At 46.3% G+C, this 282412-nt stretch overlaps 12 protein-coding genes across 34 annotated transcripts in view; 8 read left to right on the top strand and 4 right to left on the bottom strand.

Annotated features, from left to right (window-relative positions):
- Positions 1 to 59389, bottom strand: part of KATNIP (katanin interacting protein) — a 62536-nt gene extending 3147 nt beyond the window's left edge. Inside the window, exons 1-26 of one of the 5 annotated variants that reach the window (XM_086622168.1) lie at positions 59359 to 59389; positions 58679 to 58755; positions 56887 to 57056; positions 55608 to 55610; positions 52826 to 52908; positions 49659 to 49793; positions 47325 to 47586; positions 45749 to 45898; positions 43540 to 43703; positions 41327 to 41439; positions 40756 to 40870; positions 40159 to 40365; positions 35939 to 36079; positions 29710 to 30607; positions 24461 to 25195; positions 23682 to 23890; positions 20207 to 20257; positions 20011 to 20074; positions 16194 to 16371; positions 13667 to 13832; positions 9267 to 9424; positions 8866 to 8930; positions 7568 to 7678; positions 5599 to 5738; positions 2924 to 3025; positions 2112 to 2272 (exon numbers count right to left, since the gene is read on the bottom strand). In XM_086622168.1, coding sequence (XP_086478294.1) covers positions 2112 to 2272; positions 2924 to 3025; positions 5599 to 5738; positions 7568 to 7678; positions 8866 to 8930; positions 9267 to 9424; positions 13667 to 13832; positions 16194 to 16371; positions 20011 to 20074; positions 20207 to 20257; positions 23682 to 23890; positions 24461 to 25195; positions 29710 to 30607; positions 35939 to 36079; positions 40159 to 40365; positions 40756 to 40870; positions 41327 to 41439; positions 43540 to 43703; positions 45749 to 45898; positions 47325 to 47586; positions 49659 to 49793; positions 52826 to 52908; positions 55608 to 55610; positions 56887 to 57056; positions 58679 to 58740 — 4643 coding nt within the window. In that variant the 5' untranslated portion in view covers positions 58741 to 58755; positions 59359 to 59389. The remainder of the gene's footprint in view (positions 1 to 2111; positions 2273 to 2923; positions 3026 to 5598; positions 5739 to 7567; positions 7679 to 8865; positions 8931 to 9266; positions 9425 to 13666; positions 13833 to 16193; positions 16372 to 20010; positions 20075 to 20206; positions 20258 to 23681; positions 23891 to 24460; positions 25196 to 29709; positions 30608 to 35938; positions 36080 to 40158; positions 40366 to 40755; positions 40871 to 41326; positions 41440 to 43539; positions 43704 to 45748; positions 45899 to 47324; positions 47587 to 49658; positions 49794 to 52825; positions 52909 to 55607; positions 55611 to 56886; positions 57057 to 58678; positions 58756 to 59358) is intronic. The other 4 variants (XM_086622164.1, XM_086622167.1, XM_086622166.1 and 1 more) reach the window with 4 other exon arrangements.
- Positions 59390 to 59642: 253 nt separating this feature from the next.
- On the top strand, positions 59643 to 103402 carry GTF3C1 (general transcription factor IIIC subunit 1). 4 transcript variants are annotated; one of them, XR_015222622.1, is made up of 37 exons: positions 59643 to 59863; positions 60548 to 60757; positions 60933 to 61109; positions 62261 to 62404; positions 62966 to 63062; positions 63529 to 63652; positions 67568 to 67726; positions 68390 to 68505; positions 70072 to 70396; positions 72149 to 72360; positions 73110 to 73249; positions 75041 to 75194; positions 76197 to 76300; positions 76539 to 76723; positions 77085 to 77360; positions 77601 to 77746; positions 78620 to 78717; positions 80306 to 80402; positions 81171 to 81348; positions 82682 to 82817; positions 84596 to 84731; positions 86504 to 86585; positions 87270 to 87455; positions 88019 to 88176; positions 88304 to 88446; positions 88644 to 88725; positions 89906 to 90018; positions 90958 to 91020; positions 91559 to 91652; positions 92621 to 92793; positions 93447 to 93731; positions 95769 to 96022; positions 97452 to 97738; positions 98255 to 98915; positions 100462 to 100501; positions 100780 to 101018; positions 101281 to 101317. XR_015222622.1 is itself a non-coding variant. In XM_086621908.1 (37 exons), exons 1-37 carry the CDS (start codon positions 59643 to 59645, stop codon positions 103245 to 103247), a joined length of 6468 nt encoding a protein of 2155 aa, XP_086478034.1. In that variant the 3' UTR covers positions 103248 to 103402. The 4 variants fall into 4 exon arrangements, 3 of the variants coding, with proteins under 3 accessions (XP_086478034.1, XP_086478033.1, XP_086478036.1); XM_086621908.1 differs by lacking the exon at positions 100780 to 101018 and adding an exon at positions 103026 to 103402 and having other exon boundaries at positions 73113 to 73249; positions 101281 to 101473; XM_086621907.1 differs by lacking the exon at positions 100780 to 101018 and adding an exon at positions 103026 to 103402 and having other exon boundaries at positions 101281 to 101473.
- A 551-nt stretch (positions 103403 to 103953) lies between these two features.
- On the bottom strand, positions 103954 to 104455 carry POLR3K (RNA polymerase III subunit K). Its single transcript, XM_086622400.1, has 3 exons — positions 104345 to 104455; positions 104167 to 104254; positions 103954 to 104084 (listed from the first exon to the last, which is right to left on the bottom strand). Exons 1-3 carry the CDS (start codon positions 104453 to 104455, stop codon positions 103957 to 103959), a joined length of 327 nt encoding a protein of 108 aa, XP_086478526.1. The 3' UTR covers positions 103954 to 103956.
- Positions 104456 to 104495: 40 nt separating this feature from the next.
- On the top strand, positions 104496 to 108037 carry SNRNP25 (small nuclear ribonucleoprotein U11/U12 subunit 25). Its single transcript, XM_086622281.1, has 6 exons — positions 104496 to 104612; positions 104717 to 104807; positions 104889 to 104994; positions 105077 to 105151; positions 106383 to 106445; positions 107844 to 108037. The coding sequence occupies exons 1-5, from the start codon at positions 104496 to 104498 to the stop codon at positions 106435 to 106437; spliced, it is 444 nt and encodes a 147-aa protein (XP_086478407.1). The 3' UTR covers positions 106438 to 106445; positions 107844 to 108037.
- Positions 108038 to 108482: 445 nt separating this feature from the next.
- RHBDF1 (rhomboid 5 homolog 1) lies at positions 108483 to 129901 on the bottom strand. Of its 2 annotated transcripts, XM_086622067.1 has the most exons (18): positions 129782 to 129901; positions 127458 to 127588; positions 124555 to 124659; positions 121462 to 121675; positions 119490 to 119696; positions 118646 to 118768; positions 118323 to 118483; positions 115812 to 116063; positions 115074 to 115185; positions 114094 to 114168; positions 113333 to 113494; positions 113125 to 113225; positions 112320 to 112383; positions 111752 to 111846; positions 110721 to 110796; positions 110116 to 110216; positions 109686 to 109839; positions 108483 to 108932 (listed from the first exon to the last, which is right to left on the bottom strand). In XM_086622067.1, the coding sequence occupies exons 1-18, from the start codon at positions 129899 to 129901 to the stop codon at positions 108513 to 108515; spliced, it is 2673 nt and encodes an 890-aa protein (XP_086478193.1). In that variant the 3' UTR covers positions 108483 to 108512. The 2 variants fall into 2 exon arrangements, with proteins under 2 accessions (XP_086478193.1, XP_009979210.2); XM_009980908.2 differs by lacking the exon at positions 124555 to 124659.
- Positions 129902 to 170179: 40278 nt separating this feature from the next.
- Positions 170180 to 185859, top strand: MPG (N-methylpurine DNA glycosylase). The gene is made up of 6 exons (XM_086622548.1): positions 170180 to 170208; positions 170440 to 170525; positions 174229 to 174358; positions 174788 to 175013; positions 178405 to 178609; positions 185328 to 185859. The coding sequence occupies exons 4-6, from the start codon at positions 174792 to 174794 to the stop codon at positions 185720 to 185722; spliced, it is 822 nt and encodes a 273-aa protein (XP_086478674.1). The 5' UTR covers positions 170180 to 170208; positions 170440 to 170525; positions 174229 to 174358; positions 174788 to 174791; the 3' UTR covers positions 185723 to 185859.
- Positions 177803 to 231736, bottom strand: NPRL3 (NPR3 like, GATOR1 complex subunit). 13 transcript variants are annotated; one of them, XR_015222661.1, is made up of 15 exons: positions 231586 to 231736; positions 229957 to 230026; positions 225156 to 225194; positions 221390 to 221519; positions 218051 to 218125; positions 215003 to 215156; positions 214093 to 214174; positions 206784 to 206921; positions 205891 to 206047; positions 203590 to 203696; positions 202220 to 202349; positions 194038 to 194227; positions 192686 to 192878; positions 188902 to 189085; positions 188489 to 188526 (listed from the first exon to the last, which is right to left on the bottom strand). XR_015222661.1 is itself a non-coding variant. In XM_086622538.1 (14 exons), exons 1-14 carry the CDS (start codon positions 231701 to 231703, stop codon positions 188361 to 188363), a joined length of 1749 nt encoding a protein of 582 aa, XP_086478664.1. In that variant the 5' UTR covers positions 231704 to 231736; the 3' UTR covers positions 187736 to 188360. The 13 variants fall into 13 exon arrangements, 10 of the variants coding, with proteins under 10 accessions (XP_086478664.1, XP_086478672.1, XP_086478665.1 ...); XM_086622538.1 differs by lacking the exon at positions 188902 to 189085 and having other exon boundaries at positions 187736 to 188526; XM_086622546.1 differs by lacking the exon at positions 188902 to 189085 and having other exon boundaries at positions 187736 to 188526; positions 231668 to 231686.
- A 577-nt stretch (positions 231737 to 232313) lies between these two features.
- LOC104378728 (hemoglobin subunit pi) lies at positions 232314 to 238368 on the top strand. 3 transcript variants are annotated; one of them, XM_086622070.1, is made up of 5 exons: positions 232314 to 232447; positions 232590 to 232661; positions 236100 to 236269; positions 237308 to 237512; positions 238091 to 238368. In XM_086622070.1, exons 3-5 carry the CDS (start codon positions 236175 to 236177, stop codon positions 238217 to 238219), a joined length of 429 nt encoding a protein of 142 aa, XP_086478196.1. In that variant the 5' UTR covers positions 232314 to 232447; positions 232590 to 232661; positions 236100 to 236174; the 3' UTR covers positions 238220 to 238368. The 3 variants fall into 3 exon arrangements, with proteins under 3 accessions (XP_086478196.1, XP_009984108.1, XP_086478195.1); XM_009985806.2 differs by lacking the exon at positions 232590 to 232661; XM_086622069.1 differs by lacking the exons at positions 232314 to 232447; positions 232590 to 232661 and adding an exon at positions 233763 to 233999.
- A 2182-nt stretch (positions 238369 to 240550) lies between these two features.
- On the top strand, positions 240551 to 241291 carry LOC147527619 (hemoglobin subunit alpha-D). The gene is made up of 3 exons (XM_086622061.1): positions 240551 to 240695; positions 240809 to 241013; positions 241116 to 241291. Exons 1-3 carry the CDS (start codon positions 240604 to 240606, stop codon positions 241242 to 241244), a joined length of 426 nt encoding a protein of 141 aa, XP_086478187.1. The 5' UTR covers positions 240551 to 240603; the 3' UTR covers positions 241245 to 241291.
- Positions 241292 to 243751: 2460 nt separating this feature from the next.
- LOC104371073 (hemoglobin subunit alpha-A) lies at positions 243752 to 244591 on the top strand. Its single transcript, XM_009988369.2, has 3 exons — positions 243752 to 243898; positions 244060 to 244264; positions 244367 to 244591. Exons 1-3 carry the CDS (start codon positions 243804 to 243806, stop codon positions 244493 to 244495), a joined length of 429 nt encoding a protein of 142 aa, XP_009986671.1. The 5' UTR covers positions 243752 to 243803; the 3' UTR covers positions 244496 to 244591.
- Positions 244592 to 253313: 8722 nt separating this feature from the next.
- PGAP6 (post-GPI attachment to proteins 6) lies at positions 253314 to 270429 on the top strand. Its single transcript, XM_086622536.1, has 13 exons — positions 253314 to 253410; positions 257471 to 257648; positions 258881 to 259088; positions 259174 to 259307; positions 260015 to 260280; positions 261481 to 261809; positions 262507 to 262600; positions 263147 to 263270; positions 263919 to 264055; positions 266105 to 266283; positions 267143 to 267289; positions 267697 to 267813; positions 268318 to 270429. The coding sequence occupies exons 1-13, from the start codon at positions 253314 to 253316 to the stop codon at positions 268612 to 268614; spliced, it is 2307 nt and encodes a 768-aa protein (XP_086478662.1). The 3' UTR covers positions 268615 to 270429.
- A 438-nt stretch (positions 270430 to 270867) lies between these two features.
- Positions 270868 to 274084, top strand: MRPL28 (mitochondrial ribosomal protein L28). Its single transcript, XM_086622262.1, has 5 exons — positions 270868 to 271155; positions 271366 to 271518; positions 271862 to 271996; positions 272647 to 272733; positions 273668 to 274084. Exons 1-5 carry the CDS (start codon positions 270868 to 270870, stop codon positions 273746 to 273748), a joined length of 744 nt encoding a protein of 247 aa, XP_086478388.1. The 3' UTR covers positions 273749 to 274084.
- Positions 274085 to 282412: the final 8328 nt, after the last annotated feature.

Raw genomic sequence — 282412 nt, 5'->3', positions numbered from 1 at the left:
AGGATTTCTTGCCAGTTTTAATTAGTGGCACTCATTCAGGCACACATTCAAATATAAATATCGTATTCACTCTACAATTTTCTTGCCTCCCTACACAGCTTGAGCCACATTAACCAAAGTGAGATTTTAAATCAGTAATGAGCAAAGAGGGTATAAAAATCCTTATATAGAACTTAACACTGTTTTGTAATGTTGACACAGAATTATTCGAAAATTTCCTGAACTAAACAAAATTCATTTACTGTGACATTAAAGAAAATATCACTAATAACATCTCCCTTTCACACAGACAAAACCAAAACATCCAGGCCTTTGGAAAAAAAAAAAAAGTGTATTTTTCTTTTCTCTACAAATACTGCACAAAACAGGTTTCTATTTTTGAAGGAAAATGTAACGTGTCTCAAACTGCCAGAGTGAAACAGGGGAACCGATCCTGAGGTAAATCAGAACTTAGGATATTGACAATAACATCAGACTCAAGTTCAGGGTTCATAAAATACTGAACGGTGACATGTGAAAGAATAGGCCAGAATCACCAGTAACAATATATAAAAGCTCAAGAGTGTTTTTTAAATGAAGGGATATTATCCAGCATGCAGCAAGGGATTTGTCTTCTATTGCTGAAGCACCCTGTATTTTAGTTGGGTAGTAGGTGGAAAAAGGGAACAGAAGATTGCAAAACAGGCTAAGAAGAAAGATCAAGAAAGCTCCAGCACAAGAAGTCTCGAAGAGAAGAAACTCAGCATGTTCTTGGCTGGAAAACAGATCATGCAGTTTGCATGACCCAAAAAGTACACCCCTCTTGAAACTAAATCAAACAATATATGTCTTATGAACATGTGCAAAGCGAGTTACATGAAAAAGATCTATGATTACAGCTGGTGTTTCTCTGCTTCCAATAAAATAACTTTACTCATAGAAAGGCGTTAACCTGAATAAAGTATAGCTTCATTTCTCCTCCTCCTTTCTATATCCCACTAAAAATTTTCTCAAAACTTGCATTTCCTCCAGACATTTTCATTTCAGTAACTTTTTCACTTGAAAAATTGTTTACCTTCAAATTTTACCGTGACAACACAGTCACTTGTACAAGAACACGAGTCTAACACAACACCCCCAAACAAGAATAACTTATTTCAGCATCTGACGGTACCAGTGGCCAACAGCCGATGCTTTAGAGAACCACAGGAAAACAAACCCAGTGGGCAAATGAGAACTTCTATTCTTAATCAGGAAAACTTACGTTCCTTGCACTTATTTCTAAATATTTGAATATTCTTCTGAACGAGTCGTGTCATTTCTGAATGCAAAACTGTCGTCTTTTTTCCTAGTGATATATGTGGAAGACATTCTATTTGTTAGTGAGCAATGTATAAGAAAGTGCTTATTTCTATAAGCTTTCGATTTTTTCACTTTTCAATCCCATTTAAAATAAATTATTCTTTCAATCTTTATTTTGCTTGCTAGGGACTGCTTTTTAGACCCTATCAATCCTGACCTTCTAAATATAAGTGCATTTTTCATCTTTTCTGTGAGATTGCCAACTTAGTGGTTTCAAAGTGTCATTCCTCTGAATGCAATTCATTTCTCATTTGAGAAGTTTGTTATTTTAGAATGTTTATAAAACAGTAGAATTTCAGTTTCTTAATTAGCATTTGTGCCAAATAAGAGGACTTTCTTTTCTTTACTTTTGATGTTTGGTCTTTTCGTTAACTTTTTATTTATTTTATTCTCCATGTAATATCATTAGGATTTATAACTTCTTCTCTAAGGAAGCCTAACTTCTTTCTTTTGTGTTTATTCCTATAGGCTTTCATGAAAATGTATGTAAATAGGAATCATGAACTCCAGTAAGAGCTAAAAAATGCTAAGAAATAAAGCCAGTAATTCGGTCCTAGTATCTAAAAACCTATTGGTTATTTCCCATTAAGTTATTACTATTACTGGTTATTATTATTGTAAGTTATTATTATTATTGGTTATTTCCCATGAAGTTGAGTATGCTTTGGAGGGGAATTTTCTATAGCAATATACATATTGCTGATATTAGTCACATAAAAACATTTTTTGAAAACAAGGTTCTTCCTTCCAGTCAAGATCTACTCACATACCTAATAACAGTTCTCTTCTCCTGATGGCAAATCTTCTCATCATCTGTAAAGAGAATGGTATGATACCGGACCACTGGATCACAGGTTGGTAGGATGCCTGATACTACATGGTTCACCATATCCAGAATCCCATTGTACACAAGCAAGTCATCCACCAGAAGCTACAGATATTTAAGAAACAAACAAACAAAACGGAGAAATCAGGAATTGCTTTCAGCAATTGTCTCTAGCAATTAACTAGAAATCATTTTGCCTATTTGTTTCACAACTCTGGTCATTAGTTGAGCTTTTGTTCCTTAAAACTTCCATTTCTCTCTATTCACTGCTGGGTTTTGACATTTTTTTTCCAAGTTTTTGTCTTCTCACTGATGTTTCTAATGCAGCTTTCAAGTAGATAATTAAAAATGTATTTCATGTTTTACATAATTGCCATTCTATTAACTGGAGTGAATCACTCTTAAATCTAGGAATTAATGAATCTCACTTCACTTCAGCTATCTAAAACTTGGGCTTGTAGTTTAAACTAGTCTTCCAGGCCTGCTCTATAGTCAGTGGAAAAAGGGAAGCATTATCTTATCTCAGGACAATTATCTGAGAAAAAAATCAGATAAAGTATTCTTTCCCAGACAAGAAAGGGAGGACAGATGACTGGCACAGATTAGTCATTTTAATAGTAAATGCAGAGTTAAATGAGATGAATCCCATCCTTTGAGATTATATGGAATCACACTTCAGTAAACTGTGAAAATAAGTACAGAAATCAAGCAAGCTGACTCACCAGAACATATAAAATGCATACAAAAATTACTTACACCAAATTCTTTCACACCTCTCTGAGGCGTTTTGGCATAATTCCATAACTTGATCATTGACACAGTAGTAGGTACATCAAAAATGACATATACCCTATTCACCTGTAAAAAAGCATTAATTTATATTCAACAGCACAAATTCCCCAGAGAAATGAAATTCTCATGCATATTCCATAAAAAAAGGTCTGTATTTAAAGAGATATAGCAAAGGCCAGATAACTGATGCTAAAGATTTCAGTTCAGCTATCACCTCTATTGATAATTCACAGATGTTGTCTCTACCCCAGAGCTGCAATCTCAAATGCAGTGTAACTCATCAGAAGATACCATCTACACCTGAGCTTGTCATCCTGGACTGGTAGTCAACTGGAGGAGGAGTAAAGAAACACTTTTAATGAGTGTTTCATCAACCAAATACAGACACGTGCTTCAGGATAAGACAAGCTGGTGTCCATTCCATTCCATTCCATTCCACCAAATATGAATGGAATCCACCTTACTACTTGCAAGACCAGATTTTCTCCTATATTCCCTGACTTTGTAAGGTCTTGCAGAAATTTTGCAATTTTTGTGTGAGGTACACTAATAGCAATGTAGAGACAGTTCTCCAGATGCTTGCTAAACAATTATTGCTTGAGGTATTGTTCATTTTACTTTCAGTGCCATTAATGTCAAGATGTTAAGAACAAAGATTAGGCTGCAGGAAACCAATCTTGCCTGTTACAGTTAATTCTATGCTATTCTTTTCACAAGCTATTATATCAGCTTTGGGCCAACATATTTTAAGCTTCATCTCTAGCATCCTGTGAATTTTTAATCCTTTGCTGCACTGGAGAAGATATCATTAGTTGTATTAAATCATTATGCATTTTTTTTTACTGAAGAAAGAAAGGCAAATGTGATCAATAGAAATGTTCATATCTGTGATTTTCCAGAAGACAATTTGGGCATAGTCTCCAATAGCAATTGTTAATCTCACAGCAAATGATAAACTTGATGGAAAATACATTCAAACAAATAAACAAAATGAGAATCAGTAACAGGGGAACAATGAATTCAAATTGTACTTACATTAGTAATAAATTCGCAAAAGGCAAAACCACTTTTAGAATGAGAAAGGAAAAGAAAGGCTATTATATAAAATTTCCTTAAAGCTTTCGAACCTTCCAACATAGCAAGGAGTTAATTCAGCTTTCTAGGCAACTGGCATGTTTCAAAGCAGCCTAGCGATGAGGATGTAAGTACACACAAGCTTTGGTTCAGCATCCCAGCTACAGGGGATGCTCAAGACTAGGCTGATGGCTTAATCCATTTGCACTTCCTGGCTGCACAACCATACCATGGAAGATGGAGGAGAGAAGTACTGTGTGGGTCTTGAAAAGGTGTAATTTGCTGCAGTTAAGGACAGAAAGCGCCATTAAATTGCTTACTCTTCCCTCCTGCACATCACACTTTATCAATTTACCCTTTTAATACTGATATCTTATGTTATTCTATAAAACAACATAATATCAGACATAACAACACAAAATCTGTATGCACCTGTGCTAGAACTCCAAGTACTGTTATTTTCCTTTTGCCAAAATCATAGAATCATAGAATGGTTAGGGCTGGAAGGGACCTTCAAAGGTCATCTAGTCCAACCTCCCTGCAAGGAATAGCAGCAATGAAATAGCCTCTCCAAGCATGTCTTTTATAAGGACATGAGCAAACTCAGATGGTTGTCAAATCAATCATTTACAATGTTATAATGGATATCTGAGCATCCCATCAAATTAATTACTAGGATTCAAGATGTAGGATCTACACAGTAGGAGCCTCAAGCATTACACAGGCCAGTATTCCCAAGTATACTTAAAAGCTTTACTTTAATTATACCCACTGCATTACAACATATAAGGATATATGAAGTATTCTCAAAATTGACTTATTTGTTTTTAATCTTCTAATTAATAACTGTAACATATGGAGTAAGGATTTTTCCAACAAAGTAAGCTACAACATATCACACGTCAGGTTTACATTTTGTTACTTTTGAAATCCATCCTCTTCTAAGAAATAAATACTTCTTGATGATGTCCATAACAGGCCCATAAAAAATGTTCTCTCCCAAAACAAAGTCAGAACTCACCTAAGTTTATCTATTTTTCCTATTTAGATAGTTGATGCCACAAATTTGAACATGGGGCTTCTAGAAGGGCTGAATCACTTGGGGCCTTAGGACATGAAATACTGCCGTCTCTCATTTATGAATTTGAATTCAACACAGATAACGAGATCAAAAAAATTCTCACTGCTGGAACATTCACTGCTTTTTGTAAAAACAAATTTAAGATCCCAGTCCGCTCCCATTTGAAAGCTGTTTTTTGCCCAAAACACGCGTATTAAACTCTTTTGTCATATCTTCATCACAGTAACTGAAAAAACGTCTGTGCTGGCCTTGGAAATTCTTCTGCTGTTGCACCATGGAGACAGAAGGAAATTAGAAACCTGGGAAATCTATACTGCAGCTATCTGTGCAGTGAAGAGAAACTGGAATAGAAAGAACTTCTTCTAAAAGGCAGTGATTTAGCATCATTTACTAATATCAAATTTACCTAAAAATTATGTGTGCTTCCCCTTTCCTTTATGCTTCTAGCTACATCACTAAAATGGAACGAAAAAGGAAAATGTACCAAACCAGGAAGAACTGGTGCAAGCCACATGTGTCTGCCATCAGTTGTGTCGTTTACTCTGTCAATTAGTTTGTCTGGAGTTCGGATGTCTCCAGATACATCTTCTAAAATGTTGACGCTGTCTGGAAAAGCAGCAATATCTGAAAAAAACTTTAAGCATAAATAACCAAAAAGTATATTTCAGTAACACCATATTCAAAAGTTCATGCTTGCTCTTCCAGATTCCATGAGCAAGTATTTGCCACTACAGCAGTAAAACTTAAAAATACTCCGAGTACTTCACATAGGTAGGCTGAGGAACTTGAGGGCACATTTTTAAAAGCAGGACAACCCTTATAGATTCTGGAATTCAAAATTATTTTTAAAGTAGGAATAAAATAACTAGCTGCATTTAATTTATTTTCAAATATGTATTTAGGACTTCATTGACAAAGTTCCCTTATGAAGAATAGGCACTTCCCAGCTTTTTTGTGACAAAGTCCCATTTTTTTAGTATGAACTTAAGAAAACGCCTCATATGAAACATATCTTAAGAAAAGTGTCCTTGCAGGAGGTAGCCATCAGTCAGACAGGGTTTTGCTTGAGTTCCTCAAGGTTTGTGATAAAAATCAGTAACTGTCTAATAAGACCTTCTTTCAGTTCTTTGAGAGGGAAAGATTAAAACTTGAACAGGCTTTCTAGGTAACCAGATCTTCTCTGCAAAAGAACATTTATGTTAAAAACATCTGCATGTTAAAGACATGCAAAGAAATGTGGATGGATGGCACTGTCCTCAGAATTATAAATCCCTAGCAATCCAGTTTGAGGGACATTAATTTCCCCTTGTCCTGCTTTCTAAAATGCCTGAGTCTTAGTATTTATAGAAAATTTAAGGAATAACACAGCAATGCCTCAACTGTTCAAGAAAAGCTTGCTCCAGACTCAGGACAGAATTATCACATTTAGTACTGCACTAAGACAAATAGGCTCTTTCTGGGATCCTAATATATCCAAGCAACCCCACTGCACAGGCGGAAACGGGCGATGATTCAAAGCGAGCCGAGGTCTCTTTACCTGGCATTGTATTGCACTGTAAAGACATATGGATTAAAAACAATTTGGCACCACTTTTCAATTTCAAAATGCTTCTTCCCCATCACAGATGTTTCAAGTTCATCATGTATCATACAAGATACAAATGAAAAAAGCACTCAGGAAAAAGCCCTTATTACCTTTTTCATTGTATCCTCTATTTATTAGGCAATGAGGATCCTTAGAGACATACAATTCATGCAGCATCCATGCTTTTTATCCTTTCTAGTTGGCTAAGAAATTGTTTCTTCCATGTGACTGAACTACATGAATTATATGTTGGGGTATGAAGCTTTCAGCTCTTGAGAGACTTTAGCTGATACAGAGCATTAAAGTGTAACCTTGATGTCTATGAATCTTTCCAACATGTCCTTCATTCCCTCTGTTGGTTACCCAGGGAACACTGAATCAAATTCAAAGTCTCAGCCCTTATCTTCACAACTGGATCAAGTGTCTAGAATGGCCTAAAGCTCCAGAACAAGAGTTATAAAAAATTTCTTTCTTGTGGCACAATGAAAGATTCCACAACAAAGAACTGTGCTTAACCTTTTCTTACAAATTTATAGCTCATCAAACTTTCAGGTCCTTCCATACCACAGAAAAAATAAACATTGATAGCAAAAAATACCATATCCTTCTTAAGCCTTCCCTTCTCTAACCTTGTCCTGCTTTGCTGGTGCATCCTATTCAGAGAAGAAATGTTCTGAAAGTATATAGAGTACATTAAACCATATGGAAGCAAGTATCATCATGCAAATATAGAGAAATGCAAGCAGAGTAATCACATGAGATAAACTGGCAATTTGGAAGAAGCAGCAAGTGATGCCATATGATAATTTGCCAGGGAGCAAACTGTGTATGTGAAAGGAATAGAGGTGCTTGATCTGTAGAAGGATACTGTTTTCAGTTAGTAAGATTTGCTCTCCATGTTCATTGAACAACTCAAGTCCATTCAAACCAATGTAGTATGGATCACCCCAGCTTGTCAGAAGCTGAAACTGGAAAATAACTAAAAAGCAAAAAGCTATTAAGGAAAATTTTGATACTGGTACTTTGTCCTAAGAGACTATTTAATCTGCAGTTTCAAAATTTATTGTGCAGCCCACATCTCAATGTCAGACACTCTTATTTGCAGTTTAGAAGAGTGAAAAAACATCTGGTTTTCACTTCTGACTTCACTGTGTCTTAAACCTGCCTGAGTAAGCTATTTTCTTTTAAGACAAGAAGTCTACTTTTTCTATCACTGATAATACACACACAAATGAACATCTGCAGGTGGCACAACTAGGCAGAAGTCGATACGTGTTTACACATATACATGTTCACATATATGTATGTTCACATATGTTCTTCCATCGGATGAAGAACTACTGAATTCTTTTAGTCCGTGTCTTTCCTTCATGCACATGGCAACTTATCAATGCCACAGCTCCTCTTTGGAGCCTTTACTGCCTTCCTATATTTCCTGAATGTGCCTTTGCCTGGTTTTGAACTATGTGGGTGATAACTGGCCAGCAAATATACCCCTAAACTGAATGGCAGAAAATGTAACGACGGAGTCTGCGCGGTCTGTTTCTCTAATCGAGCACTCATTTGTTCTCTTTGCTCTACCCGGACACTGATTTTCATGACACCAGCAGTAACGTAGTACTGCTGAGACCTCGTTGCCTCCTAACTTGGTTAGAATTGCCAAATGGATTTAAAAGGGCCGTCAAACAGCTGGATAGCATGACAGTAAGTATTATCACAAAAGGCTGTGCTCATCCAGGAAATCTTAAGCTTAAAAAGCCACAAACATTAAGAAAAATGGCAAAAATATTACACAGTTCTGGCCAACCTTAATAAAGATATGAGACAAATATTCAAAGATATGCAAAAATACAAAGACTACTTCTAGCTTTGATAGGCTGTCTGGATACTGTGCTAATGGACCTCTAGCTCCAGCTTGGATGGACTATAAAAGGCAGGAGAAAAAGATACCAGAGTATCTGAAAACAGGTCACACATTCATATATTACTTTCCAATTATTTATTCTTAATTCATACTTAATGGAAGCCTTTCTCATATTCTTGGTATCTTGTTAATTTCTTAAAGCACCAGAAATTGTTGGATTCAAAAAGGTCAGGACTCACAACCGTAGCATATAGTTCTAAAACATTCTATATGACAAGTAAGAGAACGACAGAGAAGGATACAACCACATGGCATTAACGGTGCTTCATAGTCCATACTAGCTTGTTCCATTCTCTTTGAACCAGTCCTGCCAAAAAACACAAGATAAAATAGTTTCTTTATGTAACCTGGGCTCATCCAGAAAAGAAGAGAACAAACCCAAACCCAAAGAACTAAGCCTTCACAAACACTACCTGCACACACCCACTCCTGCCCCGCCTGTGATTATGGACTAGATTGTCCTCTGATCTCCATAAAATCTGATTAACAGTATCTAGTTAAAACCCAATGAAACATTTTGCTCTAAGTGCTTCATATTTTCATCCAGGTGCCTCATACAATCGGTTTCAACAGAGAATATGAAAGAATACTAAACAACTAAGAGAAATTGTATGATTCAGATAGCAAAAACATCCTACTTTACCTCCTTTGTACTTTATTAATCAGCTGGGGCTGCAGATAGTCAAGAAAGAGAATTTCTTGGGCAAAGTCAAAATGGCAGTTGCCTGGTCCCTTTCGGATCAGAAAGCCGTTTGGTGGGGAGATGCTGCGACCATCTAGCAACACGTGGACTACCTTAGCCTTGTTTAAAATAACGTAAATAACAAGACATGACATATTATGACATTACACAAAACAGATCCAAAACAATTGCATTCACTTCAGAGGCTGAAATAATGTCAATAATTTTGTTATATTTATTTCATTCCTCTACAGTAGGAATCCTTTGCGAAAAGAAAGCATACACCAGCAGATACCAGTTGCAAACCATTTTGTGTAATTCAGAGCATCATAGTTGACATTGAGGGGGATGAGACAGGTGAGGATTTGGGGTAAAAAAGAAAAAAAGTATTGAAGAGATCCTGTAATTACTACATCTTGCTATATCTCAGCAAACTGAAGCTTCCTCTCTTCACTGAAAGGGTCGCCCAGCGCTGGAACAGGCTGCACAGCAAAGTGGTGGAGTCACCGTCCCTGGAGGTAGATGTAGTGCTTAGGGACATGGCTTAGTGGTGGACTTAGCAGTGATAGCTTAATGGTTGGGCTCTGTGACCTTAAAGGTCTTTTCCAACCTAAATGATTCTGAGATTCCTGAGCCTGTAGCAGTACATATACACATCAACAGAATGGAGAGACGGCTTCCAAGTCAGCACATGCCACAAAGGCGATTTGAGGAGACAGTTAGAGTCATCATGCACCTGAAGGCACTGCTGGATCGGGCTGATTGCTCAGCTCTGGCTGAAGCTAGCATTTAAGGAATCACACAGCCTGGCACTCTCTCTCAAGCAGACTTTTTGTCTCTGTTGTGTTTATAGACAGCTGTATTTCATCTTTGTGGCAGGTGGCACCTGGACTTTTTCAGGATCATGCAAACTCGTCTACCAAGCACTGCTGTATGTCACCTAAAGGCATATGAATAAAGAAGAGATGCCCTTACGAGGCAGAAAGAACTGAGCCTTGTCCACATCACAGATGCCTGCACGTTTTACACAATCTCTGAAGATTAAACTAAATAATTCAGGCATACTTATTCAGACGATGCAGGAGTCCTGGCCCCTTCACCCTGCCCTGTTTAGCACCAGCTGGTGTTGCATGCATGATCCCAGTCACAGAAAATTCAATCATGCAGCAAGAATTATTACAGCATCTTGCCTTGTAATGTGTTAAATACAACTTAAGGTTAGTTGCAAGCACTGAATCTTTCACCAACTGCCGGTTAAGGAAGGAATAATACCGGTAAAATCTAACAAGATGGCCTTATAACTGGCACTATGATTAAAGCTTGCTGATTAATGGACTGAACTAAAATAGATTCATTTAGTTAACAAAAGACTTAATTTAGTCTAAAGGTAATGGCAGTCAGTTTTCTAATCTTTGGATTTTATACTGACTGATGTATATACGATAATTTGAGGTGAACTTAGTGTTGTGTGCAAATATTTTATTTTATTATTAGGCTTTCTATTAGAAATATATATGCAATATTTACAGTTAAAATTCCTATTTCAGGTGTCTATCTGAGAAGAACTTAAAAACATTCAGAGTTTTCTGTAAAGCCCATATATTATCAGTGACTTGATTTTCGTAACAGTTTTAACATTTTTTCCATTTCTAAACAATTTTTTATTCAATTACCATTTTAGTAAGTTACACATGCAGTATCCCAAAAGCAAATAATTTTCAGGACAATTTTTTTCTTTTTTTGCACAAACATTTCTTGATTTGAAAACCTTGGGTATTGTACTAGACTAGAGGAGGTGTTCAGTTCATTTCCAAATAGTACAAAGATTAATTAGGAGGGAATGTTTGTACGAGTACCAAGTATGGAGAAATAACTATTTCTGGTTTCATCTTTAATACGCTTGGGAGCAAAGAAAGGAAATATCCTTTTCATATCAGAAGCTCTTCTGCTTCCAGCTGAATTAGTCTGCCAGGCTAAGGAAAGGAAGTGAAAAATCCACTGAAATACATTCTAGTTTAGGAAACACGAATTGAATGGGAAGTCTAGAGACTTAGAGATTAAATCTTACCTATTATACCGCAGCTGCTTATATTTATGTGCCCTTTACAGCCCTCATTTCTAAGTAATTTTCATCATCTGAGAAGGCACTCAACCATCACACATAGCATTTTACAAATCGCATAACAAAGCTTTCACAAGGTAATTTTTCATAGAGCTGGAAATAGCACACAAGCCTTCATTTTGACAGTTCACTGCCATTACCCTCTCATACTAAAGCTGTGAATAGAATCCACCAGTCCACAGCTGCCTAGCAAATCATTATATCTCACACCCAGGGACTGTTTCTTAGAAGGAACAGCAATACTTCAAGAGACAGATGTCATGATGCCCTGGGTTTACAGTCTGAAGCCTCTTTCCTGTGGCCCAGCAGATATCTTGCATCTTCAGTCTTCCAAATAATTTATTTCACCCTTTTACAGGCCTGCAGGTATGAACTCCTCCTTTAAATTGTACTCACTAACTGCCATGGGACTCACATGCCACCTGCATGCATACTTTATCAGACTCACCTTTTTTCTATCTAGCAAAGTAAACTGTGCAAATATATTTATTTCTTGGTTTGGCCTCCAAGACCAAACTCCATGTTAGATTTTAGGGATTTGGCTATTTCTTTCCATCCTTTAATAATTAGGACACATATACAGGGAGTTGCTTTGGTATGAAAATTCACGTTCAAACTTTTCTTCCCCACTCTGCCTTGGAGAAGCTTGGGTTTACAACAGTAGTGAAAAACATTCTGCATCACCACTTAAGGACAGCTCTCCATACTGCATTTTGCACACAGAATCACAGAAAGATTTAGGTTGGACGAGACTTCTGCATGTCTCCAGTCACAGCTCCTGCTAAGAGCAGAGAAGCCTTTAAAGCTAAATCAGGCTGCTGTGGGCCTTGTCAAATTTAGTTTTGAAAGTCTCCCATCATTGCATACTGTCCCAGAGTGGTACCACTCTCCTAGGGAAAAGTTCTTTCTTTGAGCTGAATTGTATCAATTAAGTGACATATTTTACTAAAAAATCCTAGTTGTTATACAGGGGTGTGTTTAGATGGTAAGGTCAACATGCTCCTGAACCTTCCCATGTGTCAAATATGTTGGGTTAATGCAATGTATTACAAAATCACAAGCCAGACGTTAAAATCTCTAACAGAGTCATAAATTGTGCCTTGAATGAAAGATCTTGCGCTCTGGCCCTCTGGGAGTCTTTGGCATTCAACACCACCACACGCTGATATTAAAAGACATCAGAGCTCTGTTGTGGAGAGGGAACATTTCCTGTTTATGTAGTGTTCATATTAAAACAATTCCTGGAAGGTAAATTTACACAAAGAAGCAGTTCTGCAACTGTTGTCACTATCTTGCCCAACCCTATGAAGGATCCATGCCTCCAACTTCAGTTCTAGATTTTTTTTCCCTGAAGTTTGCTGATTCTTTTTGTCTTGTCTCTCTCTAGTTTAATACACACCAACATTTTTCTTCTTATCTATTGGATGTCAAGAACGCAACAGTTATACCTGAAGGGGAAGATCTGGAAACAAATGGATTCATAAACTTCCTGTGCAGTGAACAGAACTATTTCTTCATTATCATTGCAAGTGCATGCATAGCTTCTGAGAAAAACCAGGGAAATGAGGGACAGCCAAGCTCAGAGTGCAGGCAAGATGTAACACGATCTCCAACAGGTGTCAATTGCCAGTCAGTTCCAAGAATTCAATATGAAAAAACATATAAAACAAGCAATTTGGAAAAAGAAGAGGGGAAGTATGTTACACAATTTTAGCTAAACTACTTTAGTCAAACTGAAGATGTCAACTTTCCCTAATAAACTTTCCCTAAATTAGAGTTCTAGAGACTCTTCTTGCTTCTTGGAAAAGGAAAAAAAATTGATTTGACTGGTCTTCTGTAACCTACCTAAACAGAATTTCTGTTGGAGAAGTGTCCGCTGTTCTACCATTCTCTGTGTTCCGGGAAATAAAGAACCTTAGGATCAGATGGTAGGCCTAAATACCAGATACTGAGAGGACACCACTTCAGAATCATAGATCTTCAAAATAGTATGTGCTATTGTATGTGTCTCTTAGAAAAATCAGCTGTGAAGATTTCTTTAAACTACCTCTGGCTTTTTTTCAATATTTGCTGTTTGTGAAGACAGAAATGCATTATACCTGCCACAAAATTCAGACTCAGACAATCTAGAAAGATTTATAGTGTTCCATTAAGGCAGCTATATTCATTCATCACAGTACCAATTTTCCAATGCACTGCTGTATATTTTTGCTGGCAGTGCTCCTTTTCTTTTACTTACCCCTCTATAGGTATCCTCTGGAGATTTATTATAGTTCCAAAAGCGAAGCCCTGCAATACTTTCATTTTTATCAAAATGGATTGTGAGCAGATGATCTTCTCCAAAAGAGAAGGGAACGAGCCACATATGGTCATCCTCTACTGTGATATTAGTCCCATCTATTAACCTACAAAGAGTAAAATCCATTAGCTGTAAAAAAGGAAAAGCTTGCTTTTCTCATGAAAATCAGGTACTTTACCAGGGTGTTAATTTTTTTCTAGATGCCACTTCCAGGGCTTATTGTGCCTCTGTGTACGCAATTAAAAAGCACAGTAAACATCAAAAATAAAATGCAATTGTTGAATTCAAGACAGTGGGGGGAGAAAAAACAGTATTTCCTTCAGATGGGTCTGTTTGAGGAAAACTAGCAAAATCCTTAGATTTTCCCCGTGTGAACGGGGGCAGGCAGAGGAAAGCTCAACTACCGTTGTACCAAAATGGCCAAAGGCAAACTCTAAGGCTCAGACACAATATAACTTATTAATATAGTTCCATGCCTAAACTAGTGTGTCTGGCACTCTGCAGTGTGTCACTGTGCCAATGCAACCATACTGAATCCAACAAGGAGCTGGATGGCAGCTGGATAACCGAGAGAAGCAGCAGTTTGTTCACATCCTTCTCCACGCACAGTTAGGCACGTTCTTACATTTTAAAAACCTTTCTACCAGCATGACAATGTCTTTTCGTAAGAGCACAGACCTCAGGCTGACTAGATAAAGTTAATTCCATTATTTCCTCATTCTGGGATCCTGACTTTGTATTCTTCTACAAAATCTGGCATACAAAGATGGAGTAAGGGAGAATATGAATTGATTGCCCACTGTAATTACTTTTGTACACTGCCCTACGTACTTACTATTTATTTGAAAGTTTAATGCACGAATGAGTGCCAGACTTGGCAGTTCCTTAAAGAAAAAGATTTGAATAATGAGTCTTTCACAGAGGAACTGATTAGGGAGCCCATGAGAGAAGATACAACCCTTGACTTGGTCCTCAGTAATACACTGGACCTATTCCAAATGCTGCAGTTGAAGAGCACTGTAGTGTACTCAAATTCAACATGTGTGTGGAAATACCAAAACCCAAAAAAGGCCCTATTTCTTGTGCCCAAAAAGGTTCTTAAGCAAAAGTGAAGCATCACATTAAAAAAAAAAAAAAATAGTAGCAACAAAATAAAATAAAATCATCACACACAGCAAAGAGAATATTACAGGATATCATTCTGGAAGCACAGAACAAATACATTCCACCTACTAAGAAAGACATTAGAAACAGGAAAGACTTGGAAAATCAAAGGCAGCCTGGCTCAGTGGCAGAAAGTTATTACAAGCCATCTTTCAACAAAATTCATGATCAAAACCCCCTAAATTGATAGGATCATAAACTCTGGAAGGCTAAATGCGTATGCACAGGCCAAAAAAGAGCATGAAGGCTGGCAAGTAAAAGGTACTATAAATAAAATTCCTCAAATACATCAGGAGCAGAAAGACTGCCAGAAATTCTGTAGGATCAACAAATGACTAGGCTGTAAAAGGAGCATTCAGAGAAGATAAGACACCAAGAGAAAAGCTAAATGACTTCTTTGCATCTGAGTCCATCATGGTGGAGTCTGGAGAGACTCCACAACCAGAACCTCTTCATCACAGGGATCTCCTGGGAAGATTTCTTAGATCTTGATGTCTACAGAAGAGATTTTCATACAAATAGGCAGAAGAACCGAGGAATTAGATACAAGTAAGCTTGACATCTGTATTAGTCGGATTAGCAGAAATTACAAAGAACAGTCAGGGTACAAGCACATAAACAGAAGAAAGAGAAGTCCTAATTCATAAACTTACTCACAAGACCATAAACATGCCAGAGGACAGGATTACAACTGAAAATACCCTTTAAAAACGAGATATGACTCAGAAATAACAGGATGCAGCTTCAATAACAACAAATACCAAGTCCTCTCCGTACCTACAGCCTGTGATTTCTATACTGCTACCCTTTAGGAAGTACAAGTTGATTTGAGGAAGTATGCTTATCAATGAATAAAACTTTGATGAAATTGCAAGAAAAAAAATAAGCTGCAGAATTGCAAAAGAACGGCACCTATTTGTGCAATAGCGTTCCTCACACTTTGCTAACTTGAAAATTTTCCTTGAAATTACCCAGAAATCCTGCATAAATATCACTGCATATGCATAGACAGATGCTACAGAACACCCACGTTTCTGCCTGGAAAGTCCTTCGCAGAGGTATCAACCATGCACTCTATCATCTCTTAACTCAAACCCTCTTTTGGAAACATCTCATTCATGTTTCTACAAGAAGCTGTTCTTTGGTAGCTTGTGAAATCCAAGAATGAGCTGTGATGGTACGAAAATCATGTTCACATTAACATGCGTTAACATAATAAAAGTTTTCTATAAAAGTTTGATGTAAAATGCATCTAAAATTGATAAACTCCAAAACTGTACAATCCAACTCTTTTGCTACTTACTTTTCTAATGTTCTGGAATCTCGTGTATACTCTGGAAGATCATTTAAGTCTTGGGGTGAAGCAGAAATCTGTTCTGTACTTATTTTTAATGCGTGACCATTCTTTCCTATCACTTCAAGTCCCGTCAGTCCAAGGTAATGAGAGTCTCCCCAGGTCATGGTGAAATTCAGTTGCAGGCCTATATAAAAGAAAATACATATAATATATCTATATACATACTTTCTAGCTTGAAGTAAGGAGCCAATACAAGTATGTGTGCAAGCCCCAACAATTTGCAGTGCGTGTATTTTATTTAGATTAAATAACTTTATACGCTGTATTTGAGTACTTCCTGGCCTGCGTGCCTACCTCCATGGAATAGCATAGTATCTTCTGTAAATCTGTGTCAGACCCCTTTAGAGGGCTACCAGTATCTTCCTCACTCATCCAACCCCTGATCAAGCATGTTATCAAGTGGCTCACTACCTAGATTGCAGACTGACAGTAATTTAAGGATACATTTAAGCAGTTACATGACAGATTTTGTGATTATGGAGAGACAGAGAAGACCTATTAGTCTGAAATGTATCGCTCATCTTTTGCCAGCTAAATGACTATCGAGACTCATATAAATCCAGTCTATCATAAATCCATAAATTGTTAGAGAACACCAACTCGTAGTTAAACCAAAAACCAAATTTGGTTTACTAAGGTGTTTAAGTTACTATCTTCACATCAGAACTGGACACATCGAAGTATTTTAATGGGACAGCATTAGTGAAAAGCAGCAATGTTGATTAGCCTGCATCTCCATAAAACAAATGGGAAAGAAAAACTGCACAGACAAAAGACTGTATGTTTATCTTCAGATCCACCTGCTTCATGTCTTACTGAAAAGATATAAATAGCATATATGGATATAACAAGTAATATTCCAATCTGATCAGGTTCCATAAAAACCCATCACTGTAAATTAAAAATATCTTTCATTTCACACATTACAGAAGCCCAGAAATAATCCGGTAGGATAACGCCTGAAGAAGCACCAGTAGTCACGATGCCCTGTAAAACAAACAAGCATTAAAGCTATTAAGCCATCCAGCCCAATTACCTCTAAATAGCTGTAGCAATTTGCACAAGACTAAGTCTTGATGTACACATAAATTCACTTGGGCATAAGATGTCTTCAGCATTTGCAAGGACACTAAGAAATAAAGAGTTCTATTAGCTGTCAAGTCGGGAGCCATGGCTACACTGATATCAGATGCTGCTCCCAAGGCCATTGCTAAGGCTAAACTTGCTCGGTGTACAAGCCTGCAAGAGTTCTCAGGCAAAATCAGAGTATGTTCTCAAACAAAAGGGGAAAGATAAGGTGAAGCAGCTATCCACGCAAGGCTTAATATTCACATCACCATGCTAATGCTTTCATAGAATCATAGAATCATCTGGCTGGAAGAGACCCTCAAGATCATCGAGTCCAACCATTCACCCTGCACTGTCAGCGTCCCTAAATAGAATCTCAGAATGATGCAGGGTGGAAGGGACCTCTGGAAGTCTCTAGTCTGACTCCAAGCTCAGGGCATATCCATTAGATCAAGTCTATCAGGAGCTTGTCCAGTGGAAGGCTGGCAGATTTCAAAACCTCTCTCAACCTCTGTTCCAGTGGTTGACTGTCCTCAGGGTGAAAAAGATTTCCTAAAATCCAGTTGGAAATTCTTGTCTTCTGCCTTGTTGTTTCTGCTGCCTCTCAACCAAACCCTGTGTACATCCCTGAGACAGCCTCGATCTGTCCTCTCTGTGCTCTCCCGATATCTATAGACAGCAAGAAGGTCTCCCCTTCACCTTTTCTTCTCCAGGATGAACAAACCAATCCAGCTCTCTCATGCTTTTCTCACATCAGGTACACCAGCTGCCTGACCATCCTGGTCACCCTCCTCCACTGGACTCACACAGGGATATCTATTTTCTCCTCGTCCTAGTGAACTCCTTACTTAACACCGTACTCCAAATATAGTCTCACAAGTGTCAAATACAGGGAAAGAATCCCATTCCCTGCCCTGCTGGCTGCACTCTTACTTTCACATCCCAGGAGGCAGCTGGCCACCTTTACTGCAAGGCCACACTGCTGACTCTTCTTCAACTTGTGGTCTTACAAGGACTTCAGGCTCTGCAATGCAAAGCAACTTTCTTAGCCAGGTGGTCCCCAGCCTGTCCCGTGGCATCGATTACATCCCACACACAAGCCTTTGCATTTGCCCTGAACTACATGAGGTTACATGAGGTAACATCATGAGATTATGATTTCTTCATCCTGTTGAGGTCCCTCTGAGGAACAGCCTTGCCCTCCAGCATATCAACCACTCTGTCTGGTATCATCCACAATCTTGCTGAGATTGCACTTTATCCTATCATCCAATTTCTTTAAAAAATATATATTGATCAGTGTAGACTATTGTATCGATCCCTGAGGGACACTTCAAGTAACTAGCCACTGGCTGGTCTTTGTACCAGTGATAATCACACTTTGAGGCACTATTTCTCCTTGACATCACAGCAGGATGAAAGTGATGAAAGCTACCTACAGCAGGTCAAGGATACAAATCCTCAGTGACTTCATGCACAATTCATTACCAGGAGTCCCAGATGAAAGAGGCAGTATTGATCCTAAGTTTTGTACAATTCTCAGTAATTTCCCAAAACAGCAAAAGGACTCTCACTCCACGTCTAAGGGACCACCTCACAGCATAAGGAGAACAAGGAACAATATACACAGGCAGAACAGGGTATGTAGAAATCATTGGCAAAAGTCAGATTGTGGCTTCTAGTTGCTTTTTCACTTTTGCCCAAGGTCACTTACAAAGATAGTCCCCTGTAGGAATTAATGGCAATTTTGTCCTGTGTAAGACACTAAATTGGAGCTTCTTTTGCATTTCGTAAGACGTGGAAAGCCTCCCTTAAATGCAACTAGCTTTCTCCAGCTTTTTCCCTGCAAGAAGTCACAGGAATCAGGACCTCTTTGTCTGGTAGAGCCACGTTAGCCCATCAGTTGATTAACAATATCTTGTCAGTATGAGAGACTGCGTCTGCTGAGCGCTGAACCACACCCTCAGGATCTTTTTCCCCCACCTTGAGAAATGGGAGGAGGGAAAGGCTTCTTAAGTTCACAGGTATGAACTGATCATGGACATGCTCATAGATAAAGCCCTCAGATGTAGATGTAGTTCCTAGGTCACAGATCACAGATCACAGCTGAAGAAGCCACAGCATTGTGTGCACTTTCAGAGAGCACCGCACAGGTTGCTGAAGACTTTATGCCAGGCCCAAGAAACCAATTTCTCTTGTGCTGGCCAAAGGACCAGGAGCTGATACTGAAATTTCTGGGCCATTCAGAAGCTCTCTGGAAAATAATTTAAGGCTCACAGAGAGTTGTTTTTTTCAGGATAAAGGAATCAGGTACTTCAAGTATGGATGTAACATTCTGGTCTAGCTTCACGGCAGGATTTCTATTGTCAATCTGATCTCAGAAATTCAGTCAGTCTCCATAAATACATAGGATTGGGAGCGAATTACTGGGTAATGGACACAGCTATTACAAATCCCATTCAGGGACTAGGCAAATAGCTAGTGTTATTTTTCTGAGATTAAAAGCCAACTGTTACTATATAATGTTCTAAATGTCATAGTAAACAAAGCTTCTGCCTTAAATATTCAATTACTCGTCTTTATTCTAGACCTGACATCTGTCACAAAGTTCTGTACAGCTCTGACAAATCAGATCCTCCTTGATAACATGTTAGGGGGGAGGGTGGTTAAGCAAGAAGTAAATGTAAGAACTTACATTTTCCAGTAAATATTCCTGATTCCTTGGGTATACATTCAGAGAGAGGGTCTGGCTCTTGAACCTAAAAAGTTAACCAACAGGTGCAATGAACATGTGTATCATTTATACATACAGATACTTTGTTCATAAAGTGGTGGGGTTTTGGTGGAGTTTTTTGCCTATTTCCTTTTTTTTTTGTTTTTGTTTTTCTTACATCCAGCCTTTTGTTTATCAGTCTCCCCTTTGCCTCACCACACAGGCTGTCCTGCAAATAACAGAAAACATGCCCCAAAATGTAGATGATCATGATCATATGGGTCCTCAGAAAGTCAAGACTATTAGGGTTTTTTTTTTTTGTTAGTGCATGTAGGAGTGTTAAATGGGAGACTCTCTAGGCTGAAATTCTTAAGTTACTCTTATTTACCTGCAGACTGCTATTAGCTAATGATTATATGCTGTATTTGCAACGTATGGCAAATATGTTGCAGGACAAACAGACTGGAAGGAAGTTAAGACCTGAGAGAGCACCACCACAACTGATGATAAAATGACGGCTAATTATATTCGCTGTAGGTAAACGTAAAAATGCTACACATGAGGAAAACAATCCTAACTTTACACATACAGTATTGGGCTCCAAACAAAATAATAGCAGATTAGAGTGAAATTGTGGCATTACTATAAGTAGTTCTACAAAAACATCAGCTCAAACCTCACTAGTAGTCAAAAGCCAAACAGGAAATTAGAAGTGCAGACTCATTCTCTATAGTTTCATTCATCATTAGAAATAGACTTTCTGTCATCCAGAATACACCAAATGGACTTATATTGCACCTAAAAAAAATAAAAGGCTTGTCGACACTTTTCTCCAGCTGTTACATTAGATCTCTGCAGTATAGTCACTGATATCCTGGATCTTACATGTGTCTGTTCCCAAACTGCAATACACTCCATGTAGTAGCAAATGTCCTTGTGGTAATTAAGTAGGTGAAACGGAACAAGAACTGTGCACTGAAGTAAACACAGAGATAACCTACAGAAGATGGAAAAAACCCCTCTGGTTCTGGATACCTTTCTCACAAAACAGTGATTCTGTCTTTGATGTCTGATGCCTTATTCTCAGAACAACTTTAAAAGACCAGCCTGGGAATTAAAATTTGCAACTCTACTGAATATCAAAACCCATGGACGCCATAAAACTACTGGTTTTATAGAATGCAGAATAATGCCCTCCCTTGCAGGCTATAAACCATCTGTGCTGAGTCACCTTATCACCTCTTTCCTCCCTCTTCCTCCTTTCTTGGCTACTCAGATCCCTTCATTCCACTGGTGCCCACTATCCTTTTTTTTCAGATATGGTCTAATTTTCCACTAGTCTAGTTTCAACTAATTCTGCTCGTGAACATCGTCCTACCTGTGTTCTTAGATCCTTACAGCTAGAACAAAATACCACCATAGTACAGGAGTTATTGGAAAAGTAATAAAACGTGGAAAGTATTACCATGCTCCCGCACCTGGCCATGCTGTACAGCACCTTCCATGTGAGGAATAACTAAAGCAGTACTAACCATTCTGGAAAAGAGAGATTTAGAAGAGATTGTAACAGAGGGGCATAAATCCCTTGAGTGGCTTGAAGAAGGGAATAGGGAATAACTGTTTAGTTTATTCCAACATAAAACCGGGGACATTAAATGAACACAGAGACAAAGAGAAATAGGTTCTTTGTGCTATGTGAGTTAAGCTGGAACCTCACCACAGAGCACTGCGAGTTGGAAAAGTGCATATGGGTTCAAAAAGCTAGTGAATGAATTAACGCAATAAAAATCCATGGCAGGATACTAAACACAAAGGTTAAGTCAAAAAGTCCCTGCCAGACAAATTTCTAAGGGCTGGATGAGTGTTTCAGAGAAACACCTTTGCCTGTTTACTCTTACATGTTCCCTGGCACCCACTACTGGTCACAGTCAGAGTTGGGTCAAGTGCACTAGTTACGGGTCTGACCTGCTATGAAAGTTGACATCAAATTCACGGGGAAGACAGACGACCATGGATAATACTGACAAGAAAGTAAGACACTTCTACAAGAGCTTTTCAAAAGTTCAGTAAAACAGTTTCATCCATTGAACAGGCTACAGGAAAAAAGGGTGAATGATCAACAGGTAGAGACTGTTCAAACCCAATACTAGTCTAAATGACTATGCTGGGGAAGACAAATCATCTAGTAGATCTGTATCATTCTGATAGCTTAAGCATCCATCTACAAAATCTTGATGGTACCAAGATGACAGAATGACAAATACAGAATGACAGTGAGATCAATGGCTCAGTCACAATAGCTTTTATTGTTCCATTGCTGATACAGCATGTTTCAGAGTTAGAAAAGGAGTATGAAGAGTATCACAGATGAAGAACAAAATAAAAGACAGAGACTCTGAGTAAGGACCAGACGGTCCAGGCCTAGGCTTCTGCAACGGAAGAGGTCCTGGTGAATGCTCATAACAAACAAGTGATCAAGAAAAGAAAGGTGAACTTCAATTTATGTTCACGAAATCTTGCACTGCATAAGGTGTCTCAACAGTTTAAGATATTGCAGGCAAAAATGGGACCAAAATTACTGCTGCCAGTGTTAACTAGCACTGGAGAAGTCAAAGGGTTATAGTCACTGACTCATGATCTTAACAGCCAGATCAAACTCTAATGTCATGACATTTCCCTTTGTCTTCTAAACCACCAGGAGAAGAGGACAAGACAGAACAGTAAGGCTTGACAACAGCGCAAGGCTCATTAGGAACCGTATATGACCGGGGGCAGTTTAGCAGAACTAGCTGGAATTTTGATTGATTCAGTTTTGGATCTCCTCACAGACTTACAAGAGCGTGTCCCCTAGAAAAGATATCCTCATTCAAGCAACAGTAGGTGCTCATAAAGATTCTAAGAAGGTAGAAGATTTGATGGGAATCAAGTCAAAGACTGTCCCACACCATCTCGAGCAGAAAATTTTGCAGGATCTTTGCTAGGACACTGGACTGTTGGGCTGGAGTGGTATGAGGCAAGATTCCAGTGCTTGAAAATACAGCCTTCCTCCAAGAAGTAAAATACCTCCTGTATGGAATAGTAAAGGGGCACTTTTATGCTGCAAAATGCACACAGACCTATGGAGATGCTAGTCAAAAAATGAAAGAGGAAAAAAATAAGGGGAGGGTTGAGAGGGGGAGATCCTTCTCACATAAGGTACTTAATTTGTGGAGGAAGAAACAAGTAAGAGTATGAAAAAGTTCCTCTGTGTGGAAAATACGGAAAAAGCTTTGGTTTGGAGTGACAGGGAGCACAGGTACTCATTACATGAATAACTGCATGGTAATAATCACTGACAGTGGCCTAAACCTTCAGGAGTACCTAAATCAAAAAGACCTCCCTCTAATCTCTGCCTAAGCAAATAAAGAAAAAAAAAAATACAATCCAGTATAGCCTTCCTTGTAGTCTTATTAGGAAACCAAAATTTGGAGGACCTTTTAGGCTTTAAAAAATCGCATAAATTATTGAGTGCGTGGAAAAAAAAATAATCTTCAAAATAGACAGATAGCTGTATTAGTTCTTCTGCACAGTTTCACTCCACCATGGAAACCAGTGTCTCCTACTCCCATGTCACGTTTCAGAAACACATTTATAGAGAGTTCTGAAGCCCCTACCTGTTGATCCACTGTTCTTAACCCTGCTTGTGTAAAAGGTCTTTCATCTCCCTCCCTATCAGCAGTTGTTGGCCTCTTTAGCTCTTCCTCGTATCTCAAGGAGCTGGAATTTTCCATTTCTCCATGATATGTCTCATCACAGTGGTATATAGCTTCCAGAATATCATCATCAGTAGTGAACAATATGGTATCCCCAAAGTGCTCTGGAGCTGAAGGCAACATACAGAATTAAATAGAGAAATCATACAAAAGAATACACAGAGCGATAAAAACTATTTTTGGTCCTTCTTTACATTTAATTTGCTTTAGTGTTTAAAGATACATGGTAAATTGATACTGACTACTGATATAATTAGTATGTTCATTCTCAAACTTGTACAGCACAGCAGAAAAACCTAGAGAGCCCAGTCAAATTTCAAATGCACATAAAAGAAAATGGGAAAAAAGCTTCTCCATCACCTTTTCCAAAAGACCATATCTGTGAAAACAAGTAAAAATCTGCAACTTTTAAATGTCTAGTGACTATCTGATGTTATTGAAATATGGTCTTGTTACTAAGATGTCGTTAAGAATAGAGATTAGCTCTTTATGCTACTAAAATTGACAACATCATTGAAGAATGTATTGGTGGGTTCTGCATTACATTTTGAAATCAAAAGGACTAAATATTATACAAAGTGCCGGCTTGCTCTGAAGTGGAAAGTGATAACGAACAAGTTGATTGTATTTGTTTGTATTGTACTCCTGTTTCCCAAAGAAAATAAGAAATGATAGCATACCTCCGGACAAGGTTCCTGAAGCTTTTGCAATTTCTCCTTTAAAGATGCATTGTTCATCTAACACCATTATAATGTCTTTCACGCCTCTGAAAGAGTGTATGCGAGATTTATTGTAATTCCAAATCCTAATCATGGCTACTTGACAGGGATTCACGAAGTCAATAAAGATGAAGTGAGGTTTTCCAGGGGTAAACGGTGCTAGCCAGAGATGCATATCGTCCTGCGTCCGATTTACTCCATCAAGTACATTGGTTATTATTCTGGGATCGTTGCCATAAGCTGGTAAAATATTTATATCAGGTGGTTCAGCTGTTATTTTTGAAATCTGAACAGGCTCTCCTTTAGAACTGAAGACTTCAATTCCATTAAGACCAACATAATGTCTGTCTCCCCATGTTGTCTGAATGTCTATCACTAAGTGCTGCCCATAAGGTAAAACAGGGATTTTGAAATCATTTCCATCATATGCTTCCACAGAATTTTCTTCTTCTTGCCTTTTTGGTAGTGTTTGTAGTCCGTCTTTTCTCATTTGGTGATGTTCTCCAGGCCGGTTGATTTTCTGTTGATGGAGAAACTCATCAAAGATATCTCCTTGAAAATCCATGTTAGAGATTCGGCCACGATGGGAATAATTAAACTTTACCAAGGAGTTCCAGGACTCCTGCAGAGTGTGTTCTTGTTCATTGTGCCACTTTGCTCTAGAGGTTGCCATGTCCTTGATAGAAAAGTCTTCATCTGAAAACAACATTACATAGGCATTTAATGCATCAACAGGATTTAAAGCAAACCACTACAACACAGACCTTCCAGAACTATGCTGGTCATATTGGTGTTCCTTTACTGTGAAATACTGCTACAGTAGCACTTTTATATTACCTCCCTGTTATGAAGGCTACATGTCCCAATTTCCCTTCCCCATTTAGACATAACAAAATCACTTTTAAATACTGAAGAGCAGAGCACGTGCCAAGATACAAAAGCACAACTAAGTTTGAGATTGCGAATTCTTGACTCGACACTTACAGAAATTGGGATTTTGCCCGGTGATACTTATCGTGTGGCTGTCACAATAGTTTAAATCATCTGTCTGCATTTCTGCAGAAGATCTTATACAGTTGGAAATGGCTGAACTGGTTAAGTTTCTAAAGGAGTACAGAGAAAAGCTAGTGCTTCCCATCAAAATCAGACACATGTATATACAGAAAAGTGATGAGAAAAGAAGTAGGTTCAGCATATAAGGAAGATGAGGTGAGTGTTGCATCCTATGCAGGTAATGTCCAAATATTTTTCTAATTTTTTAGGCAGTCTGAGGTGTAGAAGGGGATAATGACAAAATATCTAACAGGAATGCAGTGGGGGTAACACATTAGAGAGGCACAGCGGGAGCAAAGCACGTTCTCCTTGTGACTGCACTGGGGAGCTGCTTAATTTCCATCTCAAAACAATTAAGAGCAGATAATAACAAAGATTTTCAATAATGCAGTCCTTATGTATTTTCTTCAAATAAATGAAGAAAAGCAAGTGGAGTACTAAACAATTACAGGCCCATGGGCTACATCTTACCTCTGTACAATGTCCTTGAGTGGATACTAAAACAAATGGCTATCAAGAATAAATGCCAATTGCAGTAAAATGAAAATAATGTTTTCCCAAAAGACTGCTCAAGACTAACTTTTAACTTTGTTTTTGGAAACACTGGGAAAAAGGCAATGTTTCTAATTTACCTATGGCCAATAATCATTTACATTGGGGATAACTGAGATAAAAATAAGAATTTTAAAGCAGATGGGAAACTACCTGAAAGAGAGTTGTCTTCCAGAATGAAAGGCTGGAGACCAACCTGGCCATTCCTTCTTACCCCACAAGAGGAACACAGATAGTAAGCAAAGGTACATATTTCAGAGAACATCAGTCATTTACAAGTCACTTTGCTGTACAAATCATTGTCATATGGATACTCATAGGATGGGTGATCCCAAGCAGTATTCCCCAGAGCCTCACAATTTATGTGGAGAAGATATTGTATTTATATTTACCACTTTAAAATGTCAAAGCTTGAAAATTTCAGGATTAGCATGTACAGAAGAGCATCTGACATTCATTAACATTCCTTGTGTTGGAGATTTTTCCCTGTTCTTTTTCCTCTTTACCTTTTTTTCTTTAATGTTAAATACCCCAAGCAGTACAGAGATTACAACTCCAAAGCACTTTCACAGCAGGTCAATAGGAGTGATTTTCAATGGGAGATTAACAGGTTTGTTAGCTACATTAAGGAGTGACAACAGGAGAAGTGGAGCTCTGAAAGGAGAGCTGAGAATAGCCCAAAAGCAGAGGTCAACGGCTGAAGGCTCACAGAGTCTGGCATTTCTTTTAGAATCTAAAACTTATTATTTTTAGTGGAGCCATGTGAACAATAAACTCTGCATGTAGATAAAGAAGATCCCATTTGCAGAAGTTACAGGTGCATTCCCAGTCTTCTGCATGCCTGAGAGGATTGTATGACGGATGCTACCGCAGAGTCCAGAAGCAACGACACCTCAAACATGCATCTCCCCTGTCGGTTTAGGAGGGGTGTCTTGAATCATCAAGTCCCTTGTCCTGCTTCTGATGGCAACACACATCATATAATTCCTCTCAAAACTTTAGTAAACTGTATTTTGGGGCAACACCAGCTTGAAAAAACCACCTTTCTTCCCCTCTATTGTGTTAATTTTTACTCCCCGCAGTTATAAATAGCAATCATATTTCCGTGCTGCAATCACATGCTTCATTTCCCAAATCATCCTGAAAGCTCTCTTCTGTATCTGTTCCACTTTGTAATCAGCTTTCCTGAAAACGATCAGAACTGCAGTTTTCCAACTGACGTCTCACGAGTACCTCTGTTGAGACATTAACATTTCCCCAACAGAAATGCCTCTGCTGATCTGTCCTTGGAGCACATTGCTGTAATCACGCCTGCCTCACACACACCAGCATTTCAGAGTCAATCTGTCATCTGAACCAACATCCTTCTCTTCCGCGATCATTTGCAATTGATGGTTCCTCAGCTTACAACTTAATTTTTTGTTATTAGTCCCCAAATGACCTTGCCAGCAGTACTATTGAATTGCATTCTGTTGCTATTACTCCAGTACTCAAGTTCATCTTTTTGTGCAGTTCTTCAATCTTCTTAACTCATAATACCCCAAATTATACGCTATTTGCAAATTTTATCAGTGTACTTCCATCGTTTCCTTTGCACATTAAACCAGTTATCAAAGAAAAATTCCATGTTTTTATAGCAGCATTAACTCGAGCCAAGTATGCATGCACACGCTACTTCCAATTTCTGTTATTCTTGTTATTCTTCACTTAACGACCAACGATGTGCTGTGACATGGCATAGGAGGCTGTGCAGCCTCCCCTTTGTCACATACTGCTATTGGGAAACCGCAGTTCCCCCAGCCCCATACCAATTAAAATCCAGCACTCTTGGGGAAACACTTAAAACTGTTTCCCTGTTGTTAATGCTCACTCAGCTCCACTTCGTCGGCAGCTTTACCCTGCACAGTACAGTACAGAGAGAACAAAAGCTGGTGGATGACATGCCATTTTCCCAGGGACAAACACATATTGGGAGTTTTAAGTATCAGATGACAAAACTTGCTCTGAGCAAAGTTAGAGGACGTTATAATTAGAATCATAATAACCCTCATCTTACAGTTTACATTAAAACTTCTAAATTGTTACCATTTTTACAATTGAATATAAATTACTAGGGTGGGATTTATTTACAGTTTCCATAACGTTGACAAGTCTTTAATCTAGCAGAGAGACTGTAAAACGTGTGAAGCAAATGGGCTGTGGTGAGTGGGTGGGTGAAGGGAAGGTGGCAGTGATTCCAGTTACTTCCTTACTTTTTTCTTCTTTGAGGTATAATTTCCGATATACTTACAAAATTGCTGTTTTCTCCACAGAGGGGCAGAGAAGGAAAAATTCAGACATTCTAAGTTTAGAAAGAACCATTTTCCTCACCTTTGTCTGAAAAATCCATACAGTACCTGCTGTAGAATTTGAACTGGCATTCCTGCATTTAGGCATACTTCCTGTCCTTTACAACCATAAATTTAATGTAAACACCCAAATATAACATATAGCAAGCCACACTTCCACGCATATTGTTCTGATGGTTAGTTATACTAAATCACCCCAGAAATTTCAATTTGTATTTTTGTAACCTCTTCTTCCAGTTCTCAGGGTCATCTTGTCCTTGTTCTGCCAGACTCTGCATTTGAGACAAGTTAGTGAATGCTGAAGAATTACAGAATGCCAAATAAAGGGTATGGAGGGTCCAAAAAAAGAGTCAGAGTGACACATGGCTTGAAATCAAAAAGGGGGGATTAAATACATCTCATGTTATTTAGACTTGTTAAGTACAAAAATATTAACCCCACACTCAGAAAATGTCTTAGCCATAAATTGCTGGAGGTTGGGAGAGAGCAGGAACTTCAGAACTTGCCTAACTCTCCCACTCTTTCCTGGGGACACACTGTTAGTGACTGCCAGAGGCAGAACACAACTACTCAAATCTGCATTCCCCACCTCCAACAGGATCCAGGTGAACTAAAAAAAGTTTGGAGAAGGATGACAAGGATAATCAAAAGTATGGACCAGGTAACAACTAAATTTACTAGAAAGCTCTTCATAAATGAGCAGAGACGTCTGAGGGAGAGGTTTCAAAGAAGTATGTAACGTCAGAAGCAGAGAAGGGAAAATAAGGGCAGTTTTCCATTCACTCTGAATAAATATATTCAGCGTATATTCTCCCTGAGAAAGACACAAACCTACTACACAAATAAACTCTGCAAATTTACTCACTACCTTCAGGCCACCCGCTTCTTTATCTTTTTGCAGATTTTCATTGATATTAGCAAACATTTGCTGTCTGCAGGACTTCTCCATTTTCAGAATACAATTTACTAAAATTTAGTCTTCAATCTTCTCCAAATAAATTTAAACCCACTAACTCAGAATGTAAATTTTTCAGAAAAGGAGCATTTCACGTCAGGTGTAGGAAAAGGAGAGAGACTCTGAGCATTGTCCTAGTATCAATGAGAAAAAATTAATACTGCAAACAGCACAAACAAAATCCTGCTGTTTATACCTCCAGGAATTTCAGGAGGTCCCCTTCCAACCTAAATGATTCTGTGTTTCTGCAAAATGGGGAACATGTCAGCACTTGCACTAAGGTTGCTATTGTGAGTTCTTACCTTTAAAAGCGGAGTCACCTTCTCCAAGACTTATAGTGTTTAATCCCTCCTTTTTTACACATCTGACACTTCTCCTTCCACATGTAGGGTACGGTAAGCTGCAGCAATTTTTGCTGGAAAGTTGCTCCAAAATGTCCAAGCCTGCACCATCATCCTTTCTGGTTAACATCTGTGATCTCTCATCTTCATTTGCATTTCTACTGCTGGATCTTCGCAGCTCGTTTCTCTGACATTTGACATTCTCATTAGTCAGATCTGAAAAGTTTTTCATTATTCCATCTGACTGTGTTTGTAATCTCAAGCCTAAACAATGTTCTGTAGCAAGCCAGGGAGGCTTCTGCTTACTGGAAGTAACTTGATTATTCTCTGTGACTTGGGAAGATGACTGTAACCAAGAAGGAATTGCACTTGTAGAATCAGACAATTTTCTTCCTGTTAACTTTTCCATTTGCTCGCTCAAAGTAAGTTCATCGTCAGACTGAACATGCTCTGTAACTGCTTGTACTGTTGCATTCTCTTTGGCATCTTTTATACAAACTTGCGATGCTGACACTTTCAGATCATCCTCTAACTCAGACAAATTTTTCTTTGTAAAGCTGATTGAGTCCATCTTATGCTCAAGAAGATGTTCTTCTGGCAGAGATTTCCAGTTTAGTGAAGTATTGTCTGACTGTAAGCATTTTAAATGTAGGTCTGCTTTCTTCTGTGTGACTGCAGATGCACTTATTTCTTTCGTTTCATTTGAGGAACACACAGAGATATCTTGCTTGTGATCTGTAAGGTCAATTGTAGTGCTATGGTCAGTGAGAAGCTCTCCGGAGGCTCTCTCCAGTTCACCATTGAATACAAGATTCTCATCAAGGTATAATTTCACCTTCTTTGCTCCAACATCAAGGTCCTACAAAAATAAAAGTATGAAGATTTTTATCAAGCTGTTCGAGCATTAGATATCACTGTTCTGGAACTCTGACATTTGAACATTTAATCGATAATCAGATGAAAACAATTAAAATCCAGTATCAGTAACATGCTTCTGATTACTTTTTGATCAAAAGCTCAAACAACTGAAAAATACTGTGGAATATTTAAGATCTTATTTAAAGAGACTAAAAAACCCTGCCAGACACTACTATGAACCATTTTGGCTGACAAGGCTTAAATGTTTAGAAAAGCTTGAGCGAGGAAGTCTAGATTAAGTATAATTATATTTGATCAGGATATAAATTCCAGAGGCACATTTGCTTCAGCATCTTTAAGATTCACTAGTTTCATGACATGTTCCACAGCAAACGACCATCCAGATCAAAGCCACTAGAGCTAAAAAGAGTCATAAAGCGTTACAGAAATACAAGGCTGCAAAGGACACTAAAAAAAAAAATTATCTGGTCCATCTCTTTCCACAGAAGAAAGCAAAATAACCTATACCATTGTGAAGAAAGCTGTTTTTAACAGTTTTCACATAATCTGCCTTGATAGCCTATTCCAACACTTAACTAGTCTTTTAAATAGAAGGCCTTTATTTCATGCACAACTCTGCCACTCACAACTTTATCTCTATGTTCTCCTTTTCTGTGGCTCTCACTAAAACTAGATTTTTTCATTCCATTGAAGTTGGAACTAATGTTCTTTCTATTCTCTTTATCATTTCCATCTAACCATTTCGCCCTCTCGACAAAAATACCAGTATCTTCAAAGAAAATATAGAAGATGAGACAAAATCTATCTCCTTTCTGCCCTCTAAATTTCGGCAATGTGTCCATCACATGGAGTCTTTGAAGACTCTCTGTTCTTTCATTACTTTCATGGAAACAATGAAGATTTTCATTAAAGTAAGAAGTTTCAGTTTCATCCTTCTTGCTCATCTCCTGAATGTCGGTTCTCCTTGAATACTGATTTAAATTTTTCTCTGCTTCCAGCCTAAACCAGTTACTCCCTCACCTTCAAGCACAAGCGTCTCCAGTTTTTCACTCCTGCATGCACTCTTTACAGCTTACAGGTCTTTATAGCTTCCGTGCTACTGCTTTCCAAACGGTAACATTTATGAGGTGAAAAATGTAATATGGACCCACACAGGGGGGAAAACAGAAGATTAGGTGTAACAAGGGAGCTACAGTTAAGGAAGGGGAGTAGGTGTAGGAATGTGAGATGTATTCCTGATAGAAAAAGATAACCTTCACTAACTGTCGTGGTTTAGCCCCAGCTGGCAGCTAAGCCCCACGCAGCCACTCGCTCACTGCCCCCAGGTGGGATAGGGGAGAGAACCGGAAGGGTAAAAGTGAGAAAACTCGTGGGTTGGGATAAAGACAGTTTAACAGGGAAAGCAAAAGCCGCGCACACAAGCAAAGCAAAACAAGGAATCCATTCACTGCTTCCCATGGGCAGGCAGGTGTTCAGCCATCCCCAGGAAAGCAGGGCTGCATCACGCATAACGGTGACTTGGGAAGACAAATGTCATCACTCCGAACATCCTCGCCTTCCTTCTTCTTCCCCCAGCTTTATATGCTGAGCATGACGTCATATGGTCTGGAATATCCCTTTGGCCAGTCGGGGTCAACTGTCCCAGCTGTGTCCCCTCCCAGCTCCTTGTGCCCCCCAGCCTACTCGCTGGAGGGGTGGGGTGAGGAGCAGCAGTCACTAAAACATCCCTGTGTTATCAACACTGTTTTCAGCACAAATCCAGAACAGCCCCATACCAGCTACTGTGAAGAAAATCAACTCTATCCCAGCCCAAACCAGCACACTAACTTCTCAGAGAACAGCTGTAAACCCAGATTAATTGGCCATTATGTCATGGCTGCCTGTGTTACTCCTAGAGTATCATAAAGCACTATATGTCTGTACTGACGCATTTGGCTATAAAACATGACTTTTTTTCCCTTGAACAAGGACACTGCTAGATTAACTGGGGATCAAAACACTCTAATAATTATATATATTAAAAGCTAACAGCATGGCTTTGCCTGAAATTATGATGGGAAAAATCAAGACCATCAGGATGCCCCAGTAATGTTATTTTTGGATCTTTGTATGTCTGGACTGTTAATGTCTCTCTTAAATGCTAGGGAGATTGGATATTCACAGTTGAATTTGGGATAACCACAACATTTCTACATAATGGCCTTTACTGCTGTTACTCAAACCTTACTCAAACCTTAGTTCTGCGGTTTTACCTGGGAACACATATAAACTGCATGGAAGCACAGAAATACACACACGTATATTTTGAAAAGTATTTGTCAATTTCATCTTTTGAAATTAAAATCAGCCACCTCTTAAGAACAAAATGTTTTTAAATGAATCTCATTCCACCCACCAGATCTGGAGGAAGACAGGTAGACAGAGAAAACATTACCCAATGAGATAGTGGAGCTTATTCTCCCTGAAAGAGGGACAGTCAAGCACAGAAAACGGCCAGTCACTTCAAAATTACTCTTTCAGTCAGTGGGAAATCTCTTTCTCTGAAGTTTTGGAGTGTCTGGGATAGATATCCTAGGAAGCTTCCCCAAAAGAGGTATCCAGACTGTATCAAGATGAACCAGCCAAAGCTACAGATATTTCTAAGACAATAGAGACAGACTGAACAGGAGCAGGCATTAGTAACAGCTGATAGATCAGAAACATCATTTATTCATGAAGTACTAGTAAAAGAGCTAATGAATGTCCCTTGCACCAAAATTCCAAGCAGACTGAGGCTCAGGCAGGAAAAGTATGAACAGATCTTAGGGACTTCATGAGCAAATGTGCAGACACACAAGGCTAAGAACTGCTCTTTTTCATTCCCTCCCTTCCCTTCTTGCTTAATGATCAGATGTGGTGGGAAAGAGTGACAGAACGGTTAGCTTCTCCTGCTACCACTGCTTAACTCCACTCAGGCACAAGGAGGCTGGAGAAATCCCCTCCTCATGAGTAATTCCATCAAGAAGCCATCCTGTAAACGAACAGTCAAAACTTCATCCAAGGTGGGTTTTTTTTTTTCTTCCTAGATGAGTAATTAGAAGGGCACAATGTCTATAAACAAGCAGGTAGGTATGATCAATGTCAGAGGAAAAGAAAATAAAAGATTTTGTGAAAATAGTTTCTCTTGATATTCCTTCGCAGCTTGCACCTTCAGTCCTCCCAGAGTGGCTCCTGGGATAGTGCTTTCCAATGAAGCAACAGGAATGATATTTCTGGCCATTTCAGTGATATTTGTGCACAAAGGACAAAGCTTAAAACCACAAGCACTTTTCTGCAAATTACACCTGGACAGAGGACTTGAAGTTGCCTTTAGCTGACTTCTCATCAAAAAGCAAAAGAGAAGTAGCAAGAGAAAATAAGTCAAGAATTAATAGAATATGTTTCTATAAACTTAATTCTGCTGGAAAAGAGCTGTTGCATCCTTGCAGACAATGCATCCCGGTGGTAGTCCAGCACTGAAAAAACTCTCCAACTCAAGAGAACGGACATGAACATACACACAGGAGGAGCACACATATGGGCAATCACTTGAAGGAGAAAATGATCCAACTGGAGAGCAACTAAGACCTTCATGCATTTAAGTATTAATTCCATTTGTGAAGACTTACAACAGACATTATATTGCATCTTATGAAAAGAGTTTTAATAGCATCAAGTAACTATGCAGCTTCAAGGCTGCAGCAAGCATTTGCAAACTGCTGAAGTATTTCAGACAAACTTGAAAAGAACTTACACTTGATCTGTTCCTACAGACTAAAAACAACCTCCTCTTTCACAGACCTCATCTGAAGCAAATAAAGGCAAGATGAAGCATTCTCTGAGACCTTCCTTGTAATACACTGAATCAAGGAATCTATGACAATGATGTAATCTGACTTTTACAGCTTCCTTCAAACATATTTTTTCTACTTCCAGACTCAAGTGCTGAAACTCAAACATTTTCAACAATCCAAAAGTACTCGCCTGAATTAATTTTTTGTCTGTTTTTTTAAGTAGTACTTGGACACCTCTCACTTATGCGGTTTTTGAGGGAAGAAGGAGGTTAGAATGATTGCCAAAAACGACACAGAAATCTGGCTCTGGATTTCCATTACCAGGAAGATAATTGCTAGTTAATTATATTTTTGAGTTTTATACTTCTCAGACAAAATTTGCTCACGACAAATTATAGAATTAGGCAGAACAGCTTTGTATTATTCTTTCATCTTAAGGATAATGAGACATTTCTTTAGTCAGTGTAGACTGCTGCACTGTCACCAAAATCCATGGGATTATACTCCTAATGGATTTTACAGTTTGCCTCATAGAGGTTTTTTTAAAAAATAGTGCCTCAAAACACAGAAATACATGTATGTATATTTCCTGCATTATATTCAGTAGGTTTGGTAACAAATCAGACTATTACCTCCCAAAACAGCAGTCCCTTTCACACTCTCTAATGATGATGGAACATTCTGTAGCCCACATTTTAATAGAAAAAGCTATTAAAATTCCAGAAAATAAATATAAATCACGTTATAGTAAATTTGTTTAAGCTGTCCCTTCCATGGCCATTTCCATATGTATAAATTACCATATGTGCTTATATAAGAACATGGATGAGAGAAAAACCAGAGTGATAAAGCCTCTTATTTATAATCCAGGACAGTAAATCCTCTTTGATCCAGTACCTGGGATTTTTTTCTTAACATTGCAGCTTACAAACAAGAATAATTTCCATGGTGACATTCAAACACACAAACAAGAGACCATCTGCCATGAGATGTCTCTCTTGTAACACTAGATTACTTGTTTTATTATGAACACACAGTTAGCTTACTTTTTAATTAAAGCGACAAAACCAAAATCAAGCAACAGTCAGCCTTTTTATACTTATATAAAGGAGAAAACATAAATTTAAACACATATTTATTTATAAACAACTGAAAGTCCTGAATATTAAGATGCACTTACCTTTGTATCTTTATTTCTCAGAACAGCAATGGATTAACTGACAGAACATGCAAGCCTTTTATTAGGTCTTTAGAGACCTTTAACAGCTTTGAAAGAAAATGGTAATTGTGCCTATGAAAACATTTAACACTTATATTGCTACCACTCACAATTAAGACAAAAGCAAATTTCACAGTAGACATGGACCCTTCCTAGCTCCCTATTTTGTTAGAGAAAACAGTATCTACTTTTATTTCACACTTTTGAAAAGAAGATCAAACTGACTTTCCCTAGGCAAGGTAGTGCATACATACAGAGGAGTTGAGAAAATACTACTTACACAGGGAGCTGTTGTGTTGTAATTCCAAATCTTGATCTTGGATATACCAAAGTCACGTGACCGGGTGGGATTGCGGATAACAAAGTAAAGTTGGATGGGCGGATGGAAAGGGCACATCCAAAGGAAGCTTTCCTTCGTGGTCTAAAAAACACGCACAAGTAGACTGTCACTAATACTCTTTCTCCTAAAGCAGCCTGTTTTAATTAAGTCACCACTCCAAAGAAAAACATCCATCGATTAGAAAAGTAACCATTTAATAAAATCTGCTAAGTTAAGAGCAAAACCCTAACCTCATTTCCAAACAGTAAATCCGACTCTCCTGCCTGTAAGACAGCTCACAACAACCTGACAATCAGATAAAGGTCAGCAGCTTGCTGTCCCAGTAAGACATCTGCACGCTCACGAACGACAGGCAGCCTGCCACGCTTTGTAACTGCAGGGTCAAAGCAAGACCAGTTTATTTTAATCAAATTAATCAGCTTTGCAGGCACTAGAGGGGATCACTGAGCACAATGGACACTATGTAATCATTTTATGATTTCTTAAAGTGCTTACACTTCTGTTTTGCCCTCTAAAGAGGGGAATCTTACAGAATTTTATTTCACTGCCTTTATTTTAATCAGGCTTTGCAGACAACTGATTTCACTTACAGATCTATTCCTTAGAGCTATATATAGGACTCTACATTTGAGATTTTCTAAGATATCACAGAAACTCCCAAGGTGAATTTTACAGACAAATGACAATCGAGACATTTTAAAGTATCAAAGAATGCCTAATTCTGGACATTGTTCAGAACTGCTACCTCTACATGTTCAGAAATGGAGGATAAAGATGTGTGGCAGCTCAGAAAGAAGCAAGGAGTAAGAGTTTTAAAATCAAAGTGCTAAATACTAATGTACTTGATGTCAAATGTTACCCCAAAACAGAGATGAACAAGGGCACAAGGGAAACATACGACGTTTCAGTGATCTGAGATTAGCAGACAAATTAGCTCCTTTCTGTTTTCAAGGATACACAGTACATACGGTCAGTACACAGTCAGTACTTTTCCACATTCTTTCATTTTGAAGTGAGTCTTTCAGTTTTTCCTAAAGGCAGTAACTACAAAACTTTCCTGTGAGTACTTTAGATGTGTGCCTAACGATGGTGAGGACAGAGCTCTGCCAGTCTGTTCAAAGGTATCATGAATAGATCCACTTCTCATAGTGGTCATCTACATATTCCAGGCTCTGATGGTTAAAAATGTCTCTGCCCCAGAGGGCTCTGAAAAAGATTTGGGAGTCTGTCGTTGCTTTGAATGTCAGTTTTGGGCACAAACAGCCATCAGAGTGCCAGACAGGTTTAATCCTTTCTATACAGAAAAAGAAAGAAGCCTCTTAATATCAAAGAAGTGAAGGATAGCCCTCAAATCAGCATGAACCCAATTCCAGGATCAACTTCAAAGCTAGATCAAGTTACCCAAGCCACACTATGGACAAGAATGATTAAAAATATCATTTTCTAACAGCAAACAACATCTGATGAGCAATCCATCTCCAGATCTCTCAAGTCAGGACCTGATGCCCTAGAAATCAGTAAGTTCTGGTGCGTACTGAGATAGTGCAAGAGCTGCCTTCACAGTAGGGCATGAGATTTGGCATGAAAATGGACTCTGGAGAGACCTGTTTACGCCTCGCACTGGTTACTCTGTAAAGTTGCACATGATCTTCCAAACAATAGAAGGCATATCAGAGCCAGGCCCAAGTATTGTCTTGAGTGAGAGGCAGCTGTAGAGATAATTTTGTTTATCAGTGGAATTAACTGCTTAGGACTGAGGATACACAAACTCACAGGTGTTAGAGTCTCTGTCTGCATGTTAAAGATCTGACACCAGAACTTGAAGGCACCTTGATGAATCCATGGCAAAACTCATGAGACTGTGGAGGACTCTCGTGTTTTATCACTAAGAGTGATGGTGATGTCTTTCCCTTCACACGATATACTGGAGTCTGGAGTTACTTACTGTCTTTGCAACTACCACTGAAAAATCTATCAGGGTGAACCTGGTATGTCAGGAGTAGGAATTACTTTTGAACTGAATCAAGGGAAAAAAGTAAGAGTGCGAACCTTTGGTCTTAGATTTTGTGAGAGATTAGCCCCGAGACACTCCTTTGTGTTGATACTGGAGGTACACCTGATGGAAGGCTCGAGCACTGTGAAGAGGAATGACGTGAGTGTAAGGGTTCACCATTGTGAAGAAATACTTTTGTTAGATATTTCTAGAATTACAGTTCTCTGTCCTCATTATTCTGAGGTTTAAAAGACATATATACGCATATAGGAAATAAAAAGGTTTATGGAAAAGGACTTCAATGAAATGCCTAATCTATGTCTTATTAAGCATTATATTCCATCAGGCACTATTTCCCTAGTTGAGAGCACCTGATGTTCTGCCAGGCATCATCTTCTTTTACAGCACATCACGAAGTACAAGGGAGGAGGTAATTTAAGTGTTCTTAAAAGTCTGCAAGGGTAATAAATAAATAAATGCAACTCCTGAACTTCAATAAGAGTATGTCTCTTCTCAAAGACAAACAGACACCCAAATGATCAAAGATGGAAGTGTTTTAACCGTGGTAGAGTGAGTTTTCCACAAAGTAAGTTTCATGTTAGTGTTCATTCTGTTGAAAATGTTAGTTGCTTGGAGAATCATCAATTTGTTTTTTCTAACACACCCAAAAGCTTTCCTGTATGATCTGAAATGTACACAAACTGGAAATGCTGCTTTGACTTCTGAAGGAGGCTGCAGTTCAGTTGTCACATGCCCACACTCTAAGGCCATGTTCCCTGTCCAGATTGCATCTTCTCTGATGCAATACCTTTCCAGCTTCAGGAGAGGAGATTACAGTGTCACAAATCAAAGGAATATATTAATCAATGTCATATAAAACCTCATTACTTAAGAATAATGGGATATATAAATATATGAGAAATGCTGAGAATAACAGGTTTATAATGGATTAATGAGTATATTACTACACAATTTATAATTATTTAGAAAGTCTGAGAGTCGCTCCTCCTACCACTGAGTGTCATTCATCAGAGAGCACAGTCCATAAAAGAGGATAGGCATTTACGACACCTAAACCATAATTTTCAGGAGACAGTAAGAAAGATGTTTCAAGTAAAAATATTTGTTTGGAAATAATACTGCATACTGAGTTTCAACTAAATTTCAAAATACTGCATACTTGCCTTCTTTCTATTCTCACTCACCCTGCCAGCAGAAAAGTATCACTAGCATGAAATGAGTTAGAATTTACATTTTTTAACAGACTAAGTCATTTAGTATCCTCATCCACTAAAATCATACTCATTTTTACTAGAATCCTAGCTCTGAAGGCCCATGGAGACAAAGGACATGCAGCAAATGTGCAGCACAAATGAAATCATGGCAGTATGAAGGGCTATGGACACTTGCTAATTTCTTTAGTAGCATCAGGATTTCATCCCAGTTATTGTCTTTTGTCCGTTGTCTTTAGTATGTAAGTATCTCATGTCTCCTCATCTTACTATCTCACAGAAAAGCCATGAAATTATCTTCTTTTATCACACCACAGATTTTTCTTAATTCCTTCTTCAAAGCTACCTACCTACACATTCTTATTCTTTCTGATCCTTCCCTAGGTTAAAGGATAACAAGGGGACAGGAGAAAATAAGCATGTTTCCTTCTTAAGTTTACTTAAATTCATATTAAACATCTGGAAGAAGTTAGCAGTGAGGCGTCCATACCTTCAGATCACAAGAATTCCTCAAGTTTAACAGCAGACTTACTGTAAAAATGTGAAATTCCGTCCTTAAAAGTTTTGTGATCTCATTCTACAGATACTATGATTATACCCCAATACTTTAAAAACTGAATGTGTTCTTTCATCCAAGATAATACCACAGAGTTAATATGACAGGAGGCAGAGTTAAAGCTGCCTCCCTCAGTTAATTGTCATGCAAATTAATCAAATTCTGTCCTAAACCAAAATTATAACCAAATACCAACATCTTGAATGGGAAAGACGGATTTGTTAATAATAAATAATATTTGTATTTTTTGAATTATCAGATAGTTGTTATGCAAGTCCGATTCAAAATGCAATCATGTTTCTAAACAAAAACCTAGTGATGGAATATTAAAGAAATAGCATAATGAGAAATTTTCACATACAGGACTAAGCTGTCTTACATTTAAGTTCTTATTGACCAAGCAGCACAAATCCCCTCGGTTGTCAGCATTTCGAATGTCCACATCATGAGGAGACACAAATATCTTCTCGTTGCACAAATCAAAGAATTCCACCTCGCTCAGGCCCACGTGTACTGGATCTCCCCAGTTAGAAAGAAGTTCCATAGTCACATAAATGGCATCACGTACTTCCATACTTGTTGTCATCTGGACCCAAATGAAATATGGTAGAAATGTAAGTGACAAAACAATAAAATGTGCAGCTAAATAAAGACTGTTAAGACGACAATACTGGTGCAAAAAGCTTGCAAACTCAAGGCTATCCGGATGACATTCAACCATCATGGGTTCCACCAATTCCACCCCACACCAACTCATAAATCTATGGCAGGGTAAGAGAAGAGAACTTATCAACCTCTTAGATTCCAGTCCACTCCAAAGTCTAAGGAGAAAACAGCTCTCTGTTCTTTGTCTCATTCCTCTGTCATTCTGACGATTAGTTGACATGGGGCAGAATCAGAGGAATACAGAACATTCAATGCATTTTTATTTCAGTAATACTGGGAAGCATCAGTTATGGTGCATATATACACAAACCTTCTCTCTCAACACAGAATCTACTTCAGATTTGTTGTCAGGTAGGAATGTGTCATTATTGCAGGCAGAATGGCTCTCAGCCTCCTGAAGGACTTTCAGAAGTTTCTTCTGTTGTCTGAAACGTAACATGTTCTTTTATGTGTTATCTCATCATAATTCTTGTATTTTTAAGAAGCAGTTTTGTTGGTGTGAAGGTGAAGAGATGATAGGACGAACCCATACACCCCACAGAAGAATCCCATGTACCGTCACACCCACACTGAATAACAACCTTTGCAGTATCCCACCTTAGATACATGGAGTTTGGTTAAAAGACTGAGCTCCAGTTCTCTGCTGGTTCTGAGGCAGTCTGAGAAAGTAATACATAGGTAGTATAAAGACAAACAGTGGGAGATACGGGCAGTTCCCTGATTCACAGAGACTGGAACCTTCTCCCTGATTTGCTACTACTTGCGTGATGTCTCAGGTATCTACAGATTATCAGGTGTACTGGTACTACTCTACACCTGGTAGTGTATTGAAAAGTATCCCTCCAAAAAAAGGAAGCTAACCTTAAAGGAAGTATATATACCTGCTGCCAAAAGGACAAATTCTCTCAACAGCTTTTGTGACTGCAGTCGTTGTCTGGCTTTTTTCTGGAGGTTCAGGCGTTGCAGAAACAACAGATGAAACAACAAATTTCTTCTATGTGAAAAAAGATGAACGTGTTTCATTCACATTGTTCTCTACATACCAATGAGTATCAGTCTGCATCTCTGGAATAAATAAGAGTTTGGGTCTAGCTCTGGTCTCAGCTAACCTGAGCCAATCTGTAACTCTATATTGAGTTAAAACACATTTCACAGAACTAGTCTTGATGTGCAATGAAATAGCTGAGCTTGGAGCTTGATCTCCTATGTGCAAGAAAAGTAACGTAAAAGCATTCTCCGATGACTATTAAAGATACCTATACATATATGTCTCAAATCTCATTTTGTACATTTGGTAGGATTCAGTGTTGGCCAAAGGTTTGGCACAGGTCTGCCTAGACTTTCTCTTTCTCCAAAAAAGGATCATAAAGACTTTTAAACCCAAAAAAAGCTCGGTTTTATTGGAATAAAATATTGATTTATTTTTTAAAATAAAGAATTATCAGTAGTGACCGTCTAAGAGAAAAGAGAGGAAAAGCCCTGCAGTTCATACAATGCTTTGGGCTCTTTCTCTGCCTGTACCCCACTTTGTAAGTACACTCTGCTCCCTTTGTTATTTTTTGTAAAAATTTGTTGCTAGCTTCCGTCAGAGACAGAATACTCAGCACAGTGAACAACTAGTCAGATGAGGAACGGCAGTGCTTCTGTTCTTAGGTGAATTCTATTTCTATAACTTTTGAAGAGAAAGAGAACTCTAAAATGCTTAGAAGTTAATTACTTTTTTAGTATTAAAAAATCCGCACAGTTACACATTGAAATATCACAGGCCAAGTCCCACAATCCCATAATTGTGTAAGCAAAATTAAATTACTTCTGGAAGATCATTTAGGTCAGCTTTAAGACTAAGAACTCATAGTGGGTTTTTGAAACTCCTTCTCAAGTGTCAGGGTAAAATTACATCCATTTAAAGTACTATTTCATTATTTTTCATTTAAGCACAATAGTATTAAAATTAGTCCTAATGTTAGCAGGCAGATACATTATGTGAGAACATTCAATGGAATTTGTTCTCTCAATCATAAAGCTATAAATATCTCAAAAAACAAGGGAATAGGATTGAAAAGTTGACCTAGATGGTGAAATCATATGTAAAATACTTACCTACAGTAAAAGAACATTTTAATCTTCGCTCCTAACCAAAACTCCCCAGAAACCTAATGTTGGCTCAGCAATGACAGTGGATACGTATTCATCATGGCATAAACTCACAACTTCAGGGAGCATCAGCTCAGGTTAAAGTAGTCAGCTGTCTCAGAAACCCTCAGAATTCAAACAAGGAACTCCAAGAATGTCTGGGCATATTTCTTTTCCTTCCTACAAAAATGAATCTCCTAAACACCAAACTGGAAGCAGACTTTGAATCCATGAACACTGTCCATAACAGACAGTTTTGTCAATTTCAGTCAATGCCCAAATTTCTGAAGGTATTTTGTTTCTGTTAGGAGAACTGAATTACTGGTTATTCTCAAAGTTTAGCTAAGATCATCAACACAAACTTCCTTATTCTTTAACTTAACAAGGAACAATTGTCTGACCTGAATCAGAAAGGGATGGATTTTTGTTGATTTCCTTGTTTTTGAGTTTCTAAATCACTTTTAAACATGGTTTTTGGAGATAAGAGATGTACACACATTGGTGCAGAAAACCCATACTAGCTCCTCCTCACTAAGAGCCCGCAGCGTACATGATGGCTCCGCTCCAAAAGCAGAGCGTGCATTAACAGGGAACAGTGCCCGTATTAATGAGTGTAGTAGGAAGGTAGGATTTATTGGTATGGAAATCACTCATTATCTCTTTTAAGAAGCTTCCAGAATGGAAATGGCTCAACTGGTCCTGCAGCTGTGCATTTGACTGTACAGGCATATCACGCGACCGGTCTATCAGTTGCTCAGTGATCCCTGAAACCAAGAGAGAGCTGTGGGATGCTATCCTGAGGAAGCAGATTAAAGAAAATCACTCTGTGGAGGAATAATACAATTCAATTATACTTCAGAGGCATCACCATTCATTCCTACGTAATCTTAACGTGTAAGAGATTTAATTCATGGGGGTTTTGCTACTTGATCAAATAGCCCTTTTCTCTATTTTGCCATACCTTTTGAGGGCTTGTGGAAACTGTCTGCCTTTGCAGATCTCTCTGCAAGACTTCATTTTCAATTTGCATTGCTTTAACCACAGCTGAAACTGAGAGATCAGGATCCTTCTCACATTCACTCTTTCGGGCTGCTGAAAGTGGTCTTTCTGGTCGACTTAATGGTCCTGCCACCAAAAGAAGCAAGGAATATTAATTTGTCCAGGCATATAAGTATGGAACATTACAACAGTGTATATTTGAAACATCCAATTCAGTTACTGACACAGGGCTTGCTAGCAGTCTTTAACCATCCCAAGAGAGGCTGAATTGCTCCAATTTGGTTTTATATGAAGATTCCAGGTGACATCTACTTTAGACAACAGCTGAAACAGTATCATAAGAGGAGGAAAATTGACAAATGAGAAACATAATTTTTATGCTTTAAGATTTTTTGTACTTGCTTTGTTCAGGTATTTGATGGAAATGCCTCGTAACAGTTCACTGAAAAAAGTATGTATAATTTCAGCATACCAGAATTTTTCAATGTAACTGGGGTGTTCAGCTATTTTTGAGGAATCCCCAGAGTCTTCCAGCAAAACAAACGGAGTCAGGAGATGCTATTTGCAAGGCAAAATAAATGACCTTACCACTTAAGTAGTCATAAAAATGCCCATACACATCCCAATCTTCCCAAACATCATGGAGAAATAGAAATGTCACAGGCTATAAACAGGTTTAAAAGAAAGGAAATAAAATTTAACAATAGAAGGTCTGAGATTGGACTAAAAGAGAAGCACAGTGGTTATATTCAAGGACTTTGAAAGTCAAGGAAAGAAACAAGAACAAAGTTGTACAGACATTAAGATCAGGTGAAAATATTGAATAACAGGCTGATACACAAGCGTGCTCATAATGCTGCAGTGAGGTTTACTAAGCAGGAATGTAAAATGGCAGTGGATGTTAGGAACACGGAGTCTACCTTGAAAAGACAGGATGTTAAAACTGAATTGAGATTTGCATGTGTTCACACTCTAAACCCTATGCCATCTTCACTCAAAAAAAACTTTCAACAAGCATTAGTCGTCTTTGCAATACAGGGAGAGAATAAAGTTCTTTTTATTTTTCTATACTATACCATCCCTGTGAAATGAAATTAATTTAAGGATTTAATGTGATAGTTGGACAGAAACACTTCTAACAAGCACTATTATAACCTGAGAAAATGCTATACACATCTTTGGAAAATGGTCAAAGCAAGCATCTGCTCAGACAGATGGTGGGTGAGGGCCTCAGAAGCTACAACGAAGATCTATTCTGAAGCCAGAAAGAATTAGCTTCTTTTCCTCAGTTTGGTTTTCTGCCAATTAAGAAACTAATATTTTGATTTTTCAAAACTGTTAGCTTTATTGCTTTCTTGGAACACACAAGGACTTTGCTTTTTTGAAAAGAGTGTCTTAAACATAGAGTATGGTAAGTCTGAAAACTTTATCTCAGACCTTTCAAAACTTGAGTTCATCAGACTTGTCCAACTAAGGACTGTGCTGAAATAACAACTGCAGCTATGATTTCAGCCCCTGGATTTGGGGTTTGTTTGTTGGGGGTATTTTAGCCCAGGTGAAGACTACACCTTAGCAGCAGGTTTCTGGAATAAGCAGCAGTGCCTTCAAAATGGTGTTCTCCAGCCCAGGAGAAACATTTTCTGGTATGGTACTAGATACCAGCATATCTCCCCAGCACTGGAGACCGATTTGCAGTGTTTGAGCTGTAATTCAAGCACAGTCTCTTGCAGCAACACAGCTAGTTTTGCTGTGCTATGGAAAACTATGCCTTTATTGCTATAAATGCATTGTGTTAAAAGCTTCCACCAAAGTGTCAACTGCTGCTGTTAATACCGTAGGGAACAGATCTCCAGGAGGAAAATGGAAACACAGAGCAAGCACAAGGATTGAAAGGGAGAGGAAAGAGTCTTATGCTGTGGAAGCAAAAAGAGAAGGAAGGTAGTAAAGTCGTAGCAGAAGACTAAAGTATAAAAAGTACACAGGCTCTGGACTTTCTCACAATTTTACTTAAAACACTCAAGGTGGTAAAAACACCCCACAAAAAAAAAGGAGACAACAGCTAAGAAAAAAATTGCATAATGACAGATGTGTGGTGAAATTATATCTGAGCCAGAGGTGAGAAAAAAGCATGAAAACTCTCCTTATTGACATTACATATTTTTATTTCTTACTAGAACAAATTCCTTCATGTCTTTCCCGCTCCAAGAACTCAGCGGAGAGTGGCCGAGAGATTTTATTTTTTACCACGATTGGTCTAACAGGAATGTACATTTCAGCATTATCTTTTCTTTTTGCCGAGAGAACTCGTAGTGGCTTCACTTCTGCAAGATAGCAAGGGAACAGAAATAATTTCAGAGGTATTTAGGAGCAGCCAGCCAGGGAAAACTTACTGGATCTTAACTGCTAAAATTTTGCCACTTTAATTATGCTGGCGTAATTACAGTGAGAACCTCCCTCCTCCCTGCCTTTCACTGATCCTGTTCTGTTGATGTAGAAGTACATATGCATGGCTTGCACTGACTTTGTGAAATGAAATAAAATATATCACAATAAGGTACCAATACATCTCATGTGTAGCAGATATTTACCTGCATTACTGTCAAGAAAAGCAAAAATAAATAAGAAGTCCTGAGTCACTTATTAACATAGTTATACCAAAGTAAATTCTTAAAATACAGACTAAAATGTCTTATTTAGAAGTTTCAAAGGGGGATAGGGTTGCCTAGTGTAGTTCATAAGAGTACTTCTTCACTTTTTTATTTGAGAATTATTAATGCCTCCATTGTTTGCATTACAGCTTTGAAACTTCTCTCTGGAAAAAAAAAAAAGTCATGTACTCTCCTAAAGATCTTGTTCTCACTGCTGCTCCACCCCTTCTTCCACCTCTCCCCACTGACACTACACTCACCTCTATGATAACGAGAGGAACACTCCTTTACCTAATTTGTTCAAAGACTGTTCCTCTTAAGTTAGGGAATTAACTATGGGTAAGGAAAAGGTAAAAAAAAAAGAAACAAAACAAAACAAAAACAAACAAACAAAATCACAAAAAAAAAAAAAAAAAAAAAAAAAAAAAAAAACCCACCAGAACCAATGAATGTACCTGAAATGAGTGGGGAGGGAATTTTGAGAAATATTGAATGTAGGTCAAGGTCTGTTTTCTGCCTAAACTTTCTGCCTTTAACAACATCTAAACATCTTTGAGATCTAGTGACTGGTTTTGGGGTTGGACATTGAGGTCTGCAAAGGAGACCTGACAAAAAGAAGTGGCTCCTAGTCAGATAGATTTGTTTTCTCAAATTAATGCATCTTTCATCAGGGATGAACAGCACATGCTGTAACAACAGATGTCCAGTACACAGGATGTGAAATAGAGGAAGTTGAGACTGGGAAGATTTGGCTGTCTGGATTACAGCAAAACCAGTCCAAATTATATTTTAAAAAATAATAATTTCTTGAGAAATCTCATAGACAGTCTGAGACAATCTTAGTTCAAGTGTCTAGGCCTGGTGATGCAAGTGAGTTAACCAGGGCTGTATCTTTGTGCAAAAAATTTCTTAACATAGTAGTAAGAGGAAGCAAGCCTCCCAGATCAGGAGATTAAAACAACAGGTTTGCTGAAGAGCATGAAAACTCAGGAGGGTACAGAGTAACCATTCATGATTAACCAGCAGCGATTCCCTTAGAAGGAATGCTCTCGAAGAATTATTACCCTACTGCGGTACTAAATAATACACAGAGACTTACTACTTTGATCCTGGTTGAACTCCATCACAGTAAGGGCACCAGAATCAAGGCCAGAGCATCTCCCAGCATCCTGATCTTCAGAAGCTTCTTTCTGCAGCGATCTACTGCTATGCAACTGAAGGCCTCCAAAGCTGGCAATTGTTTCCTCGGTGGGAGATGGTTCTGAAAACAAATCCTCTTCAACAGATTCATAATCATCACTAAGAGAGTGTTCTTCCATCCTTTTCTCTTCTAAACTGAGTTCCAAACTTCTTCTCGATTTCTGGTACAATTGAAACAGATTTGTCAGAAAAACTCAAACATGTATTTTAAAATAAATCAATGTGGCTGCCTCTTCCTCATCTACAGAAAGAAAAATCTTCTCATGAAATCAGAGCCATGATTCAGCTAAAAATATTCACATTCCTATGTTTGTCTTCACTCCTCTAATGAGGACTTGTAAAGAAGAATCATCCTACAATTCCTTTGTTCCTTCTCATCGGAATCCTTGCAGGAAAATTCTGTAGGCCAAGGAATTTTTATGTGCAAAATCAATTTTTAGGAATAAGTTACAAACAGGAGGTAAATAACGGAGAGGGCAAGAGTAACTATTTTTCCAGTCTCACACAGTTAGATTACCATATCTTTCAGATGGCTTTCTGAAGGCTAGCTGCAATCCAAATTTTCCAAATGCCTTCCCAAGACTGCAAAGCTAATGTAATAGCAACTTCTCAATAAGCAAGTGGATAGGTGACAATAGTCCTGTCTTGTACACTTCTGTACTTCAGAAATAGTAGAGAAGACTTGTTGCTTAATGGACTAAGCTTCCAGTTCGCACCAATTTTTTTAATTGGACACACTGTAACAGGATTTTATGAAAAAAATTGATCTATTTTGAAATATACTGTGTAAAAAAACTGCCCTGCCTCTCTCAGTATATGCCACAAACAGCACAGATGATGCTGGAGAGCCTTTTGTTTTGAAGAATGTAAAAGGAAAAGACCTTGCATATCTTAAATGAATTTTCTTTCCTGTTTATCTCAAAACTCTAATACCAACGAAGTACAGGTGCACAAACTGTATGAGTAAAACAAAAACCTGACACTATATCAGGTACAAACAAACTGTGACAGTGTATGTTCAGTTCGCAGTGAAAGCTTCGAGCTGCCCTTCTGTTACAGATTACACTTGTTAGGAAATCCATGTTGACAGAAACATATTACAAAGAGCAGGCAAACAGGTTCAAAAAAGGGTCTATAAGCAACCTGAGGTGTGATATTGAGCATATCTTTATGACAGTCAAGACCAATATTTCTAGCTATTTGACAGGGAATTGTACAAGCTTTCTTTTAGTTTGAAGCCTCATGACGTCTGCATTGTAACAAACCACTCAAGAAAATACACTACAGCTCCAGGAAAACCAAAAGTATTTCCATCTGGAACACAATGAAAAGTGGGGTTTTGGTTTAAAATTATTAGCTTACTCCTTACACATAAATGATTATAAATATCCATCAATGATGATAAATATCCATCACTGTAAACAAATTACTTGTTTGTAGAGCAAAAAAAAAATAAATCATAAGCTCAAAAGCAATATAGGAAAGGTAGAAAGATGCAAGCTAGAATACATGCTTGGGAAGCTTGTCTGATGTCAGCAGTAAGATCTATAGACAATTTCATATATAGATGCTACTCCACTACCCAGAAATCCTTTACTGATGTTTTTAATTAATTAGGCAGAAAAAGATTCATAAATTTTTGTTTGTTTACTCTTTTTTTTTTCAAGGAGTGGACATTCGTGAAGTGTGCTAGAATCAACTGCAATCAGTAACCAAATGGAAGGCTGAACTGTCAAACAGCAGAGTTGTTGCAGTAACAACCCTTGATGGAAAGTAACTCTATTGATCATAGTATTTTTAAAACTTTACTCTGATTTCTGTTAGATAAAACAATGACACGCAACAATTTCAGCATGATTATTCAAAAACTGTCTTAAACCCAGAGAAAGTTATTTAAGTTTTCTCTAACCTGGTAGCCAAGAGCAACGTTCATGTCGACAACCACTAAGTGAACTGGAAGAGTCTCCCTGCATGAAATACCTTGCTTCTGTCCAACAGAGACAATATTCTACTTCTTCAAATTAGGACTTAACATGTCATAACTTTTCAAAGTAGTTTTACTTTTTCCTATTCGTTTTTTCTTTCTTTATGTCACATCTCATCACTGCAAAATCATCTAGTGAAAGAAACACTACACACTGGGTTTGCATGCTCTAGTCAAGACCCATATCTGGGCCTGCTCACATTTCAGTTGACACTACCATGAACAATAGAAGGCAACTGGCAATTGTACCTGGGAGTAACAGAGAGGATCATCACCGCTTGTCTCCACACTCAAGCTTTCATAAGGTTCAAAATCCTCAGAGTACTCAAGAGGAGGTTTAATGCAGAGCTTGGCCCCCCTTTCTGTTTTAATCTCCACAGCTTTCTGTTAAAAGAAGCATTGAAAGAAATTAGACATCTTTTGTGCCATCAGCAGTACAAAAAGAATAATCATCACATTTTACATAACAAAATCCAGATCAAGGAACCTTTTTCCCTGTTCCATGGAAGGTTTCTGTCCTCCCTGAGCTCACCTTTGGGCCCCTGCATTATGGTTTAACTGCCCCAGTCAAACTCCTCACCTGCTGCTACTATCCCCAGAACGGGTCAGGCCCAGCACACATCCTGTGTCTGGCACCAAAGTGAGTGCCCATCAGGATTCACACCCCTCACCTCACCAGTAAGTGAAGAAACCATAGGAGCAGGGACATAGCAACAAAATAGCTGAAGTGGAATCCCCCCAAGTGCAAGCATATAAAGAAGTGCTGGTGGAACAGCCTTATGGCGAAAGCTCTCGTGCCCCTTCTGGGGAATTGGCACGCTTGGGTGACTCTCTGAAATGCATCTACAGCACTGGAGAACACATGGGGAACAAACAGGAGGAGTTATAAGCTTATATCTGTTTACAACCTCATTGGGATCACAGAGATAGGGTGGGATAGCTCACAAGACTGGAATACTGCAATGGATGGATACAGGCTTTTTAAGAAAGATAGGCTGGTACGATGAGGAGGAGCTGTCATCCTTTATGTGAGAGAGAGCTGGAATGCATGGAGCTCTGTGAAGGAACAGGTCAGAAGCCAGTGGAGAGCTGCTGAGTCAAAACTAGCAGGCAAATCAGCATGAGCACTGTTGAAGTCAGTATCTGCCATAGACCTGCTCATCAGGAAGAAGTAGATGGGGCCCTCCTCAAACAACAGGAAGAATCCACAAGTTCAAAGACCCTGGTCATTATAGGCTACTTTAACAAACCTGGTATCTGCTGGAAAGACAAAACAGCAGGACTCAAGCAATGTAGGAGATTTCTAGAGTGCACGCATGATTGACGAGCCAACAAGCAAAGGTGCTCTGCTGGAGATGCTGAGAAAGCTGGGACTCTTCAGCCTGGGGAAGAGAAGGCTCACGGAGATCTCATCAATTTGGATAAATATCTGACAGGTATCTGCTCGCTGACAGGACACGAGGTAATAAACCCAAATTAAAAAAAATACATTAAATTCCACCTGAACAGAAGAAAAAAATTTACGGTGAGGGTGATCAAATACCAGAACAGGTTTCCTGGAGAGGTTGTGGAATCTCCATCTGTAGAGATACTCAAAACCTGACTGGACATGGTCCTGGGCAACTTGCTTGAACTGGCTCTGCTTGAGCACAAGGATTGAACTAGATGATCTCAAGAGTTCCCTTTCAACCACAATAATTCTGTGATTTTGTCTGTGTACAAATTTGACTATTTGAAATAACTGCAATTTTTTGAAGATGTATTACTTTTCCATATAATATAACAAGAGGGAAATGTTATGCCATAAGCATTCAAGCACAAAGATTTCTTTGCCTTTGTAAATGTCAGATACAGCTGCAGAAGTGGTTCAAATTAATTTGTTTTAATTCATAATTAGGATGCAATCAAAGTATGCACACTGTCAGTTACTCAAGCATGACTAAAGAGGGGTAGAAGATTTGAGAAACTCATTTTCCCATACCACAGAATTTTAGTACTCCCAAAGATGACAAAAGAGAAAGAAGAAAGTGCTTATACCTCTCTTAAGGAACAAAATTATCTGTAAGTAGCTTTTTTTTCCCCGCTTTGGAACTCCTGTGCAGACATATTCCATAGGGGCAAGTCTCATAAGTGAACGATGGCAAGAGGACTGTTTCATTAAAGGTAATATGTGATCCAGAAGTCAGTGTAATGATATTAAACTTAGTTATCTGGTGTTAATACACTCCTCTACCATTTTGTGAGTGGAGCAGAGATGTCCCAGAGAGAAGATCCTAAGACAACCTGGCTTTTAATAGAACGCATTCTTTCAGTAAGTCTGTCTTCCCACCTCATAGCATACCTTAGCATAGCCTAAGTTTGACAGTTTGGAACATGAATTGCTAGGTCTTCTAGCTATCCAAAAAACCCTCAGGGAAAATTACTAGGAAAGTAAACAGCTGCCTGGGACAACCTGCATCTTACTCAGTGGTGGCACATTTCCTTAGTTAAATAATTCCAATTGTGAATTTGAGTTGTGAAAATGAGTTCAACTAAGCAGTAAATAAAGTAAATAAAGTAAATAAAGTAATGCAGCCTTAATACTTGAATGTGCAACATTTGCTGAAAGAAAAGAAAACCTGCATGACATGAACACTTGACCTGCAATGACACAGACTCCTGATCCCCAGTCACTCAAGCACGGACTGGACATCCAGCCAGGGTAACTGCTAATCAAGTAGGGTAATTATTTGGGCGACATGTCTCAGTTATTCAGAATTCACAGTTGTTCTGGCAATTAAGTCACATTCCTTGAGAGGTTAAGCCAGACCCTTCTTTAGACCAAAAGAAAAAAAGACCATTGAGGTTTCTCCAGTGACCCAACAAATACGTAGCTAATGACCCCAAATTTCTTATAGGTAGGGTATTTTTACTATCTATACGCATTTTCCTCTCTTCTGATTTTTGAGAATCCATCACAAATTACAACTCAAGCTATGCAAATTACACCTCTGTGTCCCTTAATACTATTGCAGGGTGAAGAATAGCAGTGACAGGCAGGGATGCATCTCCAAAATGACATTCTTCATCCTCTGCACGAGATAAGCCCTCTAGGCTTGCCATCGGAGATGTCAAGCACCAGCTACTCCGCTGGAGGACAGATTGAGCCAATCATGTCAAGGCTACAAAAGTCTCTGTGATGGATGTCACTGAAACCAGACCCTTTTAATGAGATTTGCCTCTCTAGACTTCAAAGTAGACACAAAAGTGGTCAGAGTATCATTTCACATTGTCACTCAGTATCCAGAGCAAACCAAGACTCAGATTCTAGGAGAGTCTCAGCTGCCCACTATCTACTAGTTGCAACCCCTTTCCCCTAAAATTATTTCTGATCTGAGAATAAGATCAAAGATGCATTCTTTCAAACCGTTTCTTACCTGAAGCCAACCTCTGCGTTGTATTTTGCTTGGTGCAGTCTGTGTGCCAGGTTCTTGCAACTCACTCTCTTCTAGCCGCGTTGCTTTTTCAGAACATAGAGACAAAAATTAGAAGACAGAAAATAGAAACACAGTCTTTGACAACATACACCTTAGTTTGCGTTCTTTATTTTTTTTTCCTCAGATAAGGACAGAAGAGTAAGTGTTTGACACGTGAACAATATCAACAATTGAAAAGGAATTCCACTTCATATACTAGCTAGTTGTGTATTAGTAGCAGGAGTTTTGAATCTCTTCAGAGACAGTCATCATCATAAATTGTTTAAAGATAGATACCTTAAGAGCATGTTAAGCTCCACATTCATTGATAGGAAAGTACAGAAATACGTGCTAGAATAGAGGCACATATCCTTCTAACTCCCAGCTGGGTAGACAGTAAGCTGTCTTAGGAAGCCAACTAGAGCACAGAACCCATATTACTGAAGGCAGACTCTGATAGACAGGGTCCTGGTGAACAACACGTGATATGCTGGGTTTATAAAGGGATTGTGTGTATTTACTCTCAAACCACAGAAACATAAGGTACTGTCAGATTAAAAAGACTATATTAGGTATTTAACATACGGTGCAGAGAAGGATTCTTTATGTACAAGTCATAAATGAAGAACAAACAACCATTTTCCTTCATTTCTAAGGCAAGGAAGAGTTGATTCCAGAACTTCTGCAAAAATTCTGTGTATGGTCAAGCAGAACTAGGGGCCCCTGGGCTGGAACCAGTTCCAACTTAGAGTGCAACAATGGATTTTTGAGAAGATGCCTTGATTGAGACAAACATCTTCCAGGTCACATCAGCATCCTCAATGGAGCAAGGACATCACCAACCTTCTCAACAGCATCCTAAATAAAGGCATCTCATTTCCTATGTCCAAGACAGATTTACAGCTTCCATTTCTTCTCAGTGAAGAAAAACAGCTGATGCAAAACCTTTCTTCTTTAAGCCATAATTTAATGGTCACCCTAAGCCAGCAGAAACTGGCACTACCAATAAAAGAAGCAGTCGTCCTACAAAGGTCATAGAATCACAGAAAGATTTAGTTTGGAAGGAACCTCTGGAGGTGACCTAGTCCAACTTTCCATTTAAAGCAGGGCTTACTTCAAAATTAGATCAGGTTGCTCATTATAATACATTTTCTTTTTTAGGTTGGACAATGCTACACACACTTGCACAGTGAACTGTTCAGAGAATTGATAAGGGCAAGATTCAACTGCGGAAAAACATCAAAGAAGGATTACTTTTAATTGCAGTCACTCGTGCAATTTTGTTCACCATGAGATCACACAAATGCTGGTACAAGCAGGTAGGAGAGAACAGGCACAGGGTAGGACCATTCCTGGGGGAACAGCATACGCTTTTATCAATTTAGAGGGATCATAAAATTACAGAGCAGTAAGAACAAGAGGTTGTTCTACTGCTTCAGCACAAAGTATCTGTCTCTTAGGCCTGAAACAGGACTAAGAACAGAGAGGACTGATCCAAGGAAGAAACAAGATATCTACTAACTTGTTTGGCGAAACAGTTGGTGCAGCTGAGCTGCTCCTCTGTGCTACAAACATTACTTTAGAACAAAAACATCCTCCTCATGCGACGGATGAGGTGTGAATACCAATCAATACCTGTTTCAGCACACAAAACAGGTCCTCTGGTGTCATTCCCTTGGAGACTTGAGCTGACAGTGCCCATTCCAGTAGCAAAGAACTGAGTAGTAGATCATCAAAATCATAATCAAAAGAGACTCTGTGCTACCCTTAAGCCACGTCTTTGTGACCACACCAACATTCACTGGAAGTACATACCTGGTTGTGAAACTCTGGGTTATACACCCAAAGAAACGACAGCGTACCGAGACATCGGTTTCACAACCTTGTAAGCTCATCATTTACTTTAATTCATTTACCAAGCCTAAGCATAAGAAGTTTATCAATCACTACACTCATGAACTAGTCCTAGGGAACACAGGCAAAGAAAGCAGTCCAGACAAATAGATTTATGATGATGCTTTCAGGAACCACAAAGAGGAAATTGTGCCCATTCTGTATTATTAAGTATCACACACTCCTAATTTTTCAGTGAAGACTAATCCTATAGAAGGACGCTTCAGAAGTCATAAATGATGCAATAATTCTCATGAGAGATGGATAGGGAAGAAAATTCAGTGCTGTATCTCAGCTAGAAATCACTTCTGTAAGTAAAATCATATTCAATCATTGAGAAGAAATGCCTAGAAATGAAACAGACCACAAAATTGCTCAGGTACTACCTGCAGGCAAGAAGTTCATACAGATCACCAATGACTCTCACTCTGGACTCTAGTGGTAAAATCAAATGGAAGAAGAAAAATGACAGGATGATGATTTAGTTGCTATCTTTCACTGCAGCTACATGTTTAAAATAACAACACTGAATAGCTAAGAAACAGCAAAACACTGAGTTGCCTTCGGCAGAGATAATGCTACTGTCTCTAAGCTGATGGAGTTGAGGAAGGGAACAAAAATTGCCACTGAAGTCTTTAAAGGTCCCAAAGACAAGCCAAGTATCCCACCTGAACTGAATCACACGGCATTAAGTGACCATAAAAACAATCAGCTTCGGTTAAGCTTAGAGATGGCAGCTGCACAACAGAACTTTAAGAGGAAATTCCTCTTGGCAGAGTTCTACTACAGCTGCTGCCACAATATCCCTGCATAATTTTTGGACTAAAAAGTCAAATACGTTGTTTTACACCCTCTTTAGCTACCTAAAGGCATATCATCCCACTGTGACAGAGCACACCATTTCCTTCTTTTTCCAATATCCAGGAACATGAACATTTTTGCATCATTACACACAAGTTTTTACTTTCATATGGAGCAGTGAAACGAGGTGACTAGCTGATTCCCCATCACCATCCCGCATAACCTGCCAGAAATCATGCAGCAGACAGCTAAGCCTGAACACGCTTACACTTGGAAACAAACAGTAGGTACCCAGTGCAGAAGGAAAACAAAGAAAAAAAAGAGATCAAGGTTAGAGGCATGGTTACTGAAAGAAAAGTCAGTTTCTGGTATTGTTGAGATTAATAAACTTTCAATCATAATAAACTACCATATTAAGTAACTTTTTTAACTCTTTGTCTTCATTTTTAAGTGAAAATAAAGCTTAAGCAGACACTACCTACACAGCGACAAATTAAAAAGATACACTCTAAGAGACAGGTAGTAGCAAGAGTGAGGGTAACAGACTAAGGCTGGTAAACTGCTTTACACAGGGATTTAGTGAAATCAACTTTATTTTCATTATGCTAAACAGATTAGAAAGCCAGTAAGCTCACACTTTCTACCTTCATGCACACAAAATTATTCCTGTCACTGCTCTCTATGACTGCAGACAAATTAGAAACCAAATACGCATTTTTAAATAAAGCCAGCTAATCACTGGCAGCAAACAGTAGATTTTCTTTACTTCAAGCATTTAAATAAAGATTAGCTGTCTTTTTAAGATTACTATTATAGCTTAAACATAATGTATGAGCTTAATGTAGCTATTACTGTATGTAATTTGATTACAGTCTATGTCATCAAATGCCATTTGTCTACAAGACACCAGACTTAGATAACCAGATCAGATAACACTGTAGTCCATCAGATCTTGAAGTCTACAAATGGTGTTATATATCAGACAAAGGCATTCAACTATTTTACACTGGCAATTTATATGCATTTATCATTTTCTAGCTTTAGTTATAACTGTTTAACGAACGCAGAGGCAAGGGAATCAAACTTTGGGATTAGTTAGGGATCAACTAAGAAATTGATAGGCTGTTGCAGAGACTGTTTCTTACATACAGTCAGCTTAAGTATCCTGATGAAAGAGTCCCATGGAATTTCATTCCATCAAGCTCAAATGCTAATGTCTCTTTATCACAGCCTGACCAGTAACCTCACCGACTAAATTACAGCTCTGATGGGTAAATGTTTCAAACACTTCTGGACTGCAACCTCTGTAAAACTCTCATGTAACTCACCATTTGTCCTGGTGGTCTTTGTCTCATTTTTTAAGTAGCCATGTGAGCTGATTTTTCTGCGGTAATTTCTCAGCTCTGAATTAGCTCCATTCAGATACAGAGAAAATCCTTGTTCTAACTGCTCCAGTTTGATTTGTATAGGATCCTTTCTTTTTAAACGTCTCAGTAGCCTGAAGTAGAAAGGATAATCATAGAATCATAGAATGGTTAGGGTTGGAATTTATCCTTACACAGTTCATATACAGATGGTCAGATTAGCAATAAATACAAAAACACACGTCACAAAGCTAAAAAATATGTTCAGAGTTCAAGTAACAATTTCAGAATACAGCTTCCAGGACCTGCTCCTGTTCTGTAATGCTTATATGAGTATCCACACGCTGTGACATGTGAAGTTTGACCAAGCCTCTCCCTTCCGAGATTTTTTCCTATGTTGTTTCTCATTTCACATAATTTTTTCCATTTGGTATTTAGTAAATTTAACCTTTTAACAATTATTGAGAATTTTAAGAGTTTTACTTAGAATTTCAAAAAGCTTAAAAATGGTTGAGCTCTTTTCAAGAAAAAAATGAGAAAGAAAAAGATTATTTGTGTTTTGAAACTTGAGAAGGAAAGCTCCCAAACAATAGTGCAGTTAGAGGTACCAGAAACTTGCAGTCTGGTTAAAATATTCTAAAAATGCCCTTCTCCAGGCTGAACTTCAGTGAAACACCCACCCTCTCTCTTCCAAGTCTTATCTTCCCTCCTTGCACCATAGGTTATACTCGTTCCATCCTAATTCCTTTGGTGAGGTGACATGCAGGCCAGGAGTGTGGGGCCATGTGGGTGACAACTTCTGCCTGCCCTGCACGCTGCTTCCTGGTTTCCCTCTGACTCCAGGGTGAGTCAATCCACAGGCCAAAGTTCCCCAGGGGTGTACCTGTTCTGACAGGAGTGGCATTTGTTTCCACCAAAATTCATATTAGAGGTCATATAATAAGGATGGAAGTTGTTTCAATCATTAAATAATTCATTTTTATCCTTTCCTAAAACTGCTTCAGGACATTATATACAAAAGAAAACCGCATTTACAAAAATTGGCTGTTATTCTAACACAACTTTGGCTTTCGCAATTTTTTTGTCTTTTCACCAAACAATTCAGTTTGTTATAGAATTCGAGTAAAAACCTTATGGCTGTGGTAAAGGAGAGAATCCAGCAAGTTCTGTAGACCCTTCTAAATTAACCTATGAAATTAATCTGTCTAGGGTACAATGACAGGAATGTTCATATGAACAAAGATTAAAAGAAATGTTTTAAACTTGTCTGAAAGACACTGAAGTTTGCAAAAGCAAACCTAGATGTCCTTATCTCCCACCTTAGCAGGACCTGACTTGGCACATTTAACTTTACCAACTTTTGCAGGCAATTTTCTTTATTTCTGACAAAACAAAAACCTTGCCTCGTAACAATATCCTCACACAGTGTGAGCTGCCAATTACTTCTGAATCTAGAACCTTTCACTCTGTAAACAAAAATTTCCCTGCAAGCCACGGAAACAGTAACTATTTTATTAATAAATTTATCTCTGTTTTAAAATATGCTGAAGAAATACTGCGTTCTCCTCTAGAAGTAAGAACTCTGAAGTACTTAGCAAAGAAAGGGAAGAACAGAGAATCACCCGAATGCCTTAAGACACAACAAGTCAGACTTTGTATCACAGCTCACATTCACAACTGCTGATATTAGATATTATGTTGGGTAGTACACAACAGATATTACATACTCGATGGTGGTTACAATTCTGCCTCTTACCGGTTTCTCTGCTGAAGGGATATTAAGTATTCGTCATGTTTTTCATCAAAGTCAGTCACCATGTCTTCAATATAAAGCTGAAACAAGAATATAATTGTCACACTGAAGTATAGAAACGCTTCGTTATAGAGTATTACTGGTTTTGCACCCTTGGTAGACAAGAACGCTATAAACTGCAAAAAGTTCCTTCTTTAATAAAGCTTAAAACTGTCACTGCAGTAAATAAAGCTCCTGAAGAACAAAGGAAACATTACTTGTTTTACTTGTGTTTCAGAACTCTTCACAATCTACTGCAGAGCCTAAAAACGCTAAAAAAGGCAGGCATATGCCATAAGGGGTTTACAATCCAAGACCTGGCAAGCACAAACTGAAAGGGCGAAGCCCAAAGCCCAACTCTAGGATGATTTCCCTGAACTGTTACTGCTCGTGCAGCCCGTTAATTCCAGAACTTGTTCACTGCAGAGGCTGTACGCGTTTATCAAAGATTTAACTGAAGATTTTACCTTACTTGCCTTTCAGAAAACAGCAACTTTTCCAGCAACTCCCCCCCCACACCCCAGAGTTGTCGCTGCGAGCTGTGGCAGCGCGCCCTCTCACAGGCTCAGAAGTTTAAACTTGCCACCAAAACGCTTCCTTTAGTTCTGTGCCAAAAGAAGGAGGCTCCGTGTTTCGTCCCTTACCGATCGCACAGCGTCTCTGCCCCTTCCCGCGCCCCCGCCGAGGGAACGCGCGGTGGGGCGAACCGGCCGCTCCCCCGAGCAGAGCGCGGGGCCTCGGGCCCGCCCGGCAGGCAGCGGGCTCGGGAGAGGCCCAGGGCAGAGCCCCGCCGCACGCAGCCCCCAACCACCGCTCGGCAGGCCCCGCGGCGAGACGCGGCCCTGTTTGTGCGTTTCCGTGGTTACCGTCGGCGGGAGATGACCTCACTTCCGGCGCGCCGGCCCAAGCCCGGAAGCGGCGGCGGGGGATGGAGGCGCTATGGGCGCTGCTGGACGAGGTGGCCCTGGAGGGGCTGGACGGCATCACGCAGAGCGCGCTGTGGCAGCGCCTGGGCGCCCGCACGCCGCCCTTCCCGCTGCCGCTGGAGCCCGCCACGCAGCAGCTGCTCTGGGCCGCGCTCAGCGCCCAGCCCGACATCGCCTTCTACCTGCTGCCGCGGGCGCGCCCGCCGCTCCGTCTGCACGACCGGTGAGGGCAGCCCCGGCGGGGCCGGGCCAGCCCCCTCGCAGGCCGCCGCGCTTCCCCCTCCCCGCCCGGCGGGGCACCCCGCAGGACGCCCGGCGAGGCCTCGCCTCTGCCGAGGGTAACTCGGGCCTGGCGCTCCCGCCGCGCCGGTGGCCGCCCCGCCGCCTGCGATCGTTCTCTGGCTCCGGTTTTGCTGAAAGAACGCTTACGTGGCTGGTTGCCAGCAGGCGAGATGCAGCGCGGTTCTGAAGCCTGTTTAGGGCGCCTGTGCCCGAGTAGATGTCTGCTCTGATGGCCCTTTACCACTTAGGTGCAAGCAGAATTGGTGTGTCCCAGTTCACCGGAGCAGACATGCCTGTTGTCTTCCTTTTCTGTAAACTAGTATTTATATACGTTTCTTTTATTCCTTGAATTTTTGAAGATCAGATAATGTATTCCTTCAATATCCTTGAATTTTTGAAGATCAGATTATGTATTCCCCTCCTGCCTCATACACTCTGCCTGCCGATAAGGTTTGGTTGTACTCGAGGAGTGCAACTCTCTTTGTGTTTCTCCAGGTTTGAGGTTTCAAAAGTTTCATTTTCCAAGGTATTTCATCGAGGTATCAGCATCGTCTGTGGCAATTTCATATTTCAGTTCCAAGTTCCCCTGGCTTGGTTAAATGTTGGCTCTCTGCTTTTATTTCAGATATGAAGAAATAGACCTCGAAACAGGAATACTGGAAACCAAAAGAGATCCTGTTCCTTCAGATGATATTTATCCTGTCCACATGGTTTTGGATAATAAAGATGGCATACAAGGTTCCTGCCAGTATTTTAAAGAGAGAGTAGATATCACTGATCAAATCAGGAGGAAGGATTTGCAGCCATGTTATACTTACACAGAAGCTATTGAAAAGTGAGTGAAATCCGTACACTTGGCTCTGGAAGACTTCTAACTTAATTTTTGTAATGTAGTCCTTTCACTTCATTTATGCAGGTTACATCAAGAATGGGTTTGGGGGGGGGAAGTGATGGATCTCACTGTTTTTATGGCTCTAATATACTTTTTTGTTTTCCCTTCTGTTTCACAGATGGGGAGAGAAACTGGTCATTGTTGCTTCCCAAGACCAGCGTTACAGAGCTTTAATAGGCTGGGAGGGGGACCCGGACTTAAAACTCCCTGACTTCTCCTACTGTATTTTGGAGCGTTTAGGTCGTGCTAGGTGGCAAGGAGAGCTTCAGAGGGACCTTCACAGTGGGGCTTTCAAGTGAGTTTGCATCTTGCTGTATGAATTAAATCAAAGCTGATAAGTTTCCCCTGGTTACTTACAAAGTTCTGTCCACTTAAGTGTTCCTGTGTATGGATTTAAACTGATGTCTGCGTTAGTAGAGACTCATCCTTACTACCAGGAGCACTTGGTTCTTGGAGCCTGTATCACTAGAAGCGTACTGGTCTCTTCCTTGAGCTCATTATACTTCCTGATCTTTTCTCGTGGAACCAGAGATTGTCTGTTGGGTCAATACGCAGGTTTCTAATTTGCAGGAGTTCTTACTTTCTCTAAGTGACTTTTTCTTCAACTTTAGGATGGAATGGTAATTTTCATTTCTGTTTCTAAGTTTCTGAGTAAGCGTGTTATCCTGCCTGAGTTCTGAAGAGATTCCTGGATGCCTACCTTTTGTCCCCAGCATTTGCTCTGTGTGGCATCTTTTTCTACGTGACCTGAACGGGAGCCTGAGTTACCAGCTCCCAGACTAGACCATGTATTTTGGTGATGGAGGAGCATCACACAGCCTCTGAGAGAACACTAGTCTTGCATTGCAGCGCTGGAGGAAATTAGCATTGCTGTTAAGGATTCACTGTTTCTGAGAGATGAAGCATATGTGGCTTGCAAATCACACTGGCATTTGTTTTTTGCCACCCAGGAAGCTCTTCTAAGCAACTAAGAAGATGGGAGTGGGAGGGAAATGTTTTGTGGATACTTTTCTGTGAGTTCAGTGGCCTGAGTCAGCTCACCAAGGAGTGAGATAAATACCAGAGCTATCACAAGGAGGGCAGTGGTTGTAGTGTAGCCAAGAGTGAGAAAGAGAGGAGGGAGAAAGAGGGCATGGGGATACAATGTTGGTTCATCAAACCATGCCGTGACACTGTGATTGTGCATAGCTACTGTAGGTTAAGACCAGAGGTATTTCTCCCTGTTAATTGGATTAACTATGAAAATCGATTTCATGTTGTCTTTATTTTGGCACTGCCTAATTTTGGCACTTTGAAAATAAATATAACATATATCACTAAGACCACAAGTAATTTAGATAAAGGGTGTTGGGATACTGGCTAATTAGGATACTGGATAATTAGAATTTATTTACAGAAGTTCCTATACCTATAGATATCTTGCCATTTTTTTTTTTTTTTTTTTAGAGTGGATGCTGGAAAAATTCATTATCACCGAAGAGTATTGGACAGAAATGGTCTCATAACAATGCAGTCTCATGTCATAAGACTACCAAGTGGAGCACAGCAACACTCAATTCTTCTACTTCTGACTCGCTTTCATGTTGATAGGTATGTGCCACTCAGATGTTTTAAAGATCTCCTGGGTAGAGTGTGACCTTTTTACTATGATGAAAGCTTGCTCTGTTGTCACAGAACCATCAAAGTCTCCTTGACTCTTCTCAATTTCTTTATTACCTCTTTTTCTGCATGCTGGACAGTTTAAAACTTACTTGTCTCGGAGCTGTAACCAATAGTGCCTGACATCTGCCTACATAAGCCTAACTCTTCTTATTGTAGCACTAATCAATCTGTTAATTTTGAGTGTTCTCACTTCGAATACATTTCTAGTAGACTTTTTGTCTTCCTATCTTGTTTATGATTAGAACTTGTGCCTCTGGACTGTCAATGAAGTAACAGCCTGGGCTTAGTCACTGTTCCCTCAGTTGGGGTCTCTTCTGAGTGACAAATTCTCTATGTGCTAGCCACAGAAGGAAAAGAAAACTATAATTCCTAAAACAATCTGAGAACACTTCAGCATACTTCAGTAACTGTCGTTTCGTAAAGGTACAACTCATTTTTATGAAGTTACATCCATGCTTACATGTAAAATAATTTTCTTTTCTTGGTTAGGAGGAGCAAATATGATATTCTGATGGAGAAGCTCTCAAGTATGCTAAGTGCTCGTTCAAACCAGGTGGAAACATTGGGAAACCTGAGGGAAGAATTGGTGAGATTCATTACTCTCTTAAATTCTCACTCACATAGAATCTAGATGATTAGCATCAAAGAAAGTTGTTCATACTGCCTGGTTTTCAAAGTTTTACAAAATTTTGGGGTAGGATATCTTAAAAACCTATGACATCAAGTTACTGTTTGTCATGAGGAAGGAGTTCTGTTCGATCCATAGTTTCAGAAAAGTTTTGTCAATGGATATTATGCAATTCTTACTTGCACAGTGCAGCTGCTGGTTGCTGCTGCTTGTTTGGACGATATGATTGGAGGGATAGAACACAACCAGAAGCATCTCACGCCCTGCCTGGCTGTCTGCACTAGCAGGCTTTTGAGATCCTCCTTTGATATCCTACCCCAAAATACTGTGTTTTAAGAACAGACAGTATGAATGTCTTTGATACAATCACCAATAGGTGAGACTTTTGGGCTACAATGACTTTTGCCATTTCCCTTTGCATTAGGGTCTTTGTGAGAGAACTTTCAAACGTCTCTATCAATATATGATGAATGCTGGCCTAGCCAAGGTGATATCCATCCCACTACAAGATATACAACCCAATGGAGGACCCTACAAGACAAAGAAAGGTAACTAGAACCATGTCTTTGCTTTCTTTTTCTGTAATCATATTGATGCCCTTCTATCTATAAGCTTCAAATCTTAAATTAAAAGACATGTAAGTGAAAATCTGTTTATGTAATTATGCGGAAAAATGTGTGAATAAAGCTAGAACATTGCAGCCCACTTGAACTAAGTATTTATTCCAGGTTTTTAAGCAGGCAAGTTTGTTGTATATCAGTGTAAGCTGTTTCAGAGGATTGTGACTCCTAATAAGACTGCTCAAGCCAATACAGAGACTACAGACAAAGAGCAGTCTGCTGACCTTTCAGGTCACAAAACTTCACAAATATATATAAAAGTTATTTCATAATGGTCTTTTTTGTTTATATAAGCTAAAGAAACAGACCATCTTAGCTACAGCTTTTGCTGAAATTATGACTTGCTGAAAGTGAGGATGGAAAGTTTCCTATCAAATTACGAAAGTAAGCTTCTGCACCACTGCCTCGGAATTCTCTAAGTAAGCAAGATAGCCAACAACTACTGTTCAAAAAAGCCATAGTCTACTGAGGGATAGTTGAATGCATAACCAGCTTTGAATGCAAAGTTAATAGGTTTGCAAGAACTGCTGATGACTTCCAAACATGTAGTGGAAAGACAAAGAAGAGCAGAACTGCATGAAGAAAGGGAACAAAAGAAAGCAACTGCTCTCAGAAAAAGATGCAGATAAAATTTGCATGGGGGGAAAAAACCTACAAGAAGTAATAATAGTGTGAGGAAGGACAGTATCACCAGTGGAATTAATACAATTGCTTAAAGAAATCTAAACCAAATCTCTACTCACAGAAAATCCTAAGAGACACATTTGCAAGGGTTAAAAAGAAAAAGTTTTTTACAGATGAACAGTGTGTTTTTCAGAGAGGTAGTGAACTGCTTGTGAAAAAAAACCCCAAACTGATATGAATTAAACATTGCAAATTATATAGTCTTTGCGAATAGGAGTGATCACAAAGGAAGAAGTGAAAGAGCCAATAAAAACATGAGAACTTCAAGAAGACAAAAGTGAATGCCAGTTACATCGAGTTGGATTAAGGCTCTTGATAAGGCAATAAAATTCCTTCAAACCTTTTAAGGCTAGGGGAAGGAAATCTCTCTGTAAGGAATTGTATTGTGAACAAAGAGAAGCAACGACCAAAAGCAGGTAGAGCATCTAGCACAGTTTGGAGAGAAATCTCCCACATTGCACTAAAAAAGGGAGAGATCGAAGGAGTTCACTTGTCATGAAACATAGAGGTCCACTTCCTTCCCTAAGAATATCAGAGGGAGTTTCACACAGGAGAAGTCATTTAAGTTCATAGTTTCAGGAAGGCAGTGGAGATCCTCAAAAAATATTCTAGGATAGATTGGTACACAATAAAATATATGGGAAAAATTATCATCAAATTTTTACAAACTATGTATTGTACATAATGTATTTCTGGTTTGAGCAAGTGTCTCAACATAGAGTGGCTTGTACGACAAGGGTACCTTTAGTCACACTGTTTAGCATTGTCATTGACAAAACCCTAGATTCTCTCTTAAACTGGCTTTGAGTAGTACTGCACCAGTTTGTATTTGTTTGTACTTCCTCATGCTGACTTAGGTTTTGGAGATGTTCTGATGAGCTGAAGACATTTGCAAATAAAACCCAAAAGACTAGATAGCATTCCTAAAAGAGTTTATAATCAGTAGTAAAACCATCTAACTTTCAGTTAAAGTATTTACTTAGAAGACAAGAAAATACGAGTCTTGTTTATAAACTCGGTGGCAGCCCACAAGGCAGTAGATGTTTCATGTTTTGTCAGAGATTAGCACAATGGCAGCTGCATTTACTACTTGTAATGAAAAATGTCACCTGATGAATCTTTCACTTGAATGATAATTCCATCTTACAGACGTAAAAGCCGAAAATCCCCAAAAATGCCTTAAACACTAGGTATTAAACTAGGATGAATCAATAATAGCTGATTTTCATCAGAGATCAAGACAGTCTAATCTCTGGAGTTATACAGGAAAGCAGATAGAAATATGTGGGACGCACTGAGGATGAAGCCAGAGCATCTGCTATGGGAAGCACATTACTGGGCAGCAGGAGCTAAAGTGGAAGGACTTAGGTCAGTTTGGTTTTGTGGTTTTGGTTTTGTTGTGGGGTTTTTGTTTTTGTTTTTTTTTCCAGTACTGCTTCAAGGGAAAATTAATGGACTGTAGAAATACAGAGGGTATGATAACAGTGCCTGCAGCCCTACCAAAATGTCAGCACTTAATTCCCATCCTAAGCAGTATTGTAGGATACTGGCAGGGAAAGGATTCAGACTGAGGAAGAATAATGGAATCATCTGGCCTGCAGCTCAGTCACATGATGAAGTTACTGAGGATTAACCTAATGGCAGCTGGGCTTTAGTAACTGATCTTATATATACATCAGAGCTGAAACCTTAATGATTTCAACTAAAGCTTTCACCTGGCATTTTTCACAGCAGGGCTGTACCGGAGTAGTAGAGATGCCTGTAGACATTCCCAGCCCCTGCTGCAGGATGAATTGGCTACTTGTGCAGTAGCTGCTGAATCACTGCCACTAGATCAGCTGGCAAAGCACAGTAACCTAGTTCTAGCTTACCACTGCTCTCTTAAATTGTTCAGCAGGAACTAGATGACAGTGGTGACAGTAGGTCATCGTCATAGCAGGGAGCAGGATCACTACAGCTCTCCTGAAGTCATCTATCCCCACTCTTCTATGAGATCCTAGAAGGATGAAGTAGGTGGAGAGTTACTACAGCACAGTCAGTGCACAGTAACATGGTAAGATGTGGAATTCCATCCTGTATGAGATTCTGTGGCTGGTGGGCAGCAGTGTGTTCTGTCCTTGTATACAATAACCTTAGATTTTGTGCCTCTGTTTTCATTGCATATCGTTAACAAACCTAGCAGTTCCCTAGGTGCAGAGAATAGATGAGAACTTTGGACAAGAAATTTAGACGCTCTGCTGCTCATACATGGTTGCATATAAAGCTTTCATAATATAACTGATACCATGTGTTGTGGAATCAGCAGACAAAGACTGGGAAGAACCTTTTCTCAAAGTGATGCTGGACCTGTGCAACCTAACTCTACGTTTTAGTTATGCTGTAAGAGGTCGCTGGATGGGATAGGACTCTTCCACTTGATCCTTTTCTTCAGTATGCTACTTGCTTGGTGTATGCTTCCTCCAACACGCATGCATACAAATATAGAAGAAGGTGCTAGAATGTATGATAAACTGATAGTTCTTTTAGGTCCTGGGATTTTTAAATATTGGGAACTTGCAGCAGCACTTGATAGGGCCCACCAGCTGGTATCCACTTTGATTACTTGCTGAGGAAAGGCAATCCTGTGCTAAGGAACAGTTTTGCAACCATGTAGCTTATTGTACGAGTTCTGTATCTTCAAATGTATGGTTTTCTTTTGTTATGTGACTTGCATTTACAGAAAGTGAAAAATGCTTTGAGTCTGTGGAAAACAAGGAGTGGTTTTATACCCAGTGAGTGATCTCACAGTCAGATATGTGTTCTGTGCAGTACTGTGGATCAGCACTTAATCCTTTCATCGACTTATTTGTGCTGTTGAAATTTCTCCTGTTATTGCAGTGTTTTCCATTCTGCTCATAAATCCCTGTATTGGGCAGTCCAAATGTGACACAGACATGGAGGTTTGGAGCACCTCAGAAATTCAGTTACTCAGTATTTTGACAGATTCGTATATAGGGAAAAGCTGTTGCAAACCTTTCCTAGAAATAAACAGTTGTCTTTGGTTGGTTGTTCCCCATTGCACTAACACTTCTTCGTGCTGCTGAAAGAAATAAAATGCTTTAAACATGGGCACACACCCAGTGTTTTATTAAGAGTTGTTACTAACATTCATGTTCACAGGGACTGATGTCATGGTCCGTTGCCTTAAATTACTAAAGGAATTTCGGAAGAAAATGGAAGATTATCATGATGATGATGATGAAGAGGTCATCACAAAAGCTGTTCAGCCTGTGGATATTGTTTGCGAAAGGGATATGCTCACCCAGGCTTATGAGCTAAGTAGGTGATGTAGTAAGATTACTAAAGATTTTTCCCATTGCCTTCTTACTCCTTGTATGTGTAAAAGAAAGGTATGATAGTGAGGTTTGGTGTTTTTTTTTTTTTTTTAAAGTTCTGATTTCTTTTTATGTATCAGAAAGGGTCAGTTTTTCATGGAAAAGATGAGCTTTGTGTTCAGATGAGACTGGAGATACAGGTGCTGCCACCTGTTAGCCCTCCCTGGAAGCTTATCAGCTATTCAGTACCACCCAAATAAAACAGCATGGTAGAAACAGGATGTTGTGGTGGGATGAGAAAGGGTGATGAAGAAAACAGTGTTCCTCCTTCTTCTGTCTCTTTTCCTTTCATAATAGAGAAATTAATATCTAACTGCAGAAAGCTGTCAGGGGAAAAATTCACCCCTGCTTTTAATCTGAAGCAATGGCCTTCAAACCTCCTGCTGGGGCACTGCTTCGTGTAAAATTGTGGTTTATGACAGTATTTGACTGTGTATTGTATATGTCTGTGAAAATGTCTTCAGTTGTAAGTGGGGAAAGTTAAATTTTTTTATTCTGGCATATACAGTTATTCAGAGCAGATAGGAATATATATACAAATAGATGTGTATATAATTTGTTCAGATTACTTCCCTAAGTTATCTTCTGGTTTTCCTTTCTGAAACAGTTGAAAGTAGGGGGACCAAAGGCATTTCTCAGGCAGAAATTCGCTTGGCTATGAATGTGGGGAAGCTAGAAGCAAGGATGCTCTGTCGTCTTCTGGAGAGGTACAAAGTTGTCAAGGTAAGGTTAAAATAAAATAGTTTAGATACTTACTGAAACTGGAGATAGAATTCTGGTTACTGTGGTAATATGTTATAACATCGTTAACCTCAAATAATAGAAACAGCAGTGATTTGAGAATTGACTGTGAGAGAGTCTCGTTAAGATTGAAAAGAGTATTACTTCAGTTTGGGAAAGGGTATATACGACAAGTGTTCTAAAAGATTTTAACCTACTGTAATCTGAGGACTAGCCCTAGTAGTTAGAATGTAACACATCTGCTCTTCTAGCACACCTTTTCTTTATTGTTCCCTGGTTAGCTGCCTCGACATTTAACAGTTCCCTGACCCAGATGTACAAGTATTTTACATTTGTTCGTGACTGGGTGCTTAATTAACAGAAGTCGTGGGGAACAATGCAAGTGGCCCCAGGTTTTCTCTCTGTATCAAGTGCACATTTTGGTGATCACACCAGCTGGTGGGATTCTCTCGGATGCTGCTTCACAGCATTCCAGAGAAGCACTGTTCCCAGAGCTAAGACACAGGTCTGCCCTCCAAAATGAGATGGGGCAGGGAAACTGGCCTCAGCCTTGCTTCACCTGTCCTCAACAACTTACCTAAGTCATTCACTGTCATCAGTAGTTACCCAGGTGACCTGGGTGCTGGGACTTTATGGAGATGAACATAAACGTCTCTCAACTCAAAATAGTTGCTTTGCTTAATTTTTGACTGTAAGACTACTTCTATTTTGCAAGACCCTCTACTGAAGGATCTTGTCCTTCTTGTCACTGAAGGATCTGCTGTACATTTAAAATCATTAATCTACTTGCCTTTTGAAAATACCAGTATATTCTGGGGGAAAAAAAAAGTTAGTTTTGTAGATGTGATATTAAACTCCTTATTTCCAGATATTTCAGTATTTTTTTCATTTCAACAAGATGAACAAATTCAGCTGTCATTTCTTGCATGCACCCACCTGCCCCTTTTCACGAAGGCAGGATAATTGCCATCTTCCCTCAGAGATATATTTTTTTTTTACTAAGTCCTTGTCATTTAGTAAAAAGTTCTGTTGAATTAAAAACAAACAAACTATATAAACCATTGGAAACATACTTTTTCCTAACTGAAATCTTCCCTTATTGATAGGCTGAGTGTTTGAGTTTCTAGATACTTGAAAGCACCTGTTGTAGTAGACAGGGCAACAGCAGCTCCACTTAAATCTGATTCACTCTGGTAAATTCTGCATTGCAGTTATTCCACAGAAATTTTTTCTGAAAAAAATTGAGTTCCAGTCTGAATACATATAGTTTGTTCTTCCGTAGACTTTTCTACATCCTACATACTGCAGGTGTTTCCTTCTAGTATGCGGGTAATGCAGATTTATTTTCCAAACATAGTATTTCTTTTGACTTCTGTATGTTAAGGTTGGTCAACATTTTTATTCCTTAGGAAAAAAAAGGATAATAATGTGGTATCTTTTGATGTGAGGGGAGAACAGTTAGAAAACTTTCCTACTGTTAGTGCTGGAGAACAGGCTGCAAGAATGGAAAAGTAAGGTGGTAAAATAACATTCCAACTATTTCCTTAGGGTTTTATGGAGGATGAAGGTCGGCAGAGGACAACAAAGTATATTTCATACATTTTTGCAGAGGAGAGTGATTTAAACCGTCAGTTTGAGAGAGAGAAAGCTAGGAGTGAGCAATTAGCTACAGTTACTCTGGCTCTAGTGCCAGAAGATTCTCCAGCTGTGGAAGATGGGTCTCCTGGAGAAGATGATACTTTGGTCTCAGAGTCTGACAACGAAGAAGAAGGGAAAGATGGCAAGAAGAGAGGAAAAGGTCAGAAGGCCAACCCTGGTTCTCTGTTGAAATTAAGTTTCCAAGATGATACTCAACCATCAACACCAGCTAAAGGTAGATCATGATTTTGAAATTTGGAAAGAACCTTGCACAATACGGATTGTGTTACTAAAGAAAAAACTCATAAGCTCTTAGCTTCCATTAAGGCTTTTGATCATTATTTTTACACTTATTTGATTATTTCCATGCTTTTTTGATGTTCTTTTTCCACCAAAAGTGGTTATGTTTTGGAATACAGTAGGTGTGATAATCTCTGGAGATTCTTAGGGCTGAAGTGTGCTTTGATGTTTGTGTGTGCCAAAGGACAGTTCTGCCTATCACCAAATCACTGGGAAAGTCTGCTTCTGCTTACCCCTATGTCACTTCTCCCCTTTTCCCCCTGCAATTGAAATGGGCTCACACACCTTGCTCCTTGGATATTCAGTTATTTTTCTGCAGAGCTGAAATGATTCTGCAGAGGGTCAGACAAATTCCCAGACTGTTGCAAGGAAGGAGACAGGACTGTGTGGCTAAAAATGAGCATGGTGGGGAGACTGTGGTAGCAAGCAGTCAGGTTGGCTTCAACTACTTAGAGAAACAGCATCCTTGAGTAAATTTTAATATTTGCTGTGTATTTCTACGATGAACTGACAAGGTACCTGTCGTGGATTCTTGTTTTTTCAAAATATCTTAAAGCTCCGGCTGTGCCCATCAGAGAGCACTATCTTGGTAGAGCTCTCTCCAAGTCCTTGAAGGTTTCAGAAGGGATTCGAACACACTTTGTATTTCTCAAAATATTTTATTTCTTCCTCACTAAGGGAAAAAGTAGGCTGTGCCTCTTATTAGAATGCATAATTTAATTTCATTGGATATGTAAATGTCATCTTGGTGTGCAAAGTAGCACAGGAACTGACAGACCAGCCAGTTAACTTTTTTTTTCTTATTCTAGTTGTAACACATAAAAATTCTTCCCCTTTTAGCAGTGCTTTTTTTCAGTTAGAAATGTCTGATATTGAGCCTCATCATGTACTGATGCAAACCTTCGAGCAGGGTGGGTTTACATAAAGTAATACCGACTCCTTGTCTGAGACCAGCTAAGATGGTAACTAACTACTTTTAAACAGCAGTTGGCTTGGGATGACTTGACCCACAGTCTTTCTCACCTGAGCATATTATAACAAAAATGGCTTATCTCCTGAAGTTAATTGCTTCATCTTTTTTTTTTGTTATTTGGAACATCTTAATGTGAAAGCTAATGGCCTTTTGGGGATATATTTTAAAGAGCATATGATGGTTTATTTTTTTATATTATTTATTTTAACCATTTGAATATTCCTACAACTTCTCTGATAAACTACAAGGAGAGAGAGGAGAACAGATCTCCATTCCTTACATAGATTATCTGTGGAGTAATACTAAATCCTTGTTCTTTTTCTGCTTTGAGTCAGAAGAGTCATGTTTCTGGCAGAACTTGAGAATCTTTATGAGAGAAAGTCTCCTTTCTTCAGACAGCAGTTTCTGGATAAGCTAATCTGGCCCTTCATGATCTTCTAAGCCTGCCTCTGAGGAGGCTTCTGCAGGGAGAGAATTATTTGATGACTGGGAGTTCACTTTTTTTAAACTTTACTTTTGGAGGCTGAATGCAGTCATTTGTGATGAAACCACTGCTTCCAGCAGCGCAGAAGAATATGTGAAAAATGTAGCAGAATGCTTTTAAGTACAGCTACCTGGGTGGATGAGGGAAGGCCTTTCATAGAGAGAAAAGCTGAACATTTACAGGGAACTGTGAGAGCAGAGCAATTACAAGGCCGTTTGCTCTTAAACCAGGCCCAAAGCCAACAGCTGTGAAGTCTCAAGGGAAGAAGCTGCCTTCCCCTCAAATTCTTGAAGAGCCCGATGAGCTCCCAGACAACCTTTCAGGGGAAAGTTCTACTTTGGAAACACTAAAGCAGGAGTCCAATCTTTCCACCTGTGCTCAATCCACTGATGAAGATGGGGATGTGGCTGTGGTGGAGGAGGTCAGGCTTGAAGACCCTAAGGTAAGAGCACGTGTCTTAATATGTTCTTGTTGGTACAGCTGTCTGAACTGTCATGTACTTTTACAGCAAGACTTCAAGCTATAGTTTTTGTATTAATTTATGGGATTGTTTTGGTTTTTAAAAAATATAATTTCAAAGTACATTCATATTTTGGCTGCATTGTAGTATAAGTGAAAATTATTGCAGGAGATAGGAAGGTACATGTCCAAAATACAGTCCTGGGTTAGTTCCCTGGTGTTCCCCAAATTCCCTGTGTAGACTTAATGCATGTCATCCCTTCATATGTCTGTCTGCATACACAAATGCTGCGTGTCATCTGGTCTGTCTGCTCTAGACCAGGAGGAACAAATGGGTTTCAACATGAAAGTTGTGTAGCCTCACTGCTGCGGGACTGAGCGTGGGACAAGAAGCCTTTCTGAGAGACAAGATATGTTGGCTTGAACTCTGCACGATGTTAAGGCAGTTACAACTTTGTAGGCCAAAATTCTCAGTCCAAATGGCTCAGAATGTGGGATGGGCAGAGGAAGTGAATAAGTCTCTGCATCTAACTGCATGGAAATCTTAGTTTCTGCCTTGTTTCCCTGCCTGTGAAGAAGATATAAAAGATAGTCCCCATCTAACTAGTTTGTTGCAAATAAATACATCAAAACTCTGAATTCCTCAGCTGCAACTGTGTGAGGGACCAGCGTTAGGCTGAAGTCATTGAATAGCTCGTGTAACGTTTTTATTTTGTCCACACTGTGCACTAGAAGACTTGTGGCCAAAAAAAGGAAAAGCGTTCCAAAGCTACAGCAGTGGAGAGATCTCACGAAACGTACAGGCTGCTGAAGCGCCGCAATCTCATTGTGGAAGCTGTTCGAAACCTCCGGCTGATTGAGAGCTTGTTCACGTGAGTCTGGCTGAAAGCAGCGCGCTGGGGCCTCATGCATTTTGGTAGCCCGAGCACTGCTTTAGCAATGCCGTGTGCTTGTGCCGTTGGTGGCTCTTCCTGTCCCTGCTGGCACTAGGTGCTGTAGTGTGGGCACATGGAAAGGGGTGGGGCTGCAGTGCAATTATACTGGATCTTAAAAATTAATCAGCTGTTTGGAAGTAATAATAGTTCTGTACAGATAATTATACAAGTGGATTTTTATACGGTATGTGTCCCGTAAATAGAGATCAGAGAACTCTTTTTTTCTTCCTTTCACAATGTGCCAGTAAGATAAAGCAGTTTCCTGCTTGAGGATTCTTTCATCTGTGTATGTTTTATTTTTGTATGGTTTCAAAAGTAGTTCCTGAGTTATTCTGTCCTTCATTGTAGAGACTCGTATCTTCGTGTCAGTCACTAGGATTTCAGTGGTGTGCTGAAAGTTCACTTTTCTTTGCAACTCTCTGTGGGATGGTTTTATGTCATCTCGTGACTTGCCTTGTCGGCACTAAAAATACTTCCCTGAACGGAATGACATCTTTCAGCCTTTTAAGATTCACCTTCATAGAGAAATGGAAATTCTGGTGCTCTCCTGGAGTCCTAGCTTCCAAATTAGCAGGGCTCTTTTGTGGCAAATATGATTGCACTATCCATCTTCAATGTTAGCACATAAGATCCTGGCATGTAAATACACAGAGGGCCACTTGATATAGGAATTTTGTAAGAAATCATCACCTTATTCTGCTCTGGTTTGAGAATTTTGAAACCTTCTGTCACCTAGTTCAATTGCAGAGTATTGTGAAACTAGAGCCCTTTTTCTGGCACGAGCTTCATCACTGATTGATCTAGTCACATCCAAGTGTGGTCTCAGAGGATATTTCGATTGTCAGCTCTCCCCTTCAGTAGCTCACAGGATCGCCCAGCACTGGTGAAAGTTCTGCTCCTCCCCAGCCTCTGCCAAGGAAATTTGCTGGTGTTGTCACTCCAGTTACATTAGTTACCAGGATGTGGTATTCTCTTGAAAAAGTGGAAGTCCATGTGTGCATTCTGTTAGTGCCTCATTCCCTTAATACCCTCCCATATCTTTTTCAGATTGAAAGAGTCAATCCTTTTCCAGGATTGAAAGAGTCAGAAAAGGGCCTGGGGCATTTGTGGAAAAAATGAAAACAGGCATTAGGAGAGTAGGGTGTGAGCATGCTCCTGTAGCTACAAGGGAAGAAGTGAGCTGGCTTCAAGTGATGAGATACGTTATATTTGTATTGTGAACACGTGTAGTTTCTGAGCTCTGAACACCACTAAGTAAACTCTTTCTGCCCCAAGCTGAACTGAGCTCGCAAATGGAAATATAAACTGCATACATTTAATCTCTGCCCATGGCAGGGGGGTTGGAACTAGATGATCTTTAAGGTCCCTTCCAACCCTAACCATTCTATGATTCTATGAATCACCACTTAAAAAAAGCTATAGGTTTTCCTGACCTTAGAGGAGGCTGGATTCGTAATTGTACTATAGCCATACATGGAGAAATCTGACATTGAGAATTTGCTGTCATCAGAACAGCAGTCCTCATGTAAAAAGGATAAGCTTGATTACAAAGAAAATAAAGCTGAAATTTAAAGCTAAGTTACCAGTTACCTATAGCAAAAGGGAAAAGTGAGCAGTAATTGCTAGATGTAGGGTAATACCGATTCACTCCATATCCTCTAACAAACTGCTTAGGCAGTTTGGAGCGTGGCTGGGCTTAAAATGCAAGGTATTTTTTGCATCTTTTAGGCTTCAGAAAATGGTCATGGATCAAGAGAAGCAAGAAGGTGTCTCCACAAAATGCTGCAAGAAGTCTATCATCCGACTGGTACAGAAGCTTGCACAAGAAGGACTCCTCAGACTCTATCGTACTACAGTCATTCAAGATGGCATTAGTAAAAAGGTGACTGCACAAACCCTGGTAGCGGAAATGGCTTTTCTCACAACCTTCTGATGTGTCAAAATGTTTTAGGCCTTTTTACTGAAATGCATGGATGACTTTACTTTTTGTAGCAGAACCCACAGTTGAGCTGCCCAGAAGCTACATGTCCCAAACTAAGCTACTGTGAAAACCAGATTAGTGCTTTCAGTTATTGTGCTGCAGATAATTGTGAGACCAAGGAATAGTCCAGAGATCAGAGTCTCTGAATTTCCCTTCTGAGAGCTTCTGCTGCTTATCAGGTATGCAATTCATGGCTCTCTCCCTGCACTGTCAGGCTGCAACACAATTCTGTTTAATCCCCTTTTGAAAGCCAAGAGTATATAAAAAATCTTGAGTTAGCTTCTGAGTTGAAATTTACAGAATGTGATCTTTTTTTTTAAAAAACAAAAATCCACTGTTATTGAGGTTTCTGGAAGTAAAATGTCTGTAGTTGTGAAGCTGAGAGTTGTCATTGTAATCCCAGTGCGAAATGTTCATAACCAGGGAGAGAATCTGTTGAAAATTACCTGCTGCACAATTACTGTAGAGCACATACGAAGTCTTCCTAATCTGAATTATGTGTGTGCTTTCAGCAACAATATGTGTTAGTCTGGTCTTATGAGGAATGGCTTTTCTTTTATCCCTTTCAGCCTAATTTGCAAGTTGAAGTGTTTTTTCCCCAAATATTTTGATTTAAAAAAAAAAAAACCCACACAAAAAAAAACCCACTGAGGTTTGTAGAAATGACATTAACTGTTTATTGGTACAGAAACCATACAGTCTGGCCTCTTGCTTAATACAAACTAGCAACAGGAGTTTTGATCCAAAAGTATTCGTATTCTGTGAGTTACTAAACCTTCCTAGGATTCATCCATTGTGGCTCCTGTTAATTAACTGTCTGTTAATTTCTGATAATTTACACAGCTGATTAAGAGCCAATATCTCCATAAACACCTTTTGTTTATTTTCTGCTGTTCTGAACAGGTAGAGTTTGTTGTGCATCCTTCAGTGAGTCCTACTGATCCCCTTGTAAGAAGTGCCATCGAGCAGGTGCGTTTCCGAATCTCCAATTCCAGCACAGCAAACAGGCAAGTTGCAATCCTGGTTTGGGTGGCTTGTGGGGAACTTGGCTTATCTAGTACATGCAAGAATATGTAGAGGAAATAAACACGAAATAAGCAAAAGGAAAGAAAAGTCTCTTCTTTAGCAACAGAAAAGTGGAAGCACAAAGATGAAGCAAGATGCTGAATGTCTCCTGAAGTCAGGAAAGAAGAGGAATTGAACTCTGCTTAATTTTTACCAAAGTGCTGTGTGGTTTTAATACAGGATTAAAGTTCCCCAGACACCAACATCCCAGGACCATGCTGAGGAAGAAAACCTGGGGCAAGAGGGAGTTCCTGATTCAGGAGAAACGCAAGAAAACTCATGTAAAGCTGATAATAATAGTCGGTCAAGAAAAACTGATGCAAAAATGGGCATAACACAGCTAAAAAACTATCACCCCGTTACAGGTACAGCCAACTTTTGGGTTTTCTGTCTTCTTTCACTTTCCCATTTATTATTAATTATCACTTTCAGATGTTGGGCTTTCCTAAGATAGAAGTGGGTTTTTTTTCTTCTTTTATAGAAGAAAAATTGAGGTTACATTAAAGCAGTCTCACTATCCATTGTTTTCTTAGCTGCTTATTTTTTTTACAATTGCAAACTTCTACTAGTGCTTCTTTACTACTTGTAACTTAATATTTGTAATGTATTTACTTTCAACTGCCCATCTTTCCTCCCATTTTCCTCACATCAGTTTTGCAGAGGTAGCTATTTCTCTTGTTCTAATCCTCTTTTTATTTCTGTTTGTTACTTAATCTTCCTTCCCAGTTCCAGGACTTGGGCGTTCTCTTGGGTTTCTTCCCAAAATGCCCCGTTTAAGAATGGTCCACATGTTCCTCTGGTACTTAATTTATGGACATCCTTTAAATGGAACGCAGCAAAAAGGAGGTAGTGATGGTGAGAAAAAAGGCAGCAAACAAGGGCTGGATGTGCATGCAACTGTACTTGAAGCACAACCGGATGGGACCTTAGAAATTCTAACAACTGCCGTGAATCCTGAAGTCTCTGCACAGGAGACTGAAGTAGAGCTGTCTAATCAAACAGGTAAGAAGTGGCACATCCTACAGGCTTTTTCGTGGTTCAACACTGGGAAAAAAAGGTAAGAGTCTACTTCAAAAGAGATTGAAAATCAATGGTTTAGATTCTTTTCAGGTCATCTTAGATTTTCAGATTTCCAGACTATGAACTGCCAAATGTGTTCTGCTTGAACACTCACAGTAGAACTATCAGTATAACTATTAGGTTTGTCCTGTCTGAATCTAAGGCCAGTCTTCTTGTTCCTAGTGTATGTAGATGATGTGTCATGGATGCGCTATGTCCCTCCTCTCCCGGTTCACAGAGAGTTTGGATTTGGATGGGCTCTTGTTAGTGACATTCTTCTCTGCTTGCCCCTCTCGCTCTTTGTTCAGATAGTACAAGTCAGCTACAAGGTATAGTGCTTTTTTTGTTTCACATTTGTTTCACTTTCAAGTCTGATGATATCAACTGTACCTACAAGCAGTAACAAATATCCTCTGACTCTGTTTTATCAAAACTAGCCATCAGAGAATAGACAGTCTAGCTCTTGATAGTCAGAGGAGGCCATTAAGATGAGGCGAGGGCTGGAGCACCTCTCCAATGAAGACAGGCTGAGAGAGTTGGGGTTGTTCAGCCTGGAGAAGAGAAGGCTCCAGGGAGACCTTCCAGCAGCCTTCCAATGCCTAAAGGGGATACAAGAAAGCTGGAGAGGGGCTTTTTGCAACAGTGTGTAGCGATAGGACACGGGGCAATGGCTTTAATCTGAAAGGAGATACCCTCAGATTAGATCTAAGGAAGAAATTCTTCACAATGAGGGTGGTGAGGCACTGGACCAGGTTGCCCAGAGCAGCTGCGGATGCCCCATCCCTGGAAGTGTTCAAGGCCAGGCTGGATGAGGCTTTGAGCAACCTGGTGTAGTGGAAGGTGTCCCTGCCCATGGAAGGGGGTTGGAACTAGATGATATTTAAGGTCCCTTCCAACCCAAACAAACCGTTCTATGATTTTACAGAAAAGTTAGTTACTTTTATAGCCACACTGAAAAAAAAAACCCCACCTATAATAGCCTTGTAATACTGCAAATTCTTAAGCTAATATTTTGCAAAGAGCTTTTTATAATCTTACTGAATCTTCTGCCTTGTTAATTACCAAGAATAATGCTTAAGCATTTTACAAAAGCAGTAACATTTGCTTAGAAAATATTTCCGTAGACAGTTCTGGTAGCAAAGCTCGATACTTTAGAGGATAGTTATATTTTGCGTTTTGATTAACTTCTAAAATAATCCTAGGTGGATGGTCTGGAAGATTTCTTAAATGATCCACTAAAAAAGCACACTCTGATCAGATTTCTTCCAAGGTCAGTCCGACAGCAGCTTCTCTACAAAAGGTAAGCAGATGAGTCAAAATAAATGGCTCTAGGGAGGAAACAACAGTGGTTGACCGTTTTCTCAGTTATTCCCTGTTTGTGTCAAAGAGAACTTTGTTACTTAAGACAAGGATCATCGATCTTCTAAGGATAGCGTGCCAAATTGTATTTTTCTCTCGCAAATAGAAGGTAATAAGAAACTAATAAACAATATTCATGCATGCTGTCAGGCAGTGTTTGAGAGCTGGGAGGTTCTGTCCTTCATAACTCATCAGCAGGATGTTACTTCTGTATAAAACACGCTCCTGACTGCTGCTAAATTCAGAATTTAATAGAGTCTAAATGTTGCTGTCCTTCATAAATCTTTCAGAAGATGCCACGTTCCCCAGTTCCTGCTTCTCATACATACCATTCAGTTTCTGCTCATGCTTTCAGTGGCATGTCTGCTGTTGTTTGCCATTCCTCATCCAGGAGATTTAAAAATTGAGATTGGACTGAAGCTAGGAAGGCAGAGGAACATTAAAGGAGAATGATTTGAATACGTGGAACCAACAGCACCATGTTAGTTTCCCCAGAAAGTCATGGCATGGATTTGGATGGTTGGAGGCTTATGCAATATTTTGCAAACCTGCAGACATGTCATTGGTGAGCGAATAGTGTTAGACAATATCAGCTGTTAAGACTTGTGGTCAGCTCAGGTTTGCAATTCCTAACCTGTTACTTGCTAAACCTTAGTAACAAGGAAATTGGATTTACAGTATTTTCTGAAATCTGCAGGCTCCATCTGATAGATTTACAGGAAACAGTATGACATAACCATGTTTTCTCTATGCCCCCCATTCATTAAAGCTTCCAAATCAGCCAAATTTGCTTCAATGTTTCTGAGCTTACCAAATGATCTTTCAGACCCCTAGAGAAAACTCCTGCCAAATACAATTCCCATTTAACTACACAGAAAAACTTAGATCTCAGTGAAGTTAAATGTTGGCAAAGCTAAATTTTGACGAACTCAGAAAGTAGATCTTGCAGAAGTTTCCTGCAACTTCCAGAATTTTGCCATATAAGTAGATATACAGCATGGAAAATGTTGCACTTTTTGCTCTGCCAAAGCTATAAGCAACTGAAAGCAGTTTCTTGGCGCAGTAATTCTAAACAACCTTAGCTACAAGGATCGTTGCCCAGTTCTTTATGTGTGCACATGTGAAGGCTTATCGGCCCATATTTAGCAGTCATGCTTTCTTACTCATGTCTTCTTTTTATAACATGAAGTTGTCTGCAGACCTGCTGGTGTTCTGACCTTGTTTAAGTCATTTTTACATATGGTATTTCTGGCTAATTTTGTTCTTTGCTAGCAAAATTTTAGTTAGTATTTGGCTGAAATATTGTGTTTGATTTCAGGAAAGGAAATTTGGAGCTTTGAGATATTAAATATTTTCCATAGGCTGACAATTCAAACAAAAATACTGCTTACAAAATTCTAAAACTCAGTATTTCAAAAAAACAGTGGTTTCCTGAAACTTCAGGTTGCTGCATGAAAATGGCATGTTTTCTAGTATCTTGTTTACTGTTTTCATGAGTGCTAATTGTGATACTGCTAATGTTGCTGCAGGAGGTACATCTTTTCAGTGGTAGAAAATCTTCAAAGATTATGTTATATGGGACTGATACAGTTTGGCCCAACAGAGAAGTTTCAAGACAAAGACCAGGTACTTTTTTAAAAAAAAAATGTAGCCATTATTATTCATGGGTTTTGTCCAGTGAAATAAATGCAGGATTTGGGGTTTGTAATTACCATAAATAGTTAAGTAAAATACTGATCTTTCAGATGTATACGCAAACCTCCAGATCCAAGTGACATGTTGCAAGTTGTGCAGATATTTTTTTACCTTTTTCTCTGGAAAGACACTACTCAAATGCATAATGCTGAACGTTGCACACAATAATGATCTGGGAGGTTCCAGACTGGCAACATGTCATGAAAAATGAGCATGCCACGTTCTTTTCCATCAAGATATTAGGCATTGGATGTCTGACACAGGATAAAGTCACTGATCAGAGTAAAATAATGAAATTTGTATGCATCTTTTTATAAAACGAGAGCACGTGCAAAGGAGCAAGCAATCCCAACGTATACTTTATGAGGATAAGGTAACTAGGTCTCAAAACACATCTATTCAAATCCTGAATGAGACCTCGTAGGAAATAGTTGCTTTCTGTGGAAACTTGGAATATCCTGTGCACAAGGGGGAAACGAATCTGTTCTAACTCTAGAACTGAAATTCCTGGATCCCTGGCAAGGGAAGTTTGGGAATACAATGCAATAGGGTGGGGATGGGTGTGTCTTCTGTCAGTACTGGCTCAAAACAGCAAAGACTGAGAAAATGCTAAGTAATCCTAAACTAGATCAAGTTGTGTGTCCTGTAAATTAGGCAATTTCAGTGATTTTTATGCCTGAAATATACTGTATTTGACAGGTCTTTGTGTATATGAAGAGAAATGCTGTGATTGTCGATACCACCATCTGTGACCCCCACTACAACCTGGCTCAAAGCAGCCGCCCGTTTGAGAGACGCTTATACGTTCTGAATACCATGCAGGACGTGGAAAACTTCTGGTTTGATCTGCAGTGTGTCTGCCTTAACACGCCACTGGGTATGGTATAACTGCACAGTCTTATACCCCAACTCCTTCTCCTTTCCTAAAACTTGAGACAGGCTCTGTTTTGTCACTTCCAATGTTTTGTTATCTTGTCTCGTCACCTTGGGCATCAAAAAAAGCTAGAATTTCTGTCCATATAATTCTATGAAGTTGAGATCCACTTGAAATTTTCAGAGCAGTGTTAAAGGAAGAACATTGCTGTCCTGTTAGAAGTATGATATTTGATAACAGCCTTGTAAGATTTTAATCCAGCTATGAAAACGCCTTTTCGAAAATAGTTACTAGAATATTTTGCCATAGCTCTCTACCAGTTTAAACAGAGATCCCTTCTCCTTACAAAAATGTTGCTAAACCTTCTGAAAGATAGCTTGAGTTAGTTGAGAAATGGAAGTTAAGGGAGTTTATGCACCCTAGGTTTTTTTGAGTTTATTTTTGGTTTTGGTCCTTTTACTTTTTTAAATGGATATACAGCTACAACAAGTATATGTTATCAAAAAAAAAAAGAAATTGGAGGCAAGACGTTTCTCCTGAAACCTTAGACAACACTGTTCTGTATTTCTGTAATTTCGTGAGCCAAGTAAAAGGATCTGGTTTTAATTTTGTCTTACTTTTTGCATTGAAGCAGTTGTGTAAAATGGTAGTGTGTTTGTGATTGTTGCAGCTTTTGCAGGCTAGTTGGACCATGATTGCTCTTAGCCCCCAAAATACAGGCATGATACTGTTTCATCAATTTGCATATTTATGGAAGCTTTGTTGTGTTCCAGTTAAGTATTCTCCATGTTGAGCCTTGAGGGGAAGATTGCTCTGTGCTGGATTTAAATTTACATTGAGCCTCTAGATCAGATACCTGCCTGAGATCTAGTCTTGCCCTATTGTCCTTGTAGCATGGGCAGCCAAAAAGCAGTAGTAAGCCAGAAATTAGGGTGTTTTTCTACCTTCGAGTTCTGCTACTATAAAACCATCACATAGGTTTAGGATATAGCAGAAGAGGCCTCTCCAACTGTGAAGGTGTCAGACACGCAAAGCATTCACGCTGTGTTTCAGCAGTCACAGCCTGCTCCATCGTTGTCTGAAAGGCTGTGCCTAGATATCAGTGAACTGCTGGATTTTTTTCCTTATAAAGGGTACCAGCCTCCTGTTGCTTCTGCTTACTTCTTCCCGTTACTTCTAGTTAGCTAGAACACCATGAGTCTCTGTGAGAAGGTATCGAGAAGTGGCACAAATGTTAGTAGTGTCTGGGAGCAGTAGTTTGCTGTGGCAGGGTGGACTGAAGAGGGGTTGAAGTCTCACTTCTCATGTTGATAGTCAAAACTATTTGTATCTCTAGGAGTTGTCCGCTGTCCTCGTTCAAAGAGAAGTAATCTTCAAGGGGAAGAGACTGCCTTAGATGTAGAAATGGAACAAGAGTCAGCAGTGGATAAACACAATCTGGAACGAAAGTGTGCGATGCTGGAATATACCACGTAGGTCATCTTCATCCTTGCTTTGTTGCTTGAATAGAGCAGGCAAAAAGAACTGTTCTGGTTTTACAGATGTTACTTCATAGCAAAAGCAGTTAAGACTCTAGCATTTCAGTTGGCTGTTGCGGGCTTTTTCTGTGTAATTCGGAGGCTATCTGATGTAACATGTAGTTATTATCATGTTTACAAGTAATCATTGTCTACCAAGCAGGTTTTTATGCTAGAGGAATGGGAAAAACAGATTCAGATTTCCTTCCTAAGTAATACAGGTATGTGTTGCATGAGTCTTGGGGACAGCAAAGTTGAGAGAGAACTAAGTGCAGTTAATGCAAGGGGAAAACTTAAAGATTCTCTGTTCCTGTGCTTTATATCATGGTATCTCAAGTACCCTGCAGCTTCAGTAGCTCCCCAGTGTCACGTTCTGAATTCTGTCCTTCTGTGTGGCACTTTACTGCACATTGTTTACAGATTAATTTCTAATGTGGTATTAGTGTGCACTGGTGAAATGTGGAAGTGATCTCTGGAGCGCTGCATCTTCTGCCTAATCACAACCAGAATACTTGAGGGGATTGTGTACTTACAGCCCGTGACAGCCATGCAGAACGCCAGTTATACCTTTTATATTGTGTTGTGCACTGTGATTTAGTTTTGTCAATATTCTGTTCTGTTTTAATAACCAGTCTGTTTAAAAGCTTTTTCAGTTAGTTCAGTGTTACAAGTAGATATATCAAGCTATCTGAAAAAAATTAATGGAGTTGAGGGAACCTAATTCCACTGATCCTTGCTGACAAAAAAAAATTCTGTTCGATCCACTTGTCAGCTTTTGCATATGGTCTCTGTTGTATGGTAAGAAATCTTTTAAATTGGACATCTGGTGTTTACTTGCAGTTAGGCTGGAGATGACTGCAACGTCTTTAAGGTCAAGAAACAGTTTTTTGATTTAATTAATGGTGTAATGTTATAATGAAAGAGCTGCCTATTGAAAGCCTGACTGAAATAATTTTTCCATGGTAGCTTTCAAAAACTCCTTCATAAGGTGAAACAGGATTTCAAAAACACTCTTTGGTGTTACTGGATTGTCAGAGCTGTCATACCTATTGCATATGCAAAGCTCATTTATAGTTTGCTGATTTTTTTTTTTTCTAAGAAAGTAAGTTTGTCTCCGAGTATCTTTTTCATCCATTACACGCTATTCATTACCAGTTCATCCATTACACGCTCTTCATTGTTAGCTCCATTCTCTTTCCAGGGAGAGAATTGCAATGCATTGTTTTTCCAGCTTGTATGTGTATTTAAACAAGCTTGAATGTATTTGTTAGAAAACTGGAGAGACCAATGCTTGACAGTCCGTGTGAAAAAGGGTTATGATTTCTTTTAGTTCCTGTGGAAGACTTTCCCCACACTTGTCCTGAGAAGAGTTTTTCATCCGAGCAGGTATTTCCCCTAGCTCTGTGGCAGGGATAGTGCTGAGAACAGAGCTTAACATGGCCACTGGAACTTAGTTAACAAAAACAAACTTGCTCTGGGTGTCATCTTTAAACTGAAAGCTCAAGTCGTAAAATATGAAGGATTAAAACTTAATGGAAAAGCATTGTTTCGTGCTACACTGGAACAGGGTTAAGGGAAGGAGCATCTCTCCTTCTCCTCCTCCTCTTTCTCAGCCCTATCTAAATCAGGAGGGCAAGGGGGAAGTTCTGCACATTGCACACACATCACTTAGCAGCTGAGAAGGCACTCTCTACGAAATAATTACTGTGTATTTTGTTAATTCTGTCTCTTAGAGGCAGCCGAGAGGTGGTTGATGATGGAACTATCCCCGGAGATGGGTTAGGAGCTGCAGGTCTGGATTCCAGCTTTTACGGGCATCTAAAACGCAATTGGATCTGGACAAGCTACATCATCAATAAGACTAGGAAGGTGGGTATCTTCAAATTTATCGACTGTAATGACTTTTCCAAATTTTAATATTCTTAAGGTTGAGATACTGATAGCAAAAGCTTCCTGCTTGCATGCTTTCTCAGTCATGTGTCTCAGTAAGGCTTTGCATCACTGCAAAGAAATGAATGCCAAATGTGGTAAACCTTGGTGCTGAAGCAAATGCAAGAATTGGACGTAAATTTTATCTGAACTGAATTTGATAACACATTCAACCGAAAGAAATACTTGATTAAGCAAGGGATTTAGATTACTTAGAGTTGCCGCGTGCCTTTCTGAAATGTAGAAGTTGTCAGATGAAAACTGAAACATCTAGAACAAGGAAATACACACAGCATTAAAAAAAAAAGTTACTAGGAAGCCCAACATGGGCAAATAAGAATGGCCATCCCAGTTCTGCCTAATGTCCTGTCTCTGATGGCTGCCAATAAAAGATTTGTAGGGAAGGTTGTAAGAGCAAAGTAGATGTATAGTGATATTTCCTCAGAATATTCTCCCAGCTCTCTGCAAGTTTGGCTCAAGGCCATTCTAAACCTGGGGGTGATGTTTCAAAGCTGCTAATAGCTTTTTCTTTTAGCATTAATTTGTGTAGTTGTTTTTCTAACACGTGTAAATCCTTTAGTATGCACAACTTCATGTAGCAAAGTGTTTCCAAGTCCTATTATGTGTCACCACTTCCTTTTGATGGTTTAAGCTCCCTAATAATTGTAGTATTATTGAAGCTCTGAAAAATAACATTCTCCATTACCCTTTCTGTCTCACTTGATTTTGTAAACATCTCTCGTGTTTCCCATTATCATCTCTTTTTGAAGACTGGCATCTATCTGTTCCCAGCATGGAACCTGTTCTGCCTTTAATCATTCTTGTTGCCTTCCTTTTAACCTGTTCTAGGTCTATTGTGTTCTTTTTATGGTTAAAATAGAATCACATAGTGCATTCAGGCTGTGGCAAACATAGCTGCATAGTGTTGCTCTCCTTTCCTAAGAATTCCTTGCTTTTTGACCATTGCCAAGCATTGAACAGGAGCTTTCACAGAACTCTGTAGTTACCCTACCCTAAGTAGTGGTCAAATTAGAGCCTATCAGTGTAATGTGAAATTAGAGTTGTTTGGTTTTGACCTCAGGCAGAATCATTTCGCTGCAAATTTCATCTGCTGTTTTGTCACCTAGTTGTTCAGCATTAACAACACCTCCTGCAGTTCTTCAGTCTTGACTTTCCTCTCCACATCTGTGACCAAATTCTGTCACCAATGAATTCCACACAAGAGAAATGGTTTTGCTGAGAATGGCAAAACTCCCACTATATTGCAGTGAGCTTAGGCTCAGATTTAACATGGATAGAATATGGTGTAGGAGGCATTTACTCAGTGCTTGTGTTTGCATTGTGGTTTTGTGCTTTTGGCATGTAAAATGCTTTGGAAAAAATACTGGTTTACAGAAAATTCTGCTCAGTCTCTGTAGCAGTGAAAGAATCAAGCATTTCTTTTCTAGTCATGACTTCTTTTAAACTTGAGATGTGCTGAAGTTCTAACCTTCATAATCTAGCAGCCATTACAGTATGATTTAAGAAAAGCTCTAGAGCCATTCAAATATGGGGTAGTAATAAGAGAAATGAATTCTTCATTGTAGCCAGGGATCTTTTCCTTTATACTGAAAATTTATTTCTGAAACTACTCAAAGGATATCATGTATAGTGATGTTAAAACCAGTGCACTCCTTTTCCATATCACCTTTTTGAAAGCTGTGTTGTCTTAGGAAAGTACAGTTTCTGAAAACGGACCGACAGTGAGACTCCAAACCTTCTTAACAAAACACCCCCTTCCACTCAGTACTGGAGGTAAGGTGGTGATGCTGGTGGTGGGGTCTGTAACTGTATTATCGCTGTTACTGTCTTTGTCAAACCCAGTATGGATAATGTGGGTTATTCCTGTCGTCTTAGGGTAATCTAGGATGCTTCTGGGGCAGTAAAATAGATAAATAATTTCCTTCCCTATTTCTGGATATATGGAACTGTAATTTTGTATCCAGTATTGATGACATGGGTTGTTCTTGTCTCCTTACAATGATCTAGGATGCTTCTGGGGCAGTAAAATAGATACGTAAATAATTTCTTTTCCTATAGAACAATAATTTTTATCCTTTGTAATTTCTGATGTGCAATTTGCAGAAAGTCGAGGACTGATGTTTTGTACGAGTAGGCACTGTTAAAATTACATAGCCTAACATTTAAGCTAAGGAGGAAGAAATGCTTCAGGTTGAATATAAAACCTCAACTCAGTTCCCTTGTGTTTGTGCACTGTACACTGGACTTAGTAATTACTTAATGATTCCTCATTCATGTGGGATTTTATTCTGTGTGAGCTGCTGAGAAGTGGCATGAAATGACATGACTAACAAAGGGCAAGTCTGAGAGAGCTTCTGCCTTTTAAGATACTGAAACTTTGGCATTTGTTCCTTATACCTTTAATATTGCAGAATAATTGCTATAAAGCTCCTCTACTGTAAATATGTGTAATTTTAGGTAACAAAATTAATATTTTGGGAGAAGGAAAAGTAGGATCTGAGTCACTTGTCCAGAAAGAGGAATGTGTTGAAATAAGTAAAGAACCAACCCAGGATCGAACCAAACGAGTGAGAGGTGGAAAAAGCCAAAAGAGGAAGAGGCTTAGGAAAGACACTGGAAAGAAGACAAAGAAGAAAAAGAAAGGTAAGTAACAAACACATCAGGAAAAAGCAGCATTCTTTTTTAACACATATGCCTGCTGTAAGTTGCTTTAGAAAAGCCCATGTGACTGTCACATAATGTGAGAAGTGGAAACTTACTGGCCATCTCTTTGGGTTGCCTCCTTCAGTGCAGAGGTTCAGATGTCCTGGGGCTGTGTGCTTGCTCTGGACAAAACCAGCAGCGTGCTGTGACTCTTACCAGTGTGTGAATCACTGTTGCACTACTGTACTGTACAAACTAAAATTCTCATCACATCTGTGCCAGATTAACTCCTTGCAATTCACCATCAGTTTTTCATAGCTGGTTTAAAGATTATTCGTGGGATGATGCTCTAGGAAGTCAGTTTGTTAACTAAAGTGCTTGTTTTCTCAGTCCTGGGAGAGGTATTAGCACATTTCACTTTCTCAACTGCTACTTCCTCCTCTGCTTTTGTCTTTTATTCTTACAAATTCCAATTGGTGCTGATAGTGCCTGTGATAGGAGTTGGAACTGGAATATGTAGTGCTGAGATAACTAACTGTGGGGTTTTTTTCTGGATTTGCTAGAAGAAAATTCTGTAGAAAAAAGCAAAAGACTCCGCTACCATGATGAAGCTGACCAGAGTGCCCTGCAGAGAATGACACGGCTGCGTGTCACCTGGACGGTGCAAGAAGACAGTCTGCTCATGCTGTGCCGAATTGCTAGCCATGTGCTAAACGCGAAGGTATTTAGTAGGAGCCCTATTTAAGGGATCTACGTACTGAACACACATTTCTTCAGTCCTAGGAATTGATCCTGGTTCCAACATCAAAGCTGCAGTTTAACACTGAACACTTTTGTTCTTCACGCAGGTAAAAGGGCCCTTTGTTCCATGGCAAGTAGTTCGGGATATCATGCATGCCAGCTTTGAGGAGTCCCTCGATAAAACTTCTCATTCCGTTGGACGAAGAGCTCGTTATATTGTCAGAAATCCACAGACCTATCTTAATTACAAGTAAGAAAACTTCTGTCTATGTTCTAGGTATAGGCTAAATTCTCTTGAAATTAAGTGAAGGGATATGGTCCTCCTGTGTTTTTGTCCTGTTTCACGTGACTTGTAAATTTAAACTCTTGCGCCCCAGTGCCATTGAATCTGTATTGAATTGGGGAAGTTTCAACCATGTACACCACCTTCAATTGTATCTGTTGCAGAGTTTGCCTTGCTGAAGTCTACCAAGATAAAGCCCTCATTGAAGATTTCATGAATAGAGAAAATAATTATGAAGATCCACAGGTAGGAGGGAAGTATTCTAAAGGTCACAGAGTACTTTACGCTGTTTGGATTACTGTGATTCCATATCTTATCTCTCCCTTGTATCCTTAGCTATTTTAAAAATAGCATCATCGTAAAAATGTAGCATCATTGCTGTTTTGGGAGTAAAGTGGACACAGGCAGCTTTCCAAAGGCACATAAACAGCACTGCTGTGCAACAAAATTTTATTTTTTCTATGTGCTTTTTATAAACATCCATGACTGAGCATCTATATGCACTGATTTTAAATTTTTTTTGATCCTCTCAGCCTCTTTGTTATCTGAGCAAGACAACATTTTTGCTCTGTAACTTATTTTTTTATTCTGATTGGATATCAAAATATTGCCTTAGCTTCTCTGGATGAATGCAGGAACATAAGCAAATTTTATGAGAGAAGCCTTGATTTGATCATTCAAAATATTTTATTTAGTTTTTAAGCTTTTTATGACTTAAATCAACCACAATTTCCAACTGAAAAGTTGTTTACACTTTCAGCGCAACAATTCCATTTTGAATTTCAAAAGTTTTTCAAAACTGGGATAATGTCACAGCAAGATTTCCTTTGATTTTATCCAGGAATGACAATTCATATTATTGTCAGAAAACCCCTATCAGTTCTGCTGTTAAATTCATGTTTGTTTAAACGAAGAGCAGTTGTTCACTGATGAGACATCCTCATCCCCAAAGTCTGTCTTTGGAAGCAAATAAAAACTTGTTTCCAGAGATACAGGACTGTTCCTCTGATGTAGCAGGTGTCCTCCAAGACATGATTGTACAAACAGACTTAATGGAGAACATGATAAAACCCGAAGGGTATGAAAATTTAAAAAAAAAAAAAGACTTAAGCAGAAACTTAAACAAAGCTCTAGCAAGAGATCTGATACTGTTAATCGGTATAATTGTTTTTAAAACATATGTTCATGGTGGGTTGCTTGTAGCTGAGAATGTGATTACAGACAGAACCTGCAACTGTTAAGTAAATGAGCAAACACAGCCTCCACTGAGCCTTTTTCATGCACTCTTTTCTGTTGTACTGGTTCTGACTTGATAATTCAAACCCAGCTATTTCTACTAGAATTTTCCATGAACGCTTTAAAAGTAAAGGGTCTTCTCCCACTCTAAGAACTTGAGGTTGATAACATTTCTCTCTTCTTTTCTAAGGTTTGTGCAAAGGAGTTTAAAGAGTTTGTGGAAAGACTGAAAGAGAAATTCAGTTCAACCCTGGGGAATCCCAAACTTGAGATTCCTGATACTTTGCAGGAACTCTTCTCCAGGTATTTTAGTTATGGTGCTTTTGACTCTGCACGTGGACTGAGGCAGTGAGAGGAGGGCAACTCAGGGCAGACCTCTCCTCTGCTATGCATGATTTGCACCCTCTGTTACTTGTATCTTAGTATCAAAGGGTGTTTCATTAAATACAACAAGCAATGTTTCTTTCAAATCCATACTTCCTAAACACATATAACGGATTTTCAGTTATTTGCACAAGCTTGCTTATTTTAAACCACTCCTAAATAGGACTTTTAAACTAGAAATTCAGTGTTAGATTTTCATAAATTGTCAAATCCTCAGCTCTATTAGAGATGTGGGTACTCAGATGTAACATTTTAATGCAATAGAGACTTCCCTTTACCATTTTCCAAATTAACTGGCCCCATTTTATGTCACGATTTGTTGCTAGTTGCTCAGCTAAATCATCTCAGTGCTGCTAAACCTGTTGATAGAGAAGAGCACTCAGCCTTGTATAGCATTCTCCAGCCCCAGATCGTCAGGCTTTTTCATGATGAATAATGCTTGGAGAGAAGTGTGAAAATCTACATCTCAAACCATTTTATGACAACAAATTTAGCACCTTTTTAAATTTTCTTACTTTGGGAAGAGCTTTACATTACACCAAAAGCACTGCCAATGGTAACTGGAAGTCCAAAACCTCAACAGAATGGCAAATCCATACAGTTCTGTACTGTCTCCTGTCCATGTGTTTTATCTCCTTGTCAACAGCTATCTGAGTGGAGCGACAGAGATTGATCTGGACAGTTGTGTTAATTTTTGACACTTGTGGTGAGGGCTGCTGGAGCAGATAGTGCCCCTGCGCTGTTTCAACACGTGCCCTATTAGCAGTTGCACTTGTCAGCCTCTGGGTTTCACCGTTGATACAAAATCACAGAATGTTACTTTTCTTTCAGTGTTTTCCTTTCCCCTCCTTTTACTAGATTTCGAGTTTTGGCAATTGGAGAAGACACAAATCAAAACACGAAGGAGGACAGTCTAAGCAGGTGAGTAGCAGCAGCACTATTTTTTCCCATTAGGACTCCAAGGTCGTGTCAGCCCTCACATCTGTGAAAGTCATATATATAGTCTTCTAATACAGTATGTTTTTCATCTGTCTGTTGCTGTGTATAAACTTATGAATAGAAGAATACTTTCACAAGGCTGTAGGGATATCTGACATAGATTACAGATTTGATGAATACAATTACAGCAGCAATGACCTTCTCAAAATGGTGGTCTGTTATCATTAGGACAATAGTGTGTGTTTCTATGTGGGTGGTATATCTTAAGAGGACTTGCTGTTATCAAGGAGAACTTTGTTTTGCGTCAGATTATCTACACTGATACAAAAATTCAGAGTGAAGGTCAGGGAAAATGTAACAGGCTCCTTTACATGAATGATTGTCAGCTGTAATGATCTCATGCCTTGATGCATCTATTTCAGAAGCAGGTGATTGGGCTGGCATGGTTTTGGGCTAGTTTAATAGTTAGGTACCTCATGCTCAACAATCACTATGAATAACCTCCTTTTTTTTCTTTCAGTGTCTATGATATTCATTTCCTAGTGCTACAGAATCTGATTCAGAGCACACTGGCACTCTCAGATAACCAGATGAAATCCTGCCAGTCGTTTCAGGTACAGTATCTGGACCAAACTTTACTGGTCATGGACTCATGGAATCATTTAGGTTGGAAAAGACCTTTAAGATCATCCAACCGTAAACATAACACTGCCAAGTCCACCACTAAACAATGTCCCTAAGTGCCACATCTACATGAGGTCATACAACCCTTAAAGAGTTTCTCCTTCATACCTTGTTGTATGATTTTTTCAAATGAGAGAAAAGAAGCCCAGAAACTTAGATTTGTGACCATTCTGTGGGGATTATTCTGTTCTGCTTTTAGGAAATTATATATTCTAGGCAGATTTTCAGTATGTTGGTTTTCTGTCTGAGGACAAGATTGCAAGATGTGAAGTTGAAACAATCCCCAAAAAACATATGAAATAAACTCCACATCCCTTCCATTGGGATCATGTATGGAGCTGTATCATGATTTAGTGTCCACTTGAGCAGCTGGAATTATGCTCTGGAGGAGATGTCACAAAGGCAGTCCTAGTATCCAGCTGACACTGGTATAGGGTCCTTCTCCCTCAGCACTGGGGATGACAAAAATACATCATCTGTTAGTCTGGTATTTAAATAAAGATAGAAGTTCAACGAGAGTTTAGTATCTCATCAGCAGGCAAGTGGAGCCTAGAAAGCCAAGCTCATAGAAGCATGTTTCTGGTAAAATGGTGGGAAGAATCTACCAGAATGTGTTGCAGATGAGCACTTTTTACATATATAGTTCTAGCGGGAGCCTGGTCCCATTTTGAGTATCAAGTGTTCTATAGTATTTAGCTACTTTATTTGGTATTTACTGTGGAAAGCCTGGAAGCCCGTAAAAGGAACAGAATAGTGTAGTTAAGTAAATGTATATCTATCATTTACATTCTAGCTTGTAGCTGTGTATTTATTTAATTAGTGTAAACCTCAAGTAGGTGAGCCTAACAGTGGACCCAGTGCTAACACTGCCTTTTACGTGAACGGGGTTTTTTTGCAGACATTTCGTTTGTACCGGGAGTACCAGGACGACATTCTCGTGAAGGCTTTCCTAGAGTGTCAGAAGAGAAGCTTGGTCAATCGCCGTCGAGTAAACCACACGTTGGGTCCAAAGAAAAGCCGGGCTTTGCCTTTTGTACCCATGTCCTATCAGCTGTCTCAGAGTTACTACAGGTGGGTGTCAGAAAGGTCCTTGTTTATGTTTGAGCAAATAAAAAAATCTACCCAGGCATGCTTGGCGTGGAGGAGAGAATACCCATGAAGTATCTAGAGCAAAGAACCTGACCGTCACAGCTGAAGCTGAAGAGATGGAGGTAACACCCATGTATGTTAGCCCTTTTCTTGGGTAGCAATTAGGGCTGTACGGGGAATCGAGCCAAGTTTGCTGGGCAAACCTTTACAAAGACACATGCAGAGAAGAGGAAAGGTAGCACCCAAGTTCTAGATGTGGTGGAAAGATTTCTTTAGCACTCTTATCACTCTGATGGTTGCTTGCTTTTCCTCTCCAGTTACTTTGTGCCACACTGTACCTGGAGGTCAGGGGGGCAGGGAGGAGAGTTTAACTGTAAATGTATTCAGTGCCCAAGCAGAAGACGACGTCTTTGCTTTGTATTTGCTGTGTAGTACCTAACCTTAACGTGGTGCATAAGTACCTCATGTTCTGGAACTAGTAAAAGAACTGAGAAAGCAGATGTAGAAGGTACTTGGTCACCACCGTTAGCACGGAACTACTGGGCTGCTCTGTGCTACCATGGGTCTAAAATTCAGATACGGCAAGAACAGATTGTGAAAGGTTTTTGCTTCTTTGAATTTGTCTTTTTGTCCAGAGTTTTTACATGGCGGTTTCCCAGTACAATCTGTACAGAGTCCTTTCAGTTCCTCGAGAAGCTCAAGGATGCTGAAAAATCAGACCAGCCAGATAACTTCTCATTTAAAGATCAAGACAACAAAGCATCGGAACGCATGATTGCATTTCCTATGGATGGACCTGGTGGCCAGTGTGTGGCAATGCTTTCCCTGTTCTCCCTGGGACTTGTATCTGTGAATGTGAGAATTCCAGAGCAGATAGTCGTGGTGGACAGCACTATGGTGGAAAATGAAGTGATAAAAAGGTAAATGCTGTTATTTCTATTAGTAAATACTGTTTGGGGGTAACTTGAAAGAAATTGGACAGGCATTAGCATTTTCTGCGCTGTATTGTGGCATGTTTTACTGTCATGTTTAGATTTTTATTTCTGAGGGAGCATTCTGAAGACTTAATAGCACTTTAGTTGGTGCCTGTCATTATAGCCTTGAGCTGCATTTGTCTTCGCATACGTGACATTTAAATTGCAGGGCACTGCAGTGCCATCAGAGCTCATGTGGAAAGCAGAGCTGCCTGTGGTAGATGAGCGTTTCATCAATGTTGTAGCTTCCCGTTTCAACGACTAAGAAGGATTGGTAACAAGGCTTCAGCTTTATCAGTGAAACCTGTCTCCACAATATTGCTTCTATGTATTGTCTCTTCTTTGTGATGTGGGGTTGTGGGTTTTTTTAATTTTTATTTTTAAGCCTCCAGTAACTGGATACCACTGAAATTGAAACTCCCTCCTTAGGCAGGCTAATCCTATGAATAGTTATCCTTACAATCATTATGTGTTTACTTAGAGCACAACTAAAATCTCCTGCTGTAGTTTAACCTCTTGCTTCCTGTTGTATTTATACATTGAGAATACTTTGTACTCTTTCTCTTTAGAGCAGCTTATTACCTATTTAGAGAGTGTTGTCATAGTTTTCTTCCCATAACATGCTCTTTAAAATGAGCAGCCTCAATGATTTGTGGTTTTGGTGTGATGTTCATGTTATCCAGATCTGTCTTTCTCGCTATTTTCCTCTGCACGGAACTGTGATGTCAAAAAACAAACGCCATGCTCTCGCTGGCAGGTCTGTGCCAATTACATCATATTACATAGGTGACACACCTGTTAATACATGCCAGGATGATGAATGGCCATGGTCTTGCCAAAAAAAAAAATCATCCAAAACCCCCCAGTGCTGTGATGCACGTACAGCTTATGATTCACTATAACAAGTTTCTTTTTCTTTACCTAGTTAATTGTTTCCTCTTAGCGTGGAGGGACCGGTGCATAGTACTATGATATCAATAAGATGCATTTGTCCATATGAAATTGCTTCCTGCTCTTTTCCAGACTTTTCTCCAGTTTGCTGGAAATGTTCTGAATGCAAATCCTGCCTTCTCGTATACGTGCAGTCTCTCCAGTTCAGCGATCCTATGCAAACTTAAGCTATTTTATCACCCAGGTCATTAGCAAAAATACACTGAACTCTTGCCTAGTCCCATTTCTGAGTACAGGCATCTGAGTCCAGTTTTTCAACTGGTTATGTACTTGCACTGTTTTTTCCTAAATGATGTGTTCCCATTTGGTTTTAAATATGTTTTAAGAGAAGATACTTAAGGTCTAACTCATCTTAGAAAAGCTTGGAAGGAACCTTTGGTTGTCTCTGGCATAACCTGCCTAAAACAGAGGCAACTTCAGAGTTCGATCAGGTTGCTCAGAGCCTTCACCTTTATCCATAACGGCTCTTGTCGTGTCCTGGAAAGAAATAGTGTTGGTTTGACTAACGGTGTTACTGAGAAATTTATCCTGGCTGCTACTACTGTTCTCTCTTCACTTTGAGGCTGTCTGCAGTTTTTGTGTTGGGTTTTTTGTTTGTTTTGTAAAGTAACTGAAGTCTTTGGTCTATAATTCTTTCTTCTCCTTTTCTCCATTAAAAATAACCACTGTCTGCCCTATGCTGCAGTATTCTTTATGGTGTCAGCCTTTGCGCTCTGACAGATGTTCCCTCATGATGAAGCGTCTGCTGAACCAAAGAGGTTCAGGACAGTAAGCTGAGATATTTTGGGTTCATTTCAACATGTTTGCAAAAAAGAGGGTTTTCTTTTCCAGGAACCTTCAGTGTATTTTCTGTAGTTGTTTGTTTGCAGCACTTTTAATCAGCCTGCTATGAACATAACCCACAGCTGTTCATGACTAAATACTAGAATGCAGAATAGCATGTGTTCTTGCTCTGCTCAGTGTAATGAGTCACTTTCTTATTTTGGAAAAAAAAAACCACAACAACAAACAAAACACCTTTGTTTGCTGTAGTTTGGGAAAAGAAGGACTTGAGGATGATGAGGATGATGATGATGACTTAGACGACAGCTCTGGAGGCAAACGGAGAATAGAAGTAAAAGCTCGTCAAGCATCTCATACCAATTACTTACTGATGAGAGGCTACTACGCCCCTGGGATTGTCAGCACGCGCAATCTGAGCCCCAGTGACAATATTGTGGTCAATTCCTGCCAGGTGAAGGTTAAGCTGCGATGTACACCAGTTCCAGGAAGACTCAGCTCTCCAGGTTAGTTTCTGTTTGGCCTAACTTGCACAGCAGTGGGTTGGAGCAGGAAAGATAGTGAACTCGTGAGCTGAGGAACTGATTTGAACAAAGCTTCTTAATAGGATCATTCTTTTTTCATTACACATGCAGTTTGCCATGTAATGCTTTCTCCTGGCTTAAAACAAACAGATGGTTGAGTTAGGTAGGCACCTTTTGTTGGTATCAAGTCCTTGCCTGTATTTCATGTTGTGTGAAACTGTTAATCCAAAGGGGAAGTCTGTCCTCTGCTCTGTTATCCCTTCCTCAGGAGGTTTTTCAGTCCCTTCTGCAACTTAAAATACCATATCATGTCACACCCAGGCTTTTTCTCTTCTGCAAAGAGAAAAGGAAATTTTTCAAAGCTCCTTGAATGGAAATTCACATTTAGTTGTCTCATGCAAGTACTGAAATAGTAGTGTCCAATCTCTGGCCTTTTACCTACAGTAATTTAAATATTTTGATCATATTTAGAGCTTGAATATTTGCAACTGATCAGCACTCCCCCTTCTTAAAGAGCATCTTCCTTTCAGCTGTAATGCAAATGTATCCAGGAAGGCCTTTAGTTGTTTTGCTCTTTAGCTGGCAGGTCTAGTGCTGTCCCTGCCCATTCCTGTTGCTGTAGAGGTAAAATAGAAATTGTTTCTCATATCTCTGCTGCCACACATGCCCTCCAGGTCTACTGAGCTGACAGCTCATTATGTGTCTTCTCATTTTTCCTTGGCTGTCAAAGAAGCGCAGCTGCCATATGAGTGTCCCACAAGTCACGATGCAAAGGCAGCCTACAGATAAAAGGGTGGGGAGCAGGTAAGAACAGTGCCAAAGCTGCCCTAATCATCTGGGGCTGGAAAAAGGTGTTACGCTGCTTCAGGTTCTGAGTACTCTGTGCAGTGGGGGTCAGTTTTGTGCAGTGATGGACCTGTCTCGAAACACAGAGATGCTTTGTTGTACTAATTGGACTAAGACATAGTCAACTTGTAGTTTATACCGTATTTGGCCAATGGCTTTCTGCCATGGATCAGCTGCTTCCAATTCTTCAATTAATAGGGTCCTCCATAGCATTTCCTTGACCTTCTTCAAGGAAGAAAGGAGATGATCCTCTCATTAAGTTAGAGTTAAGCTGACCCAGTGTTAGAGAGAATACCAGTTAAGTCTGCGCTGTCTTTCAGCGATACTTCACTTTGATATGAGGGTAAGCCCTTGTAAACCAGCTTGCTCTTCTTCTACGAATCTTTTCAGAGACAAATATGTAAGGCAGAAAGAAAAAAGGGAACTGCGGCAATGAAGATGGAAAAGGGAGCTGGTTTTAATTGGAACCGTCTAGAACACCTCTAATCTGTCTGTCTCAGGGTATTTATCTGCATAGTAACAACTGCTTCACAGCTTATACGCTTGTTTTTTATTTGCTTTGCAGGTTCTTCTCTACTTGATAACATGGTTGTGGGAGTCTCCTGCCTCCCTGAAACTTTTACCAGGCTGATAAAAGTCCAAGAAGAAAATTATGAGATTGATCGGTTTCTTCATGAGTGTACAGAACGTTATGGCTATAATCCCAGAGATGTAGCTGCTGTTTTGGAGATCCGCAATGCAATAGAGGCAACTTCCCACTTTGGAATTTGCAAACTTGAGCTGAGCAAACGTTTCTGCAGCTATGAAGAGGTGGAACCTGAACGCACCAGGAGCTTGGAGCAGTACATTCAGGTGCTTTTACAGCCAGCTGCTTTCCATACATTAATGTCTGCGTGCTTAATATTCCCTTTGAATAGGACAGTCTTCCAGGTTGTAGGAGGCAAATGTATATTGAGCAAAGCTCTTTATATTAGGCAGGAGATCACATACCAATACCTGATAGCAATCTCGCCTCAAAGTTAGGAAGGCCAAAAATTAAAGCAGCGCTTACTCAAAGATAGGAATGAACTGTTGCAGAAACCTAGAGATACCAACATTCACCTTTGGAAGCAAAATACTCTTTTTCAGTTACATTTTAACTTAAGCTGAACAAAAATGTCTTGTGCTGTAATTTCAGAAAAGTTTAAGGCGTAAAACATCTTTTCAACTTCAGTGCAGCAGGACAGGAAATTGAATATTCTACTAAGCTCTTCCTCTTTCGTTGCTGCCAGTTAAAGATGTCAAGTCCATGATATTTGGTTAAACTGACATTTTCCAGTGAAAGCTCCAGAGATAATTTTTGTGTGTGTTGTTTTTTTTTTTTAATAGGACCTTATTGAAATGCAGCAGGTTTTAGAAGTAGGAGGCCATGCCATAAGGCTCGTTGCAATAGTATTTGCCAAGCCATGGCTGTTACATTCAGTATGTCTGAAGAGTAAACCAGATGAGTGTGATCAGGAAGGTGCAGACACCACTCTCCCAAATGTACAACAGGATTGCCTGCCATCAGAACCAAAGAAGGATGAGGAATGTTTGGGAGAGGAGGGGCATCTGGGAAAAGACGCGCAATCTGTCAGTGATGAAGAACCCCCGAGGAAGAGATGCAAGACTGAAAATTATGTCCTTCAAGATGGCAATCAACTCTGCCAGGGTTCACAGAGTGGTTTGAAAACTGCAAATGAAAATAACTTTGATGCAGGTGTTACTGATCCTGTTACAGTGAAGGAAGTTTTAATGATGGATGAAGAAACAGGCTTCTTGGGAGGACAGACAGAACACCTAGCTGAACACCCAGTGCGTGCTCCAGAAGCCGTGAATGTGGACACTTATAAGGAACAAGATAAATCTTGTTCTGAGGACAAAGAACTTGAAGTAGGGAATGACGAGCTCAGCACTGAGCACAGCAAGCAGATCCCTAGCCTTGAACAATCAGCCAGTGAGCAGGATGATGATCTTTCCGACTTACAGGAGAACCCAGGAGTCTCTCAAGGTATGTAGGAGCACTCTACATCCAAGAAAATAGAGACTAGCTCATCACCAGTTGATCCCAAACAGGTAGCTCCATTTTATAAGCAAATACCAGGTTCTTCATGAAGCCATACCAGAGAGAGAGGCTGTCATTTCTCACAGACAAACTGATGTAACACTACTTGATCTTGGAGGTTTCAAATACATCAAAGATTCCTTCCTATGCCTATTGCTGGAATGTTCATGACTACTCCAGAAATGTGTTTTCCTTAGAAACTCGTTTCCATGTCTTACTCTTCTCCAAAAACATATTTGGGTCTGAAGTTTCTCATCTCTGGCTTCTGTCCAAAGACCAGACATCTCTAAACCTAGAAAACACAGCACCGCTGATGCCCGCTTAGCTAGAATGCCCATGACTGAAAGTTATAAAGTCATTAGACCATTCACCAGAAAGCAGCACATGCCAGTAAGAAGATTAATAGCCTCATTTGTAACCCAATTTGACTTCATTTTCATTTCTCTTTTACTGCCAGTTTTCTTTTTTAATAGCTAGTAGCTCTTGCCAAGCTTTACATTAAGTAGGTTGTTGGGGGTTTTATTTTGTTTGTCTTTTTATCAGCTCTGATTTCAGATTGAATCATAAGCTTGTGTGGTATTTTGCCAAGATCTGCCGTTACCCACGTTTACAGCTGCAGGCTGCCATGTGAATCAGTGCAGGCTGATCCGTAGCACCTTAGAGCTTGGTAGGGTTTAACTGGAGCCTTCCTGCAGGAAATAGACTCAGGGCTGGCTAAAGAGCAAAGACTTCAGCCGTTCTTAACATGAAACTACTAAAGCACTGGTTTGGATTTAACTACTTGTTTGTAACACAGGAGGGAGAAAATAGTAGTTGTGTTATCAAGTGTAGAGTTCCTAGTGGTGTGACTGACAAAGGCCAGCTGAAGGGTTTACATGTGCTTAAGCCAAAGCTGTTAGCCTCTGGGTGTGGGAGAAGTACCTACATCAAGGAGCTGGGTAATTAAAACCCGTGACATAACACATAATGGCAGTTGCAGAGACAACCTTCACTTTGAAACTGAACCCTGCTGAAACGTTGAGTTTGCATTCTCAAGTCAACAGCTACTCAGGCTTCTGCCCAACTTCCATATCGTTACCAGGAGCATTGAGTTAAACGAACCTACATGCGTGCTTGCAAGCTGAGGCCCTGCAGGGTGCTCTCTGTGAAACTCGGTTCTTTCAGTCCATAGAACTACCTGTTCAGCCATGTCATCAGGCTTCTAGGACCAAAACGTCTTGCTGTGTTTTGGGAATGGAACCACCAAAGGTTGGAGTAGACAGAGGTGGTTGTGAGAAGAGGCATGGGAAATAAAGAGCATGCTGCAGGCAGGTAAAGGCAGTCAGAGTGGAAGCTGTAAGCTCCCCACGCGATGGAGAACAATGCGCAGTGGGGTCTGCTTGGGTTATTTTCTAGCATAAGCTGTTGCATTTTACAGCTTAGCCACCTTCTACTTTCCTTCCACTAGACAAAGAGTTTGGGTTCATTAAAAACTCTGTTCTTTTCTTTCCAGGAAGTTCTACGACAGATGTATCTCAGGCAGACAGGGACCGGTGAGTAACAGATATCTGCAGAACAGCTAAATATTTAGCACTACCAAAACCATGTCTGAAAGCAAACTCTTTGGAAACCTTAGTTTTGTGCTCTGATGGGCAGTGAGCATTGATGATGGAGAAAACCCCATGCTTTTCTCCATCATTCTTGTTAATGTTACTCGTGTTTGTACGCATGCTGAAAAAGTTTGTGATACATGTCATTTTCCAAAAACCAACTAGCTCCAAATATCAGAGGAACAAAACTAATTTTCTTTCTTAAATAAATCCAATGCCAGAAAGTCTCAGCTTCCACCTGCCCAGGAAAGGCCTGGAGAAACTGCAGTATGGGAAAAGTGAATCTTCATGCAGGGTGTTGTCCTTTGACTCCAAAATGCTAAAAATGAGGAATTCAGTCGCCTCTCTGAGTTGCTGCGTGTTGCAGATTGAAGCAGGTCTTGGATAACAACTGGAGGATATTAGAGGTGGTAACAAACAAACATGCAAAACAAAGCTTTCCTGGTCATCAAGACTCAAGGTAACCGTTGGGTGGTATAACGGTGCTCAGAGTGCTTCTCTGGTGAACACCTAGTGTGAAATACTTCAGGGCTGTGGAACTGTCTAGTAGATGAGCACCAGCCTCTGCCCAATCTCAGAGCAGCTGCAGAATGTACAGCCAGGATGTGGGCAAATGCTGCCAAGGGATGCAGTAAGAATCTCTTATGCAGAAATGATGACGATGAGAAATCTAGCTAGAAGAGTAATTCCTGACAGAGCTGAACTTACATTGTGTTTTACAGGGCCTGTGAGAACGTCTGCTTCGTTGGGAGACCGTGGAGGATTGTGGATGGGAATCTGAATAAACCTGTGTGTAAGGGGATGATGGAAGCTGTGCTCTATCACATCATGACAAAACCAGGCGTAACGGAAGGCGTGCTGTTGCAGCATTACACGGGGGTACTGCAGCCTGTTGCTGTCTTAGAGATACTGCAGGTACGTGAATCATCAGCTGCGTGAACTTTCATCTGGTTCAGCTTCCACAGCAAGAGGCAGCAACTATGTTGCTGGAAATCCCAGGAAAATGGGACTGTGAATGAACCATGAAAAACAACCTTCTCCCTTTAGTGTAAATTAACCAAAGCCAGAGCAAGTTACTGTTGATAATGAGGAAAGGAGGAAGCCTGCTTTACCCATCCTTGAAATTAATCAGGACATTTTACATTTAATATTTTACTGATGTTAAAATTTGAGCTTTCTTCTGAAATGGATGTACGCGCAGTTGAAATTCTAGTTGGTCACTGAAGGGTGGTGGCTTGTCACTGTGAGATGTCAAGTTGGACTGTTTAGTGCAGTGTTAATCACCATAGAGTTTATTGTAATTTTTTCCTTATCTGCCTTTCAGATGGGTAGTCTTTTGACATAAGAATCAGACTGAAATGTGTCTGAGCTAGACACTACTGTAAATAAGACCACCTGTCCTGACAGACCTGCTAGGGGCATACATCCTTAACTGTAAAACAAATTTGAGTTTCTCTTACTTTTTTCCCCTCATCTTGAAGTTTGATTGCCACCATCACGACTTAAAATAAAATCAAGGTTTCATTTCTTTTTTCCCTGACAATGATTCAGATCTTAAGTAGAGGAGTAATACTGCATCATTCCTATAAGTGTGACTTCTCATACTAACGCTGGAAACTAATATTCTAACGTCTTTGTGCCACACTTCTGTCCAAAGGCTCATGCGTTTTGGTAACAATGCAAGTTGTGTTTACTACCGGTCGTGCACTGAGCGACCATCCTGCCTCCCAGGTGTGCCAGCACAGCTTGCCCATAGGTCCTGTGCCACAGCAACACTGCCAAGAGGGCAGCTGGGATCAGGGGACAGGTCTGAGACCGCAGTACAGCGTGGATAGTGGTGAGGCACACACGTGTGGGAGAGCACTGCACATTCCTACGCAACTTTTATTCAAATTAGACTCAAAGTCAAGGAATTACCTGTACGCTTTGCAGATTGGAGAACTTGAGTCTCACGTCTCTGCCAATAAATTTGGCAAGAACTAGTTTTGAAACCATAGGCAGAGCTTTTATCTGTAATATACCAAATAGTAGTAATTCTAGATGCATACCTATGTGAGATGACTGAATACACAGCAGATGTTTTCAGCACATACACCACAATGGATGGCCTTGCTGGGTGTTGCTGTGGGAACAAATGCTAACCCATTAGCAAGAACTGACCCGGAAGGCTGGGATTTGCATCTATACCAGCCTTAAATGATTTGTAACTGGTCCTAAATGTTGAGATGTGGTGTTGAACAGGTGTTCTGTGTCAGTAGCCAGACATCAGCCACTGTGCTGAAGGTGACAGATGAGCATGTACCCAGCTACGTGACCTCGCTTGGTTGTGCTGTCATCTTCACCATCCCCATGTTCTCCTGAGGGGTAGGAGTGAAGCCACTTTATTGGCTGACGTTTCTGAGAACACAGTAGGTAGAACCGCATTCAGTGCAACTGCTCAAGCTAAAATATGTGAATTTTTCCGCAGGGTCTGGAAACTCTTGGTTGCATCAGACGATTCTACATGAAAAAACCATCCCTGGTGTCACTCTTTTCTCAGCCAGTTGTGGAAGAACAACTAAACAATCCCAAACTGAGTGAAACCCCAACAATATACTATGAGCCTACGATAGACTGCACTCTCAGGCTGGGAAGAGTGTTCCCCTGTGAAGTGAACTGGAATAAATGGGTGCAGATTATCCCGGCGTAAAAGAGGTAAAGCTGAATCATATTAAATTGGTTTAGCCTGGAGGAGTGAGTGTCAATGCAGATTAAATGTTACGATTCATGCTCTGCCATGTTTTTACTAAGTTATTTGTCCTTTTTACTTTTGAATGTATTTAAACTGAGAATAAACTTAACGTTAAGATACAGGTAATACCTGAACCTAATTAAAGTATATTCTTTTTTTACCAATAATTGCTTGTAGAGCATAGAGTTCACAGTTTCTGCTTTATCTTATGGGGTTTTCACCAGTCATACCAAAGGCCCTTTTTCCTCTCCCCCCTCCCCCAAGGCCACAGCTGTAACACTTTACCTTTGCTTTGCCTCATCTCTGTTGCACAGCAGCGAACTCTACCCTAAGGTTCGGTAAGTGTTCTGTAGCTTAGTTGCCTTAGGGTCTGTGTTTTCCAACACTGGTTCCTTGGTGTGCATGGCGTTCGTTTATCACGTGTGCTTCCAGCAGAACCACGGCGCCGTGGGAAATTCGGGCCCTGCTGTCGCTTTCGTTTGTGTATGGCAGCCTTATCCCGGCTCCTAACCTAACTTTCTGGCAGCTTCATCCCCGGCGAGGCTTTCAGCAACCACGCAGCACACCGTTACTTCCACCCAGGGCTGTGTTTATTGCAGCAGCCGCCCGCACCGCATCCCCGCCGCGGCCCCTCAGCCCCCGGGCGGCCGGGGGTGCGCCGGGGCGCTCAGTCCCGCCATCGGTGCCCGCACTGCGCGTTGCAGCACTTGTAGAAGGTGGTCATGGGCTCGTCGGCCGAGCGCGTCTGGATCTGCATGAAGTAGGCGCGGGGGTGCTCGCACTTGGGGCACGGCTCTGCGGGGCGAGGTGCGGCGCCGTGAGGTGAGGTGAGGCGCGGCCCGTCCCCCCGCCCCGCCCCAGCCCGGCCCGGCCCTACCTGCGGTGGAGTCCACGTTCTCCCAGGCCGCCGCGCCGCCCAGCACGTCGTCCACCTCCTTCAGCCGCGGGTACTTCCTGCTCGTCACCTGCGGACGCCGCCGGTCAGGGGGCCCCGGGCCGCCTCCCGCCGTCCCCCCCCCCCGGGCCCAGCCCCGCGCCCCCCCGCGCCCCGGCACCTTCCGCGTGACGTTGCGCACGTAGGGGCAGGTGGTGCAGGCGAAGCGGTGGCAGCGCGGCCCCTCCTCGGCCACCAGCACGTTACCGCAGGCCGGGCAGAAGAGCAGCATCGCCGCTTCCGCCGCGCCGCCCGCCCCTTCCGGCACGGCGATGGCGGCGGCGGCGGAGGCCGAGGAGGAGCTGGCGCACGCCGAGGTGCTGGAGCTCTTCCAGGCGGCGCTGGCGCGGCTGGTGCAGGACCCGCTGCTCTGCGACCTCCCGCCGCAGGTGGGGCCGGGGGCGGCGGGGAACGGGCCGGGGCCGAGGGGGGCGGCGGCGGCGGCGGGGCTCAGGCCCGCCTCGCTCGCCGGTCGCCGCCGTGCCGCCCGCAGGTGACGGCGGAGGAGATCGGCTCGCAGGTGGCGCTGGAGTACGGGCAGGCCATGACGGTGCGCGTCTGCAAGGCGGACGGCGAGACCATGCGTGCGTGCCGGGGCCGGGGCCGGGGCGGCGGGGGGCTCAGGCCGGGGCCGGGCGCTGACGGGGCTCTCTCCCCACGAGCAGCCGTGGTGGTGGTGCAGAACGCCTCGGTGCTGGAGCTGAAGAAGGCGCTGCGGCGGCACGTGCAGCTGCGGCAGGCGCGGCAGGGCGGCGCGCAGCACCTCAGCTGGTGAGCGGCACCGCGGGCCGGCGGCGCGGCGCCTGCCGCGGCCAGCGCCTCCCGCCGCTCCTCCCCCGGGTTTCTCCCCTAGGAAGTACATATGGAGGACGTACCACTTAACCTACGCCGGAGAGAAGCTGGCAGATGACAGAAAGAAGCTGAGAGAGTGAGTAATGGAGTCTCGGCGGGCTGGGGAGGCCGCGCCGGAGGCCGCAGAGCATCTGCACGGAGCGGGCCGGCTCGGGACTTGGTGCCCTGGCCCGGACAGGCCCTGCGCTGGGAACGGGACCAGCGCTGCACACAGAGGTGGGACACCCTGCACCCCCTGCCCGTCCGCACTGCAGGACAGGAGAACCTCGGGCTGTTCCTCAGCCACCACTGCCCTGTGCTGAGCGTGTTCATCCAATTCAGACCACACCAGGCACGCGGACATGGGGCCTTTGGCCGTCCGTGCCACACTCTTGCAGAGTAGGTTATGCTTGCTAAGCTTGTACCTGAGATGTCCTGCAGAGACACGGTTAGTGAGAAAAAGCATGAGTGTCGGAGGGTACAACACAGAGGAGGTGGCCAGGGATGATGGCGTGAGGCACGTGAAGCCCATTAGTTCATCTCCAGGGAAGCTGAGAGCACTGGGTGCTATTCAGATGGGGTCAGGACACGTTATGTGATGGCGTGGACCAGAGTGGAAGGGACCTCTGGAAGTCATCTAGTCCAACCCTCCACACAAGCAGGGTCAGCTAGAGCTGGTTGCTCAGGGCTGCGTCCAGTTGGGTTTTGAGTATCTGTAGGAACGTAGGCTGCACAGCCTCTCTGGATGACCTGTTCCATTGCTCAGCCACCCTCGCAGAGGGCTTGGCAGAGCTGCTGAGATAGAAGGGTAGGAAGGAGGATGGAAGAAGGCAAGCAAAGATCAAACTAAGGATAAACATGTTGGGCTCTGGACCTGCTCGGCCACTCATCAGAAACAATCTAGTAACAACACTGACAAATGACTCCCATGTTTCCATGCCCATTCTCGGGGTAAGGAGGCAGGAGGTGCTCTGAGCACTCTAGCTGTTGCATGCAGCAGTGCTGGGTATGCCAGCCCACTGGCCGACCAGCAAGAAAACCCTGTCTGAAGCATTAACAATTCAGCAAGACAGCCAAATCAAAGCTGTCCTTAAAAGACTGAGCCAAGGGTGACAGATGTTGCATTTAAGTTTAAAAAGGCAGATGATCAGATCCTGCAGTGCTGGCAGCATGTTCTACACACACAAGTGGGAATTTGAATGTGTTCTGCACTAGAACACAGCACATGATTGTAGGAGTCCATCTCCCCTGGGAAAGAGGCAGCTATAGGATTCCAAAGGCTGTGGTTCCTGGGAAACTGGCATATAACAGCCTAATTCTCTGTTCAGGTATGGCATCAGAAACCGGGATGAGGTCAGCTTCATAAAGAAACTTCGAAAGTAATGTGTCAGGTAAGTCCTGAGTATCCATTAAGAGCTACCAATTCTTTATCTTCATCTTCCTCTTCCCCAGGCCTTAGTGTTCAGGCTCTCTGTTTCTGAATGCCTGTCTCTGAGTTAGCCTTGTGCCCTGGCTGTGGTGTGGTTCCATATCCTGGTTGGGTTGTTTGTGCTTCTTTTAGGGCTGGGAATGATAGTTCAGCTACTTCAGTTAACCTACATCAGGAGCAGCAGCAGCAGCTGCTTAGTGCTGGCAACGGTGTCTCTCCAGCCCTACTTTATGTTTAATCTCTGAATCTGCTCCCACAATGTCTCGACATTCATTAGATGCAGTGTTCCTTTGCTGTCACAGTTGCTTCTCGGACCTTGCTTTCTTTTAGGCTTCTTGAATGTCTGGAAATCACTGGCAGGAATGTGGCTGGGTGCTAACTAATCCCTAGGAGGAGAGAGGGCTCTGTGGTACAGGTGGTTGCCATCACCCAGGTCATTTGGGTCCCTCTGTGTGCCTCAGACTCTCGTACCCAAGTGACTGCTCTCCCCCCCTGCTCTAACCCTTCTGTACCGTCCACAGCACCTGCAGCTACAGCAATGTCCCACAGCTGTGCATAAGCACGTGCAACAAGCAAACACAGCACCTTCTTTGCTTTTCCACAGTAGGTGTATTTTGAGCTGTCTTTCTCAATTACTGCAAGCTATAAAGAGTTGGGGAAAGAGATCTCAGCTTACATATCCCATAATTTCTGTGTCCCAGTTCTGCCGTTTTCTGGTTTATAGAAACTCGAGTTCAACAGATTCATTGTTCTCAGAAGGCAGGACACACCCCTAGACGACTTTTGGTCACGGTACTTCTGTGCAACTGATGCATTTAAGAACACTTCCAGCACAGGAAGCAGGAGTAGCATGCGCACTTACCTGTTCGTAACCCAGGCAGACATAATTCTGGTATTATACTGCTATTTTTAGGAAGTTGTACACACAAGATGTGGCCAAGACTCTCAAGCTTAATTTTGAACTTACTATCCCTGCTGCCCCTCCACATCTAAAACCAAACACAGTCACAGTGTCTGAAAAGCAAGAGCAGTTTTGGTTTTGGGTTTTTTTTTGCAAGTAAGAGCAGCTTTTTCGGAGGCTTGTTTTTTCTGTTTTGTGCCTCCAGCTAGCTGGGTTAGAAACTGTTGCTTTGTGACCACAGTAACTTGTTTTTCTTCTTTCAATGCTGCCACATTTGCAACATCCACTGTAAAAAAAGTATGCCATGACAGAAGCCATCTGCCCCGCCGTGCCTATGACCAGCAGTCACCTATGGCAGTGGCTGATCCCCCTGGGCTGTATGGGTGTTGTAGTGTGATGATAAGAGGGCCCAGCATGCAGTAACTACTGTCACTGCCAACTACTTTCTTTCTTTAACAGAGAGCGCAGAGTAGCCAGCCCTACGAAGACCAAACTCTGGATTCAGCACTTTCCTGGAGGAAAAGGTTGTAAAATTTCAAAGAGAAAAAACACCAGTTGAATGGATGTTCTCACGTGGTTTTGGCAGTTGAAGTGTCTGCCTCTGAGCTGTATGTGGAATGCAGTTTCAGTGAATAAAGAGACTTTCTAGTTTTCTGAGGCTTTTAAGGCCCTTATTTCCAGCTGCAAATCTGCACCTGACTGTTTTGGGTGCTAGAAAAGGATCGGTTCTACTGGTACAGGACACAGCATAGGTGAGATAAAGTAACAAACGTAGCCACAGACTATGCAGAACAATTAACAGTAGCTAAAACGCTACCTTACCATTTAATCACCACCTTAGCAGTAGTAAACAACTCTGGTTAAAAATGTAGTATTGAAACTAGTGTAATAAAAATAATGGCAGCAGAAAAGGTTCAATACAATTGAACAAGGCACAAACGTTCTGTTTTCAGAGTCTTCTGAGATAAGGCAAAACATGCCTGCCAAGTGCTAAGGAGACAGTTTAAATTAACCATGGGCAGGGTTAGAAGTGTCATTGGATTAGAGGCTTTGTCCACATGGAACTGGCACAGCAAACGCAAAGACAGTCCATCTCCAGTGCCTGCTCGAGAAGCCAGTCTTTGCCTTTCAGTGGAGCTGTGCATCCAGGTCGTATTTCTCGCAGAATTTGTCTGTGAATGGTATACAAGTGAGGAACTCGCACCACTCGCACTTGATGGGGTAGAAATAGAACAGAATCACAAGTCCTGAGAAGAGTGCAATGAAGATGAGCTGGAAAACTATAATTTGGCATCGCTTCCTATATAAATCAAACTTTCCAAAGCTAATGTAGGGCAGGAAGGCAAAGGAGAGGAAGAAACCGCTGATAAATCCTGAAATGTGAGCAAAATTATCAATCCAAGGCAGGAGGCCAAAGGCAAAAAGAAAGAGCACCACAGCCAACAGCTTGAAGAAAGCCCTCCATGGGCGTGCCAGGATTTGCCAACTCTGGAAGAGCTCCACAAAGAGACAGGCCAGAATCCCAAACTGGGATCCTGCAGGGCCAACCTGCAGAAGAAGAGCATTACAGGTAACATCAGGCACATCCCATCATCTGCCTGGCTTCTGCAGCCAGCTCCAGGCATTACAGTTATTTATCGTGCAACACCTTGTTCAGTGTTTCTTGGGAAAGAGATGCTGCAGCCTGCAACTTCATCCTTATAAAGGCGTTTGAGGAGTAAAGGGGCCTGGTTTGATTTAGGATCAAGGTAGGTGTGAGGCCAGCAATCACCACAACAGACTTAATATTAAGGAGGGCAGATCTGGTTTAAGTCACCAGAGTGGAGAAGTCCTTGAAGGCAATCTGGCTCCCCCCACCCACCATGCACTTTTCCTTACTGAAGGAAGATAGTCCTCCAGGTCCTGCCACACAGTCCTCTGCAGTGAAGCTGGATGGTCACATCAGACTTCTCCAGCTGTGGCAGGTGGAGAAGAATAGTCCAGGACAGTCTGTAGGAAAGGTGAGCTCTGCTCTTTGCCCCTCTCCTGCCTGCCACACCACGAGTGGAGGGTCTCTGGCACCAGCTGCAGCTTTCAATTGTCAGCCTGCCAGGAGCCTCTTACCCTGTGGCTGGACAAACCCCCCATTCATTACCAGAGGGAACCACCTTACTGCAGCCAGACCTGTAGCTGCAAATCTGCACAAGGCACGTGCTGCAGAGGAGAGCCCAGCTCTGGTGTCTCTGCCCAAGAGGCACAGGCATGTGAAGAAGGCTTGTGTTCAGGGCAAGTTACCGGGACCCTCGTCTGCAGGAGACCCACCTCTGCTCTGTAGGGTAGAAATATTGCACTGGCAAGGTTCCCAGTGATGCCACTGAGCAGGTAGATGATAGAGATGCGATGCCATCCTGCCAGCTTCTCTAGGTCCCGCAGGATGGTCATTTGGAAACAGATTGAAACCAGACAGTGCAGGATCCTGCCAAGTTCAGAGTACAGGAGCTGAAGCAGCAGCCACTGAAGTCACCCCTGTGCTTTTTTGTGTTCTTTGCCTGGCCTTGCTGAGAGCTCCTGCTCTGGCCTCGCCCACGCCTTTAATACCCCTCCCAGCAAACCCAGCATGGTAAACCTCAGCAGAGACAACAGCTCAGCAACCCCATGTCCCAGGGAAGGGACTGCCAGAACAACCCTCATAGCAATCCCAGGGTTCTGGATTCCCTGACCCAGGCAGTGGAAGTTTTACACCTATGCTTACCCGGCATGGAGGAAAAGCGAGAGCCAGAGGCGGTAGAACTGGTCAGGGACTTCTGGATTTAGGAAAGGGAGGAGCCCACAGACATCATCCATGCAGTGCACCTAGGGCAGAACTGGGGTTGTGAGGTGTGCCAGCCAGCATGGCCCTTTACCAAGGCCAGGGCAGAGACTGCAGTTAGCTCTGAATCTTCTGCACTGCATCAAGTCCCGACCCTTGTCTCCAACACCGAGTTACATGTGACTCCACCCATTCCCTGTGGCAGCTTTATGCCCTCATTCTTCACCCCAACACACGCACAACTGAGACACCTGCATTTGCTCACCAATGGAGCAGGAAGATCGTGTTCTCCTGCTGCTTCCACAGTGGTCCTGTGTTAGTCTTTTGCAGCTGTGAAAGCCCCAGTCCCAAACTGGTCTCCAAAGAGGGACAGGTGCAGCCAGCTCTGCCACTACAGTCTGGATCAGCAACTTTCCCCGGGCTCAGGGTGGGACAGGGTGCAGGACTCCCACCTACACTGCAGCACAGTCATCCCCAGATCTTGCCAAGCTGCTAAGGGGAACAGGAGGGACAAGGGCAGCCATACAAATCCCCAACTCCACACTTACCTGAGAGCAGAGCGTTGCCTCCTCATGGAAATAGCCCCGCATAAATTCACAATACTCCCGGGAGGTTATTTCACACCTGGAGGAAGCACGAGTAATCAAAACAAGAAACAAGTCACATGTAGAAGGTACAATGGACCATCCCATGCCCTCCCAGGCCACCCACTCCCTCTCATCTCATCTCAAGTCTGCCTAGGAGGACCGATGCCTTCAGCTGCCCCGACGTGCTGTAGTGCCTCTGCAACAGATGCGCTAAAACATTCCCATTTGAGCCCAGTGCCACTCTCCATACACCCCTCTTGCTTCTGAGTCACCTCCACAGACTACAGCCCTGCGTATAGGGGCTCCAAAGGAAGTGCTAAAGCTGAGCTGTTCACAGCTAAGAACCACCAGAGCCTGGGAAAGCTGTGTCTCTGGGGCTGGAGGAGTCTTGTGCCTCCATAGCTGAGAGTGGAAAGCAGGGGGCTAGGCCACAAGCGTCCTGGTCATGACTTGCAGGGACAGAGAAACTCCTCGGTGCAGGAGTAATTTTTCTCCCTAGCAGGGAAAGCCAGGCCCAAGCACTGGGTAACTACTCAAGCTGAGGAGCAACATGAGGAAGAACAGCATCTTCCTCCTTGGCAAACCCAGAGAAGGTTATTTCCTGACATCTCCTTGAGTGCTCAGGGACTGCAGGCTCGGGCCAATGTAGCCTGTCAGGACCAAGCTGGCCATTCCTAAGGAAAAGTACAAAACTCCCCAGCAGAAGTATCTAATCCCTTGGGATCCATGTCCCTCCAAACTGCAGGACCAGTTGAACAAGACACCCTGCTGCACCAAAGACTCAGGCTGGCTGTTGTCTCTTGCTCATCCCAGAGCCCTGCTCCGTCTGGGAGATCAGTCAGGGCTACCTGTCCAACTCCCCTTCCCAGCAGGGCGCTGGGCTGCGTGTGGGAAGGACAAGGAGGACAAACGGCTGCATCTACAACCTGAACAGGATCCCCTGCGTCTCACCCCAACACCCAGCCCCTCTCCATACGGGTAAAGCTCATTACCTTCCTTTGGTCCCAATGCAGCACGGCCGGCCTGTAATCACGCAGTCCATGTGAAGGTGGTTGGTGTAATTCCCAGCACTGTTTTTTGTGCAGATCTGGAAAACAACAACGGGCTGCAGTCAGACACGGATTTGCTTGCTGCCTGGGTAAAGTCAAAACAGACCCTCGGGAAGAAGCCAGTCCCACAGACACCGGCCTCCCAGACGTCCCTCTGACAGCAGGATGGTGCCTGACACCCCATCTGCTGGAGCCTCAATCAACCAACCCCTCCTCTCCACTGAGGGATGAAAACAGCCCCGAGGCCGAGCCGGTCCCCATCACCCCGTCACCCTGGCAGGGCCCAGGGCTTTAGCAGGGCTTTAGTTGGCACATGGGAATTTTTGTTGTTGGAGGTCTTTGAGCCTTGGCTAGACAAAGCCATGGCTGCCCTCATCTGGTGTTTGTGACAACTAGCAGGAGGCTGCAGCAGAGACCCCTGCCAACCAACACAGCTGTGGCTTTGCACAGCGGGATGCAAATGCCATATTCCAGCTGCCCGTACAGGCTCCGTGCCACCGCCGATGCTCACCGGCCATTTGGTGATGTCATCTGGCCAGTCGTGCGGGTGCAGCGAGGCTGGCTGCTCACACACCCTGCAGCAACAGAAAGCAGAGATCAGCCTGAGAAGTAACTTTGCTCAGCACCAGCAGCAGGCAGGATCCCCCAGCGAGCTCCCACACTGTCCCTGCCCCCAGGCTGTGGTCCCACAGAGTCTGTCAAGGGGCTGGTGACACGCTACACCAGATCAGCCAAGGCTGTGCTGATCAAAGCCACAGCCTCCTTCCAGCGAGCACAGATCACAGCTTCAGCACAAAGGCAGCTGTCCAAGAGCATGCAGCTGCCCAGCAACTCGCTGGCTCCCTTCCAGGTGGACAACCCCAAAGGTGGGCCTTGAGCTGGTCCCAGCCCTACATCAGCCCACAGTGACTGAGGGCAAAGGTGTGCCATGGCACCCAGTGGCTGGCAGGGCTCTAGGGCAGAGGTGTGCTGGGAATGTGACTGCTGCACCCCAAAAAAGGAGCGTGTGGGGAGCAAGGGAACCAGATGAGGAGGGGGAGAAGGTTGGGGAGGCATCCGCAGCTCACGAGCCACTGTGCAGGCAGGCAGCGGTCAACAATGGAGCCTAGGGTCGAGCAGAAGTATGATCACACTGCCTCAGCCTCCCCTGCAGCCTTTGGGGCAGGTAGGGACATCACTGTCCCCGTGTCCCTTGGTCTCCAGAGCAGCTGCTGTCCCATCCAGCGATCAGCTGGCCTGGGACCCCATGCCTCTCTGACTGCTGTCACAGCAGCTGCGGTACCCCCAGGATGGCAGCTGGGCTAGGCAGGACCTACCTGGGGTCCTGATGACAAACAGACCCAAACTGCCTCTTGATTCCTCCCACCGTCGGTGTGCTGGGGTGGTGGGGCCACTTCACCCACACTGCCAGCGTAGACTGCAGGAGAGAGGAGAGGTGTCACCGTGAAGCCCAGGGCGGGAGAAGCATCAACAGAAGTGGCCTTGAGCCAGCAGGGACAACACAAAAGGGGCCACCACACTCACTGAGCACTCCTCCTCTGAGGTCTGCACACAGCCCGACTTGTCATTCCGCACGCAGCAAGCCGAGTGCTTCTCCTTCTCCCGCTTGGCGCTGATGAAGCTGTGCACTTGCTGGTCCTGCCTCATGCACGGAGAGAACTTGGCCCCTAGGTGGATCAGGGCCTCCTGGCAGAGATGGAAACACTCAGCTCAGCCAAGGGGCAGGCAATGATTGCCTGAGGCAGAGCAGGTGGGGGGAACTGCGAGAAGGACCCCCATCAGGGCTCAAGGGACCAGGGACAAGTCCTGCATGATGCGGCCCAACACACATCAGGCATACTCTCAGTATTTGCTTTGAAGAAGACAAGCCCAGAACAAAAAATTCAGGGATTTCCTTGCCCATGGTCCCAGAAAGACCAGCGCTGTGGCCAGGAAAGGCAGCTTTGCGACACAACAGCCTTTTCCAGGGTGAATGGCATCAGGAAAGCTGTCACACACCATACAACTCCCACATTTTCTCTGGCCCCCTGCTTGGCTTCACAAGACCAGGGTGCAAAGCAGGAGTCTCAAGGTCCACCCCAGCCTCCTGGTAGCCTGTACTGCAGGGTGGCTGGGGTCAGGAGCACCGCCCTGCACCCTGCCAGTGACAGCAGGGTCCCATGGGATGTCCAACCAACAGCAGCTGCTAGCACCAGGCTCCAAGCAGTGGAGGGCCCCAGTCCCTGGGCTGGCGTGGCTGCAGCACGCAGTCCCTCATCAGCCCACCAACAGTCCCAGCCACTCACTGAGCTGGGGCCGATCCAGAAGTTTTCCTGCTGAACATATTTGACATTTTCATAAACTCCTCTGTTTCGCAAGACCTGTACGAAGAGAAAGCAAGAGTCCCATGAGCTCCTGCCCACAGGGTCAGCACGGCAAGCAGCAGGAGCTGGTGAGAATAGCACTCAGAATGAACAGAAATCCCCACAGCCTGGGGCACACGTTTCTCCCAAAGTGGTCTTTTGCAGGATCGCAGGTATACTCCCATCAAAGCATGGGCACCTTCATCTTTAGATTTCATTTGAAGTGTCTATCTCTGGCTACTTCAACTTTCAAGAAATCCCAGGGCCTGGAGACCCAAGAGCAGCCTGAGAGCCAGCAATAAGGTTCACACAGCTCAGAAACATAAGCAGCACCTGCCAGCAGTGTAGACCCAGGTGCCGGTGACAGTGCTCTGAAAGCTGTCAGACATGTAGGTGAGAAGCTCCCCAAGGCATCCCCTGCATGGAGTGGGGATATGGCTGTAGAGATATGTACCCCAGCGACCTTTAACAACATGTGGGAAGGCTACAAACAGCTTCAAGATCAGCTCTCCAAGTCAGACAGGTCAGTTTCGCTCCTGGCAGAAGCAAAATCCTGCAACTGTTGTGAAAACTTAACTCAGGTTTGAAATATTTCTGTGCCATGAACATCCTTCTGGTCTCCACCAGGAGGGGAACACGTTGCTTGAAGGGCTCCCAGCACAGACACAAGAGCGTGCACAGAGCCCACCACGCTTTGTGCCGGGCAAAATTCAATGTCAAGGGCAATGTGGCTGCAGGAGGGATAGAAGGTGGTGCAGGGGCTCACAGAGGTGCTGCAGCTGCCCCCAAGGCTGGACACCCAGCGTCCAGCTGTCAAGGCCCTCAGGCTACTAGCTAATATGCTGAAGACTACGACACACAGAGCCAGCAGCTGAAGGCTGAGGCACAATCACACTCCAGGCAAGCCAGGGGGATTTACTTACTGAATCAACAGTTTCATGTTGTGAGAACCCCACAGGGGCAATGCCGTAGATGCACACAGCAAGGATGGTGATGAGTGAATGCACAAAGGTGACCCAGTAAGTGAAGAAAGGCCTGGATGGAGGGAAAGGGAAAAGATCAGAGGCAGAAACCCAGGCATATTACATCTACTCAGAGAACGCAGGAGAAAAGCTGCTGTTTTCCCACAGGGACCTTGGCAGAATCTGGGGTAGGGGCCAGGATCACCCAGGGATGCACTAGACTGGAGGCAATGATTTAAGGTCTTGCTGGCAGACAGACCCTGTTTACTCTGACCCCCATTACGCTGGGTAAGCCGCTCTTTCCCAAGAAAATATTGATGAGAACACATAAGCCTAATGCCAAAGCGTGCTGTGTGTCTGAAATAGTGACTTTAGGGGAATGCTAAGAGGCAAGGGTACCTGAGCCTTTCTGCTTATTCACCAGAGAGTCACAGTGGGCCAGAAATTTGCAGTCCCTCCAGGCAGCAGAGATACCGACACCCAAAGCAACGTGAGGAGCAGGGTGAGCTCTCGGTGCACCGTGATGCTAACATGCTGCGGTCTGTTGCAGTTTGCACCGTGCTTCAGGGACACAGACTGGGGTCCTAGCGGCAGGTTTCACCCAACCCCCTCAAGGCAGTGACCTGAGTCACCAAGGGGCAACAGCAATCACTCACTCGCTGGTTTTGTTGGGACCCCTCCTATGACTGCAGCTCTCACCTGTGATCATCCATGTCCTCAATCTGCCGCTTGACGTAGCTGTCGATGCGCTTGCGGTACGTGCGGTTTGTCAGCTTCCCCACCATGCCCAGGCCGTACGGCCTCTTCTCCTTGGCAAAGAGCTTCCTGACGGGGACGGCAATGCGCTGGCCACGCTTCTGCGGGCTGACGCTCACCACCTCCTGCCGCAAGCGGACTTTTGGTTGTGCCAGGGCCCCATCCTTCTGCTTCCTCCAGCCTCGCTCCAGTGGACTGAAATAGAAAGCAGGACAGCAATGGTTTCCTTCTCCACGGCACAGCAACGGGGACCAGTCCTTCTGTGGTCTTTGGTGGCAGCAGACCCTCTGTCTGTCGCACCACAGCTGGGCTGAGCAGCAGCTGGTGGCAGACAAGGTGCCCTGAAGTGGAAGCTGTACTTCAAAGGGTTACGTAGCACCAGCTGATGAAAGTGCAGGACTAAACGAAGAAGGTGGCACAAGGCAGCTGTGCCAAACTAAGCCCCATGAATGAGGAGCTCTCAAGGCTTTAAAGAAGCGTTTCAGCAACAGGCTAAAACAGGGAGGCTGCAGCCAAGCACATCTGCTGCCTCATGCACATCTATTTCCTTCTCTACTTCCTTCCTCTTCCTCTGCTCTCCGCTATGAAGTGGAGGTGTAGTTTAGCCCAGCAGTGGAAATCCTCATCCTTGAAGCACTTTACTGTGATTGGACTGGCAAGTCAAACCCCCATGCCCACCAAATTGGACAGAGGAAAAGAGCAGGAATTCAAGCAGCTTCCCAGACCAGGAAAGTGACACTGACACATGTTGCAAGCTGTGCCAGCTACTTCTCATGATCTGTCCTCCACTCTTCCCTTTATTTGAACTGATGCGTGCATTTTTCGGGAGAACAGCACCACAATAAAAATCCCAAGCATCACTGCCAAAAGGAAGGCTTTTTTACCAAAACAGACTATGTGAGGAAGGTTGCACAAGCTAGTGGTGAATAGTACCTGCTTTGTAAGTCTCCATCATATTCAGATGTTCTTGTATTTCTTTGCACTTAAACAGCAGTCTGGAGGTCAGGTCTGCAGCATTCAGACCCTGACCAAAAGAAAAAAAACAACTGCCTACCATTTCACCCTTGCTCACTGCCTAGCATGGTAGTAGGCATGTCCCTGACGTGCTCCAGCCTAACTTACCTCCTCTGGCTTCCTGAACGACTCCCTCTGCACAAAGACAATGGTTGTCAGAAGTGGCGGAGAAACCAGCTGACAAACTTTTTTCTGAATGATCACCAGAGCGTCTTGGAGAGATCATGACAGCTCTGAAGTATGGACAAGCAACAGGACAAGGGAGAATCTGAACCTCTTTAGCCAAAAACACTACTGTGAAACCAACTATTTTCAATATCACACCTCGCAGAAGAGGCATTTTTATAAAGCTGTTAAGTCCCAACTTCCCCTTGGGAAGTCCTTCTTCAACAGAAACTGCAGATTCCACTGCAGTTTGCTCTTGCCCCAAGAGTTCAAGTGGTTTCTGTGTTACAGACGTGCTGTTTCCCAATATTTCCGGTGCTGGGCTATCATCCTGTGCCAAAATAAACACCTGGCCACCTAAAAGGACACCCAACTACGATTCTGATTAACAGTTCACTGAAGTGCGAGAAAAATGTATTTTTCTCAATAAATAAAGGTATTTAAGGAGATCCAAACGGTGCCAAGAAGACCGAGACCATCTCAGAGGAGTGACAACAAACTCCCACCATTTGCTGCTTTCACTTAATTTCAAGATTGAGTCAAGTTCTTGGAAACACTTGAAGGGAAAGCACCAACACAGCAAGACGGGCCGTGAGCAGCAGAACCACAACAAGGACCTCCCTGTTTGCTCCATGTTCACACCCAGCGGAGCTCTCTGCTGGGGTGAGCTGCCAGCTAAACTAGAGCTGACTCGGAAACCACACAGAGCAATTACTCAGGACCAGTTACTCAGGTGGAAAAAATCCAGGCATACAGTACAGTACCACCCACATATTTGTGGGGCTCTCAGCATCAGTGCCACACCTTTCTCTCGTTTCGAGTGAGGAATGTAGCCCAGCTCGACACTCAGCTATGCTTCACACCGCTCCTTGGAGCAACACAACAGTTCCTGGTGATGGTGGCAATGGCAGCAGCCTTCTTGTCTTTGCTACATTCTCCATAGCTGAAGGCTGGGCCCCCAGCACCCTCACGGCTGATTTAAAGTGGCTCTTGTTTCCTCAAGGCATGACACAGTCTCCAAAACACATCATGTGAGGCTGGAAGTTGCTGGAGAGACTGCAGAGGTGGCCTGAGTGTCACCTTTCACATCACGGGTAGCTGGGTCAGGAGGTCTTAAGCTGGATTTAAAGAAAATCCATCACTGCACTGCTCTTTGAGGTCCTGCACCAAGCACCCACAGCACTCAGATCTTGGCTTCCTCCATGCAGGAGGTCCCACTCTGAAAGAGTTGACCACCCCACGCTAGGCTTTGGCAGCCTCCAGGAAGATACTCACAGTAGCAAGTGGCTTCTTTCAAGCTCATTTTTGTCCAAGGCACCTCCTGTGAGATCTGTCTGATCCAGAGGTTTCACCTCAGTATCTTTGATTGCAGCTTCTGATGGCGACTCGAACACTTCATCCGGGTAAGTAGAGAGCTCCTCCTGAAGGACTCCTTCCTGGGCAGAGAAACAGAAGTCCCATCAGAAGAAGCCAGCATCACATTTGAGACACCAGCCCCGGCAGAAAGCAGTGCTGCTCTGTGCAACACACAGTCGTGCCAGATCCAGAGTCTGGCACTGCCTCTGGGGCCGGTATCAGGCCAGAGCCCTGCCCCTCACCCGAGCGAAGAAAGAAGTGTCAAGCTCATCTGGGAAATCCACCGTGTCCTCTTCCAGGAAACTTGCTGGGGTGAAGCTGCGCCGCTGAGCTCTCCTCAGAGTGCTGTCCTTCACAGAGCGCCCCTGTAGCCAGAGAAAGTGGCATCAAGTCACTGCCAGAAACCTGAACCCCAGGCACGTGCAGGGCCACTCCAGCCAGCGCACAGGCAGCCCCAGTGCTGAGCTGGTTCACGCTTGTGTGTGGAGAACAGTAGATCTGTTGATGTGTGACACCTTCCTGGTGAGACTTGCAGGTGTTACCCCACTTCTCAGTCCACAGTGCCCATCTTCTATGCAAGTGAGGTTTGCAACATGCTCCTCTACCACGTATTGTACGCCATCTCTGACCAAACCACAGTGGTGGGTGGTACTGGACCCAGCAAAAAGGCCACTGGGCCCAGGAAAGCAGACACGTGGCAGGATGAAGAGACTTGCATAGTAAGAGCCTCAGGTACTTCTGCTTTTCCATGACTGCTGACCAGGTGCAGATGGACCACCCAGAGGTCCAGGTAGGCTGAATTGGACCTGCTGGAACACTCTGAGGCTGCTGGCTGTGGGAATCAAAGCTCCCAGGTCACTAAAAGGAAAGCAAGACCAGTACCAAAACCTAGCCATTATCTCTGCTTCTTGCAAATCCTACCTCCTAGCCACATGGCTGAAACAGAGAGGAGACGGCTTGGTTTCTTCCCTCCCACCACTGCTCTCCCCATCCTCTCTGCTCAGCAGCTCCTTCCCTCTCACCCTTCTCCCAGGGCAGAGCCCCATCCTGCCACCAGACCGGTCCCTGCCCTCCCACAGACGGTACCTTCACCAAAGCTGCAGCTGCTCGGAAACTCATTTTGGCAACGGACTCGCGTTTCCGCCGTCGCGGGAGGCGATTGAACCCTGAGCGCGAGCTGGTGAAGGAGCAGAGCGACGTGGCACCCGGTGTGATCGGTGTGTGGGGGATGCTGCAGCCATCACTGTCGTCAACCATACGGAAAGCTCGGCCGCGGGCCAAGGGGTCTATGATCTGCCAAGAGAAGCAGCACATCAGTCCATTCACCCCAAACCCTTCCCTACCAAGCCCTCCTCCCTCCAAGCAAACATCTTGAGACCATGACAGTGGCCTGGCTCTTGGAAATGACCAAGAACCAGGCTGGATGGATCAACATGCAATTCTACAATAAGGAGACAGAGAATTACCTGTTGCAAGCTAAGCCCTAGTTGCAAACCTCAAATTAAGTTCTCAATCTTTTCCCCTGCCCAATTTTTTTTTCTTTTTCTTTTGTTGGCATTGACTGTTTTCACCCAGAACGTTCCTGATGTTCACAGGAGACAACCCTTCCTAAGCTCCTGGTTTCATTCATCTCCTGTGCCAGCAAGCTCTGCAGTCAGTGAATGTGCTGTCTGAACAGGAGTTTGAGAAATCCCTGAAAAAAGCCATGCTCTTTTTCCAGCTAGTTTCCTTTCTGAGACTGGACAGCCCAGGACTTAAGCTTCAACAGGATACTGTTTAACTGTATATTTACATCTGCTTCCATTAATTAAGCTATACCAGCTGGAAAAAGCAGGCAAGCTTCTGGGAGCTGCAAGCCCTTCTCTGGGACTCTTCAGGCCAAAGCTCTCACTTCTTCCAAACATACTAATCAACCTAATGAAAATACTGCCTTCAGCTACAAACCTTGCCTCTGTCCTTACCTCATCACAGCTGTGCTCTCCATGAGTCTTCCAAGCTTTATCCTAATGTTTTACAAGCTTTTTTTAATCCACAGTTGCACACTCAATAGGAATCTTTGTGGGCTTATACTTACTGATACCACGTTCTGATTTAATGTAGCCCACATAGAGCCCAACAATATTTCTGAGTCTCTTGTGACCAAAGACTAACTGGAAAACACTTAAGCCAGTAAGAAAACAGGGAAGAGCATAACAAGGTGAAACTTCATTGAAAGATGCACAATATTCTCCTCTGCTTCAGTAATGCAGCCAGGCTTCAGGTCACAGACTAACCTGCTTTGGAAGGAACCTGTTCCCCCACTTGCCCAGGTTGCAGTGGTGCACAGTAATGTACAGTCATCAACCACATCGATCACTATCGCTGAATGGAGCAAAGGGAAGAGCTGGGATATTATGGGTTAGATCTGAAGTTCTGGTAACTGAATGTGCTTGACTGGGTCTTGTCCCCTGGGGTCACACTTGAAGGTAGCGAGTAGGGGGCTACCACACGTGCTTTGAAGGCACTCAAAACCATTTCTGAGGACTCATGAGCAGAGCTGTAGCGCTGCAGATGCAAGAGACACTTTTCCAAGTCCTACAACATAACCAGGTTTCTATGAGGACAGTGGCTGTGCTACTGCCTGCATTCTGACTGGGACAAGGATCCACTAGGCAAGCGTCCTGAATGATACCAGGCTGTTACTGTATATTTGGGTCCAGGATACTGGCCACTCCATGTACAACAGAATTTTGTCCTTGCAAAATGGCAGCAAAAAGCCCGAGCTGAGAGCTCTTGGACGTGCAGCACACATCTGATCACCACCATAGTCACAACACAACAACCATGGCTCTCAGCCTATCACCAAAACAGCTGAGGGATCTCTGCCAATGACACCAGAGAGAGGTTTCTGAAGGAGGGAGACTGCCAAACTGCATCTGAGACTTGAGAAGTGTCTGAGCGTGGAACCCAGACATGTTCAGGCAGAACTAAGTCCGCAGATAGGTCACAGCTGCCAACGTGGTAAAGACACTGCGCAGGAAGCTCACTATGGCCTTCAACTCTGTCCCAGGTTACTCACCTTTTGCATTCCCAGCTGGCAGGGTCCAACATAGAGCGGAGGAGGAGTCTCTGTGCTTGTTAGAGAAATATTGTCCTGACTGGGCAAGTCCATTTCCCGGATGACCTGAGGTTTCAGCTTCCCATATCGCAGGCTGCAGTGGCGGAGGCTCTTTCTCTGCCATTTCTGAGTAGCGTCACTGTCTTTGCTCACCCCAAACCAGTCCGCTGTGCCCCTGAAAGATGCCAGCATACAAGTGCAAAGAAGCATTATGTTGGCTTGGACCGTGCACATGAAAAGAGAAAACCTCTGGTGGTCACTCCCAGTCCACCCCAATTCAAAGGCAGGCAGAACTCTTCCCCACAAGCATCTCACAGCCTGTCCTCAGCTGGTTTTAGCAACCTGACAGATGCTGGCCAGAAACGTTCAACCATCAACAGCATTCTGACTCTTAAGACAGAAGAAAAATGACAGGAGAGATTTGTTGTGTGTAAAAGACAGTTGGTTCTGACTTTTTCAAAAAAGAAAGAAAAAAGAACAGAAATTCAGAAGAGAATCTGGTGAAAGGACTTTTTTCTTTAAAAAAACACGTATTGAAAGTACTTACCATCTGCAGGCCAGGTCTAGGTCCCCATTGTGGGACCATACAGTTTCGTGGCTCTGCTCTGCAGCTTCTCCCAAGAGCCACCCGAATCCATGGTTTTCTCCCAGCCTCCCCCCACACTCCCAGGATATCCCTAACTTCTCCATCTCATGCTGCAGGATTTCCATCCTCCTCAAAGGTAACAATAATGGCAAATGTTTGCTATGGTCCTGATCTCCACTAAGGCAGACAAACGCAGCTCTAAACTTCTGGTTGCAGAAGTAGGAGCAGAAGGTTGCAGCCACAAGGTAGGTTTGCTGCCAAGTGGCTGCTGTCACAGAAGAGCACTGGATCAGAAGCAAAATCCCAAGGAAGGCAGAGAGAGATTGGGATAAATCAGACCAACAATGTACCTCAAATACTGCAGGACAGCTGGTACCTTAAACCTACAAAGACCATGGCAACCCTGCCAAGCCTTTCCCACTGTGGTTAATCCTTCCTCAGAAGATGACAAGCTGTGTCAGCCTACAGTTTTCTGACCCAGACGTCAAAACCTGAAAATCCTTCCAAGCCAAACTCGAAACCCTGGCCTCAGGCCCCCTGCTCAGGGGCAGGATTTCCAGTTGCTGAGAGATGATGAAGGGAGTATTAAAACATACGCTGGAGTAAAGGCTGGGTTAAATCTAGAATTAGTTCACACAGGGGAACTGAGTCAGTGCACTGGAGAGAGGAAACTAATCCTGCGTTTTGCACCCGACCGAGCAAAAATACCATCAAAGAGGTGAAGGTGTCCTGCAACCATGTAAAAAGATATGAATTTGAAACCCACAGCCTCTCCAGCTGAAGTCTCCAGATGCAAGCCACCACGCATGGCCCTCAGCCTCCCCTGTTCTCCCAACGAGCCAGAACAGACCCTCCAGAGTGTGCGAGGTCAAGCAGGCCATTGCTAGATCTCACCCGACCTCACTGACCCAAATGTCTTCTTAGGCCTCCAGCAAGTCAACAGGTACCAGACCCCAGAGACAGGGCGACCTGCACGTCTCGGAGCACTGCTCTGCTCCCGTGGACCTGCATCTCGTCAGAGCAATTTTGTCCCCATTCAGAGTGGGAGGGCCAGGGTCAACATTTGGCCTGACAGACCCAAACGAAGCCTACAGCACAGAGGTAATGCTCTGGCCGTGCGGATGCACAGGCACAACACATGCCACAAACCAGTCCTACAGCTCAAGAGGGCTTCTCATAGACTGCCATAACCAATATTTCAACACCCAGGTGACCTTGGGTGACAAGTCCCTACACAGGGCCACTCCTCAAACGGAGAGGACCGAGGGCTGTTTGTGCCCAAGTGAGCCTGCTGATGAACAGCCCGTTGCGCTAACAGCAGCGCCTCAGAGCCCTCTGACACCGTGCTCCCGCTAGCCTGGAAGGACAAGCACCACCACAGCTGTTTTGCACTGTGAGGACCACTCCTGCTAGAGACCACTACTGGTCCAGAGCCAGCATAAAGAGCTGTCCTGCTTTCTGATCATAGTCAGGATAGCCCAGGAGAGCTGCCTACAGAGTTTATGGTATATGGAGCACCCTGGGAAGATGCTGAAAGCCCCTGTCCAGCTGGGGAGTCCCATCATGTCTTGCAGACTCGCTAGAGCACTGTAACAAGCAACAAACCAACACCAGAGGTCAGCTTTCACTCTTCCATCTCATTGAGCTAACCAGCCCTGAAAGCCCAAGACCAAACGCAAAGTCGCCAAAGGCGGACGCAGGGCCAGAGTGGCATCTGGCCAAGGGTAGCAGTGAGGAAGGTAGGACAGGAATGGACTTCTGGGCACTAGGTCCAGTCCCTGCCACACACAAAGCCACATTATCTGTCTGATTTAAAAGTTTACTGAGCTCCAGGCTCGGGGCAGTGGTTGATGGGCCATTGTGCCCTGGACTCCCGGAGTGGCTCATCTCCTTGGTGCTAAGTAAACGAAGACCTCCACCTCAAAAAGAAGACAGTCACAATTTAGGTTAGAAAAAGCCACCATGTCAACAGGGTAAGAGTGGATGCTCTATCCCATTCACCAGCTTCTGAGCCCCATTTGGACCAACACGACTAGCATCTGCTTGGTGCTGCTTCCTCTCCTTCCCCTTCCGCCCCAAGGAGGCTTTGGGGCCAACATATGCACACGCCACATGTTGCATTGACGGTAGCAAAGGCAGTCTGCGTACGGCTGCCCTGGGGAGATACTGCAGCTACAGTGAACATCAGGAGTTGACAGCTTGTTAGGAAAGACAGGAGGGAGTGAGGCTGGCGGGTGGACAGCTTGTTAGTCCATGCTGCTTATTGACAGCTGCTGATGGATTTAGTACGAGTGATCATTGTTTTTGTTAGACGCACACAAGAACTTTCTCACTGCTGCCCATTTGCAGGCTTCCTGGCCATCCCTGGGAAGACAACGTGGTCCCGGCAACAGCCAGAATCTGTGCAGTTCACAACAGCCCTTGCACACACATGCAGGGGTGGGTTTCACACTCAGTGATACCAGTACCTGAAAAATGAACGGGGCAGGGACTGCCGCTTTCTCAGGGAACTCCTGCCCACCCGGTGCCCGTGAACGGGCAGCGTCTGACTCCTTTGAAACCGAACCTGTCTGCTGCAAAGAAAAGACAGCTGAAGGGAAGAAGCCTGCAGGGCTGCGGAGGGGAGCAGCAACCTGCACCCAACACCTCCCCCTCTCCTTCCTTAGCCTCATCGACAGCAGTTGTACCACACTGCACATGACAGTGGACTCCAGCTGAGAGCATGACCTTAGACAAACAACCAAACTCAAGCCACACAACACTGTCTTTGAACCCAAGAGGCTGCTGAATTCCTCTGGTGCATCTGCACCTCCAACGTATGTCTCCCATTGCTCTTGAAGACACCAGGGATGCTGCAATCTCTCTGCACCCTCAAACCTCTGATTTGCCACCTTCTGCCCAGTCACCCAGCTATAGATGCCACTGGCTGGCTTCAGACACTGGAGTGTGAAACTATGGAGGCGTCAGCAGGCCCAGGTACGTTCTGCTCAGATACAGGTGTCTGATGCCCCTCCAAGTGCTCTGGGCCCATTCTGGTTGACCCTGCAGGGTCTCACCTTGGGCACAAGTTTATCTGTGCCACAACTGCTGTCTCACACAGACATCTTGGACACCCTGGGAGACTGGAAATGGTGCCTACATTCAGACACCTGAATCGCTCCCATGCCATGTTCTGGACCACAGAGGCTTGACCTTAGGCTCACACTTGATCTGTGTGCCCCAGGGAACAGGATGGTGTGGAGCCCTGCTGCCAGAAGAGTTTCACGTTCTGTGCATCCTGGGGGCTGTGTTAAGCAGAAAACCTGAAAGTCAGCCTCTCCGGACTGACAAAACAAATCCCCAAGACATCTTTATGGGTGCATGGTCTGTAATTCTTCATCACATCCCTAGCTCTGCTATACAGTGCACAGGTTTTTAGGCCTTTCCTTAGCCCTTTCTAGTTCCCTGTCCTTGTTTCTGATACACTTATTTCATGCATTTATTGTTACTCTCATGTCATGTGTGCAGCTCCTGCAATTCTGCCCCTTGGAAAGTCCTTCCCACTGCTGCACTTGTTCTCCTACGAACGTCCTAGAGCACTCTGCAGAAACCACCTGCACGCTGTGAGTCCTCCAGGAGGAAGAGATTTGGCCACCCCTGTGCTGCACAACAGCCTGTGTGGACACAACTCAGCACTGCAAACTAACATCAACCACACACACACTCTGAGCAGGAGACTCCCAGGACTTCCAAAACCATTTGTGCACCTCTGGGCCACTGCCTGTGGGACCATGTGTACTCCCAGGGTACAAAACAACTACACAGACCACTAGGAACAGGCAGGGATGCTACCACCAGCCTGAGCCTCAGCACTGCCCTTACAGCACAGACAGGTAAGCAGAAGACATGTCCCGGGGTCTGTCAGTGAAACAGCCACACGTGCCTGCCCATGGCCCTGATGCTAAGCAGGACACCAGCATCTCCCTCAGTGTGTGAGAGCTTCATCACCACTGTCCAGCACTCCTTCCTGGCTCACTGTAGCTCCACATGCCTTGTCTGTCTTATACTGCAGTAGTCCTGGGGGAAAATTTGTTCCCTTAGCACCAAAGTGGTTTGCAGTTCCCCAGCCTCTCCATCCTACATATAAACTGCATATTGTGAGGACCTCTGAGGGAGAAGGTTACCCTGGCCCTCCTGCTCAATGCTTCTTGTCGGGGCCTCCGCAGCGCTCTCCCAGGATATCCCCTCATCCTTGACATGCTCTTACCTAATTGTCCTGGCAAGGAGCAGGACAAGGGTAGGGAGATGAGAGAAGAGGCAGTCTAGGTGTGCAAGGACAGCCTCAGGCAGGCTCAGAAGCTGCCCATGGCCCTGAAAAGAGCAGACACTGCTTCATGGCTCGGCCCTCCCAGTCTCGCAAAAAGCAGGATCACAGAGAGCTGCTGCAGGAGAGCTTCACCACCAAGGCAGCTGGGGAACGTCTGAAGCAAAGGAAAACAGTGCGTGGGAGGTGAGTCTCTCCCATAGCTGGAAAGTTGCTCCTCTGTGAGTGGGCGAAGCCTGGCTGGCTGGAAGTGCCCCTGACCTGTGGAGCTCCAGGGATGCTCCTGGGATCCAGGCAGGCCTGACACACTGCCAGGGATACAAGCCACGCATCTCAGGAGATCAGCCGCCAGAGCCACTCCTTTTGGACCAACTGGGATAAATAAGGCTGTGCCATGGGGTGGGAAGGAGCATCTAGCTGTGTGGTCATGTCTCAGAGATCCCTGGATCGTGGGGATGAATGATAACCCTCTATACAGGCACAGGGGACAGGACTGGAGCCGCCCCTCCCTACTCTCCATCACCCACCATAGCCATCTCAAGGACCTGTCAATGAGCTAGTGCCAGGAACCAAGGTGCTGAGAGCCCTGGACTGCTCAGGATGGGCTTCTGCCTCCCCCAGCAATCGCACACTCTCAGATACGGCACCAAAGCAAGCCCAGCACACCACATCATAAAGTCTCAGCTAAACATCAGGGCCTAAGGCAACCTGTTACTTAGAAATAGCCAGCTTCCTGGGGCACGGGGGCAGTCAAAATTTGTTTCTAAGTGGCAAAAACCATTCATTATCCTGATCATTACAATCCTCCTCCCAGGACTTATCTCCTCGCTTACTAAAGAAAGGCTATATAGCACCACTGGGCATAATTATATGTTCAGGACCTATCTGCACCCCACCTCTTCCCCAATCTCATAAGACATAACAAGGGAGACAAACTATTCCTGCTGTGACAGCATGCCACTGAAGTGCCAGACAATGGGACAAGCAGAGGACCGTAAATCCACAAATAAAGGATGGCAACACATGGCAGAATCCACTAAAGCAGGCTCCATGAACTCTGTGTCTCACCTCCTGATGGTCTGGGTGATTGAGGTCTGTCGTTGTAGCACCGGTCTCCTCACCTCGTTAGGCAGGGAGGGCACACGAGTGTTGTCAGCGGGCATGCTCACGCTTCGCAGAAAGGCCTGACGTCTCGTTGGCTGCGAAGAAAAGCAGGTGTTCTCAGAGCGGTGGTCTACAAGGCCATCCAGGGTGTGAAACATTTAGTCAGCAACTCAACAGCCCCCCAACACCCCAACCACGAGCTGGTTGTATGCAGTTGGACAGCAAAATCAGGCTACCAAGGACTATGTTCATATTAGCCAGGAATGGCTCTGCAGAATAGAACAGAACAGAACAGAACAGTCAGCACCCAGGACGCAGCGTCTGTGTGTTGCCGTGGGTCTCAGCTCAGACTGGCTCTAGCCTGGCTCATGGACTGATGCCTGTTTGTAGACAGGGTGTATTACATGAGCTCCTGCAACATATCCTGAAACCAGATCACACACTCCCAGACCACTGCACAAGGTGAAGAGAAGCACAGTAAATTAGATTTGCTTCGTAAGTGACTCTGGATCTACACTAAAAGTGTGCGAGAGCTGTGGGTGGGTCTGTGCTGTAGCTGCTGCCTGGCACAGGCTAAGCAAGCTGGGAAAGCCACATCAGCTTTGTTCATAACCTAACTGTCTGGACACACTCAGCTCTGAAAGCCCCTGGCACGTCTTGCCTGAATGTCACCTACCAAATATGACACAACTCACCAGATTGTTCTCAGCCCGTACGACTGCCTTCCCAGGGCTGCTCTGAATTAGTTTTTCATTAGCTTGGCAGGGACGCCATCTCCATTTGTAAAACGCAGGCTGATCAGACTGTCCTTCTGGCAAATGAAGCTCTGATCAACTGCTTGATTTGGTCAGACACTGTCTCTGCCTCAGGACTACTTGCAACTCCAGCCCCTCTAGCCCAGAGAGCTAATAATTTCCACTAGTCTCAACATTTTTTATATGTTTTATGTGAAAACAATGCACAGATACTCAGGTTATAAGCCAAAGGAGCCACTGTGCACTCTTATCCTGACAGCCTGTGCTGGGCACACTGCACCTCCAGAGAACATCACCTCTGCCAGCTTCCATCATTAAGTACAGGGTGTCCCTCCAGAAGGGGCCCAGCTGGATTTAGAGACTTCAGGTAAGAGAACATCCATCAAAGTCTTAAATAAATGATTCAGAAGGTTTGAACCTGCACTGTTAAAACCCTGCATTCCGCTTCTAATCCCGGCAGATTGAACCCAAATCACTTTCCTTCCAAGGGAAGACTAGGACCAAGATTTCTCTGCCAGAAGCTGTCACATAACCGAAGTGCATTTTAGTCCCTGGATCAAGGAATGACAGAGGGCAGTCCTTGCTATTCAAAGCACAACGTAAGTTCCCTCTTAGGACAAGCTTGCCCTCAGCACCCCTCCAGGGAAGCTGAATAACTTTGCATTTGTCTGATGGCTAAACCTTTCTTTCATGTAAGCAACTGAAGCCAGGCACCACACTCCACCCACCCAGCTGGGTAGGAAGAACCTTCCAGCTCTGCCTTTGATGCAGGTAGTCTCTGTTGCTGCAGTAAGGTGACACGAGCAGCCAGCAATCATCCTACCCAGGTCTCACCCATACATGAGTTTTTGCCACCTTGTAGCAGAAATTCCTGTTATTCTTCCCACTCCCAGCACAAATACAGATGTTTTACTCTCGTACTTTGCACAGTTCCTATTAACCTATCACCTCATCTCTACTTCACCACTCTTTAATGTTACTTATTTCTCATCCCACATGATTTTCTTATGTTCCTCATGCTGCTAACAGCTTTGTGTTGCCAGTAACTGTTCTCCCTCTGCTGTTACTGACGAGAGCCTGTCATTATCTTGGCTATTCATAAGTCAGATTCATTCCCTGCTCATTTCAGCATGAGCTTCAGCACTTCCAGGCCCTCATGTTTCTCTAGGAGCCCTTCACTCCTCCAGTCTCCTGAAGAAACGCTTGTTTGAATACCTCACTCCCATTTTCCCCAGCCAGGACACTTTTCACAATCACCACATCCAACCAGTCACATCCACTGATCTCAGCACATCAGCAACCCACCCTCATCCCTCCCACATCCCTTTCAGGGGGGAGTTAATTACTGATCATAAATTTACCCAATGTCTCTGCCCCTTCTCACGTGGCCTTGTGACCTGCGATCACATGCTGCTTTTCTCTCAGCCAGAACTGCTGGAGACCAAGGGCTCAGGCATGCTCTCAGTGCAGTGGGGCTCCACACACCCCCTCCACGGCCCCGCAGACCCTCGCTCCCGCCCCCGGCCCCCGTACCTGCACAGGCTGGGGCTCTTCTGGCACCGACACAGGCACCGGCACCGGGATGTCCAGTTTTAACCATGGTGGCTTCTTCCGCTGTAAACTGCTCGTGCTGTCGTGTCGCACCTCCGACATTGTCCCACGTTTGTTCTCAGGACTAGGAGAGGGGAGAAATCACAGTCAGGAGGGGGCCAGGCTCATCCCTGACACGGCACACGCCAGCAGCAGAGCGCTCTCCTGCAGGCTATGAGCAATGGGACCCAAGCCCCACAGTGGATGACTTCTCAAGCTCCTCATGAGAGTTCAGGCATCACGGCTTGTGTCCGCCCTGGTCAGTCAGGACCAGACAGAGGACACGGTGCATTTCTAAGGCCCGCAGGACCTCGAGCCAGGTGCCAGAGACCGCAGTCACAAGTTTGAGAGTCACCGCCCATTAAGGTTTTTGCTGAGACTACAGTGAGATTCAGATTCCTTAAGAACCAGTCATGAATTAAATCTTAATGAGATCTGGATCCAGTCCAACCAGCTAAGTAACTGCAGTACCAAAAGCCACCGACCTCCCTCTAAAAACAGCCTGTGACTCACACAGGCAGCCTTGCCCACCCAAAGCCAGGCACCACACTTTCCTACCTAACTACTACTTAGCAATTAGCAAGTGGCCGTTTCTCATTGCTGGTTCTAACCTCTCTCAAATGTAGTCATTTTCTAGAATCATGACATGGAGCACAGAGTAATACAAGTATAGCATGAACATTAGAGAACTGGCATTAATCCTGAACTAAGAGTGGTTTTCATACATAAATAATAATGATATGGTATTTAAATAAAAACCGCTGTGTTACCAAAACACCAAAGTAGCTTGAGTGACTCACTGTCATCTTGCCCACTCTGCTACATTGCAGCTTTCTCCTCCTGTTTAGGCTGCGTGTAGTGGGACAAGGACCACGCGACTCAGGCTGGCAGAGCACCTACTTTACTGTGCACAGTCAGTGAAACAATTCAGAAAACAGATTTCATTAGAGGGGGATCAGCTCAGAGACCTCCACAGGTATCTTCCAACCTAAGTTTTTCTACAAGCCCATATTTCTTCCTCTCCTAGCACACAAGCTCGCAGTGGGAAGCACGTGCGCTGAATGGAACAAAAGACCCAATTCCCTCCCAGCTCCTTCCTTGTGTTGTCCAAGGCCACAAATTCTATAGAGGACAAAAATCAACAGAGTCCCAAGCCTCTTCCCCTCCCCATAGTGGACAGATAGAACAAGTATCCAGTTAACTTTGCAGGCAGACACAATTTGAAAGGGAGCAGGAGAAAACTCTCTGTTTGCACGAAAACTCAGCGCTCTTACAATGTTAACACAGACAATTTATTTCAAATGCACAAAAGTCCAATATGCAAGATGAGAATTCTTCCTTCAGAGTGGCCAAGTCCTAGGGCATGGACCAGAGGCAGCAGGACCTCCATCCTTAGGGACATTCAGCACTCAACTAAACAAGACCCTGAGCAGCCTGAATTAGCCCTGCCTTGCACAGCAGCTGAGCCAGACAACCTGTGAAGGTCCCTCCCAACCTAAATTAGGCACTGGTTCTCTGAAAGACGTGCTGCCTTTCATGGCATTTCCACCATATTCTCACAGCACCCATGTTCTCACTGCAGCTGCTCTGGAAAGGGAGCTGCACAAACGGTGAAGTTTACCACTGCAAAAGATACGGGGTAGGGGGGAATAGGTCAACAAAAGGGAGTGGAAGATGACCTGGATTGGGTTAGAAGAGAATCTCATCTAAAAGGAGCTGGAAGACCAGCTGCTAGCCCAGTTGCACAAACTGGGCTGGCTGCCAGGACTGCCGTGCTCAGCTGAGCCGGAACGAGAGAAAGGGAGGACTCAGCTGTAGGTGGATGAAGGTTGGGTTTCAGCAAATACCACAGGCCCCCAAAAGTCTGGGAATTCACGATCTAGCCCGAACAGACATGCCTCTCGTACATGCACCACTGTCCTGTGTGCACAGACACAGTGTTGTGCATTAGAGGGACACAATTCCTTACTTCCCTCCACCCCGGGCCACAGGGGTGACTAAATGCATCTGTTCTAACTTCCTATAAGATGAGAATAGCGAGAGTATTAGGGGGACTCCCGTCTGCTCTTGGTAAGGGCAAATCCGCTACGAGACAGCTTTCAGTCTTGCAAACACAGTGGGCAAACCTGTCTTCATGGCGAGGCCAGAAAGCAAAGCAGATTTCTCACACCTGAAAAACTCCCTTGGTGCAACACAGAGAGCTTCAGCACTTACCCCACGAGGGTCACAAACAGCAGGTCTTTCTGAGATGCTCTAGTCAGAGACCAGCCAAGAGGGACAGAGTTGCTGCTGTGGCATGACCAAACACAACCTATTTCACATATGCCCCTCTTAACACTACTCAAAAGCCTCATTTGTGTGCCTTCAAGGATAAATTCAGATCCTCTGAACTAGCAACTCTTCATTTTCCAGCATCTCTTCAATGAGCAGACATCAGACCTACAGAGCTGCCTTTGTGAGCAGGTGCTTTGGGTGTAGAGCGTACAAACACGCGTCAGATCTGCAGCTTTATCAAACGGCGAGGCCAAGCCAGGAAGGCAGTGAATGAATCACTCCTGTACTGCCCAAGAGCTGCTGCAACAATGCTGTGCTCTGCAAACGACTTTCTGATTAAATCTGTTTTCAGTTCCCCTTCCTGAACAGCCACGGGCAGGGATGTCCACGTGTCTCACACGCTAGCTTCACCGGCACCCACACCTCCTACAGCATGGGGACCTCCAGCAGCACGTGCACGCACGCCACATGCAAAGAAGACAGAACAAGCCCACGGACTTACAATTATCCCCAAAGTCAATTCAACTTTGTACTTTAGGCAAGAAAAAGATGTCAAGATGAGATTCACGTAGCTGACAGAGGCAATGAACTGCTTTCTCTCAAACTTCAGCAGTTACGGGGTTCTTTAATGCCTTCTTGAGAAGGCTTGGGACCCCTTTTCAACAGTTTCTTTGCCTGAAGGATTCAAACCTCCATGTCCCTCCCTCCTTTGAGGGCACAGCAATCAGAAATCTTCAAGATCTTCAAAAGCAGACAATGCACGAATGCTCTACTAAAAAAATAAGGCCCAGTATTACAGAAAGCAGTATGTTGCCACCGAATGATGTTAAACAGTCGGTAAAATGGGCATTTACCATCTAAATACACATTGTCTCCCTTGTTCTTGGAAAAATAGCACAGCATCAAAATGCATATACTGTGAAAGTGCATGCAGTATGTAAAAAACAGGTGAGTTTCAAGAGTGACTGCAAACAGAGTACTTAACTCAGGAGCAAATCCTTCCAGCAGCCTGACCCTTTTACTTACTAAAACATCCATTCCCCAATAAAAAAGTGCAGCGAAGATAAAGCTGTTGAGCATTCCCCGCTACACATCTGCATTTGGAGCAGCCAAGAATAAACCTTATAAACATAAGACATGAAACTTGGAGCACCTGCCGTAGCAGGGCCTGATTCCCTGCACACTGCGAATTTGCAGCCCTGCACTAAAAGTACATTCCAAGTTTCACACTGACCCCTTGATATTTTAGTGGTTAGCATTTCAGGATACAATGTCCATGTATTTGTTCCGGCCAATGGGCTTTGTTTCAAAATTGACTGCTTTGAAACAAATTTGAACAGTCACATACCCTCGAATAATCCCAATTTCTCAGTACTGTCCTAACAAGTGTTTTCAAGAGGTCACTGACAGCAGCAGGACAGGAACATGCACCGCACAGCCATGCAAGGTCGGGCCAAGCGTCCGTCTAAAGCCAGTATCTCATTTCCCACAGAGGATGCCTGGCAATGGGCGCAGAGCGCAGGATCACTCGACAGTCCTATTGCCCACGACAGAATCTTGGCATGTGCTATGAATAACTTGGGGGCTTCTTGTGCCAGAGACGTCCTTGCGTTTGATGGTTCTCTGTACCCATCTCCTCATCCATGTAGTGATTTTTCTTCCAGAATTTATCCAACCCATATTTGAATCCAAGCAAAGTTTAGTATTCATAATTGCACATCACAAAAAGCTCCACGCTGAAACATGGCTGTGTGACAAGTCATCTTCTTCAGTTTGCCTTTAAACCTGCCAGTTCCTGGGTTCATTTGATGCCCTTAGTTCTTGGGCTAGACAAGTGAACAGCTTTTCCCTATCTCCCTTCTCCATGCCAATTCTAGCTCTACAGATCTCCTTCATGCCATTCCTACCATCCTTTCTTCCCACAAGCACAGCAGGACCCACATCCAGCTGCTCAGTCCTTAGACAGCAGCTGTTCCAAACCTCTCACCCATGCTTGTGGTTTGCAGCATCTCCCAAAGTCCAGAAAATACTCCATCAACCTAGACATCAGCTAAATATCTTCATCCTGAGGAGGAGGAGATGTTCAGCCTTTCAAGCTTTTGTGAGCTGACTTTGGGGCTTGAAATTCAACTTTTGTAAACCGTCAGGATAGCTATTCCAACAAGTGGCATCAAGAGAGAAGTCTGCACTAGTACCAAAACCATGTACGTGCCATGGTACATCCACGTGGGCAAGGAGACTGTCTGAAGAGACTGGGAAGAGGCAGAAGGGCCTGATACCTGCCTGGAATTCTCCCCACAGTGCTGGCACAGTCCCAGTCCTGGTGCCACCACCTGCACTGCTCAGTCAGCTCAGAAGCTGTTCCCTCAGCATGGCAATACTTGAGGAATCCAGAAATACAAACTCTTCTCCAGCACACAAGCTGAACACACAGCATTTGCACATCTAGCTTCTTTTAACTGATGTGTGTACAACTGTGGTAGCAGCACAAAAACAATTAACAAAGTCAATTTCAATGAAAACAAACAAAAAAAAAAAAAACCACAAAAGAAAAATATTGTATATTGCAGATATTCTGGGAAAGTCATCTTCAAGAACTCCATGCCAAAGCAAGGTCACAGCACCAGAACAAAAGCCAAAGTCACTGAGCCGTGGGTCAGGCTAAGAAAGAGGGAGAGCGCATTAAATTCCAAAGTTGGCGCATGATCAAGAAAAGCTGCTTAGTGAAATCCACCCACCCAAACAGAGAAGGAAAAGCCTTGCACAGCAGCCTGAGCATGCTCCTAAAACTGACTGGCATCTCAAATACACTCAGAGATTTGCACAGTCATTTCAAAGACAGACCATCCTTCCATTTAAACAGACAACTGAAGCTATTCCCATGTTGATTTTTTTCTGCCAAAATTTCCATTTTACCAACATTCTCATTTAAAATAAAGCCGTTTTTTTTAAAAAAAAAAAATATTCAAAATGAAAAAAAAAACCACCACAACAAAATACCAACTTCATTCAACCCTACCACACAAACACACATCATCTGCTTTTTCCAATACCACCATTCCCCTCCAGCACAGCATGTGCATGTTCTTACAGACACCCCCAGGAGGTAACAGACACCGGGGCTCTTCCGCTGCAATCCGATCACCACATCCCATGCGCAGCCCCCAGCTGTTTTCCTCCATTTTTTCAAATCTCCATCACTGCAACAGCTGTATTTGCAGTGCCCGCTACGCAGAGTCCCAGGCAGTTCCCGTGTACCTGAAGGGGTCTGCCCATTCAGATACTCTGGTCGAGGCACACCAGCAGGATCTGGGTGGAGAGATAAAGAAACCAAGATCCTAATGTGTTCTCCAGACAGAGTGAGCCAGAGGAGACAGGGGGCTGCTGGCTGTGTCTCTCTCCAGGAGGATTTCTGCTGGCACAGCAGGGAAAAGGCAGGAAGTCTAAGGAGAAGAGGAGCAGTGGGGTTTCAGTCTCATGGCTGCCAATAAAACCATCTAGCGTGGATCAGACCCAACAAGTTACAAATAATATCTCAAATACCAGGCGCGAGCCAGACCTTTAAAACAAGCCAGATGGAGGGGCTGAGGGCAGGCAGGGACGGGGAAGGTGGAACAGGCCTGTGGCTCTGCACTCTCGGGGAAAGCTGTCGAGGGCACAGCAACACCCATGCTTCGGCTGAGACCACCACCACGTCCCAACCTAAGAAACCACCTTGGAAGCAAAACAAGGCCATCAGCACTGCCCTGGCAGCGGCCCTCTGTAGGACTCTCTCCTGCTTTCCCGACCCTTGCTGCCGAGCTCGGAGGAGATGCCGTAAGGCTTTGCAGACCCACAGGCTGCCAAGCAGGAGCTGGGGTCTGAGCAACCCAGGGACCTCTGAGTACAAGCCTGGCAGCGAGCTAGGCAGACACGCTGCCCTCTTAGCCCTGCACGGCAGGGAGCTGGCAAGACTGCCATTCCCACACACCACCCGCTGCCGCTCTCACTGCCCTCTGCCATGCACGAGCTCTGCTTGAGCGCTGGTAGAGACTGATGCTGCCTGAAACAGCCTGCACCGAATCACGCAGGCAACAGTTCCCCAAGTTCCTGCCTGCTGCTTGCGAGCAAACCAATCTGACAGTTAGCTGCTGCCCAAAGAGCAGTCTTGCCTTACTCCAGTGAACCACTTCAAGGTGTTTTACCAGCACAAAACTAACCCTAGTAAATTATTTCCTGTTGATCTGGCATCCTGAAGAGGCTCACACAAGTTCAGATAAGCGCTGTGCAACCGGAGAGAGGAAGGGTAGGACCAGCCTATTCAGTGATAACTCAGTACGATAGCAGCTTAGCTGAAACTCCAAACTACAGCCCGAGTCTTTGTCTCCTGCCTACATGAAGCAGTGCTCCTCCATCCCCAGCCAGCAGATCAGCACTTGGGGAACTGCATCTGCCCCCACCAACACGCATTCAGCACACCAAGCCCCTGCACCCTCCTGTGGAGAGGGACCAGACAGGACTGTGGAACAGCCAACCTCTCATTAAAAGACACAGCTTTCTTGTCGGCCAGTGTGGCACATGGGAAAGGCCTGTCCCTACTCATACTGTCTTTCAAACTTTATGTCAAAGTAGAACATGGAAGAAATGGATCTGGGGTAGCAAAAGCCTTTGCACAGGCTCCAATGGAATAGAGGCCTCTGCCTTGCAGAGAGTGAATCAAAAGGCACACAATCTTCCTCCTGAGAGCCTTCTTTTCAACCAGTGCTCTTGAAAGAGCTTGAACAAGAGCTATACACCTGGGCAGGCGGCCACAGAACCAGCATGCAAGTAGATCATGGAAAAGTAGCACACAAGTACCACCACGGAGCTGCGCCAGCAGTAACCCACCAAGGTGGGGTGAATGGTATGGGGAAGGTCCTTAACTTCTGCAGCTACCCAAGCAACCAAGGCAGCACTGAGGGATCTCACCGTGAACCACTTAATTTAATTAGCTGAGAAATACCAGTGGAAACTTCCTGGCTTGGAAGAGGCCAGGCAGACCCCTAGATAGGAAATAGGAAGCTACATTAGAAAAAATCCAAGGGTTTGGATTTCATGCAAAGCCTTGTAGAACGATACTGGTATGCAAGAGGCACAGCAAGAGTGCAAAGCTTCAAGCGGGACCCACTGAACTTGGCTTAGCTATATACAGAGCCGGAGCGTTCTAAACATAGGTAATAGAAACATCTGCCAGTGAAGTCTGAATGTATGCAAACCAATCCCATGATCCGGAAAGCAGATCTGATGTCCCTTTGAGCAACTGATTTTCTTGATTTTCAGGAAAAAATCCAGGTCGTGATGGAAATCAACCATAAATGAGCTCCTACTGGAACGCCAGTATTACAAGCTTTCAAAGCAGCTTCACATGAGACCTGAAAGGTATCCAGGTCTGGTGCCCTCATACAGAGGAGAGAGGAAAAACAGGGAGCTCAAAAAACTCTTCTGATTCTTGTTAGTCCCCAGATCTGTAGTTGAACTTCTCCAAATACAGGTTAAAAGATGACCCCCAACTGCAACCTGCAAACACTCACACAGGCAACAAACTCTGATCTTCAAGGTCCTTTTGTTGCTGCAGACAAAAGGCAGAACAGTAATAAGAACACAGAAGCCAACACTCAAAATTCAAGCTATAAAAATGTCACAGCCACTTGAAAGAGATGCAAGCCAACAGAAGAAGCAGTGTCCCCAGCTCTCTGTGTTGCCCACCTCCTCGTGCTGGCACGAGCAACCCGGCAGCTGTTGGGTGATCCACACTGGGAACTGACCCACATTAGCTCAGCAAAGAAAATGGTTTGTTCCAGCCCAAGCTCCTTCCCTGATCCAAGTCATCACATGGCTCCACAAACACTTAATGCCAGCAGCAGAAAAGGGGAAGAAGCAGGAACAAAAAGAGCAGCTGGAGCCAGATGACTGGACTGCTTCTTAAGGCAGCACTGTTAGAGCGATCGTGAAAACATGGCCAAAAACTCACACCTGTAGCACTGTGGGAAGCTAACAATTGTCACAAGGGAGGTGGTGGGTTCTGCATCTCTTGACACCTAAATAATCTTCTGAGAAGTGCCCTCAGTGCAGCAGGAATAAAATACTACTACATCACCAGAGGCAGAGTGAATTTCTGGTGGGGAAAACATGCAAACCATTTACAGATTTCTGCCGGCCAAGCCTCACGCATGGACAGCTTCCATAGAAGGGTTCTCCAGGGATGAGTTACTCCTGCTCACCTATGGCCTGTGACACCCACAAAGCAACTAGGTGGAAGGGTGCCAAGGAGAGCAGACCGGGCAGAGGGGCTGCCTTTTCCACCTCCTAAGCACGTGGGATTCAGATGACAGAAGCAGGTTCACAGCACCAGCCAGTATGCCTGCGCCGCAGGGCCCAGGCAACGAGCAATCAGCATCCAACTTCACCTTCTAGAGTAAACACTACAGAGCCATCTACAACCTACCCAGATACCAGCAAGGGGAACAGTCTGAGCATAAAACATAACCAACAAAGAGGGGGGAGCAGTGGAAAACCTTCTAGAGTACTTTGGAGTCTTCATCCTGTTTGTGTTTCTCCATGAACACATCCTGGAGCTTTGCACAGAGAACACCAGCCTGCCACCGCATGCAAGAGCCAAATTTCCAGCAGCCACGTTCTAATACTCTGGTCACCACTTATAGGCTACATCTGGGCACGGACTGATGACGATACCTGCTAATAGCTCCAGTGACAGTACAGCAAGCACAGGGGGCAAGAAGCCAGCACTGACCAGCACTCCCATTCCTTAGGGGAGTCAGGTAGAGTCAGCACTGTCTGGTCCTCAAAAGGAGCTGGTTTCCACCTGGAGATCCATTACCAGCTACCAGACGGCTGAGGCATCTCAGCATGCCTATGCAGGAAGCCAGGATACTACTGCTGGTCCAGTGCCACAGTGAACGTAGCCAGAATGGATAACAAGTATAATCCCATTAACAACTCCAATATTAACAATTCCAATTATAAACAACTGGCTGCCAGCACTGGAAACATATCCAGAGGAACGATCATCTACACAAGCCTTGTTCTTGCACCCTATTCAAAGGTAGCCACAGCTGCCCGTTGGGTTTGCAGCGCCTGCGCTGAGCTGGCTGAGTCCTTCACTCTGGGGTCTCCAGCAGCCTCCAAGCACAGTTGTCTCAATACTCTGCCTGGGTCTACACATTCTTCAATATCACTAGAGCTCCTCATCAACAAAGAAGCAGGAAAGAATGATCACAGAAACTATTTTAGTACACATTTAACTCGCTGCAACAATTCAACGGGGCTCCAGAAGACCATGTTCTGGATTTATTTTCACTACTATTAAAATAGGTGGACTGTAAAGTACTGGCTGATCCACAAGCACCACGGACACAGTCACTGCCTCAATCATACAGCAAGGTGAGATTCACAAAAGTGCCTTTGTCAGCGCAGCCGTGACCCCACATTAGAAAACAAAAGACAAAAACAACAAAATCCTACCACTGTACTTTAACAAAGGTACCACTTTTCATTGAAATTCTACATTTGTAAGTTTTTTCTGTACCAGCTCTCATATGCACCATGAGTACCATAAGGGTTCAGGACACCAGGAAAGCTGGGAACGCAGCACTGGAATGACTCTCAAGACAGCAGTGAACACTGGCTCTGGTTGCTTTTGGAATAGCTGCTGCCCGTGCACCCACCTCAAGAGCAATTTTCTTGGTAAAGTAATGCCTCTGAGTGACTGCAACATTGTTCATTTAGAAAATGTGACATCAATAAACAATTGATGGAAGAGCAACTGCCAAAACTAGCAACCTCCCCTAAAAAGATCACAATACTCCAAATCAAAAATTACGTTAGACCAAAAACCAACCAACCTCTATGGCAAAGACTCTCAGTACTAAAAGCAGCTAAGAATCACTGTTTGTTCTGCTAAATAAAAACGTCTCACTGGCAAATGAGATCAAAACTGCCACAAATGACAACATTTCCTATGGAAAGTTACATAAAACCACCCTGAATAGCAATCTAAAAAAAAAAAAAAATCTTAGAGGAAATAACAATAACAAACGCTGGAGCCACCAGAAGACAGACTTTATATTCAAGAAGGATGGAAGCCGCAGCATCTGAGTTCTTCAGGCCAGCTTTCTTTGCACGTTCTTTGGAAATTCAGAGCATTCTCACTCACCATCACACCCCTGCTTTCTCCAAGACAGCCAGAGTTCTGTTCACCTGGATAAAAGGGAGAGAACAAGCCTGCATCCACCAGCAATGCCACAGCAATGAGGCCCAGTGGAGATCCTTCAAAAGAACAATTCCACAGCCAAGGACTCGGAGCAGAGCTGGTTCAGCTGGAGCTGTTCTTCCTCAGCATTAGCGGATTTAGCCAGGGACACAGGAGAGCTGACCTGCCAATCTGACGCTCTAATTTCTACTCTTGCTGGTAGTGCTCGACAGCGGGCCACACACCATCTCCTACTGTGTCTCACTGGACAGCAGTTGCAGAAAGAGCTTGTCTTGCTCTGCAGGTGTGTGCACGCACGTGTATGTTTATCCATACCCGGTGCACCAACTCATTTATAACGCAAACGGAAATAATCGTCATTCTAACTTTGTTTTAGCAAAAACCATTAAAAATCTAAGTGAACCGTACTTGTTCAATCTGAGTGAACGGCACATTCTCTCTCACTGTTCTCCCTGAAATCACAGTCCCAGAGCAGTCAGAAATGGAAGGTACACACATTTTTTTGGCAAAACAACGCACAGCCTGCTGTCTTCTACAGTTCACTTTAAAGTACCAGGCTTTGAATTGAAGGGACAGAAAAACGTACCTTCCACGTGCTGATTGCGATAGGGCAATAACTCCTGAAACACAGAAGCTGTATTCGCCAACCCAGCTGCATGAGCCTTCAAGATTTTAAAATTCAGGCTGCTGCAATTTTCCCTGAGTCAAAGCCAAGTAAGTTCCGGACCTATAGAACAGTAAAAGCAGCGTCCTGTACAGCTTCAGGATGACCTCATACAGATTGTTTCTTTTTAAAGCAAAAAAAACCTTTCAAGAAGGGATTGCTGCTGACCAGCAGAGCCAGGGGCTGTCTCTCAGCAAAGTGGAAACAGGAAGGGGAGGAGGTGGCAAAGGTAGGCTTTCCAGAAAAGGCAAGATCAGACATGTCTTGATACGGCTTCTCCCCCGGGAAGGCTTGTACCGTGCCAGGGAAGTATTTTGCAATGATACTTCTTAGTTCACAGAGAAGAAATTACATTTCCTTTAATAATCACTATGCTTTAGAGATGCTGTGATTACTAAGGCAAGGTCTGTTTGTTGCTAAAGGCCCCAGAATGTGAGAACATATTCGCTGCTCAGGTCTGTATCACGACAGTTGTAACATTTCTATGGTATGCAAAAAGTAGTTTTAATTATATTTGAAACAAATGGTGTATCTACACAGTTGAAGCATGCACCCAAAGGAAATTTCAGCAAGAACAAGCCTTGTCAATCTGACATTTGCTGTCTCTGCAGCAAACAGGGCATGCAACCAATGCAACCTGCACTCGACAGCTTTGTTAGATTTAACAGTTAAGGTGAACATGAAGAATACGCTCTCTGCCTCCAGCAAGTAGCAAACAGCCAGTTTGTGATTCAAAAGGATTTGACCATAGTTTAGTTTATTTGTTCAAAAACTCAGCTACTAATTTACTCATTGTGGCATTGTCCCAACACACGTTACAAGAAAAACCCACTTCCTCATTCCTACAGCAGCATGGACTGAAACAAGTATAAGAGATGTGATCTTAAGTGGGCTTCAACCAGTCCTGCACAGCAGCTACACGAGCAGGACCAAAAAAAGGAACAAGCAATCAGAAACCCCTAACTAACAAGGACATGACAATAGGCAATCTCAGGGCAGATATAATTTCCACCGCTCCCTGTGGAAACCTCACTCTCTCAGGGCTGCCCCTAGACCTTCCCAATGGCACAGTCAAGTCTGCCCCTGGAAACAGAGAGGTGGGCAGGCAAGCCTTGCCCTCCCCCCACCGTGCCAGCACAAGAGTCTCTACAACTCCGTGCAAGAAGGCCTGGATGGCAAGAGCACAAATCACACACCAAATAAGTCTGGGGTCCTTCAAGGACACAGAAACAGGGCTGCCAGCACGACCATGGGAAATGCTGTCTAATAAATTCATTTCCTTCCAAGGTTAAATCTTGGCTGTTGCCTGCCTAATCTCTTGGGACTAATAGCTGCAGGGCTGGGATTGTCCCTTCCTAAATATTTTTCTGTTACTTGCATGGTGGGTGCTGACCTCAGAGGAGAGTCACTGGACGCTAGCGGAATAAGCAACAGGTTCTGATGTCCATTCAGTTCAACTGGTTCATCTGCTAGTTCTGAACAAGGCAAAAAATAAACAAACAAAAAGACCCAAAAAAACCCAAACCACAAAGCTAAAAAAAGCCCCACCACTGGGGAGACAACTACCTGCATGACCCTGGACGCCAGGGTTTCTCCTCCTTTGAGGAAAAAGACCATCTTCACTTTACTTTCCAGCAGCACTGGGACATTTTACCCACAACCCAGACACATGCCTCACTAAATTCAGTTTGCAGCTCCCACAGCGCAAGCTGAAAGGCTGTCACGCTCTCAGCAGAGAGGATGCAACGCAGCTCTCTGAGCAGGTGGGCAACACACACGTTCTGCAGGTTACTTAGAGCTACAGCAGGTACATACCCAGCAGCAGGGAGGCAACCTTACAGTAACAGTGCCAGATCTGCATGTTTCTTGTCTGTTTTGTTCCAACTAGATGATGATAAAAGTTAGACTTGGCACCCAGCACCTCTTCAGCTGAAAAGGAAGGAAACTAATCCACATCTGAGCTCAGGGAAGATGTGAAGGAAGGAAGCCATCCTCAAATTTGAAGTATTTCTACTGAAACGGGTCATACACCAGCAACAGGCAGGTAGCTGCAGGAACAGCAATTAATGTAAGTGTCATGTTGGGTCACAATTCATGGTGGAACCTCCAAGACGGGCGCATGGTCTCCACAGGATGCCAAAACCTCCAGAGATAACTCGAGAAGAAAGGCAGCAACCACAAGGGAGGAGTCTTATCAAAGACATTCTGCTGGATAAAAGCTCTAGAGGCACAGATAGAGAAACATCAGGATCTTCAACTCACAGCCAGTGCCTCTCAGCAGGCAGCATCCCCAGCAGCACACGGGGTGCTCTGCCAACCTTTTCGCTGGATGCACTGAATGGAAGAGGAAAACAAGTCGGGACTCCTGGTCACACTGCCCATCTCAGGCCTTCAGCACTACCAGGCTGTGTTTGCACTGCAGACAGATCTGACACACTGAATGGAATCAAATCTTTACTAATTATATCTGAGCATGTGGGCTCCGTGCCCAGAATAAACTGTCCTATCATGCCACACTCAGCAGACCCTCCCTCTTCCAGGAGAACATGCTGGGACTTGCTGGCCACTCTCCGGGGCTGGATTGCAGAGGAACAGGACTGATGACCCCAAAAGGAATTCCTGTTCCTGCCTCGCGACCCCGCTCAGCTGCAGCCTCGCTGCAGTCCCCGCCACGAAAGTGAAACGAGCCGTCTGCCAAGTCCAGTGACGAGGCGCCGACCCTCTCCGAGGGACACAACTCGGGACTGAGGCGACACGTCAGGGCCACGCGCTCTCAGCACCAAGCCACGGGAAGGACGCGCTTGCTGGAGAAGAGGTGCCTGCTCTGCTCCGCAGGCAGACAGCGCTCTCCACATCCAAAGCTCGTCACCCTGGCTGAAGCCTACCCAGCACAGAAGCAAGACATTCCTGAGACCAGGGCCAGCCCATGGCTTTCCCCAGAACCTGAAAAGCCAGTTTGTAGGCAGATCTCTTGCAAGTGTATTGCTAAAAAAAAAAAGGCCTGTCATGGGAAGTCCCAGAGCAGAACTAGTTTTGTGGGAGTTGCTTTTCACTGTGCAGCATTACCTTCCTTTCATGGGAACGCACAGGAGCAGGCCCACCGCTGACACATGACCACACGTGAGAACCACTGCCTTCCAGGGGGCTCAGGACTCACGTGTAGAGACCACAACAAAGCTCATTCCCCTGTTCCAAATGCACAGCACCTCCTGGGAGGCTGGAAGGGTCCCAGCTCAGGAATGGTGTGGGGTCCCAGCTCAGGAATGGTGCAGGCTCCCCACGAGCTCGCACACAGACAGCAGAGACCTGGGCTGCCTAGTGGTAGCCACCAGGATCTAAGGACACAAGAAGGACACAGCAGAAATGAGGATAACCATTATCAGAGCAACAGAGGGTTAAAAAAAAAAGCAGATGAGCTTTGAGACACACAAGGCCTTTCATAAAGTCCTTTTAACAATCAAAACTTGAAGGAAAGAAGTATCTGAAAGTTCACCCAACTACATCAACCGCTCTAACACGAGTTATCACCTCCTCTTGCAAACCCTGCACCAGTGAGACAGAAGACCTGGAGTGCAATATATATCCACACACTGGAGTGGAGATCCAGCTCTCCCGCCAAGGATCTGCTCCCCAGCCTGTCCCAAGTGGGCCCTTTTTACACCTGTGTTCACGGCACAAGGGCACCTCCTTGTCTTGGCTGCTCTACTGGCGTTACTGCTGTTAACACCCTGTGCTCCTTCCTCGTCCCATGCTTCATTCAGAAGCACCTTCAGCTTTGCTGCCTTGTCCCTTCCCGTTGTGTGTGACTATTTTTTCCTTTACTGCAGAACGCACAGCTTTCTTCCCAGAGGAAATCAGCATCCATGGGGACAAAAACAGGAAGAAAGGAAACAACTTCCTGCTTGCTCTGAGACCCAGCCTGGAGACATCCCTGCCCCACATCGTGCACTCCAACACGAAGCCAACCAGCCAGAACCAAGCTGGCCGGACAAAACCCATTTGCGCTGCCACTCGCCTCTCCGGAGAAAAGCACAAGTCAAAATAGGCACACGGGGCACTTTGGCACAGCAGGGCCAGCGGAGAAGGACAGGTCGCTCTCTGCGGAGCCCGAACGGACTCGGCACAGGGGTGCAACCCTGCGAAAGCATCACCCAGGCTCACGCCGGGGCTGCTGCGTGACAGCACGGCGCGCAAAGCCTTCAGGGCCTCGATGCGGAGGAAAACGAACCTTCACGCACAAAAAGCACAACGTTTCCCACCAGTCGGCTCACGAAAGACGGGTGCCAGCATCAGGGCAGGGGGAAACGAGTGGCAAGCCACGGGGGGGGCGGAGGGGCCTTTCAGCTCCAGCACGGACTGGGATCCGTTGCAACGAGCCATGAACTCGCACCTCCAGCCGAACGCACCGGGCTCACCCAACGTCCGAAGAACCTTCAGCGCACCGGCCGAGGGCCGCTCCCTGGCCGGCTGAGGCGGCGCGGGCCCGCGCCGCCTCAGCCGGCCAGGGAACGGCCCTCGGCGGCCCGCGGGGCTGCTCCTCGCGGCCGGGCCGCCAGCAGGGGGCTGCCGAGCCGCGGCTGAGGCCGCCGGGCCGCGGGACGGGACGGAGCCCGCAACTCACGTGCGCGCCGTGCCCCGGGGCAGCGCCCCCCCCCCCCCCCCCCCCGCACCTCCTTCGTTCCCCCCCTCCCCTTTCCGACCCCGCGGTTCGCACTCACCGTTAAGGCGGGTGAAGCGCAGCGGCCAGCCGCCGCTCGGGTCGGGCCGCCCCCCAGTGCGGCTTAAGGGACCGGCGCCGCCGAGCTCGGCCCGCGTAGGGCGCGGAGACTCCTCCCCCGTGCCAGGGGCCGGCCGGCCGGGCACGCCATTCACAGCCGCGGCATGCAAATAGGAGCCGGGAACCGAGCCGGGCTCGGCGGCGTGAGTCCCGCCGGGGAGCTGCCAGCGCCCGGGGCCGCGGGACGACGCATCCCGCCGCGCCGCCGCCCTGACTCACGGGGTAGGAATGCGCCGCGCCGGGCGGAAGCCACCGGCCCGCCCGCGGCCCCCGCAGCGCGGCCCCCGTGGCCCCGGCCTGGAGCTCCCGCCTCCCCGCCGTGGTTTCGGGGTCCGCCTCGGGGGTGGGCATTGCCCTTCAGGCGCGCAGTCGCCGACCTCCAGCCGAGTTGCAGCGGCACCGTTTAGCTCCGGGTCCCGTTAGCCCCGGGCCCGCGGGGTGCTCCCGCCGCTGCTGGGAGCTCTGCTTCCCCGGAGCGCCCGGCTCCCGCAGCAGCCGTGCCCGGAGGGAGCTGCGGGGAGCCCCGGGGCCGGGAGTCAGGCTGGGCACTGCTGCACGGTCAGCGGAGCAGACAGCACGGCAGAGCTGCCCGGCCCCAGCCGGGCCTTCCCCGATGCCACCCACGGGGAGCCGTCCCCGCTGATCCCTGCCAGGGGTGACACACACTGCCCGGCGCTTGGCTGGGGTGCTCCCAATCGCCTCTTCCTTGTTGTTTCGCTGTCCTTTACCTGCTCCTTGCCTCGTTCCCACCCCCTCACTTAGTCCTGTGTTTCCCATCAAGTTCCTCACACCTCCTCCTCCGGCCATGTGGTTAGTGTATCATCCCTTCCCTAAGCCGTTTCTTTCCTCCCAGCTTAAACATTTCCCCCTTCTGGATGGCATCCTCCCACCTCGATTGCTCAGCCGTCCTCGCCTTTGTCCTGGGACTGTTGCGGAAGATTTCTCCATCCGTTCTCTCCGGAGCATCGGTCAGCATGGATTGCTCACGCAGAGCTCCAGCAAGGCCTGCAACATGTGCATCCCTCTTCAGCGGGTCCCTAGTCCACAGCTGCAGATGTTTTTTATATTAGTAATAACTGGGGGGTGGGCTCATATTCCTTTGCCATCTTAATGCATCTTCCCTGCCGACCTGTGCACCGGAGCGATTGAGACGAGCAGGAGAGCTGCTGGTGCAGGGGCTGGCGCTCCCTGCAAAGGGTGAGCTCATCGGTACCGCACCCACCCCTGCGCGTGCCCACGCACGGCAACAGCAACCACGCTTCGAAGGCAGCCCCCCAGAGAGCCCCGCTAACTACGTTGCGTCTCATTAGCTAATGAACAAACGCAGATCGGCCTCAGCTAGTCCTGGCCGAGGTGGAGACCAAATTGCACACAGAACTCTGACCGGCTGCAAAGCTCTGTAAAACTTAACAGGCACAAATTATTTTCAGATGTTTCAACCACATAAACAAGGAAAAGAAGCGTCCAGTAACGTAACAGAGCAGAGATGAACTCGCAGGCCCTTCGGCATCTCCCAGGAGGAACGCTCTGGAGCCGGAGTGTGACTGCGACCCACCCCTGCTCTTTCTTAGCCTCCTGCCAACAGTACGTGCGTTTTGCAAGAAAAAACAAAGCTCTGTGACTGAAACGTGATTTCTCGCTCCTGTGTAACACTCTTGCAGACAGCACTGCTAACCTCATCCCACAAGCTCTCGTTCCCCCAGAGCTTCCCTGCCCAGCGCTCCTGGGTCTGTGGGGTGGGACTTTTTACCCAACTGCAGGCATCTGCACTTAGCCATATAAAGTCTACCCTCTTGGTCAAGAATACACCCTCTTCGTTCCCATTGTCACCTAGAGTGTTTCTCCTTTGGTGCACTGAGTCCTATCAGGCTAAAATACGTGGAATAAGGTGACTTAAGGCCAGCTTCTGACTGCTGCTCTCTTGAGCACGAGCTGGTGCACAGCAGCAGTTTGGTGTTGAGAACCCAGCAGCCCTGGTCCAGAGCAGGTCATCCAGCTCAACAGCCTTGTTTGTTTTCTCCTTCGTGAAAGCTTGCAGGGAGTACTTCTGTTTGAAACGTGGCCTCCGAGGACCAGCTGAAGGACAGCTCTCTTCTGGTGCTTGTTATGTTTAATGTGAACGTGTGACGACATGAATTTACTCTCTGCTGGAAACTGGAATTTCCTCCCTTCTGTTTGAAAGCCATGAGAAACATGCCACAAGTCATGGTTAAGACCCAATGAAATAGATATCCATCAGCATGTGAAGTGCAGCACTTCTACTGCTGCAACTCGCTTAAACTGCTCCTTCAAAGCCAGGTGAGCCACACGCCTGCCCGCTTACAACCAGGCACTGGTTGGTCTGCACCGACCAGGAGTGGTGCAGAATGGCCCGGGGGTACTTCACATGTTGTTCAATACCTCATCTTCATCAGCATCCCACGGTTCTCCCTCCTGCATGTATATGTGTTTGCAATGCTCCTTGGAGCACTGATCCTTGTGTCATCGAGGATTAAATTAGGCTGCACTGTATATTGATTATACATCCGAGTGGGCAAACGGCGGTGTTGGCATGTGCTTATGGCCACCACTGGACACATGGCACCAAGGGGCCATGCAATCCTCCGAGCCAGCGCAGCCCCTTTCCCCTTACCTTCTTAAGCCTGCCTGCATTGCCTAACAGTTATGTGAGGACAGCTGGGACACACCAGGAGCACAGAGGTCTATTTTTATCCGGATCGCCAGTTATCTAGACAGATGGTTTGATATTGACCTGCTTTGTTCAGGGTTTAGGCCAAAAAAGCATCTCAATATGCAGCACACAGAGCAGCGAGCATCGGATTGCAGCCTTCGCGGGGAAAGCAGAGCTCCCCTTGCCTTCTGGAAACACACCAGCTTTGCAGTGCCTCCTGTGCTGACATGAAGCAGCGGCGCAGCCCTGGCAGCTGTCCTAGCAAGCAGGGAAGAGGTCCAGAAAGGCTTGGGATTTCTTCTGGGGAGGATTAATAACACAGAAACCCAAGCGAAGTCCCACGGAGTTTCAAATGCAGGTGGCCTGGCCAGGAGCCCGAGAGGGAAGTGCCAGGAGCGAGAGGACGGGGATTCCCTTTGGGGAATGCATTTCCAGGGCTGATCAGAGATCACCTGTGTCCCCTTATCAAGGAACAAAGCAAGTTCCTGGGTACCAGTGACAGGTCAGGTTTTCATCATCCACCCTCTATGCAAGGAGGGATCTTGGACAGGAGAAGTGGGGTTGGTACTGTGGGATCTGTTCACCAGAGCTGCTACAGAAGTAGTCTCTTCTTCTTCCTTGCTACCCTGCAGCTCCTGCATGTGCGGCTGGCATTGCTGCTTTCTGCCCCAGCCTCACGCCAGGAAGGGCAGCGCCAGCTGCCCTGAGCACCCAGCCCAGCAGTGCCCTGTCTCCCATGCCATGGGTGCTAACGGCCCATCAATCCAGAGTGTTGGTGCAAAACATTTGGAGAATGGCTGCCTCCTCTCCAGATTGGATGCCAAGCCAAGGCTGGTGCTGCTGACCTGCGAAAAAAATATTGACACTTTTTGGAGTGCAAATGAAATACCTTTTGCTTTCAAAACAATAAAAAGATCTCTTCTAACAAGCAGCTATGTTGCAACTTGAATTTCTTATAATCCATTCAATTTATGTCAAGTTCAAAAACCTAACACTGAGCAGAAAGTCTTTTGAAGCCTCTGTCACCCTGAGGCACCAGCAGACATTGCAGACATTGTTATGAGGGATCACCCAGTGGCAAGGAGGGACACAGGTGACCCCAGCCTGGCCATTTCAACTTAGTGCACCTGGCAAGGCGCTGGGTGTGCTGTGGGCTGAGCTGGCAGCAGGGCTGCACACACAGCGGGGACTGGGTGTTAAGCCAGGACTTAAAGCCCAGGGAAGAGGCCCAAAAATAGAACTAAGCCCCATCATCCTAGTCCATAGCTTATTGAGCCCAAACCAGGATGGATAATTCACTTCACTGGCCTGTTCAGTGAGTCCAAGTGGGGCTGGGGACCAAAACCAGGAGACGAGGTGGGAGAGGAGCCAAAATGCTGAGGATCTGGGAAGGTGGTGGTATCCCAGACCACTCACAGCCACAGGAGCTGCTGCCCAGCAGAGCATGAGGAAATCACATCAAAACTCAACCCCTTCATTTTCTGCCCAGATTAATTGCAATTGATCATTCCTAGCTCTAGCCGCAGGGAATGTGTGTGTTTGCAGTGCCAGGAGGAGGTGGAGGAGTGGAAATAACACAAAACTAGGACTTCATGGCCAGCCCTTGCAGAAATATTTATTTTCAACAATATTTCACCCAGAAAATCTATTTGGATCAAAACAGCAATTTTCATCTTGGTCAACCCATCAGGGGAATTGACAAAAAAAAAAACAAAAACAACAAGAAGCATGTGTAAAGAAGGCTGTTATTTCCAAAATACTTAGGAAATGTCAGTTAGCAAAATAGCTTTCTTCTCTCCAGTTTACTCCAAGAAAAAAAAAGAAGCTTTTAACATATATATAAAAAATATATACATATAGATATGTTTCATATGGAAGGAATAAAAATGTCACGGAAGAAGTAAGATGAAACTCCCCAAATATCTGTTATGTAGCCTGAAAGACTCTTATCATTTTCCAATCCACTATTGGCAAGAGATGAAATAATATTGCTTCAGAATTTCAGAACTAGACAGATTTATTTCCAAGAGGCACATGAGGACTCTTATGAAGCAGTCAAACACGGAGCGTCAACGCCAAGCGTGCGATCAAACCTTGCTATCAGAATGCAGGCACGGAAGACGCTGAACTCGCAAATTACCTTTTAGTTGGTGATTTGTAATTCCTGAGTTTTGAACGGTGACTTTCATTTAAATGTCCAACTTCTGCTAATGGGGAATGGATGCCAGAAGGGAAAGATGAGCCACCAGAAGTGTGAGCTCTGTGGCCAGTAGTTGAGTGTCATGGTGGTGTTTAGGGTCCTCGTTGGCCCCCTGGCCAGGGCTCATTAGCAGCCACTGGTGTCACACTTGCTTCCGATACTAAGAGTTACTCGTGTTGATGAAGAAGAGATGCACAAGAGGTAGGAACACCTTGACAGATGTCAAAAGCCCATTCCCAAAGCACTGCAAGAAATGACATCAGGTGGACAAGCAAGGCTTGGTAGCCTGCAGCCAGTAAGTGCATCCCTCCAGGCTATCCCAGGTGGTTTTTCATCTGCTGTTGGGGACAAGCCTTGAAGGAGAATGTTCAAAATTGGCCATAATGGGTGATCTAGTTCAGTTCAGAAAGGAGAGCCTCACAGAAGGAGACTCAAACCCAGCATTAGCCACAATGAAGTTCACCATCTCGTAAGTTCCCGTATGAACTGAAGGAGTTCATAAAGGAGCCGAGGAATTTTTGTTGATCTCTTGGAAATAAACTACATTTTTGAAGAAAGAGCAGAGATACGCTATCGTGATGTGAAAACATGAACTCAGTAATTGGAGAAAAAAATAATTCATTTACTGACAACTTGCTCAGCTAAAATAGCAGGGCTTTGTGTAAATCCAGTAAATCTTTAAACAAATCTTTAAGAATAGTTTTGGCATAGGCAAGTAAAAGACAAAGTAAGAGGCTGAAATTTCAAAGTAAAATCCACTTTCCCTGTTTCGGTAACACAGACCCACTCTCCAGCAACAGATAATTTAACCCTGTCATACTGTAGTTAGTGAGACTTAAGCAACAACAGTATTTAATGTAAAAGCTATTGCAAACAATCTAATTTCATGGGTTCTGGTCTAAACTTTATCTGCCCCTGTGCTGCCCAGTAAATGGGAAAAGGTGCAGCTGGAAAGGTGACTCCTCTTCCCAGTGCGTCACTGCTTTGCTGGTTTGATCCTTCGGCGCTATTCCTGATTTTTCAGGTTGAAAAAGGGGCCAAGGAGGAGGAGAGCGTTACCAGCTTCCAAAGGTTTTCTGAGCTCTGTCTCTGGCATATCTGGAGTGTGGCCTTGCCGTTGAGTTTTGAGGAGCTCCGAGGACGGAGGCGCCACCGCCTTGCTGGGTCCCGTCCCAGGGCTGCGCGGCTCTCACAGGGAGGAGCCCATCTTTGTGTGCAGCTGGTTTCCCTTGTCACTGCTGTGGCCTATGGCCCCGCAGGGTCCCTGCAGCCCCCATGGGCCGTGCAAGGTGGGTTTCAGTCCCCTCCCCCTCCAGGGTGAGCAAAGCTGCGCTCTCAGCCCAGCCTCTCCTCTCCACCCCTGGCCATCCCAGTGGCCCTTCACTGGGCTCTCCAGTTTCTCTGCCTCTTCCCTCTACTGAGGATCCAAAACAGGATGCCGCAGTGCCATGTGCGCTGAAACACTGGCACTGTGCAAACAGGAGCAGAAGGATTATTTGTAATGAAACCCCACCAACAGGGAGCCTACAAACACCTGACAAAACGTGCCGAGTTATAAAGGCACCCTGTTTTCCCGCAGACTTTTTGGTGCAGGAACTAAAGAAGCTATTGCCAACCTTAAATGAGGAAGCGCTGGTGGAGCTGTCCCTGTCTTTTCAGACCTTCTGTAGGACATGGTAGAAAGAGGAAGCTGCCAGCAAAGTTTTTTACCAATATTCTGCATATGTTTGTCGTAAGATGCCAAACCAGGAGAAAGCAAGAAAGGAACAAAACCCAAGAAGAAACCAACTGTTAATCTTGACTCCCACCCAAGACCTCTGCATGTATTACATTTTATTACAAGCATTTCTTTCAAAAGTCTACACTTGGAGCAAATGATCCCAGTGGAGCGATACGGTTTAGCACTAGCCAACCTACAAATATCTGCCTTGCTTGTTTTTCCTTTTTTTTTGGCACGTGAAGCATTTTGAAATAATCTGGAGCTTCCTACTGCTTCAGGACTTGTGAGGTCCCAAAGCCAGTCATTAAGAAAACTCCTAAGTCACTCTTTGGAAAACTTTTGGGTCTACGCATGACCAAGCTGTCCTCTCAGAGCCTCAGCTAAGGCAGACTGTCTGCCCCAGAGACCTGTTCCCTCTTTCACTGGACGTGGCAATTACGCCAGTGAATGTGGTCAAAGCTTCAACTAGACAGAAAGCAGAAGGCCAGCCTCCCAAAGGATTTGATAAAACAGAGAGTGTCGTCATTCCAGATTGCTACAAAGCCCTGGATTTCAAGTTGTCCACAAAGGAAAGATCTGTACAAAATATCTAAGCCTTTCCAAAAAAAAAAAATAACCCACAAGTGTTTGGACGCAGTCCATTTTTAATGTAACATACAGAAACTCCTCAAAAACTGGGTGGGGAATTGTTTCAGAAAAGGGCGAAACCTTCCAAACTGCTTGCTTCCAAAACATCTCCGAGCCCTGTGGAGAAGATGGACAGATGTTTTGCCGGAGTCCCAGCAAAACCACTGCAGGGTGCACGCAATCACCCAGGGAAGGGCAGATCTGGAGCTTCGCTGCCCCGAATTCCTCCTGGAGCAGATGGGCTGCAGCAAGAGGAACCAGCAGGATGGGCTCGTCGCTGGGCTATGCAGCTTCCCTGGAGCGGGGTCTCTCCTGCGCTCCAACATCCACACTTTGGATCACAGCCCTCAGTGCCAGCAAGAGAAAGAAGCTGCTCACTGTCTCCTTCCTATTCTCCCCTGAATAAAGCCTCGCAGGAAAGGGAAAGGATCATTTCATTTCTTAAAGGGCAGCTGACTCCCCTCTAAATGGCCACATTCTTGTCCCGCTCGCAGAGTGCGGCTTGTGCCAAACTTGGTCACAAAGGCGTATTCACGGCTTTTTCCTTCCTACACATTCAGGAGTTGAAAGGCAGTTTGGTACAAACTCCCCAAAACGACTTATTCAGCAGCTGCTCGCCAGCTTCCTGTTTGCAGAGTGGCAGAGCTGGAGCTGGGCACGAGCCCCGACACCACGCACGCCGCCGTGGGGAGACCCTGCTCCTCCGGCAGTCCCCGAGCCTGGCAGCGTATCAGCTGTTACTGATGGGGCTCGGCTTGGGCAAAGACCCCATCACCAGGCTGGCCTTTTCACCTCTGCTTTTGGTTTCATCACCAAATTTGCTTGTTCTCGAGGTCGCTAGTCCCTGGAACATGTTCCAGCTGTAATGAGGATCTTTTCCCCAGTAAATAATTCCTGTTCTCTCCAAGGGAATGGAGCAAATACTCAGCCTCAAGCTACTGAGCATTGAGGGCAGCCAGCTCCCACCCTTGCCAACAGCCATGGAAGTGATTATCCTCCCTGGGATCAAGAGGCTCAATGTCTTGTCTAAAAACCTACAGGAAGACTTTGGGGGAACAGGGACAAAGCTGCCCTTCAGCTCTTAGGTTCATTTATAGCAGGGAAATCAGGCAAAATGGACAAACTTTGCTCAACACAATGCCACCTTCATACTGGCACCTGCAGATCCTTCCTGGTACGCTCTCAGCTCCATCACGCTGTGGGGAAGTGTAGGAAAGACCAGGGTACAGGACTGTCCTGCTGCTTTTCAGCTGGGAGCTGAGCTCCCAGGAGTGGCTTGGGGTGGCAGGGTGTCCCTGCTGGGGACATCACAGGTTTACCAAGGAGAAGAAACCTCTGGATCTGTACAAGCTCATGGAAAAAACAGTGTCTGCTGTGAGTGGGTCAGTGGTGGGTCCTGGTTGCAGGGGGAGGCGATCAGGATGTTTTCTCAAGGCCAGCCTTTGGTTATGAGGTTTTTTCACCATCTGTGGCTTCAGTGTGACTGCCAGCAGTATGGTTTCTCCTCTTGCCTCCTACATGGCCTTTTGCCGGAAAACGCCCATGTAGTGTCTGCAATTCCTGTGGCCATGCTTGCTGTTCAGCTCATGGGGAGGAACCAAGGACATCTTCATGTCCATGATGTCTTCGGTAAAACAACTTGCCTCATACAATAGACAGCCTTCCCAAGAGCATGCTGTAACCTAAGGGGAAGGATCCCCATGCTAATGGATATAGGGATATTTCTTCCACAGTGCCACCATCATTTCATCTCACGTGGTATAACTGAGCAAGTTGAGTCCTCATGGCCTTTCCCACCAGGCTGGTGGTACAAGACAGTAGGATTTTGCTCCAGTGGTCCCATGCTCTTTCACAGTTGCACACACCACTGGTAGCCTCAGACTGCCCTCAGCTGGAATTATTTAATCGGCAGCGTGCTGATATGCTGACCACCAAAGCTGTCTAATGACTGCACAGATGATCGTTTGTGGCAGGTCAGTGGTAAATGAGCTCAGATGTGGTTTCCTGGCAGCAAGGGGACCCTTTGTGTTCATGGAGTGTTTGCTCATTCAGCTGTGGCTATTTGTACATGAACAAAAGTGTTCACACCTGACTCTGTCTGCAGGCCATAAACGTTGCCTTCTGGCAGCAGTGATGTGGCAGAGGAGCTTGAGGCTGTGGCTACCTGTGCTGGGCTCTCTGCATCGGCCGTGCAAGCAGGACAGCTGCCCAACTGCACGGCTGCATCATGCTCTGCTACGGTGTGCTCCTGAGACAAGGGTCAGAAATGCCTCTGGTAGGAGCTGCAAGTACTGCTGAGTGTGGGTTACGGCAAGAATGTGGAAGGATTTGGTGGCTCAGACACCAGAAATGAAGGACACAGGGAGCCGAGGCATCTCCTGGACCAGGCCTCCTGCCCTGGGAGAGGGGAGCCATCCCAGCCTTGATAGGTTGGAAAGTGCAGATCCCTCCTTTCTGGAAATGGGCCTATCCCCACCATCATCCTTTCCATGTGGTTGCCATGGAGAGAACAAATGTTTTTGTGCCTCCACTGAGTTGAAGTTTGGATCTAGCTGTAACTGGAGTTGATTAGCAAAGGTGACTTGATATCTTGCCTGGCGGATCCACAGGGTAATGCTCCGAGGTCTGCGCACATCCTTTGGGCTCATTGCATCAGCCCCATTGGCATTCAAACAGTGACATGGCTGAGATGTGCAGGAGGGATCCCAGGCTACTGGGACAGAGCTCCTTGACCGGACACATCTCCAGCATAAGCCAGCTCTGCTGAGCTGAGATTCCCCTTCAGCATCTTACGTGCTGACCATGTATGTGCGACCCACTGGTTCACATACAGGGACCACTGGCGCTCATTCTAAATGGACGCTTCCACGGAAAAATGCCTTTGGCAACGTAAATCCTCAGCGATCCCCAGAAAGATCGAACCCAAATGTTTAAATCTCTCCAGAGGACGCATTTGAAGGACAGAGGAGGGTGCCAGCACAGCGCTGGGCATACCGGGGACTAGGGAAGAAGACGGAGAGACCGCGGCACTCAGCGCTGGTGACTCAGACTCGGTGATCACAAAGTCTAATCTAATTTTGTTGCGCATCATCACATCACAGGAGCCAGCACCGTAGGTGAGTGATGTTGCAAGTGAAGCCAGTTTTCCACGGTACGTGCCGTGTTCTTACAGCCACTGATTCAGCTAAAAGGATGTTCCGCCCTGGGGCTGGGCAATTACAAATTTAGCAGCTAGAGTTATACGTCCATAAATATCTTTGTGGTAACCTTTCTCGTTGCATCTGGGAAGAGCCCAAACAGGAAATCTCAGGTAGAAATGGGAAACAAAACCTCATAATTTGAGTCATCAATCATACGGTAAAGTTAGGAGAGGAGTTAGCCTGAGTACAGAGGAGCTTGTCTCTGGCAGGGCTTCTAGAAATAGAAGCAGCAATTTCTTCTGGTTTCCTGGAAATCTGTATTTGAGCTTGGTCTTATTTTTCCTGCTGGAAAAGGAATGAAATCTGACCTACTTTTGAGTAAAAGAGCCCTTGGGATCAGACTCCCAGATTAGGCCTGGGCATAGATGCTTCCTGGGTGCCCGCTGAAGCTGGTTGTTTGATGCAGTGAGATAATGCTTCTCTGGAAGAATTTCAAACAAAGAGTTTCTGTAACCAAGGCTTCAAATAAAATTATCTGCCTTGTTGTTTAGAGCTATAGAGTCCATCTTAATATTGAAAGGCAGTTGTGTTTTCTGTCTAATGCTGGAGTTTTGTCATAAATTTTAAAAAAGCATGACCCTGGTAACCAAACCGCTGAGGAGCCACTGCTCAAAGTGAAGTCAGACTCTGAAATCAGCCCTCACAAACAGTTGTTTTTCTGGCCTTTTGAAAATAACGCTTTTCAGATGTGCGATTGGGAAGTTGCCAGGCGCTCTAGATATTTCCCCAGAGGTCCAGATGGTACCAGAAGACATGGAAAATAAGATATGTCATTCTTAAACAAGATTATTGACACCCTGCCTTGCTGTAAAGTACTCTCATTGTATTGGGTAGTTTGGGTGCGTGACCCACACGTCTACGGCCCTTTGCAAGCGGAGGGTGCTGTGCTAAGCAGGAGGGACTCGTGTGGGGTTCCATGTGTCCGTGGGGTTGGACTGCTCGGGGACCTGGCTGTGTTCAGTCTCCCTGCAGGAGATGAGAAGCATCTTCTAAACCAGAACTGTGATTTTCTTTAGCTCTGACAGCTCAAGCACCATTAGAATGAAAATCTCATCAGCCATGTCGCAAAGGGCGAGCCCCTGCCTCAGCCTCTCGGCAGGGTGATCCCGAGAGCTGCCCTGTGAACAAGAAGGCTTGAAATCTGCTGTCCGCTTTGGGTGAGGAATTCCAGAGAAGGGGGTTTGGAAAAAGCTGCCATTCGGTTTCACAATGAGGACCAGATTTTCAAGAATTCCTATTGAAAGGAAATTCCAAGACATTTGGAAACTAATTTTGGAAAACAGAAACATTTCCGTCCGTTTGGGGGAGGGAGGCAATACGTGTCCCACACAGAGCACCGTCTCCAGCACAGCTCCGAGCACCGGGGATTCACAATGTGCCTGGAGGACAGCGGGTCCTGGCCAGCTGAGGACACCTCCCAGTGCCCTGGGGAGAACATGGACGAGATGTCCAAACAACTTCCCGGTAACTTGGTAGCCTCTGCCTCACATTTTTATTTGTATATTTAGTTTCAGTCTTGAACAAAAAACGAAACGAGACCAAGCCCTGGAGAGCACTTGCTCAGTCTGTCTGGGCAAAGCCACGGTAAGCCTGGCTTGGCAGGCTTTGAGAGGAGAAGCCAAGCCACTCCCCAGCCTCCCCATCTTCTTCAACAAAATGTTTCCAGAACTCTTCAGGACATGGGCAGGGTGGGTATCAGGACTTCAGGAGCCATGTGTGGAGCAGGGGGCTGCCCAGCAGTGCCAGCAACCCATCCAGACCTCTTAGACTTCATCACCTGTACCAGAGCTCCTTGGAGCAGAGTCACCAGCTGCTGTTTGGGTAGTGTGGGAGGGCCCGGACCGCTCTCCAGCTGCTGGAGCCAAGGGCCTGACTCATCTCCCTCTGCGGGATGGAGATGGGATGATGGGCAGCCTAAAGGCCACTGCTGGTCCTCAGCCCCTGTGCCCTGGTGCAGACCCCAGGAATGTTTCATGGGATAATGATAGCCCCGTGGAATCTGACCGCCCGTCGGACTGCTGCGCGCTGCTGCTTGCAAAATACCATTTCTGGCATCATTGCCAGCCTAAGCCCCAAACCACAACGCTGCAGCCAGAGTCTGCCTGATTCCCAGAAATTCCAGCAATGGATGGGGCAGGGGATTTTTCTCGCACACCCACACAGGAACTTAGAAAAGGAAAAGCTAAATACGAATGCAGAAGCTATTGGTGGTGGTCACCTAAGCCCTACCTAAGCATCCAGCCTGGAAAACTGCTGTCTCCTGAGCTGTGAAACGTTCTCAAGGTTTTTCTCAGGAGCTTTCTCCTGGCGCCTCTGATCACAGCCTCTCCTCAGCTGATGGAGGTCTAAGGTGGCCCACGTTGGCGGAGAAGGAGCTGTCACTGAGCTGAAACGTGCCTGCCATGTTGCAAGGAGAACAACTCATTGCGATATTGAGGAATCCGAGTTTCTCCAGGGATTATTCTATTTAGACACTGGCTATTTTTACCCCATATCGTATGTTGGAAATACAACTTTAAAACCACTCTGGAGCAGCCAAGTTAAATACTGTAATAACCTTGAAAATAGGGTTAGCGAATTTAATGGTTAACGACAACATTTCCAGCAATAACGCTAAACCAGAGGGACTAACTGCCATGTTTCTTGGCACAAGCTGAACACCAGGAGAGTCAGGCATGAATCTGCAGCCCTCGCCAGAAGCTCATGGCTATCTACGTCCACCAACAGAAGCACTGTCGTAGACATTGCGAATGATGAGTGGCTGAAGTCACTCAGATAAACAGTCAAATCCGAGAAACAAATCACATTTACAACAGCTCCTATATTCATGAATATCACTACAGCAGGTCTCATAAATTTTCCAGCAAACCAGTGATTATGGCTAATGGGAAGGAGGCCAGTGGCTTAGTGCCCAGAATAGCTTGGGAATCCTGGGCTCCCTCGCAACTTGCGCTGGGTCCAGGAAGGAGCAGTGCCGAGTCCTGCCTGACCATAGTCCCGCAGCGATGCCATGACGCTGGGCAGCTCAGCAAGGCTGGGAGAGTCGTGGGCCTGCAAGCATCCAACACCCGTGGGCCTGATCCAGGTTTATTTTTCCTGGGCCACATGGCAGGACTCTGTACCAGGACCCTGCTACCTGAGCTACGTCCTGACGCTCAGAAGCTGAGGTTTGGCAAAAGCTCTGGGGAAAAAATTCCTTTCTTGTTCCCAAAATATCACACGTCTTCTACAGCGGGCTAGTCTGGAAGACCTCCAGTTACGTGAGCACAGGTTTGGAAGGAGGAGTTTTAAACGCAGAGTTTAGAGCTTATTTTACAGTTGTAGAACTCCTGCTCACTTTAAACTCTGTGCACCGTCCCCCACGGCCCTTACACTGCCCTGCACTCTGCCCCTTTTCCTGCGGGGGCCTGGTGCTCGCCAGGGGCACAGAGATGCTCTCTCCCTGCGGTCAGCTGAGTGATGGCACCGTGCCAGCTGAAGACCTGCATACAGACTGTGATGTTAGATGAATTTTCTGGACAGAGCAGCAGGTATGTGCCCGTTCTGCTTCCCCAGGGCCCCCCAGGACAGCTCCCTGGCACTGGGGAGCCTTCACCCCTGGGTTTCCAGTGCTGCTTGGGCAGAGAGGCTCCTTGAGAAAGCCCCTGGGGATGCCCAGCTTCAAAAGCCCACAGCAGTCACCTGCCAGGGTCCCGTGCATTTCACCAGGGTGAAACTCGCTTCACCTTGAGCACAGCTCTCTGCAGAAAACTGGGAATTTTAAAAGTGTTTTGTCCAGACAAGTCACCCTCACTTGTGCAGGGTAACACTCCCTTTGAAGGCGAGTGGCAGGTGTTGATCTCAGGGCTGTAGGAGAGGCGATTTCACAGCCATTTTTTCAGACCTGCAATGCACATTTTCCATACACCTCTTAGAAGGTATCTGCTAAATCCAAGAGCACACCTGGGAAGTCCCCAGCCTTGGCCTGCTGTGTGCACAGCTCATAGGGGGTTTCTGACATAAGGGATTTTCCTGCACACATCACAGTGAGGCCCAAACAATTTTGACAGCACTGGGATGGTTAAAGACAAAGTTTGGAGCTTTGGGGTTTTTTGTTTGTTTGTTTTGCTCAGTTTCCTGCAGCCTGCAAATGCAGTGCCACTTTGGTGTCTGTTCTGACACAGTGCCAGTGGCGCATTTCTTTCTCAGTGTGGAACATCTCCATATCCCAGGTCCGTGGCTGCAATCCCACGTCATCGATCCCACATCCCTCTCTGCTGGTGTTCTCCCCTTTCCTCATAGCTCTGAAACTCCCTTGAGCTTCCTCCCAGTAGCTCCAAAAATAGTTTTAAGTTCTTTCCATTTTTAGAGGCTAGCCAGGCTCAAAATCCATTGCAGGGACAGATTTGCAGAGACCCAGGTGCCAAAGTCAGAGGATGAAGCTAGACCCTGGGAGCACCTCACTGTTCCGTGGGAGACAATTCTTCTGAAATGAGACCATAGGAGCGTGCTGGCATGGGAGATCAGCTTCTCTTGTTCCTGATCACACTGAATCCCGGGTATATACGTTATCCCAAAACAGCTGGATCAGCCACGTGCACAGTCTTCTCCTGGGAAAGGGCAGACAACAGCACGCTGCAGGATCACAGGGCAGGGCAGAAGAGTTACTTACAGAAGCATTTCCTTTCTCATGATCACTCAGTTTATCTTTGATTAGAACAGGGGTTTTTTTTAACTTTAATCTGTCAGCCTGGGAAAACAGTATGGCAGTTCTCATAACTGTCCGGCCAACTGCTTGTTGAAAGCATTCGCGAGGGCTCATCTAACCCACAGAAATTGCTCCAGACAGACAGCACCAACTCCAAAAATTTATTACACAACATTTAATTTCTAACCCTCTTAGCTGAAAAAAAATAAACTCAATCCCAACAGCAACTGGCTTGTAAGGAATTTAGTGATGCCTGTGTGAGGTGTGCAAATAGCACGCGTAAATAACACCCGAGCTATTTGGCTGTCGGTCACTGTAGTGAACACATCAAGGTATCGTGCTTTCCCTCAAACCTGTCATCACACACACCACCCCAGCTGGAAAATCCTCTGCCTTTTTTTTTTTCCCCTCACCAGATGTTTCAATCTCCAGTTTGACGCTGACATCTGGAGAAGTGATGTTGCAGAAATGCTACACATCAGCAGACCAAACACGGGATAAGCTATGGAAATTAAAATGTAGTGACAGAACAAAATTAATGGACTTTCAGATACAAGTCAATAAGTGATATAGTGCCTGTCAACGGTTTCCTGAGGCAAAAAGAGGGGAGAAATTTGCTATACCGAGGGGCCCCCCAGGAGAGACGTGACATCTGGCCAGCCAGGGTTTCTGAAAAAAGGCACTCTCTGACATCTGACTTTCCCCTGTTACTCAACATCTCTCCAGAGCCCCTCTCTGCTCTCCACTCCCACATCCTTGTTAAGCTGCCCCAGTCCTCTCCCATTTTTTCACCCTTTGTAGTCATTTCTGCCAAGACAAAAGTAGGTCTGAAACACCTCCTTCATGGTATTTTGAGGTTTTAGCCATCTCAAGAGATGAGACTGCAGGCAAAGTGGCTTACAGAGGGGCATGGCAGATGGAGGTTTCATCTGTGGGTCTCTCAGTGTCTGTCTCAGAAACTGGAAAAAAAAAGCAGAAAGGCAAAGAGGTAGGAAGACCTCCTTTAAGGAACAGGTTCATAAAGACAGGCTTAGAGTAGTCCCTCAGGGAACGGGCAACTGCTCTTTGAGCAGTGGGCAGAAAGAGCAAATTTTCTCTGTGTTCTTTGTAATAAATCTGTACACATCAGGCTTGTGAAAGATGAACATTTCTGCTAGAGCAGCAGTTATCTTTTTAACAAAGCCATGAAGGAAACCATTGTTTTGGGGATTCCTGCAGCAAAAGGCCTGCAAATCTGTGTTCTTTGAGATAGGAAAAGAGGTGGTTGTGTCTGACAGCAGCAATGGACTGCTTGGTCTTTAAGCCACAGCAAAAAATTACTGAAGGATTTTGGTAGAACAGGACCTCTGGAGGTCTCCAGTCCAACCTTCTGCTCTGAGCAGGTCTGGTTGCAAAGCTACAGAAAGTCCACCAGCACCTTGCCCAGTTGAGTTTTGAAAATCTCCAAGGATAGAGGTCCTACTACCTTTCTGGGTACTGTCCCAGGGCTGCACCGATGTCGTGGTGCCCAGGAACCAGAGCTTCCCTTGTCACTGCCTGTGGCTTCCTACCCTCACAGGGTCCTTGTAAACCCCACAAGCAGCACAAGGTGTGATTTGATCCCCCTCCATCACCTCCTCCACGGTGACCACAGCCACTCTCACAGCCATCGCAGCAGCCCTTCACTGGGCTCTCCGTTTTGTCCTCGTCTCGCTTGTACTGGTTGGCATACTGTCCAGAAAGGTGGACAGAAAAGTGAATCAAATATGTTGGCTGTATTAAGGCAGTTTTCAACGTTATTTTTTTCTCTGTAGACATGCAGAGGAATTCTCCAGCAGCTCAGACCAAAAAAAGAAAACCCCAAACCCCAACTCTGGTCATTTTATTTACACAAGGAGGAACGCAGGAATTCGGAGTTACTCCAAAGTACCTCTGGTTACGCTGTATCACTACAAATTTGTGAGGAGTAGAACTGGCTAACCCACAATCCCACTGAAGACACAATTGCAAGTTTTAATTGAAGTAACCACCGCAGCCCACAAAATGTAGCAAAACACAGCTCCTGCTGCACTTTCAGAAACATGTCAGCAGAGGGAAAACAGAGATAAGTAGGAAAAAGCCATCGGCTAAGCAAATGTGATAAATTTTCAGGAAGTAGGAAGACATAAATTGAGAGCTTAGCTATTTTGAAAGTCATTCCTATTTTTCCAGTGAATATTTATACTGGCTCTGTGTTCCTATCTTTCCAGTCGAAATTCTGTTTCTCGCCACGTGACGATGTATTTTAATGCGAGGCCAGGAGGGATCCATGCTCCAACCAAAGCAACACTGATGTGTGCATTGTACGCACATAACTTGCCTTCAGTGAGGCTGCCTGGAGAAAGACAAGGAAGTTTCAAATCATTGCAACCAGATGTGGTGTCTGTCTCAACCAGCTTCTAGACTAAAAAAGCGAAACAAGCCTCTGACAGGCAGCGATCCGCAGCAGGGGAAAAGGGGTTCCTACTTGGAAAGAGAGCACAGTTTACACTCCTCTCTGGCAATATATATATCCTACTATGGGAATACGATCTGCTCCTGATTTCATTTCTTGCATGTCCTCTTGGGCCACCCATGACAGCAGAGGGATGGGGCAGAGCCAGATTCAGCAGCGCTCATTAAATCTGCTGCTTCGTGGTGTCGAGACCTTTGGTTGGGTTAGACATGCGCTCGGGGACTGCCGATTTCTTTATAATCACCCCCAAACTCTACAGAAATGACAGGAGGAGGTGCCTTACCGATAGCACTGCTTGGCAGGGAAGGTGTGACCTTGGGTATTTAATCCTGGTTATCTAGCCAAGGTAGTTTGACAGTTGGTTGCAGAGAGGCTTGGAGATCCTGGAAGAGCTGGAGCCCAGTTGCCATCTTTGCCGAACTTCAGGAGCCCTTGCTCAGCAGAGATAATGCCTTAAGCACTTGATTTACCTTCAAAGCCTGTTAAAAGATGCTTCCATAGCAATCCAGCTTATACTGCCAAAAAGCATCCCTAGTTAGTTTGCAGGAATTGCTCCCTCAAACAGAGCAATATCCCTTAGCAAAGGGACTGTTTTTTCATTATTAATTAAATCTATACTGGGGTTTTCCCAACATAATTTTATTGGTCAGGGTATGGTCTTTGTTTGTTTGTTTATTTGTTTGTTTGTTTCTTTACTTATTTTTTTTTAACATTCCTAATGTAAAAGCCACGGCAAAGCTGCCACATGGACATGTCTTGACTGGAGCAGTGGGTAAGGACAGAGACGTTAAAATGAGTGAGCACTGCAGAAAGCATTAGTGATTTACATGCAAAAGCAAACTTTACCTATATTGTATTTATGCCCCCAGACTGTTTTTTTTTTTCCCTGGGAATATCTTGAGTTCCCATCTTTTCAAAAAAAAGCAGTTTGTTTCCAGTGGCAGTTCTTGGAACTGGAACACTAAGTCTGATGCCAACTGAAAAATTGATATGCAGAGGGTGCACCCCACTGCTTTCCAGTTACTTGAATTCTCACCCCGGAGCTCAGGCTGCCTGCATTTTTCTGGGAAATCCTGGAATGGCAAATAATCACATCAAACCTAAGAGATTTGTTCAAAGGCATATTTGAGGGTTCAAGAACTATTTTTTTTTTTTTTTTAATGGGATCTCAGATAGAAACTGGAGATCCTTCATGTTTAAGTTGCTCTTTGAGGAGTGGAACAAAGCAGAGTTTCCTAGGCTCCTGTGTCGCATTTCCTTTCCTTTCCACAATAACCTCTACCTCCTCTCGTCCTCCTGAGGACCCCGTAATGCTGCCAGCTCCCCTATTCCCCCCACCATGCACCATCAACCTCCCATGCCCCATAAGCAGCATGCGCTGGCTGACTAGTACATCTGTGCTGAGAGCCTAGAATGCTTCAAAAAGCGTAGGGAATCGCTGAGCACATTTTTGTTTCTTTTTTTAAGGAGGGACATGATTCCAGACCTTTCTCCTCTACCTAGAAACCAGGTTTGATAAAATCTAAAGGAACACAGCCTGCGGATTCAAAAGGGAAGGGGACAGATATACAGACAATGAGTGCGTAGATTTTCTTACCCTGGGAAAGCAAGTTAAAAGGGAACCAACAGCAATCTTAGTAACAACGACTAAACTTGAAACATAGACCCCAAGGGAGGGGGCCTCTGTCTCTTGTTCTGGCTCGTGAGCCCTAAGGTGAGCCTCACTCATGTGGCATCTACAATCATTCTTCTAATCTATGAGGACACGCAAGACGGAGTGACAAATCACGAGGAGCAGAGTTAACTCGCAGTGACTGCAGAGCTAATCTTTTTGCTGCCAGCGCTGTTACACAGGCAGCAAAGCCTTTCTCAGAGCAGGTCCTACGTGCCAATGGTTCTGGTCAATGACTATCCCTTGCAAAAAGCTTGTGACATACTCCCTCCTGTCACCTGTTTACATCCCAAATGTTCTCAAGTTCTGCTATTTCAAGCTTAACTCTTGTGACCTTAGTCAATGATATTCAATCCAAGCCTCCTTACCATATCCTGCAAGGCAAACAACTTCAGGTCAGTTTTAGTAACCAGTGCTATGTCATGCCTGTGGTCAATGACTCTAAATATGCCCACGCCCATATGTTTCCTAAATTTGGATGTCTGTAACAGCGAACAACAGGGTCTGGGTGGGCAGTTGTGTTGCACTAAAGATTTGGGGCATTTTTGCTCTTGGAACATTTTCTTTCACCTTCTGAGCATTGCCTACATGAATTTAGACTTACGAGAAGAGGTCAGCTAAGCAGGATAAGCAAAACAATTGTGACTCCCGCAGATTGTGTCTAAGAGCTGGATGAGTCAGATAACAGATCCAGTGAGCAGAAGGTATCTACCTCCAACAGCGGCCAACTGCAAAAGCTTCCAGACAGTATAAAAACAGGTCAAATATACAGTCATATCTCTCCTAAATACTCTACCAGACTCAGTGGTTTGTGGCTCAGGGACTTCCTGAGTTAGAGATGGTGTGTCTGTGTTTAATAGCCTGGACAGACTTTTCTTCCCAGTATTTTTTCAAAAGGTTCTTGAACCCCTACAACATTTTAGTACTCACAGTCTCCTATGGAAATAAGCTCCCAGTCTATGTGTGAATTGTCTCTTTCTTTTGATTCTGCCACTTTCCAGGCCACTTTCTTTCCTTTCCAGTCTTTGTTCACTCTCTCCATGCCAAGTTGTGTAATGAGCCTCTAGGACAGAGAGTGACTGGGTCCCATTCAGGACAGAACTTCTGGTCTCGTCTGGAAAATGCTCTGCTGTTTTCCCAGGGGAGCCAGTAAGTAGATGACCAGTCTTTATTCCAGTACACTCATAAACTAGGAGCATCATCTTTGAAAGTTCCCTTCAAGCAGCTCTTCTGTATTTACAAAGGGTACAGGATTACTTCTGTAAAAAAAAAAAAAAAATTATCATCATCAGCTCAACTGCATCCTAATTTGAACATTTTTCATTTGTTATGAGACATTGGCGGAGCTTATCTGAACTCTTGCTAGCGGCTGGCGTGCTGATATGGCACAGGATGCAGAAAAACTGTTAATCTGCAGTGTGTTACCCTCACCTCAGCTTTGCTGATGCTCATTTGTGCCTGTTCTTCCTCTTACTGCCCTGGGCTGCACATGTCAAAGGTGATCTGGTGTTCTGTCTAGAGGGTATGGACATGATAGCAGCGACACATGGAAGAGATGTCAACCTCAACCAGTTCAGGGAGCTGTGGTTTAAGCACAGCTCTGCAAGTTATTGTACTAGTACAGTGGAGTGGAAACTGCTCTGAAGGAGAGAGGCAAGAATAAGTGGCTAGGGGCAAAGAGCCAGTGGAATTTCTTAAATTGGCTTATGTCCCTGCATCCAGCACATTCTGAGCACTCTCAGCAGAGGGGCAGTGCTGGAGGTGGCTAATAGCTCCTAGGCTTGCAGTGCTCTGACTCTACATACATGCACACACACACACATATATACACACAAATTCCCCCACACTCTCATGTTACTTTTTCTATTTTGATTGATTTACGAGGCATGCTTGCAGTACAGCTCCTCTTGATTTAGGAAATACTGAATAAACTTTCATTGACACTTTCAGAAAGAAACTATCATGTTTAAAAAAGCTTGGCTGATCACTTGAGCAGCTCCACCTTGTGCCTCCCAACCTCCTTTGGTCTCAGTCTCCCGCTTCCCACTGTTCCTGTCCTGTGCAGCTGGAAGAGACCTCCAAGCATGGCTGTCCTTATGGCACCACCAAAATCAGTTTCACCAGGGATAGCATGTAATCTATCAGTCCTGCAGACATAGTGAGCAGAGCCCAGCAGCCTGTCCTGCTCTTTTGGTTTCTGCATTTGTTTCTCTGCACTGAGCAGTCCTGTAAAGCCAAGCATTTCTCTAGTCAGAGAAGTCTTGCATACAAAACCAACAAAAAAAAAGACTCAGTAGAATCCATGAACATGTTATTAAATAGGACTTGCCCGCCCTCTCCGGTCCAGATCTGAGGCTCCCAGGAGGTCTGCTAATTTACTGTGTTTTCCCATTACATGCAGTGCACTTGCTAGGATTCTTTGCACCCTCAGCGTGAAGCAGGTGGAATGGTATCCACCATGGATGTCACCAAACTTAGTGTAAAACATACACATCTGCTTACATAACGAGTTGAATGGGCTTGGTTCACAGGACTAGACATTTGATCCGCGGCTCAGCTTGGGTGTGGGAGATACCAAAGCAGCTATGAGCACCTCTCCCTTCTAGTAGCTGGTTAGTTCTGGTACTAATTTGAGAGTTGTGTGTACCTTGAATCGACGCTGACTGGAAATAGCTCTGAATAAGACACACTGGCAGTTGAGGGTAAGTAGGAAGCAGCAGCCAAGACTGGACGTCAGAAGAGGCCAGGAGTGGATGTCATAAAAACCCTGCGCTGTTTGGAGTGTTTTCATCCACGGGAATTCTTCAATAGTTGGCTCATGAAATGTTGCAGCTGTCTTGCAAATGTTGGCGAGAGTAGTGTGGCCATGCGAAGCGGCCAGGCAATGGCCACTGGTGGCGAACTGGCTCCATGCCTCTTTCTAACTGGACAGAGGAGGCTTTCAGCAGATACCGCTGAAGCTAGATTTGGTATCTCACACAGAGAAAACCTGGAAATCTGTCCCTTCTGCTTTCTTCTGCTTCCATGCTGATCTGCTGTCCCCACTGTAAAAGGATGGCAAGTCAGCAGTCTGCGTATCCTGGAAACTGTAGGGAATCACTCCGCAAACACAGTTTTTTCTCTAAGAAAAGCCCAGCACACTGTATGCATGCATTGTGCTGCAGACCCAAGTCTCAGAAAGCCAAATTTTCTAACCATGGATTCCAAGTCATTCCTCTCACTTTAAAAAAAGGAAAAAAACCCACGGTTTTTTGCCCAGAAGGGAGGGAAACTTTAATCTTCCCAAATGGATCAGCTTTTACAGGAGGCTATTTTAGGTGTTGATTCTGTAACAGTGAAGTTATTGGACAAATGAAGAACATGGCATATGCTGTAGCTTGGAGCAATTCACATTCCTCAGGTGCTAAAAGCTTTAAATACTTCCTTTGGGCATGAAATAGATCTCCTCTCAAAGAAGTCGGCGTTCCTGACAATGCCTGTCCCACAGACTCCCACAGGAGAAAGTCTGCAGGGTTGAACTAGTCTGACCCCAGGAAATCCTTCCCACATCTCTCATTCTTGCTTAGTTTCTCCTTTAATTTTCAGAATTTGCTGAAAGGCCAGTGTGATGTTTGGTTCTTTTCCTTTTCATGCAGTTTCTTGGTCTTCCTTTCTTATATTAAAACCACATTAAAGATGGGATGTGAACCATGCAAGTCAGGAAGTCCAAGATGCTCTTTCGGAGACACTCAGCCGACATTGTTAATGATTTTTAAAAACTCCTCTTGTTGTCTTTGCTAATAACACAAACGACCGATTTCAGATTGGAGCTAAAAGCATTTATGCAGCCAGCAGGTAATATCTCTGCAGGGAATACTACTAACTCTTGTGAGCTTATCTTTGACTAAAAAAACATAGAGAGATCTCTCATTAAAGTATCGATAACTTTGTTTCCTTCTCTTTCTTTTTCACATCACCACAGTAGCAGTGCTATCATGCTTCACGACAATGATTTAAAGGCTTTTCAGTGCATTCTTGGTGTTGCCTTGGGTTCCAAAGTACATTAGCTGTCTCTTCATGGTCAAAAAGAATGAATATTGTGTAACAGACTCTGAATTTGCTCCATTCATGGCTGGTTTGGGGATTCTTTTACACCTTCTTATTAAACAGGAACAGTAAAATTTGGGAATTTGGTGTTCAATTCAGGGCTGGCAGGAATGTCGAAGCTTTTCATCCAGCTTCCTCACGTTTGAGCTCACCACTGGACTGTTAGTCCCCGTTCCTGCCTCCATAAGGCCACCCTCAGCCACTCGTACACCCGGCCGCACCTCCAAAGCTGTTGATGTCTCCTAAAATTTTAGTCAGTAATTTATCCTTCTTCCTTGCAAATTTATGAACGGCGCAGACACTAAGTGCTCCTCCTCTGCGTGGCTGGCTGCCGGCTGGTGCTGTCCTGGCTAGTGCTAGCCTGGCACCAGTATTTCATTACACAAACGAGAATAAATCCATTTTGATCACCAGACTTCCCCTTATACCCTCCGTGCACACACTTTTTTTATGAATCAACGGCCTCAACTGCACGTCTCCAGAAAGCTGTGAGGAAAATCGTGTTTTGACCCCATTTTGTCCATATGCTCCATCTGGGTAAAAGCTGAAGCCAAGAATTTTTTTCTGCAGGCCAGATAACTCGTTACTCAGGGAACAGAGGGAATAATTAATGCAGCTCTCTACGAGGTTTGTGATGGTTTGCATCAGAACGTGTATTCACCCCTTCATTTTTCTGAGTATTAATAATATGAAACAGCAAGGAGCGTGAGGCTGGATGCTGGAAATTTAAGGAGAGTTCAAAGCCGGCCCACAGAGGATCTCTGCTCCAGGAAAAAAAAAAAAAGAGAGCTCAAGAGGAAAGGCTGTAAATCAGTTTGATTGCGAACCACCGCCATCTACAGAGCGAGGCGTCAGCTGAAAGCAGCCGCTTCAGCCCGAGCAGCCGCAGCGCAGCTTCGCCGGCCGCCCTCCCGCCGCGCCGGGCACGCCCCGCAGGACAGCTCCCGGCTTCCGCCGGGCCTCCGGGCACGGCCTCCCCGCGGCGGTTCCGGGCCGAGGCGGGCAGGCGAGCGGCGGGGTGGGAGGGAAGGAAGGAGGGAGGGACGGACGGACTGACGGACGCCCCGGCAGGTGCGTGTGCGGCGGGGCCGAGGCGGGCCGGGCCCGGGCGGGGTGAGGCAGCTCCGTTGCTAATGGCGGGCGCCGAGGCCTGGGCCCGGGGGAGCAGGAAGGGAACAAACCCAAATGCTTTAAGAGAGTCAGCCAAAACGGAGCATGATTTTGCTGTGAAGGCTTTTTTTTGGTTTTGTTTTATGGCTTTTCATCACTCTGCCTCATTTTTATCTTCCTTGTTCTTTACAGAAGGATGAGAAAGTTTCATTCCAAAAAACTCAGGATGCCCAGTAGGCGGTAGGAGCAGGGACTGGAATTGCAAGGACATCTTGCAGGTAATTACGTCCCCAGCACTCAGTACGGTGCACAAAGCCATTCATTTTGCCATACTTTTGAGCTGTTGGTAGGATTGCACAGTGTCAAAGTCTGTCTGTGGAGCGATTGACCTCATAGTTACAGTGTATTAGCTCCTGCCTGCACTTTTCTTTCAAGAAGGTTGTTTTTTTTGCCTGCTTCTCACACTGTTGTCCAGGAAATTACACATTATTAACATACTTCTGGTTACTAATAAGTTAGACTAGGCAGGAAAGGTGGATGGAAATCCTTTGTGCTGATAACTCATTGAAGGATCTGGCTTGAAGTGAAGCGTGTGTGTAAGACGTTGTGGAACACATAGACAACACTCAGCAATAAGTTGCCAAACCAGATGAAGCCCCCAGGGGCAGTGCTGCTAACAATGGTCTCAGCAGCAAACATGTCACTACTTTTTAAAGAGGGTTCTAGGGGAAATCTGTGGACTGCAGACCTGGAACTGTGGCCACTACCAACTGAATTTGTAGAAAATAATATCAAAGTGGAGTTATTGGACACCTGCATAAATATTATATAGTTGGGAAGAACCAGTGTGGCTTTTGCAATGGAAAGTCATGCCTTAAAACAATGTTGGAATTCTCTGAAGGTCTAAATAAGCATGTTGAGAGGTCTGGCTTACAGTCTGTACTCAGATTTCAGGAAGCTTTTAAACAGGAGCCCTCACCTGAGCAGCCCTTAACATAATAAGGGAGTTCCCTGTCATAAACAAACAGTGCAAAGATAGGAAAGAGGATGTGAGTAAATGGGGAGCCCTCATGGTGGCTGGAGGTCACCGTTGGGGTGCCGCAGGGATGTTTTGTCAATGACCTGGAAAAACAATGTTTCTAGCTGGCTTTCCATTATTGGAGGTGGTAAAGGAGAGGGCTGATGGTGATGAATTGCAAATGTAAACTGATTGATGTGGGTGGGGAGCAGTCCTAATTTCGCACCCAGTATGAGTGAGGTTTTGGAGCTGTAAGTAATGACTAATTCTGTGAAGCTTTCTTCATCAGTTCGGATAGTTTTACATGGGCTCAGGGAAGACCACATAAGTCTAAGTAGCAGAACTTAGTAGCAGAAACTGCCTGGTCCAGAAGGTTCCAGTCTAGAGATATGGTGGATGTGTGGAGAAGCACTGTGTGCTTATTCTGGTCTTCCCTAGGCTCCTGCTTGTGACCTGTGCTGGAGAGCAAGGTACAGGGAAAGGTGTCCTTTGGTCTGACCCAGCATTGACTGTCCGTGTATTCCCACATAAAATCTGTACAATTGGGAATTGGCATGAGGAATTGTCTCTCTAGAAGTGGCAATGTGTTCTTAATGAACGCTTCTTCATTATGCTATCAGAAAGATAGATGCGTGTGAAAAGAACTTTGCAGCTGCAAGTATCTGGACCTCTGAGCCACAAGTACATGCAAATTACTGGTGGGATTTTTTTTTTTACCTTCTTTTAGTGAAAGCTCATTAAATACCTAAGGAGATACCTACAAATGCAGTCCTATTAGAAGGATTAAAGAAACTTGCGTAGACTCAGTTGTGCCTTGACTACAGGGTGTACCTGCTGCTGAGCTGTATTTTACACAGGTTTTCAGTGTCTTTCTGATTCTGGCTTACAGGGTCCCTAAACACTTGCCTGAGACTAGCCTGGCAGCTCTGAACACTTTAGGCACCTGTGCAGACTTACTTAGCACTTTCTTCCTTTTCTGACTTCCATACTTTTTTGTGCATGTGTACACACATGTGCTTAACAACTTGCAGCTAGTTTGGTTACAACAGGAGTAGTAAAAAGTGATTAAACCCACAGCTGATTCTTATTTGAGGCACAGAAGTAGGGTTTACTGTGTAAGCAAGAAAATCTAGATAGAAATGAAGAGCTGCAGAATTTGTCTGTAGACTTCCATGTGAAGAGATTGTGTCCCTTCTCAAATACGTAGGGCTTGGGTACTTGATCTGAACTGTCCTCTGCAGTGTGCCTTGTCATAGGCAAGAAGGGATTTGTATACACAAGCAGCATCTGTTGTAGAAAACGTAGATAGGCTTTGAGGCAGAGAGTTTTTTGTTTCATATCTTGGTATGAGCAAGCAGGGAGACAAAGGGTAGACTAGGCTTTTTTCTGGATTTCTGAGATGGTATTTCAGTCCCATCATTCTGCGGTTTTGCTTTTAAAGCAATCGTGGTTTTGTGTGTGACCCACTTCTCGTGACTGTAAGTCAGTATCCTGCTGCTGTTTCTAACAAGAGCTGAAGAGAGAATCTTCGAATCATAGAATTATTAATTCTATGATTATTTAATTCTAATGTCTCTGTTTCTAATCTACCAAGATGCTGAGATCTGTGTAGGATCAGCCCATAGCTATGAAAATACAAGTGTCCTACGGCTGCCGGTATAACGTTCACATGAGAGCACTTGCAGCTTTGAAGAATTACTTAATTGGAAATGCCATAGGTGCCAGGCAATTCAGATCCTGTTTCTGATGTTGCATTCCATAAGAGCATGAATTACCAAATGAGTTAATGCTCCACTCAAATTTGCCATGTTTTCAGTGTGTCTTTATGTATGGCTGATGAACCAGAAGTTCCAGTTAATACTGTCAGAGAAGTCTGGAGGTACTGTCTTCAGTGTGAAGCATTCTCTTGACTGAGTCTTTTAGGGGGTCAGTCTGATATGGGGAAGTGTTCCTCCTCCATCCCTTCCTTCCTGCAACCCTTTTTCCTATTTGCACCCTTTCTCCTAGACAGGACTCTCATTTGCGGAGGCCACCAGGCAATTTTGCCTGAGGCAGGTTGGTGACTTCTGACAAATTTTTTAAGAATTCCCACCAGGTGAAAGCTGCAGAGCATTCCATGGCAAGTCTCTGACATTGCTAAATCATTGCAATAAAGAATAAGATGTTTAGAAAAAAAATAAAAACATCCCACCTCTCTGCCTGTTGTGCCAATGTGATTTTTTTTTTTTTTTCCTGCCTACTTTTATATGTTTGAGTCTGGATTCTTCTGAAGTGAAATGTAACGCTGTTGGGGAATTGGCACTGGTGATCCAGAGCGTAGCAATGCTGAGTTTGTTTCAGTGTAGTTCAAGGAAACTATTGCTGGTGGAGCTTTCTTTGTGAGAAACATCAGAGCAAGATAAAGATTGGTTTTGATAGTGAAAGTTTTTCTAGTAATTTTTAAAAGCTGATGATCTGGTGGAAAATCAGTGGCAACAGCTACTTAATTGTGTATATACTTTCCTTGCAGGTTTAGCTGTATATAGGATTCTTTTTCCGTTTCTAATTTATGTATGATGTTGAACCTTTGCTTTTTCCCTTCTATCTACCTGTCGTTGAATTTCAGAACTGATGAGGCATCTTCTAAAACCTGGTGTCTTTGCACTCTCTTGTAAGAGTGTTTTTTTGAGGGTGACAGTTTCCAAATTTAGTGCCAATGGAGGAATTTTAAAAGTTTGGTTTCAGCTTTTTCTGTATTCGATATAGGAAAACTGTATTTATTTATTTCAGAGTCTTTTTTATAAAAAAGGGTAAAGAGCATCTCCAGCAATGCCCCAGCTGGGAGATGCTCTTTTGCTAGACCAATAGAAAACTGCAAATTGTTGTTGAGTTGGAACTAATGATGCACTGTGGGTATCATGATCTCTTATCCTATTTCAAAGTGCTTTATGCAGTGAAGAAATAAGTTTGTTCCTGTTTGACAGGTATAAGGACTGCAGCACAGAAAAAGAAACGTTTAACTCGCGTAGTAAATTGGTGACAAACCTCGAAGAACAATCGCAGAGTTGCCTCATACATCCTGTTGTCGGGAACAGACTACTCTTCATCCTTCAGGTAATTTTTGAGGTGCTTGTTTCTTATTTTTTTTCTGTCTGCTTAGCAGATTACATTAGTTCTAGGTATAAAAAGTATATAGTACTGGTTCATCTTTGATTACAATTTCTGAATTTCCTGACCTAACAGTTAGCAAACTTCTTTTTACTGCTCAATGGAGCAGAGTTGCTTTTTACCTTTTTATCCTTAAAAGTTGAATACTAAAACTGCAGTTTTCTGTTTGCTTATCAGGAGAGCCCAATATTTGCCGAGCCTGATGTGGACACGGGTAAATCTGTCACCTGCTTCTGTAGTCTGCCTAGGTTGTCCAGTTAGCTATAGCTTTCGGATTCATTGTTGTGGAGAGATGTGTAAAAATAAGACTTTCTGGAAATGAGTTACTTTTAAATAAGTGTTATATTCCTAATTATGCTTATATCAATTTTCTAGAACTATGCCAAGAAAAAGAAAGCTGTTGGCTCAGTTAAGTGCTCTCCAAAGCCACTCCAGCTTGCCTCCCTTTGATGCCTTGGAGAACCTGAACGTGACACCTGATGGGGATTCTTCTCCAAAAAGCAGCAAATACTTTGCAATAGAGAAAAAAAATTCTTCCCAGCTAGAAGCAGATTTCTTCAACCAGCCCTGTATTAGTCTGGCCAAGTCCTTTCTGGGACAGGTAAGACAGGAACACTGAGATTACTGTACTGGAGCACGTGCTAGCTAATAACTTAGTGTAAAAGGATGGAGTTCTTTTATTGTCATTTGACTCCAGGGCTTTGCTATTTTAGGAATAGAGCTCTCATTCCTTCTCTTGTGAAGTGCAGTGGAATTTAAAGACTAGTAGCCAAATCTATTTTGGATGAAGTCAAGGGAGTAATTTTTCAAGTTTAGTTTACTGCCACATTTCAGAATTAGTTTTTTGTGGAGTTTTTCTCCCTGTTTTCTGATTTACTGAAACGTACTTTGGTGTTTGTGGTTTGAAGGTTGTTTCAGGTCCGTTATTTTCGTTTCAGGTATTCCTTTATTTGGTTTTGGTTCTTGCTTAGCCCAGTGGAAAGTAATGCTCTGCAGTTAGCAACATCTCCTCCTCTGCCTCCATTTTACTACCTTGTGATGCCAATAGCATGGCACACCTTGGCCTTTCTTCACCAATATCCACTGTCATAGTGTCCTCGACTATTTCATTCTTATCTGCAAGTTCAGCAGATTACCGAGTTCTTTCTTTTACGCTGCCCCGTAGGCTTTGACAGTGGCATCACATGCTTCGTGCTTTTATTTTTGTTGTTCTGAGTAACTCGATGCTGCCAGCACACACGGTGAGCTCTCTAATGATCACCTTGCTGAGGTTGTGAACACAAACACGCCAGGCCCTAGCGTGAGGATGTTTAGGACTCCACAATCTCACGATTAAACTCCATTCACTCCAAAAACTGCTGTTCCTGGGTTTTCAAGCCATTACTTGTTCATTAAAGGACCTTCTCCCTTATCCCATTGCAGAAACTTTGAGGAATCTTTGGACTTTGTTGGAAGCCTTTGGAAATCAGAGTGGAGGAGATTAAACATGTCTCTTCTGCTTAGTGAGTCCTTCAAAAAACTCTCCTGCTGTTTCCATGGGAGGGAGTTCTGCCAGTGTTTTCCCTGTAAAAAGTTCCAGTCCACGACCTCCCAGATGCAATTGCAAAACGTGTTTTTAGTTTCACTGCTATGGTCTTATCTTCTCTGAGTCTTTTTTATACCTTTACTGTCTGTAGGGTGAACAGACTCTCTAGGTTCTCATTGGTTTAGATAACTTTAGGAATTTGTTCCACAAACTGTTGGTTTTGGCCTGTCTTGCTGCGTCTAGCCTTTTTTTATTTTCTAAGAATACTGTCTTGCTTGTAATTGACGCCTTTGCACTGCTTTTTAACCCTGCTGGGTTTTTTTTTTGGTTTGTCTTAACCTCTCTCTTATACGTCATGTGTGTTTGCTATCTTTATAGACATCCTGCTAGAGGCTTGCCTTTCCAGCTTTAACCTTTGGCTGCCTCTTGTAAGTTCTTCCTAACAAGCTTCCTCACTTCATGCAGTTTCCCCTTTTTGCTGGTAAGATGATAGATTATTTTTGGACCTTAATGCTTGTGGAAGGACACTGAGCGTTACATTTCATGGTCATGATACAAAGCTGTTTTTCAGGGATAAGTCTTTGGAAAAGACTTTTCATTTTGCTCTGGATCAGTTTGAGAGTTTAGTCTTTTCTCGTGACATCTCTGATTACTTGCTTTGCAAAGCATTTGACAGTGTCTAAAAAAACCGTAGCTGGTGTCCTGTGCTACTGTCGTATTTACTTGCTCTGTGTGAGGATACCTGAAGTCTCCCAGCACTGATGCATTTTTTTTGTTGTTGTCTTAATGACTCTGACATCCTTATGCATTCATTTACCTTGGGCAGATGATATTTTAGTCCTAATTATGTACTTTTCTTATTTAGACATAGAATTACAAGCCAGGTGATTTCTGTCTTTAAAGTATAACCTCCAGTCTCCCATGACCCAGTCTATTCTCTCATTTTCTTCGAATTATAACTATAATGGTAATTTAGTGTTTCATTCATTATCTTAATTCTACCAAATTTTAGAGGCGCCTGGTATATTAATATTGTTTACCTTAAACGTGATACTTGAGTTCTTGGAAACAAAAAAATACCCCCAAGCATACACACGATAAATGGCCTCTCAAAATGAAATGTCGTAACACGAAGATAACACCCTTAATGAGAAATAAAAACCTCTATACAATAGTTTACTGTGAGGTATTATTATTATTACCATTTTTTAGCTGTTTTAACTGTGAATATTTGGTGTGTCTGAAGAGTCAGGGAAATGCCTGCATGCTTTTAAAATCATAACCTAACCATCGCCTTTCATCATATTGAAAGAGAAACGCGGCCACATGGGTGTGCTTTTGGGGCACTTACAGGCGGTTGCTAAACACCAGTGATTGTCTGAAGTCACTGCATTTTTCATAAAAATAATAAACTGATTGCAACAATTTGAGAAGTGTGTTAGGGAAACCTTGAGACACTGGAGCTGCAATGTTTGAAACCAGCTTCTGGAGTGTCCGTACTGGATCAGGTCAATATTGGATATATTGCATTAGCCATCCAGCACAAACATCTGTTGGGAATTCAGCTTTGTTTCTTGAAGGTCACTTTTGAAAGGCTGGTTTTCAAATATGGTAGCGCTCAGTATAGTATAATTAATCTGATAGCTGTTGCCTAAGTGAGACTATACTGCGGTATTCCTGAAACACACCTTAAATAAAATGAGAAGTTTAGAAATCAGGTCAGACCACAAAAAACTTTGTACCAAGTTTAGCAATTGTTTTATTTTTAAAGATAATCTTTTCACTGTCATGTTTTTTTCCCCCTGCGCTGGCTTTGTTTTACTGAAGGAGGTACCAGCAGCAAGGAACACACTGTAATAACACGGATCTCTTGTTGTCTGCCTGAACCAATTCCCAGCTCTCCTGCTCTGCCCCTCTCTGCGCTGCAGAAAAGACAGAAATAGCATTGATACTCACTCTGGTCATGATTATCTTTACAGTTTGAGATTAGGACTTGTTTGAAACATCTCTGTGGAGAAAGACTATCTAATCAATAACTGTGCTGCTGTTGTGTTTCTTCTGATCTAAAGGATATACATTCATGATGCTTCAGAGCTGATACTGGTGGTGCTTTTTTGACTTAAACCTGGTGGACTGGGCTATAGAATACAGAAAATAACCACAAAAGCAACTCTGGGCTTTATTGTATATAGGCTTATAAATGGTTTCTTTATGATACTGCCACATTAGACACTCCAGGCATTTTGTGGGGTGAATGACAGGTAGGAACTTTGTGTACTGGGTGGCGGCCTGGACAGTGGAAGCCAACAAAGTTCATGTTGGCTCATAGACTGCGCTGCTGGACGGAGAGGAGAGTATGTCATACCATCAGGTCCTTTTTTTCTGACTTCTTTGTTTCCACAGCTCTTGTGCTCTGGTTATTTTGTACAGAGGGTTGCTAACTGATGCACTCTGACCTCTCTTTCAGATTTTAGTTCGCAAACTTCCTGATGGCAGAGAACTCTGGGGGAGGATTGTTGAAACAGAAGCTTATCTGGGTGGGGAAGATGAAGCTTCCCACTCGAAAGGTGGGAAGCAAACTCAGCGAAACGCAGCAATGTTCATGAAACCAGGAACTCTGTATGTGTATCAGATCTACGGTATTCACTTCTGCATGAATGTTTCCAGCCAAGGTAAGCTGAGGCTGAAAGAGATTTAACACCTACAGCATAGGGCTGATGTTTCAAGGTGCGCTTGCCGTGTTGCAGTCACTTGTGAGCTCCCTGTGGGCTCTGTGAAGCCCATGGGACCTGGGTTTTGCCACTGGCAACAGTAGGTAACTGTGGACAGGCAGCGTGTTCACTTTCAGCATTACAAGCAGGGCCCGTCTCCACTGCACAGTGACCAGCCCCGTGGGGTTTTGGTCCCAGCTGTTCAGGCACAGAAATGAAGACTAAGGACTAGAGGAGAAGCTCGCTGGGATGGAGCTTTCCGTTCTGATGACGTGGGCTACTGCCTCATTCATGTGATTCAGTGAACTTTGGTCCTCGAAAGTGGTGATGTAGAAGTAAATTTGCAGTCTAATGACAGCCTAAATCTTGGTGTCTGTTGTCATGACAAGAAACTCTTCTGTTTCCTGCCTTTATCTTCAGAAGCTGTAAATGCTGGGGAAAACCAAAAGGTCTGAGATGTCCTAAGCTTAAGCAAGGAGTCAACGGAGGAGCATTTTAGCTGCTTTGCTATATCTTAAAACAAAACAAAACAAAATACCCACACTGTTAACAGGATCTTCTATCTTCTTTTATTATTTTCAAGATAGTATAATCAACCCCTAATGAAATTATTCTGGAATTTACTGAGACTCTCCTTCACAGCTCCTCTTAATATTCAAGTGTTACTTCTAAAACTTGTGGTTTTTTCTTTCCTGTAAGAATGACAGTGTTTGCCTTGAATAAAGCTATTGGTTAATTAGACACCTTGAAATGGCAGCAGGTATTTCTTAGATAAATACTCATTTTCTTAGGAAAAAATCTCAAAAATAGATTTTTTTTTTTTTTTTGCCATTTCAAAGATACAGTTTAAAAAACCCCACTGCTTGTATATTCCTAAGTGGAAAGCAAATGTTGTAACAGTGGCCATTAAGCCTCAGGTTTTGGCCTTTGGACAGGAGCCAAGCAGAAAAATAGTGCCAGGTTATGCTGTTGGGGAAGAGCCCGTCTTTCTAAATGGAGGTCTGGAGTCTGGTGGATGAACACATGTGAATTTCATTACGCTGTCTCTGCCAAATCTGTTCAGATAATGAGAGCAGAAGGGTTCGTTATTCAGGATGGGATTCTTGGTGTTTGAAATATTAGGAATAAAAATTTTTATTTAAAAAAGATGCTTAGCCTTTGAATTCTAAAAAGATTTCTTTGAAATTTACACTTTGGGAAATCTTCCCATATATGCCTGTGTTTAGTTTTGTAGCAAATCAGTTAGAGCTCAGTTAGAGCTCACTGTTGTGATGGATTTAGTTAGATTTTTTGTGACAAAACAAAACAGCAACGCAGCTTTCAGGACAGCTGCCACCACCAGCTTTGTCAGGAATGCCCTGAAGTAACTAGCAGGGCTGTGCATGTCGTGTATCACAGATGCATCTACGAAAGCAGGATTTACTCCTTCACTGTATTTGCCCGTGTGTAGATGTGCTGAAAGAAAGAATTTGAGGAGGAATCATACCTGAGATGCGTTTCTCATCTTAACGTAGATGGAGGAGAAGCCAGTCCTGTCGTTTAGTCTGAGGGAAGGATTGAGGAAGTCGTTTGTGGTGGCACTTACACGCCTAGGTGGAAGGCAAAAGCATTTCATTCTCTGGATGTGGGACAGGTCTTGGAAACTTTGCTCCGAATCTGGCTGTGGCTCTGCAGAAAACATAAGGAAACACAACCAAAAAAACAAAAAAAAAATCTGTTGTGGCACAGCTTGTCTGTCTTAGGAGCACAGACCATGCTCTGCTTATAGCATGAACTTCTGATACAATAGGTTTCATCATCTTTGTGCAAGAATTTGATGAAAAATATCTGAGTATTTCACGGTCTCCCTGGGAATGCTGCAAAAACCTGAGTGACTGCCCGGAAGACTACAAAAGGGATATGACCATATTAATTCTGAAGGTGTCACTTGGAAAGACTGAACACAGATTACTGAGAGAACGCTAAACGCTTTTTCTTGTCAAAGGGCACATCTCCAGTGATGTCTCAGAGCTGCATCACTCTCTTCTTGGATTCTGGCAGTGCAAAGCTGCAGAGCACCAGGAGTTAAACAGTGGAGCACGTGGAATGTTTGCCTCTATTCCCATGCATTATCTTCTGCCTCCTGTGATCTCCTGGGACCTTCCATGTTTTCCCTGTCTTCCAACCTGAAGGTTTTTAGTCTACTCAGTTATTCCTTCCTTAGGCTCTTGCCCCAAAGCTAGTCCATAACTTTGATCATCCTGGTTGCCTGTCCATGAATCTCTTCCAGTTTTGTTATATCTTTCTGTAGATGGTAGGGAGATGCAGAACAAGTCTAGACAGCAACACAGCTTTCAGGACAGCAGAGCAACTTGCTTTATATAGTTGGGGTTTGCATCTGGGAATACTGTATGGCATTGCTGCAGCAAATTGGAGCAGTGGAGAAGGGGAAAGGTCTTTGGGGGTTCTCTGATGTCTTCAAGCACAGGCAAATTGACCCCATCTTAAGCCATTTCAGTTTTGACCTGGATGCATGTTAGCGAAGTTCATACTGAATGATGTGAGAATTAGGGGAAAACCTGGGGTTGACTCATGAGAAACCAGTTCTAGATATTTTCCAAATGCATCTTAAAAGATGTTTCTGTTTGGCCATCGGGTGGTTTGCATCCAAATACTCATGCAATCATACACTGATTTCTAACAAAGCGTTTATTTTTGGAGACTGCTGGAACAAGCACATAGATTTAACTGACATCTAGTGTGGGGTTTGGTGGTTTATTAAAGTTAGCACAAACTGATAATCGCAAATGGATTCTTAGCTGGCTTAGATTAAACTACCTAGTTTTGTAGTGTAGGCAAGTCCTTGTGCTGCTTAAATTACAGGATCCTCGTGGGAGGAAGACAAGCAGTTCGGAGAACCAGTATATCCTCTTAAGCACTGGCAGTGACTGCTGTCCTGCTGCTCCTCAGACTCCTGAACTGAGTGACCGTAGAGCTGATGTGGAGCCACTGGCTTCATGAAGGCAGCCGTCCTTTTGCTGGCGAGAGATCAGAGCTGCACTGTCCCTGCGTTGCCTGTGCCCACCTTCTTGGCACGGACACTGCCCAGGGCTGTCCCAGACACATGCTGCTGGGACCAGGCAAGCAGCACGAGTTGGACTGTTGCAGCAGCATTTGTTATAAGTAGTTTAACACTGACTTGGATCATGCTGGCACCTTCTTGGTCCTCAATCAGCTCAGGATCTGAGGCCTATACAACATGTGCAAACCTCTTACTTGCTCCCCTCTGCTTAGCTCGCCAAGAACGGAGTATTTGGCTCCTGAGATCTCTCGTTTCGATATGCAACCTCGCTGCATCATCTGTTTTAACACAAGATGGAATAAACCTTCTCTTCTGTTTTCTCTATTTGGCTTATGCTGGACTTCAGGCTCAGCGGTGTCGCTCGGGGATAGGAAAAGGTGTGTTGCCAGCAGAGCTGTGCTGGCAGAGGCACTTGGTAGAGCAGGTGCAGACTTTACCTTGAGAGCCACCACCGCTGTAGTGTCCCCAGCCCCAACATCAGAAGCACTTCAGCTGTAGCATGTTGTTTTGCCATTTTGCTGGGGCAAGAAGCTGTGGCTGTTAGTGTGTTCAGTCGAGTTCACTGGACTGTCTTTTTGTGCTCATAAAACCATCATGAGTTGAAGTGTGGGCTGAAATGTTTTTTGGCACTGAGGAAGGGGAAATCTTTGTGCATATCACTGAGATAAAGCTGCATCATGTGGGATTTTGCTGTGAGGGGTCTTCCCATCACTGGGTCAAATAGTGCTACTCCCTGAAGCCACGGTGGGCATCACTACATTGTTTTTTTTAGAGAAATCATAGATGATAGAGGAAGAAGAGTTTATTAAGAAAAAATATAACCAATGTCTTTCAGTGTGCATGAATCCTACAGTATATCCTGAGCAGGACAATAATCTTAGTACAAAGAACTTCCCTGGGGTTAAGAGAGATGTTGGGCTTCCCTCCCTTCAGGAAGAGGGTAGGTGCCAGTCAAGCTTCTCTTTGACTTTGCTGTCATTTCTTGCTCTGGAATTTGCCAAGGTGTGCATTTTGCTGCCAGATCCGAAAGAATAGCTTGTAAAATCAAGATCCCAGTGATGCTTTACCCATGCCCAGGGTCACACTGCATGGATTTCCCCCACACTTTTGGATCCTAAACTAGAACTTTGAAGGAAGTGTTTTGGGAGCAGTGAGTCAGACAAGTGGAGAGAGGAGAAAATTTTCTCCTCTCCAGTGGCCAAGAGCTGTTTCCAAGAATGGGAGCTGGAGCCATTCCAGGGAAGGAGCAGCAAGCTGTGCAGGGGCGGGGTGGGACTTCCCTATCGTTTTATCATTTCTAGCTGCTCAGGGAGAGAGTTGGCCTCTGTGTTGTTGTTGGATCTCAGCTTTTATCTCTGAATGCTACTCGTTCTATGAAGTGACTCTTAGGCCTGGGAGGCAGATATTCGGCATCTCTGGACTGGCACTGCTGCTGGTGGCATGTTGGCAGCTGTGTCAGTGGCAGGCAGATGCCGAAGCCAGATAACCCCTGAGAGCAAACCACTGCAGGCTGTGGAGAGGGAGGAAGGCAGATGTGCAAGTACACTCAGGAGGACCCGAACACCAGCCTGAGGTGTGGGGACAGATGGGAGCAGAGAAAGCAGTAGCTCATTGTGGCATCCCTGCACTCTTACCCTGCCTGCTGTCTCCACCTCTTCCCAAAGCTCTTGCAGTGTTGCTGGCACATTTGGGGGCCGCTGGCTCTGAGCAGAGCGCAGTGCCCGTGTTGCACACAGCTAGAAAGAGTGTGAAAACCTGGTGAAAATGCAGAAAGAGCAGCCAGAGAAATGCCAGGTACGCCCTGCCATGGCTCTGCACCTGCAGTTCCTCGGAGTGCTCGTGTCTCTCCACTTGAACTCCCAAGGAGTTCAATTCAAGGGTAACCACGGTTCCCACTTGCCCTGGTGATGGATGAAGGCAAGTTGTGTAATTAACGATTGCTCAGAATCCCACCGTTGTTCCTGGCGCGTGAGGCAGCATCCCGATGCAAAAGATGTTTCTTTGTGCATGGATAAAAAAGCAGAATTAGGACACGGAGCATGTTCTAAAAAATCTAAAATGACCTTTGAGCTCTAAATCACTGTAGTACAGCTTTTGGCTGCCAGATCAGCATCAATCCCCTTCCTCAGAGAAGGGAGAGCCTGGGAACAGATTGCTGACAGCTGTTGGAAATCAGTCTGTTGACTTCACGGGGCTGTGCTGAGGGCAGCGGGGCTCTGGGCAGGTTCAGGGCAACAGGCACACCTGGCAAAGCCAGGAATCAGCTCCTCGGTTGATAGGCTCAGATGGGAGCCCAGAAGGGCAGTTTGGTGTGGGATTTGTACAAAATATGCAAGGGATTCTATTTTGGGAAATTGCAGGTCCTTGGGGATCTGTCAGTGCCTACAAAACAAGCCTTTGCCAGGCGTGAGCATGGCTCCAGATGTTTGAGGCTGGAGAGGGAGAGGGGATTCTTGCGGAGCGGCCTCACAGAGCGTGCAGATGCTGGTGGGGAGGAATGCTGTGGGCGGCCCCAGCACAAGGGGTGCTGTGTGGGGCAGCACACAGACTGCTTCACCAGGCTCTCTCCTCGCCCACTCAAGGTCACGAGAAGACCTTCCTTGCTGTCCAGTGGAAAATACCAAGGGAGTGGTTTTGTCCCACTTAGGCTGGAGATCCTTGTGGCAGAGGAATGTCTGTGCTCAGAGCTGTGTCTTTGCTTCACTGTCACCAAAATCAGGGCGGGCTGGAGTTTCCTAAGGCTTCTGAGAGGGTGGCAGATCACACTCAAGAGGAGAATCTGTCAGTTTTCTTCACTTCTTGTCTCAGAAGGGTCTTCTCTGGTGGAGCGATGTTCCCAGGACCATGCATCCCACAGCTGGAAACTGTGCAGCCCCGTCCTGCCCTGCGTCCCCATCTCGTGAGAGCTTCCCTGGCACAAGGGTTCAGATCACTCTCCGTTGTAGCAGTTACCCAAAGCCACAGTCATCCCACCTCCAAGTGGGTATTTGAACTGGTGACGCCTGCAGCCAGGGCTCCCCAGCAGCAGCACAGACAGCAGCTGCTCCCGGTGCCTTCGGCTCCTTCCCAGTTTCTTTTTGTCCAGCCTCACTCTGCAAGCTGCTTCGTTCTGCTGGCAGCATGCGGACTCCTCTCCTTTGTTAGCTGGAGTTCTTGTAATCAGAGTTTATTATAAATCCACAGGGTTTGGGAGCAGCTTTGGCTGGCTGTGCCAAAACGGAACCATATGTGTATTTATTCCTGAACATTTTGCTGACATAAGAAAAACCTCTTGCCCTCTGGCAAGCCTTGGAGCAGCAGCTAGACTTAGTGACATCAAGAAGTGGGGTTGGGGAAGAGCAAGTCAGCACTGATGAATGAAGGACACAGAGCTGTGGGACGCTGGACATTGAGAAGAGGGAAGGGAGTGCACTGACCACAGGTGAGCAGCTGACTCGAGCCTGGCACTTGAAGCGAAGCAGCCCAAGAGGACAGACCCTGTGGTTGGGCGCTCCGGGCAATTCCCTGCTCCGTCAGGCAAAGCTGAGCCACAGGCTCAGGGCTGAAGTGCTTCTGCTGAAAACCAAGACATTGTTGATGAACAACCCTGTACTAACACACGGTTCTTGTTCTGCACAGGGGAAGGGGCTGCGGTCTTACTTCGCTCTTTGGAGCCTCTTCAGGGTTTGGAAGCGATGAGGGAGCTGCGCAGCGCTTCAAGGAAAGGACCCACGAAGCCGCTGAAGGACTGGCAGCTGTGTAACGGGCCCTCCAAGCTCTGCCAAGCCTTTGGGATTGACAAAGCTTTTGACCAAAGGGACCTGACTCAAGATGCAACCATCTGGATGCTACCTGGACATGACCTTCCAGGGGAGCAGGACGTGGTAGCCACCACAAGGATTGGTATTGGCAACAGGGGAGAGTGGACACAGAAACATCTCAGGTTTTATTTACGAGGGAACAAATTTGTGAGTGTTGTAGACAAGAAAATGGAGAGAGAGATGGCAGCAATGGGACACTTCTCGTGCAGTTGACGAGTCTTGCAGGTAGGCTACCAGCCAGGACTTGAGCTGTGCTCTGTACACCAGCCTCAAGCTGTGTCATGGCAGCTGTGAAGGCAGGCAGAGTGGCTTGGAGGATTTTAACAATAAACGTACTTTTTGACAATGAATGGGGCAAGGTGGAATTTTATTTGTGGGGCAGACTGGTGTGGGTCTTCCAGCCAGAACTGAGGTTGGTTTTGGATGTTGATGGCCACTTTTTCCCTTGTGAATGGATCCAGGCTCCATTTAAGGTGGACAGTGGTGAAGGCTCACAATTCTGACCTTTGGTGCTGCTCCCATTGCTGCTGGCCCTCAGTAGAGGTCATCACTTGGTTTCCACAGGGGAACAGTCAAAAGACGGGACAGCAGCAGGGCTGCCTGAAAGGATGGGAGGGATCTTACTGTTGTCTACACCTACCTAGTGGGAGGGTGTTGGGAAGACAGAGCCAGACTTTTGTCAGACAGCATGAGAGGCAATGGGCACAAGCCAGAAAACAGGAATTTCTCATTAGCTGTATGGAAAATATTTTCATCATGAGGGTGGTCAAACACTGCAGCAGGGGCCCAGAAAAGCTGTGGGATCTCCGTCCTTGGAGACACTCAGACCTCCACTGGAGAAGCTCCTGAGTGACCTGATCTAACACGTTTTCTTTGAGCAGAGGTTTGGACAAAAGACCTCCAGAAACCTCCTCCAACCTATACCAGCCTATAATGTCCAGCTTGGAGAACACGAATGTGTTTTGTTTGTTTTCTCAGCTGCTTTTGAGACCAGTTCAAAACTTACCAGTGTATGAACTGCAACACAGAGAAAGCACGAGCGCTGAGATTTCTGCGATGCTGCAGCCTGCCATGAGGTCCAAGGGGAAAAAAACCTCTAAGATTTGGGGCAGAACTGCAGCCACGCTGCCAGTTTGAAAGGTGAGAGGGACACACACCCACCCAACCCTCACCTTAGGATTCACACAGAAGAAAAAAGCTCAAGTTTTTCAAAACCCTTTTCCCCAACACATGAAAAAAAATGTTGTTTGGCCCCTTCTGAACAGCCCTTGTTATGCCAGTCTTGGTAGCTCACCTTGAGATGCAGTTGCTGGGACTGGTTGGGACTGGGGCCCTGTAGCAACATTGATCAGATTTTTAGGCTGGTTATTGCTTTTGCTCTTCTGTAACATCACTGCTTGCAGCTGCAGGGGAAGACTCACCGAAGGGACCATGAGTAAGTAGTTGTCAGCAGGTATCCGGTGGACACCGTGCTCCCCTCAGCGTGACTGTGCCTTGCTGGTGGTAGATGAGTTATATAAAACTCACAGTTTCACCCAGTTTGTGTGGGCAAATGAAGCTGCTCTGGGAAAAACTCCAGCTTGTGTGTGTGTGGTATAAGGGAAGGTCTTAAGGAGGAGCCTGACAGTCTTTTAACAACACACCCCCCTGGAAGCCACCACCATGGAGGTAAAGCTCTTCCTTCCCCGGGTACGCAGCACAGAGCAGTGAACAGCTCTGGGGAACAGTGGCCTCACGCAGGCCAGGGGTGAGCTGGTGTAAGCTCCTGCTCTCCCCAGAAACAGGGCTGTCACCTCTTGTTCTGGCCCTGGCACGGCTGGAGGAGCAGTCCTGAACCAGACCAGGAAACACAGCCCTGTACAGAGCTCCATCTTGGTTTTCAGCTGGATAGCTTGAGCCCAGGCCAGGCCAGTTCCCTGCAGCCACAGCCATGCCTGCAGGGAGGGGAATGGAGGAACAAAACGAGCCCTGGGGGACAAGTCTGAGTGCCCTTGGCACCAGCCTTTGGCTGGGTGGAACTAATATGCCCATGCACTTGCAGCCTGGCCAGCTAATTTCAGTCCTGCTCAACAACCCAGCTCCCTACCCCACCACCCCCAGTCAAGAACTGGAAACCCTGAAACCCCACAAGCACGTAGGCTGCTCGGTGACAGCCGTGCTCCAGTAGACACTTAGTAATAAGGATACTAGGGAGAGGCAGTAAGAAGCCGTAACACAGTGAGCAAGTCATTCACAAAACTGTTTACTTGTGGTACTTTGCTTTCCTACCTCTGTCCTCACTGCTGCCAGATAACAGTGATCAAACAGAATTCCTCAGCGCCCAGGGACATCTCCCTAAAGCCAGGCCAACTCCACCCTGTCCTTGAGCAGAGGCCAAGAGCGCTCTGCCGTGGGGACAGGCTGCTCACAAACGGTGCTCGCGGCCGAACGACCCAGCAGTCGTGTTGATGGAGAGCAGAGGAAGCACTTCTGATGCACCAGCGTCCACCCAAAGGTGAAGTTCTGTCAGTAACACTGCGGTGGAAATCTTCTGGGCCCACTCTCACAAGCCGTGGGGAGGGAGCAGGGCCGGGGAAGGGCTGTGACCGGCAGCTCCAGTGCTGTGAACGTGGCACAGCGGGAGTCCAGGCTGGCCAAGCGCATGCTGTCCTGCAGCAGGCCCCAGAGCCCTGGCACAGACTGGCCTCAGCTGTCACCACCGGGAGCAGATGGGAAATCGAGGCACGGAGGGGTAGAACCTGCTGTACGTCACATGGCAAGAAGGAATTGCATTCACCTCCTTTAGTTTTTAGATCTCTTGTAGACTATTGGTAGCAAGAGTGTAGCAGTTTCCCTTCCTTTGCCAGTAGAGTCATTTTAAGAGGGATTGAAACACTGAAATCACGGGGTCCTCGTGGCTGGTCACCACCAGCACGCTGCGGAATTTGTCAAACAGCATCAGCAGCTGGGAGCGACGCATGTTCTCGTTGTACATGATCTCCTCCAAATGGTGTCGGCCTCGGAAGTAGTGCAGCAGCCTGTGGGGAAGGAGAGCAAGGGAGAGACATGGGCCAAGGGCAAGTCACACAGCTGGAACTGATACTACCACCCGCAAGGATTCCTCTCCCATGGGATGCAGATCAGAAGGTGTTTAGGTTGGGTCCCTCATTTACATGAAAAGTGAAGTGGACTCAATTGGTTCTTACCTTAGGCACGCCTAGCGCAGAAATCCCCTGGAAAAGCAGGGAACTTGCCCTCCTCAGGTGTTCCTGTCACCCATTACCCTTCATGGGTGACTGAAAAGGAGTCACTGTACAAGTCTCTCCTCCTACACTGCACTGAGTAGGTTTCACCTCTAGTCTGCTGCCATTTGTGTTCCTTTGCTCCCCAATTTGCCATGTCCCTCCTCTCACCTCTCTCTTGTTCCCCAAACAGCCATATGTAAGCTCGGAGCTGGGAACTTCAGTGCCTCATCCCTGCAGGCACCCAGGGCTGGGCAGCCCCCAGCACACTGCGAACTCCCTTCTGCTTTGATGTTCCTCTGCCAGCTCTCAAGTTGGCACCATTGTGTAGAACATAACTGGTACGTCTCTGTACCTGCAGTACAAACAAACAACAGACGGACAAGCTCCACTCGTATTTACCTTTCCACTATCTGGGCTGTGCATTTGCCTTTTGCAGTATCTCCCACTGGGTCTTTAAATCAGGCTAATTGGCTTCCTCCCCTGGGCCGATGGCAACCAGCATGCACTGAGAAGTGGCCGTTAGCAGGGACAGGATGGGTTTGTGTGTGCATGTGTCAAAATGACTGTTCCCTGGGGTATGAACAGTAGGTTTTGTATCTTGTATCACTGTTCAAAAAGTGATTTTGAAGATTTTAAAAGCTACGTATTTCCTCCCTTCCATAAAGCTGCTCACTGTGATTGCCCGTGCTCTCGCCTCCTGGCACAGCTGCATCTGTGCAATTAACTCAACCTGGCTTTCAACAGCAACACAGACTAAGCAGGAGTTTTCCAATAACTAAATCCATCCTATATTCAAAAAGAGTCTGGATTTGTAACCGGTCAAGATGAAATACTTTCCACTGCAATAAAAGCTAGAGAGGATATTAAAGAATATCACAAAAATGCCGGCTGGAAGACACCTCCAAAGTCTAGTCCAGCATCCTGCTCCAGCAAGATTATTGCCAATGCTGTAGCTTTTTCTAGCCAAACTCTGAAACCCTCCAGGGATGGAGATCCCCTCACATTCCTGGGTAATCTCTCCTGGGCCGCACCACACTCCTGGGGAAGAAATTCTCCCACAAGTCCAACTGGAATCTACAAAGCTGTAACTTGGGGCTCCCAACTCCAGTGAAGACAGGCACTACCTTCACCTTTTTGAGCGGTGAACATTTATAGGACCCCAGTAGGACACAGGATGCACTTCTTGGGGCAGTAACACTGCATCTGAGTCCCTCTGAAGCTGCACAGATAATGTCTGCTGACAGATGTGCGCTTCTAGATCCAGATGTGGCGATGGAGGATTATTGCTTTCCATTGCTCATCTCTGTTCTCCCCTCTTCAAGTTGTAAGAGCTACCCCTCCAACAGCAGCACAGTGTTCTTAAACACTGAAAAAAAAAGGATTATCTCACACTAGTCTTTCAAATAAAATCAGCTTATTTCTGGCCAAGGAGATACCCCTTCACCAGCACTGCTTGAAGATGGAGCAGAACTGTCCACAGCTTAGTGCCACCAATGAGCATTTCTCAGCAGAGTAAAGGATCTCCATCTCCCAATCTAAGAGCCAGAAAAAAATATCCTGAAAGTGACTCCACACCCCGACTTGGGAGAGAAGCCATCAGCAAAGCCTCAAACTGTCTTTAAAAGAACTGCTTGATGTGTAATGAGGAACACTTTGTGTACATTACTGAAGATGTACCTCAAAAGGAACTTATCTCCTTCTCAAGTTTACTTCTGGAAGGACATGCCAAGACCTTGGATTTCAATTCCCGTTCAGTGTTACGAGAGTTAATGCAGCCAATGCTGGAGCCAAGCTTCAGTATTCCTGATTTCCCAGTAAGGTTCTGCTTTGCAAATACTGGCTGTGCACAGCAATGCACAGGCACAGGCTCCTTCTGCCGTCTGTTTAATGAGTAACAGGCGTTCAGAGGCAGAGACACAGGAAAACGTACGGGGCTGAGCTTTATTGCTCTGCTGAAAATAGCCCGTCCCTTTGTGTGCACACACAACTGCCCTTGGAAGGGCAGCTGCAGCATATTTAGTGCACTAACTATGCATTTATAGCAGGAGTTTGTTCTGGGAGGCAGCTGATATAGCAGAGCCATTTGCCTGAGCAGCCCTCATTAGGCTGCTCTTCCTCAAAATGAGGCAAAAAGAAGAGCTGAGGCAGTAACCTGTACTAGGGTAACGAGGGAGATCAGCTCATGCACTGCAGCAGCTTCTCCACAACTGTTTACACTTTAATTAGAAGCAACAGGTTCACCCAGACACTCGTTTCTGATGTTTACGGCACAAAAAGAGAGAAAATACACCCACAACCTCCGAGCTACAGCGTCTCATAAAGCCACCGGTGACCGAGAGCGTCTTGCATAAACTTTCCTGTCCGTACACTCCAGCATCCTGCCCATAGGGACCCACTTGTTTACCACATCTTCTCTCTTCCTCACTGTTGGCTCACGAATAAGCTGTGCACTTGTCAATTCAATCTACAGCAGAATGGAAATTTGGACTTAGCAAAGCCATCCTGGGGATCTGCAAAAGAACCCAGTGCACGAGCAAACTGCAGAACATGCATCGTTCAGACAGCTGCCTGGTTACAGCAGCTGATTGGATGAAGAAATCAAAATAATTTTTTGCATCTGCAATGCCAGAGCTTTCAAATGGCTGTTTTACCCAGATGAGGGAAGTGGCAGGGGAGCAATCACGAAATCCTTTCCTCTCCTTAGGGTAACTGAGAATCTGCATTGCCACTGAACTGATCTAAAGCGTCCCCTGCAAATTCTGTCTTAAGATACCACCAATTACTATTTTGGTTTTCCTTTCTTTTCTTACTGGTTTGGTAACGACTTATCTGGTAATGAGGAAAAAACATTTCGAAGTTCTCAAATGGCCGAAGTGTTGCCTCTCAATCAGGGAATATCCTCTGAACAGTTTACAGAAGATGGAGAAGGAGATGAGTAATTCAGAGAGCAGTAACTCCCCACAAGCTTGGGAGAGCTCTGTGAAGGTACCCGAGCGCAGCAGAGCTGCAAAATTTGCCGCAGACAAGAAAAGTATTTTCTTGCTATTACAGTTTCTCCAGGCCACCCCACTATATCCATCCTGGAGCAAGACCCAGGTTTTCAGGGGATTACCAACTGAATCAGGGCAGAATAGCAAAAGCTGCGGTACTTGCCTCAGGTGGTTTTCAGCTCCACAATTACGAAAACCAGTGAAAGCTACATTCGAGTGATGCTGCTGTGTTTTGAAATGCTTAGAAAGAAAAAGCATTTTCCCCCACACCTTTTTCCCAGATGGCTGGTTAGGAAGTCATTCTGCTTTTTACCATGTGCAGAACCACATCTTGTGTATTTTTGTTGCGTTGAAATCTCTAACAACAAAACTGTGTGCTACTAATCACACATCCTAATGACTTTAACCTAACTAACCTAACATAACGAGCAGCTCATCTCTGCAAAACAGACCTTGAAACGTTTGTAGACTGGTCTGTAAAAGTATTCAGGCTGGCTTTGTGTCTGATTCTCTTTGTCTCATATTTGCATGGAGTTTACTAACCTTAAAATAAAGGGTAGCTGGCTTGGAAACATCAACAGACACAAAACAACGGCATCAGCATGACTGGGTCTTTGCTTTGCATGCTCAGAAGGTTTTTTCAGGCTGTGCAGTTGTACATCTACCATGTGTGGACACAGGAAAACTGGCAGGCAAACAGTGAAGTCCCTGTTGTCCAACCATACACCCTGATGCTCCTGCACACATCCAGGACACTCTGTTAACAACTGTTCTTGTGTCACATACGTTAATTTTTGTCAAAACCGATGTGCACAGATGAAATAGGTACAAGGGCAACAAACCCAAAAGAATTTATCCTCCGAAATCCCAAGCTAATGGGATTTGCTCAGAGTCCACTCCAATCCTTCAGTAAAACAGCAAGGATAAGAAAAAGATTACATTTTGCCCTCCTCATTTCCTACCTTGCAAACATGCGAAGATCTTCTGGATTTTGGGCAGCAGGGACATTAAGGATAGCTTCCCGCTCATGTTCCAACAAGCTTGCTAGGAGATTCTCCGTCATCCTTTTATTTAGGGGTGAGTCCCCACCAGGTATCAACTCAGCACTGGAATTATCCATGCTAGGGCTTGTCAGAGTCATGTCATCACTACTAGCTATCAAGAGAAGAGAGAGAGAGACACGGAATTTTTATATTCCTCGGCATAATGATGCAAAGGTTATCTATTCAGGCAGTTTCTCTGCAGTCTTTCCGAATAAAACCTTCATATTTGTAGAGCAAAGAAAGTGGCTCTCAAAATGCTACATGTATCTGCAATTAGTCACACGACAACACAGCAATTTTCTCAATGGGAAAGTCAAATGTTTCAACAAAGTCATCAATTTATGTGGAAAATTGTACTTCTGGAGCCCATAAACAGTCCATAAAAAACATCTGAAAAGAAAATTCCCAGCCAGCTCTGCTGGAATACCGTGAAGTGGTAACATGAAAAGCCTAACAGCACAGAAGGTGGGAGCAAGCAGAAAGAAAGGCCAAGAAGCAATATCCTCTTGTGAGTGAGCCAGAATAAGCAGCTCACAGACTTATCTGACTCACATTCCAAGATTTCTGCCCTAATTCATGACTTCTGTAAAGCTGAAAGTTGTACAGAGAATCTCTCCTGATATCCAGCCTCAGTGGCCTTCTGAGGATGCTGCTCGTAACAGCACAGGCAGGAAAGTCTGGGGATCTCAGAGCAGTATCTCATTTATACTCTTGAAAAAATGCTTTCCTGGAATCACCCTGAAGAACAGCACTGAGGAGATTAAAGAAACCAGGAGACATAAACAGAAATCAACCATTTGCAAGAACAAGAGCTAGCTCTGCATCTCCTTAAGTGTAGAAACAGCCCACAGAAACTAATGCTGTTGGAAATAAATTCTCCCAATTTTCTTCCTCTCCTGGAAACCAAAGTCCATGCAGTAACAGCAGTGCAGCCAGAGGAATGTGGTGGTTACTTTTGAGTACAGCAAGGAAGTAGGCAGTTACTTCGAAAAAATAGAAGCACCTCTGATAAAAATATTTTACGTGACCAAATGAGAACTTGGCAAATTACAAAGCACCGCTTCTTTTTAAAAACAAGAATTTGAGGTCTAATAGCCCTTAAGACTTTCACCAGTGCCCAGCTCTAAATTTAAGAAGGCCTGGACCTAATTAGAAAGCACTCCAGCAAAGATGAGTTGTCATGTTACCAAAGCCTGATTAGCCTGGGCATCGCTAAGGGAAGCTCTACAAGTGGGCTGTAGCCTGAACAGCAGAGAAAAGCGTGCTCATACTTGGAGAACCAAAGCTGAGAGCATTGGGGGTGCTTAAACTTCGGCCTCCAACTCTGGCAGTAAAGGGCATGTCTTCATCTTGGGCTCGGAAATCCTCCTCATTTGGTGGCACCATCAGACAGACGTAAGTGTGAAGCTGAATAAGAAGCCGGTGTTGGAGCATCCATATCACCATCTGAATGAGCTGAGTCTGCAGAGTGAGAAATGAGATATTAAACACCCAGGAAATAAAATACAGGAGGAAAACAATGCACAAAGGTTCGGCTTTGTGACTAAGATGTCACAAGGAGAAACGTCTTTCCACCCCACACAACAGCTTTATCCCTTCTCCAGTCATAAAAAGGTGACCAAGCACATGCGTTCATCACACTCAAAGCCTCTGTGGATCCTTAGGCTGTAATCAAGCCTTTATTGATCAGCATGTCTCTAGGCATCACTGACCAGCACAGCCAGTGTCCTCAAGTGAACCAGCCCCGTCCCCGTGCCATAGCCCCAGCTACCTGCTATGTTCTAACAGAGCAGTTGAATGCCCTCACCACATAACACTTGAGCCACACACAACCCCACCTGGAGCTGCTTGGTCCTCTTTTAACAAAACAAGTTTAGTAGGTGCTAAAAAAAATGGGATAGTCTTCCTTTTGAGAGACCAGACACGGGAAATGAGTCAACCAGATGCAGGCCCCGACGCCCATGGCCCATCAGGGCCCTGAGATCAGTTTGCTGGTTTCTAAACAAGACCTACTAAAATCACTGATCTCCAAAGAGTTAATCCCAGAGAAGTCAAATTAAAGTTCAGGCTCCCCTAAAAAGCGAGGGAGAGGGCAGGGTGACGCGGCAGAGCTGAAGCAACCAAGACAGGTACCCAGAAGTTGGAGCCATGTGCCATCAGATGGGAAGGCGCTGCAAAGCCACGGGAGAGCCTCGAGAGATCAGAGCCCTGCCAGGACTCAGCCATGCAGAAACAGCACTGGCACAGCAGAAACCTTGGCAAGAGACAGCAGCCTGCCGCTGCCAAGGAGTCCCCTCTCAATGCAAAGGGTTAATACCCCCCCATTTGCTCGCCATCCCTCTGCAATAACGGGACAGGCCGTGCTTATAAAGGCGCCGAGGTTTTTAGGGTGCCGACAGGCAAGAGTTTCAAAAGTGCCGCGAGGTGACACATTAAACAGGCAAAACACTTGGGTGCTGCAGCAGCTGCAGACCTGCACAACGTCCCCAGAGCGATGCTGCCAGCGGTGGGCAGGCTGAGGGACAAGCACGCGCAGGCTCTTGGCAGGGTCTATCTTCGGGGGTTTTAGAGGAGCATTCACAACGCATCATCGTGTCTGAATTTCCGCACAAAAAGCCTTTTTGTATCACTGCAGGCAACCCTTCCCATAGCTAACAGCTCTGAAAACACGGATTCACTGGCAAAAGCTCTTTGGGGATTTCATAGCAACCGACAGTGTTTTGGTGAGAGAAACATGCAGAATGAGCTCAGACTCTGAGAAGGAAGCTAACTCTGCTGTATTAATCATCAGGATAACGGGCCAAATCTCAATAAAAGCCCCAAACTGAAGTTCATCAGCCCACATAATTTTTCTTTTTCCATAAATCTTGTAATTCGCAGTTCTTCCTCTGCTATCGAATCACAAAAGAAACATCTTCTGTTTGCAGACAGACCCACACCCTGTCTTTCCAGGGATTACCGCTTTTGGGAGCTGAACGGATTTTAATCTTAAAACATATTATCTGGGATTGCCTTCAAACATATCTTTTTCAGAAAAGCCATAATTCATTTTACATGTTTAATAGAAAATCTACAGAAGAGGAAGGTTGGCAAAAGATACCAAACGCGTAGTGTTTTGCTAACATCTGAAATCAGCCTGGAAGAGCGAGGATTACTCCAGCAATTACGTTGCTAAAACCCTTCCTTCCAGGTGCAGGCCTGGATGGAAAGACATCTCATATATTTCACTTAAATTTCCAACCTGCTGGCATGCAGCGCTGTCTGATTAGTTAGTTTCACATCAAATGAAAGAGGTCTGCACATTTCACAGCACAAAATAACTCTGGAAAATCCAAGGCACTTCAAGGAGACAGAAAGACAGGCTCTATAATAAGCTGGACTGCAGCAGGAGTTTGGTACCTCCTAAAATCCAGCCCTAGAAAAAAGGCCAAGCGACGCAGCGCCCTGCACCATGCCCAAAGTGGTGCGCTTTGTGCTGTCACCGCAAACGTGCCTCACGCCACCATTTCCGCTTTGTCCTGCCCACACATAAGTACCTTTTCCAGGTTTAAACCTATTTCTTACCAAAAGCAGCAAGTGTTTTCACGGATAAGGCCTAGCAGAAGCTTTGCTAATACATTCTGCTGCTTGTCTCTGCACACGAACACTGAATTTACATCCATTCTCCATCTGCTCCTCTTGACGGAGCTTACAGACATGTCTGCAGGAGGGAAGGCTTCCCTGCACCATCTGTGCTGCTCTGGCTGTCGGAAATGCCCTTCTTCCCTCAGAGATACAGGACTGTCTTGGTGCCTGGTCTCAGTCTACTTGATTAGCTGGGCTCCTTGCTGAAGCCAAAAAGAGCCGAGAGTAGCTTCCCAGGCAAGGATATGCTTCAGTCCCAGGACTGCCTCCACTCAGTCATCATCTGGCACTGCAGGAAGTCACAGCCAGCCTTTTTTGGCTGAAACACCAGGACTGTGATTGAAATATAAAAGGAAACATTTTTCGTTGCTTAATTTAACTAACAATCAACTCTAAATTTCATCCATATTCCTTTCATCCTTCCCATCTCCCCACAGTGCCTCTTTCCAGTCAGCTCTGAGGGGGTCCTGTCTGCCACAGCATCTGGACTGCTCCCGCTGGCACGGATCAGCCCACGGCTGTCCCCTTTTTCTCCCCATCTCGCGGCGCAGCAGGCCCCGGGCAAAGTCAGAGCATGTTGCCATGCAAGGCGGCACGGAAGGCGTTGGTAACAATACGCTGCTTTGTGCTTATCGACAAAAGCAGACAAGATGTATGGGCTTCTGAAAACATGGGCACTATACGTCAGCCCATCTGGGCAGTTTGGGACAGTCAGAGGAAAGCTCAGCCCCAAGTCTTGGAGGGACAAGATCCAGCATTCATTATTCTCTTCCCTCTGGGAATCAAAGGGAGCATTTGTAAAACTCTTGAGTAATGCGTTAAATAAAACACGTTTCCTGCAAGGATTCTTTAAGGCTCTTTCTTTCCCAGGCCTAAAAAGCTACAGAAAACCCCAAGATTACTGGGGACTAGCAACAGGTTCGGGAAAGGGAAGGGAAAACAGCGACCCAGAAGCACTCGATTTAGCTTGTTCCTCACTACACGAGGACACGCATCAGTTAAAACGCAGCTTGTTTCGCCTGCCGAGGTGTACGAGCCGCCGCTCCCCACTCGGGATGAACGCGTTGTTTGACACGTGCACACCTGAAGGACCAGCTCGAGAACTAAGTGCTGCCTGGGCTCCGTTGGCCAGCACCTTCAAAGCTGCTGGGCTAAATGGATGTTTGCTGAAATATGTGCAGTTTCTTTATCATTCAAACCACACTGTTATATGAAAAAACAGAGAAGCTATTAAAACTTCTCCCTATTTTACAGAAAACAGGCTCTGAAGACTCCTATTAATGTAGGACAAAACATTTATTGTCTAATATTGCCATTTTAATCATTATGTAACAGCTCCGAATTCTCACTTTGCTGAGAGCGCTTAACCATTCCCTCCATTTAGGCCTAGAAAGCCATATTTTTTTTTAACTTGCCACATTGAAAACCTCTGATTTCATACCTAGTCCAACTGAATATAAATGCACCTTAATACTACTTCCATACCTCTGCCAACGAAAGCTCCCATGACTCTTAATGCCTTCCAGATGCCCAGCAGAACAGTCCCACTTGCAGCGTGTCTCTCAGAACACACAACTGCCTATTGAGTATCTGCGTGCAGCTCCCCTCCCACTCCCACATCCCCTGACATGCTCGCTCTTTTTCCACCGAGCTGTTACACAAAACATGGCACGTTTTCCGGATGCATAAGGCAGAGCCCTCATCTACTGGTGCCCTACTCCCAACAGGATGGCCAAACTTATTAAAACAAAAGTGAAAACTACATGTATTTTGTTCAGCAGCAGCTGTCATACTTTCCCATCTGTTTTTTTTCCGAAGTTATTCCAGCTTCATCAAGGGAGAATTAGATAACTACAATAATAATAATAATGTGCCTTATGATAAAGAGGTATATTGTAGGGAAGGGGATGCAGGGAGGGAACGGGATGTCTAACGTGCATAGGTAAACTCCTGCTACCATACGGGTGGAAAGATCCATGTAAAAGTCCATGCTTGTTCCTCAAGGCAGGGCAGAGAGATGTCATACCTTCTGCTGAAACAGGTGAACTAGCTGAGGCCATAACGCTCAGAGGAGGGCACGCCACAGGCATGATCCCTGGCTCTTGCTTTGCAAAGAAACTTAGCGCAGAGCAGCTGGGTGAAGAAGCTTTGATATTGTACGAGGAAGGCCTTGCACTGAGAAGCAGGTTAAAGCATTCCCATGCACCAACTGCACTGCCTGGTGCAAGCGCTCTGTCAATGACCGTGTGCTGACCTAAAGGTTTCAGGTGACCAGGTGTTTCTGTGCTGTCACAGGAGGTTATAAAGGGGTGTGCGCCACACCGCACAGCACCAGAGCTCCACTCCAGTGCGCTCTGCGGTCACGTCAATGCTGTGCCACACATGCAAGAGGAGAGCACAGGGACAGGAACCAACAGTCACAGGCGACAGAAGGAAGGACAACTTCATTGGGGTTGGGGTAGAGGACATGCAAACTGCTTCTTTTCCAGTAAAAACACCAAAAGGCAAGATGAGTTTCCCTATTGTATCAGTTCTCAGGATTTCCTTACCCATGGCCGCACCCTGGTGAGATCCAGCAACAGCAGCACAAGCTAAACTGGTTGCTGTTCAGGACAGTCCCAGGCTGCCTTGGATTGCTGCAAGTCTGGGTGACACCACACAGCGCAGCAGAACTAACAGACAACTCACCGCCATGAAAAGGGGAAAGTAACTTCTGCTTTCCTCACTCACATCCCCAGCTGCAGAAGTGCCTCCCTTGTTCTGCGCCAGCCCTGGAGCTTGCTGGATCTCTCCCTGAGCAAATTCCACCTGCTCACCTGGCAGAAAGCTAACACGGCTGAAACAAGTGAAGTGCATAGAGTCAAGCGGGACAGGAGCCAGCGCTCGAGCGTAACGGGAAGAGGGAAAGGAGGGAGGCATGTGTGCACACACCTGAGAGCAGAAAGGAAAAACAGGGCCTCCTCTCAGCAGCAGTGAGATACCATTAGATCAGCTGAGCTGTAGGTGCAGGCTCATCCTCACGCTATCCAAGCAAGGCAAGTTAAACACAGAGAAAGGGAAGCTGGCACAGAGATCGCTACACGAACACCAACAACTTTGCAAATTGTAAGCACAAGACCACTGACAGATATACAGCAACCAGAGAGCTCAACTGCAATATATTGCTCATCAACAGACAAGAAAAGAGATCAAGAAGATGGGCTCAAGAAAAACTCCTGCCCCTAGCACAGGGTATGCCGAGAGCACGGCAGTCCTGGCAGGCACCGCTCACTGCACATCTCCTACCTACTTGACAGACTGACACCAAAAGCAGAACGAGCTCCATCTTTCCAGGCAGTCTCATCCTTGTCCTTGCTCAGGGTATTTCAGGTTGTTTGTACCTCCCACCAGCCAAAAAATATCACAGCACTCTGAGTATAAAACCACCAGTGTCACATTTTTTTCACCGACCCAAAGGAATGGAGCAACTCCACCCATATAACAGTAAGCAAACAAAAATAACTTTGTCCTCTTTCAAATCAGGCTGTCCGACCTGGGATAAAAACAGGAGGAAGGGCTCTTTAACGGCTTTCCTAATTTGTATCGTGGACTTTATTAATGCCTTCCGTATTCTCTGCCCATCCAGAAGCACATGCCAAAAGGAGGGAGCCAATCCCATGCTTGAGACAAGAATCAAATGGGATGGGTGCCATGAGCCTGTAACAATTTCTGCAGAAAATACAGCCCTTCCCACAGTGCTGACCTTCTCGCACAGGTGACCTTCAGAAATAGAGACAGTACAGCCAGCGTGATGAAAAGCACGAGATAACAGGCTACTAGTGAAAATCTTCAAAGTTAAATCCCCCCCACATCCCCTCCTATGTACACAAAGAGCAAAATCACAGTGAAAGCTCCCAACTTTGTTAATTTTTTTCAAAGCCAAAGCAAATACAATTTGACAATATTTACAGTTCAGAGTATGACAACTTTTATCGCTGCACAGTGGAACAAAAACCCACCCACATTTCATCAGATTAATTGCTCTATCGACTAGATCTCTGTTAATTACAACTGGAGCCTGACCACCTCAGGGTAGGGATTGGATTCATCTCTCTTTGAAGGCTAGTTCCTAACAAAACAATAATACAAAGAGTTCTATATAGGTAAATCAAAGCAGAAGAAAATACTTTTCCTACATTAATGTACTGATATGAAAACATCTAAAAACTCTCTCTAGTCTAAACTCCCCCAAGAACTGTCAGGCTGAGCTTTATCAAAAAGAAGCTCATCGTGGCTCACAACAGCCCACCAGTGTACGGTGGTCTGCTTCACCTTCACGCACGTGTCTTGCCAGCATGGTCCCCAGTCTTCTGCAACCAGAGTTCTCAGCTCCCCTTTTCAGACTGTGGAAGGCACTTCCGTAGCTTTTCACGGCATCGTCCTTCATCCTTCCACCCACACTGAAAGGATGATGAACACAAGCCGTGCTGCTGACCTTTAGGGCCTCACCACAGACAGGTGAGCATCAGAGAGGAGACGCACGCTCCGAAAGAGCCAGTTTAGCACTCCAACAGCTCTGGCAAACACTGATCGTGCCCTGTTGTTTCAAGGCATAACTGCAGCAGGAAGGGGCGGAATTTATTTGGGTATTTTAAACAAAAGTAGGATGTCTGAGAACAACCAGAAGTATTAAAGGAGAAGTATTAAGGCAAGTAATTAATTTTGAAAGGAGTACTGAGAATAAGAATGCCTCCTGAAGCCACTGCAGCTAGAATAAAATGAATGCTGTTAATTCAGCTTCAGAACACTGATTTGCCTGTAACTACAATGAATTGCTGACAAATCGGAAGTCACGGCTCTTGCCCTGCCTCCCAAGGTGGCAGCTGACCAGTACGTCCTATCGGAATTAGACGCTACATCATTAGTTATCTTTATCTCTGATCATAATCTCTGCCAACGTGTAATTACAACAAATTCTTCTCTTACAATTGTGCCTGTGTGCGCAATTGATGTTAATCTTTCAGATATTTGAACAGTGGCTAATTTCACAGAGCCAGCAAGCCATCAAAGCATGAAGGCTAGCAAGCACCACTGCCAGGAATCAGCTAAAGAGATCTGCCTATGCTCCCTTTGCCATAAGCTCTGTTCAGAGGTCCAAGCTTCTTCACCTGGGAATACCAGCATCAGCCAGGAGACCTCACACTAGTGAGCTCTTTCTTGCATTTCACCACTCCCAGAAATGCTGCAAGCCATGATCCATACATAAGCAAAACAACACCACACAGATCCAAAATCCATATATTATTACCCCAAATCTGAACATTAAAATGCTAATGCTGTAACACATGGACTTTTGTTGACTACATGCTGAGCCTACTTCCTGTAACATCCTTTAAACAATCCCAGTTTCGTATCAAAAGCTAAGTGAATAGACAGTTTGCTTTTATAACCAGATTGTGAGCTTAAAGCAGATGAAATACAATAAAATTAAATATGATTGTGAGGAATCCACAAACTTGCACTGAGCCCTACTAATTTATGCCAGTTTTCAGCAGATCAAATGGAGTTTCAGTTTTCCCTACGATATCACTCAAGGAAATGAAACATTCTGATTTTTCTTTCACGATTGGGCTTTGCTAGCACAGAGCATCTGCAAAGCTTCACCTCAAACATTCCCACCGCTTTGCGGCATGTGGATGTGAAACAACAAATCGTATGGTTGGAAACACAGCTAACTGGCAACTTCTAAACCTGCAACAGCAGGTTCCTGACTAGGTACTCCAGAAACAACAGCATTACTTGTTCTCATTAGCAGGAGAACGAGGAGCTCTTGTGCACTCCCCATCTCACCTCCTGAACGGGCGGTGCAAGCGGATTCTTGAACTCTGAGAGTGACACTGGGAGGGAGAACTTGGAAAGCATCGACGGCAGGTTGTGGCCCCGGAACTGACACGAAAACGCATCTGCTAATGGAGAGTAACTACAGAAAAGAGGCAAAGGCAGAAATCAGTTTTATGTTGCTGGTCAGGGTAACATTTATCTGTTTAAGCATTACAGAAGTGCCAATTCCCAAATGAAATATTCTCTGTGGTCTAGAAAAACAGTAAGGATAGTTTATGGCATGTTGCATCCTGCAAAAGTAAGCAAGAAGCATATGCCCTTTCATCTTGGCGTTACATTCAGCTCCAGTACGTTATTCAAGGTGTGGAGGGAATCCAGAGGAGAAAACTAAAAATTAGACCTCCACAGTCCCTGATGAAAGGAACAGGGATCAGGCAGACAGGAGAAGACAAGGATGGGCAGGATATACACACAAGCTTTGAATATGCAAAACGCAGGTGCAGATGTGACTGTTCTCCCTGCCTATGCTGACAGGACAAGCAATATGGCTGATCAGAAGTAAAGGACAGTCAAGTTAAATATTAGAAAAACTGTCTGTCTTAGGATTTCCATCTACAAAAGTCTTTGAGAACAGCACTGCCATACATGACACAGGCAGTTTTTCCTGAATGACCTCAAGGTCCCTTCCAGCCCTATTTTTATACTTACATCACAGAAGTTTTGATTTAAAACTATTTTCCTATAACTGAGTTCCAACATAGACTCTAAAAACATCTCAAAATCCAACAAAGAAAGGGTTGCCAATCTTCAGCAGAGCAAAAATTCCCACCAGTGCCTCGACATCTTCCCTGCATTGCTGCTGCCTGTTCTCAAAATGGCCTCATTGCCTTCTGTCTGCGAGAAGGCGGGTAAGTATCAAATGCCATCGCATGAAACAACGCAATAGTGATAGCAGCACCACCCTGTCTTGATAGTTTTGATTAATTTCAGGTGATGCTGTGTGCCAGATACACAGACAGTCCTACGAAACACTCACTGATTTAACTTAATCATAAAGTATTTTGTTTTGTAAATGTTTCCATATTGCATCAGGCTCATACAGCCTTCCTGATACGGACATTCGGTGAGCAAGGGTACTCAAAGTAGGTGCACAGGGTACATGTTGCTTCCGAGGCCCACATCACTGCACAAGCGTATCGGTCTGCTATGACGCCCCTCCCTACCGCACACAAACTCCTTCATGGCTTTGCAAGTTCAGGCACACGTAACGATCTGTGTTCTGTACAGCCTCAACAAATTCATACGTGAGGAAAGATCCTACCCTGTATCCAGTAAGACAGGGAAGGAAAGCTACAGTCACTCAATCTCCTTCTACTTACAGACAGACGCTGGCGTTCGGAGAAAGCATGTAGACGTTGTTTTCACACAGCGGATAAATAATAATTGCTTTTCCCCAGTAAACAAGATGTGCAGCAAGCTGGAAAACCTGTGTTGAGAAAACAGGGAAAAATTAGGACAGCAAAGAAGCAAAACTCCAACTCTCAGCAAGAGTTCCTTGCAATGACAGAAAAGTCTTATATGAGCTGAAATGAAAGAAAAATGTTCCATCCTTTCACCGTGCCTTCAGAATAAATTTAGGGTTTAACACAACACATGGCACATCAAAAAGCACTACAAGGTTACGAATTTCCAGAGGTTCTCTTCACATTTCTAAGCAACTTTGTATTTCCTGCCTTAACAGAATTTCTTCAAACTGTATCAACAGAAGTTTAGCTACTTTTCATGCCTCAAAAACCTATTTTTGTTTATGCACAAAATGTATTGTTATACATGGAAAATAAAACAAAAGAATCGGCCTCTACTGTGACACATAGAGGAAACAACACTGCCTATTTAACGCACCGAGATATTTCAGTAATGAGTTACACACAGTATTTTAATGTGTTAAACATTAAGTTGGTGGTTGTTAATGGCTGTGGAAGAGCCACATAAATAGCGTCTACGAGACATAAAATCCAGCCTGTATCATTAGATGCATTTACCTTTGCTTTTTTGTGGAGAACAAAACTACAGAAGCAGTAGGGAATTTCCAGAGTTCATCCCATAGCTACATAATGCCAAGTAACACCACAGACCACTACAAGCAGACCTGGAAATTTTATTACAAAATAGGACCTCTCCCTTCGAATAAGAGAAAGCACAGACCTACGATCAGGAGCATCTGAAACGAGAAGCCATGTTCTCCTCCCCTGTCACACAGAGCATGGATCACGTCCCCAGGTCTGAATCGACCCTTAGAAGCAGGGAGTGGCTCTCCCCTCTCCCGTACTACCTAATACAATCATCAGGCCTGACAAGCGAAGGCCACAACGACCACAGTCATCTGCAGTGGTCTCTCAGTGGCCTCGTGTCTCCCGTGATTGCCAGTCTCATTCCCTCCACTGGCACAAAGTTCCCTTTTCAAGGGCTCGTCACATCACCTGGAGCAGTTTGGATGTGAAATCTGGTTGTCAGGACTGTAAAGGCATTCAGAAAGGGCTGCTGGCTCGGAGAAACTGGTTCAAAATTTTTGCCCAAGCCTAAACTAGAGCTTCTTCCCGGGACTCTGCAAAATCCGTGCACTACTGTACTACGGGAAATCGACAGGGAGGTTTGCACAGGCCTTCAGAGCTTGTTAGCAGAAAAGATCTTGGCAGATCCAGAGAAAGCAGCAGCTTTGGCCATGGCAGCTGTAAGCTGTAAGCTTTCACTTGTGTTTTGGATGCCTCCATTTGCACAAAGACATCAATGTGGCAGAACCCAGAAAGACCACTGTGGCGTAAGTCAAGAGTACTATTTTTTTCTGGTTTTAAGTTTTTTTTTTTTAACTTTTTTGACTTCTTACAAGGGCATGTAGGGATAAGACAAGGGGTAATGGCTTTAAACTGATAGAGAGTGGATTCAGATTAGATAGAAGGAAGAAATTCTTCACTCTGAGGGTGGTGAGGCACTGGACCAGGTTGCCCAGAGAAGTTGTGGCTGCCCCATTCCTGGAAGTGTTCAAGGCCAGGTTGGATGAGGTGTTGAGCAATCTGGTGTAGTGGAGGGTGTCCCTGCCCATGGCAGGGGGGTTGGAACTGGATGATCTTTGAGGTCCCTTCCAACCCAAACCATTCTGTGATTCTATGATTCTGTAACTACGTAAGGGGAAGGCACAGAGAAGACTGAGCCACTCTCCTCAGAGGGGCACAGGGACGGGATGAGAGGCAACACACACAAGGTAGGAAATGGGAAGAAAGTTGTTCACTGTGATGCTGGTCAAATTCTGGACCAGGGCCCAGAGAGGCTGTGGGATCTCCATCCTTGGAGGTATTCAGAATTCAAAGGGACAAGTTCCTGAGCAGCCTGCTTAATGGACTTGCTCTGAGCAGTGGTGTGGGCTAGAGACCTCCAGGTGCCCCTGCTACCCCACAGCAACCTGTGATTCAGATGTGGCTGCAGACTGTTGAGTGCTGTCGCTGCACCACTGCTCTTCGTCTCTCCAGCCTTTCCTCACACTCTAAGGCTCGTGCTTTCTCTCTGCGCCCTGCTCGCACCGAGAGAACGGATGTGCTCCTGTAGCACAGAAACCCACTGGCACACAGAAAGAAAATGCCTCGTGAATTAGAAGAATTTCAGCTGCCACTGACAGTTCCTCGTACCTGCAGCAATGCCAAGTCAGCATCTTGAGCCAGTTGCTGCAAATTCTTCACAGCAGAGGTAGTTTTAATTACTCTCACCAGGGCAGGAGAGCAGTCCAACGGGAGCTCATTAAGCAATGACTTCTCATCATTTAAAAGCAATAAGGCATGGTAAGGCCTGCAGAAAAAAAAAAGAATACATTTGCACAGTAAACTGCAACTTTTTCTGAAGGCTTAGTTATTCCCAGACCATGATACCTGGGGTCAATCTACTAGTAAAAAAGAACTTCTGATACCATCATTTTGCTGTAAGTGGGTTCAGAATAAGCTCAGTTTTATGTCACAAGAGAAGATGCTCCCCATAAAAAGGGGATAGAGAGTTATATGGTAACTGGATGCCCCAGTGACTAGAAAAAAAAATACTGTGCTGTGCTGGCATACAATTAAGCCTAGAGAACTGCTCATCTGCATTACTGAAATACAGAATAGAGTAAGAAAAAGGAAGAACACAAGAATTAGTTACTTTTGCAGGTAAAAAGCTATAAACATGCAGAGCAGGAAGTAAGATATAATGGGGCCTAGGAGTTATAAAAGCAGAATTACATCTGGGTCAACAGATTAAAATGAACACGCGCTTCCTCTGACTGGAAACACTGCAGACCTCTCTTGCAGCATCACCTCAGTACAACTATCTAACATTAACATAAAGGCTGTGCTTTACATTGCCACATATCCAGCAGCATCGTGGTACCGTGGCATCAGCTTCAGGGAGTCCTGTCTCAGCCCGTGTGGCCCCCACCACTACAGCTCAGGGTCACATCACCCCAAGCTGTTCCAGCATAGACATTTGTGGCAGCACACTTGGAACTGGAGGAAGGACTGGCCACTCTCGGAGGGACTGAGCTTGCTCTTACCTGATAGATTTCAGGCTTCTCTCAATTGCTTCAGGGGGTATAAAGTTTGTGGCAACATAATGGATTTTATGAGGGAGGCAGAAACTCACTTCCAGCCAGTTGTTGATATGTAAACGGACCACCCCCGTTGTGCAGAGACTAAAATAGGAAGAAAATAAATACATACAGCATGTACAATGTATAACAAATGAAAACAGTCGTCCAAATTCTCCCCTGCACAGGAATCACATCAGGATGAGAAAAGACTGAGTGTACCCTGTCTATCTCCAGGCTGGCTGAGGACCAGCTGATTCCCAGCTGCAAGGGCTTCCATAACTTGTACTTACAGAGCATTATCCCTTACGAGGCTTTGTGGGGATTTGCAAGACTTCTCCCCACTGATGTTCTGTTCCCTCTGCTCTTAACGTTGCAGCAGTACCTCAAAAGAAAAAGTTTCCTGAAGATCTACTGCAAGGCCAGTGCACTGGAAAATTCCTTAGACCAGAGCTGCAAAGGGCAAAGATGAATTTGGCACGTTTTCATCATCAATTTCCATCTTCCTCTCCAAGGAAAAAGAAAAGGAGATGTCTGTACTGGGCAAGGGATGTTACAGGCAGCACATTTCCACAATAACAGACTCCTCTGGTTCTGCTTAGGCTGTTTGTTTCCTAATAACCTGCTCCTGCTTATCACATGAAATCACAAATGTGCCTGTTAAATGTTTTCTTCATTCTAGGAAACCACAGGGACTAAGCTAAGCCTTTAAGCTGACTTCAGACAACAGGACTGGAGTGGAAATGATGGACATCTCAGGAACGATGACAAAGTCTGACCTTCATGTTCAGCCTGAAAGCAACTATAAGCCTCTTTTATTGAAAAATCCCAGAAAGCTGGGAGATTAGAGCAATGAACGTCATTCAGCTAGTTTTACAGAAGTCTGTAAGCACAGGCAACAGATGAAGTGTACCTAGGTAGGTAACTCTATTTACTTAAAAATGGGTAGAGATGGGTAACATACCGTAAGGAGCTAAGCCTGCACCACTCTGCAAACCTTCACAAGGCTGCCCAACCCGCTTGCGGGATACGCTGGCCTGGGAACAGCTTTGCCAGAGGCAGCGGGACCTGGCAGGGGGAGAGCCAAGACCCACCGCATCCCTTCATGTGTGCTGAGTTAGGACACACATAAACTTGCATATCAATCTTAAGCAACAGCTAGTCTTGTCCACTGGAGAGCTGAATTCCTCGACATATCCTTTGGTTTTACATTTTGTTCCAACAGACTTTTTTTTTTTTGGTCTAAAATAAGATTTCCAAGTTTGCACTCTGTAAACTCCAGCCTGAATTTTAAATTCAAGTGTGTTGAGACTCGCAATATGACTTTTGTGTCAATAACGCCCACGAATTTCCCCTCTACACAAAACAGATTTTAAAACATGTCAGGAACAGGCTGGGAGCAAATACATGTCTTGGAAACTCTTTATGTGGTGATTTAAACTTTTATACCTAGCATTCAATTGTAAGCCACAAACTAGCATGCTCTTTTTTAAGTCCAGCCGGTTGTATACAGGGTTTAGAGAAACCTGAAAATTCAGCTTTAAAACAAAAACATTGGGTAGCTTTGGCTGCCAGTATAACTATTCACCAAACCACAACAGAGTGGTGGGAGAGCAAACGCGATCCCGTCCTGCCTCGTGCATGATGAGACTCATTAGGGAAAATCTCACTGCAGACACTGCTTTTCAAAAGCAGAGGCCATGCTTTTTTTCCTCAAATCCTGCACTGACCTCCAAAAAAATATCTATTTTTCAAATTGCATGACTAAATATGGTTTCCTTTTTTTAAAAGGAACTGAAAGGGTGAATCCACTGTCTCTCTGGCGCTACCCCCCTCGCATCTGATCAGAGGCTCCAAACCCTGAAGGAACATTCAAAGCATGGCAAACACCTCTGTCTTTCTTGCATTAAATGCTGCAACTCCAGTAACGCTGCTTATCCCACCAGACATAGGCCAGCTGACAGATAAAGCTGGATTCTCTCAAAACACATCAAGGTAAAGGGCATCCTAGAGCAGTAGTTATCCACACTATCTACCGGGCCAAACACTCGCAAGAGAAAACATGACAATAATTGAGTGGGACAAGAGAATTAAGAGACTACCTGAAAGCTACTGGGGTTGTTAAAGCAGGTTACTGAAAAGAAGCAGATACACGAAAACATGAAATACTTGCAGGGATATTTTCCCTGCATAGTTTAACACTCAGGAAACAGAAAAAAATACAGTTGCTTCTTTTCATTCTTTGGTCCAAGTGCACCAAGGCAGAAGCTTTAATTACATAATTACACCCTCCACAGCATAATTTTGTCTACAGTGCACTACACACAACAGCCTAGAATTAAAGACAACAAGAAACACAGATTTTCAGTTCTGATCTGGACCTTAATTTCATTGCTCTACATTTGCATTCAACTGTACTATTTCAAGCCTTCATTACAGCTCTATGTACATGATTTCTCCTTCACCTGCCCCTCCCTGGATGGAAAATAATTTAAGTCTCCAATAATTTGACAAGGAATAAGCTACATCCCCCAGCAGCAACGTATGCGACTGCCCTTAGCCAGCCAACAGAGTTAAATAATTTCACCACTATATACACAAAGATTCATGGAACATGAAATACAGTCAAGCCACAGAAAGTGGAGTTCAGATCCACATTTGCCTTCATTCTTACAGATGTCCCATGAAGTCATCTATTTAGCAAGCTTTTTACTGTGAGCCTCACAAATCTCCATGAGCTGGCCCCAAGCTCTTTGGCTGGAGACCAGCGGACCCAGAAGCCACCTTCTTTTAGTGGCAGCAGCAGAACAGCAAAAACCAGCAACAGAAGAGAATACCAAAAAAGCAAGTTTTCAAAGTCGCATTAGGGAGTGCCCTAGCTCCAATTCTACTTTATTCCTTTTAACCAACTAAAATTGTGGAGCAAAGAGTCCAGGAAGACGTAGGACTGTGGGAAGGTGAGAACACTGCATCAGCTGCCTTGCGTGCCATGAACCTCGGGGACGGAGTTTAAGCAGCCCCTGATAGGAAACCAACAACTGCACAAAGATTCAAAGGTGCAGTAAGTACCCCAGGAATTTACGGAAGGCTCTTTTGTTCTTTGCTCCTTTCCTAACTATTCTTCCCATTTTATGGGGATTTTTGGCAGTGTTACTGCACTCTAAGCTTTTTCACTGAGTTGACATTTTCACTGAACTCTTTGCTGTAATTCCAAAAGCTCTTTTCAGAGCAGTTATGTACTATATAAGGGTTGTTTGGCCTCACATGCATTACTTTACATCTATCTATACTGAATTTCATCTGCAGTTCTACCAGTTAACTGGTATCCAGAGACTTTGCTGCAACTTTTCCTTTTTCCCACAGACTTCAAGAGTAACTGGACAAAAATAGCTTCACTCCCCATACTCTAACTGGCTATTAAACCCACAACGACATTCCATTTTATCCCATGAAAACTCAGTCTCAACACTTTTTTTAAAAAAAATCTCTGGTTAGATAATACATGAGTGATACTGAGGGATACATGGTGAGGGATTAGGATACTGAGAGGGGATATCATAGTCTTAAAATTGAGACACGGAGAAGTAAATAGGAAAAATCTATTTAATGTCTCTCCATCGTAAGACCTATGAGACATCTCATGATACTAGAAGGAGTAAAGTTCAAAAGAAATAGAAAGAAACACAGAAACTAGTTAAGCCATGGACCTCCTTATCAGAGGATGCTGTGGTTGTTAAATATTTACTCTGGCTCACAGGATTGTGGACTAATTCCGGGAAGTGAGATCAACTGAAGGCTGCTGAACATACAGAAAACACCTTCAGAGCTGCAGGAAGCTGGGGAGCATATTTTGGAATATCACTGCTCTTCTGCTCTATTCTGCTCTGCCCTGAATAGCAACTGTGAGCCACTGCTCCAAAATGGGAACTCAAAAGTTGGCCAGTATCCCACAGAACTGCAGCCTTCTTTTTCATAACTATTGGCAAAACAAAGACAACCCCACCTCATATTTGATAAAAGAGTTATGAATTCTTACATATACACACCTCATTTTATGTCTATCCTATTTATATCAGAAATTAATAACATGTTTTCCAGTTTGATGGAGGTGAACTTGTAGCTGTGGAGTTTGTTTATTTTTGCTAGAGGTTGTGACTACTTAAAGCTTTGAAATTATTTCACATTTCCTTGTAAAGGACATATTGACTGTCCTTTGATTGAATAACTGTAGTTGGTTTATATTTTACAGGACAGCCACATAAATCACATCTAATAATTCATTAAACCTCATAATTATTCCACTTCTCCCTGAGCTGCTGAGATAGGCTAGATCTACCTAGTCAGTTCAAATCCCACTAGGCTAAAACTGTATAAAGGCTCTTTGTGTATCAAAAAGAAGAAACGGACAATCCAATCCTCCCCAGAAACCTCGCCATACTGTCACTTTTATTCCAATACGAAACTAAGAGAAGTTTGCTAAACACAGACAGGCAGTTAGCTAGGATCAAGCTAATATATTATCTGCAGTTGCAGATGAAACTGGGTGAAAGCTGTCTTAATTCCCTAAATTAAACACTGGCTTAAAGGAGACGCCCCCATTGTAACACGAGTAAATCTGTCAGCACTGGAGGTACTGGCAACTAGACTTTCTTAGCCATAAAGCTGTTGCTTTTTGTTCCACATCAATGCTGGAGTTTGGGGACAAGATGAATGAAGACTCTTAAATCTATTTTCTGAACTAATCAAAAAGAAACATTCTAGTTTTCTCCATTAGAGTCAAAAAAGGTCCCAGGAACTAGATGTTGATTACCTCTAAACTGCCAGTTTAATAATACTCCAGTACTACAGCAGCAGTAGTGTCACAGTCAAGATGACCTGGCTGCTGATTCCTGCCTTATAAAATACTGGCGTTTCATTCAAAACACAAGGGATGATTTGAACCATAGAAAGATTTCATACACTCGTGGTTTTGCACAAACCAGCTCGCTAAGGGACATGTTGGGTCTTGCCTGAAATACCTCAGCACCATCTACAGGAAACCAAGGGCTAGACAGCACCTCTGGAGCAACCGTGATAATTCCAGAGGCCTTCCAGGGGAATTGCAGAAATCAGCAGACACTAGGAAACGCTGGCTTGATGGCGAGCTGGGTTCCCATCTGCAATTCAAAGTGCTCTCTCCACTTTACTCTGCTGTTTCCCTATGCCAAAGGCTACGCCAGAAATCTCTGTGAATTTAAACCAGCACATTGTCACTGCATGCATTCGGAGACTCACCGTTCCCAGCAGTCTTTTCTCCTCTAAAAGCAGCAGACCAAATCTTTCCTCTTAGGTCATTCTCACTCCTCCACACTCTCTAGGTGGCCCAAATCCTTCCTGAAATGTGGTGCCCGAAACTGGATACAATATTCATTACAGCAGGGGCTTTGCAGTCCTGAGCAGGACTGGTTCCCATCTTACAGACAAGATTTTTTACATGTCTATTTGCTTTTTCTGCAACCCCATGTCACTTGTGGCTAACTCTTGTTTCATAAAAGACCACACAGACTTTACTCCAGAGCTGTTGTCACACAGGAATTCTTCATCTCGGAGCTGCAGAATAAAAATCCTCTTCCTAGATCATTTATTCTACCTTACCAAAAAACAATTTTAACTCTATGCCTGCCTGGCAAGGCGTTACAGCCTCTCTCAACTGATCTGACTAAAGGTGTAATAAGCCTATGTCCTATTCTCTCATGTAAAGCATTAATGGAAACACGCTGGGGAACACCACCTTACGCCCCAGCCAGCCAGTGACACTGTCAACTACTCTTCAGACAGAGCTTTCTGATCAACTGCACAGACGTTTTACTTTTTTACCAACACCTTACTTCTTACATTTGCTTACGAGAACGTCATGCAAAAGTGTCCAAAGACAACTTGCACCACTTCTCCCTCGCTCACAATGCCTAAACGAGGGAGACTGCCCCATTTCACATCTGGGGGGCAGCACCGATGTGTGTTTCTCTGCGGTCAGTCTACTCCTCATGTCACAAGGGTGGTATCAGCACCCTCCGGGATCTGGGGCTCTCTGTTCCCCAGTCCCAGCCAAGTGCCACAAGATGTCACTGTGTCGCTAAAATGTTGGGAAACAAGATGAAGGTTTGCCCAGTCACGAATTCATAGCCCTGGAGGAACTGAGAAAACTAAGTAGAAGGTGAAGTTTAATGGTGGAATTACAGGCTACGTAAAAAGTGCCTTATTTTAAAATTTAGTACGGATTTTGTGAGAGTTGTATCGAACAACATAAACATTCCTTGCAAACAGGCTGAAATTCACAGCTCTTGAACATAAAAAAGAACAGCTTATTACAAGTTTTCGAATGTACTTTGCAATCATTAAATTATTTAGGCTCTCAGTGCCTTACGTCACAGGGCTTTGAGATTATTCCCTTTGTACAATCGCAATCTTACGGAGGCTAAAGGGTTTGTCTAATCTCATACAATGTGCTCTACAGTCAATCAAGGGACTCGAGTAATTTTCCCAAGCCCTGGAAAACACCCTAATCAAAGGGCACATCATCTTCTTCTCCACCAAAACCTACTGTTCTCCTTTGTCAAGGTCTTTCACCAAGAACGTATCCTGAACGAAGGTGTCTGCTCTGCATGAGGAGTCAGCACTGACGAGCTGTCAGAGCAGAAGTCCGCTGGAGCAGTGTGGTGCCGGCTCCTGCTGAAATTCAACACTAACTCCACGCTCCTTTGAAATTCTTGCCAGAACTTTTAATCCAGTCAAGAAACAGCATGTTACACTTTCCATTCTGCTGAAAGTCTCAGCACCTAATCCAAATTCACTGTCCAGACACGCACAGTGTAACCAAATGAAGCCAGGGCAGTATCTGACTTGCCATCAGTGCTGGATGCAGCATTTTTCTGTTAGCTGCAGGTTCAGAGCACTTCTACAGCGATACGAGTTTCATATTATGACACTTTTCAATTCTACAATTCACTTGTCAGTATGTGCCTCTGTGCTAAGGAGAGAATAATAATTCTTAAGTTGTGACAGACATCACCAACTTTTAAGAACCGTAACATATCCAAAGGGAGACTAGGGTAAAGATTAGGATAGCAATTCTGCAAACATTTCACCTGACAGCCAGCCTTCACGTTGCTCCACTTGGCCTAAACCCGAATCCCAGTGAGTCAGCAGCATGAAGAGGTGGATAATATCCTAATGAACAAGACCAAGAGGTTTCGGTGGGAAGCAGCACACAATGAACTAGGAACGAAATCCCACTTACCTGTCATATGTCTCTTTGAGATCTCTGGCCAGTTTGCACTTGGGTAGGATGTGATGAAAAGGTGACTGTGGCCCTTCTGTGGCTATGGAAATTTTCAAAACAAGAAAGCAAATGACTGATTCCAAAGCAAAGAGAGTTTCCTCTTCCCCACTAGGTATCAGCCAGTATCTTAAGGACAGAATCCATATCTTTGTAATCTACAATTACCTTTCAAACCTTTTACAATAACTCAAGTTATGTGTTAAAATAATAATAGTGAATTATTGCCAACTTCTCCTAAACCTCAACTCATTTAAGCACACGTAACTGTGAATTTGACAAACGATGATTTTAAGTGTTATTGGTTTTATACATGTTAGTTTTAATTTTTAACGCTTGCAGCAAAACAATGTATCACCGTCAGTCCACCTTAAACAGTGCATGTTATTATAGTAAATTGCTCTGAAATATAGTCTATAAAAATGCTCTGTTAACTATTTGCTAGCCATGGTAACAACATGTAAGAGTAAAGTTTCCATGCAAGAAGTCTGGTGACTCAGCACACAGCATTAAAGCATGGGAAACTTGCTCTGGGCTGAGTGAAGTGGGCAACATAAGAGTTCTTCCATCTCAGCCTGACAGGCAGATCCAAATGTGACGGTTCAGTGCACATTCTCCAGTGATCACACCGAACTGAGCTAGCAAGGAAAGTAAACAGGCTACTTCATTTCTAAAGCTGACATCTATGCATAGGGATGGTGATCTTGGATGAGGCAAAACGCAGCCAAAAGCTGTCAGAACGCTGAAGAGCAACAAAACTTATTCATACTGATCGCAGCCACAAAAGAAGTTAAGATGGCACCATCAGCACTCTTCTGAAAAGCGCTCCTGGAAAAATATATTCCTGCACAAAGTTAAGCTCAGCACTCACTTTCTGACATGGCAGACACTTCATCCTGAATGGCTAAGATCAGCTTGGCCTCCCTGGTCAGGTATTGGCAGCGGCGCTCCTCGTGCTGCAAGACTATGGCGATTCTTCGGGAGAGGTTGTGTAAGCAGTTTATCACGGACGGATCTGCATTGGCCTACAGGCAACACGGGAAAAAAAAACAGGTCGGTTGTTCACCCACAATATGGAACTACAGTGATGGCTAAGTAATCAAAATAATTATCTGAAATTGATACCAAAACTCAGTCTCTTTTGCAACTGGCAAAAGAAAGGAGTTTTCTCAAACAGCAACAAAGCAGCAGCTCAGAGATGTCCAGAGTTAAAGAGAAGACTCAGGGATTTCTAAGTCTGTCTATGTGCATCAAATGAACACAGCTCAGGAGTAGGATGCTCCTATCTGGTTTATTTTTTCCAGTTGTTACTGGGCCTTTCGCTAGCAGAGAGACCAAAGAACCCAATTTCACACAGCGAGAAGTGCCGAGCTGTTTGAAAAGGCAGAATGTCACAATGTTCAGGTTACATTTGCTGGGAGTGTTGGGCCTGCAGTGCCTTTAACATGGCCCATTTACTCCATCTTGCTACACTGATGTCTTTAATATACTGACAAGACAGTAACTAGGTAAGAATTATCAGCACATGATCAACAATTTGATCCCAAACCGGAATGAATTTGGAGTTAAGTTTCCAAATATTTCACAAATATGGCTTATTACTAACAGTGCATTCGTGCAAGTCCCAGAATGAAAGTGCTGGAAAAATCTATCATGTAAGTACAGCTGACAAGGGGGGGGACTCGGTGCCTCCACTCTGAGTCAGCAGATGCTTCATGTTTGTTAAGACATTTAAAGGAATTTACAGTTCCAGCAAGTGATAACTTGGCATGTAAACTAGCAAACCATGAGTCATCATTTCTGGATCCACTGTTCTTGCTGAGTCACGACACGTTGGTAACCCTGAAGCTTAAACACAGCAGGATCGGTGCTGATTATAGCACTTGGGACTTTGCCTGCTCTGTCTGCCTGCTGCAGATGGACTTTCATCTTTATCTCAGAATGCCTCACCCACCCTCTGCAGTCCACTACACCATGCTAGGAAAAAATTTCCATTTGCTTCTTGCACAGCACCTTCCAGAAACTTGACAGCTCTCTATGAACTAAGAGTGTTGTATTTGGCAAATAAGAGTTAGTGCTGCATTACACACACAACTACATCAATATCACCACAGCGCAAAAATGCAAAAAAGCAAGTTTTCCTAGGAGAACCACTAGAAAAACGTGGACTAGATATAGTCTTCACTATACTTCACCAAGCTCTTGCAATATTGTCCATGAAGGGGCATTGGTTTCAGCACTTCTGCTTCTATATGACTCAATGTGCATGAACGTTTGTTTGCACGTGCATCTTACACACATCTACCTACACCCAAAGCATGGTGCTTTACCAACATGCCATAACATCAAAACTCTTGAAGCTAACGTCTCCTAACGTGTGAAATCTAAAATCAACTCCAGTATTGCAAATTAGGCACTTCCTGACCTACAAATGTCCCAAAGCACAACACTGGATCCTCAGCAGAACTCAGTGAACAGTTTCTTGCTGGCTTCAGACTGATTGCTGGGACAATTGTCTTTTGTGAAACCTTGCTCTTCAACTGAGGACAAGCCATACGGACTGTGGCCATGTCCATGTTAGTCACCACTGGAAAGCCAGCAGTAAGAAAAGTACTAGTGCTAAAAGGAAAAAAAACCACCATCATTTCACAAGCAGAGAGACAGAGGCTTTTAGTTCATGACATTATATCCAGTCAAGCAAAAAAAAAAATCAACCACTTCCATAAAGACAGCTGTTCCAACTCCCTCTTTCATTTTAAAATGTTTTTCATATGTGTACGTGCCACAAAACTAATATGATGGCTCCACAGATGCAACCTGTGGGTTGGGAAGAGAAAGCCAGAGCTCAGAAATCAAATAGGGTTCAAACACAATGAGATTTCTAGGGTTTTATACCACCAAATTAGCCAAGCCAGGATCCCTTAAGAGAGATACCAATATCTAGTCAATAGAGTAGGCCTGAAAAAAATTCCAAGCAAAACCTACTATTTGCTCCAGGTTCTTGCAGAACATCAAAACCTACTTATTCTTCACTTGTACCTTCTCCTCACTTTGAATGCTACAGCCGCTGCTTCCTGGCACTCTCCCTTTACAGTGATCTCATTGCTAAGAGGAGGCAGCTTTCAAACACTGTCCATTTAATTATAAAAAAAGCCTAGAGGCACTGAGCAAAGGCACATGGCTCTGTATCATTCAGCATGAGTAAGGGCTCAAAACAGTGCTGTTCTGAGCCAGAGTAGGTTTCTGGACAACTCTGCACTGAGCAAACTTGGGTTGACCAAAGCCATGGTGAGGACCTGACTCTTAAGGCTGGCCAAGCATGAGCCACTGTCCACACCGTCTTCTGGAGCGGAACCGACCACCAACATCTGAGCTGCATGGAATCACAAGGGCTCAGCAACATGAGCTGAGCTCCATCCAGCTGTATGGATTTGGTCCTATCGTGGGCAAGAGTAGAGCAGTTACATACAGAGAGCAGCATCTGAAACACAGGACAGTCAGACCCAGGCTGCCTTCTTGCACCGCTTAGATGGACAAACCTCAGTTGCAGGGTCTGGAAAAATCACAGCAGATTACCAGCTCACTAATAACAGAAGACAAGACACATACAGGACTTGGGTTCACATCTATTTTGCAAAGTGGTTTCTTGCATGCTTTTATGCTCTGGGTGTTTAAAATCAAAAACTCTAGAAAACGTCCTGAAGAGAACAACTGTACTTGTTTTCCACTGGGCTGTAAAACTTTCCCACTTGTCAATGTCATATTCTACAGTGCTTAGGTTTGTTGTTTCAGATTAAAATATCCCAGTGAAATCATGCACTCGATGTTTTACGAGAGACTACGGGAACATGAGCCTACGGCATTCTCTTATACATCCGAAGCACATTCTCCTGTCAGATGGAATGAAGACAGCCCTTACCCTTAGTGCAAACACCACGTTGAAGAGAATCATAGTGGGCATCTCTCTCTTTGGTGAGGGATCAGTTTTAGATACCTGGAAAATATTTTTTAAAAAATCCCATAGGCTAGTGTCAGTTGGATCCAGCAATGAAGGGAAAAGGAAAAAAAAAAAAAGCCTAAGCCAGTCAAGTAACAGTTTGTTGACAGAAGAGAGCAGACAAAGAAAATTATACCATGAAAATTTGAGTCATAAAACATAGAACTATGATTCTTTTCTTATTAAACTGTCACAGTTATTCTACAACACTGCCTTTTCTGAGAAGCCGTGAAGACTTAAACCAAAGCATTTTGGTCATGACCACGGAAATGAGGATCAGTTAAGACCGCAGCCTTGCTAGGTGTCTTTACTATTGCATTTTAGCATCACTGGGGATACTACATTTAAATTTTCCTTAGCACAATTCTTATACATATTGATAACTAAAGAGAAGTCCATGGATTTCTCATCCCAGGCCACACCTTTTCTTCCCTTTCCTAAAATTCCCATTTGGATTGTGTCATGTTACAAACTGTTGCTTTTATCAGAAAAAACATGCTCTGGAACTGCCCAGATTCAAGCTCACACATTTACACAGTACTAAAATAAAAGGTTTGATTTTCCTTTCCTGCAGGATTTCAAAGACATTTTGAACACAAGTTGGATTTACACATCCAAGACTGACCACTGAATCGAGCAAGCATGGCCACAAGATGGAGCACAAAATCCAGAGGACATCCCTGCCACCCTCCCAGCTCCCTGCTCAACATCCACCCAAGCCCAAGTGAAACCAGCTACGACCAGCTACAACGTGCCGGGCCATACACCCAGCGAACCTCACATTGGGTCTCTACCCAACACGTGCACACGTAGCTCATGCAGTGCCCGAGACGGGCAAACGCAGAGAAGCTGGCAACAGCAGAGCTCCGTCCACCCTTCCTGACAGGTCCCAGGCACCAGCAATGAACTGCTCAGCAGTGAACTCCAAAATCTGAGTGCTTTCACTCAGTAGTCTTAAAAACTACAGAAACTAAAAGAGCAGTACATATTTTTGCTTTTTTCTAAAGTTTAAGTGAAGTTCTAGTGAAAAAGCAGTGATGGGAGGGTGGTAAAGCCAATTTACTGTGTTTATTTATTCTCCTGGATGTCTTGTGAACTTCAAGAAAGACTTAAAAGCATTTCCAAGTGTAGGGACTGATCCTGTTCCTTCCTTAAAACCAAATAAACTACCATCATTAACATCAATTGGGATGCAGGCTAGATTTCATATCACCTGCTTGTCCAGAAGAAAAGAGTAAGCTGGATAAGAAAAACGCTGAAGGAATTTGAAGAACTCAGAATATTGCTACATAAAAGGCAGTCTGGCACACAGGATTAAATATTCATGCTCTTGTAACTCCTGAATCTCATCCGAGTAAGAATTTGCTGAGCTGTCCTGTAGATTAATTTATTGTGGTATGAACTCCGAAGAAACCCAAACCAGAAACTGCCAGGCTACTCCGGTCACTGCCGTTGCTCCACGGGAAAGGAGCTCCATCTAGCTTCCTCCTAACTGCAAAAGGGTCCCAGATTTAGACTCAAATGAACCAGCAGAGATGGCTGCCACGTCTAGAAGATTCTGGACACTAGAAAGTTCTGGGGTGCCTCCTGGGGTGATAAGACACACCCAAAAAGAAGATCCTACAACAAGTAACAAAAGAAGAGTTTACAGCACTTCATGACTTTATTTGCTCAGATGAAATTTTAGTTAGACAAATTGAAAATGAAGAGGCATTTCATGCAATTAGGATAAAACTGACTGAAAAGCGGAGAGAATGTAATATGTGGTGAAAAAATGCACACACAAATTTTCAACCTCATTTACATCACATTTAGGAAGTTGTGCCTTTCGGAGGAGATTAGCAAAATAAAGGAATCTGATACTGTGAGAGAACAGGCCACCACTGTCAGGGCCCTGAGGGCACCAAAAGGTCTTACTGGCCCTGACCAGCACCAGTTGATTCCCTACATGCACACCCCAGCCCATGATCCAGAGTCCAATTTAAGCTCAGCCTTGGAGCCCCATTTAAGCTCGGCCCAGGGCCCGCAGGTGTGCCCATCTCCAGCCCTGTCTCCTGGATGGACCTTTGACCTATGTCACCACAGGTAGCTTGTCTCCTGGATGGACCCTTGGTTAAGTACACTGCAGCCTTATCCTCCAGCCCCACCTCTGCTCTGATCTCCTTTTGCTCCTGGCTGGGGCCCCTGTACGGACACTGGGCCTGGCTCATGGCTTGCCTTGTCTGGGGCTGGTGATGTACTTGCACAGCTTGGGGACACTTGAATTCTGTCTTCCAAAACAGCTTAAACATTTGAGGACCGAGTCTTGGTGATCCTCCATCCCGTTTCTTGTAGACTCACGACTGAGTTTCGAAAGTGGAACACTAGCATCTTTTAAATGCTTGAGGACAGCTCCTCGCTTGGATTAAGCAGTCTGGTCCTCTCAATATCAAGCAGCAGTTGCCAACGATCTGTTTGCACCTCTAATTATAGATAGAAAAGATGATAGAATTGGCAAGCAGATTTTTTTTCCTGAAAAAATTAACGACTCAGTAAATTTGATGAAAAATGAGACCAAAGCAGTTCAGTGACAGAGATCAGTGCTGGATTCAGAAATTACCAAAGCCTAGTTCATTCTTGCAGTCTACGAGGAAGGAGGAATGGAACAGGGAATATTTTGCACATAGAAGCGTGTAAATTCTTCCCTAGATGTAAGCAGGGCCTTTTCCATAGCCTGGGTGGCAAGTGCTTTCATTCCAAGCAGCTAAAACACAGGTCACAGAGAAGCTAACAGCAACCTGACTTCATCCACAAGAAAATTTTAGACCTCTTTCAATGCCCTACCTATTCCAGTCGAGCCTTGTGAATAGTCTTCAGCACCAGTAAGAGTTAAAAACAAGGCTGACATAGTTTCTAGCATTTGTGAAAGTTTTTGGTGTGGGTTTTTTTAATTGGCCATACTAATTAGACGTGCTAAAAAGCTAACTTGCAATAACTAACATGGTAAGAAACAGCTTTTTGAGCTGGATTGCTTAGTATTACTTCTTTAACCCACACCGCTTTCCTACAGTAACCAGGACAGGGTTTCTGGGAATCACTGACACAGCTCCCTCAGTTTGCCACTCACTGTATTTATCTGGAAGTACATAAAAGACAGCTTTGAGCACCAGGAAATAAAAACAGGACCAAAGGCAAACATGCACATTCTGAATTCTAAGTTCCCTAACTGAGCCAGGCAGTTTGAGAAGAAGACAGGTCCCCAGAGCGGACCTCGTACCATACCTGCCCAAGGGCATGCTGAAGCAACGTGGGATGACCAACAAAGCGAACATTATCAATCTTCAGTTCAAACTTTTTGCCACACATATCTGACTTGGTAGCCAAAATTGTTGCCAGGATGACATCCGAAAACCTTGAAGAGCAGAGACAGAAGTTATTACAATTTTCAAAAAGCATATGCCCAGAATATTTCTCCAAATACAGATATATTTTACTCATGAGTTTTTAAAGTATTGTAAATTGTGTCTAAATTGCTGTACCTGGAGTACCACCAATTACGGAAAATTAAGAACCCCTTAATTACATCTCTCAGATCATCGCAATTATAAAACAGGAAGCATTCACGACAAAGACTGCAGGGTCATGCTTATTTAATTACATGCTCAGCAAAATACATTGGAAAGATTAGATGCAGTTTGCTTAAATATAAAACCAGCTCGAGTTAGGCATTGCCTGGATTTAGCTGCAGGTTAATGAACTCACTAAGCAACTACATATCGACACAGCCTGTCACTCAAGCGCAACAAGAGATCTTTAAGCCACCCAGTAGGGCAGAGGGGAAGGCAAGAAAGAGCTGATTCAATTAGAAGAAATGTACATCCAACGCTTGGCCCTCCTTTCCCACACCTGATCAGTGAGATTCAAAGTTACCCACTTAACAGATCTCAACTTGTGGTCAACAGACCACCGGCACCCTTCTGAGAGCTGCCTGGCCTCACCTGGGCTTTCTCGTTTGACAAATCCAACTGAGACAAATTCGTGACAGGACAGGACCTCCCTAACGCCGACCACAGTGTTACGGGATTGCTCTGGGTTGGTGGTGGGAAGGAGGCTGCTGTGAGACAGGAGAACAAGTACCCACAAGGAGCCTGACCTGTAAAATGCAGCTACGGCTGCAAAAACGGGTCACGATCCAGTGTGACAAGGGGGGAATTCTGCAACTGCTCTTTCCGACGGCCTTGCGAGGCTGGGCTGGTCTCTACAAACACTCATTTTCCTCGGGGTGTCCCCTGAGACAGTGGAGCTCAAATCCACAGGGAAGGGGACCTCAGCTGATAGAGGGAACTTGTTGTTCTAGAATAAGAACAGTGCAAGGTTTGAGGTGAGCAAGTTCTTTCCTCACCTGATCTCTCAGAGGCTCCCATTTAACCCAATGAATTTCAAACCAGTTTCTGATGAGACACCGTTTAAGAATGAAAATGTTTATTTTATTTTTCTTTATTTACATTCAGGGCTGCGTGTCCCTGTCAGACCATCCCCCTCCACCAGGCAGCTATCCCAGATAACCCAGTATCACTCGGAGAGAAGGGCAGGCATGGGTGTGTGCTGTGCTCCCCTTATCTCTTGGCCACAAGTGAGCCCTCGCTGCCTAGAGAAAGAATTAATGTACCATATTGCTAGCTCACTCTGAGCACTACAGAAATTAAGACAAATGCACACATCCAAGTCTTCTGCATGTAGCCATGTGCATATGACCCAAGGGGCATTTCTTTTATTAGACCTACATACACTGAAGATGCAGGAAAGCACAGGGGCTCTATGAGCTGTCAAAGCCCCTGGTGTTTGTACAAACAGGTCATCCTGACCACAGCACACTGCTTACGTTTGCTTTATGGAAGAAGCAGTTCTGTATAAACTTCCAAATCCTTGGCCACTCTGCTCCAAACACAGCTAAGGGCAAGCAGAGAGATGGGGAGAGTAGCCAGAGACTCCTGGGGCCGCTGAGCCCACTCTCCTCAGCCACCACGCTGCACAACGCACAGAGTTCATGAAAAAAGGGCAAGGCATCCTCAAACAGGACCTGGACTGACAGTCCTTGGAGATCACATTCAAAAGAGGGAAAAAAAGTCACCATGACAGCAGTGAGCTTGTCCCCATCTATTTATTTGCCCCATTCAGCTGTGTTCGTTAATAGGCTCAAAATGGAGCCAGGAAGGCTGTACTAGCAATGGATCCAAAACAAGCATATGTTTTGGGGAGTCGAGGGAGAAGGAGGCAAATTAGGAAATGCCTGCTCGCTGGTAACAAATTAGTTACTCTTCCCTCCCCCAGCCTTGGCAAAGGATACCTTGAGAGCTGGAAAAGTGATCATTACGATGACTTTCACCACTGTTAAGATTAGACTTTTACAAGGAATTACACCAGCAGATCTTTTAACAGAGAACTGTGGTGCCAAACGTAGCAGTTCCGCAGGAGAGCTCATGACTCCGACAGCCCTGTCTGCCCCACCTTGTACGTGGCTCTGTGGGGAGGAGGAGATTAAAAGGTTGATTTTGTGATGTCCTCAGTATCTCCTCACTAGCAGAGACTTCTCGTTCTGGGAGAGCGCTGCAAGTGCAGCCAGATGACACGCTCAGGAAAGATAACCCCGCAGTGGGTTACACGGGTGCTACCTGATGGGTACAGACACCTGGTACCACCGCAGGCTCTCCCAAGAGCAACCTGGACTCCAGCCCCATTCTCCTCGTCTGACAGCCTAGACTTACTGGTTTGGGTTTTTTCCCCCCCCAGCGCTCTACATTATATATTCCTTAGGCCTCAGGATGACGGGAGATTGAGGGAGAGCAGATACATTATTCCCGTCATTTCAATTCATCATCTCATCTTAGAAAATAACACTTCTACTTTAGATATTTTAATACTGATTTTCCTAATCTCTGGAGTGCATTAAGATGACCTAAAAATCCTGACTTCTCAGAGCCCAAGAGTTTGTTAGAAGCAGATTAGGTTTCACAGTTGGGCAGTAACAGTCCCTTCTTCTTTTATGAGATTAGTCTGAACATTGTGATTTCCAGAGGGAAGCAAACCGCTCCCGTACTAAGGAATTCAGCTGGCAGAAACTAAATATAAAAACCAAAAGCTTTGATTTGCCCTAAATATCCTACTACTCCTATCACAAGCTCAACATAGCAGCAAGGGCAGACAATCCAGCAGTACGATACAAAGCACACTAGTGCAGATCAACTGCTGTCACCAGCATCTCCTCTGGAAAGCCACCTGAAACAACAATTGCTTTAGCTTTAGCACACGGAACAGGAGGGGAAAGAATCTCAAACACAAATTCATTTTTTTTCCCCCAAGAACAGATAATATAACTTCTTACATGCCACAGGAATTCAAAGCAAGGTTTTTACAAAGAATTCTTCTTTGAAGTAGTTTAGACTAGGAGCTGAGTATCTAGGTGAGCATCTCTACATCAAGTAGGGACTAGAGATGCAGTTTAATACTTTTGGGGCCCTGGGTAAGCGCTTTTCCCTCCACACCTTTGAAAAGAGGGTGCAATGCAGTCATCCAGTTTAGCTTAGTGGGGCACCAAGAACAAGCAACCAGAGCAGCTGCTCAAAACCAGGTCTCTGAAGAGCTCTCCATAATTACTGTGGGATTAAATAATTTACTCACTGATCTGTCCTTTTAAGTCATTGCTCATCAGAAAGCAATTTGGTTTAGGGCTCCTTGTTGGAATAACTACAACACCAAGGCTATACTTGTTGCATTTTCAGAGGATCACAACTTTTCTCAGTTCACAGAAGGGACAGTACCACACCCACTCTGGATACCCTACAGGAAGCACAGAAATGTTAGTAGGACCTCTGTAATTATCCTAGCATAAACCTTTAGCAATATGTTTCCTACAGACATTGTGATTTAGCATATAATTATCTCATCATTCGGTGTAAAACAGAAACCAGAAACAAAGCACAATTAAAAAGATGGTGAGAAAAGAAAGCCATTCTAGACAAAGGTGATTGTTTAGAATGTTTGGTCTTACCCCGAAACCAATTGCTCATCAGTTAGAGGACATTGGTCTCTGAAATGGGAACATGGCCATAAACACAAAACAAAACACAACAAAAGAAAATAAACGAGGCAAGTACACAAAATACAAAAAAAAAAAAAGAGATAATATTAAAAACTAGGATGAACTATTAAGGGTTAAACTCCTGTAAAGGAAATACAACTATTGAGAAGAGTCAAAAGTTAATGGTAGGTGAATTCCAGAGATATATTGCAAGCTTAGATTGACAACGTGGAGAAAACAGGCTAAGGCATTCAGCCCTCTCGCTAGCACCGGCTGCCGTAACGTGTTCCCACCACGCGCTGCGTTTGCAGAGCTGTGTTTACACCCCACTTTTCAATTCATGCTTACCTTACGAGAAAATAGAAGAGGTTGCAGTCTGATTTAGAGCAGAGTCTAAACTTCAGTTTCTTTTCTAGACTACTACTAGCACTTTCACCAAAGGAACATCCCATGCAGCCCCAAATGACCCATAGCCCTTCACAACTGGTTCTGGTGCTTCCATACCCACAAGGCTTAGAAAAAAAGGATGCCAAATGTTTACTGTTGCACGCACAGCCAGGATTCCGTAAAGGGCCTTGCACCAAGAGCTGCTGCTGCTCCCCGCAGGGATCTAAACAATAAGTACAAGCCTGGCCAGACTCACAGCACAAGCATGAAGTTATTCTCTCTCTGACTGCTCCAGGCAATAAGCAGAAACTTAGGAAGAGTGGGCCGAAAAAGTTTTCAAGGCAAAGAAGCTGAAAACCTTCTTTACAACAGGTGTACAGAGCAAAGCTCTGTTAACGGCTGTACTTACTTTTATATGAGAGAAACAAACACCTATTTTCATTCTAACAGTCTCCTACTTTTTTTTCCAAATAACAAGGAAAAAAAGGACTTATTTCCTGAAACAAACTTCCTAAATGTACTAAAAACCGAATCTGATAAAAGCTTTATACTGTCCACATTGGAAAAGGGAGACAAAATGCAACAATTATTAATCCAAAAACCGGCAGATTTCTACCGGTCATGCTGAAAAGAGAACCTAGAGCAATTCCAAATGACAAACTGTACAAAGGGGGTGATATTACAGGAAGGGTGTTTCAAGGGATGAACGGAAAAGCACGGGCTTACAGAAAGGAAGCCTTTCAGAACAAATACAAGGAAGAACACTGGCATCCAGTGAAAGAGGGACAGAGGATACAGAAATGTTATCACAGGAGAACTACTGTTTGTTAGAAAAGGACATTCAAGTCCTTGTTTGTCAGTAACTTGACTTTTTTTAGAACAGAAGCGTTTGGCCAATTAATGACATCAATGCTGTCAAACTTGCTAAACCTCCTTCAGCCAGTTATGCTACTAAAAATGCAAAGTCTGCTGTAACATATGTTACCATTCGTGCATCTTCATTAGAATTTTTGCTGGCTGACTATACCACCTTCAGAAAAACTACAAAAACCATTTCAAACCTATTTAACAAAGCATCTTATGGCTTCAAAAGACTAATTGCCTCACGTTTTTTCAGGGGAAAAAGTGGAGACTGGCAGGCATCTCCATGAGCTGTGAGGGGTATGTATTACTGGTAAAGCACTCAAAGTCTGGAGGATGTTTTTGAAGAGAGCAAACGATGAAAGGCTGAGAAGAAGCCAGCAAAGAGACACACTTGACAGGCAATTTGTTTTGACCCAACCCTTCAACGTTATTGAACTTGCCATACACCATCAACTCAACCTAGCTGTCTGCCTGCTCCAAAGTTTCAATTTGTGCCACCAAAAACATCTACAGATGCTACTGATAGGCAGTGATTTAAAGGAATCTTTTTGTCAACTCTTCCTTGAAGAAGCCTTCTAGAAATAACACGAAACTACTTAATAAATTACTTTCATCAGGGATAACTCCAATCAGAAAATCACCAGAAAACAGACTGGACTTCATGCTGACAAAATCTCTCCATGGACTGTTGAACTGAGCGCCTCACGAAGAGAACCGCTGCACCACTGCACTGCAGAACAACAAACTTACAGGGACAGGGCTGCCCCTGGGGCAACAGGAACAGCTCTCACAAAACCAGTCGCTCCATTCCTGGTCTCTCCAGCCTGATCTTCAATGGGAACATTCAAAAGACATTCCAAGCAGGAGCCCAAGAGTGAAAATTCACAAGGTGAGGAAAAAAAAAACCCATGGGCTCCATGACAACACTGCATACTTATGTCATATGGCAGTTAAACTCCTTCCTTCCCTAGTCTACAAATCATACGCATCTCGCTGTCTCCAAGACCTCTGCACCTTTCTGCCTCCATTCTCCCCCTACCATCTCTTCTACTCCAAGGCACCAACTCCTGTCACTCCCGAAATGGTCTGATACACTGCCTTTTTTGATACAAATCAAAAGTCTGAGCAACCTGTTGTACACATTTTTGACGATCCCTTTCTGTTTTGTGCTGGAAGAAGGGCCTGTGTACCTAAAACTTAAGTATTTTTTCCACTTTTATCAGTAAGTCCAGTGAAAGATATTAACTCTTCCAACAAACCTCCTCTTGTCTAATATAAATTAACAGTACTAAATATATAAAGAGCATCAGTGATTTCTTCCCCTAGCTGCTATCACTGAAGAGAAGGATATGTTTAGCTGCTACATCGGTTGCATGGGATGCAGTGGGCTTTCAACACTGATTACACTGCTATTGGGAAAAAGCTTCTCAATAAACAAACTTGAAACAAACACAGTTTTGAAAGAGACTTTGAATGCAGATGCCCAGCCACGTACACAGCACAAGCGGCGTGCTGGACCTCGCTATCTGGCCTCCAGCAGAACCAACACTTTCAGAGCAATATAAACACTCCTCCTTTTCCACTTCCCCTTCCTCTGCATGGCAGCTGTGGACAGATCTGCAGAGACTTCCTGCTAACAGACCTGTGCTGGCTGACACCTCAGTTTCTCCCAAGTAGACACAAGGCTTATAAACACTGACCTTAGTAAGAGTCAGGTGCAGACACTGCAGCATGAATTTGTACGTATTGCTACGTACGCATGACAACTTCTCTTTTCTGAAGACCATCACTGCAAAGGGGGATTTCTGTCTTAATACTCTTTCATTCAACACTTGAGAACTGTGATACTTTGTGCTTGGTGAGCTCAGTTGAGAGATCATAAATTCTTTTAAACACTAAAAGCTTAATAACAAATACCTGACCAGGAGATTAAGCGCTAACTTTCAAGCACGGAGTTCTGGACACCACTACAACGAAATAATCTAAATCTTTGTTTAACGTAGGTTACATGCCAGCACATTCAATCTACTTAAAACCACTTCCAGGAAAGTACTAGCAGTTTCCTCATCTGACCATAATGTGAAATGATAAAAGCTTTTCCCACATCACTGTAGTAGCCACATACTGCATCACTAATTCAGCACCACAGGCAGCATCCAGTGAACGCAGCTCCGCATGAAGTGTTCTGTCCCACCTGCCAAAATGGCAGAGGCAACAAGAATCAGTATCAGACAGCAGCTGGTACAATTCCAACGCCATCTTAATCTATCTAGGGAAATACTAGAGCCAGGGTTTTGAACAGCAACCAACAAAATCCCTGAGATAACCAGCAAACGTGGGCACTGAGCCTTCCTAACGTGCATACTAGCTGCCGTCCACAGCACGGTCTGAAATGCCATTCACCAACCACCAAACTTACAAAACCACAGCTTGCTCCCACTGGAGTTGTGCCCTGTACCATACTGTGCACGCTGGAGACAGGGCAGAATCTGGCATTTGAAGATTGCAAAGATATCAGAAGAGGCAAAAGATACGAATGACCTCAAGCAAAAAGTGTTTCAGTAAGACCCTAGGTCCTGGAAAAACATACAAACTTGATGAAGTTTACTGTCATGAGCGATTTTAATTCAGCTAAACCATTCTCAGTCCTAAAGTTAAGAACAAGCTTACATTTTGCAAGGTTGGGATCTAAATTTCTTTTTTAGGGGCAAGTGATGAGTACTTCTTTTTTACTTTTATATGACAGAAGGGCAGCAACAACCCTGTTTTATTAATACTGGAGATTAAAACACATTGAAGATTAAAACACGTATCACAAAAAAGATCTGCAACTGAACTACAGGCCAAGAGACAAAAAACCTTTTCTTCCCAGATTTGTCTCATATCTGATAGTAATAAATTTAGAATCACGCAACAGATTTCAAATCTTCTACAAAAACTAATTAGAGGGTCCATTTATACGTACATGCATGCTGAACAACACTCTGCCTGCTCTCAGTGCGCTTGTTACCCACTGATTTCCTGTAACTGAAAAACTATTTTTAAGTCTCAATCCTTTCGAGCTACTATTTCACTCCACAGATAAAAGGGCAGCTATATCTGGAGAAACAAAATTAGTTATTCATTAGTGCACAGCAATTCCATACGACAGTCACATGAGTAGGGAAGAATTTGAAGCAACTGAATAATATAACCAGTTAGAGGTAGGCAGGTAAAGAAAAGTGGAATTTTGCCAAAGTATTAATACTCCTACCTCTGAAAGAGTACTACTGCCTTTCTAATGAGCGCAAAATACCTGACCTATAGCTTGCACAGAAAACAATAGATTCAGTAGCGCTTCCTCATGAGAAATTTCTCGTTACTAAGCACTAAATTGCTCATAACATGGCATTAAAGCATTTTTTGGCAGTTCATCTATACAATCCAAGAGAATTTGCCTACTGAACTGGCAGGCAAAAGAGCAAGAGGCCATCTCTCCTCTGCTTCAAACTCTTAGGCAAGGAGAAATGTTTTTCCCTACCTGGAGTCCCCATCTTGATCTTCTGTGGTGTCACCAGAGCTATTCACAGCGTATCGACTCCTTGGTTTACCTGAAACAGAGCATAAAGACAGCTTTGTCAAGGAACAATCTCCTTAAACTGTTCATTAAAGTAAGTGGATTAAGAGAATACTTGTCTTTTTAAAATTATCTATAACAGAGATACAAAAAAAAAGTAACATTAAAAGCAGAAAGCCCTTTCCTTTTTAGGAACAGAAGTACCAGATCTTGTTTTTTCTATGCTCACTCAAAACACATCAAAAAACAGGAGAAAGATGTTTCATCTTCAGGGGATAAAGAGAAGAAAGCAAATAATTCACAGCAACAACTTTACTCTCAAGTGCCAGGTAACAGTTAGCAGTTTGAGAGAGAGTAGAAAATAAAATTCTGACCAACACATTTCCCTCATTATTGCTCAGGTTTCAGGATGATGATAATGCTCCAGAAGCCCCTTCCGCACTCACAGGTATCAAAATCCTTTACCAACAAAAAGCAGGAGGGGAGTAGGAGGAAAACCCACTTTTTCAGATTTTACCTATAAGAACAAAAATGGGTTTGAAGACAATTCTCTCTTGGTAAAAAGCAACTCACAAGCTAAAAAGGGGTACCAAACCTCTGGTGATACAGGGCAGTTAGCAAGCGACCCACGTCAAACAGCCTCATCGCTCTGCAGCACCTTCAGCCCACGGACCAAGACACTCGCCCGCCGGCGGGGCCAGGTGGGACGCTGATCCCAACCGCAGCACCGCGGGCGCAGCCATCCTGCCTGCGGCCCCCACAGATGCCCTGGCTGCAGGCAGGTCCGAGTCCAGCCCCCAGATGCTGTCCCAAACTGGGAAGAGGTACAACCAACACCAGCTCCGCAGCAGGCAGCTGGCACCCAAACGATCCCATGTGCCTATTTTCCAGAAGAAAGGAAACCTCTGCCACCCCATTATTTAACATGAGGGACTAAAGTCTCTTAGTTTCTACCCGGTATCAGTTAAAGCTCACTTAGTGTCTTCTGAATGCCCTCTGCCAGAGCAGCACCTTCACTTCTCACCTGCCTCCTCCTTCCCCCACAGCTCTTAAAACCCACATCGCTTCAGCTGGGCCAGGAACAGCAACAAAGCACCGGGTCGGCAACAACACCTGGTGCTAATGTGGTTCAACCAACGTGGGGTGTGAGGGGCATGTGTGTGCAAGGGGTGCCAGGGCACCTGGGGTGTGTGAGAGGGGTGTGAGGGGTGCCAGGGCAGCTGGGGACAGGGGGTGTGTGAGGGGGACATGGGGTGGTGCCTGAGGGGGGTATGAGGGATGCCAGGACACCTGGGGGTAGGGGGTGAGTGAGGGGGGTATGAGGTGAGTGAGGTGTGCCAGGGCACCTGGGGGTATGGGGTGAGTGAGGGGGATTTGACGAGTGTGGGGTGTGCCAGGCCCCCACAAGAGGGTAGGAGACGTAGGGGATGTGCCAGACCGCCCCAGAGGGTGTGAGGGGCGCGTGTGGGACACCCGGCCCCCACAGGGGCTATGGGGGGCGAGGCGGGTGCCCAGCCCCGGCGGAGGCTCCCACGGGCGCGGGGCAGCTGCAGTCCCCGGGCCGGGCCGGCCCCCGCGGCGTCGCGCACTTACTGGCCTGTGCGGCGGGGTGCTCGGCGCCGCGCTGGAAGGGGAAGCGGAAGAGCAGCTTGTTGCCGCGGCTGCCCGAGCTCACCAGGATAACGCTGATGGGGCTGGTGCTCTCGCCCATAGCGGCGCGCACGGACGAGCCCGGCCCGCAGGAAGGCCGCCCGCTGCTCCGGCTTCCGCTTCCGCCCGCTGCCCGCGGCTCCCGGCTGCTGGCGGGGCGGAGCTGCCGCGGCCGGTGCGGATCCGGCGGCTCGGGGCCTGCGGGCTGCGGGCAGAGCGCAGCCCCGCGCCTCACAGCCCGGGTCGGCCCAGCGGCTCGCCAGCACTCCCCTCAGTCAGCCCAGTGTCCCCGCTTCAGATAGTGCTTCCCGCGGACACAGCTCCCTGTTCCGCACGCTCCCAGTTTATTCCGGTGCTTCCTGTGCCCCCAGCTCGGCCCAGCGCCCCCAGCTCGGCCCAGTGCCCCCAGCTCGGCCCTGCACCCAGCCACTGCGCGGTGGCCCCAGGCCATGGCGCCAGCCCTGGAGCCTTCATGCAGGGGCTGCCGGAGGCCTGGGCTGCCCGTGTCCGTTTCTTTCCCGTGGCCGCTCTGGGTCGCATGTAGCATTTCAGCCAGTCAGTCATTAACGTCTCCAGAAGGTCACTAAAAGCTGGTGGCAAACAGCAGGGAGGGCTGGTTGCCCCGCCGGGGGTTGGCCACCCTGGGTACCCGCAGGAGCCAGCCTCTCCGCTCCCCGTGCTCTCCGACGGGCTCGCTCGCTCTCGTGTCTCGCGCCCATTGCATGATCCCAGGGCGCTTTACAGCACTGATACAACTTGCCTTGCGGTTCCTCTAAATTTACTCGTGCCTCGAGATTACTTAAGGGTAACGTTACTTCCCCTGGCAGCTGTCTTGGTGCTTTCGTCTTCTTTTGCATTTAACTGAGATCAGAAATTATCAGCAACTATATTAGAGGGTGTCCTGGGTTTTGCATGTAAATTCTTCTGTGTTTGATTGCATTATTTAGATATTTGAATGCTCTGAGATATCCCCACCGTGGACGTTGCTCTGCAATTCCCCCCCGGGACATCGGGCAGAGGTGGGTGGCTCAGGAGGGAGATGAGCACACGCAGCACGGCTGTAATCTGCAGGGCCATTCTCTGCAAGGCCAGCGATAACAATTGAAGCAAGAGAAGGTGTCGCTGAGGGGGGAGAGTTGTCTAAGGGTGATTAAAGAGCAGTCGTATTATCACGGCAGAGCATTCCTCATGCACCAATGCTGGGCAGCTACGTTAAAATTTCCCAGTAAGTCTGCTTTGAAGCATAATTTTACTTTCCTAAATAATAAATTACAGACATATTTGAAATTTCCAGTTCTGGGAGGCTGTAGTTTGGTTAAAGCAAAGTGTTACAAGTTCTTGGAGCACTCAGTAGGAAATTAAAGAATAAAGCCAGGATTTCAATTCCACTTTTAAGATTTCCAAAACTTAATATGCCCCAAATTTTTGAAAGTTAGAGCAGACGTATGTGCCACCTTATCCACAGGAATTCCCCTTGAAGGGGAGGCAGTCTTGATGGAGAGTACAGGCTCATGGGGAAAGCTATCCCTGGGCTCACAGCAGTGCCAGTCAATCGGTCACTGGATTCACAGTCAGGGCTGATGGAAATTAAAATCAAACTGTCATAATAAGCAGACAGGCCTGTTGTTCACTTCTTCTGTTTGAAACAAGAAACTCTGTTAGTCTCCTTTTGGAACAGGATTAAAAAATATCTACGTTAATACTAAAAATCACCTTTGGTGCCATTTCACAGCTTCGTGCAAAGATTCATCATTTACCCAAGGGTGGACATTCTGCTATGGGTCTATGAATCATAATTACAAGAAGCAGCAGCAAGAGAGGAAGGCAGGTCTGGTGGGGCTTCCCAGAGGACGTAGCTCCGGTGTCGATCCTGTGGCAGAGGAACACCAGCAATCATGCTGTCCAACTCCTTGCATTGCTGAGGCCAGGACCTCTGCATCTCACTACCTCGTGGGCAGCTGGAGCACTGGGATGGGGGAACTGGGCTGAGAGGTCCATGCAAGGACAGACATGGTCACCCTCCATGTCATGTTGTGGGATGTGACTTTTTCTAAGGGAAAGCTGCAAGTTTTTGAAATACCTGTAGCAAGGGATGATGAATATAGCTTCCCTCGGTACGCCCTTCCATTTAAGCTGTATGAACCAAATACCACGTGGTCCTGTGCCCTGACGGAAGGACTGCTGCCCATGCCATCAGAGGCACTTTTGATTGGAGACTACACTGCACTGCAGCTGGGCAGCCAGAGTTAGCTCCGGGTTTACAGTGGACACGTATGGCATTTATCAAAGGGAGGATGTACAAAGAGCACTCTGATAATATTCCTTATGGTAAAGTGATTGTTCTCACAGGGTCTCAGGTGAATCCCCTCTTGTATCCCCTCTTAAAGTGAGGTACAAAGGGAAGCGAATTACTCAGCCAGTGGGCAGGAGGGCTGAGGAGGGAGCTGTGGTGCTCAATCTTAAATTAAACCCCAGATAAGGCATTGGCCTCCACATTCTTCTCCACAAGAAGCATCAAGTGCTTTGTGCCTGCCCTTCGGGAAAGCCCAAGATTTCTCCTGCTTCGTGTGACAGACAATATGCAGAGAGGCTTAAATTCAGAGCCCAGTGCAAAGCATAAGGAGTGGGTCAGAGCCCTTCTGCAAGTGCCACTGCAGCCACCAGGACACGGGAGACACTGGAGGATACAGCAGCTGCTGTCTGACCCCATCCCTACGGCTTCTCTAGCACCACTGGTTCATTCCCTCCTGACCCCAGGACGCAGTGGCAGAGCCACAGCCCCAGGAGAGTGGGATCTCTTTGTAGTGAACGTATCAACTCCTCTGGGCTGTAGAGTCCACCCAGAGCAGAGAGACCTGTCCCCATGTGAAGGCACAGAAGAAACTCAGCCGTAAGCACAGCACACATGGAAGCCCAGCTCCCACCCCAAACCCAGCGCCTGCCAGCAGTCAGATTCCCTGCCCAGCAGCACGGCACAGCCGCACCGTGGCTCCTGAGAGAGGCTCCAAGTTTGGTACATGCTCCCGTGTTGTGACATCTGTACTTTGGTACGGATAACTGTAAGCTGGACATACTCCAATGTAGGCATGACCCAAGTATCACCAGATCCCTAGGAGGGCTTTCCTCCTCACAGGACGACTGTGTCTGGGGAGCACCCTCTGTAGCAATTGGTAGCATTGCTCTGAAACGCAGACACGTCTTGGTGAGGAATCTGGCTTACACATATCAACCTTCTCCGCACAAGCGTGCAAGGCTATTTGGGCAGAGAACACTATCTGACCTCTCCGACTGTACCGACCAGCTTTCCATGCCTGGCTGCCAGCGCTTCATGGTGATGTGTACGGCTGCTGTAGTTTATCAGAGTGGCAGAGAGATTTACCTCTGCTTCATCTGCTGGCAGGATACTCACTCCTGGAGGTTCAGCAGCGACCATCTCAGTAGGGCATTTCTTTGACACTTTGCCCACTTATCTGTGATTACAGACTTGTGCTGGTCTTCCCTTGGCTTCTTCAGTCCTTCACACATCAAGTGTGCCTGTGCCCTGAAGCTACTGGCCATCTATGGTGGGACCAGGCTTTCCTGTGCGTGTCCAGCGTGTAGCACAGTGCACGCCAGCACTGACTGTGGTGCTGAGGGCTATTTCACAGTACAGGGGATAATTAACAGTAAGATCACCCAGCTAGAAATCAAAGGTGTGCAGTATGAGGCGTCTAGTGATGAAAAAAAATAGTCTGACTGGCCTTTCTCGCACACACATACTTTTTTCTAGGACTGTACTCAATTTCACAAGCTCTCTCTCCCTGTATCCATAGGAAGCATTGCTACTGGGGCTGTTATAAGCAATACCAATTGCAGAACAAGTCCCTAATTCTTTGCAAGAGGCTGGCAAAGTGAAGTCCTGGCAGTGCTGAAGCAAATGGCAAAATCTCCACTTACTTCCATGAAATCAGGGTTTTGCTCCCCCTCTGCACTATACTGCACATCTCCCAGCCTGTCCCTACCACCACCTAAGAACCATTTTGTATGAAACATTGTGCCATGTGGCAGCGACATGTACTGGAAGTGCATGATATGGCACAGAAAGGCCTGGAGTCTTGTGTTCACATCTAGGAAGCAAGGGAGAAAATGTAGATTTTTCTCCAAGCTCCGTAGTATGCTTGAAATCCATATGGTCCTGAACTTAAAAATGGGTCCTAACGCTTCATCAGTGGAATTTTCCAGCATTATCTCTCTGTTCATATGTGTCCAGAGAATGTCTTTGGGCCACATGGCCATTATATTAAGAAGCAAGAAGCTGATAACGCCAGCAAGCAGAGGCCAGCACACTGACCCTTGCAGAAGTAGGCATTGCCTCACGGGGAGATAAGGGTCTCCCATCTCCATGGGTGGGCCTCTGGAGTGACCAATGAGCGTGGACAGGCGCCAAGGTCCACTCTCCCCTTCCTCTTTATAACCAGGGCTGCCGAGGTGATGAGTCCAAACCTGCTCTGAGCGTTCATTGCAAAGAGCCTGAGCCCGCACCCTCCTGCACAATGACGCTGACCCAAGCCGAGAAGGCCGCCGTGGTGGCCATCTGGACAAAGGTGGCTACTCAAGCCGATGCCATCGGGGCAGAATCACTGGAGAGGTAGGTCCCTCAGAACTCGGGGGAAGAAGAGGAGCATGCCTCCTCTGGCTTTGCTGTTGGGATGCATCTCGTGTAAATCTTGCGTGAGTGAGAGCACACTGGGACTGGTGAGCTTTGATGGATGACCTCTGTGTTGTTTGGTGTGTAATTTTCCAGAATTATACCTGTTCTACTGAATGCTTCAAAATCTCACAGCAAAACATAATTTTCTAAGCAATTCTATAGGTTTATTTCCCATTATAGCAATTCAGAAGAATTCATAGCCAGGAGCCCTGGTGAGGAATTGAAAGTAATTCATGCTCAGTGTCCTGAAACAGGGTTATAGGAAATGAACTTCAAGTGGTTTATTGTGATGCACTTTCTCTTGCAGTTTCTAGGCATTAAGAGAATAACGATCCCCTAAATTCACTGGATACTCACATTCATTCCTTCCAGTTGACAAGTAACAAATTGTTAGGTAACAAGGCAACTGGACCCCCTGCGTGAAGTATAGCACAGAAATGCCAAGTTCATACAAATTAACCAAGCTGGCACAAAAAGGGTAACAGTCCGGAAATTGCTCAGGAATTATCATGTTGTTCAAAGTTATTTAAATGTTATTTACAGCTCAATATAAAGTTTTGTGATACTCTTTCCAGGGGTCTGAAAACCGCTTATATCGATTTTGGTTCGCTCGGCTCGTGTTAGTTTGAAGGTCCCACAAATTGGCTTACAATGTAATATAGGAAATGTAGTGACAATTTGGAGCTACAATTTATTGTTTAAAACCCTCAAAAAATAAAAAATGCATTAAGTTTAAAATTATTTTTAACATTTCATTCTTCTCTAGTACATACGGATTAGCCCACTGTCTAATCTGCACATACTGCAGAAGAGGTTTAATAGCAGAAAGACCTTCCTGGTGCAAGCTTCAGGCTCCCAAAGCTCTGTTACAACTGCTGGAGTGAGTGGCAGGTTTACATTACACGTGCTCTGAGGCTCTACCATCTCATGCATGTCACTTCCACCACTGAATCTCCTTCTCATGTTCTCCTGCAGGCTCTTCTCCAGCTACCCCCAGACGAAAACCTACTTCCCTCACTTTGATCTCAGCCAAGGCTCAGCTCAGCTTCGTGGTCATGGCTCCAAGGTCATGAATGCCATCGGAGAAGCTGTGAAGTATGTTGATGACATCAGAGGGGCTTTGGCCAAGCTCAGTGAGCTGCATGCTTACATCCTCAGGGTGGACCCAGTGAACTTCAAGGTGAGTGAGCACAGAGACTTTTGGGAATGAAAACTGCCATCACAGAATGAGACACCACAGATCACTTTGGCTAATGGCAGCTTGATCCCTGACTGCACTGCACAGCCTTGGCAACTTGTGTCACCACTTGTTCCCCACCTGATTTTTAACCTGAGATTGGATCTTTTAATGAAAGATCTGATCTAGCTCAAGCAAAGAGCTACTCAGGGGCCTCCTATGGTTCGCATTAGAGAGACTCGAGTCTTTGCTACCTTTGTTGTAATTCATGAATCTCCCTCACGAGTCAAGCTACATCACCTGTCTTGGACAAAGTAAATTCTAAACATTTCCACTTTGTTGCTTTTCCCTTTAGGGAGGAAGGAGGGGACATTTGGAAAGAGGGAGTGGTATCGAGCAGTGCCTGTTGCCCTACACCAAAGGCAACTCTGCTTCTCCACACATAGCATCAGGTGGCAGCACTACCTGGTTGAGACACGTGGTTGTCATCCCAGAGCACATTGGGATCCAGGTCCATTGCAGACCCCTAGGCTGACATCTGTTACTGATCACGATGGATTTTGTCCTTTTTTCCCTTACAGCTGCTTTCCCACTGTATCCTGTGCTCCGTGGCTGCCCGCTATCCCAATGACTTCACCCCAGAAGTTCACGCTGCGTGGGACAAGTTCCTGTCCAGTGTTTCCTCTGTTCTGACTGAGAAGTACAGATAAATGGCCTCCACAGAGGGTGAGGGACGCACATCCGTGGTGCACCCCAGCTTCCAGGCTCTGGGATATTCCCCTCTTCCTATGCAGTCCTCTCAAATCCCCTATGCCGGGGCTTGGTGATCTGCAAAACCCAATAAATAATTCAAATATGAGCTACTGTCTCTGTGCTTTCGTCTCCATGTGTTCCACGTACACCTTACCGTTCAGGCAGGGGTGTTCTGAAATATCTACACAATACAGAGGGGAAAACATTAAGCTGTGTAAATCCATGTCCAAATCCATGTATTAATGAATTCATGTGCTAATTCATGTGCTAAGCTGTGTAAATTCAGTGGGAATAACGTAACATAATATTGAGCAGAAGCCCAGAATAGGCTAGAGCCCTGTTACTGCTACTGCTCACCAAAGGTATACCCACCAAAGACTGTTTCCAGGCTGACCAGAAAACAGTCTTTCACCCTGCTAAGACGTTGAATGGACCCAGGCTTTTCGTTTGGCCTATCCAAAACCCATCACAGCCTGTGGTGAACAAAACCTGCATTGCCATATGCTGTGATGTGCCCAGAGCGATGCTGGGCATTGTCTTCTCATGCTCCTCTCCATGGGGAATGGACAAGGTGTCTGATGTGCTTCATGAGCACCTTGGACTTCCTCACCTGCTGGACAGGTTTGGTAAAGGGACCATCCTCTCAGCTTGACATCTCTTATTTTTATATGAGAAGCCTTACATGCATTTGAAATTTGGGAATACTAGTGGCCACTGGAGATGGGTGTTGATGGCATCTGAGGGACCACAAATTCCCAAGGTTTCTCTAAAAAGCAGTGACAGGAAAGAGTACAGAGCTGATGGTCATCCTGAGGGCAGCGCAGGGATCCTCCATACGTAGCTGTGGTGGGTTGACCTCAGTGGGGAGCTAAGCACTGCTTCCTCACTCACTGCTCCCCCTCAATGGGATGAGGGGAGGAGGAAAGGAAGAATAAAAGCAAGAAAACTTGTGGGTCAAGATCAAACAAACAAGCAGAAATAATTGTTCATTAAGTAAAGGATAAGTGGAAAAAGAGGGAAGAAAACAAAACAAAAGAGGTGATGCAAAGGCAATCGCTCACTGTCTCATGGGTAGACAAATGCCCAGCCAGTTCCTGAGCAAAAAAGATGGCTAACCCCCCTAAAACTCCCTAAACCCGCCTCTTTTCCCTTTTATTGTTGAAATACCTCTTTGGTTAGTTGGGGTCATCTGCCTGGTTGTGTCCCATCCCAGCGTACCGTGCACCCCAAAATCTGTTCCCTGGGCAGCAGAGTGAGAAGCACAGAGGGCCCTGATGCTGCATGAATGCAGCTCAGCAAAAGCCAGAACATGAGTGTGTTACCAGGGCTGGCTTCGTCACAAACCTAGAGCACGGCACCATGTGAGCTGCTGTGAAGAAAATTACTTAGCAGGTCACATTCACTGCCCATGCCTGTCTCAGAGGACTTCTGACATGAAAAGGTGGGTGCAACGTCTTAAGCACACTGATTGACCACCTAAACTGGCACTGCAAGCTCTGGTCCTCATCTCATTTACAAAATGTTGGGACTGTGTTTGGGCAACAGCGGAGAGAGACGGTGCAGAAGCTCTGAAGCCACCAAATTGCTCTAAAGGTGTCACATGGTGCACCACAGCAGCTTTTAGAACAGTCTACATTTGTGGGTCTCAGGTAACCTGAACGTTTAAATCCACCACTTAGATGCTAGGTCAGCATCTGATGTGTGTCTGACCCCAAGTTTGTACCAAAGACTTTGCGCAGAGGCTGAGCGAAGGATGTGACAGTCACCAGTCTGCCCTGCGGAATGTCCCAGAGTTTACAGAGAGGCAGGAGCACACGCTGGGGTGGGAAGAAGGGAAGAACGAGCATCACAGGGCGGACTTTGGGAAGACGCACTCAAAGAAGAGGTTCTTCCCCATCCAGGTTTCTCCAGGCTGCTGGAGAGATGGTGTTTCCTATGGTAGATCCCCAGCACGGCCCGGGAGGGCTTGCCCAGGCTCATGCTCAGAGGTCCACAGCCTCTTTGGACAGAGAGGGGCTGGAGGACGCGAGGGGCCAGGGATGTGTGCGGGACCCTCCCTGACACCCACGGAGCCAAGGAGGACCCTGGCAGCCGGGGCCCCTGTGGCGGTGGGAGCCCCCCGTGGCAGTCGGGGCCCCCCGGGGCAGTGGGGGCCCCCCATGGCAGTCGGGGCCCCTCGAGGCTGTCGGGGCCCCCCGGCCACAGCCGCTCCCTGTGCCACGGCCCCCCACCGCTCGGCACCGATAAGATAAGGCCGGGGCGGAGGTGCCGGCCGCTATAAGAGAGCGTCCTGGCAGGCGCTGCTACCACCGAGACCTGCCCTCTGCCACCAGCCGCCACCATGCTGACCGGTGAAGACAAGAAGCTGATCCAGCAGATCTGGGAGAAGGTGGCCGGCCACCAGGAAGAATTTGGAGCCGAGGCCCTGTCGAGGTGCGGGCTGGGCTCGGGGACACTGTGGGTGAGGGAGGCGAGCGGGTGGGACCCCCATGGGGGGCCGGAGTGAGTGGTCCAGCCGAGGTTGACTGACCGTCCTGCTCCGGCAGGATGTTTTTGGTCTACCCCCAGACCAAGACCTACTTCCCCCACTTCGACCTGCACCAAGGCTCCGACCAGATCCGTGGCCACGGCAAGAAGGTGGTGGCCGCCTTGGGCAGTGGTGTCAAGAGCCTGGACAACCTCAGCCAGGCCCTGGCCGAGCTCAGCAACCTGCACGCCTACAACCTGCGCGTTGACCCCGTCAACTTCAAGGCAGGCGAGGGACAGGGGGCGGGGGGCGGGAGCGGGGAGCGGGGAGAGGGATGGGGGGCCGGGGGTCATAGTGGTGGTGCTGAGCCCTGTTTTGCCTTGCAGCTGCTGTCGCAGTGCTTCCAGGTGGTGCTGGCTGCGCACCTGGCCAAGGACTACACCCCCGAGGTGCACGCTGCCTTCGACAAGTTCCTGTCGGCCGTGGCCGCTGTGCTGGCTGAGAAGTACAGATGAGCTGCCACCCGCGCCCGTGTGCCATCAATAAAGACTCCTTTACCGCAGCACCGTGTCCGTCTGTGCTGGGGCCGGGGGCCAGGGTGGGCTGGGCTGTTGCGGTGCTCCCGTCGGAAGGAGGGAGGGATGGAGGGGCCAGCTGTAGTACAAGGGGTCAGCACCAGCCAAGGGCTCCCTGGGTGCCCATTGGAGCTCTGCCCGCTTCCACCTCACCCCAGCCTGGGATGCAGCCGATGCTGGTAGCAGGACCCGGGAACGGAGCTCAGCCTGTCACCTTGCTGTGCCTGCATCCCTCTGGGATGTGCCCTTCCCGGCTGGGAAGAATGCACTGAGCCAAAAATGGTTCTTGCATCCCCTGGAAGGATTCTCCAGGGCCATAGGATTAATCTCTCCTTGCTCCATCTATCACACGTTGGCTGCTCAGGACCTTTATTGGGGATGCTGTGGGAGCTAAATGCCTGCATGAGATCCGCAGGCAATCAGACAAGTTCATGGAGTGAAAAAATTCACCACGGACCATTGAGCACAAACACTGCTCTTGAGCTCAAGCCTCTGAGCCACAAATCCCCGTCAACTGCCAGGGAAGTGCCCCCACAGCCGCCCTGGGTGTCTGCTCTTCCCCTGGCCCCAGGAGCAGGGCAGGCAGAGCTGCAGCCCAGCACAGGGCTGCTGGTTTCAGGGGTTTGGAGCCTGAATTAAAAAAAATCAATGTCTTTAGATCACAGGTGATGAGTTATAAGACACTAAACTGGCCCTGGGTTTGCTCTGGGCTGTGACACCAGAGTAAGAAGGTGAGCGTTTGTGAGGCATGGGAGAAGGTGCATCAGAGAGCAGGGCCTGCAGCAGCCGAGTGCCAGCTGGATGCTGGGCATGCAGGGACCCTGCCTGCACAGACACGCACTCCTGGGAGCCCCTGGGCTATGCCAGTCCCGGCTCCTGCAAGTGGACTCGTGAACCCACGGTGCTTTTCCTCCATCATCCGGCACATCCCAGTCTCCATCCCAGTGTCTTCGTGTGCATTTACACCCATTTATTCTTGTGCCACCCGTTTGAAGGGCTCCTCTGCCTTTGCAGTTTGCCCCCAATGCACACGCAGGCAGCAGACACGCCGCCCAGCTGCCATTTCTGTGGGCTCCACTTCCCAGAAGATCAGCCCCCCGTGTCCTCCCCTCCTTCCCTGCTCTGAAACGGTGCCAGCTTGAGCCAATATCTCTTTCAAACACAAATGATAAGAACCATCAGCCATGGAGGAAACGCGGGTGTGAACTGTCCCCTGCCTGCCCGTGCCAGCTCTTGAACCTACTGGGAGCGCCGCAGGCCCCCTCACCCACCTCACCCTCCCTGTCTTCACCATCCTCATCTTCCTTGCCCTCCTCACCTTTCTCCCCTTCATCATTTGGGGCACACAGGGCTCCCCATGGGTGGCTGCAGCCCTGCATGCCTGCTTTCCCCGGCCGTGAGCTCCTGCTGCTGCAGGCCAGTGCTTCCATCAGTGCCCAGTGCTGATCCTGGTGGCTCTGCCAAGTGTTCTCCCTTCCCAGGAGTCAGGGTGACCCGGTCCCCCTGCAGCACCGGGGCCAGCACAGCACGTGTGCAGGAGAGATGGCTTTGGCAGGGCTGCTTCGGGGTCGGTACGCAAAGGGATGTGACTGCAGTTTGGGGAGCAGGGGGTGAAGTGGGCACACGCTTCGGGGTTCACTGGTTTGGGGTGCCCTGAGGGAAGGAGAGCAGCAGGTGCAGTGTGGATGAGTGGCTGCGCGTGGGACAGCAGGGTGTATACAGGGGCAGCGGGGAGTGCGTAAGGATGGTGTATGTGCAGGGGCCATGTGAGATGGCAGTGCGTGTACCGGGCCAGTTCACGCGTGTGCGTGGAGGCTGTGCTGGATGGGTCACTCTGTACCTGCAGGTGCCCGTGGGGTCACATGTGGCTGCCAGGGGCAGTGGGCAGGCTCGGTCTGTGGGGCACAGATGCCCACCACGCTGCTGTCCCCGCCGTCGTGCCAGAACACAGCCAGGCTGTGCCAGAGCTGCCTGCGCCGGCGGGGCTCAGCTGGGACCCCGCTCCGAGCCCTGAACCCAGCCTGTGCCGGGAGGGGACACATGTGGACGCCTCCACCTCCGCCAGCGCAGACCCTAACCTCAACCCCTGCCAGCACAGACCCTAAACATAAGCCTAAACATAAGCCTAAGCCTAAATTTAAATCTAAACGCAAACCTAAGCCTAAGCCCGCAGTCAGCCTGCACCACAGGGGACGGGCCACCCAGCCTGCGCTGATGCGAGCCCTGACCCTGACGCTGACCCCGAACCCAGCCGGTGCCGGGGGGGGCAGGGACCCCCGAGCTGGGACCGGTGCCGGTGCCGCGGGCGGAGCGGGGCGCGGCGCTGGCCGGGGGGGAGGCGGGCGGCGGCCCCGCCTGGCCGGGCTCCAGCGCCGCCGGGGCCGGGGCCGGGAGCGGGGCGGGCCCGCGGGGGCGGGCGGTGCCCCCGCACCGCATATAAGGGCGGTGGCGGCCGGCGGGGGCACCCGTGCTGGGGGCTGCCAACGCGGAGGTGACACCATGGTGCTGTCCGCCAACGACAAGACCAACGTGAAGGGCATCTTCTCCAAACTCGGTGGCCATGCCGAGGAGTACGGCGCCGAGACCCTGGAGAGGTACGTGTCCATCCCTGTCCTCATCCTCTCTCCTGCTGTCCCTGACTCCCTCCCATCTGCCCCCATCCTCTTCCCATCTGCAACTGTCCCTGTCCTATGTCACCCTGTCCTATGTCACCCTGTCCCTGTCTCATCTGTCCTCGGCCTCCTCTGTCCTCCAGGATGTTCATCACCTACCCCCAGACCAAGACCTACTTCCCCCACTTCGACCTGCATCATGGCTCCGCTCAGATCAAGGCGCATGGCAAGAAGGTGGCTGGTGCACTGGTCGAGGCTGCCAACCACATCGATGACATCGCGGGTGCCCTCTCCAAGCTCAGCGACCTCCACGCCCAAAAGCTCCGCGTGGACCCTGTGAACTTCAAAGTGAGCATCTGGGAAGGGGTGACCAGCCCGACTCCCCTCCTGCACTCCCCTGGCCACCCCCTCACCTCACCCCCTCACTCACCATCTTCTTTTGCCTTTCAGCTGCTGGGCCAATGCTTCCTGGTGGTGGTGGCCATCCACCACCCCTCTCTCCTCACCCCAGAGAACCACGCTTCCCTGGACAAGTTTCTGTGCGCCGTGGGCAACGTGCTGACTGCCAAGTACCGTTAAGACGGCACCATGGCTAGAGCTGGACCCAACGGACTGCCAGCCCCCTGACAGCGAGCAGCCAAATGATCTGAAATAAAATGTTTCATTTGTGCTCCAGCCCTGGTGTCCTGCTCTGGTCGCTGCCTGTGGGGAGGGAGTGGGAGGGATCTGCGCTGGGGGTCTGAACTGGGGGTCCCCCCTGCCAGGTGGGCATACAGAGGAAAAATGGGCTTTGGTTTGGCTGTCTCCGAGAGGAGGCAGCATTTGGGTGGTGGTGCCCAACACGTAGACACGGCTCTGCTAGCCTGGGGCTCTGGGAGGAAGCAGAACGTTTCCAGGCACGGGTGGAGGGAAAAGGTTCATGGAGGATGACCAGAGTCTGCCCTTGGGAGCTCCCTGCAGCCCCAGCCTGTCCTCCCTTGCCCCACCAGCCCCTTGCCCCCTTTCAGGGCAAATTGTTGGAGATCATCTTCTCCTGGAAGAGCCTGCAGTAGACATCGGGGCACAGGGGCTGCTGGTGCCTATGACCCTCTGCGTGGTAGCAGATTGAGGACATCCAAGCGCAAGGGCATGCATCTGTACATCCCCAGCACGCAGAGCTGTGTGGCATCATAGGACTTCTTCTGTTTCCCCCTAATGCTGCATCGCTGGGGTGCCGCTTTGGAGGGGTTCTGGGGGGACACAGCAGGCATGGGGGACTGCAAGGCGAGCAGATGGGGCTCAGCCCCAGATCCTGCTCTTTGGGTCCTGAACCGCCGCAGGGTAGGAGGTGTCAGGGTAGGAAAAGGAGCACAGACAGCGCAGCGGTGCTGGGTGCCGCAGCACGGGGTGCCGCAGCACGGGTGCCTGCGCAGCCCCCGGCCCTTATCGCAGCCTGCAGCAGGGCGGCCGTGGCGGGGGGTGCTGTGGGCAGCTGATAAAGGAGACCGTGGGCTCTCCTCCAGCTGTGGGTGTGGTGGGAGATGGGGCAGCAGATAGTCCTGGGGGGCTACAACCTGCCAGGTGCTGAGTAAGGCTGCCCTGTCCCTGCCAGGGCTGGGAGGTGCTTGGTGCTACGGGGAAGGTTTGAGGAAGCCCCGGGGCAGCTGGTGCAGCCACAGCACGAAGCCAAGCCAAGGTTGCCATGGGCCCCTTCTCTCCCTGGCACTTGCACGGATGGACGCTTTTCCCAGCACGGTGGCCTCCAGTCACCATCAGTGAAGACACCAAAGGCAGGAAAGTACCCAAATGACTCTGGAGAGAGAAGGAAGCCCTCCAGCTCCCAGGGTTTCTCCTGCAAAGCACCATGGGCATCCTGACCCCATATGACCACCATGCCTGGGCACGGTGAGGATAGGAAGACAAAGCAGGTCAGCGCGTTGCTGACCAACCTGATCTACCTCGGCATAGGGCAGGTGCTGAAGCAGGGTGCACCCTTCCAGCTGACATCAACCAGACATAGCTGTGGGCAACAACTCTGCTGCACGGAGACCCTCTGCTCCCCGGGGAGCTCAAGGGGAGCAGGGGCATGGCGGGGGTTATGGCACACAGGTGTGCAAGGCAGCGTGGACTGGTGTGTAAAGCACTGGGGCGAGCCAGCATCAAACCCAGCACAGACTTGGGATGCCCCAAACCTGGCCACAGAGGACCCTCGGAGGGTTCTTGGGCCCATGGCGCGTGCGTTAGGGGCGAGGGGTGAGGGCAGCGCAGGGACTGCGTGTGCATGGAGGGGCCAGGGCTGGCAACTGACCCCACAGCCTCTGCCGGGCTTTCGCTCGGGTGGCAGCGGGCAGTGTCCCGCCTCTGCAGCGCTTTCCCAGGGCTCTGCCCGGCCAAGGGACCCAAGAGCCAGGAAGAGTTTTATCCCAGCCGACTGTCCCTGCTGCCACAAGATGGGGAGCTGCCACCGCAGTGCGTTATCAGGGCAGGCAGAGGGTGCGAGGGCCCAGCCCCGGAGCCACTGGGCAGGGCGAAGGGGCTGCCAGGACGGGCTTCCAGCCAGCCCCATGTCCCCGGTGTGACTGGTGCCAGCTCAGAGAGGTGCAGGAGCCCTCCCCAGCCCCTTTCCCATGCCAAGTGCCCAGCAGCTGGGCACCCCATTCCTGCCGGCTTATGGCACAGGGGTACGTGGGGCTCCCTTCACTGGGCATCTCTCGGTGGCCATGGTGCCATGTGCCCCAGGCACAGCCTGTCCCACAGGTCACAAGCACTGGGAGCAGCTTTCTACAGCTCGGCTCTCCCTGAGCTGCCTCGGGACCCGCAGGGGTCCGTGGGCTAGGGCAGGGCAGGGCAGATATTTGTCCCACTGCCTGTCCAAGTTGGTTTTGCAGCTCGTATGGCTGCAGCCCTGGTGCTGACGAGGTGGAATGCTGCAACTTCTGCAGTGGCAGCCCAAAACAGCACCAGGCAATGTGGAGGAGGTGGACTCAGGGGGCTTTGCCCCCTGACCCAGGCCACAGCAGCGCACGGGAGACAGAGTCCCAGGAAGCAGCTTCAGAGGAAGAAGGAAGATGAACTTCTTCAGGTGAGACAAAAGCCTGCTCCGATGTCTCCACTACCTGGAGGCCTTTCTCACCTCATCAACATTTTTTCTTGATGGACAAAGTTCAAAGATACCCACAGAACAACATAGTATTTTGTTATATGACAGTCACCAAGGCAAGTGGCATCTCAGAGCTCATTTTTATTGAAAGAGCAACTGAAATGACATCAGGAAACAAACTTGATGGTTACACCTTTCCTGACCACAACACTTTTACCAGTCTCTTCAGGGGCTGCAAACAGCGTTGTCCAGGCAGCTTGGCTACTCCTCTGACTAGCATCTGATAAAAAGCCATGGCCCTAGAGAGTGTGTCCTGGAAAAGACACACAAGTACGTACCTCTGGAGGAGGTCAGGCATCCAAGGGGAGTTTACCAGGAGTTTCCCCTCCAAGGGTTAACAGGAGCAGCGGGAAGATACAGCATTGGTTTATGCCTGGAAGCTGAAATGAGGACACCAGTTGAGGGAACCTCTTGCTGGAGAGACGAGGGAACGAGTTTGTTTTACAAATTCTTCTTTTGTTTATACATCCCATATTGGTGTTCAATATGCCGACAGCATCACTCACCATTGGTGCAGACTATAGGGTTTTCGCTGAAAAACTGCCGCGTAAGCAGTTTGTTTGCCTTGTGGTTGGACAGTTACTCCCTTCTAAATGTCAGATTTTCCATACTGAACTGATCCCTCCAATTTGACTAGATCATTTTGAATTTTAACGCAGTGCTTTGGGGTGCTCACAGTCTCTCCAGCTCAGGCACATCTGAGAGTTTAATAAGCGCATTCTCCAGTACAACACAAAAGTTATTGATGAAGGAACAGTAAATAATGATGTTGAACCAAGGACTGGAATCTGTCGCAGAAGGAAAACAGACTCATCTGAAATGATTCATTCTTGGCAATGGCCATGGTTATTACTCATCCCTTTCTTCGATTAAATGTCCCACTGTTTTTTCGTGATTTCAAGTTGACTGCTTTATGGTTCCTTAGTTTCCTCTTTTTACCCTGCTGATGATAATAGACCCTAACACCTCGTTTCTGCGACCCCATCACCCTCCGCCACTTCTCAAAGATACTGACTGTGTGGAGACAGCTTCCATCTGCTGCTGAGGTAAAGGGACTTTTTTTTAGGCAAACAGTCTGCAAACACCAGAATGCGTGACATATACTTTAATCCACACATTTAGGATCCTCCCACCTTCTCCGCTGGCTGTTTTGCCAATGGGAAAAGGAAAAGTGGTCACAGAAGATAGAAAATAGAGTCAGCCTTCACTAAAATTCCAATTTTGATGAAAGACTTCAAATATTTTTCTCTCCTTCCTTTCCTAGAAGCGGAGACTGCTCCCAGCGCAGCAGCTGCGTCAAGCACAGCTGTACCAGCCCCTCCAGACAGGACAGGGCTGACAAAAACAAGCATTCACAGAACTTAAAACATTGTCTGCTCTTCTTTGCCATCACAAAAAGTTCAACTTTGCAAGCAACATCTTAGAAAACCTTTTTGCTGGTGCCTCTCAGAGTTGACCTCTGAGGAACTCAGGTCTTGTTCTGCGAGTCCCGTGACCAAAAAGGCATTGAGCATCACGAATCCCCCATCCTTGGAGATGTTCACAACAGAATCCAGGTCTTGGATTTTATATCTGGGAGGAGAAGGATCTGTGGTAACACAGTGTTGGCCACATATGCCTTCTCAGTGCCATCACTGCTGTTTCGGAGCCGTTCATCAAAGCCGAAGCTTTCCACACCTACTTTGCACTGGTTTTCCACCTTCTTTTTGTGGCTGACCATGTCTTTTTTGATAGTGCTGCAACCCTTTTCAATGAGATTACAATATTTTTCAGTCAGGCCTGCTTCACATTGTCCACTGCGGATTGATTAGATTTTCACTACAGAGATAGACATTGAATAGAAATGCAAAAATTGTCTTCCTGCTGCTAGCCCTGTCTTCCTACCAGCAGTAACAGCAGTTTCAGAGGGTACGTTCCTGCCTGTTGTTCCTTCAACATCTGCCTGTTGACCTGCTGCTCAGGAATCTGCTATAGCTTTTAAACCTACTGATCCTATTTGTTTCCACAGCCTCCTGCGGCAGCAAGTTCCAGAAGTTCATTCTCCTCCCCGCCCCGTGTAAAGTCCTTTTTATCCATTTTAAACCAACCTACCAGATTCATCGATGGCCTCTAATTATAGTCACGCAGAATCTGATGAGCACCAGGTCCACATTCACTTTATGAGTTTGAAGAGCTGGCTCGCTCTTCTCCCTCTTCCCCAGGGAAAAATCCCAACCTTTCCAGGACCTCCTCATACTGCAGCTGCCCCATCCCCTTGGTCATCTCAGTTGTCCTGCTCAGGACTCTAAGTCCACTACGTTCTCAGATTTAGAGGCTAGAACTACACAGATGCGGGTGCACCAAGCTGTTACACAGCAGGCAAAAGATGTTCTCTTGCTTGTTTTGAGAGCCCAAGCCCTTCCTGATGACATCACCACATTTTTCTGGCTTTTTGCTGCACATCAAAGGCAGCAATTTTGGTGAACCATCAATGAGGACTCCAGCATCCTTATCCTGAGCTGTAATAGCCAGTTTAAGTTCAACTTCCTCTGCTTTAGATCTTATTTCCCTGTCTGTGTCACCTTATTTATCTACACCAAAATGATTGACCTCCTGTTTTTCCATGGAAAGCTGCATGTAGTGGAGCTCCACAGACTACATCAAATAGCCTCCTACCAGTCTCCTGCAGTCATCTGACATTTCTGTGGAAAGCTAAAGCATGCAACTCTTAACAACAGATTTTTGGTCCATATTCCTGGGATACAGTTCTTCATTATACTCTTCCTTTCCAGATCCTCTGTCACAGGGACTTCAAGTAGGCAAAGAGCTACTGGGTAGACACAACTCAACGAGGATCTAGCTGGACATGGTTAAAACATTGGGTTTTCCAGCCAGCACTGCTTTTTACTCCTTGTACCAGGACTGAACAGAGACACGGGAGCAGACTGTGCCAGCACTGTGCTCTCCAGAGACTTTTGCACATGGCCAAAAGGATCCCAACTACGGATTTATGGAAAGCAATACAGCAAAATGTGCATCGCAGCTGCTCAGCCAGAAAGCTTTTATACCTTCTTCAACGGTTGAGCAGCTGAGTGCCTTTATTAATAGTAGAAGTATACTTATGAAAATTCAGGGGTCAGCACTGTTAAAGCTCCATAGATTCAATTTGGACAGATCACCATTATTTATTTTTCCAGATCGTAGATTCAAACAGTGCTATTTTCAGTATACAGTCCAGATTCCTACCCAGGCCTGTAGGAAATACGTTCTCCAGAACAGGGTCTTCCACTCAGGTCTGCCTTCCTGAGGAGGGTCTGTGCTTGAGGACTCATGGACCAAAGAGCAAGCGGCAGATGTGGTGAGCTCTAACCATCACACAGGCATCTGCACTACCTTCAGAGCCAAGTGTGTCGCTCAGCCAGACGGCAGCGCTGGCGCCGCACAGCCATGCTCCCCACATTTTGGCATAGGCAGAAGCTCACCAGGCATTTTCTAAACCTTGCGGCTTTTCTTACCACCACAAAAGGAGGCAAGTATAACTGCAGCCAGCTCTTCTGCCTGCCTGCAGGTCATGGTGATCCATGGGTGGCTGCATGTGTCCGCCTGTGGCACTGCCTGCAGAAGATGAGGAAGCTTCAGCTCCAGCTTCAGCTCCAACTCTGTCTCTGCAGCAAAAGGGAGACCTTCCTGGTTCAAACTCACCCCTTCTTCTGAGGTTGCAAGGCTGCTTAGCCAAAGGGGGAAGGAGCATCCCACAGAGCTGCTAAGCCAATGACAATGTTTTAGTGTCTCGGGTTTGAGGCAGTGTCATTTTGGAGGTGACATGTCCTACAGCATCCACCACCCCAAACAGTGAGCACCGGAATGCTTTTCTTGGGGAACAGAAGCAAGTCTAAGGAACCCGAGCTGTGAGAGAGAAGATACTGCAACACGTTGTGGATCTGATTCTGCATTACATTAGGTGAGTTTGATTTATGCTCAGATCTCTCAGATCTTTGACTTTGAGTGTCATTTTTTGTCCTTTAAGAGGAAAATAACCGTCAGTAGAGACAACATTGCAGGAAAGTTGTTCTTAAGGATTGATTGATGATGAGCTGATACCTTTAAAGCGGAGTTGAAGGCTAAATTAACACAGAACGAGAATAGAAGGGTTTGTTTGTTCTTCTTTCAGAAGAACAATTTTTGAGCAACAGCAAAATCAACTGGGAGAACTGAAAGCTAATGTAGCAGAGGCTTGCCATTCCTTAGGGAAAACATTGTAAAATTACTTTAGATCCCAAAGAAGCAGGAAAAACAAGAGGGAAAGAGTGTAATACCTAACCGGAGCATGATTTCCTAATATCAAAAGGATATTAGGAATAATAAGCTGGTTATGAAAAGTGGAGAGGAGGACTAGGCATTAAAGAAGGCTTTGACTGATATTCATAATATGTGTGAGGGAAGTCAGATAAATCCGTCAAGTTGTGGGTCAAGATGTGAAGGCTCTGGCACGAGCTTTGGTGTAAGTCCTGAGATGTGTTACAGCAGCATCATGTGGTGCTGCAACCATGTGGTTTAGACTGGAGGAAATATCAATGAGTGGAAGAATGGTAAGACAGAACTCAAGAAAATAGGGAGATGACAACAGGAGCGTTGAAAGGGAATTATTGACCTGGAGGGAAAGTATTAATGGAATCTGACCTTGGATCTGGCCTTGGGATTTTTATTAATGGCCAAAATATTTAAAAAAAAAAAAAAAGATGCCACAATACTGGAGGATCAGGATATTGCAGGATACTTGCATGGTCTCAGGGTGAACATAGCAGAAAGCGGATGGTATCCTCATGCCCGGGAAAAAGATGTGGAGGAAGCCGATGCTGTCATTACGTAGGACAGGTTCCAGAAGGAGAGCTCTGAACATCCTGGGACAGGATTACACAGGGACACATAGAAACGAACAGGCCCTGAACAAATCTAGGCTGGGAATTAGAAGAGTTGTCCCTTCCAATCTCACGCTTTATGTGCTCAAGCTTCGGGGCTGGCTTCAAGGAAGGCTTCTAATACACTAGATGAGGGCATTGCCAGCTACTGACAGCACGAGGTGCCCTCACTGGGCTGCCGGTGACGTCAGAGGCTCTAGAAAATGACTGGCTCTTCCCCAGGGGATTTTTTCCCATACCTAATAAACGCACCACGGGTATATCAGGCCTGTGAGAGCAAGACACAAAGATTTTGAGCTCCTGAAGTAGTAAGTCCATCTTCAGGGAGATTGTGGTTGTCTGAAAGCGGGTCTGAAGTCTTCAACCAAGCTGACTCAGAAGCAAGTGGTGGGATTTTTGCCTGAGCAAGGACTCAGCCTGTGTCCAGACCACGTTATTCTCTTGGAGAACATGAACACATCGGAAAGCATCCCAAAGAAAAGGCATGTAAGAGGGAAGATCTTTGAGTCTTTTGGAGACAATCAGAGAATCAGAGATTGATTTGACCTACAGAAGCCACATCTCCTGCGAGCCCCGTGAACACAGAGAGAGCAATCAGACCTTCTCGGGACGAGGATAAACCCCCTTCGGACTGAAGGGCCGAGCCTCCGCAGCGCTTTCAGTTCTGAGCTGGGGTACGGCGGCAGCTGCTGCCTCTGGACCACTGAAACATGTCCATGTCTGTGATTTCAGGTTAAACTGATCTAAATTCCCATCTCACTTTTAGCTTTGCGTCACTGGCAAGCGAACCCATGAGGCTACTGTCTCCCGTGGCCGCAGCCCAGTCCCAGCACCGCCCCCGCTTTCCCCAGGAGCTGTCCCAAGGATCCAGGGTGCTCCCGGGCTTTTGAGCCCCCTCCCCCTCTCTCAAGGTCACCCTCCTGGGGCTCTCAGGGACCTCCTGGGGTATCGGGGTGCTGGGAGGACCCCAGGACCATCCCAGGTCTCCGGGTCACAGGACTCCCTGGCGTTATCCGAGGTCTTGGGGTGCCGATAGGGCTCCAGGACTTCCCCCGGATCACGGGGGTCGCCGGGACATGGGGGGGGTCCCCAGGTCCCAGCATCTGGGCACCCCACAAGCCCCACGCTTGTCCCCGAGACCCCCAAGGCTCCCCCGCTCTGCGGCCAGCCCCGAACGCCGCGCTCCCCCCGGGGGTCGCAGCGCCGCCCCGGGCCCGGTTGTCCCCACGCCTCCCTGGGGGCGGTGGTTCCGCCGGGGGCGGGCGGGGACGGGGCGGGCCGGCGGAAGGGGGCGGTGGCGGCGGCGATGGCGCTGCGGGGCGGGCGGCGGGCGGCGATGCCGGGATAGCGGCGGGCGGCCATGGCGCGGGGAGCCGGCCCGCCGCTGCGGCTGCTGCTCCTGCTCCTGCTGCAGCTCCTGGCGCTCCCCGCCGGCCGCGGCAACCGCACCGGCCCCGGTGAGTCCGGCCCGGGGATGGGGGGGGCTCGGAGGCAGATCGGGGATGCTCCGCGGGGATGCTCGGGGGGAAGTCGGGGTGCTCCGTGGGGACCAGGGCTGGGATGGAGGAGCCGGGCTGGGAGGGCAGCGCTGCCCGCCCCTGGGGCCGCGGGGGTCCCGGGGGGGCAGAGGCGCCGGTGGGAAAGCGGCCGCGTTACGCTAAAGCGAGCGGGGGCTCGTCTGCCGCCAGCCCCGGGGGCTGCTCTGAGTCCCGCAGCTCCTGCCAGGGGTGGCTTTGAGGGGCGTCTGTGGTTTCCCGGGTGATGTGGGGGCGCGGGGGCTGGATAGTGTCCCGGCGGAGCTGCGCTGGAGTCGGGCACTGCAGAGCAGTGGAGGTCAGGCCCAGACCCCCCCCCCCTCCCCGGGGGTCTCCGCAGTGTTTGCAGCAGCGGTGGTTGTTTCGCTTGGTTTTGCTTCGTTTTCAGGTGACTTGACTTCCAGCGCGGGAAGGCAGCTGGGTGGAAGCAGTGGTCTCGGCAGAGCGGTGGGATGGATGCTCTTTGCGGTGGTGCCAGGGTCGGTGGTCCCCAGGGACCAGGCCTCCCCACCAGCCCACGGGCGCAGCGTTGGGTTTGGGGAGATGAGGGCATTTGCCTGCTTCACCCTGTCGTGGAGGTTGGCCGGTGCTGGCATTGGCTTCTCCGCTGTTGATGGTGGTTGTGATTTCCTCATAGTCTGCGAAGCGTGGAGGCTGTTCCCGGGAGCCCAGGGGTGAGGTGGCCTTTTGCCCCAGGCCCACCCTCCTCTGGCATCCTGCTAGCTGGGTTCCCAGCCCCAGAGAGCCGCTCTGCGCTCCAGGTGTGGTGGTTGGTTTGTCCCGGCGCCATCTCGCCGGCAGGGGAACGCCTCTGTAGGGTTAGGTCTGGGCACTGGGGAAGATCAGCTTCTCCCCAGAGGAGCGAGGGGTCCTCTTTCTCAAACAATGATAGATGGATTTTTGACCCGGGCTAAAAGAACAAGGCTTCTGTTTCGTTTTCCATGGCCAAATAGCCTGCCACATAGCCATGTCTTTTCTTGAGTGGGACTGATCGCCATCTCTGTAGCTTTAGACAGCATTTGCTTGGAAATGAAGACTTGATCCTTCGGATGGGAGGCCCTGAAACCATCACTGAAGGTATCATTTCCCCAAATTACCATGAGATCATCTTTGGACAAACACATCTAAGCTATTGCAGGTGGCTCCTTATTCCGAAATTCAAATCGCGTGTCTCCTCTCTGCATCAGTGATTCTACTGCGCTTTGTTCCTTGTCTCAAAACCACTTTTGGTTTTCACATAATACGTTTGAAATCTGCTTGTGTGAATTCTAAATGGAAACAACATCCATTGACGCTTCCCTCGCTCAGTCTAGAGAGTTGTTTGACACCACGGGACAGCCGAGTGGGACTTTCCAGGTGTTGCTGTGCTGGTGCAGAACGTGCTGAATAGAGCCACGCACATACAGGGCACAGCAAATAACTAGAGAATGTGTTCCTGATGCAAATGGGCTGCAGGAGCACACGCCTCAGCCACGGTGACCTGTCTTTCTGGCTTTTCCCTGCTGATATTTGTTTCTATCTGCCTGTGATATTTCCTTGTCAGCCCAGACAGAGGCTGCCCTGGGAGTCACTAACCCGCTCCCCAGCTCTCGGGTGCCTGGCACGGCGAAGCCTGCAAGCGGGGCCTTGGCCGGCTGTCACCACCAGAAGCTGTTTGTGAGCGGACTTTGTCCACGCCGGTGTTTTGTCGGTACAGCCGCAGCTGCTGCAGACCTGGTGGCAGGCAGCGTGTGGGCACGGCAGGTCTGCCTGCCCGCAACCCACTGCTGCGCTTCGGCTCGCTCCGTATAATTGACCAGCCCTTCATAAGTAGCACTGCCTGTCGCTTGGGTTCTTAATTTTGCAGCCTGCCTGCCCTCTCCTCCCCAAAACCCACACAAGTCACGCTTCAGCTTTGGCAGGACGTGCTGGACGGGTGGTGACCATGGGTGTCAGCTGTGTGGAGTTGCAGCTCACATCAAGGCAGGAGGGCTTATCCCCGTGCAGGTTGTCTGATGGCACCTGTTGCGTTGAGCAGGACCAGGGCTCTCCCAGCTCTAATCACGCCTTGTGTCCCTCTCTACCCTCGTCCTGTGCCCAAACATCTCCATGGACTTCCAGAAGTGACTGTGCTGCCTGCACAAGGAGCGCAGCTGTGGGTATAGACGTCGCTGATCGATGACTACTCCCTCCTGTAGCTCCTGTGTGTGCAGTGTGACCAGGCTTGTAGGGGCTGGTAGCCAGCTCTTGTCTGTAGTAGCCCACGCACCACGCTGGCATTGCAGCCTGGGAGCGTTCGCTTGAAAAGCCCCTTTTGTGGTCTCTGCTCCTTGCTGGCAGAGAGAGCAGCGTGACCCCGGCGTGGGGCCGCAGCTGGGCAGCTCTGCCCACGGGCTGGGGACTTCTGGCTGGCCTGCTCGGGGCTCAGCCTTCCCGGTGACCTCGCCTGGCCCTGTGCATTAGGGTGCTGCAAGCGCTGCTCCCTTGGCTGGACCCCATGGGCGTGCGGCCGGGGCAGCCCCTGCGGCGAGGCGAGGTGGCCATGCTCTTCTTCCTCGAGCAAATCCTCCTGTTGGCTCGCACGGCTGGTATTTCTTGCTTTCCTGTTTCCTCCTTTCCCTGTTGGGTTTGCAGGGTGCCTGGAGGCTTTGGCTTAGTCATCTGCCGGGGAATTAAGCCCGTGATTATGGTTCCTGTCTCTTTGCAGTGCCCTGGGTGCAGGCCGGCATGCGTCCTGCTCTGGGGCATGAATCGTAGCTCCTGCTAGGGTTAGGTTCCTCTTGGCACGAAGTGCGTCCCAAGGCTCTGGTCCTGCCTGAGGACTGTTCTCCTCTCTCTTAAACTGAGTTGAGTCCTCTGTGTTTCCAGCACGACCCTGCGCAGCGTTGGAGGAGGGCAGGTTAAACCGCGCTTGGTGCGTTATTCTCTGACGGGAATGAGGAATCTGTGTCTGAAAGCTGCCACGGTTTCTCCCCACTCCAGGAATTCCAAAGTAGAAAAGGAGCATCTGGGAGGACTCAGCAGAGATGTGAAGACCTCTTCTTCTAGCCTCTTGCTGAGTTCTATGAACTTTGTTTTCGGGTGGGTGGCATGGCCTGGGCTCTGCTGTCTCCGTGCGGTTTTGCCTCCTTCCATGATGTTTGTTTTGCATCCGTGAATTATAGTCCGGCTGGTTTCTTGCTGACACTAATACATAATTTTACAGGTGAAATTATCAGCAGGCTGGGGGTGATCTGGAGGCATAGCTGGGCAGAGGAGGGGATGGAGGGTCTAGCTGGTCCTGCTGGCACTTTGACTGAATAGGCATTGTCCCCTTGCATGACCTTTCAGCCTGCCCTAAGGCTGGTCTTGCTATCCCAGCAGCCTTTCTTCCAGGCAGGAAACTCCTTAGACTTCGGGAGATGTGCCTGAAAGCAGAGTTAGGTTTGCAGCACATGGGTTTTCATCATGCTGCGTGTCACAGGAAGACAGCGTGTTGCGCGGTACATGTATCCCGAGCTGGGTAAGACCGATAACATCAGCCCCTGCGCTCAGCAGAGACAGACAAGGGCACAGCTCCTGCCTTTTGGCACCAGAAGCTGCTGCGGGAGCCCAGAGCACCCCTGTGCTACCTGCACCCATTGCTCTGCACTATTCGCCCCAGGGTTTGCTGCCCCATCGCTTTTTCTTGTGCCGTCAACTTTTCCTCCTGACCTTCTCCTCCTCCTCCTCCACGTCTCTGGTGATCTGCTGTCCTCAGAGCACGTGGCGCAGAGCGTGGTTAAGGCATCTTTTAGTGCTTTCCAGCTCCAGGGGACGGTTTTGTAGCAGGGACGTAAGTGATTCTGGCTAGAGGAGCAACGTGGATCACCACGTGTCTAGTGGGACTGGGAGGAGAAATTGGGAACACGAAGGGCTCCTCTCCAGCAGCCTTCAAACCCCTGTGTGCTTCCACAGGTGGGTGCAGCCCTGCAGCCTGTCCCCAGCAGCCACCCGGGCAACTGCTGTCCTCTCTGCCTTTCAGACTCACTGTACGTCTCCGAGTACTTCTCTCAGAGCGCGCAGAAGCTGTCCTTCTACAGCTGGTATGGCAATGCCAAGCTCTTCCACTTCCGCGTGCCAGAGGACACTGTGCTGCTTCGCTGGCTCCTGCAAGCATCCCGGGGGAAAGGACCCGAGTGCACCAGCATGGAGATCACCGTGTACGTATGGCCCTGTGCCAGCGCTTGCCCGCATGGCCTTCCTGTCCTTCTCCTGTCCTTGTTGCTGTGGCTGTGATTGTTGGTTGTGGGAGGCCGGGCAGCTGTTCTCCAGTTGCAGCAGCTGTAGTTTCTTAATGTACAAGCACTACATCTGTGTTTAAACCTGTCGGAGCGTTTCATGGTCATGTTACCAGTGGATCTGGGGTGGTCTATCAGACGTGGTGTCCAAGGGATGCCTCAGAAACACTGGAGAGAGCTTCACAGTGAGGCTGGTGGTGCTGCTCATGAGCAAAGGCGTTCCTGGACCTTTCTGTGCCTGGCAGGATCCTGCGCGTGGCACCAAAGGATGTGGCAGGACTACAAGGGGCTTGAGAGGACCCAAACCCATTGGATATGGACAAATTCCATAGTTCAGTACAGAGGAACTGAGGAGACTGGGAACGCTTTGTGAGGGATGTGTTTGGGTGTGGAGCAGAGACAGGGTGTCCTGCAGACACAAGAGGATGAGAAGATTGCAAACTCAATGCCAGTGACTGAAATGCTGCTTAAAGCAGCACTTGAGTTGTTGGAGGATTTGAGGTCAAAAACTTGCATGACTTTGCTGTGTTTTGGGTGGGTACCAAGTTTCCTGGGTAAGTTGTGCCCATGGAGACCTGTGGGTCTCTGGCACCTATTCCACGGAGGTCTCAGGAGTGACTGAAACTGCTCAGCTTGTGCTGTTCTGGGCACCAGCAGAAGTGCTGGTGTACTGAAGTGGGTCACAGGGACCTTCCTTGGGAAGCCCCCTTTTAGCCTCTCTGCCCACCCTCCCTAAAAGAGGTAATAGGGAAGATGCAGATCTTTGCTAGAAAATGAAAGCTCTTTGAGGATTTTAGGCCTTATGGGGAATTTGCTGATGGTTGTAAAAAAGGAGTAGTCTTGCAGCTGGGGCGTAACCTTTGTAAGTGAGGAAATTTGCTTTCAGGCTTGATGGAACCACGTAAATCCTTATCTTAATAAGCAGCCAAGTTAAACCAATCTCTAAATAAATCCCAGGTAAGCTAATAGCAGCCAGTCCTCACCAGATGGAAATGATGGTTCTTGCGGTCCCCTTGAAAACGTGGGGCTTTCCCAGCCTGCTCCCTCTCCCGTCCTAGGCCAACCTGGGGGTCCACTGAGGAGTTCGTATCCCAGTTTGTCTTGCCAATGTCTTTACATCCCTTCAATTACCCGTGTTCTGGTTCCTCTCGCAGGCACTTTCGCTACGGAGCCCCTCCTGTAATTAATCCGCTGGGCACTCGTTTCCCTGCAAACGCGACCGTCCGTCCTTCCTATAACATCAGCATCGCTCTGAGCAGCGCTGTGCAGAACACCACCTTCGTGAACGTCACCGCGCCCGCTGCTGGAGACTGGTTCATCGCTGCCCATCTCCCCGAGGCTGCTGGCAGGATTGAGGTGAAGGTGAGGGTCCTGCCGAGGGTCTTGGCCATTGTACTCTGCCCAGTGTGCCTGGCTGCAGCTGACCCGTCCGCTCTCCCCTCTGCAGGGTTTCTCCACTCCGTGCCCCTACGTGTTCCAGGCAGATATGTTTGTGCTCAGACTCACCGATATGCCTGTCCTGGAGCCCGGCGTTGCTATGCCACGAACCGTCGTCTCGCCTGCGAAGCCGCTGCATGTCAAGTGAGCAAGAGCAGTGGATGGAAAGGCGTGGGGCTGGGAGGGGTGCTCCGTGGGGCTGGGAGGGATGCTCCGTGGGGCTGAGAGGGGTGCTCCATGGAGCTGGGGGGGTGGTCTGTGGGGCTGGGGGGGTCCTCCGTGGGGCTCAGGGGGACTCCGTGGGGCTGGAGGGGCTCCATGCCTGTTTATGCAGCTCCCTGCAGCAGTGGTGGGATGGGGTTTGCACGGGGAGCACGCAAGGGCCCTTCTGGGACTCTTCCCAGGCAGTCTTAGATGTTTAGCTTTGGGAATTTGAGCTCTTTGAGATGTTTCCCTTGGGAGGGATTTTCATAACACCAACTGGGACAGTCCAGTTGTGCTGGTTTTGGCTGGGATAGTTAATTTTCTTCACAGTAGCTGGTATGGGGCTGGTTTGGGTTTGTGCTGCAAACCGTGTTGATACCACAGGGATGTTTTCATTCCTGTGGAGCAGTGCTCACACAGAGCCAAGGCCTTTTCTGCTCCTCACCCCAGCAGCGAGTAGGCTGGAGGTGCACAAGGAGTTGGGAGGGGACACAGCTGGGACAGCTGACCCCGACTGGCCAAGGGAATGTTCTGGGGTGAAATCAGGGCGCTGATTCTTGCCACAAAGCCCCAGGGACTGTGGTGGGTCATGGCTGGCTTGTGTTGAGAGTACAAGCTCTGCAAACTTTTGGTCCCCCCTCCGGCAGGGTCTTTGTTCCCAAGCATGCCGCAGGCATGTGGTTTGAGCTGCGAAGCTGCGTGACAAGCGAGCAGAAAGCATGCGCCGTGCGGGTAGTGCTGGGCTCCATCACGCTGCCCCAGTCCTTCCAGAGGATCGTCACCTGCACAGGGAATGTGAGCTGCAGTCTGGCCCTGGATTCTCCCCCCTGGGAGAAGTGGCTGCAGATCATGGTGGAGAGCCTCGGCGCTGCCAATGCCAGCGTGTCAGTGGAGATGCTGGCTTCTTTCACAGGTGAGCTTCCATTTTCTCTGACCCTACGGGAAGGACCAGAGAGAACTTTGTGTCTACTGCATCTCTCTTGGGCCTTTAGGTGGCTGGCTGTAGTGGCCTGCGTTGCCCAGCATGCTGGTTGCCTGGGCATAACCTTAGGGGCCAAGACCTCGTGGTTGCTTTGAGGTCAAAAGCAAAGGCTCCGGTGTTCACCCAAGAGGGATACTCCCTGGAGCTGCCTGCTTTGGAAACGTCTGAGAATTTCAGGGTCTCTGAAGCAATGATGTTTTCTGAAAGCTGTTTGGGAAGCAGTGGCTGGATGAAGTCTGGTGGGGAGAATAGTTTTGGGTAGATGCACTAGACTGTAATGATACATTGACTATCGGCTGGCCATAAGCAGGCTACAGACAAGAAACCATCCCTCAGAGGATTGTAGTGAGGGGATGTCACCATTTCAGGTGACACCTTGTGACTCAGGAGGTCACGAGGTCCCTGTGGCTGTGATAGGCACCTTTGCGTCCTCTTATTATGTGACCATAATCCCTGTTTGACTCTTGGAAGCTCCCCAACTAGGGATGTTTTTAAAGTTTGCCTCTGCCGGGGGTTCTACCGTCCCCTCCTCAAAGCAGAGCCTCATCCGTGTGCTGGAGGGCCCGGTGCTGGCAGCCAAGGTGTTGGCGGGAGTGATGGAGTCCCTGGGAGCGATGGCCAGGCCCCAGCAGTGGCACGCCAAGTGTCACACACTCCATCTGCCATGACGTGATGACTTGTGCCTGTAGCTCCATGGGGTTTGCTTCTCCTTTTGGCTCAGCCTTGTCTGCTCACACCTGGGGAGCTGGTGGAGACTTTTCTGCAGCCTGTGGCTGTGGGACAGCTGTGTGCTGTGTGCCACTGGCTAACAGGTGCTCCCTGGGGCCACTGTGTTACAGTGGGTGCTGTGTGTTACCCCTTCTGTTCCCCCTGCCCTTCCCTGCAGCTCCAGGGTGCTTCCACCCACCCTACTGCTGTTGAGCTTCCACCAGTGTCCCAGCTTGGGGATGCTGATGCTGGAGCTCTCCCTGCGCAGACAGCACCTTTCAGGGGCTGTAGCCAACACCGCGGTGCGTGAACCAGCTGAAACACCCGTGGCTCGTGCTGTCGCTTGAAGGTCTGGAGCTGCGGTGCCCTGCTGGGATGAGGGGCTGCTCCTGGCTCTGCTCATTCCTCTTTTTTGCTTGACAGCCTGCAGACCAGGAAGCACCAGTTCATTCCTTAACTTCAGCAGCCTAAACCAGAGCCAAACCAGTCCCAAACCAGGGAGCACAGGAGTAGCTGGGAGCTCCTCGTTGCCTACCAGAGAAGTCCTGCGCAACGCCTCCGACCAGAGGAGTTTCTGCCTGCAGAACCAGCCCGTTGTGCGTGAGGACCTGGACGTGGTGTCCGTGCGCTACAGGCTCTTGAACGGTCCCAGCGTGCCCGTGAACTCCCTCTCTCCGACCCTCCTCCTCCTCAACCTGAACACCGGCGCGGACAGCGGCGGTTCCCTGGTCGTCAGTCTCCTGCTGAACAAGGTGCGGAGGCTGATGGATGGGATCGTCTCCCCTTTGCTGGGCTTTGTCCCTGCTCCTGGGCTGGTTTGTCAGCGAACCCCACTGTCTGTAGGTACTGGTGGGACTGTTTCTCCTTCTTTTTGTTGTCACAAAACGCTCTGAGCCTGTTTTAGCGGCTTCCAGCGCGTCCCACCTGCCAGCACCAATTGAAATGCCACAGCTCGCTGGCACGCAGTGGCAGTGACGCAGAGGAGACGAAACGGAAAGCAGCTGCAATGCCATCTTCTCCACAGGAGCCTGGCACCGTGCCACCAGGAGAGGAGACTGAGCAGGGAAACCCAGGGATGTTCCAGCCCTGAGCCACTGATTCCCAGACTCCCTCCATGTCACCCCAAAATCAGCCCCTTCGAAATTCAATGAAACTCCCTGAGGGCTGGAGCAGGGCTCAGCCCTGATGTCCCACCTCCTCCGACTTCTGCCGCCCCATGCTCGGGCTGAAGCGACCCGTGAGCGTCGCTTTGGGGCCATTCCCCCTGTGCCGGCCCCCAGGAAGCTCTCCTGCCTTTCAGCGTGGGGCAGGGTGGCAGCGTGGGGTGGGTGGCAACACGGGGTGAGGTGGCCGCGGCTCTGCCCTATACCATGGGCAGGGGGGAGATGAATTGGGGCAGGGGGGTGGCATCGGGGCACTCTGATGTGGGACACTGCTCTGTTTGGACAGACATCTGTCGGCCTGACCAATGCCACCGTGGTGGCGTGCGCGAGTGCTGCGTCACCGGTGCTGTCCCTCAATGCCACGCAGAACTGCAGCACAGGTACGGGGGCCTCTGGCTCTGCTGCGCCAGCTTGGCGCTTCGCTTTTACACCTCGGGAGCTGTTCACCGAGTCAGGGCTTTGGGGGTGTCCCAGGGAAGCTGATTTTTGGCAAGAACCCTCCTGAGGTCTTCATGCTGGCGCGTACCCAGGGCACTGGGCTGCAGGTACTGGTCCAGTCCCAGGAGTTCGTCTCCACCAAAGGTCTAGTTACCAGCTGGGGCTCTTCCAGTCTTGTTGGCTGGAGGTTTGGGGTTGGTCACGGCATTGTCGGTGTGCAGAGAAGCTGAGCCCTGTTCTGGAGGACTAGCCGAGCAGACAGGCTGTTCCAGGTGCCCTGGGCCGTCTCGCAGGTACCAAGAGCTGAGATGAAAGAAAACACAAGGGTCTCAGGAGCAAGGGTCCTCTCCATCCCCCTGATCCCCCCTGAGAATGGGAGCGAGGAGCCGCAGGAGCATCCGACTCCCTTGCGATCGGTCTGAGTCTGGGATTGCTGTGGGCCCCTCTCCTCTTGTCTTGGCACATCACAGCACCCTCTTCTCTTCAAGCTTTTTTCCAGGGCTACCCTCTGAGCGTGAGCACATCTTCCACGGAAGCGACGCTGATTGTCCTGTACCCGCAGACGGATGACTGGTTCCTCTCCCTGCGGCTCATCTGCCCGAAGGGCCGGGGGTGAGTCTGGCGTGTCATCCTGCCTCGGTGGCGGTTCAGAGTGCTCTGCCTCCCCGTCCTGCTACCCTTCGCTGGCACGAGTGAAACCGAACCCCTGTGCCCACCGGCAGCAGCGGAGCTGCGGCTGCAGAGGGGGAAGGAGGTGGGTGGCAGTGCCCACCTGCTCTCTTGTGAGCACCCAAGCCCCTCGTCTCATGCAGACGGCAGAGCCCACCTGGATGAGCTTCCCCTTTCCCAGGTGGATTTTGAGGTGATAAATTGGTAAATGAAAATGCTGCTGTTACTCCTTCGAGGGGTCCCTGAGGTGCGGGCAGCCGTGGCCGTACTCCTGCAGTTTGCCTTCCTCCCGGTCCCCTGCATGAGGGGCCGAGCGTGCGCTGTAGAGCAGTGCTGGCGATGGTGGTCCTGGGTCCCGGGGTCTGCGATGGGCGTCTGGGGAGAGCTGGCACCTGCCTGCGCCTCGGGTTGGCAGTCTGAGCAGAGAGGGAGCCGGCTCTGCTCCTAGCTCTTGGGAGGGCTGGAGCAGATCCCGAAGCAGCGGGGAGCTTGCATGCATGAGTGTTGCCTGACCCTCCGGAGCAGCATGCTCCCTGGGCATGAGGCTGCCCCGATGGCCCGTGGTGCCACCACGACCTGCTCTGCTCACAGTGAATGTAACGGCGCCGAAGCCAAAGTGACCATCTTCGCGTACCTCACCCCCTGCTTCAACGACTGCGGGCCCTACGGGCAGTGCAGCCTCCTGCGACGACACGGCTACCTCTACGCTGCCTGCAGCTGCAAGGCCGGTGAGTGCGTGTTCCTGGGACGCTTTGCCCTCCTCCCTGAGGGGGTGACGCGTTTTTTTGGTGGTGATGTTGGGGCAGGGGACCCTGCGGGGTGCTGGGCTGTGGGGAGCGCAGAGCACCCTGGGGGAACTGGGGCGTCGGGCTGAGCGCAGCTCCCTGCTGAACGGTCGTTTTGTTTCCAACTCGGAGTCCCCCAGGGCTTGGCGAGGGGCTTCTCAGCATCCCCAGAGAGATGAGGGTGTGGGCAGGGCTGCCTGGAAGTGCCCGCGTCGGAGCCGGCGCCTTTCGGGGAGGTCTGTTACGTGGAGCCCTGGTATGGGCTGCAGCAGGGCTGGTGCAGTCCCTCCTGTGCTCTGCTCTGGTGCCCTGCCTCCTGCCAAGAGCCAGCCCGCGGGCCAGCCCGTGGACTTGGAGGTGCCCGTGGAGCAAGGACATCTGTGTCACCTGCTAATTATCGTAATGAGATGAGAAGACCGGGCAGGAAGCAGCGGCGTAGGGAAGACGATGGCCATGCCGCGCCTGGCTGGGTGCATGTACCGGTTCTCAGCAGGAAGACGAGGCGAGACGTGGCTTGGAGCACAGCGGGGAGCGAGGTGGAGAACAGCATCCTCGTTTCCCTGAGGGGTGCCGGGTTCTGGGAAGCATGGAGCACCCCTGAGGGACTGGGGAATCGGGCTGAGGACGGCTGCCTGCTGAGTCACTCGGAGCAAAACGCCCCGGCTGCGTGTGCGTGACCCAGAAATAGAATCACAGAATCACAGAATGGTTTGGGTTGGAAGGGACCTCAAAGATCATCTAGTTCCAACCCCCCTGCCATGAGGTTCTGCATAACGTGGGGAGAGAGCAGCAGCCTCGGCTCTGCCTGGCAGGGAGCTGGCAGACGGAGACAGAGCTGCTGGCTCGGTTTCTGGTGGCACTGTAGTGGGGTGGATGCTGCTTCCAGCTCTGCTTCTTGACCACGGAGTGCCTGCACATGCCCAGGCTGCCTTGCGACTGACCTTTCCCTAAAAGGAAGGTGTGGGCATCCTAATCTTGGATTAAAATAATTTAAATTAAAGAAAGAGGCAGGTTTGTGTGTACCGGAGACTGTCTCAGCCCCGTGTGAAGCCTCCAGCACGCTCTGTCCTCTGGGAAATGTCCTCACCCATTGTCCTGCGCAGACCCGGTCACCCCGGGCTGAGGCACTGCGTTTGCTCAGCCCGCAGAAGAGGAGTTGGACGGGGATCGAATCTCACCTTCCGCCACCCATGGGGGTCACAGGGACCCTGGTGCTGGGCACTTCTGGGATGGGGGTTGCAGGGACCCTGGAGCTGGGTGCTTCTGGAATAGCACGGGGAAAGGGCAAGAGGCCCCAGACACAGGCTGTGTAGCAAGGAAACTTCCAGTTAAATTGAAGAAGACAAATGTTCCCCATCAGAGTTGTTCATATTTGCACAGTATCTGTGTCTCTGTCCTTGGAGATCTTCAAAACTCAATTGAATGAGGCCCAGAGCAACCTGAGCTGGCTTTCCATTCTGCCCTGCTGTGATGGAGGCAGGGCAGGAGACTGATGGTTTCCCTGGTGTTGTGGATCATTCCCCACCCCAGTTCCTGGGATCTGTAGGAGTCTTGCACCCACCTTACAGCACCATCCGAAGCATCTGAGCCTCAGACGCTTGATGTACCACCCACAAGTAGCGTGTGTGTTGAGTTACTGCAGGGAGGAAAAGTACCAGCCTGGACAGACGCGTGCTGTGTATGTGGGAGGGCCTCTGCTCTGTGGGGACAACCTGGGGGTGTCCTCAGAGCAGACACGGGGCTCGCTGGGGTTCACCAAGATGTAGCACTCTCCACAGCAGAGCATGAGATGAGTAAGGAGAGCATCCTGAGGACAGGAGAGCAAGTGGCTGATGGAGAATATTGGCTCCTGCCTCCTGGAGCAAGGGAGGGGAGGCTCAGGGGTAGTCCTGGGGTGCGATTGCTGCTTCTGAGTCGACCTGGCTCCCGCTGGGTGCTGTGGGAGGACAAGGCAGGGCACGTGAGATCCACACAAGCCTCTCTGCTCCGCAGGTTGGGGTGGGTGGAGCTGCACGGATGATACCAAGGCCCAGTCCATCGGTGTGCAGAACCTGGCCACCCTCCTGCTCACCCTGAGCAACCTCATGTTCCTGCCGGCAATAGCAGTTGCTGTGTATCGCTACTACCTGGTGGAAGCCTCCGTCTATACCTACACCATGTTCTTCTCCACGGTAGGGTTGCCATTTTTTGGGTCCCCCACCAGCTCCCCATGAGCATCAGGGATGCTACATGGGACTGAGGTCCTTGGTGAAGCTGTCCATCCTGGAGCTCCACGAAGGAGCTTCTAGGATCATTGGATAAGCACCTCCATGGATGCGTCCTACCCCTGCAGAGCTTGGCAGGAGCGATATTTTCTCTGGGCTCTTCCACCCGCGCTGTGGGTGCTTGTATTTGGGGGTGGGACTCCAGGGAGCAGAGCTGGGGTTGGAGCATTGCGCACTTGAAGAGTGCTGCCCTAGGAGCTCTCGGCTGCAGCTGGCAGGGTGCAAGTTGATGGCAGCTCTTCTGCTTTCCTTAATGCCACGGTGGTTTGGTGGAGCTTCCTGGAGGCACTGCCAGGAGGGATCATCAAATCATAGAATGGTTTGGGTTGGAAGGGATCTCAAAGATCATCTAGTTCCAACCCCCCTGCCATGGGCAGGGACACCCTCCACTACACCAGGTTGCTCAAAGCCTCATCCAACCTGGCCTTGAGCACTTCCAGGGATGGGGCAGCCACAACTTCTCTGGGCAACCTGTTCCAGTGCCTCACCACCCTCAGAGGGAAGAATTTCTTCCTTAGATTTCATCGAAATCTCCCTCTTTCAGTTTAAAGCCATTGCCCCTTGACTTATCACTATATACCCTTGTAAAAAGTCCCTCTCCAGCTTTCCTGTAGGGCCCCTTTAAGTACTGGAAGGCTGCAATAAGATCACAGTCGGGGATGATCCTGGCTGCTGTAGGCTGAGCCTTCTCCTGCCTCTCCTTCCCAGAAAGCCACATGGTGCTGCTGGATTCATGCTACCCTTTGCTTCTGTCCCCTGGCTCTAGTTCTACCACGCATGTGACCAGCCAGGCGTTGCGGTGATGTGCATCATGGACTATGACACACTACAGTACTGTGACTTCTTGGGCTCCGTGGTGTCCATCTGGGTGACGATCCTGTGCATGTCCCGGGTGAAGAAGATCCTGAAATACGTGAGTGTCAGGTAACCCCAGGTGGCAGGGCCAGACCTGAGCCAGCCACGCCACCAGTGGCCATGCTGAGCCCTCTCACGGCTGTAATTTAGTGACACAGCCCAGCCTGGTGACAAAGCCTGACTGTCACCCAATGCCACCCTGATTTTTAAACCAGTGGGTTGTTTTGTCCCAGGAGGCTGCATCATGAATCTGCATGCTTGTAGGGGCTGGGCCTGAAGGGACTGAGATTTGTGGGAGAGGTTTGTGGGTCCTCTGGTTTCTCCTTCTGAAGGTGCTGCTCCTGTGTCCTGCGTGCGTGCAGGGCTGGGTGGCCGGGACACGAGGTGCTCCCTGCCTCTGGCATGGCTGGCTGCGCTCTGGCAGCATTTTGGCTGCTGGCGATAGCGGTGGTGTCTCGTTCCCAGGTCCTTTTCGTCTTGGGGACCCTGTTAATTGCCATGTCCCTGCAGCTGGACCGCAGAGGGGTGTGGAACATGATGGGTCCCTGCCTCTTCGCCCTCGTCATCATGATCGCAGCGTGGGTAAGTAAGAGCAGCCAGGCAGGACCTGCTGCCCTGCGCTCCTGTCTCCTTTGTGGGATGACAGTGGCAGAGCAGAGACCAGTCTCCAGCTGATCTGCAGGCAGGGCTTGATCTCCTCAAAACACCCAGGTGGAGAGGGCACAGAGCAAGGGGTTCACTTTCATCCCTCCAGGAGCTGAGAAATGCCCCCATTACGGGTCTCAGCGCAGTCGAGCTGCCGCAGCCCCAGCTAAGCGTGTGCCCGTGCTGTCACCCGTGCCCCAGGCAGGAGCTGCGGCATCACCGCCGCCCTCTGCGTGCTGGGCTTTGGTGCCACAGCCGGACAGGGGCTCTCGCACACAAGAGATGAGCCCAAGGAGGGGGGAGGCTGAATTTCCCAGGGGCAGCAGGCAGACCCTCTTGCAGGGAGGCTGACGGGTGCTCCTGGGTGAGGCAGCGCTGCCTTTTCCCTCTGCCCAAGTCTCCAGTTGGCAGCTCAACCCTTCCGTGCTCCCACACCTTCAGGTTCACCACGGAGTGAAGCGCAGACACTGCTACCCCTCGTCGTGGAAGCGCTGGGTTTTCTACCTCCTCCCAGGGATCACCTTGGCTTTCATTGCCATCTCAGTGTATGCATTCATGGAAACCAATGAGAACTACTACTACACGCACAGCATCTGGCACGTGCTGGTGGCTTGCAGCGTTGCTTTCCTGCTCCCTCCTCGGGACAAGCATAAGAAGCCCTGGGCCTGGTCACAGAAGCTCACTTGTCGCTACCAGATCTGCCAGAACGACCGCGAGGAGCTCTATGCTGTGACCTGAACTGCTGGGCTCCCGGTGGGAGAGGTGGACGGCCGGTGAGGTTGCTCTTTGCCTGGGCTGCCCTGCTCTCGCACGCCGGCAATCCTCTTACATGCCCGTTCACTGGTTGGGAGAGCGCAGTTCGGACCGGGTTTTAAAGGTGAAGACGGGTGGGCTTGTCTTGTGAAGGCAAGTGAGGCCACCTCTGCTTTTCTGCTGGGATGGAGCAGGTTCTTCATGGTTCTAGATCAAGGAATAGTCTGTCCCCCACCTCCCCATGGCCCTGGGGGAAATCGCCAACCCTTCCCCTACTGCTGCATCATGAGGCTTGGGCTTAGCCCACGTTGAGCTGGGCTCAGGGCTTCGGCTGCTGGGCTCTTCTCCGCATCCCCTGTCCTAGCAGAGGACTGTAGGACAGGGATTTCCCCTGCCACCCTGTGCAATCAGAGTTTGAACCCAAGGGAAGAATGGGTTTCTCCTGCTCTGGGGGGCAAATGCTGCCGTGTGCCCTTGGTGCTGATGGGGCAGGAGGGAGATGATCCTGGCGTGTGCTGGGCTCATGGCCACCGTCTCCGTGGGGATCTGGAGCCTCTCTCCGCGTGAGACAGGCGGTGCGGCTCTTACCTAGTCCTGAGTCTGGGGCAAGGGGTGGAAGAACAAGGCTGGGACTTGGGCCCTGGATTCGGGATCAGACTTGGCAGGAATGTGAAAAAAACCCCATGTGGGGACATGCGAGAGGCATCAGCAGCATCTCACCTTGAGCTGTGAAACGCACAGCAGCGCAGGTTGTAGTCTAAGTTTAACTTTAGCCCTCGTAGCTCATCTGGAAGGAGCAAGGCTGCTGCACTGTCCCCTTGCTCTCTGGATGTTCAGGTATTCAGCGTCTTCCTCCCGTTTGTGGGTTTGGCATGTGCGCAGCTCTGCCAGGAGGCCAGGTGGGCCAGCTCAGGTCTGAGCTGCGCACCCCCTGCTCCTCCAGCCTGCCCTGCCTTGGAGGCTGGATGTGCTGCAGGGTTGTGGTGGGTCTGAGGCCACCAGCAGCATCCCACCCCACCCACGAGCATGGCGGTGGGCTCCCTGGATGGCTACAGTCTCCTTTGCAGCATCTGTCTCCCCTTAGCCTTGCTATAGGGCACGCAGGCATCAGAAAGCAAGGGCAGGAACTTGGCAACTAGGAAAGTTGTCTTTGCCCATCCTTATTCTATAGAGAAGGGCTCAAATACATGGTTCCTTGCTGGTTTATTCCAGCTGTGGTTGGACTGGTGTGTGCTGCTGGGAGCCCCTCAGGTGGCTTTGGGGAGGAAGGAGCCATCAATGAAGGATTTGCCTCCTTGGGGTTATTTTTTTTCTTTGAAGAGCGCCCAGCCCTTCTGCTCAGCTCTGCACTTTATCCCCCTGCCTCCTCTTCCTCTGCCAACTCCGACTTTTTAAGCAAACGCAGGAGGAGCGAAGGGCGCTCGCCTGCACCCAGCCATGTCGTCCCCCGTCACCCACGTCCCCCCGCCGTGCCTCGGAGGGGAGGACGCGGGGCCCTCAGGGCTTCCTCGAACTTTTATCACTTTTAGGCACTTTTTTCTCCCTCCGTCTCGGTTTGCACAGCGGCGTTGCAGCCCTGGCGCTGCGGCGGGCGACGGCCGCTCCCGCACAGCCGTGCCACCCACGCCAGGCCGGGGTGCTGGCGTGCCGCCGCTCACCGGAGAAAGCAATAATTCCTCCTTGGGCCTTTTGCTTCGGGGACATCCACCCCGCGAAGCAGGAGAAGCTTTAGGGTGAGAAATCCCGTTACCGTGATTGTTTCTTTTGTGTTTGATCGTCGAAATTCTGCTTTTGCCCCCACTCCCCCTGCGACTCGGCCCTGGCACAAGGTTGTGGGAGGTGCCCGGGGGAGGCGAGTGGTTAATTATTTTAGGTAAAATCGGAGCGAATTCCTGTGTCTGGGTTAAAAAAAAAAAAAAAAAAAAAAAGTGGTTATTTTTTTTCTTTGCTGTTAATACCTGTGATTATTTTATACGGTAAATTTTAGAGCTTACGGTTTTATAATTTAATAAAGGTGATGGCACTGGAGGGCAAACGCGCGCTGGCTGCCGTCGGTGCCGCGGGGCCGGGGCAGCAGCTGCCGGGCGGGCGGAGGGCGAAACGCGGGCGCGGCGCGGCCCCTGCCGGCCGCCGTCGTCAGCACCGCCCCCGCCAGCCAATGAGAGGCGGCTCCGAGGCCGCTTCCGGCCGCGGGGAGCGGAAGCGGACGGTGCGGGCGGCCGTGGCGGCTGTCGGGCGATGCCGCTGCACCGGTACGCGCCGCGGCTCTGGCCCGCCCTGCGGCTGCGGGAGGGCATCTGCGCGCGGCTGCCGGAGCACTACCTGGCGGCGCTGCGGGACGACACGCCGCCCACGCCCGTGCACTGGCGGCCGCTGGGCGTGCGCTGGCGGCGGAACCCGCGCACCGGGCAGCGGGAGCGCGTGCAGGACGTGCCGGTGCCCGTGTACCTGCCGCCCGCCGCCAACGAGGGGCTCTGGGGCGGCGAGGGCTGGATCCGCGGCTTCCGCTATGCGCGCAACGACAAGGTGAGCGCTCCGGCTTGTCCTTGACCCGGGCACCGGGCCGGCGGGGCCCTGCGGGAGAGCCCCGGGCGACCGGGGCCCGCTGGCACCGGCCTCCGCCTTCCCCCTGTGGCGCGGGCCGTTCCTTGGGCGTCCCGCCGGGCCCCAGCGCAGCCTCAGCCCGTTTCGGCGGGCGGCAGGGTCCCCCCGGCCTGAGTGCCCCTCTCCGCCCAGCTCTCCACCAGGCTGCCCAAGACGTGGAAGCCGCAGCTCTTTGACCGGCAGTTCTACAGCGAGATCCTGGACGCCACGCTGACCATCACCGTCACCATGCGGACGCTGGACCTCATCGACGAGGCCTATGGCTTTGACTTCTACATCCTCAAGGTGCGGCCCCATGCTGGCAGGGCTGGCCGTGCAGCGGGCCTGCCCCCACGCTGCCCTGTCTCGGGGGCTGGCAGGCATCTGCTGCTCATATGTGGTGGTGCGGGTCTGAGGCTTCGAGGCTTTAATACCGCCTCGAGGGGAGCCTTTGGTGTTAAAGATCAGAACTGTCATCAAATGAGCTCCAGGACTAATCCAAGGGATCTTCCCCCGTTCATAACATCTGTCCTGAGAGCCCCTGCAGGGTGTGGATAAACTGCCAGTGTTGTCTACGTGCTGATAGACCTGCTCCCTCTCTGGCAGCTGGTCTCTCGGTGCGGTGTAACATCAGATTTTATTTCTCCAGACTCCAAAAGCCGATATGTGCTCGAAGCTCGGCATGGATTTAAAGCGAACGATGCTGTTGCGACTTGCACGGCGGGATCCTAAACTGCATCCTGATGATCCAGCCAGAAGAGAGGCGATCTATAATAAGTACCAGGTGGGTGCCTGATCTGCAGGTCCTGCCCTGCTGTTGGCAGTAGTGCTGATAATGCCCTAATTACCCTGTTACAGCACAAACCAGTGTTAGTGCTCCTGCATTTAGGGTTAAGGGTACAGGCAGAGAAGATCTAAACATCGTTTGTCAGGTTTTTCTTGTCTGTCTGTGGGTTGCTAATTTCTGGTAATTTAGGAAGACAAAAGCCTGTGGTTTTTCTGTGATCGAGGTCAGGGAGGGTCTGCCACAAGCGCTGGTGGGAGCTGGCACTGCCGGCAGCGGCGACAGTTTGTACTGATGCTGCAGTGAGGAGCTCAGACTGCCTGTGTGCGGTTTAGTTTTGTGCAGCTGGTGGTGGTTGCCAGCATAGAAACACCACCAGGACCCACAGTCCCTGGAGCTGTGTGGAGAAACAGCCCCAGCGCTACGCAAAGGAGAGGCACAGCAGTGAACACGACTGACAGAGAAAGCAGGACCCTTGCAAGGGGAAAGGGGGGGAGGGGAAGTGGATTTTAGTTGCCAGAAACAAGGGAACAGTGTTCTAAGATTTGTCTGTAGTAACGTTCCGACTAGCTCGCATATTTGTGCGAGTTGGATTTGCATCTTAGTCACTTGGCAAGACTGTATCACGTGCAGTATTCCTTTTATCACAGGAATTTGCGATCCCAGAAGAGGAAGCTGAATGGGTTGGCTTGAGTTTAGAAGAAGCAATAGAGAAACAGAGGCTCCTAGAAAAAAAGGTGAGTTCCCGAGGGGATGCTTAGCACCCAGGTGTCTTGGCCCCATCAGGCTGCATGTCCAGCTGATCTGGGCAGCCTGAGCACTCCTGAGCGGTGGAAGTGGTGCTCCAAAATTCCTGAACAGCTCTATGAACCCAGTCAAATTTGGGTGCTCAAAACATGAGGCTGGGTTACAGTGCATCGTAAACCACATCCTCTGATCAGAGGAGAGATGTTTAGGGGGATGGCTCATAACTCCTGCCCTATTGTGTGAACATCTTTGCCTTTGGTTGCTGTCTGCTGTACTTGTGCTCTGGGACACGTGGATACAAGCTCAGGGCTCGCTGGGTTTGTGACCCTCTGTCGCTGCAGCTCGCTTGTTAGGAGCAACGTGTAGAGGAGGGTGCACCAGAGAGCTGCTGGGGCAACAGGGCTTCCTGGGGCGCTGGGTTCTCTTGATGATGTTTCCCCCAGACCTGTTGTCTCCTGTTGAGCTGCAGCAGGAATGGAAGGGTCAGCAGCACTGACTGCATGAGGCAGTGCTGGGCCCTGAACCCTGCAGGGCTCCGTCTTCTGCAAGGGCTATGTTCTCCCAAGGTGCTTCAGTACAGCTCTGGTTTAGGGCAACAGAAGGAGGCAGGGATTTTTGGAAGGGATCCCTGGGAGATACTGATGATTCTCATCTGCAGACAGAACTGGGAAAGTTGATGAATGTCCCACACAGGTGTCTGTCGTGTTTGAGGGAAGGTTGTAGAACCGAGCAGCAGCTGTGTCTGGAGGAGTCGCATAGCAGGTTGTCTTGTTCAGCCACTGAAAAAAAAATGGTCCATCTTCTTCTGGTTTTAACTGTTCACACTCCTGCAGCACTGCCTCCATGGGCTCACTGTTATTCTTCACCCCTTGCTGCTGCTCAGGTTCACTCCTTGTAAGTGGTGTATTCTCTGCTTTGTTTCAGGACCCTGTCCCACTCTTTAAGGTGTACGCTGAAGAGCTTGTCAACCAACTGAAAGAACAAGCACCGCAGCAACAGCAGTAGGAAATAAACCTTTGGAGGAAAACCCCTGCTGCAGATGAAGCTGTGGGGTTCAGTGAGTCTTCTGTCTGAAGCACGTTGTGTGGAAGAGGCCACATGAAGAGCATGCCTAGGAGGATGTTGCGGTTATCAAAGTCTGATGACGGCCTAAATTCAGGGAGGAACTGTTCCTGTGGGCTGAGGAAAGAATTTCTGTCCTGTGGCCTCTGAGGGTGTTCTTGTAAGACTGACTTAATGTGATTGTTCTGCCTGTACCAGTAGTTGGCTGCTGTTGAGAGCTTGATCACAATGTAAAATGAAACATCCCTTTTAGGAGTATGAGTAAACTTTTCTCTAATACTTGTTGCTCATTAACAAGTTGTAGTGGGGACTGTGAGACACGGTGGCGTAGCTTAGCTCAGTCGCCAGCCTTCTGTGACAGAGGCAATTGTGCCCCAAAATCGTGCCCCCAAGCCCCTGCCTGAAGCGGTGCCTGCCAGCAGGTGGGGCCGCGGCCACTGGCCCTACATCTCACTCTAACCCCTTGGGTGCCAGCGCTGTTTCTCCCTGGGGTTGGTGATTTTTAAATCTTTTCTTTTGTAAAAATGTAGTTGAAGGGGGTGTTCAAGCCTCCTGGCTGCCAACAAGGGACTGAAAAGCACTTACCAGAATTACATGCTGGTGAACAGCCCCTGCAGTGGGTTTCTGGCTGGAGAAAAAGCAGCCTCTCCTGGGACAAGCACAGAGCTTGCAGGTTGGACCTCGTGTGAGCTGTATCTCTGGGTTGTTGCCCCAGGAAGAGGGACTTTGCCTTAACCTCACCTTGAGAGAGAGATGCTCCCCCTCTCTAGCACATAAGGGCAAGTGCGTGGTCTCAGTTTCTGAGCCCCAGGACCCATGAGAAGAGAGACAATGGGCTTGTAGAGCAGTGTGTGGCTGGTCCCCTCTGCACCGGAATGGAGTAGGATCACAGGGGAGCAGAAATTCACAGTGCCTGAACATCTCCCTTAAAGATTCGGGGGAGAGGGACTGTGGAGGAGGCTGCTGGGCAGACACAGCTCTGCAGGGCTGTGCTGGGGATGAGGGAGGTGATTGAGGTGAACTGACCTGAAGGGTGATGTTTTGTGGAGACCAGACTTTGCTGCTGCTTTTTGGGCCAGGGAATGAGTTGGAGCCCTCACAAGGGGTATTGGAGCCCCCCAGGTGAGTGTGGCACAGCTGTATAGCCCCTGGCTGGTTGGTCAGGGGCTGCCAGAGTGGGGCTGTGCTGCCTCTGCACAGGGACAAGTCGGGTGGCAAAAGCTGGAACGTTCCCAGCCTGCCTGTATGTCTCAGCTCAGCAAGTCCAGGTTCTCAAGAGCAAACTGGCACAGAAGGTCGCATTTGCCTAATTAATGATTTTGTAGCTAGGCCAGCACAATGACATTTGCTTATCTTCTCCCTCTTCTGCAACTGAGCTGAGCGGGAAGCTGCTGCCCAGCTCCTCGGAGACCCTGACACTCTGCCCTCGTTAGAGATAATTAGCTGGGATGAGCTCCGTGTTTGACAGCTCTGCTCATCATTAGGGCTAGCATGGCTCATGCATTTTAATGCAGCTCTGAGCAAAGCTCCAGATTGTGGCTCTGTCCCGGCCCCTTCCGTAGCTTTACTGGAACGTGCCGGTGCGGATCTGGCCTCGGGCCGATGCAGCTACAGCAGTGTGGTGCCTGTGCGGGTCCCTTAGCACCTCACAGCTGCTCAGGGGTGAGGGGGCTCTTTGGGGTGGCTGAGTGGGCAGTTGTCAGCTCCTTCTCTGTACTTGGGGCTGGTGGCTTTTTAGTTATGCAAAATTATCTTCCAGTTGTGCGGTGCCGTACCTCCCCGGGAGAGCTCTGGCTGTACGTCCTCCCCAGCTGCACTGCTGGTGTTCTCTGCCCTTGAAGTGGGCTCCGTTCTTCAGCGCTGCTCATCTTGTGTCTGTTCTGCGGGATCCCACCTTGGGAAGGTTTGGGGTTTGGTGGGTGACGAGGGGTAGCGGGAGCTTTCGGCCAGACCTGGGGGAGAGCTCCTGTCCCGCTGGCAGTGGGGTGCTAATGGGGGCACTGCAAGGGCGCGATAGGAGCTGCAGGAGCTTCTCCATGGGGAGGCTGTCGGGAACGTGATTAATGCTGACTTCTGAGTTGGAGCCCTCTGTTATCTCATCCTGCGTTCACCGTGAAACCCTGCCCTTGCTCCTTTCCCTACACCTGTGTTGGATGTGGCCAGGAGCTTCCCCCTGTGGACGTACTCTTGTGGAGATAACTCTCCTGACCAGGAAAGCTGGAAACTGCTCGTGGACCAGAAATACTGCAGGTTCAGGGAAAGCAAACTCTCTGTTGCACAGCCACGACCCCGCAGGGCCGGCTCGTCCTCTGGCTGGGCAGAGTAGCAAATGTCTTGGGGTAGGGAGGGAGCCCCTGTGCAGCACTGGGGTAGTTTGGGCAGCGATACCCCCAGCCAGGTTACCCTGAGGAGGGGGAGGAATAGCTCAGGAGCCAGTGTTAAACCTGTCCTGGGTTTGTGCCTGGTTTTATGCAGCTCTAACCATGGATGGAGAGCTCGATTCTGCGTGTGTGGTGGTTTTTATCTGTTGAGGTGGGCTCAGTCTGGCAGCTATCGGGTTCCTTCACTACCTGAACAGGGGGAATTAGAGGAGCTGGTGGTTTGCCATGGCAGCGCATTCCCGGGACGCCGCAGGTGCCACAAACCTGCGGGTGCAAATTGGGTGCTGTCAGCTTGAGGCTGCAAATCTACCCTGGAAGAGGGGAAGGGCCTGGCAGCCGAGCGCAGCGCAGAGCTGAGCACCACCTTGGGCTTCAGCAAAGGTCAGCGGGCACCGGCTGTGTCCAGCGCCAGCCAAAGCAAGGCTCCTGGGCACCATGCACAGCAAATACCAACACACAGGCTGGGAGCAGAGCCCCAGCAGCTTGCGAAGATGTGACAGCCAGCAACAAACTGCTAGAGAGCCCTGCACAGGGTCACCTTGAATTTGGCAGCTTAAGATAAGGCTGGGGCAGCAGTGGAGACTGGTCAGAAAGGAAAACAGTGAAAAATGATCTCGGCAAGAGGGCAACGGAAGGAAAAATCCCGAGGAGAACTGGCAGGCCAAGGTTTGTGCCAATCTGTCAATGCAATTCCTGGGCAAGACGGCTGCTAACTGGCAGAGTAGAGTCACTTGTTTGTTTTATTTTCCTGCTCAGAGACTGCAGCCAGCGCTGGGAGGACTTCTGACAGGGCAGGAAAACGGGGCTACTCATCCAAACCCAACCATAGCGCGCCGCCTGAGGCTTGACTGCAGATGGGCACCGTGCAGCAGCGCGTCTGTAAGCGCAAAGGAGGGAAGGGCTTGGGCCGTGCCAGCGTTGTGCCGGGGCTCCCCATGGGCTGCCAAGCCGTGAGCTCCTGAGAGCCGCCCTGCAGAGCCACAGCCGGGGAGGCCACCTCGAAGGCTGCCTGCCGCCAGCGTGGCTCATGGTGACAGCCCTTGGCAGTGCCCCCGGGGCCAGGTGGTGCAAGGGGAGCAGTGAAGTGATCCATCACCCACCCGAAGTGGTGCAGCTTGGCCAGGGCTGAGCCTGGAGCCTGGGCAGTTTTGTCTGTTCGTGGTTCAGATGGAGGAGGGGGGAATGGCTGTGGCAGGTGGAGCAAGGAGCGGCCACAGCCACAGAGGGGTTCAGGTCAGAGATGAGAAAAACCTTCTCCAAGAGGGTGCTGCAGCCGGCGACCGCTCAGTGGAGAGGGGCATCTCCAGCCTTGGCACTTTTCCAGGTGTTGGTGGACAAAGCCATGGAATGCCAACGGCGAGATGCCTATGTGCAGGTATCAGCCACCAGCGCTGGGAAGTTACAAGGTCAATCCAGGACTACAAGATTCCTGTTCAATTCGTTCCTCAGGTGACAAAAATATGCTGCTCTCTTTGAAGGTCCCAGCAAGCCTGCCACAAGAATGAAAGTGCCTCTTGAAACACAAAATTTGGGTCCACGTGGTGGTTGTGGAGGAGGATTGGTGTTCAGTCATCCCCAAACCCAACACTGCAAAATAAGGCTAATTGGGGAAAGCCCCCTGAAGTGGGAGAGCCTCAGTTGTGGTGGCTGGACTCATTCTGCTGTTCAGGAACAGCAGGACACATGTACCAGCTTCACGGTTCCGAGTTCCCAAGCCAGTGTGAGCTGGTATCTTGAAGCACTGTTTGAATTTTGTCTGTCTCACTCATGGCTCTCAGCAAGCCACGGTCACTGATCCAGAAACCAGCTTGAGAGTAAGGCTGTGTTTCTCAACAAACTTATTTTCTTATCTATCTAAATTCATGAATTAAACAGCATTTCACTTGTAAATTCCCAACAGACCCCTCTGTACTCAAAACAGTGAGTAATATTTTGGGAGCTTTAGCAGAAGCGGTGTGTCCCAGCCTTTCATGCCAGTCTCGAAGGCGAGCCTGTGTTTTCCCTCGTGGTTTTGGGGCTCTCAGTCTGGAGTGCAGTGAATCATCACGAACCCACTGTCAGCACGGGTCAAAACAGCCTGAAAGTCATCCCCGTCCTATGACGTTTGTCAAGAAGAGGTGAGATTTAGAAACTCAGTTGAGCAATTCCAGCAAATGCCTTTCAAATATCGCTGCTGTGTTCGCTTTCAAACCAACAGGACCCAGTTCTTGCCAGAAAGCTCGACTGAGATGCCAAGGGCTCTGCGGTGGCCGGAGGTCTGTGCTGTGCTTACCCCCCCGGCTTTGCTCTCTGCGTGGGATTTGCTTCATGGTGTTCAGAGGCGATGGGGAAACGGCAGCAAACACCCTCATGGCTCTGCTGGTGAGTAATGTTTGTGACAAGTCATTCTGGATTTTTGGGATCAACATGGAGCCAGGCTTGTTTCAGAGGGACACAGGGAAGGGCAGGAGGCCATGGGTAGTGACATGGGAAACGCTGGTTGGATATAAGGAAAAACTTCTTCCCTCGGAGAGTGGTGCAGCCCTGGGAGACGGGGTCTGCAGAGGTGGTGGCACCTCCGTCCTTGGAGGTTTTCAAAAGGACGGAGCAAGGTCCTGAGTGACCTGCTCTAGCTTTGCAGCCAGCCCTGCTTGGAGCAGGAGGTTGGTCTGGAGACCTCCAGAGGTCTTCCCAACCTGTCTTTTGCTGTGGCACAGTTGCTAGTAGCTACTCCACCTTGTGAAGCTCCCTACAAAATGGCCATCAGCTTGACAAGGAGGGATGAGTAATGAACTGAAGATGACCAGCTACCAAGTACTGGCTGGAGGGGAAGGGCCCTGTCTGGGCGGGAGCAGAGTGAGCCTAATAGCTCTGCTCCCTCCCCTCCTCCAGTCACCATCCTGCCAGAAGCTCCTGCAGCCATGTGCTGTACTCCCTCATCTCCCATCCGCCTAAGGAAGTCTCTTACGCCCCAAGCCATCACCTCCAGAAGTGGCTGCGGGCAGGGATGGTGGGATGGAGACATTGGCCGCACGCTGAATCACCAGGAGCCCAGCTCAGTGGAGCAGTGGACATCAGTCTGGTTCTGTGTGAGTGTCCCCAGGGATGGCCTGGGGTGGCTGCCCTTGGGTGCTGGTTGGCCGTGCCCAGCAGAAGGCCCTGGTGGCTCTCCATGAGTGACTGCTGGGATTCTCAGTCTTGCTGGTTCCTGACTCGCTGCTCATCCTGGCCAGCTGCCCCAGCCTCGCAGGGGATGGGGCAGGAGATGGCGTGGCCGGCCGTGTCACAGCAAAGGCCTGACGGTGCCCTGCTCCGCTGCCCTGGGGCTCTGCTGGGGCAGCACCCACGGCTCAGAGCAGCTGGGTGAGACCAGCCTGGGGCCAGGCACAGGGTCCTGCCTGGGGAGGGACACGGGCAGGTCTGGGGGGAGCTTGGCTCTTGTGGTAAGGAGTCAGAAGAAAAACAAACCTCTTAAAATCTACATATGCAAAGGCATTAATTGCCCAAAGCATCCACCCTGACATATTCCTGCCGCGATCTCTCCTACAGCCGTGGGCCGAGCTGGACTGGGGACGCTGGACCAGGGGTGCTGGGCACATAGAGTGTGGGTGGGTGTGTGGAGTCACCTCCATCCACAGCTCCTGCTGCACCTCACGGGCTCAGACTGGGCTGCAGGAGGAAGGGCTGGAGGGTGTGAGGGGTGGCCAGAGGCACCTCTGTCTGGCTGGGCTCTGCGTGCGTGTACATCTCCATTGCACACGTTTACCAGGCAGCCATCGCCATGGTAACACTGAAAATGGTGCTGTTTTGGGCCAGTCAGAGCACTCCAAGGAATGCAGAAAATGGCATTTCTGAGCCAGGAGCAGGGCTTTGCTCACAGAACATCCAGGTCCCTGGGGATGCGACTGAGGAGGTCCTCGAAGAAGCTAGTGCCCCCAAGGACGCATGTCCCGAGCTGGGGTGAAGGTGGTGAAGGGAGCATGTGGGATGGGAAACGCTGGGGAAAAGGGCGCAGCCACAAAGTGGGCTGCTCCGAGTGCCGCCGGGGCTGGGACCAGCACAGCTCTTCCTCGGGACAGGACGTACAGGGTCGGCCTCACCCGCAGCCGGCTGACCTCGGGCTCCGAGCAGCCTGGGGCCGGTGTGAGGGATGGGGCAGGTGTCCCGTGGAGCTGCACCCTCACCACAGAGCTCCGAGCCGCCCAGCGCTGTGCCAGTGTTCTTCGCTGGGTTATTCACCCCTGCAAGGAGCACGTTGTTCCTCGCTGGGCACAGCCAGGCTGGGATTTTCCCTGGGTGGGGTGACTGCCCCAGTAGCCCAACACTATCTGTGCATCTGCTCGGTTTAGTCCTTAGGTTGTTGTCCATTGACTTCTGAGGCTGGTTGAGGACCTGAGCTTGGTTAAATCCTTCCTCCTGAAAGCTGTGCATGAATATGGGGGGTTTCAAGTGGTGGAAAGTCTTTACTCCTAACTCTAAGCTGCCTTCCTCTCCCTGGGAATTGAGCCTCGTCCTGCCCTGGCTCCTAGAGCCAGGCTTCGCTCTGCCTCCTGTTTTCTCCTCTTTCTCACAGTGTAACCTCATTAGCTGTGGCCCTTTCTTTTTTGCAACAGTTCTCTACCACCGGTTTTAAAGTGTGGGACTGGAGCTGGGCACCAGCACCAAAAACTGGGGGAAATCTCCGTGGAGACAGGCACTGGGCTAGTGGGCATCCGCCTGGCCGGGCACTCCTGGGACGTGCTGCAGTGTGGAGGTGGGAAATCACCCGTACGCAGACCTGCTTGTCCTGCTCCACTCCCCTCTCCTCCCTGAATGCTGCACTTTGCTCACCTGTTCCCGGTTTTTCCTTCTTTTCTGCATGATATGCTGCAGAAAAAGGAGAATTATGGGCTGTGTGGGCCCTGGGGAAGGTACTTTTGTAGGGGGGGCTTGTGGATCAGCTCTCCGCAGCCGGGTGTGGGACAGCGGGTGCCTTGCAGAGGGGCCAGGAGGTCCAGGGTGGCAGGAGGGGGGACGGCAGCGGTGGGAGGAGAGGGGAGGGTGGCGAGACCCTGGCGTGGGAGCTGGGCTGGTGGGCGTGTGTGGCTAAAGCTGCGATGGCGCGTGGCTAAAACTGAGCTGGCTCGGTGAGCCAGGGAGTTACCATGGGAACGGCTGGAGGATGCTCGGGAGGGCAGTGCAGCTTTGCTGCCGTGGCGCCCGCGCCCAGGTCCCCAGCCACAAGCACAGGCGGAAGGTCCCTGTCACTGGGAGCGGGGCCGGGTGAGCCCCTGGCCCGTGGGTACCTGGAGAGGTACCAGTTTGTCTTCAGCAGAAAGGGAGCAATCCTCTGTCAGCCAAGCCCCGAAGCGCTTCGCAGAGAAGCTGCCTTCAGAATAGAGAAAGCACAAGTGGGAGAGCAGAGACCAGCCAGGCAGCAGCCCCGGGCTGTGCTGAGGCTCCCGAACCCACCTGGTGCCTTGCAGATCCCGGAGGAGGACAGCTCCTGGCCTTTCCTGGCTCTCCCTCTGAGATGCAAAAGGAAAATTGTTATTGCATCTGCCCAGCTCCAGGAGCTCTGGGAGTGGACATGTAGGGCTGTTCGAGGATCAGCTAGTTCATGCCCAGTTCCTTCAGAAGCTCTGGAGATGCCTCCTGGCCTCGTGGCTCCTCATTGCTCCCCCTTCAGCTGGTTTCACATTGTGGTCCATGGTCACCTCTGTCCCCTCTGTGCTCCCCAGCGAGCCGGACGGGAATCCCCCCGATGTCCCGCTGAAGCGAGGAGCTGGGGCAGCATCCCCTGATGGACCCTCCCGCTGCACAGCCACAAGGAAGAAATGGGAAGAAGACTTTGGCGGCTTCTTCCTTTTCCTCAAGCCCACCCTGCTCCTCTCTCATGCTGCTCCTTGTGAACTGTTTTCCCAGGATCTCTCCAGCCCTTAGATCCTCCCTAAGACCCTTTTTTTCCCCGTTTTTCTGGAATGGCTGTTTGGTGCCAGTGATGACCGGTGGAGACAGCAGCGCCCTGCAGGTCCTGTGCAGATGTTCCAGCCGGCGCGGCGGAGCTGGGCAACCCCTTTGCTGTTCTCTGTCCCCAGACCGTGGGGCCAGGGCCATGCTCCCCCCACCTCTCGCCTGCGGGACCCACCCGGCCATGAATCCTGGTTGACGCTCACAGGTCTGGCAACAAGACCCGCGCGTATCGCTCTGTCCATTGTCGTTAAACCCCGGGTAACGAGGGAGGAGGAGGATGGTGAGGGCCACAGGA

The sequence above is a fragment of the Tauraco erythrolophus genome, chromosome 17, assembly GCF_009769465.1.
Source record: "Tauraco erythrolophus isolate bTauEry1 chromosome 17, bTauEry1.pri, whole genome shotgun sequence".
Classification (NCBI taxonomy): domain Eukaryota; kingdom Metazoa; phylum Chordata; class Aves; order Musophagiformes; family Musophagidae; genus Tauraco; species Tauraco erythrolophus.
Note: the sequence above shows the minus strand (reverse complement) of the source record. Positions and strands in the feature narration are given on the sequence as shown.

Coding starts and splice junctions, on each gene's coding strand:
- NPRL3 (XM_086622538.1), bottom strand. CDS start 231,703: ATGGGCGAGAGCACCAGCCCCATCAGCGTTATCCTGGTGAGCTCGGGC. Junction 194,228..202,219: donor TTGCACCGCCCGTTCAGGAG/GTGAGATGGGGA, acceptor CTCACTCTGCAG/ACTCAGCTCATTCAGATGGT. Junction 192,879..194,037: donor TCTCAGCTTTGGTTCTCCAA/GTATGAGCACGC, acceptor TTCTCTTGATAG/CTAGTAGTGATGACATGACT.
- LOC104371073 (XM_009988369.2), top strand. CDS start 243,804: ATGGTGCTGTCCGCCAACGACAAGACCAACGTGAAGGGCATCTTCTCC. Junction 243,899..244,059: donor GGCGCCGAGACCCTGGAGAG/GTACGTGTCCAT, acceptor TCTGTCCTCCAG/GATGTTCATCACCTACCCCC. Junction 244,265..244,366: donor TGGACCCTGTGAACTTCAAA/GTGAGCATCTGG, acceptor TTTGCCTTTCAG/CTGCTGGGCCAATGCTTCCT.
- LOC147527619 (XM_086622061.1), top strand. CDS start 240,604: ATGCTGACCGGTGAAGACAAGAAGCTGATCCAGCAGATCTGGGAGAAG. Junction 240,696..240,808: donor GGAGCCGAGGCCCTGTCGAG/GTGCGGGCTGGG, acceptor CTGCTCCGGCAG/GATGTTTTTGGTCTACCCCC. Junction 241,014..241,115: donor TTGACCCCGTCAACTTCAAG/GCAGGCGAGGGA, acceptor TTTGCCTTGCAG/CTGCTGTCGCAGTGCTTCCA.
- GTF3C1 (XM_086621907.1), top strand. CDS start 59,643: ATGGAGGCGCTATGGGCGCTGCTGGACGAGGTGGCCCTGGAGGGGCTG. Junction 60,758..60,932: donor TACACAGAAGCTATTGAAAA/GTGAGTGAAATC, acceptor TCTGTTTCACAG/ATGGGGAGAGAAACTGGTCA. Junction 76,301..76,538: donor AATTCCAGCACAGCAAACAG/GCAAGTTGCAAT, acceptor GTTTTAATACAG/GATTAAAGTTCCCCAGACAC.
- LOC104378728 (XM_086622069.1), top strand. CDS start 233,916: ATGGCATTTATCAAAGGGAGGATGTACAAAGAGCACTCTGATAATATT. Junction 234,000..236,099: donor TTGTTCTCACAGGGTCTCAG/GTGAATCCCCTC, acceptor CTTTATAACCAG/GGCTGCCGAGGTGATGAGTC. Junction 237,513..238,090: donor TGGACCCAGTGAACTTCAAG/GTGAGTGAGCAC, acceptor TTTCCCTTACAG/CTGCTTTCCCACTGTATCCT.
- MRPL28 (XM_086622262.1), top strand. CDS start 270,868: ATGCCGCTGCACCGGTACGCGCCGCGGCTCTGGCCCGCCCTGCGGCTG. Junction 271,156..271,365: donor GCTATGCGCGCAACGACAAG/GTGAGCGCTCCG, acceptor CTCTCCGCCCAG/CTCTCCACCAGGCTGCCCAA. Junction 271,519..271,861: donor TTGACTTCTACATCCTCAAG/GTGCGGCCCCAT, acceptor TTATTTCTCCAG/ACTCCAAAAGCCGATATGTG.
- MPG (XM_086622548.1), top strand. CDS start 174,792: ATGCCAAGAAAAAGAAAGCTGTTGGCTCAGTTAAGTGCTCTCCAAAGC. Junction 175,014..178,404: donor CCAAGTCCTTTCTGGGACAG/GTAAGACAGGAA, acceptor CCTCTCTTTCAG/ATTTTAGTTCGCAAACTTCC. Junction 178,610..185,327: donor CATGAATGTTTCCAGCCAAG/GTAAGCTGAGGC, acceptor TGTTCTGCACAG/GGGAAGGGGCTGCGGTCTTA.
- PGAP6 (XM_086622536.1), top strand. CDS start 253,314: ATGGCGCGGGGAGCCGGCCCGCCGCTGCGGCTGCTGCTCCTGCTCCTG. Junction 263,271..263,918: donor ATCTGCCCGAAGGGCCGGGG/GTGAGTCTGGCG, acceptor CTCTGCTCACAG/TGAATGTAACGGCGCCGAAG. Junction 264,056..266,104: donor TGCCTGCAGCTGCAAGGCCG/GTGAGTGCGTGT, acceptor TCTGCTCCGCAG/GTTGGGGTGGGTGGAGCTGC.
- SNRNP25 (XM_086622281.1), top strand. CDS start 104,496: ATGGCGGCGGCGGCGGAGGCCGAGGAGGAGCTGGCGCACGCCGAGGTG. Junction 104,808..104,888: donor GGCGGACGGCGAGACCATGC/GTGCGTGCCGGG, acceptor CCCCACGAGCAG/CCGTGGTGGTGGTGCAGAAC. Junction 104,995..105,076: donor GGCGCGCAGCACCTCAGCTG/GTGAGCGGCACC, acceptor TTTCTCCCCTAG/GAAGTACATATGGAGGACGT.
- POLR3K (XM_086622400.1), bottom strand. CDS start 104,455: ATGCTGCTCTTCTGCCCGGCCTGCGGTAACGTGCTGGTGGCCGAGGAG. Junction 104,255..104,344: donor TGCGCAACGTCACGCGGAAG/GTGCCGGGGCGC, acceptor CGGCGTCCGCAG/GTGACGAGCAGGAAGTACCC. Junction 104,085..104,166: donor GAACGTGGACTCCACCGCAG/GTAGGGCCGGGC, acceptor CTCGCCCCGCAG/AGCCGTGCCCCAAGTGCGAG.
- RHBDF1 (XM_086622067.1), bottom strand. CDS start 129,901: ATGTCGGAGGTGCGACACGACAGCACGAGCAGTTTACAGCGGAAGAAG. Junction 127,589..129,781: donor AAGAGCCCCAGCCTGTGCAG/GTACGGGGGCCG, acceptor TTTTCTTCGCAG/CCAACGAGACGTCAGGCCTT. Junction 114,169..115,073: donor AACATGAAACTGTTGATTCA/GTAAGTAAATCC, acceptor CTCTTCGTACAG/GTCTTGCGAAACAGAGGAGT.